Below are 202,686 nucleotides of genomic sequence, written 5' to 3' on the forward strand. Positions count from 1 at the left end.
AGAGACGTCCCCGTATTTCACAGGGCGCGGGATTTTTGTGATCTGACAAAAAGGTTGCGGGCTGATGCGCCGAGCCCTGTATGGCGCATGATATCTGCATAAACTGTGCGGTGCTGTACAATGTGTGTGTGTCTGTCAGTAAATGTTAGCGAGGGGCGCTCCAGTTCTCCTACCGCATCCCAGGAAACGACTCTGACTGCTAATCAGTCGCCTTCTGGGATTAATCACGCAATCCGACGGCGTGGTTTTGGAAATAAATGAGCAAATTATTTTGATGAAACGTTTTTGAGCTTTCTGTAATAATTGCAGTCAAACAAAAGAGACAGGAATTCCATGTAAAAGGCTGTATCATTAATGCACTCACACGAAAATCCCATTTCGTTTCATCAGTAAAGACATGATAGAAAAATGTTGCATGCATGTCCAACTGAAGTGTGGCTCCAATAAGCTCCAACAATCAGACGGTTGGGACTTTTTACCTGTCAGGCGAAACCCAGGGCCAGGAATGACTCCACGCTTCTTAAAGACCTTACTATTGTGAACGTAAGGTAATAATGTAACCGCATATATTAACCACATATTATCCTGGTGCGCCTGGTTTGTGTCCACGCACTCACCCTCACATGCGTGACTGATGTTACTGACTGTTCACATCTCATGGATTTGTTGTGTACATAGCTTTATTTAATAATTTCTCATTTTTGACCTTCAGCCTTTTGTACGCACTTTGAGCCAGTTTATGACAAATATAATAATCCCTTTTGAAAATCACTATTGCAAATATATATATATATATTTTTTTCACTCTTGAGTTAATTTATTGTACATACTTTCGTTCATACAATGCAGAAGAATAAATACGCTCCCCCCCTTAAAAGGTGCATCAGCCACGGTTTACTCTCTCTTCTCCAACAATCTGCAGCAATTACCGTCTCAGCAAACCAGTCGTGCACTCCAGCTAAAGTGAACCATCTCTAACCGACAGCAGTACCTCGGCGTTTAACCCTTGGATTCGTGGAGCTTTGCGAGAGCGCAGCACAGAGAGTGAACACATACAGGGATTTGTAAGACCTGCTGGCAACATGCCACTGATAATGTAAAAGCCAGTAAAATGGACTGGTAGAACTCCAGGACGCTTTCCTCAATACTGGATGCATGAAACTGTTAGTATGCCACATTGTACCAAGCATGGCTGCCCACGTCGACGCTCTACTTGAGTGTTGCAGTTTTGAGATAACATCAGTCGCTCTTTCTGAAGTCGAATTGAAATGTGAAACTCTAAACTTAAATGATCCTGAAGCGACTGCATCCAATTCCACTTTCAAAAGAGAACGAAGCCCCCACTTTTTCACATTGGCGTCAAAGCCACGAGCCTCTGGGTGGGTGTCTCCCACGGTATCGGTCGACTGACAGCGGAGTCTGCGCCAATTCGTGGTGCAGTTGTGACCGGAGGATGTTGAACCTGCGAACATTGATGCAAAGTCCGCAGAGCACCAGTGACCCAACCCATGACCGGCCAAAGACTTTCCAAGGTGTGTTTGCGGTTACCTTTAACTGACGGTTACTGTAGGTCCAATTGCAGTGGGAGTTATCAAACGGAAGTCCTGTTGCTATGGTTACTTCCAGTTTAATATACCTTGTGCATTGACTTAAAGCGGTGGTCAAACTGTGCCCCAGGGGCTTTGTTTAATGCGTGCCCTCACGCAATCTTAACGAACACCTGCCAGCCAATCAGAAAAATGAGTTCCTTTCATGGTCATGGCATGAAAGGTCATAGGAGGACGGGGATAATTGTCTCAGCCCATAAAGTGGCACGCAAAGATACATTTATTTTTCACAGTGACAATATTCTTTCTGCACTTTGGTAATAAGTTACTTTCAAATATTAGCCTGTGTGGAGCAATGCAGTACTGATTGCACCACTTGTGCTGCTTTCACCAAAAGTAAAATGGAAGAGGGTAATGTTGTTTCATCGCGAGTAATCTACAACGGCCCAAAACATTTCCATTAAGACAAACGATGCAAATTCAAACAACAAAATACAGCAATGGAAACGTGCTGCAAATGAACAAAAAAAAAAAAAAAAAAACATGCTGCACAAAATCCAAAACAAACACTTTGACAGCAAACGCACCGCAAATACAGAAACGGCTTCACATGCAGGAAAATTGTCATTTTCATGAATCAATGTTGTAGCTGGGACATGGTCAAACTAGCCTGCATTTCCTGGCCATGGTGTAATTTGAGTAGCTCTGATATTCCGCTCAAACAGCGATTGTCCTGACAATGAGTAGAATAATTGCCGTAGACGTTGGAGTTTAACCACTGGCAACGTGTTACTTGACACGGTGAAATTCATAATATTACAGAATATCCCGTTAGGAACACTGGGTGCGGGGATCCAGTCTCAGCGGCCTCCTGACCCCGTGCAGTTCCCAGGGAGTCACTGGCACCGGCTAATGGCACTTCCTGCTGGCGAGTGCGTTGCCGTGCCGTGGTTTATTGCAGCAGAGCCTCCCCAGGGATTCAGCTGATGGCGAACATCAAAGCCGCGCCCGCTACATCAGAGCAGCAAGAATGTGGGTGGAGGTCATCTCCGATGAATTCTGCCTCATATGTGGGACAAACGCCTTCAGCGCGTTGCATGAATGCTCATTATCAATTCATGCCAGCCACTGAACACTCCCCGTTTCTCTTCAAATTCTCCCTTTTTTTTTTTTTTTTCCCTCCTCTCGTCTTTAAAAAGGGAGCCGAGCTTTTTTTTTTTTCTTCTTCTTCTTTTTCTTGAGCTTGAATTTCGACAATTCAAACTTCCGCTCAATGACAAGCCACGAGTCCCACGCTGGAAAAAGGTCCCATGTGTTTGAAGCATCTAGGCCGCTCCATCTTTTTGATCAGCGGCTCGGCTGTGAGTTCTGCAGATCAGAAAGTGGATCAGAGGCTCCCCGGGGACCGCCATTTACGCCTGCCACCAGCAGAGGATAGAGAACGTAATTAAGAGTTTGTTAAGATGCCCAAATTCCTTCTCATTTCCACCCGCCTCCCTCCATCCGCGTCCCACCCCTCCTCCCCCTCCCTCCCTCCTCCTCCCGCTCCCAGTAGCTCTGATCTCGCCACAGATTAAACCTCTCATATCCCAGGAAGACAGAGCCGTGGAGGGGGAGCCGCATCTCCAGCCACACAGGCTGATTATCTTAAAGAGTAATTAGCGAGTGTGACAATCTTTGAGACAGAGCGCTGTGTCGACATGCTGGAGATGGATTATTCTGACTGGGGTGTACGCAGGCCCCTCTGAAAGGCACAAGAAAGAGGAGTGCATGTGCTGCACGTGCGTTAATTATCAGTGTCACTCACTCTTTATGTGTCTTTATGTGCCTGTTAGTAATTACTGCTCATGTATGTGTACGTATCAGTGTCAGTCAGTCAGTCAGCGAGCGACTTCAAACCACCGCGAGGCAACAATTATCCCCTCAATAATACGCCGCTCGGGCTCAGTACACACTGTGCGAGATTTGATACTGAATGCTAATTGATCTGGAAGTTGATTGTTACTTTTGTGGGGGAGGGGGAGAGAAAAAAAAAAACAGATGCGTCTTGCACATAAATGTGTCTGGGTCAGTCAGTGTGAGAATATACTTCATATTTTATTAACTTCGTTGGTCTTATCCGAGGGGAAAAAGCAAGACGAAGGGAATTAGCATAACATACATGTTGTTTTTTTTTGTTGTTTTTTTATCAGCGTAGGAATATCAGTTTTTTTTTTTTATCACCCTCATAATCATTCCTTCCTACACTCAACCTGCTCTCAATATTAAAAATAATACTGTTAAATGAAGTAATTTAAACCAGTGGAGACTAATTGAACGAAGGGCTTACAGGGCTATTAAAAATGAATTAGATTTAATGTGCACACGAGGACAAGTTGAAGAGATACGTGAGGAGTCTTTGGCAATTCAACCTCCATCGTGACATCATTCTTTTTTTTTCTTTTTCCGAGGTGTAGTCACGCCTCCATTCGCGCAGGCATGTCCACGAACGGCGCCCCTTTCAGTCCGGAGTAAGTTGCTAACCGGGCGCACACACACACACACACACACACACTGATGGAGCCTCCAGGGGGGGCTTCTTCAAGGTTTAGCGTTAGCCCTTTCTCCAGCCGGTCGCGTGAGCACGCGCAATCCGAGGCTACCCGCTGGCTCCCACATGCGCACACATGAAATCATTTCATCGCATGGCTCTTCGAGACCTTCCGTTGAACCAAATCCTTTTGGCCAGCGAGGGTACTGAAAACCAGCCCGAGGCCACCGGGTTAGTCAGTCCCCGGGTTAGTGACCCTCGTCTTGCAGGTCGAACGCGGTCCGTCGAGAGCCTCTGTCAGACCGAAGACTCAATGAGGTGATGGGAATGCGGTGGCCATATCTGACCTGACACTTGACGGCATCTCTGTTGAATAATGATGTAAAGATGATGGGAAGACTTTAAATGACATTTCACAAAAAATAACACAATATACCTCGAACCACGAAACGTTATGCCAGTAGTGTCGGACTAAACGGTCTAACAACAGCTTGGTTAGCATGTTTGGATATTTGCCACTCATTTTAAATTGCATGAACGCTACAAAATCTAAAGCACACAGTGGGTCTCATGCAGGAAGCGGGCGTACAAAGAAATCGCCTCTTATTTTTGTTCGTATCCGCGTTTTCTTTCCTCCATTTTAAGTTCAACAGAACCTCGACTTCACTCCTGCTGAAATTCTTCTTCTTCTTCTTCCAGCCCTTTTTTCGGTGGCATCTCTCCAATTCCTGGGCATGCGCCTGAGGTTTTGCACACGGCACCACACCTGCCCTTATATGGCGTTTAGGGGGCGTTAACTATGCTAATAACAAACAGGTGGGATTTGGTGCGTCTGGAGTTGAATTCTCTCAGAACATTAAGATACATTTGAGAGAGAATGTTGCTAGGTGAGGCCCCGCGTATCATAAAAGTCACACCTACATTTACAAAAGGTGATGCCCGCTAAAAATTTGCAGACCTTTGTGTAAGTTGAGCTGCACCTGGTGATGTTACCGTGGCTTCCTGGTTTAGTAGTGGCTGAGAAGTGAGGGAGGACTTGACTCAAAAACCTGGCAGGGGATTTTGCGAATAGCTGATTCCATCTCGGAGCGTAATTCGGAAGGACCCCTTGGACAGCTGGTTCTGATGGAGGTGAGGAGTTTTCATTAACTCACTTCATCAATTCAGTGGAGAAACAAAGCCACGGGCGTGCCAATCAACTGATGTCCCAGTTTTTGTCGAATGAAATTTATTTTCTTTATTTAAATACTATTGACAGTAGTTTGATGGGGGGAAAAAGAAAAAAATCCATTCGTCCAGTTATTACCTTCTGGCCTGCCTGCTGTCTGCAGCTGCTCATTGGTATGCAGTCTTTGTCTTTGTCTTTGCCTTACATGTGATAATAGCCAAAATCCTACCGCAGCGCCCTTACTTTGCTATAGAGATCATCTGGGTATGTAAAAGTAAAGTAGTGGGATTTTGATGCGTGGAGGGGGGGGGGGGGGTCTGGGCAGGCCGGAGAAATTTAGAATATTAGCATTCATGCAGACCAGGCTACATGAGCAGACATATTGGAAAAAAAAAATGTTTTGGTGATTCTGTGCACATGATTAGTAGAACATGAAAGGAAACAGAGATGGGCATAGAAATAATCACGGTCAATCAATTTCACATCCCCCCCCCCCCGAGGACATTTCTCCAAGTCAGTGTCGGTAAAGTACATGTCCTCAAATACTGTCATGAAGTACTTGTACCCCGTGACATTCCATATATCATGTCTTGGTGTGCAACGTACACTGAACTCGGCGATCCCACCGCGAGCCGCTCTCCGGCGCCCCTGGGACTGCTTCTTGTTGACTCTCATGTTGAGATGCCGAAACAAGCGGAGAGAGAAAAAAACAGATCAATGAAACACCATATCAGATGATGGAAAAGCTGCGAGAGAGGAGTGTTAGCGGAGAGGTAGAGAAGATCAAACCGGGCAAACAAGAGTGACATCACCACCTCTCGCAGCACAGATGGTGATTGGTGGTTCGCTCATGACCCAACTTTAGGGTGACTATAAACCTCAGATCTTTGAGGTTGATGGATATATGCCGAATATGTACGAGTGTAAATCCATTTTACAGGCTACATAGAATGCATGCAGAGACGCATGAGGAAAATAATAACAAGAGTGTGTGTGTGTGTGTGTGTGGGGGGGGGGGGGGTTCTGCAGAGATGCTCTGTTGAACACAAATACACAGTCTGTGCTTTTGTTGCTAGCTGGCTAAAGCCTGTGTTCAGTGGTCAAATTTTAGCGAATAATGTTGGGGCCGAAAATGTGCTTAGAATTCTCTCTGAACACACGTCAACACAGAACTTGTGACTGAATGTGGTCTTTTGCATAATATACACATGCACTTGCTTCATCTCATGCACTATGCATGTTCCCTATGGGTCCCCTGTGTGTGGCTACACATTTTTAATCATACGCCGGGTTGGGGTTCAGTGTGTTGCCCACACGCAGGGTTTTAGCATTTAGCACCTTGCCCTGTAGCTCAAATTGTGAAGCGTTTTGGATAAAAGCACATTACAAATGCAGCCATTTGTATTTATGTTAAGTCTAATATTTACTACTCCTTTTAGCTCTTTGGTCTCCGCCGAATCCCGAGAAAAACATCTACAAAGTTCACCAGCAAGTCTGCAGCTGGGTCTGTCTGCGGACTGCTGCTGACCAGCTCGTGTACTGCGGGTTTATCAGAGCTTTTTGCCCCCCCCCCAAAAAAACCCCCACCTGCCTGCTGATGCTGGAAACTAGGTTGATGAGCGCAGTGTACCTTACCATACCATATAAAAGATGCTGAAAACCCTCTTCAGAGTTGAGGGGAACCGCAGGTCTCTGTGGCCCCCTTTAACTATTGATTACAGCAGCTTATGGTACCTTTTCTATTTGACCGTTTTTTAATAATAATAATATAAGTTAGTAGCATGAGCAGCACAAAGAGCAGCACTTCAACAGTAGGGCTCATACTGTTTAATTGATCTCTACAGCTCAACGAGCACCAAAGATGAAGACAAACTAAAAAGAATCACAGTGGGTGTTTTTTTGTTTTTTTCAGGTCATAATTCACAGTGTGTGTGTGTGTGTGTGTGTGTGTGTGTGTGTGTGACACAGTGTGTGTGTTAAGCAAACTGACATAAGTTGCACATGCCACAAAATGCTGTAAGGGACGTTGTCTCCATCCTACCATGATTAAAACTGGATGTGTGAGGAAACCTGAAGTACCAGGCTGAGCCTGAGAGGCAGGAGAGGAGTGTTAGATTGGTTGGCAGGTAGATTGCATCTATCAGAAGAATCATCTCCCTCAAAACACTGTCCGCCTCCAGACTCCGTTCTCTCTCTTTTTTTTTTTGTAAGGGGGGCAATTCTCTGCAATTTCCAAGGTGTCAGCCGGCACTATCATATCATAGTCTTGCCATCCAGCTCTGGCTAGCTTGAAACAGAGGGGTGGCGTTGAGTCAGGCGATAGACATCTCATTACGCTTTCATATGCTGCTAACCGCCGCGGGATGGCCGGCTGGTCAAAGAGAGCCGAGCACAGCTTCATTGATTCAGACGGCCGCTCTGCCCCGCGCGCCCAGAGGCAGGTGCTTCACTCCTTTCCCCCACGTTAATTAATTTCCTGACGCGTCACTCCTTGTCATTCCCCGCAGTCACGCCTCGTGCTCTGTGTCCCGTGGCTCTGCTTTCATCAAACGGCGAGATGTTTGACATCAAAACGGCCCTGGCGGTGCTGAAGGGGGGGCGAGTCTGAACCCCTCGTCCTCCGTGGCTGGGGTTTGACCTGGCCTGGCGTCAGCTGAGCTGTCAGCTGCAGCCCGTCATGACAGTGTCTCTCTGTCTCAACTCCCAACACTGGAGTCATTCTTTCCCTGCCGCGCTGGTCCCTGCAGCGGGCCGGGCATATGGCTGACATACACCGCCCGGGGTTATGCCTGGGGGCTGGCGTCCCTTCTCTGTAGGCTTCAGATCCCTGGAGGAGCAGGTGGTGCCAGATAACAGCTGCTGGATGCAGCAGGAATGGTCTTTCGTCATATGCACCCTTAATGCACCCCTTCTCCCCAGTCCAAGCAGTACGCTGAGTACTCCAGCGGTTTCCAACAGTGTGCCAAAGAGGCCCAGGAGTACTCAGAGGACTTTCTCAATATGCAGTCTTGTTCAGTCACATGTTTGACGTCTGAACTGGTGCCATCAGAGGAGGTCATGGTCACCGTTTCATACCAATGTCCCGCTGTTGCAGCATTCATGACTTGCTCGGTGGAAATGTTCTGATGGTTCTTGAGTTGGTCGCTTGGTCCACCTCTTTGGTCCGGACGGAAACATCTCCACGACTTGTGGATGGATTGCCGTGAAATTTTGTCCACAGATGATGTGTCCAACTGACTTTGGGGACCCCCTGACCTTTCCTCTATTGACGCTTTTGTTTTTTAGTGAGAGGTCTTGACAACTGACATGTACAGATATTCATGGTACCCAGAGGATGAGTCCCAATTTGTCCCGACTTTGATGATGCCCTGACTTTTAAGCTAGCGCCACCAGCAGGTTGACGCTTGCGGTTCAGAGAGAAACGTCTCTATCACTGTCGCTCCCTTGACCTTTCATCTAGCTCCATCATCCGGTGAAAGTCTCAATTCGCCCAGTACTTTTCTTTACAATGAACATCACAGCTGCTGGCATGGCTGAAGAATCTGGTTGGGAAAAAAAAATGAGAAGGGGTAATATGACATATACTTTTGCTCTCAGCCATCTGGCAGCACTGGTGTCATCGGTGTAATTACTTGTATACCAGACATAAAGTATGCTTCACCTGAGGGACAAAACCTGGATGTGGTGACAATTATTAGAGCCCCAAAGTAGGTAAGTAAGTGAGAGACAATGGGTGAATTCAAAAATGTTTGCGCTGCAAATTTGCTTTTTGTATCATAGTTTTTTTTTGTTTTATCAGATTTTGACCCGTTTTATGGTAGGCCCTAATAAAAACAGAGAAATTTGCATATTTCATTTTGAAAAGTAAAAATTGAAATGAGCTCTAAATATAACTCAAAGGCAAAAGACGGCGGAGGATGAAGGTTGGATGAAAAACGTTACTTGCTGGAGATGAACTGAAGACGCTCGGTCTACAAACACAAATTGACTGGGCTAAGGGTCACCGTACAACTGAAGCCCTGCATCCAACCAGCTCAGAAAATGGTGTCATAATTAATTGCACAACATGCAGCATGCGGTCCGTCGCAAACTTTAAAGATGTTCTCTGGCCCTGGGTTGTTAACAAGTTTTCTTTTCTCTCCAAGGGAACCATCTCCACAGGAGTAAATGTTTCAACTTGAGGTTCTTAGCTTTGAGGTCACCTCAGCGTCGTATTCCAACAAAAACAACAGCAGTTTGTCTCAGTGATGACTTTTTCCTCTGTGGCACTGCAGTGGATTCTGTCACTGTAGCGAGTGGTTACAGTGAAACCCTGCTGACGCTTGGATCTTAGTGGTACCCAGCTGAGGACCCAGTAGCTGCAGCCTCAGACAGGTCAGAGGAGGTAGCATCAGTACTGCCTCACTACCTCTGATCTACTCTGACAACAAGCCTGTCATTTGGCTGGCAGGCTCCTCTGTATTTAGTCGGTTGAGACCAGTTTTTTTTTCTGACTCTAGAGGGGTTCGACTGGCCATAAACACACAGTAATCACACAAATTGGACACAGGCCTTGGTGAGATGGAGGGTCTGGCGGGATTGGTGTGACTGATCTGACCGACCACAGGGAGCACCGTATAATATCTCAGCCCTCAATTTTTGATATCGACTGTATACTTGTTTTTAAAGCTGCTGTTTTCATCATCAAATGACTATGAGCAATGAGTCAGCTCGCTGCTGGATCCTGTCAGCTCTGCAGAACTCTTTCGGCTCATTGTTTTGGTCTTTTCCAGCAGTTTTACCAAAAAGAGCTCTGATAAACCCTCTGTACACTACTTGCTCAGCAGCGTACCCTGTGTTCTGTTGGAGCATTGATTGTGCTCGCGCCACTGAAGTAAGGTCGGCGGCAAACTGAACAGACAGCAATGTTGGAAAATGTTAGAGGAGAAACCAATGGAGCTGACTGCTGCTCAACTTTAACATCACTGAAACCTACTCTAAGCTGTTTAGTTGTCCAAAATCTGAGGTTCTCAAAGAAGATACTCTGGCGTCAGACAGGGACGATTCGGCCCTAATCTGCAAGTGGCTATACTTTTCAATCCTTCAAACCAACATTCAAAGTATGCAAGCGGTTACGTGAGCAACAGTGGGACATTTCAGGGAAATACGCTCGTTCGCTTTCTTGACGAGAATTGAAATGACCAGATTTATACCTCTAGCACGCCTGTGATGGAATAAAGCTGGAGCCGGGAGGCGATTAGCTTAGCCTAAAGATTCAAAGCAAGGAAACAGCTAGACTGGCTCCTTTCAAAGCTCCAAAAAAAAAAGTTTGCCTACTAACTAACTGCCTCTCCACCTCTATCTCTTTTGTTTGATGCGTACATGGGGCGTTACGTGCTATATCAGAATCAGAATCAGAAATACTTTATTGATCCCCGGGGGGAAATTGTACAGTACCGGTGCTCCCATTCCAGAGTAGAAAAATAGCATAATTTAGAACTAAAGGTATATATACTAGGCTATGTCTGGCTGCTGGTTACCAAGACATAGTTACAGCACGTCACTCCCAGTAAAACCACAAGTGGTCGTTTTTACATTATTGTATGTGGACCTAAATAAACTATTTAGCTTTTATGGTGTATTTTTGAACTTTGGAGAGAGTTAAGTTAGCTCTTTCCCCCCCTGCTGCCAGCTTTCATGCTAAGCTAGGCTCCGCTAATCTCCTCCTGGCTCGAGCTCCGAGGTTAACGCACAGGCCCGACGGTTATCAGTCTTCTCTGCAGGGAAGCGTCTCCTCAGATTGTATTACTAGGTGTGCATTTCCGACTCGGCACTGGAATGAATGTCAACAATGTGCGCAGCTTTAAAGAACTTGAGAAACCAAAGTTGACGTCCACGTTTGTCCAGAACTTCCACCTTCAGGTGAACTCATCTATCAGCTCCAAACAGTTTCCAAAGTTATTTAAAATGGATTTCTACCATGTCTCAATATCATATTCAGAAAAGTGTGTTTGTTTGTACTTTGAACTCGATGTCCTCTTGCACCGGGTTGGGTGAAAAAGTTGTAAATTGAGCCCCCCCCCCCCCTCCTCCCCAATTTTTCCAACCAATGAACAACAAAAAAGAAAGACTTCTTCCATGTGGCTTCTCTTGATAAATTACAGCGTGCTTGAAGTTCTGCCACATTACAAATAACCTGGGAAATATGTAGATGTAACAAACCAAGAGCTCATGCCCTGCTTCAGGCCAAAGCAAACAGACTTTATGTTTGCAAACACCTTTAAAGAGAGAGAGAGAGAGAGAGAGAGAGAGGCAGGCCATTACCAGGCCACAGTGACCTGGAGCAAACCTCTCTCTCTCCATCTTACCCTTTATCTCTCTCGGCCCGCTCTGCAGCCACAGTGGTACTAATTGAAAGTGCTGTGAAATATAGATGAACACAGGAAGCGAGCAGGCTGTTCCTTCCTTTTCCTGTCTTGCATCCTCCATCTCGACTCTCATCCCTCTTCATCCTTTTATCTCTTTATCTGCCTCTCCCCTTGAGTTCAGACTGGCCTCTCTCTCTCTCTCTCTCTCTCTCTCTCTCGACCCTGAGTCTCGGCAGGTTAGGTATCAAAAGTTTGTTCAAACAAACAAAATAATGGTAAACTATGGGAGTACTACACTATATGGCCAAAACTCTGTGGACTATTAGAAGACCTCAACTTTACACCTTTTGCCATTTGTAACGTCTCGTCCTCTTCGTTAGTCTTGTCTTGCCTTATTGTCATGATGCACATTTCCTGTTTTATTTTGTCCTCTTGTTCCAGACACTTCACTTCCTGCCCTCATGTGTTTCCCACCAGCCTGATTACCTGCCCCGACCTGATTAGTGTCACCTGCCCCTCATTAGTCACTCACCTGGGTGTATTTAGTCCATGCGCACCCCTCTTCCTTCCTTGGCCAGTTTGTCTTTGTCCTCCGTGTCAAACGTTCCAGCGTCCTTCCTTGTGTCCTGTGTTTGTGGGGTTGTTTTTGGGCTTTTTCACTTCACCTTTTCCTGACCGTGCCTCAGCCTGGTTTGACTGCTATCCCGTGCGCCGAACTTTGCCTCCTTCAAGTGAAGGCAGTGCTTTTGTTTACAACCCTGCCTGTGTCTGAGTCGTACCTTGAGTGCTCTTCCTTGTGCACCCGGCCGTTACACCGCTGTTGAATATATAATTCCAAAACCACAGCCGTTAATATGCAGCTATAACAGCCTCCACTCTTCTGGTTTCAGGCTTTCCAGCACATGTTGGAATCTGCCTGCAGGAATTAGCTCCCATTCAGCCACAAGAGCATTAGTGAGAGCCAGCCATAAACAAGTGGACGTAGCCACCCTGACATCACCCGCTGATTTGTGGACTCCCGTTTTGAAGCCTCGAGTTTGGCATTTTGTCTGTCGCCAACCTGGCTCCTGGGTACACCGTGCAAAGTTAGCTTGTAGATGCACTTACCAGGAAAAAACGAGCAGCCGACACTTTAGACTGTCTTTTAGTACAACCGAACGCCGCTATCCTGATTTACAAGTCGTCGTGGTAACGACGTGTCAATCACAAGGTAGCTACGCCCTAAAGCATACCCTGCTTTGTCTATTTTACTCTAAATTTATTAAATGAACCTCATGCTGTGTTGAAGATTTGAAACTAACGATTGAGACCATAAACTCGTGAGGAAAATGTTCACTGAGCTAATAAATCAAGTGAGAAGTAGGGTCATTTTCTCATAGACTTCTACACAATCGCACTTATTTTTGCAACCAATCGAGTCGCAGGTTTAAAGAATGCAGGTTTAAGGCACTTCGGCGTCGGAGGTTGTCACCGATTTGATGGGTGATAAGGTCTGGTCTACGTTCCGGTTCATCCCAAAAGGTGTTGGGTGGGGTTGAGCTCAGGGCCCTGTGTGGGCCAGTCAAGTTCGTCCACGGCAAACAGGGAAAACCATTTGCCCACGGGGGGTGGTTGTCATGTTAAAACACGAAAAGGGACAAAGCGCAAACAGTTGAAACTAAGCTGGAAGCCCACCCTTATCAGAAATATCACTGTATGATGCAGCATGGAGGTTTCCCTCAGTCAGAACTAAGGGGCCTATGAGGAGCGTGGAGAAATTTGATTCACACGAGGATCGTGATTCTTTTCTCGGACTATTGTGAATCGATTCAACAGATTCCAGAAATCGATTTTTGTACTTTTTTTTATTTTATAATGTTATGGTTTCAGATAAGGCGCAGCACCCGCAGGCACACACTGGAGTTATCCAGAGTTCATCTTTAATAAAGGCAAGCATTTGGGAGCATTTTAGATTTAATGACTTAATAAACATTGCAAGGCGAAGGTTAAGTATTTTGTACAGCGTCGCCCAGAGACGTTGGCAAAGGCACACACTGCACCATTTTACAAAAACTTCCAGCAAACTCCTGATCAAGTGAAGAAACTCTAGCCGGTTTCAAAAGACCTGCATTGTGGATAACGATGGGCTTCCGTGCAACTGGTGCCGCAGCGGAGAGGAAGTTGCTCCCACACGCGTCGCTCTACTTCATTAGTTTGGTCAGACGGTGACCTTTTGTTCGCCAGTTAGGTTTCACATAACACAGTAAGAGCCTGAAAGAGCCTTGAAGCTATTTTGAATTGAGAATTGAATTCCCACCTGGAGGGCCGAGCCCAAACCATAAAAAACAGCCCCGCACTTAAGTCTTAAGTCTGGGGGCATGGGTGTATTTCTTATTCTTACTTCTATTTATGTATATGAAACTAGCAATAACATATTATAATGAAATTGGATATTATCTTTTCCAATAATAATGGGAATCAAATCAAATCTAATTTGATTGAGGCCTGATTTTAAATGATTGATAACAGCACCTCCCTTTACTACTACTACAGTACTTTATCTGACATTCCAGTCTGCTGTCTTTTAGGACAGTGTTCGTCAACCTTTTTACTTTTCTGTGACCCCCCCGTCACATGTTGCATGTCCATAAGTTACGAGCGGTTCGATCGTAGAGTGACTGGGCGCGTGACCGGTTTCACTTCCCTTGCATGTTGACTGACAGACGCTGGTTCACGCACAGCATGGAACTCAAGGTTACCAGGCCTGCAGGGGCTCACTCAGCTCCAAGAAAATGTCTCCGAGTGTCAGCACTTTCACTTTATGACTCTCTCACACACACACACACCCACAGAGCCTGCTAGTTGCTGCTGCATGATCATTTGATATGGTTATCTGTATAAGCTAATGTTCTGAGTCTGCGACTGTGCTGGCCGATAGAGAGAGAGAGAGCGGAGGGGGGAAAAAAAACAGAAAAAAGGGGCTTGTTTGTGTGTTTGTGCGCGAGTGTTTTGAGTTGATCCCACTGAAAGTCACCTCTGATAGCCATTATACACCCACGCGCTGAAATATCCCTCAATTTCCCTTACCCCCTACCAGCTCACTCCCCCACAACGCACACTAAACAGACATGGTTTGTTGCTATGTTTCTCTGATTTGCCGGGGATTTACAGCAGTGCCACGGCCATATTAACAGGGCGGTGTACACTTCAAGGACTGGCTGGCGAATCTTAGGCGCAGCAGTGGGTCTGTGACGCGCCACCAGGAGTGAGTTTAGATTCTGAGGTTTTGGGGAATCAAAAAAAGGGATTCCGACCATCACTCAGCCCCCCCCAACATATATTCTGATATCTCCCAGGATTGAAGTCAAGGTGTGGCTCTTTGTGTGTGAGGGAATTTATGTAGCGTACAGCCACACAATTACGCAGGTCGTCCGCGTCCGCCTTTATTTGTATGTGCGCGAGTTGCATGGGGGGGGGGGGTGCTGTACATCACCTCTGCGCCTTTGTTGTGCTGCCTGCCTGCCTCTCAGTCTGTGTTCTGTGATAGATCCTGACAAGCTGCTGTCTGAATTATTGATTGTCTGATCTGAAAGTTTGATGTTTTAGCCCGAGGGCTGGATTAACCTGCCGACAGCACCGCCGCCTCCCCCCTCTCAGAGGTAACCGCGGCGCAGGCACACAAACACGCATATGCATATTCATGCACACGTATGTGCATGTACACACACCAGACCCTCCTCTCGGCTAGTTAGACGTAAGCAGGCTGATTTTCACTCTGCTGTTCTCTCTCTCTCTCACTCTTCAGTTGCCCTCATGAACCCCCCCCCCCATCCCCGTGATCTGGATGGAGGTGTGTTCAGCGCATCATGGGAGACAAAAACTCTCCATATGAATAAAGCTCTTCTTTCAGAGGTTGCCACCCCCTGAGGCAGTGTGATCCAGCTCACCTTTTCAAATGCAGAATTTATGTCAAATAAAACATTATGGGAGGATAGTAAAATAAGATAGTCAGCCAATAACATTTTGTTGCAGGTTTACAGACTTTTTAAAAACATTTTTTATGAAGCTGCGTGGTCAGCCAGGAACCTCCCCCAACCCTGGATGTAGATAAACACAGTGGTGCACAAGACTCATTCCCATTCTAACTAATTCACATTTTCCCATAAACAATATCTCAACACGACTGTGTGCAACGTGAGAGGTGTCGCTCACCGTGAAAACCCCACAGAGGCTCACTGTTTTGTATTTCAGGCCCGCGGCTTTGGTGTTCTCAGATTCTCCGGGCACTCGTCAAGCTCGCCCCCCCAGTAAATTCCCAGTGATCGGCTGTTTTCAGACAAAATCTCAGACAAACCCGCCTGTACTCTACCTGCTCAGGACCAAACCGGCACACAGACACAGTTCCGAAACGAAGCTGGCGAAACATACTGGAGCGTTTACCCCCCTCCCCCCCGCTACTCCGGGAGTTGGCGGAGACCCAGACAGAGCCAAAAGGGGAGTCATCAGTTGGACAGAAACACGACTTCAAATGAATGCTAATGCTGCTCCATGTGTGCTGGATGTGTGAATAGGGAACTGTTTGCTAATACGTCTGCCACAGTAACTAATGTCAGGCTTTACGGCTTAATTTCACTGCCCCGAAGTGGCCAAAATGTGTTTTTTTTTTACTTCTTTAAAGAAAAAACTATGAAAAATAGGGCAAAATCATATGGACAGAGGTGTTCACTTCCTTCTGACCATACAGTGCGTTTCCTGCTGAAAAGAAAATCAAGTGTTACTGCTGTGGGAAATAATAAAGCTTTCCTTCAGAAGCTCCTGAGGAAAATCTCCAGTCTGCATGCAAGGCACGAAACTGGAGTCGGGACGTGTTCAGCCTAGCTTAGCATTAAGAGCGGCTCCGAATTTGGACAAAGCTAGCTCGCTCTTTCCCCCTGCATTCGGCTCTTAATCGCCTCCCGAGATACAAACATGAGTGTGGCGTCGATCTTCTCATCAAATGACACAAATACAGATTTTATAACTTTTTACTCACTCGCTCACGTTGACCCCTCCTAGCCTGTTTGTGACTGGGTGCATCGAATACTATGCGTTGACATAGGCCAAAGGTTGCTTAAAAGGCCATTATACAGTAAAAAAAACAACAAACATGACAAAATACGATATATTTTCTGCACCTCCAATGTTGCGCCTACGCCTTGAACTTTTTTCCACCTTGTTTGGATGTAAAAGTGACCTGCACTTGCTCTGGTGACGTCCTCTAACAGCACCAGAGCAGCCTTTGTGTTGTTAGGTACAGTATGTGTATTACATACTGAATACTGAGTATACATACAGGATGATACAGGATATTGTAATTGTATTGTATTGTTTGTGATTCAGTGTGTGTCATTCCGACATTACTGTACAATGTGGGAGACTACGTGTAAACATAGTTGCTTGCATAAAACCATAGAAGGATGTTAAAATGTTATCGTCACTTCCTCTTCGATGTCTTTTTGTTGCATTCGGCATGTCCTTGAGCGCCTGTGTCTTGGTATAATCGTTTTTCACAGTATTTTTTTCATGAATAGCAGTGTCACACTATGCCCTCCCGCGCAGGAACAGCCTTACTTTCCCCCTCGCTACATCCTGCATTGGCATCGAATGTTGGCATTGAACGTAAATTGTCCAAAAGGGATGTCATTCCTGTGAAACGCTGGGCTGCGTCAGGCACCGTGGCAAAGCAGTTTAGAGGTCGCACAATTGCATGTAAAGTCACTGCAAAGACACAAGTTGGCAGGAATTAAGGCGGGATGCGACTGCACATGTTGAAAATGTTTGAGCTCGAGCCAAGAATTGCCACTGTATGACTCCAGCGCATGAATGTATGGATGAGAAGAGACGGCTCGGGGTCTTAAGGAAAATAACAGAAACTAGAGAAGGCAATTTCTGAAGAAATTGCCGTGTGAATGCTGGCTGTTGAATGGCTCACGCTGAACTGGATTGCTGGCTAATAAGAGTTGAATAGTACCAATAATGTATGAAAGACGTGGAACACTTCCAGAAATGTTGAAAAGCCGACGCTAAAACTGGATTGCTGGCTTCATGAAGAAGCAGCCGAACGAGTCTGGAGAGTTTGGGGGAAAGTGGAAAATGGTCTAAACACAATGAATAGGATTGAAAAGTTGAATAAAGCTCATATTATATTTTAAAATGTGGAACATTTTAAGGTTTGAATGGATGTTTCTTGCTCAAAGTATGAATAAAGAGTTGAGGCTTGATAGAATGCCTGACATGGTGGTGAGTATGTCTTAGTACCTGCGTGTGTGTGTGTGTGTGTGTGTGTCAAACACTAATCAGCTGGTCTCAATCAGCTGTGTGTCCCCCCCAAGCGCAGTCAAAGGTTGTCATGGTGAACCGCTTTGAGACTCTCCGCCGCTCACGGAGTTACTTTCATAGTGATTAAAGCTGAGGGGCACCTCTCAAGCTCCTGCTTTTTACCAAAAGGCCGTGACTCTTATCGTCGAAATGAATATGCCGTTAGAGAGAAGACATCCTGCTGAAGGCGCGGTGTGAGTTTGGTGCGTTTAGTGTCACAAATGTGGGCACAGGGGCAGTTTACAAAAGCCCCCTTTTTTTTCTGCCTCCCTCCCGAAATTTGTGCTCTCAGTTAACATGGGAGTCTACGGGGCAGTTGGTCCGCCTTCCCGTCGCTCGGAGGCCGACAGTGGCAGCTGGGTGCGTCCGTTTGATTCCGTAGTGGCGTCGTATGAAAGAGCACGGCTTTTCCTACAAGTGGATGTATAAGTCATGGATGTCGAGTGAAAATTGTTGGCGTGAGAGCAAGTTTATGGGGATTCTTTCAGACGATTTTACTTTCCCTCTGGCCCTCGGGTGATGACATCGCCCACTCTGGCCCTGAACATCCTGCGCAATACACACTAATGCAAAACTCTCAGAAGGGCTGAAAAAGTTTGCTTCGAACAAAGTTGAATATTTTGAAAATGTTTTAATCGGACTTTGAAAGCTGAATAGTGCCAATAATGCATGAAAGATGTGGAACATTTTGATGTTCGAATGACGTTTCTACGTTGGAAAAATGTGGAAGGAGAAGCATGTCAAATAACGCATTACTTTACATTAATAATACAATTTTTTTCTTTTTTCGTCGAAGAACATGTGGCAAAGAATAATGGATTCTGTGGTCAGTTTTGAGCCCGGAACCCATCAGGAACTCACCAGACACACAAACAGTTGGTGCGTGCATTGCGACTAAACACAGCCTTGCAGCGCTCCAGTGGTCCAATGCTTGCTGAACAATGCCAGGCCATCGTATCGTCGCAGCTAGCCCAGCATTTGTCAAGCACTGCTGTAGCATACGAGGACGCGAATAGCATCCGCCAACCTCTGCGTCGTTGCATTCCTTGACGGCACAAAATATTGCTTTATGGCACAAAAAAAACTTTGCCGCAAACGCAGCTGCAAGCATTAGTCACATAGAAAATATATCCACTGCTTTTATCTGTCATCTCGCAAAAGCTCATGAGTGCCTGAGAGCGGGGGCAAGGTCGAGAAGCAATACAGCCACTAACAACTGCTGGAGTGAGCTAGGTAGAGACCTCCAAGGTCTCACGTGTTGACAGCATCCAAACCGACACGTCGCTCCATCCATCTGCGTCCCCTCTTTGATTTGAATTGTCGATTCAGGTTTGAATGGATCCCTGCCCCCCCCCCCCCCCCCACCCCCCCACCCCATGCTGTGGCATCCCGTCTAGTTCAGAAACTCCATGACAAATTGACAAATTGTCAATTTCTATTGATGCTACGGCTGAGTAATTTGTTACAAATGAAGGGCTTCATTATGAACATGTCTCCTGTTTGGAAAACAGTCATGAAAAAAAGCATCCTTGAGTGATGAGATGACAGATGAAGGTTTGCTGTGGATTTGGCAGTAAAGTAATTACGGCCTTTGTCAGGAAATGCCATAAACTAATGGCCTACGTCAAAAACAGTGCTGCTGTCTGTATTGTTAAAATGCAAGTGGCTTTATTTATCGGTCTTTCCTCCGTTAAGTCCTGAACCTTTTCCTCCCCCCCCCCCCCCCACCGCCCCCTCCCCATCCTCTCTGTCTCCTCCTGTGTGCTGTTTCTCTTTGCTTATCTGTCACATCGCTGAGGTGAGTCCTCTGTCTCCTGATTTATTCATGATACGACTTTTAATATCATTCACTATGACACTGGAGTCTGCATCTCAAATTAAAATCCTTCAGGCAAAGTGTGTGGCTCGCATTGTGCACAGTGTGTGTGTGTGTGTGTGTGTGTGTGTGTGTGTTTGTTGGAGAGGGTTGGGGGGGAAAGCATGTATTGTATCTCCATCGGTTTATACGGCATGGTGAAAGCAGATGCTTAAATAATCCATTATCTGATTACATGAGGGCGTTGCATGCTTATGCAAAACCGCAATTCTATGTTTTCACAAAAAATATCACAGGACTGTGTTTTATATATATATATATATATATATATATATATATATATATATAAAGTGTGGGACTTGTCTTTATGAGTCTCTCCATGGTAATGTGGCATCTCAACAATTAGCCAGGTGTAATTGAGTGGGGTACATGATTGTCACTGTCACTGGCAATTGCAGTGATGGAAAGGCACGCCATTCAAGAGTGTGTGGGTGTTAACTACGAGCGTGGCTCCATGTTTGTCTCCATGTTTTAATGGGCGCTATAAGCTTTGATGGAACATTACCAGTTTGTTCGTGTGCGTATGTCAACATATGTGGGTGGAAAGGTGCGCTTCTGAAGAGCTTTTTCTGTTTAAACGCGTGGGCGGGAATTTGTATGTGTTTATCGGTATATTGGAGAATTTGTCAGGAGCATTTGAAAGTGACAAAGAAGGGGAAAAGCCAAGTGAAGCCTTGAAGACACCAGTGTGTTTTTACACCTGGCTTGTGTTTTCGAAACATGTTGCCTCCTATGCATTTGTCTTTTCTCAATCTAATCTGCTTGTAGCCACTTCACACCTGATTCTATATGTTCCCAATGCTGTGAACTGCAGCTTTGTTTGAGTTGCGCAAAGAAACTTTACTTAATTTACTCAGAAATGCAATTTGAATCTGTCCCGATCTGTTATAAAATGACACGCTTCCATGATATGGTGGTTGGACCCCGTGTTTCACATGGGGTACTGCTGCAGTCGCCATTGGGTAGTTGGAAAGATTGTAGAGAAGTAATTAAAAAAGATGTATAAATTACAATTTGAAAAAAAAGAATACAAATCCACCTTGAGGCAGCTGCCACAACACCTGAACACTACGTGTGTCAATTGATGAAGTGCATGAAAACAAGTCAGCAAGAGGAGTCTGAAATGTTAGCTAAAGCTAATGGATAAATGGTTGGCATAGATAGGTCAACGTAATGAGTTAACATTACAAATCACAGGTAAATGTAATTGAAAAATAGCCAAAAAGAGTTTGCAAAGTTTTGTGCAGGAATGCGCACAGTCAAAGCGCAAAGGTTCACAGTATGAAGTATAAAGAATATGTGTGATGTGCAAGATAATAATCCAAAAGGTGTGCTTTAATGCAACGCATTGAGTCAGGTGTGGATACTTTACATTAAGATAATGTGTAGTGTCTATGGGGCTGGGGGTTAAGAGTCAGTGTCAGTGGGGGTCCTGGGCCTTGTTGATGAGGTCAGCTGCAGTTGGGAAGAAACTGTTCTTGTGGCCGGAGGTTTTGGTCCCAGATGGTGATGGAGGGGGTGAGGATGGACTCCGTAATGGGGGTGCAGAAGTGAACCATCATTGTCTTTGGCAGCTGGAACTTCTTTAGCTGCCGCAGAAAGTGCATCTTCTGTTGTGCCTTGTTGAGATAGCTAGGTTCACGTAATGGATAAATGGTTGAGATGGTTTGCTAACATAAAAGTAAAGGATAAAAGAGTTAGCTTAAAGTAATCAAATCAAACGTATTTATTTTATATAAATAAGTTTTATTTATACAGCACCTTTCGTGCAACATTGCAATACAAGGTGCTTAACAACACAATAAAAATAAATGGTGATAGGACCATAGACGCTAAAAGCCGCTTCCCCGTAGTCCTCGCCCAGTGAACAACGAAAAGGCCGGTGCCAGGGGACCTGAGGGATCTCGCAGCAGCATACACTGAAAGCATATCTGACAAATATTCAGGCGCTAGTCCATTGAGAGATTTGAACGCCGATAAAAGGATCTTAAAATCAATTCTAAAAATCTGACAGGCAACCACTGCAGGGGCTTTAGGACAGGCGAGGTGGGTGCTCTCCTCCTGGTCTTGGTCAGTACTCGGTACTGCTGCATTCTGAATGATCTGTCGCTTGTTTATACATTTCTTCAGGACAGCGTTGCAGTAATCGAGCCTGCTAGCGAAAGCATGCTCCAATAATTAAGGTCTTATCTTTGTTCAATTACAAGAAATGATGTGGCATCCACAAGGGACGGATGCCTGAGATAGTTAGGTTCACGTAATGGAGAAATGGTTGAAATGTCCAGCGTCTGCCAAACCAACGTAAACATTCACCAGCCAAAGTAAAGCACGAGACCCCCCTTCTGTGTAATAACATTCTGTTAGAAATCAGTTCAAATGAACCCATGAAGGGGTCATGTCTATGGAGGGGTACCTGAGGTCATCCAACAGGGCTGTGGAGGTACGTCAGACAAAAAAGGTTGGGAACCACTGCCCACCCCCCCCCCCCTACCCCCCTCAGTCTTGGTCATTACAGACTTTCACACACAAACAGAAAAATATATGCATGTGATCTGAAAGGATTTCTGTGTTTGGTCTGCTCGCTCTTGGGGCGGGAAGTCATTATGTGTGGCACCACCTGGCCCTCCTCTTACCCATAATGCCGCATTGCTCTGTGGTAACAAATACCCCAAGGACAATAGCAAGGGACGACAAAGGATGAAGATGAAGAGGAGGGTGGGTGCATGTTGTTGCTCAGAGTGAGGGCATGGCTCAGCAGGCTCGGCAGTGTCCCCTCGATGCTGGCTGGGTTTTTTTTTTTGATGTTGAGAACTCGGAGTGGGCTTGGTTTTTAATGTTATGCAACTTTGAAGATGGAGTGTTTGAAGTTATGCATGAGTTGGACTCATTTCCAGCTTCTTCCTGATTTGTTTTTGTTTTTTCACCCTCTCTTTCTTCTCTTAGAGCTTTTTTTTTCTTCTTCTTCTTCTATGAGAGGCACAAGTTATGTGTTTGAAGTGAAGGAATGTTTCAAGGGTATCTGCCGAGGCGCCCATTGTGGTAGTGGTCTTTGCTGCGCTGATGCCTTAATTGTGTCTCTTAAGTAATTGTTGCTGCTATGTTTCCTCATTCCCTCTCTCCTACAGAATCTATACTTTCTCTCCAAATTGTCGTGTCTCTCTTTGGACTTTGGATTTCTTTCAGGAGAACACGTGAAATCACTTTTCAAAGAGGAAATAACACATTGTTCAGAAGGTGAATTGAAAAGCAATAAAACAAACCCTTGCTCAATTCAATACGCTCAGGAGTTACACTGTTAGCGGAACCGGTTCCAACTAAGCAATTTTAGTAAATATCACAATCAAATTGAGTTTGATTGCACTAATTAATGCGACATGTAGGAGCTTTAGTATAAAACATTCAAAAATCCACTGGGAGGCTGCTGAGCCCAGTTCTGTCCAGCTCCAGTTGTGGTGCCCATTCTGGCACCTCTCCCCGCCAGTTATCCCCGCTGGGTCCCCCCTTGCCCGGGCCTGTAAACCTCCTCCTCCTAACCCCTAACCCTAACCCAGCGGTCCAAAGCTCCTGTGCTGTGTAAACGCCAACGCTCCCCCGGTGCTCCGAGCTGCCAGTCTGGGCAGAATCAGCTAGCAATAGGACCGCTAGCTGCACGGCTAACCGGTCTCACAGAGGCCTCCAGCCATTTCTGCGGGAAGACGCTCAGTGATTCCGGTCAGTTCGTGCAAACATGTCCGGGTTCACCAGTAAAATGGGGGGATTACTGCGACGCATGTTGACTGGCACTGGTGGCATTTTAACTTTATTTAACAGGTGATGCTGAACTTGGGTAGCGGTGAGCTGACATCCTTCCAAAATTCAAAATCAAGAAAATCTGCTGCCAAGTGTGTACAGGGCTAGCCTGCCCAGATAAAATGTATACAGCAGTTTGTTTTTTTAAGGATGGAAACGGTACATAACATGTTTTGTATGTACATATCAACAACAATGTGTCATCTATCCTTTAAATAAAGGTTTATTGAATGTAATGCACTGTGTGCTTTCGTAGTGAGTGAGACACATTTTGAGTTTTCTCAACTGAACATTTGACTCAAATGAATGGTGCAGTTGGATAGTTGGGCAAAACGTCGATTAAGGACAAACAATTTGGCTTTTATTGCGTTGAACTTAAATTGTTACTTCCAGTCTATTAGCATTCACATCGATTTGACTCAAACTCTTTGAGACAATCACTTCTTCCTCAATGTTTCAAACAAGGTTGACAAAAGCAGTGAGACTGAACCACAACAGGAAAGTTGCGCCCTGTAAAACCAAAACAATGAGGTGAAAGACACTAAAACTACCTGTAGATCCGAGGGGAACTGCAGAGTTGGGGATAATTCTCTGCGGGTTCATCGCTACAGTGCAGCGCCCATTGATCCATTGTTAATATGAAAATATTGATTATGGCAGCGTTAAAGTCATGTCAGAGTTTGGCTTTAGTTTAGCTGCAGGCTGCATTTGATAAATACCAAGAGATGGCAGGAGATAGCAGAACCATACAAGGAGCACAGGATAAAAACTTGGAAGTGTTGTATTTGTATCTATTTTCAATGCCCTCAAACGTTCTGCTCCTTTTAGAAATGCTAAAGAGTGTAAGTGTACAGTGTGAAGTGCAGGAGTTATAAAATGGACTGATGTGCATCCGCTGATAGATGTGAGGGTTGACTGTGTGACACTTAATCAGATATCAACCATGGCAGTCTCCTCATAAACAATGCCAACATGTATTTGATCTCGCCCCGTCGGAGGAGGAGGCTCGTTTGAACGTTTCTGTTTTTTTTTTTTTTTTGAAGGGGCGCATTGAAAACAATATTTCAGCTTGATACGGGACCTATTTTCATTCAGCTCCGGATTCCTCCATTTACCGCTCCCAATAAACAACGGCGAGCTGCTCTGACGGCGCCGTCTCTTCCTTCACCCGCTCCTCTCTGCCCCTTGTCAAAAAAAGACAAATGATGTGACTCCTTCCTTTTTTAAAGAACGCCGCGGCCCATTTTGGATCGTTCTGCGGGAGCAATAGCGCTGTTCAATATTTAGGATTAGGCTTTGACAGCATGGAGGAGGAACCATTATCCCATTGTCGTGTGAAGCTGGGGAGAGCGGTTTGGATCTCTGTGATGTGCACTTTTAATGAGGCCCATTAAATCAAGTGGCAGTTCCTCACTAGGAAAAGTTGCTTGGTGTTTAATAGTTTCACCGCAAGCTTACATAAGCCCCTTTAATTCAGCGCTCGGGCGCTCTTTTCCGGGCAGCGCCGGGAGAAGGCTCCCTCACTCCGCCGAGAGGCACGCAACAGCAATTAGCCGTCCTCTGGAGTCTTAATTAGGGAGCCACGTCGACCTGAAGACGAGCGCGCGAGAGGACCACACGTCGGTCAACAGCCAAACAAAAATAGAAAAATGGAGGCTCCAATTAATTACAGACTCCAAATGAGCATCCAAGTAGTAGCAGGCCTTGAGAGGAGAGAGGGGGGTAAAGTCAGGCAGGGCTGGTTCAGCTCCACTGGAGTGATGGAGGGCTGCCACCAGTTTATACCCTCTCTTTCACATCAGTCCCTACATGCAGAGCTCGCTTTGGAGACGTGGAGGAGCGCTTATCAAGCAGCTTGCAGCGCCCGAGGGCGAACCGATCTGAGTGATCTTAGATTGTATGCTATATGTTCTTTAATTAGCTCCTAACTGACTTTGAGGGGCTATTGTCTCCGCTAGCTTATTCTTCATTTGGTTAATTGGCATTCAGCGCATGCACTCCTTTCTGTGGTGTGTTTGTGTGTGCGTGTGTGTGTGTGTGTGTGTGTGTGTACTAGGTTTTGCCTGCTTTTGTTCCACCTCTTTCCCTCAGTGTGAAGCAGGTACACTGCTGCCGTGGCCATGGTGATGGGGAAGCATCATCGGAGAGGATGACAAAAGGCGATTGCCATGGTGACGGCGTACAATGTTTTTTTTTTTTTTTTTTCGGCATTCATGTGTCGACGGTATACGGTGGAGATTGCTATAACGGCGGTGAGCGCCAAGGGGCCGGTAGCTGCAATTTGATGACGAGCGTTGTGACAGCGACGGGCATCACGGGGTGCCGGCCGTGGCGGGGGTGCTGAGGCTGCTGATGCCCACAGAGTGAGGGCTTCTGGATCAGATTACGGCCAGTCTGCAGGCAGAAGACAAGCAGCCCCTCGTTAACTTTAATGAGATAAAGACATGCCCTGCTCTCTGTCTGGGGAGTTCTCTTTTTATATTCATATAAGTGTGTGGAAATGTGTGTGTGTGTGTGTGTGTGTGTGTGTGTCTCTTGGAGGCATGCTGCTCTGCCGCGACCACAGTAACCTCACAAACACAACACACACCAGAATAATGTCATGTTTAAGAGGAGAATGTCAAATCTGATCAGCAGCCGTTTGTATTCCCTTTGATTTTTCGGCGTGTAGAGTTCTGCATTAACCATGTTTGCGCTGTGCGCCGTTGATGTTTGGCTTATTTGTAAATGAGCAATGCTCTTGCTTCAACAGACCTTGACAGCTGACATTATACCGATGCAGCTCTGCATCTGTGTGAAAAACTAAATGTGTGTGTGTGTGTGTGTGTGTGTGTGTGCGCGCCTGCAAAAGCGAGTATATCTTTTGCATGTATCTATTTTGTGTGGTGGTGAGAGTGTGTGGCTGGGCGCCATGCCAGCCTCTAAGTGACAGCACCCCCTCTCGTTGGCGCATCTTTGTCTCAGAGACTAATGGCACAGAGAGAATCAATTACCGCCATAACGCTGGTGATATGCCAGAGCTGCCGGGGCGGTGGAGAGAATAAGCCATTCCCATGCACCCTCCGTTTTCACCCTCCTCCTCCCTCCTCCCATGTCAGCCAATGGCCGGTTGGGAGACGGTGACATGTCCCTTCTCTTCCCGTCATCAGGCCTCTGTGGAGCACCACAGGGAGATGGCACCCATTCCAGACACTCCCCAGAAGCCGCAGTCGCAACCCCGTCATCAGAGAAGCCCAGGATCCCACTGGCGAGGCGGGGAAGGACACCCTGCGGCTTGGAGACAAGCCTCCACTCCACTTCCACGCTATTTGCAATTCAGCCTTTAAGCATCGCAGCTCATGCTCTTATCTTCAGAGTGAGGGGGGGAGGTCAGCATCGCACCTGCTGTACCCTGCTGCTAATCCGCTCAGTCTGTGTGTGTGTGTGTGTGTGTGTGTGTGTGTGTGTAAAAGACACTTGGGCAGGACACATGGTTGTTCAAGGGCCACTCCATAATGTCTTCTGGGCTCTGGAGGTGATCACTAAAGTCTGTGAAAATAACCCTGACGATCAAACGAGAGGCAACGTCTGCAAGTCCCGTCCAAGATTAGTTTCAGGATTCAGTGGAAGGAAAGAAAGTGCAGCGCCTGTCACGTGATCAGGGCAATCTTAGCTTAGCATTGGAAGCTAAATATCTCTAACAGAAAGTCGGCATTACAAACTGGTGTTGATGGCCGTTACCACAAGGGTCTGACGCAAAGACGCTATCAAGTTGCATTATGGGAAGTGTAGGCTCCAGAGTTTCTCTGCTGCACAGATTATTAACAGCGATGGACTTTAAACCTGAGCTAGACTTTGTTGGTTCCCGAGGCTCGAATCTGAAAAACCCGAGGCCACCATGTCTTTGCTGAAAGGGCATCGAAACTCGGTGGGGTTAGTTTCTCTCATTTCTAATTTGGATTTAGCTATTTTGAATATTTGTTTTTCAACTTCTTACGTTATTGGTTTTTGAAAATATTCTCTTTTTCACTCCAGATGAAGTCCTAAAACTCTAGCCTTGTAAACAGCATGGGGCACTGCATACCCTCTGCTGTGAATTAAAGCATTCAAATTGAACTGAAGCATGAACACAATGAAACTTCTTGATGCATGTTGTCGAATGTGATCAATGGCCCCAGTCATTCCCCCCTGCCCTCCTTGCCCACATTTCCTGTCTCTCTCTACTATCAAATTAAGGCAAAACGTGCCCCCCCCCCCAAAAAAAAAATTTCTTTCTGATGTTAATTATCTAAGATTTATTTTTGTTGAAATTGTATTTGAATTGCAGTGATCAAGCAGGAAAACAGAGGGAGGCTGGGATTGTCTCCGGGTCCGTTTTAGATACACCTGCTGTAAAAACCGCAAATATTTGAAGTCTTTTCTGCACTCTGCGTCTTTTTTAACACGGGGTTTCACAACAGCAAAAACAGCATGACGAGCCACATGAAAAGCTTGTGGCGGTAGTTAGAGTACATAAGCGGTCTCAACGCGCTGACTGTCGCATTTAAAGGGCCGCGGAGAGAGAACAAGTCCCTTTGTGCGACCCCCGCCGTCTGAAGCCCAGCCACCAGAAAACGAACGTCGCCTCAGCCCTGATCGCGCACGCTGCGTCTTTCAAATTATCCTTCAAACGGGATCAGATTGTCTCACTTCTTTCTCGCGGCTTCAAACGGACTGCCAGAAGAGAGAGGAGGAGGAGGAGGAGGAGGAGGGTTAGGCTGAGAGAGGGAGAGAGAGAGAGAGGTGGACGCAGGCATCTGACAAACTCATCTGCAATGTAGAGGAGAAGTGGAGTGTCTGTGGTAGGAAAACTAAAAGAGATGTCTGTCTTCTGCTGTTACAGTAAATAGCTTTTATATACTTGGGTTAAAAAAACAACAAAAAAAAACCCCAGCAGTACCCTACCCGGGCTGTGAAAGCTGTCTCGTCTAGACGTGGTAAACGGGCTACATTTGAAGTGTTGCCAAATAAAAGATGAGCTGTTACTCAAAAGGCCCCCTCTCGCTCTTTATCTCGCCTCGGTGTCTCTTCCCTCTGAAGTTTCTACCATTTCGTTGCTGATGGCACCTGTTTTCGGGAGGACGAGCGAAAAAGTTGGCATCACACAGGGAGAGGAATACAAGCATTCACCCTTAAACTTTGGCTAAATCATTAATACGCCCGAGCTGGACGGGGGGGGGGCTCTGCTGTCAAAAGAAAAGCCACCGGGAAAATCAGAATCTCTTTCCTCCTTTAGTTTTTTAATTTCTACAGCAGTTTCTCATGAAGGTGCAATTGAATTGTAATAAAACTTGCATTTCGCATCTTTCCTGGGCTTCTGTGAGCAGGAAAACAGTATTTCACAGTATTTGCCAAGCGTCTCAGAGTAGGAAATCACTCCCGACTGGCCATAAGAATCCTCTGAGTGGCGCAGATGGGGTCTCACATTTAGGATTATAAAATCACCCCCGTCAGTGCGGACATTTAGCGTAGCTCCAGAGGAGTCCCGGCCTGTGCGGAGGCTCCGTGAGACGGCGTTCAGGCAGAGATATTCAGCGAGAGGAGACACGTTTTGGGAATACAACTTAGTTGCTGGGTGAAGCTTGATGAAACGTTGTCTTGACAAAAAACAAACAAACTGACCATGTGCCAGCACACGCTGTCCCCTGCAGAAACCAATGTCGCTGGTGCAGCAGTGGTGATTCCGTCAGAGCCAGCAGACCCGAGTCGCGTGCGTAATGGAGGATGCCTCGGCTTAGTTACAGCAGGTGCAATTTAATATAGGGTCTTGTTTCTAACTAATTCCTGTTGTTTTTGTCTATCTCAACCTACAGCCAGGATACAGTATGGGTGACAGGACGTACATGAGCCCCACGCCCCCACCGAAGAGCCGACAATAGATCAAATGAATGAAAAATTTTAAATACTTCCTGGTCAAACCACCTAGCCGACAGGAAGCTTAAAATGAAACATTAGCGTTTCCATTTGGGCTTTAAAATGTACAGTAACTCTACAACATGATATGTCAGTCGGGCCCCGACAAGCAGTTCTCGCTCCAGGCCATGCTGCTGATTTGATACACTTTAAAGTTTTATGACTTTCAATTCCATGAAACGGCAGCGTTATGATATTTCTCAGGTCTAACAACCTGATTTCCTGCTCTGTGTCAGTGCAGCTGTATGTTATCATGTGATGAACAAATGTTGCACTTTTATTGTCTGAGCACGTGCACAGTCACAGTTACCAGAACTGCGGAGGAAGAGCCCAGGAATGGGCTTTCAGGCCTTCAGCCCACAGGGTGGAGAGCCTAGTGGCCGGGTAGGAATGTGTTTGGCCAGACTGGAGACTCATCGCCCAGCTTCGCAGGTCAGCCTGCTGGTGGCCGCGTGGAAAGGAGGCCGCATTATCAAGAGCCCTGGTATGGGCTGGGGTTTGATGAGGTGGGTGACCGGCGGCTGAATCACGCAAGATCGCAGGTTTCTGTGGGCCACAACTTCCTCCACCCCCACCGCCCCCCCCTCAGCGGTGACTGTGAGGACAGTATTTTAAGGCTGCGGTTAAAGATTCCGGTTGTGTGAGATGTGTGTGTGTTCATCGCTCGTTAGGAAGCTTCATCTCCACACACACACACACACACACACACACACTAAACACAGCGTACCAGCATTCCTGCCCACATGCGTGTTTTTCATGCCGCGCGCTCACATGCAACACACACCATTCCAGCTGTAACGTTGGAGAGTTCCCGCCCTCAGCGGAACAGACTTTGAGGGTTCAGCCCTGCGGAGAGGTATCCCGTCCTCTGGAGGAGTATCACACGGCTGCAGTGACAGTGTGAATCTCCAGACAACATATGGGGGGGAAGATAACGTGATGAATGAAACGGCGAGAGTGAGAAAGTAGAGTTGTAACAGAGCAACTCAACCTATCAAGATTGACATGCGTGAAGAGCAACGATCGTATTTGGCGGGAGAGAGAGGCTCTGCTTTTGAAGACCTTCCCCAGGTATAATAAGAGGGCATGCTCTGAGGTGTGATCCAGTTAAAATGATGCAAGCCAGCTAACTCGACCTTTTAAATTCTTATTCTGCTTTACTTGATTCTTTGAACACGTTAACCTTGAAACAAATGACCCCAGTGTACTCTTACTTTGAAATAAAGGCAACGTGAGTGGAAAGAAACTGGAATCTCACTCGCGGTTGGTTGGTTTGGAGCTCATATCGAGATGCCTCTCATTAAACATACTGTCACTATGAAATGAAGACCAGCCAAAGACAAAGAACACTAAACAATGGACTATGGTCAATCCAATCTCACACGATTTAGCCTCGAGGGTCAAACGGCCAATGTTTCGGGGCTTCCGGTGTGGCCAGCGGATATCCGGACGGTGGATAGCGGAAATCCGGAACAAGACTTCCTCTTCCGTGCGTCGGTCATCGTTTACGATCCCATGAGCAATCTCGGAACCCGTCAGCTACCGTCTGACGGCAATTTGAATGCAGGTAAATTGGCTCACAAAAAGGCTCATCTCTAGGGTGCCGAGATCAACAAAAATGCTAAATCGTGGTTAGGCCTTATTTACCAATCATTGACAAAATGAGCTCAGCTTTAATAAGGTGCACAAATATTCTATTTACAATTGCACAATGCGAAATCTGGCTTATCTTTGTTATCTTGTAGTAGTCCAGGTTTATTTAAGAGTGTGACTTTTGTTCTACATAACTGTATGTAACAAAAGCTAAACACCAACAGATCTCGGTGATTTCTCACATCTCTCTTTTTTTTTTGGTCGGTTTTGGTTTCAGGACTTGTCGCTCGGACAATAGCTCCGGGTAAATGTCAAGACAGCCTCGAAGAACAGCAAAGCTCAGACTTCCAATGAGCAATGAGTCGTGCAAACTTTGTTTCCCTTGCACAAAGAACAGTCCCCAGCAAACAAACGGCCCTGAGCAACACCGTAACGCGCAAGGCAAGATCCCACTGTGAGCACGACTAATAACAAACCCGGAATAACGGCAGACGGGAGGAAAACCATCATAACCACTAAAAGCAGCGTGTACGTACTGTAGCAGGTGGGGGGGGGGGGGGCAGCATGAGCGGCAGTATTAATGATAAGAGGGAGTGTGATATTGTTATTGTGATTATTCATTTATATATGTATATAATATTTACTTTGAAGATCATCAATTTGAATCCCCCTCTTTCTAAACCAATATTGTACACAAAAAAATACAATCAAATTGCTGCAATTCATTTGTACATTTTTGGATCTGAAATTTCAGTCAGAAAAAGTGATTTGAGAATTTCACATACCAAAAAAAAAAATCAACATGGAATATTCAAACTTGAACATCCGGGCCGGCGAGAATGATGAAGCTTGAGTGAAATCGACAAGGCCTCTGTCCCTTTTAGGTTACATCCTGTAATAAAATATAAATTCAACACCAAATGCATCTTACAATATTGTACTCCGTAGCTAATAAAAAAAAAAAAAATCCAATCATTTTGGCCTTTTTTTGCTTCCATATACAATGTGATCTTTTAGAGCAGTAATTGACCGTTCATCACGGTTACTTCCACACTTGATATCACAGATATTTGAGAAAAATGTTGATTTCTGACAGCCACCTCGTCATGTGGCGCGAGACGTGGCCTCGTGATCAATTGGTTTTGGCCGACAATAGCCTGTAAAGCGACACCGACTCGGGCTTTTAGCTTGGTTTACAGTGTGCGAGTCTGTCTGTACGTTGTGCCCTCATTAACATTCATGAGCAGAGTGGAGGGAAGTTTGAGATATTGTGCCGCATGTGTACACAGAGTTTTCTCCCCCACAACTTTGTGCGTGCGTTGTGTGTGTGTGTGTGTGTGCCTTGTTACCCGAGGGACATCACAGCAGCATCTCATTTCACATGAAAAAAGGCCCGGGCTCGCGGGAAAGGGTTTGTGCAGGAGAGCACTGCCTGCGCCTTGCATCTGCCAGCCCCCCCCCCCCCCCCCCCAAAAAAAAAAATAAAGAAGAATTTTTGATTACAGTAACAAGCCCATAAATTATGCAGGAAGAGTTGAGGATGATGAGCTGATGAAAGACAGCCCCTTTTAACCTTTTTCCCGGCAGAGGATGAGTGCCCCCCCCCCCCCCGCCTTTCTTTGGCCACATGCAGCGAGGGAGAGTTGGAGACGGGGGTCTAGACGATAGGGTGATTGGTCAGGGGGGGGTGGGGGGGTCTATATTTTCCGTCTGCGGGTGGGAACACATACTGAGACATGATGGCCTCGCGCTGCCTCTGCTGCAGTAACTTCTGCTCGGCTCTGTTTCCCCGGTGTCACCGGAGAAGGAGGATTCCAATTGATTCTACTGCTGTCGCCATTTTTTTGTCATGAAAAATGTTTTGTTGTTGTTGTTGTTGTTGGGGGGTGTGTGTGTGTGTGTGTGTGTAGGATCAGGGAAGCTGGGGGAGAGCTGTTGATGTCGGCTTCGATCAGTGTGGCTGCAGGGAGCATCCTAGTAGGAAGCGTGTGCGCCACTTTCAGAGTGGCTGGCTGCTAATGTTTTCCTGTGTAACACAATACACGATACCCCCCCCCCCCACACACACACACACCCTCGCTATCATCACTACTGCAGCAACACGCATTGACTCAAACCTACCTGCCACATTACACGTGCAATCACACCAGGGTTGCAGACACAGGCAGCGCTAACGATTTTGCAAACACAAAAGCTCAACACTCAACCGTAAGCGGTTGGACGTCTGGTGGTATTCTTTATTTTCTTGTTGTCACCAAATCCCATGAAAAGATCCCAACAACAATTATGTGTGTGTGTGTGTGTGTGTGTGTGTGTGTGTCCAAAGCCTGATACATATCTCCTCCCTTGGCGCCGTAGAGGTCTGTTGTTGTCCAAAAGCTGTTAAAAACCCATCAATGAGCCGCACTGTTGCACCGAGTGACATGTTCCCCCATCACCATGAACACACACGCTGTGGTTTATTTTGACTCAGTCCCACAACTACCCTATCCTGCTGCCCCAAATACTAGCACCAAACGTGGATTCATCCGCAGCTAAAAGTAGTCCCCAACAAATAGTTGGCGCGATTTACTCCTGTTTGAGTACTGCTTGCAAAAAAAAAACGGCACGCACATGCACAGCAGCTTTTTCAGAATTTAAACTAAACGACTGTTTCGCTGGCTTCTTTGCTTGCGAGGTGTTAATGAATTATGACTTATGGAACGCTAGATCAGCGGCCATTGGCTCTGCCTCTGGGAGTACTATTCCAGCAAGGTGGGGGAACGCAGAGTGAGCGATTATCATTTTTTTTTATCAGTGTCGTGGACTTACTGTGCTAAGAATATGGAGCCGAGTTGTTTACAACGTTCAGTTTTTATAGCCATAATATTAAATTAACACAACAGCCATTTCTTGCTCCATGGAGCTGTGCTTTGCTTTAAGTGGAGTTAATCACAATCTTGTAATACCTCACGATTCGCGTGAAGCATTATCGAATGTATCCGTCGTATGTTTCAGTCTACACACGCACAAAAAATAAATAAATATATGCACACATGTGCATCTTACACATGCACCCGAGGACATCTGGCACCTTCCCAAATCCCATATCCCACACAAAGAGCCATTGTAGTTAGCTATGATAATGAGCTCAATATGCCCTCCTCAGGAATGTGTGAAAATGGGGCTGTTTCAGTGGAGAATTGCCCTCTTTCCCACAGTCTTAAAGAGCCAGTGGCCCCTCCGAAACATGACTGGCATACAAATGCCTTTGTGGACCAACGCTTGGCGGGTGGGCAGTCGGGTGGACGCGAGAGGGCACCCTGGCTGCTGCCCAAAATCCACAACGGCCATATGCAGGGGAGGCGGAGGAGCATCTCCCGAGTGCCTCGGGGTTAACTGTGGACCAGCGGGGCCGTGAGCTCTTATTAGTGATTAGTGAATGGAGGGAGCAGACGTCGGGCTCGGAGAAGCACTCAGAGATACGAGCCAAGATAGTTGCGGAGGCGATGGTGCCAAGATGGAGACGCCACAGGTGGGAGGGGGAGGAGGGAGCGCAGTCCGTAGGCAACTATCACATTTATGCAGTATATATATATATATATATATAAATATATATTTAAAGGTGTGAAACTCCTCAAAGCGCAGAGCCTGTTTGATCTTACATTTTTAATTATCAGAATGGAGAGCAGAGGTTGGTAGCGCTATTATAACAAAGAGAGCATTCTCACCTAATGTTGTGTCTAATGACATCAAACTTTATTTACATGCTGCTTACCTAAAAGCATTTAGAAGAACACATCTGAGACAAAATAAGGTCAAATAAAATGAATAGAAAACAGATATAAAACACTGATGGGGGGGGGTTTGGCAGCAAAGTCTAGTCCACAAACCCCAACAACACAGACGCTGTAACAAATGACCATTAGCATAATTATTTGGTTTGGTTAAAACAGCACTTGCAATGGACTATATGTATGAAATTCACTGAAATGTACGTCTTTAATCAGAGTATAATCTCGGAAAATCTCGTTTACACCCCCCCCCCCACACCTTTTTTTAAATTGTTTACCTCCAATGGTTCTAATACACCGCCGTACAAATGACTACGTATAACATGAAAGGTGTCACTTATACTTTTACTGAAACCAAAGTCTTTAATTCCCTTCAGCTCCATGGAGATTTTTAAGCCTCTTTTAGCTCATTGTTTTGGTCTGTAGGGCCCGCATCCAGCAGCAACGGCAGCACTATATGGATTAGTGCAGCTTTACGTTTAGGTGACTAAAACCACTGGTCAGGGAAAGATTGTGGTCAAAGTTCAAAGGAACCAAGATTGACTGTTGGTAGGAAATAGGAGCGAACAGCGTTCTCCACAGCGGCCCACCACTTTCACCTTTTTTGACAAAGAGTCACAATTCACACAGCGGCTAGGGGTCCTTGTCAGGCATTTGAACAAACAACAAACCCTGTTGTTTTCCTTGTGTGGACAGTCTCTAATAAACATTAACATGTTGATTACCAAAAGGCAACAAAAAAAAAAAAATGTACGTGCTTTGCAAGAAGATATCGAATTAGGAGACACAGTTCAGAGAAAATAGGTGAGACTGAATGATGATGAAAGCACGTTTTAGATGCAGGAGTTTGTCATAGCTTCGGGTCCCAGGTTCTCAGTCCGCAAAATAAAAGCCCTTAAGCTATTTTCAGTTTGTTTTTTTTAAATATTGAAATTTGTTTCAGTAATACACCAAACATTAAATATGCAATTAAAGCTTCCAGTGGTTCAGGGCAGTTATTATCTTCCTAGGCTTCTCCCGAAGACTGAATTGGAGTTGACGCTCAAGAGAGCAGTTCTCAGCTCAGTTCAGGGTCTGGTTTTGATTTCGTCCTCTGCCTCTCCAGGACCTCTGAGTTGTTAGCCCCAAATTGGTGGTTCTGACCCAGCGGGCCAAACCTTGGGAGGTCCTGACAGCTTGGGTCAGTGTTAACCTGGGTATCGGGACCCGTAACAGCTTCAGCTGGAGGGGAGGGAAAGAGAAAGGCGGAGGGAAGCACTTGCGATCGGAGTGGGACGGAAATACTTGCGGGCCTGGAATTAGCCCTTTGTGTGTTTCACCTTCGGTGTAGCCGTACCCCCCTGCTGACCACCTACTGGCCTGAGACCACCACATTTTGATTAAAATTAGGGGGGGGGGGCAGCATGACACAGACATGCAAATGCTCAAATTTCAGGATGCTGAGTATGTCCAAAATCACAAGTAAAAGTCTGGCATTCAAAATGTTACTTAAGTAAAAGTACATGGCATCAGATTCAAAATATACTTAAAGTACCAAAAATACTCATTATGCAGAATGGCCAATTTCAGAGTAATATATTATATTATATACTATATTTATGTAGATTTGACATTGTAATTATTGGTGCATTAATGTGTGAGCAGTACTTAAATGTTGCATCCGGTAAAGGTGGGGCTAGTTTGAACTACTTTACATACTTCCTGCATAGCTTAAGATATAATTATAATAATAATAACAAATAATACCTGTAAACTGGAATGACTCAAGTAAAGTGCAAGCACCTCAAAGTAAATGTACTTAGCTACTAGTTAACTACAATAAGTAACTCCCTACCGGCATGCACCCTCACAACAGTATCTTTAGATCATCTCGACAACGGAGGCTCATTCATTCATTACTCACTAGACACTCAGTAGTTTACTCTATTGTGAGCAGTCACTTGAGATTTCGGACACTCGCGAATCATCGTCATCTTATCACCGACAGGCGTAAAGTAGTGCACGTCTACATGCACGTTACTGTTTCTGTTACATTGTGTGAATTGTTGGGGGCACGATATGGGGCATGCATTACTCACTCAGGCACTGGGTTGTAAATAGGGATCAGTTGTCGACGCTGCCTTTGTGGTAGATAAGGAGCGACCTGGTGAACAACGGCGTTATTGGTTTCACAGTAATGAACAGCCAATACTGTATCAGTGAGCTGGTTCTGCACCTGAATCTGGAGGGAACGCTAAGCTGAGCTGAAGGTTAACTGAGACACTGTGCAAAAGATTCTCAAGGGGGGGGGGGGTTATCCAGGAATAGTTCCCCTCGCCAAACTGAAACACTTTTCCGGTGAGTAACAGTGCAAACCCCCCCCCCCCCCCCGGGCCTGAGCAAACCCTTCAAAAGTCATGCATTCAAAAACATTTCCATCGTGATTCTCACCACTGTTGCTGAAACCAAACATTGTTGTGGTTATTGCCAACGTATTCCAAGAAGGTCACAGCATGTAAGCTTTGCGTGGAAAACTCCCATCCGTGTGTTTTGACCATTTCAAACAAGGCGGCTACATGTCCTGAACCTCCGTCTGTAAGGAGGGGGAACGATGTGGTGCACACTCACTCAGACGTTATGTGGATTGGTGACAGATCATTTGCTCAGAACTTCATGCGGTAATATTATTTTCGTCACCCGGCGCAACTTGCCTCAAAAGTCATACCGCCACTTGTTTGAGTCATAACTCTCACACACACACACATGCTATCATCGGCATGCTAACATGCTCACACTGACAACGTGAACGCCATTAGCAGGTATAATGTTGGCCATGCTTAAGATAAAATAATCCTTTATTAATCCCTCAGCGGGGAAATTTGCAATGGTTTACCGTCTTAGTTCAGCGTGTTAGCATGCTAACATGCTCACACTGACAACGTGAACGCCATTAGCAGGTATAATGTTGACTGTTTACCATCGTCGTTCAGCGTGTTAGCATGCTAGCATGATCACACTGACAACGTTAACAGCATTAGCAGGTATAATGTTGACCATGTTTACCATCGTAGTTCAGCGTGTTAGCATGCTCACACTGACAATGTGATCGCCATTAGCAGGTATAATGTTGACCATGTTTACCATCGTAGTTCAGTGTGTTAGCATGCTAACACGCTCACACTGACAACGTGAACGCCATTAGCAGGTATAATGTTGACCATGTTTACCATCCTAGTTCAGCGTGTTGGCATGCTAACTTAGCACAAGGTACAGCCGAGGCCGATGGGAACGTCATAAGTTTTAGGTTTTGGAATTTTGACCCGATAATGGCACTAAAAGTTGAGGGATCACCAAAGGAGGAATTCAATTTCTGCACCAAATTCCTGGTTGTCAACCTCATGATAACGCAGGAGGAAAAGTCAAAGGTCAGCAGGACACATCATCTGGGGACCATGAACGTCTTTCATGCTAAATATGAAGAGCATAAATGGCAGTAGAGCACAAGACGGACACGAAATGAAGCAGTTCTGATGCAAATCTGAAAGCTGATATTTTTGCTAAACTCTTTCTATGTCTGCACCTGATGTCATTTTACGTTTCCCACATATCAGATGTTGTTCTTTTATTTCCACCAGTTAATCAAACCAGTGACACTGTCCGTAGCAACATCAGCAGCACTCGTTATATTTTCATTCCTACTTTTGTTTTGTTTTTTCAAAAAAAGACATTTCATATTACTTACATCAGTGCGGTACGGCCTAACATGTCGTACACTGAATTTACATCATTAACATTTACATCAGCCGGAAAATGTGGCTAAACTGAGATTAGGTGAGTTTACCCGCCGTTACATCACTGATGGCAAAATCCAAACTTCCTTTCGATGTTCCAATTCCAAAAAGAAAAAAAGAAGAAAGTGGTGAAAGTTGCTCTGCTTCAGTTTGTAGTTCCCTCCCACTCGTCTTTAGTTTTCCTCACACACACACACACACACGTACACACATTCGATATTCACACACCCACCACCTCTGACACACTCATCCGCGAACTTTTCATCCTCAGCGTGAACACATCCACACAGACAAAGACACACATCTGAATGCATTAATCCATGTCCCTCATTTGGATACTCATACATCAATGTGCTGGAAAGCACATGTGCGTGTGAGTGGCGGGGGGGGGGCGGTGTTTGAGACTTTACTCTGCGATGTCAGTGGGCCACTGTGCGGTCAGGGTGTTGCTGCAAAAAGTCCAATCAGCGCGGTGTGAAACAGCAGGGCTCACAGCAGTGCATCCATCTTCAAGGCCGGGCCGTAAGACGAATGCCGAATGATGAAAAAGCCAAAGTCTGAAAGAAATGCTCGCCCTAATGCGAGAATCCGGTCATTATCGCCTCACCCCCGTGTCACAAACTCATCTGAAGTTCACACAGCCACCGAGCCTTCAGCGACTTACCAACTGCACTTCCATTCCCCTCTCTGTTTGCCGGGGTTCTCGACTTGTTCAGGTAAATCTGTCTTTTTCTTGACAACCATGTTATATATTTAGCTATTATATGTGAGTGCAGGCGGTTCTCCAATCGGCTTCCACGATAGCACCAGCTGTGGTTGCTAGGAGGATTGTGAAGAAAAAAAAAAGCTGCCAAAGCCTTTTGTCGAAGTCATTCACGTTGCTGCCGCCGCTTCCTGTATGCTCACAGTGACGTTGGTTTACGCCTTTAAAACATCATGTATATCACATGTATCATGCAGAATTCCACCTACACTCGGTTTTACTTCTTTGCGGATCATTATTCTTGGCAAGCTTCCTTGTATTGTTTCAGTAGACATACTACTCGTGACAAAAAAAAGACCCCGTTGTTTAACCAGAACTCTAAAGGCAGCGGTATGCTCAAAACGAACTAGAGTGTCAGGATTTTTTTGAGACAGAACTGCTTCCTCCGGACGGCCACACTCGAAGGCGGGGTGTCGTGCGAACTGGGCGTGACCGTGCACTCAGTAAACCCGAGGGAGAGAGAGAGAGATCTGAATTCCACATGCAGCTGCCTCTCACTCCAGCACACCTGGCCAATCACTGATTGTCAGATTATCCGCTGTGGCATGTGTCTTAGCTTGATTAATCGGTTTAGCTCAGATTGCAGAGAATAGTTTTGCCACACTAAAAAAAACCAGTATGATATCTGAAGAGATGCTACGTGAGGCTTACTTTGACTTAGTGTTGGTAACAACATCCAACATACGGCTGTAAGTAAGCACAATGGCTATTAGCATTGTTATGATTCGATGTCACAGCCATCGCAGCACATTCAGCAAGATTAGACGACAATCAGCGTCCGACACCGGTGGATCTGGGAATCGACTGTGAGGCTTCCATCCGTCCATCTCCGTGTTTTCTGCCATCAGAGAGTTTGAATTGTACACGGCTATTTTTAAATCTCCTTGCACGTCGTCTGCCTGCACAAGCCCGTCTCGATTAGTCCCGACGGAGGCGATCGTAAATGAGTTGGGTGAAACTGATCTAATCTGTAGCATCAGGTCATGCTTAAAGACGGTTTTTTTTTTTTTTTCCTTCTTTGAGGATTACGACGCTAAGGTCTTGGGTGACCTTCCCGCTGCTCCACCCATCCCTCCCTCCATCCCTCCCTCCCTCCTCAGGCAGACAGCAGGGGCAGATGGGTGCCCACTCAGGCAGACCCCAGGGTGTGTGTGACACCCAGCTGGGAACTCGGGCCGGGCCCTCGGGGGGGCCTCGGCATCGTCAGGATTGAGGGAAAGTTTTGCCTAATCTTCTGTGTTTTTCTCCTTTCAGTAGACCATGTCATGGCTGCCGTGTGCTTTCACCCCCATGGCCACCAGTCTGACTGGAGGACGCTGCCGTTGGGGTCACGGAGGTCAATGCTGCCGATATCACTCAGAGACAAGGGTGTGATTCTTCATGTGGCGGGTATTTTCGCAGCATCTGTGAATTCTGTCCTTCAGTATTTACACATATATCTCCTCGATATGATACGAAGTCTAAGGTCGGACCTGGCCTCACTTGGAGAGCGCTGCATGAATGTGGTGCACATACCTGTCCGTCGCTTCCGATTTGTTCCGCTCTATTCTGTTTGACTGCCGCTCAGATTCAATAAAGAGTGTTTCCCTGACTGTAGATGGAGGGAGTGACGAGTTCTTAGAGAAGAGTGTTGAAGGAGCACTTCAAGTGTCTTGAAGATGAAGTGAAAATTCCAACAAAAACAGTACATTTGAGCGCTTTAAAAGGTATAAAAAGTGTAGTCTTCAAGGAATACTCATACCGGGGGCAGACTTGCATGATTAAATTATCTTTATTTTCCTCCAAAAAAAAAAACACTGGATCCTACATTTCCCATGATGCCAACCTCATTAACTTGAATGTTAGACTGCCTGTGAAGCGCCCACATCTTTTGAACTGATGACCCCAAACTGAGACCATCATCATCATCCGGGCTGTTTGTTCAGACGTCGCAAAACTGCCTCCAGCAGGGCCGCAGGCTCTGAGGTCATGTCGGGGTAACCTTTCAGGGAGCGCCATGAAGAGAAGTTAACGGTCTACGATTTCACACACACACACACACACACACACACACACACACACACACACACTCGTCGCGCAGGTTGGTTATTGGTTTAGACTAAATATCTTCAAATGTGGCTGTTTCAAGGCACAGAAAATGAATTGGAGGGGTTTAGTGTTACTGATCACCACCATGATTACATTCTTAGCGGTGTATAAAAGCCTTTGAAGCGGAGATGAAATGTACATAAGTGATACGAACAGTTACAGCGGCTGCAGAATTACAAAACCAGTCGTTTCAGTGAGTGCCCCGCCCGCAAACATGGCGCCGGCCTGAGCCAATGAAGTGGAACGAAATGCCGATTCAGTCCGATTATTGGCTGTGGGACAGAATTCTCAGAGACGGACATCTCCTGGACACCGGAGTTATCTGCGTGTCTCGACACCACCAGAGGTGAGCAGGAAAATGCTGTGTTTTTGTCATTTTTGGGTGGGGTGATCCTTTGAGGCGGCGCAGTGTCAAGCCTTCACAGGTATCAGATGGCTCAGTTATGATTTTCAAGGATTGCATTTTCCCACCTGGCATTTCCACTTAACGATTATTACAGTAAATGTTCAGCAATGATATCTGCTTGAGTTCTCAATTACATTTTGTGCCTTTCTACACATATTCCCCATGCCCCCCCCCCCCCCCCCCCCATTGTTGATTGCAGTTAAAAACAAAAAAAAACTTGTCTCGTTTTATTCCAGGTAGTATTTAATGTTTCTGTCTTTTTTTCTTACACTTTTAGTTTTTTTTTTTTAAGAAAGACTTTTGCAGCTCTGCTACTGGCCGCATAAAACTTTGATATTCTGCTTTCGGCCAGGGCTCATTCGAAAAAGTCATCAATATAACATAGAGCTCCTCTGCGGCCCTGTGCGGTAACAAAAAGTATTCTTTTCTGATACTAAATAGATTCCTTACACGAAGAGCGCAAGTTTGATTCTTGATCTGTTTTACTCGAATCTACTTTTCCATTCGCATCTTGAAGAATGTTCCATTCTCTTTTCTGTCATTTTTTTTTTTTTTTTTGCCCCATCCACCCTTTGTCTGGCAGAGCTTAATCCCCTTTATTACAGTCTCTTTTTTTTTCTCTCCAAAAAGCCTTCTCTTTTCTTTTTTCTTTTTCTCCTCCCAAGGTCTAGGACTGTGCCATTGTATGTGCATTAACGTCTCCTCCGACCATTCCCCCGAGCCACTCCAAAGAGCAGGGATTAATATCAATTATGGACGGGTGGGAAAGTTCCCCGCCATGTGCCAGATCCTTAATAGGGACATGTGTAAGTCATTACCTCAACACTTTGGGCTCCCAAAACAGTTTTAAGTGTGTGTGCATGTGTGTGTGTGTGTGTGTGTGTGTGTGTGTGTGTGTGAGTGAGAGAGAAAGAAAGATGATTGATGATAAAGAGGAACGGAGTAAAAGGGGGTAGTTTGGGGCTTTCTTTCTAGTTCGATAAAGCTCAGAAAATGCAGAGAAAGTGGGTTTATATTCTCTGAGAAGCGTCTGTTCACCTTTGAAAAGTGATGAGAGGCTCTACGGTGACAAACCTTCTGTCAAAACTTAAAAAAAAAAAAAACCTTTCTCGACTTCCATCGCTTTCTCGCACACACACACACACACACACACACACACACACACACACCTCCATCAGTCGGCCTGGTTCCATCAGAGCTCTGTGTTGTTCACAGTGGTGAAGGCCTCAGCGCAGACAGCTCTGACGCAGCTCCTCTCTTCTCTCCTCTCCCTTCCCATCCCTGAGCCTCGTGTTGTTGTTTTTTTTTTGGGGGGGGGGGGGGGGGGGGTTTGTGCATGGCAGATCACAGTCCTGCCGGCCTCTCTGGCTGCTTCACAGGCTCAGCTGGAGAAAACGCGGGCCGTCTGATGAATGGACGCTGTAACGGGGGTCAGAGAGATATATGGGTTGGCCAATACTGGCCCTGATCTCATTCAAATACGGAGGAACTGGCAGGCTGATATATCATCTTTCTTTTCTTTTTTTTTTTAACAGCTTTTACTTATGGTTACATTTTCACTCATGTCCTCCTTGATGTATTTTCAGCCCTGAAGCTAACACACCTGTAGGAATTTCCTTCCACCGCTGTGGTTTTTAGTGGAGGGTCCCACGGCGACTACATGCAGTGGTGGAATGTATGAAGTACTTTGTGCTTAATTTAGTGTTATTCTTTTCATGCCATGCCATCTCAGAGTGAAAAGTTGTGCTTTTTTTACTTCACCACAATTGTCTGCCCGCTTTAGTTCCTCGTCACTTTACAAATTGAGGTTTTTGCACACAAAACATACGGGGAGCTTATGAAATAACGATGTTTTGTTCCAAATTAAAACAGTTTGTACAGCCGAAACTGCCTCTCGCTGTCAGTCTGTGTGTGTGTGTGTGTGTGTGTGTGTGTCTGGTGGGCATGGCTTCCCCCCCCCCCAGCTCTCTCCTGATTGCTACATTCAGCTCACCTGTTCCCGTCTGCGCACCTGCCAGCCTTATCTACTCCGGTTTTCGAGCCACTCGTCGCCAGATCGCTGTTTCACCCACAGCGGTCGTGTTCGAAACCTCCAACTAGATCAGCGGTACGTACTGATTTGGCCAAAATGCAGTATGTCAAAGACACCCAACTGTTGTACTGATTCGGGGAAAAAAATCTCCAGAATACAGCAGACCGCTCTACCTCGCGTACTGTGTCCCACAATGCAAAGCGCTGGCGGTGGCTTGCCATTGACGTTACGTAAACTCTCACTTATTCCGCCTCAGCGGTCCGCCAAAATCTGTTTCTGTCTGCTACACCCTGGAGTGTTTCCACCAGCCGCGTCTACGCCAACTTTGCAATCAACCCTTTGTACTTAACTCCAACTTCTAAATGTATTAATTAATCACTAACTCCACTACTGACTAAATGCTGCTTCAAATGAAGAGTGTGGCGGTCGGGTTGGTAGATCCCGCCACAAGCCTACAATTAAAATACGCCTTCCTAGTTACCATAACCACGGTCTTGACCTGCTCTTCCAAGCTAAGTCAAAGTTGAACCAGGAAGTTGGTCTGTGTCGTAAGTACGGAGCTGGAGCCAGGAGCCTCGGTTAGCCTTACCGAGCATAAAGCCATGAAGCAGGGGGGAAATTAGCTAGCCTGGCTATGTCGCCCACCAGCACCTTTTTTTTTTGTACAAAATGTAGAAAACTACAATTTGTGGTTTTGGGGGTAGTAATGTGCCGCAAGGAGTTCTTGACAAAAGAAAGTTTCTCCATGCGACCGTGTTGTTCTCCAAGAAATGTTAGCGACGCATCACTTTGCGCACGGATTCAACAAATGAGAGTCGCTGCGTTAATTGGTGAGCGTATATATCTCTTTTTGAACTTTGGACACAGTCGGGCTAGCTGTTTCTCAATGCCTCCAGTCTTTACGCTAAGCTAAGCTAAGCTAAGCTAAACACTTCCTGGCTCCAGCTCCATACTAAACCCACAGACATGAGAGTCTTAACTACGTTTTCATTGAAATCTCGACAAGAAAGTGTGAATGTGAAGTGCTTTCCCCAAATTGTATAATGAATTCCTTTTCAAGTCCAAGACCACAGGTTCACTAAAGGCTAAATATTCTATGATGGTATCTAGAGACAACAACTTATGCGATCAGCAGTTGTGTGAGAAACTGATGTATCCTCTTGAAAGGTATGCAGGGCGCATAATCTTATAGTGGTCAAACAACATTATACTGAAAGGCTTTTCTAAGGTCACAACCAATGTAAGGACTTAGGAGAAAGTTAATTATGTTTTTACAGGAAAACCTTGCCAAGTGCAACTTTGAGACAGGGTGTTCCTTATCCTCCATTGCTCCGCAAATAGCCCCTTGCATCCCCCTCTCTCTCTCTCTCTCTCTCTCCCCCGGGGACTCGCACTGCTCTGGACAGATGACCTCGCTCGCAGCCAGCACTCTGGAGCGAGCCGAGCCAGCCAGCCAGGCTCCAAGTCGCTCCCAGTGCTCCCCGCAGATTATAGTGGGCGGATAGGGAAGAAGTGGAGGTGCTGAGGCTCCGACACGGAGAGCCAGAAGACTGGAGCTGTTGCTCTGAGGAGCCCAGACAATGCCTTTTTACAAGAGGGATGGATCTGCACGCCACATACAAGCCTATAAATCCACACCGCAGCGGAAGGCAAGACAACGCAGCGCCATTGTGTTGGTGTTGTTCTTTGTTTTATGTTTTCCGTGCATATCTGTGTGTCCGTGTGCACGTGTGTGCCTGCGTGCATACTCTTGTGTCTGCTCGCATGTGCATCTAAGTGTCTTCACCTCAAAGGAGTGGCCGTCATCACACAGCTACTATTGTTGCAAGCCTCTCCGCCTTCCCTCCGTCTGCCTCACAATGCCTTAGTGGCGCAGAAGAAGAAGAAGAGGTGGGAGGGAGTGCATTGTTGAGTTGGACCGGCAAGGGAGGGGAGGGGTGGGTGAGGAGGGGAGGAGGTGATGGGAGGCTGGGCAGACTCCTCGGAGCCGGACGTGGAGCTCCGATTATAGTGGCGGGGGACCGCAGCGAGACGTCGCCCAGCAACCCCAGCAGCTCTGCCCGTAAATCATGTCACCGGGGCTCCTCGGCGGCGCCCAGAGCCTCCCCATCCAGTCTGTCAGCATCCTGGCTGGGGGACTGAGACCAGGGGGCCAGCAGGACCAGAGCTGGGCACGAGGACATTTGAGTCAGAGTCTCCTAAAGATACACCTCACCTGATGTTTCCTATGAGTGGAAGCATTTCAACACTTGAAACAAAGCATCTTACAACTCATATCTACAGCAGCATGTTTCTGTTACTCCTGTAATGCGCACAATAGCAGGCCCACCACGAAAGTGTGTTCCTTGTCTCAGCATTGGGACAGATTGAGGTTAAACGAGGAGAAATCAGGAATGAAAACCCCCTGAGTCAAAAAAAAAACTAGATTTGCTCGAATTCAAACCCCCATTTCATCAAAAAGGAGTAAATGGCATCATAACCCGTAAATAAGAGTGAAAATGACAGATTACCGAGGCTGCTGAGGGTTCATTGAAAGGGACACAACTGTCGCAAAGGGTCATCAGCTTTTCCCTCGCTCTGATGAGAGCTTACTGGCCCAGACACGTTAGCGCTTTGTAACGGTTGCTTACCCTTCAATAATCCTACTCTCACAAAAAAAGGGTTTTTCCAAAAAATTGTTTAGGCTTGTACTGTTGCATAATCGTCTTTGTGAAGAAACAAGCGGTCTTAGAAGTTCTTCTCACTGGCTTTGACAGTATGAGTTTCATTTTTTTAACCTCTTTTAACATGCAAAGGTTTCCTCAGGTCACTGTGGTTAATGTTGAGCAACTACTCCGACCAAAATTCTGAACAATTTTGACAGCGGTTGTAAGGTGAAAGGTTTACGGTGCTGAAGCGCCAACACTGGCACCGTCAAAACTACATTTAAGAACTTTTTAAGTAATGAAGAAACCACAGCCCTGAAAGTCAGTTCAGTGATCTGTTGAAAGACAGAAATGTGACCTGTTTTCTGTTCCTATTCTCGTAGCAGGTGTTAGCTAAGAACCTTTTAACAACCACCGTGGCTTTGACCCTGATTTCTCACGAGTCATTACCCAGCAAGCATTTTGATGGATGTCAAATAGCGGGAGGTGGCAAAGTTCAACATTAACCTTTTTGAAAAAGCACAAAAATGTTCATGTTGTATGATATTACCGAATGGGGAGTACTGATGTTAAAAAAAAAAAGCTTTGGAAAGCTTTCTGGACTGACGATAGAAAGACGAGTGGCTGTCTTGATTTCTCAAACCAATATGAGGTATCGAGTGCTGGTGTCCTGGGTGTCTAATACGTCAACCAGAGTTTGAAAACCAGCCTTTTCTACATAGAGTCAAACGTAAAGGAAACAGTAAAGGTTTGTACATCTTGGGTCTTGTTTTTGCAGGTTTTGTGCCATCATTCCCATAAGTCATGACAAAGTAACCGCTGAGATTTGGAAACAAGTCAGACGGGACGAGAAACATGAGAGGCACATGGGCCTCAGTAACCGGGAGGAGTTGGGTTGGACGTTGCATTAGCTGCCCATGCTAGCTTGCTCACCTTGCATCGACTGCTCCTGCCAGTAGCCGGACGAGTATCACTTCGTCTTTATACCCCTATTTTTACAGGTAGAGATGCCCAAAACTATGAAAATAAGACCCAAGTTGTAAGAAACCGGACTTGTCCTTTTAATCTGTTTACTAATTTACTAATTTATACATAATATACATACTGTGGGTTTCCATAACTAGAGGATTATTTGAATCAGCCGAGCAAGTGCATTTGCTTTCTGTGCTCTTGGAACTTGTATTCAAGTCCAACAATAACGGACTTACAGCCCTCTTGTTGAAGTGCAGTCTCTCTCTCTCTCTCCCTAATATAATCTGATAGACCTCATTGGCCTGGATGAGTGGCACCCTGCCCATCTCCATCCAGGCCCCGGCCATGCTAACATGTCATTTGGACGCCCCTACTTGCCCTCTTGGCGCCCTGCAGCGTCTGGCAACCCTGCAAACCCAAAGCCAGCGTCTCGTTAGCATGCCGGTGGCCGCTCGATCTCGCGGTGGAGCAAGGTCACCGGAGACTGAAGGTGGTCGGTGTGCGCCGGAGTGAGTTCGCGCAGGGCGGGGTAGAGCGTGATGGTGGTGGAGGTGGTGGTGGTGGTGGGGGGGGGTTGGTAGTAGTCAGTCTGCGATATTAGCATTCACCGGCTCCCCGCGCAACGCTAAATTTTTCAGTAACCTCCAGCTGCTTGATGTTGGAGCAAATCACCAGAGAGGCTCACCGCGTGCCTATCCGCCTTACCGCCCCACTCTCCCCCCTCATCTACCCATCACACCCCCCCCCCCCCTCTCCCTCCCATCTTCTCCCCCTCCGGAGTGCCGTCTCATTCAGGCCTCTTCACTTATTCATGTGTTTATTTATTATTTCATCGGCTGTGTCTGAGCCGGAGAGAGGAGGCATCTAGTTGTGAGAACAGTCATTAATTCATTAAAGCCTCTCCCTCTCTCCTCTCCGATCCATCTCTATCTCCCCATCTCCACCGGGGAGGACCCTTTCCCTCCCACACAAAACACACTGTCCCACTGCCATTCCTCCTTTGCCCTCCTGTCTCTTTTACTGTGCCCCTTCACACTCTGCTTGCATTTGCCATCAGCCGATTCCTTACCTCGTTTTGATTCACCTTTTCTCCCCCCCCCCCCCCCCCCCCCGCCTACTGATAGGTTGAAGGACAGGCGCTCGGTTATGTTCAAAGGCAGAGAAGGGAAAAGAGGAGCTGCCCAGTGATTGAAGCTGATATCTGGAAAAACAAAAGCGTACCCGGGTAGATTCGCTGATCAATAAGAGCTGGTGGAACCATGAAGAGGTTCGACTTCTCCTCTCCCCTCTGGACGTCTTTACTCCCCCCCCCGTAGATAGGTTTTTATGACTCTAAAGGCTGGGTCATTCAAGTTCAGCAAGACCTGAATAGTGTTTGAGCGTTCCGGCGCTTAGAGCAGATGCGTGAAATAAGATTTAACTGTCAAGAGACCGAAGCGAGACAAATGCCAAATTGACGTAGGACGCCGTGTACGTAGTGCATCTTGATTTTAAAGAGTTACTCTCACCGTCGGTGCGCCAACAGTAAAGTGTGGCCTCGTGACGAAGACAGGAGCCGACACTTCTGCCTGGCCCCCTCTCATTTTTTATTCTTTTGTCTGTCTCGGGTGGATGGACCCGGTGATGGGAAGGAAAAATATGTAAGAACGTCACACATCCGAGACCATAACCTCTTGTATTTCTGCTGAGACATTTTCCCCCTCCAGGTGTAGCACTACTCTTCACACTACACATGGCTCCTCTCTATCATGTTAACATCAGTAGTCAGACTAGTTTGCCTCTGTGTGTGTGTGTGTGTGTGTGTGTGTGTGAGCGCCTCCTCGGGGGGCCAGTGTAGGGGCCCTGGCGGCTGCTCTGAGGGTTATGTATGGGAGCAGGGCTCCAAGGTGCCGGCAGGCCTGTCTGGGTTATTAATGACAGCGATAGACCGGACCTCACACACTCCATCACCTTGCGCCTTACACACCACCAGCTCATCTACCACGCTGACACCTGGCAGCCTCACCCCCGCCGCACCCTGGCTCACCTCGCCACCAACCCAGCAGGACAGGAGCGATGCTTTCTGGGGCCCCGGACAACATTTTGGCTTCGCTGTCAGCCACCTCTCAGCCTGAAGTTGCTCTAAGGGTGACAGCCAGTCTTTTTGGATTGAAACTGTCAACGTCTTAGACCATCACGAGACATTGAAGCTGCAACAATCAGTACTTTTCTAAAATCCAAAATGGATCAAATCACCAGGCGTAACCTGAACGGTGTTGAAAGTAGCGACAAGCCCGCAAAGAATTGTCACCAAACTCTGTAGTAAACGTTTTGGCCCCTTTGTTTTGGATTTCCAACCTGCAAACGTTGCTCTCGTTTACCTTGTTACCCCGGCAGCCGAAGTCTAGCTAGTGAGCTAGTGAACGTACTGTTTAGCCGGTTGGGGATTCGATTCCCGCCCCACCCCCGTCCACAAGTGAGCAAGACACTGACCCCCAACTTGCTCCCGATGGAGGCCGGCACCTTGCGAGGCAGCTCGGTCGCCGTCGTGCATGTGAATGGGTGTGAATGTGACCTGATCTGTAAAGCGCTTTGGGAACCGTTACGGTCGAGGGGCGCCGTATAAGTGAAGTCCATTTACCGTTTGCCATGATTCCACATTTATCAGCGTTTTGTCTTTGCAGCTTGTTGCACACGTTTTTTTTCCCTGTGACGCCTTGTTGTTAATCACCGCATCCTGTGTTCCTTTCAAAAAATGAGTCACGAGCCACTTGTCTCTCCTGTGGCTGATCGCTGTTCTCACCAATTCTTTGCTCAGTGAAATCAAAGTAGCAGAGTGACTTCCATCCGCGGGGAGTCACGTTCGCTGCCGCCCCGCATAGAATTCAGCTCCGCCGCGAAGAGGACAGCTGAACGAGCGGAGGACTTGGTTTGGGGATAATTCGGTTGATATTTAGACGGGATCAAAAATAAATTTGTTACACTACCTGCTGCTGAGAAAAGCAATAACATTACCATAGAGCATTACTGATTTTGTAGAGCATTATGGTGATCCTTGGGCTGTAATTATCAGCTGCAAGGTCACAGTGAACTGAAAGGCACAGCGTCTTATCAACAAGAATGAGCTTAATGGGGGCACTGGTGTTAGAGAAGTGCCTTTTTAAAACGCTCCTCTGACCACTCTGTAATAAAATGATGTATGCACAGAACAATGATTGGTAAGGCTTTAGATTATAGCCCGCAAATGATTGTTAATTAAATAAAATCTATATGGAAGTACAAAGCCAGAAGACAAAAGGCTTGGGAATAAAGGGGCCACAACTTTGTACCTATAGTACCTAGATAATAATTCTAGAGTATATATTATATAGTAGGAGTAGTATTATTACTGGCAAGGCAGGAACTATGAAGTAACAGTGTTGATATTAAAATTAAAATGACATATATCATCATTTACTTAAAAATCAAGACATACCAAAAAAAATTACTTTCCGAGGAAATTGCAATAAATAATTGTTGTTGTTGGGTTTTTTTTTACTATGGAGTACTTATTAATATAGTTTTATGTTTTTACACTGTTGTTGCTAAACGTGCTATAAAGCATTGTAGTTACAGAGTATGCAGGCTGTAAAATAAAGTGGTCCCTTGTTCGCCCCCCTTTAAACTGTAATTGTAGTGTAGTTATATGTAGGTATATTTAAGGTTTTTTTTGCCACGCATAGTTTGACTCCTTTTCATGACATAGATGTTGAGAAAGGACACACAGGCCAAGTCTGCTGGTATCCGGTTTGCACCTTGTGATTATTCAATATGTAATTTAAAAAGTACTTCGTGTAATTTAGTTGTAGCCCCCCCCCCCCCCCCCCCCACTAAATGCAAATGTGTTACCTCCTCTTCCCTGTACTTCGTCACATGTACTTACAGGTACCCAGTACGTATTTTCTTGGTACCCGGTATGTGGAAAATATTTCCTGTAACTAGCAGGCTGTACTCTAAAGCCTTACCCGGTGATTTCTGCCTGCTGCTCTCCCCCTGCCTCTCAGCTCCCCTCACATATTACCGTGTTAGTGCGGCTGCCAGTCAGCCCAGCAGAGGACAGAGGGCAGAAATGAACGGAAACCAGGGGAGGAATGGGGTGAGATTGGCAGGCGCGAGTAAGGCCACAAAAGGTGAAGAAACATGAGCGAAAGAGCCAACGGAGAGGTGTATTTGTATATGTGTGTGTGTGTGTGTGTGTGTGTGCATGCGTGAGGGGGAGGCGTGATAGAGAGTGTGAAAGAGAGGTGGGAAGAGAGAAAAAAGAAAAAAAAAAAAAAGGGGGGGGAAACCGAGCAGAGACGAATGAAAGAGAGAATGAAAACAGAATAAAAATAGAGGCTGAGAGGAATCCTCATTTTTCATTTCAGCCGGCGGACTCGATGCCTCGAGATCAGACAATCAGACCTGATGGCTTTGGGAGGCTCAGTCAGCTTAGGGCTCGGGAAAATGATGGCAGGATGATGAGGAGGGTTAGAGAATCTCAGCGAGGAATAGAAGGAGAAGGAGGAGGAGGAGGAGGAGGAGGAGGAGGAGGAAAGAGAAATGGTATTGGAGTAAATAACAGCAACACAAAAGGACAAAGGATTCAGAGATGGAGATTGCAGAAGAGCTGAACCGCTGGCAGAGGAAGTGGGGTGATTTTTATTTTTATTTTTATTTTTTTCTTCTGAGGGCGATGTGTGGGTTTGGAGTGGATCGGGTGTTGTTTAGTGTCACCAAACAGACCCCGAGCACCAACCCCCCTCCTCACTCCCCCCCCCCCGCCTCCCTGGGCATAAACAGCTGAGTCGAAGGTGAAGGGCAGCGGGGACGGATGGACAGATGGCCGGATGGAACGATGGAATTTCTTCTTTTAAGAAAGCCGTCAGCGCTGGGTTTGTGTGTCCTTCACCTCGATCCCGCAGGAATAGCATTAAAACACCAGCTCCCCTTCTCCCCTCCCTACCCGCCCCCCCGCCCCGTTTTCTCCCTCTCTGTCTCTCCTTCTCTCTCCACCCCCTCTCTCATTAAAACTGTGCGCCTCGGCTTCTAATTAAATCCCACTTGAAAGTCTTAAAAGTCAGACTCAGATTGATTCAATTTGCATTTCTGAACAGGGAACATTGCCTAAAAGGATTAATAAATTGGTTGAAAATGCCTCTTTCTGCAACGTGCTGTTGTTGCTTGTAAGACAACACCCATCCAATACCTCCTTTTCTCGCATTCTTTCACTCTTTTCAAGGCATTCACTCTCACTCGTGTGCACACACACACACACACACACACACACACACACACACACTCACACACACAAACGAGGCCCTAAAAGCAGTGAAGCTAGTCGCCCATTCATCCATTTGTCCTGAAACACACACACACACACACGTACATGCACGTACACACAAACACACACACACACACACACACACACACTCCTCTTTGCGATTCCTCCCTTCAGACGCCAATTGAATTCGCATGTTCGCAAAAAACACTGTGGCCAACATACACACCCACGTCTTGCATCTGCACGTACACACTTGCTCGTGCACGCTCATGCAGGCAGAGGCCTACACACACACACACACACACACAGACACACACTTGCCACATTCACACACAGCAGCAGTGTAACAATGTTGGCAGACCTCCAAATTTTTCAGCAGAATGTGATGGAAGCATACAGGGGAGGATGGTGTGCTGGAGGTGGTGGTGGTGGTGGTTCGGGCAGGGGGGGGTATAAAGCAAACGAGAGTGAGAGAGAAAGAAGAGGGGGAGGGAGGCAATTGCTCAAACGAGGCACGATGGGGGATTAAAAAAAAAAAAGCAGTAGGAAGATTGGCATGAAGAACCTCAGCGATGTTGACGTGCCGCTGATGACTCACTCGGGTGATAATATGCGAGGTGCTGTTGGAGGAAGGCTGGCCACGGGTCAATGGCTCTCCTCTCCGGGGCACGCCGGACCCGGCTAACTCGCCAACCCAGAGTCCCAAGACCTCACAGTCGTTCCCTGTGAAGTGGCTATTTACGTCTACGCGGCCGGCTTTCACCCGGCTTATGCTCCTGTCGTCGGGAGCAGATGCAGCGCCGATACGACTGATTGATTAGTCGATCGGCAGAATTGTTGACCTTGGGCCTCACGGACGCTGTGACGTTCGCCCTTTTCTGAGATTTTCGAGACTGAACGATTAATGGGCCGTTCCTGCAACCCCTCCCCTGAGCGGCGATTGTCAAATAAAATCTTACAGCAGCTGTAACTAGGCAGGTCTGTCAAGCTTTGGATTTCTCCACGTGTTGCAGCGTTGTGCGCAGGGGACGTAGTGAGACTCAACATTTAAAGGGGTTTGGAAGGTTGTGTCTTTTTCTTTTGTCTCCCCAAACCGAAAAATACAAGAGAAAATGTGGAAGGAATTGATTAAACAGCGCGTTTGTCTGCTCTAACGTAAGCGTGGCTGGCTGTCTAGTTTACAGGCGTTACTTCCGAGGCAAGGGCTCCATCGCTGGCTAACTACGTTAGCTCTGTCCCGCTCTTTGCAGGATTTGGGAAAGTTTACACTCCAGCAAACCCCAGCCAATGTCATACGATACATTTCCTAACACTTCGGGTTAGTCCTCACCTTTAAAAGCCTTTTCTCTCGTAATGTTTTAGGGAGAAAGTTACGAACAATGCGTTAAGCTAACGGTTATGTTTGACGAAATAACACAATTACAATCACATTTATCCCCAGAATTCAAGGACTTACCACACAGAGAGTTTTTTTTTTTTTTTTTTGGTTGGGTTAAATGCTATAAGCCAGTGACAGTCATCCTGCGGAGGTTCCAATATGAAATAGATCAACGTCCCTATGATGTCACTGGGAAATCATCCCAGTCAGAGAATAAATGATGGTGTAATCGGAGCTCTTGTCCTCACCATGGCCACATCCACTGCGGACAGTTCCACAAACAAAGCCAGTCCTCACATATGAAAGATTTGGCTTGAAATCCTATTTACAATCAAAACACTGACATGGAACTGTTTGGTGTAATCCACTTTTCCCTCCAGCAACTCTCTGCTACAGGGTCTCCTCTGAATTTTGTCCGTTTAAAAAAAAAAAAAAAAAAAATTCCAGTTTCATGTTCACCGCTGGTTTGGAAATGTGTGAGAAATGGTTCCCATTGTGTTTCAGGCGCACAGAGACTATTGCCTTGGCATTGCTCCATGCTTTCAGAGAGCCTTTGTTTCAGGCATCCTCAGATTGTCAGTGCTTACACTCCAGCGTCATGTTACCATCTCAGTCCTGGCTCCTCTGAGGCTGAGGAGGTCACTGGACCTCGGAGGTCACTGGATCGCATGTGCTGACCTCAGATTCAGGACGTCGACACAGCCACGGGGAAACGCGGCGCTCAACTTGGAACAACACTGACCTCAAGTGGTTGTTTAACGGCAACTCACTGAATAGACTGGAACTCTGCTTCAGACACTTCAAACATATTGTTTTCATGATAATATGCTCTGATTATAGCGATTACCGTGCACTTACAACGTGCTCGCGCTGCTTTTACGGTGCTTTACAGTGCCGAATGAGCACCACCGCCGGTGAAGTGTTGCAGCTGCAGAGCAAACTGTTTGTGCTCAGTGTTCTGCTTCACTGCCTCCGTCAGTGGAAATGTGCCTGTGTGCATTCCACTATTCCACTATATTAGTTAGTAAATGGCATGGAAAAAGAGGTGAAGTTTAATAAATGGGGCTAAACTCTATTTGTGTGCAAATAAGACTTACGGATTAACCTGCCTGGAGTCCCTGGCGCAAGAAAAAAAAAATGAGATGAGGGTCCCTATTGATCCCCTCTCTCCTTCAACTATGTGTGCATTATGTGCCTATCGTGTAGGCCTGCCCTGCACACAGTGGGACATGGCATGTTAATCATATTTTGCCTTGAACCCCAGAAACCGACCAGTGCTAACACAAATCGAGGGGATATGCAGCATTTAAACTCGATAGCAAAGTGAAATAATAAGATTTATGCACAGTATATTCTGTGTCCAACGAATTACATATATATACACTACTGCAATAATTCGCCCATCAATCACATTTTGAGGAGAATTTCTGCCTCGATAGGGTTCCCAGGCAAACTCATTTTATTCTATACCTAGGAGGCACTATTTTTTTGAACCACACTGTCGTCATAGAGAGGTGGTCAGGGCGTATGGTGTACATACAGGCAGTCCCATGTGTGGTTATAATTAGGCAGCAAAAGCACGTTGGGTAAGAATAAGCTATGATCATGGTTTTATATCAATGAAATAAAAACATAATAGGATATTGCAGTGACTGTCTGGGGCGCTGATCATGAACTGCAACTGTCCGAGTCCAGCCAGGGGCCGCCATCTCTCTCTCCCCTATGCTTCCCGTTGTCTCTCTAGTGGCGCTATCTAATAAAAGCATAAAATGCCCCAAGAAGAATGAAAAAGAAGAAGTATTACAATGGTAAACCTTCCATTTGGCACAAACTGGGCTTGAACATTTAATGAAAGAGATAAAATGTGAAAATGACCGTAACACAGTGTCATTACGCCAAAGAAGAAACTGAATCCAGTCAAGTCTTGCTTGATATTAAGTGGTGAAGACAACCATGGGAAAAAAAGGCCAAGGCACTCTGTCTCAGTCTTCAGGCGGAGTGATATCATCACACTTATTCTTCGAGCCATTGTAAAAGGAAATATTTCATGTTTTATTTGTTACATGGGCCATTTGCGGAGAAAGAAGTGCACATTATCCTACATGGTGACGTTACCTACATTTGGGGGTCAATTCGGGGGATATAAAACTACAATCACAGAAATAAGCACTTCTCATAAAATAAGGAAAGTTCCTTAAGTACCGAACTGATAAAACAAAGGGTTTTTAGCTTTTTCAGAGGGCCCAGGACCTCAAACAGAGCGTTGGGTCATTGTCATTTCAGTTGACCTTGTGTTTTAACAATGAATGTACCCACACAATCTGGTAATTATTCAAATGATCACGAACTGACTTTAAGTGAAGGGCTTCAGGGCATCACTGGGGGTCGGGGGGGCCCCTACGGTGCCCAGCCGGTTTGGCTCATTTGGAATGGCCTGTTGTAGCGTCAGTGTCACATGTCTGAACCAAGCTTGATTCATTACATCTCATGCGGTTTCTCTCCAAAAAACCTCGTAACTTGACTGGAGACGAACGAGAGGTACAGTTTGGCCTAACGTGAGGAGGATTCCATTCCGCAAGGCTGCATCATTTCGAATGACGCCGTAAGGAGGTTGTCAGTGTTGAAGTACGCTTGAGGTTCATCCACAGTTTGGACAGACACAAAGCCCCAACAGGTTGACTTTCACCAGCACAGCAGGAGAAGCTAAGACACTCGGTTCACTGCCATATATTTGCACACACCCCGTAAGCTTTGTCATCATCAGCGTGGTGGCAGCAGTGCTCCCTCGCCATGCCTCGTGGCTTTGATTGATCATTGTTTTGATCAGCCTTGACTTTATGATTTATCAAGCCTCCTCGTGTTCATTTATCTATTTAGCGCACCGACGCCCCCTTATTATCATCTCACACTGTGTATCTTATGCCGAATCACACACAATGAGCTTCCGGACAACTGACTGTAAGAGCTCCCATGTCGACCAGGAAAATCCATAGCCTTCCAAGTTTTTGTTTTGCTGCATTATCAAGCAGCGATCATAATCCACGATGCATCCACGATCGGCCCGGAATCTCAACGGCCAGGAAGCTCAACGGCCAGGAAGAAGAAAATGAGGGGGAGGAGGAAGATCCCAGGTACAAGGGGTGGCGAAGCGGCCGTCTTCCTCCCGGTCACGATCATACCGACCTAACGTCTCCCCTCGCGTTCGCTCACTAATCGCCCGACCAGCTAAGAAACATGTAGGGAACGGCTGCAACCGTTCCTGGAGAAGGAGTAAGAGAGAGAAAAGGAGATGCTCCAGGTATTCAACCCCAAGTCCTCCACCACAGACACCCAAAGTCCAAAACCAGACGGCTCGAAACCAGAGAACACCAGCAAAAGGTGAGATCAGGAGGTGATGATGGTGGCATTGTCTATTATTATGATAGCAATGACTGACTGATACATTGACAGGCCAGCATTATCACAGATATATCAATATCAGCATGTACGTTGGCTTATATGCAAAACCACTGTAAAGCAGTAAATGTTTTATTGGCGGCATCTTTAAGAATACGCGACCCTAGAATCTAATCCACTCCACTTGATTATGTTCACTACTCGTAAATCTTAAAGGATTATTTTGATTAAATTTAACTATCTCTTTTTTTTTTTTTGTAACGTGAACAACAATATGTAACTTCTCTGACCTAATTTCACTGGCCCATTGTGCTCTATTCCCTCTCCAGTGGATCAGAGGGCAGGACATCGCCAGCTGCCGGTGGCTCTACTATGGAGCTTACATTTGCAATGAGACACGCAACATCGAGTTCAAAAGAGGTGGAGGTCAGGCTACAACACAAGATATGAACCCCATTACCCATTATCCCTTATCCCTACCTTGGTTGGTAGGTAGGGATCATTCTTTTGATTCATTGTTTCATCTAATAGTTTCATTTTCTTTCAAATGACTAATGATTATTGATGAACTGACCACTTGTTTCAGTAGTAGCGTGGATCAGTAAAACTTTAAGGTAACATTTCATTCATTTTGGCCTTCCATTCCGCTCCCAACACTAATCTTTTCAAACAACACCATTCTCATGTTGCTGTGTGGATGGACAAAAGCCAACCAGACCCAGCAAGAGTCTGGCTTTAGCTTAAGTATGCTTGCTTCATGATCTCCCCCGACCAGAGTGCTTTTGTTGCCTAAACCTCACTCACAATACAAACAGAATACTTCTCTGGTGTCCTGTGCTTTGTGCCCCACCCATCCATTGCATCACATTTATTTAGCCGGCGCTTTTATCCAAAGCCACTTACAATAAGTGCATTCAACCATGTGGATACAATCCAAGAATCGTAAGAGTCATGCAAGTACATCAACTTCAAGTGCTAGATTTAGAAACAATAAGAGATGGGGAAAAGGGGCCAAGGTGGAGGATTTCTTTGCCTTCCTTCAGGATGATACATGCAGAGGACTTTCTGCGAACACGTTTCCATCTACGGCTGTGCCTTCCTGAACAGCGGGTGGAGGTAGCCTGCTGGTCGGGGTGCGTGACGATGGAGTGGATCGTGGTGTGCACCTAAGCCATGAAAAGGAGGATGAGGCCCGCCTGCAGGTGGACTTGATTGTGAAGCACTTCGATCCTCCTCTCCTTCCCCACAACTACTCCACTGCACTTCCTGCCTGTGGTGAAGCCCAGGGAGGAGGAACACCACCTCATGGTGCTGTGCCTCACTTTCAGAGTGCCCTCAGCCTTCACTGAGCCGACCCCCTTTGACCAGGGGAAGGTGTAGATAAGGCGGGATGGGAGTGTGCAGGGGCCCTTGAGTGCCTCTATCATCCTAGAGTGGTCCAGGCAGGTGAGCAATTCCATTATCCTTGTAATTCTTCTAATCAATGTTTAGATGTAAATATAATCCAAGTGCTGACATGCTGTATGTTTCCAGATGTGGACTGGTAAGGTGCAGCAGCTGGAGCAGTATCTGCACGAAGCGAGGTCTGAGAGGTGCTTCTTAGTCGGGCAGGTCCAGGGGCTATTCCAGTCCATCGATCGCATCATAGCATCACTGCAGCCAGAGAAGAGGGCCTGTCCATCCAGGGAGAAGGAGCGCAAGACGAAGAAGCAGAATTCTGAAGTCATCTTCAAGACAAAACCCCAGCGCTCCCCTGCCTCCTGCGGGAACTCCGGATGCCAGGCCCGCTCACAACAACCGGGGCCCCTCCAACTCCGGAACACAGCAAGATGTGAATTCGTCTGGCTGTGAGGTTTGCAGCAAAATAAACTCACAAACAAAAAGCACAGTCACTTTCTTAGAGTTGTTACTCTTCTTGGTTACACTTAAGTAACTCTGTTAATATCGTCTGGGTTTTCAGTGTCTACAAAGCTTCTCCTGGAGACAGTATAAAACCTTACTTGCCCTGTAACTAGTGAATTGACTTTGACATGTAAAATTGGTGGAGTGCCCCCTTTAAAGGGCACAGGAAGCTCATTAGAGCTACTTGGTTCCTGTGTAAAACCAGCAAAACCTCTTTCCGCCATGCGGGTGTCAAATGCAATGTATCCCAGCATCCAGCAGGGGGCAACAGAGTATCAGCGCAGTTTGTTTTTTTTACCTCGGCGCTCCTGCCTGGTGGAAGGGGAGGCAGTGCCCACTCATTGGTGATTAAGGATCTGGTGATGAGTCACAGAGTGGGGGTGGGAGGGGGATGGGACAGAGAGATAAAGAGAGAGAGAGAGACGGGGAGAGGAGTCGCGGGCCGGGGAGGGCTGCTTGCGTTACCTCCAGGTGTCCTCTCACGTTGCCAGGAGGCTGACAGATTTCTGCTGTCTGGCCATGAATCTGCCTGCCCTGTGTTCTCCTGCCAGGGCCCCCGCCTGTCCATTTATCTACAGCACACATCCATTCAGAACATGCGCGAGTACTCTCCATTCAGGAGCCAGGGTCACTCCAGCAAAGTCCCTGCATTAAATGGTGTTTGCCGACGATATCTTCCACATATGCGTGGCCCTGTTTTTATTTTATTTTTGATTATGTGACTTCCAATTAGATTTTTGATCCCTGTTTGATCTTTGGTCTCTGTTCAAAAGGTGAAAAAAAAAAAACCTCTAGATCAGATTAGTACGTGTCTTGTTTAGCAAACATCCTACATTCAAAACCCAACTTTGCAGGCCTGGTTTGACTTTTTCAATCTATCCAGCACAGTTCACAGCCTGCTTCCCCTTTCTTGATTTGAGTTTCATGTCACATATCCGGTCCTGTTCTTTCTCTCAGCCCTGCGACAAACATCTGTGGAGGGTTTTTTTTTTTTTTTTCGTCATCTTTTTTCTTCACTTCTTATCTTGCATGTTTTATTTGTGCGGCTGTCTTAGCTCAAGCAGAACTGCGCGAGCAGGAGCAGTAGCAGTAGCAGTAGTAGCGGCAGCAGCAGCAGCAGCAGCTGTGAGTTAGTCTCGATCAGCCAGCTAAGCTGCACGGGGGTGGCTGACTAAGTCTTCTTACCATGCAGAAACTTTGCTTTCCCTCCTCCCAGCCTGCCCACACACGAGGAGCGTCACGTTGTGTTTTGTTGTTCTTGTGTCCGAGTGTCGTCATGGAGGAGGAATCATAAATGCACTAACGCAATCTAGAGATACACAGGTACTATCTGAATGGAGCTTTTACATGGATAGAGAGGACACAAAGGGAGGCGACTGCCTCTTGCTGTGTCTCACAGTAGCTGGAGCAAATATAAAAGACTTTCCAGGACCAGGTCTTTCTCCCAGGATTATATAGGTGGGATCGCGCTCAAGAGTACTTAGATAAGATAGAGTAATAGATTAACCGAGCAATCTTTCTGACGAACCTCACGATCTCTCCACCTCCTAAACTACAAATGCAGGCTTTGTCAGTGTCTTGATGAAACAATCCATTTGTGACAGCAGTGACAGTCTGTGTGTGTGTGTGTGTGTGTGTGTGTGTGTGCATTTTTGTGTGTGTACACGAGTCTGAGTCACGCCACATGTGCATAAAACAGGGTAATATCCCAGCATATATATATAGTGTGTACACTCCATCTACATCTTATCCGGTTTTGTGCCTGTCACGCGTGAATAGACCTTACTTGTCTGTAAAAAAAAAAAAAAAAAGAAGAAGAAGAAAAAGGTATAAACGGCAGCTTTTTTTTTGCAGATTTCTCAGAACCTGCAGGGTTGTTCCCTCGAACCAGAGGCCTGACTGAATTTACACGCCTGAGTCAACATGTGTATCACGCCTCAGAGAAATATCTGAGAAATCCCCGTCTTCCATAAGCCAGCGAGTGTGACTCACTGCGCAGCACATGCTATCCGCCACCATCTCACCATCATATGGGTCCCGCAGATGGACGCCTAAAAAGTGCATTTCACTTTTGGGAAGCTTTACTTTTCTCCCGGTGTGTGCAGCCCCTTTCTCCACTAATGTTTGCACAGGAGTGTCATTGTTTTTTTTTTATTTTAAATGTTAGAGACATCTTCTTATGGCAACAGTGAGTCAGCCGAGCAAACCAGTCATATATTTACAAGGCGATGTGTTCAATAAAACTCCAGGTAGACTATGACCTCCAGCTGATGATCCTCAGAAGGCAAACAGACACCAGTGCAAACAAACATCAAGGATATCTACAGGGAAGCATTTGTTTGCTCCCTTAAAACTCCTGTCCTCTTGTGACGCTACTTCAAGAAAAACACGTGCATAAGGCTGAAAAGAGGATAAAGTCTGGAGGACTCAACAGATAATTCGCCGCATCAGTTGTCCTTGAGCAAGAACGCCGCTTGTCCCTAATTATACAAACAGATGTGGAGCATGTTAGATTGAAAAGGGGATAAAGACTGCGGCAGTCTGCAAATAATTCACTAAGTCGGTTGTCGTCCGGTTTACCTGGTCAACAAATGACGTGCATTATGGCTCAGGCAAGGAAGCCAAATGAATCTAAGAGGATAATAACTGCTTCAGATGTGGAAGACGTTTGAGCAGAATAATGCCATGCTTGTTAGTGAGGCTCAGGAGGAGGATGGCTGTGACTGCTGTGTTCCAATCAAATCAAAATGACAGAGTGACCTTGAAGAGGCACAGAGAGGATATATTTTTAGCCAGCCGTTCTCGCAGGGATGCTCTTTTTCCTGTCTTTTTTTGTGCTCAAACGCTGGCCGACTGGCTTCTACAGGGGACGTCCGTTTACAGAACAGAGCTCATGAGACAATCAGGCCTCTGAGCTGAGGGAGCAGAGAGGCTGGATCGACTGGTTCGCATCACTTGCTTTTTTGACAAGTCTTTTTTTCTGTGCTGTGTCAATAAAAGGCTGTTCTTTGCACACTGGGTGCGAGGAAGAGAGCTTGACTCAACTACTGAAATCAGGTCTCCAAGGTGTTTGGGGAGCTGTTGCTCACTGAGCTGTTGGATGAAACAACTTTCTTTTTTTTCTCCTTCTTTTATTATGATTGTTGCTCGATGCTTCGTGCTTATAAAAAGGCTGTCGGCTCTAGTCATGTAGGTTGCTGGAGAAAGAAAGCTGGTTTGCCTCAAGACAGTGGTGGGCGACGACTAGCGCTGCCAGCCCCCAGCCCGAACAGCGTTCCCGTTCATGTTTTGCTGTTGAAATCAGGTCAAAGAAAGACAACCTGAAACTGGGTTTACCATCCATCCATTGATCCATCCATTTTCCAGAGCCAGGTTCGGTGGCAAAAGGCCAAGCAAGGTAGTCACGTCCCGCTCCCCGGCTCCTCTTTGGAGAGCCAGATAAGATATATAATCTTCTCCAGCGTGTGCTTCCAGTTGGACGTGCCTGGAAAAACCTCCAAGGGGAGGCGCCCAGGAGGCGTCCTGATCAGATGCCCGAACCACCTCAACTGGGTCCTTTCGACGCGAAGGAGCAGGGTTTCTGCTCTTGCATCCGGGACCTCATTGTTTCCTCACCACAACTGTTGGTACAAATGTCCACATTGGTGCCGAAGCCGCGCTAAGCCTGTCAATCTCACGCTCTATTTTACCCTCACTCGTGAACAAATCGGTTGCCCAGTTCCCCACAAAGACCAGACAGAGAATCAGGACATTGATCCAAAGGTCGTGATCCAAAGGTCAGTCCAACACAGCGGTTGAAAATGCCTTAAATACTTTAACCGCATGTTTGCACGATTGCTGCCCCATGAATCCTGCATTCCATCAGAGCGGTAGCTGTTCGAGTCCGCACAAATTAACGCTACCTGTCCACAGCACACAATTAAGGACGCGGACAGCGGGTTGCGTCGTATAGTCACCAGCAGTCTGAGCAGACAACAACAACGGCGGAAAGTCCTGAAGCTGAAAAAAGTAGAGCCCGTCCGTAATTACCTGCATTTCTAGGGATGGTTCATTCAACCTACTCTGCTCCCTGGTTGATGTGCATTCTAATCCTGCAAGTGCTCACAAAGTACGAGAACAATGCCGTGAGCATCGCAGCTGTTTGTCTACACGTACGCGTTGTTAAAATCGATTATATTGTGTTCCTTAAATGCGTTTAACAATTAAACACACCTGTTCTCCCCCTGAGCCAACAGATAAACTTTGTCCACTGCTAGCAGTCAGCCAAAGAGAAGGAAGGAAATCAAGAGTGATTCGAGAGCATTATGTGCCTACCACTCGACCAGACATTAAACAGCGTCGGTGCTTCTGTTTCCGTTGCCACGTTCTGTACGCACTGTTTCAGCTGCTGCTCGACGCATTATGACCGGCGGCCGAAAGCCTGGGTGTTTTATGTCTGGTTAGAGCCGAGCGGTAGACAAACAGATTCACACTCAAGGTGCACACATGGTAGAAAGGCAAAAGATAAAACATCAAACCCCAAAACAGACACATGAGGCTCATTTGGTGAAATTCTGTCACGTGCACCTCTATCGACCTCATGTGTTTAGTCTTCTAACTTCCCTGTCTACACGAAAGACTTCATGAATGAAGTGGGGTGAGCTCAAAACGTGCGTTGATGCAGCCTTTCTTCAAAAGATTCAAAGTGGAGACTCAGTTTTAGTTGTACATTATTACATTATTGTGTACACATGACATCTTTGGGTAAAAAGGTTTATTTAATGTTGTTAAAATCAGAGTCAAGACCTTCCACAAAGAATAAAATCAGCTTGTTTACTGATTGTTGGGTAAGAATGCTAATAATGTTAATAACTTAATCTGCCTGCATCATTGTACTAATAAATTGGCATCAGACCTCTTGAAATGTTTCACCACTGGAGCATTAAGCTGCTGAAAGTTGAGCAATTTGTAATCCAGTAGTAAACTACATTGTACGTAACTTTGCGCCAAAGAGCGTTTTTTTTTCGGTCTGTCTGTGGATGTGGGGGGGCGTTTCTCTTCGGGACATTTGCGGCAGGCTGCGTGAACTGATAAGGAGTGTGACTTTTGACTTGTATTTACTAGAGCCAGCAATAGTAACTGGAAGTTAAAGAGACAAAACCAGAAATGAAACAAACAAACAAAAAAAATGGGCGGGTCGCATGATGTGAGTAATACGTTTTTTTGTTGTTGAGATAGTTAAGTTTCTAGCCTAGAGAAAAAAACTGTGATTATATGAGCCACCGTGGAGTCTCCAGCACTCCTGGTGCCAGTCCAGGTAGAGTCAGCTAAGCTAATAGGACAGCTAGCTGCACAGCTAACTAGCTAACGGCAGCTACAGTTAGCCGCAGTTAGCAGTTACTTTATAAAGCTTTCTGTCCATCAGGGCAACTCCGTAAATCCCTGAGAGCTGAGGCAGAGCAGCCGGAGGACGTCAGAGGGAAAACCAGAAAAAATATTTTCTGCCATAAAATACGATCCAGTTTCACCAAAACCCGTCAGCAGATATCATTTTTCAAACCTACTTCTTGTCTCATTTGTGGTCTGGTAAACGGTGAGTTCATTAAATTCAGTGCCGCATGTCGCTATTTTCCAAGCTAAGTTACTGTTGCTGTCATATGCTGGGGAAGTTGGCCGATCAGAAGAAGGGGAGGGAGGGGGGGCCTTAAAGAGACAGGAGCTAAAACGGCTTGTTTCAGACAGAGGCTGAACTGAGTGGCCGCATAAAGGGACAGTAGGAGACAAATAAGGACTTTATTGGACTGTGAATCATGCAACGCTGCTCTGGTGGACTCCCGGATTAAAAACATAGAGCTGAAATGAGCATTATATGGTACCTTTAACATTGTTTAAGTTTAAGCAAGAATACAAATCCTCTTACAAATGAAATGTTGAATTAATAGGCAATAAAACACACTCTTGATGACCACTAGATTATGGTAACTCTTCTGGACCTGTGCCACTGTTACTCAAAATGTACCAACATTACATAACTTGTGCCCACAGTGGATGCTGTATAGCAAAAAAAGCTACAAAGTCTTGCTTTAAATTTGCTTGTAGGCTTGCAACATTGGCTGGTCATACTTCATATTTAAACACAGTGACATTTCTAAAATGGTTCCTGAAAATGTTATGACGTTACCAGCGATAGTTGCCACATTTATGGAAATGCACACTCATTTCTTATTTATTTTACACGTATTTAATTGCTATGAATAACCAGGTTAGGTTAGGTTCGGGTCCATCAGTAGTTTGAAATATTCCTGAGATATTCAGGTTAATGAGTGTTTTCTCATATGATCCACTAAAAAAAACAAGACCAGAAATCTAAATCATTGTCTGCCACCGCTAACATTCTGATTGACAAGTAATCCTCATCTGTTAATCTCCCTTAAACTAAGTTCAGTCCTATTTCAGCAAAGATAACCTGCGGTTAAGGTGTTTAGTGGCGATAATCAGAGCATTGTATCAATGTGATTATAGCTGAATTGTTAGCACACATGCAAACACGTTGAATAAGAATGAAAGCGAGAGCATGGGTGGGGGGAGGGGAGCCTGTAGTTAGTGAGTCCTCAAGGACACAGTGTGCTGTGGGAGACTGGCTGAGGTGTTGCAGGGAGGCAGCGCGGATAAGAGGAGGGGGGGTGGGAGGAAGGACTGCTGACGCATGTAGGAGCTGGTGGAGGGGTGCGGGAGGGGGGTTGCTGACGTCTGGACAACCATGCAAATCTAGGAAACCAAGGAGATGGCCCTGGTCCAAACTCTGCCTGGCGAACCGTGGTGATTTCTGGCAAAAGATGAAATGGAGACACAGGGAGGCTCAGACAACAAGTTTGCATTTCTTTCTTTCGCTGTTTGGCAGCGCTCCTCGGTGCCTCGCAGAGAGCGGTCCACTTACGTGAAGAGCAGCATCTCGACAAGGGAGGTTTTTTTGGACGTAACAGCGCAACCATGCTCAGCTTTTCTTGCAGCACAAAAGTACAAAGTGGAGTGGGGAAAAAGTGGGCAGCACAATGTGCACTTTGTTTCCAAAACACTGTCGAACAAAAAAACGGGACAGGACAGACCCAGAAGTACCCGATCTGTTGGCGCCGCTTCACAGCCGCACATTTTGTCACATTTGATTATAGAAGACGGGGCGACTGAATAAAACAGTGTGAATGTTAAAGGGTAAAAAGCCACTCAGTGTGCATGTGAAGCCACTGTTCCAGCCGCATGTCCTGCATGACGCCATGTCTCACACTGACAAATCGAAATCAACCTGTTCTATTTTGATATCAGAATCAGAAATACTTTATTGATCTCCGGGGTGGGGTGGGGGGGTATTGTACAAGGGAGGTGGATATACTGCGGGTTTGCGCCGCTTGACACAACGTGGCGCTATCTTTGACAAATATTGTTGTATGTTGCAATTTCTCGTACGGCATTTAACTTTTAACAGCGCATTTACACATTTATTTATTTATTTATTTTATGATTAACACTTGAAATACATTTTAGTAACATAGGCCAGACTTCCACTGGCATCCGTAAGAGGAGTTATATCTGACTCGCACTTTCGGCTGTCCTGACCACATTACATGATCCAACATTCTATAGACACTTTCGGCTCGCAATTTAGTTGACAAGCTCTGCGTGAAAAGAAAATGACGTGCTCTTCCTCCGGTGTTGTGTTTTCTATGATATCCACACAGAAAGACAGAGAGGGTTGTGCAGAGCTGTTTGCTGGATCTGGTGCGTTCCGGACGGGAGGTGTGGTTCACCTGCTAAGTGTCACTGAAGCAGAAGCAAAGCGACCTCACTGCTCGCTGCCGTGCGATTAACTGAGGCCGACCACTGTTTTTATACATTTCGTGGCTCAGCGGGCTCACAGCGCTATGCAGCCGCTGTTTTAACGGAGCACAGCACAGTTTTTGACAGCTGCCACTCCACGAGGAGAAAAAAACCCCAACACATCTGGATTTACAGCCTTCAAAGATGAATCAAAGTGCCTGAATTGAATGGCCTTGAGCCGACCCACAGGATTTAGATCCTTACTTTCATTCCAGTTTCAGGATGTAACCATTTATACGCAGTCTTTGGTAAAAAAACAACTGACTCTGGAGTTTAGCTGTGGATCGTGTTCTGGTGTACATGCAGCGGTTATGCAACAGGCGCCTGGTCGCAGTCATCGGCTTCAGTCAGTGGTGTGACAGTGAGTGTCAGCCATCAGGTGTGTAGCGCAGTGTGAAGGCTGAGACTGACAGACCTGGTGCATGAGTGACAGACTTTTAAAAGTAGATCGCGCTGTGTGCCTTCCACCTCTTTGCCCCCCCCACCCCGGCACCTTTTGTCTGTGCATTGAAATCACAGGATATTGTCGGTTTAATGATGACTAAATTAAACCTTCATATTCGGATGTGCTTCACCAAAAAGAAATGTCAGTTTAATGTCGTGAAAAGATGATTCGATTGTCACAGTGAACTACAAGAACAACACATATCTTTATGTCTTTCCTTCTCCATTTTGGAAACTGGGTTCTCAAAATTGTCTTTTCCCCCCAAATAAATATATCAAAGTGGGACATACTGGGTGACGCTCCATTTCCTGTAGCAACACAGAGGTCAGAGCTGCTTGTTGATGATCCCGTCAAACTTACTTTATGGCCAGATTTTACACGTACATGTACGGGCTAATACAGAACAATGTTACACAAGCGGAGAACATCCTGGAAAGAGCCCTTTAACATTACTTTGACGGTCAAGTCACTGCCACGTGTGAACCCTTTCACCCGGATTCACACGCAGCAGGTTTGACAGTTGTCTTGAAGTTGTAACACTATGACAGAGAATGAGATGAAGAGAGTTTTATCAGACTGGATCTTGATAGAGGAATGGGTGCCGAGTTTCCACGGTGGCTTTTCAGACAGCTCAGACTTTAAAGCCCAGGCTGCAGAAGCCGCACCATGTCAAATATTGACTTGTTTAACTACGCGCGTGAAAACACTTTGATGGAGCAAACAGTGCGTCTTCATTGCCACCGACTGCAACTGTAGGAGAGGATGTAGGCTGTGAACGAGTCTAAAATATAAAACAAATGACCCCAGTTCACCTTCACTTGTTGAATTTACTGTTCCTCCACACACACTGGACTGTGTTTATGCCAGTGCCATACTGATACCATTTCACACGTGCAGTCGATCCCTGAAATGTTCGGGAACATTTCCTGCATGGGCTGGTGTGAACGGGAGCAGGGATCGAGATTCAGGGAAATCTGTACTGCCCATTTCCCACCTTAAGACCTACTGACATTTCAGGGAAAATGCCGGTACGGCTGCCTTGTGAATGAAAGCAGTAACAAGCGCGTAAAGGTTTCCGCGGGAACCTTTAATGCCCAGGCTTTCGTCACATGGAAGTGGGCCTGGTTTCATCCTGAGTCAGTTGGAAACGTGACAGATGCGTCCCTTGCCCCATCTTTTCCAACATTGCTAAAGCATGTAGAAAACCGTAAGTCATCCGTAATACATTTTGTGACATTTTAAATGAAATGTAGTTCACATTTGTCGCAAAGGTCACATGGACCCTTAGAAATGGCCGTATTCCTCAAATCTAGTGTGTCTGTAAAATGAAGCCACTGTGTATCCCAACTGCAGACAGCTTTGTCACATGTCCCTACATCATACAGGGCTGCACTGGTTCACCTCAATAGCTGAGAACGTCATGGATAATTCAAGCCTAAAATGTTTTATACATTTAGGTCACTTGTTGTGAAATCATGTTGTGAAAGCCCTGACGTGGTGGGTATGTGTGCGTATATAGTGAGGAATGCTGTAGATCTGACAAACCAACCCAGGTACCATGACTCTTTGTTTTCTCTTGGTTCCGCCGGCAGAAACTCAGGAAAACACTTCAGCGCTCGGGGGGCACTCCACCATTGTAACCACCATGATTAGTTTACTCATCATGAGGAGTGCGACGCAATCTGTTGTGTAATGCTTTCTGGGGCTATAGAGGAAGCATTCAAAAGTCCCTGATGATGCCATCGCGGTTATCTCAGCTTGGGCAAGTCGTTGGTGTTTACCAAGCAGCAGGGATCTAATGAAGAGAAACTATCAAGTAACATCCAGTATTTCTGGAGCTTATCGTATACTCATATAGGGACTAAAAGGATGTCTCTGCCTTTGCTGTTTCAGTTTTGACTGTTATGCCATGTTAATAGCCTGGTTCATCAGCCAGTAGTACACCAACTACTGGATGGATTTTTATCCACCTGGTACAGATTCATGGTCCCCAGGGGATGAACTGTAAAAACTGGTGACCCTGTAGCTTTTTCCTCCAGTCCCATGGTCAGGTTTGTCCACCACTTTGCCTGATGACCCAATACCTGCATTAATGACATTCCCATCAGCCTCGGTTGTATTTTGTGTTTAGCGATAATTAGCAAATGTTAGCATGCTGACACGCAAGACAGATTTTAGACTGCGTTTCAGACACTTCACCTCCTGCCCTCATGTGTTTCCCACCAGCCTGATTACCTGCCCCGACCTGATCAGTGTCACCTGGGTGTATTTAGTCTTCCTTTGCCAGTTTGTCTGTGTCCTCCGTGTCAAACACCATTTCACCATTCTTCCTTGTGTCCTGTGTTTATGGTTTTTGGGTTTTTTTTGACTTACCCTCTCCTGACCACGCCTCTGCCTGGTTTGACTGCTATCCTGCGTACCGAACTTTGCCTCCTTCAGGTAAAGACTGTTTTAGCTTACAAACCCGTTTGGCTAACAATATTATCATAACTATTCTCTATACTTATAAAATGTTGGTAACAACAAACAATCTGATCTCTCACAAGGCCCCAATTTACGGAAGTGCAACATGTACATGTGCAAGACACCGAACCCCAAATGGCTCCAGATGGTTGACCAGCACCCTGAGAGGTAGCGTGTGTGAGTGTGTGCATGAGTGTGTCAATGAGTGGCAAAAACCTTGTAAAGCGCAATATGAATGTCGCCATTTACCATTTACAGTGAGCTTCCCAGAGATCACATGTCAGTCAAACAATACTATGATGTTTTGATGTCTACTTTTCAACCATAGTGGCTTTCACTTCACATTCCAAGCAACGCATGAAAATATAGGACACAACATCTCCTACTGGGAGAACCTGCAGACAGCAGTGGCCACTTGCAAGTATCCATAGTTTTTTCACTTTAGGGTGCATTTTCTATACGTTTTTTTTTTAATTTAGAAACAAAATGGCAAAAGCCCATCATTTTTTCATTTGTGAAACTAAATGACAACTTATTTAAATTCACTGAATACAGTGGAGTCATAAGTGAACGTGACTGCAGGAAAAGGAAACACACTCTCAAAGTAAATGTGTTTCATCTAAGAAAGTAAGCAGCTACGAGTAAAACGTAAAAAGCTTCAATGAAGTTGTTATCAGTCGAGCCGCTGTATGCTAGATCAAATGACAGTACGGTTGGGGGCATTGTGTTTTCATAACACTGACATCACTTTTTTAATATTAAATCACTCCAAGCCTCCTACCATTATCTTGTTTGCGGCAGTGAATACTTTCTTCATGCTTTGGGGTGTCTCAAAGCACCCAGACCATTTCATCCAGATTAGCCCAGTCCGCGTTTGATGACCGGTTATTGAAGACAATTGCAGCTTGTTGCTGCCTGTCTAAATGACACCACTCTGCACGTTGATCACTTCGAGCTACTGAAGGACCAAAGAGACGTTGAGGGAGAGGAGAGGAGAACATTTTAACAACGTGATCAAAATACTGCTCTTGTCCCGGTGCTTATTTATAATGTTCAAGTTCAGTTTCACGTTTCAATCCACAATTGGATGTCAAAAAACCTCAGGATGACCACATACAGAGTAGGGTTACACATACAAGAAGTTGTATTGGGGTTTTTTTTTTTAATGGATTTGATACTTTCTCTTTTTCTTGGTAGGAACCGCTTATTATGTGACATATACTCTGCAAAAATACGCACTAATTGTCTCCTTACAATCTCCTGGAGGCGACGTTGTCACTGGGACCAGATAGAGGACTCGTTTGGGGTGAGCAAAACTGCGACCACCACAGCTGTGATAGGCTGAGGAACCCGTCAGTGAAGCATTTTTTCCCCAAAATACCCCCCTGATCAAAAAAAAAGTAGCTTCACAAATCACCTCTATGACACACCTTCGAGGAAGTGAAACTATTGTTTTGATATATAGGAACTTTTATTCTAACTTTGACTCTAAGAAATAAGGGGGTTTCCCATTCACTTCAATACAGCTGAGTTTTCTTGGGGCCTGTATCTAGTGGCCGTTAAAAGGGCAATTTTATATTTTTACAACGTGAATTATTTCTGTAATATTAGCCATCATTCCGATCTCTTACCCTAACATTGCACCGACCACGATAATTGCTGAGATCTGGAAATCACAGCTTACAGTCCAACTTCTTGGTTCAACTTTGACTTACGATTACCAACATTTTGCATGCACTTGTAAAATGTTGGCTTGTTTACAACCTTTCATGTTCGTGTTTCTTGCCACTTTAGACTTTGTTGCGGCGATTTTGCTATGATCCCAGATCTCAGAAAAAAAATAAGGCCCAAATAGCCTCAAGGACTTATCTCTGAGTTGTGTCTCTCTGTTGGACAAGATACATAAACTTGTCACTGGCCTTATTCCGTGATCTGCATGCTGTATTCTGAGAATCGGAGATTTCCCGCATGATGAATCACTCAGGATGGCAGGTCTTTGGAAATCACCTGGAAAGCCAATCCTCATGTGAGGCACAAAACAATTGAGGCAAGAAAACTTTGAGTACATTTTTGTCCTCGATAAAATAAAGCACTAATGAGGTGAGCCATTTCTGAATGGGTGAGATGCACAATGTAGGCACAATATATTAATGAGGAGTCATGTGCGTTCCCCAGTGGGAGACACTTATTAATGAGAGAACTGTGCTCATGCAAGTAACTCACTGTGGCATTAATGTGCTTTCGTCCTGATTTAACATTGACATACCCGTTAAGCCACATGCGGTGAAGTACTGAATCGAACAAGCAACGTGCCCGAAAATCTGGCTTTTCTCAAAATGGCAGAATACTAAAAACAAAATCCAAACCGGCGTGCTCACAAACACAGATAATATGTTGGGTTTGCGACCAAAAAGGAGTGCCACATGCAAACAGAGTGTTCTCCAACTCCCAGTGCATCGCCACCTACAACTGGTTTACGTGGCCTGGCCTCGGGGAGCATTTTCCCAGCTTACCTCCTTGTTTATTCACACCATCCTCACCTTATTTCCACATTGGGTAAACTGACTGATTGTGACACCAAGAGAAATCAACTTGTGGAGACTTGACAAATCCATGCCCCGCATTAAGTCCCCGAACGTAAAAGGATCTACTGTGTTTCCACAAGGCTTCAATTTTATTTACATCTAAAAAGCATTTTATAGTAGATTCATAGCAAGCAATGAAGTGGGTAGGTATTTGTCATGTTATCACTTCCCTTTGCATCCACTGAGTCATTAAAGCCCTCTTGCAAATTCCAGGCATCCTAGATGGGAAATACGGGCAGACAGGTTTAGCGTGTACAGAAACCTGCAATTATGTTTGTGTCTGAGTCATGGCTGCACCTGAACAGGCGCTGAGTTATCAACAAGTAATTGCAGTTCCATGTGAAGCAGGCAAAACACAAGCTTCCGTCATCTCTTCTACGGACTCGCACCACTCTGTGTAAAATCCTTTGAGAACATGCCTTATTCGATTTCATTAGGAGTACATTGCTTGTCACTATCAGTGCTAACTTTGTACCCGGGGGGGGGGGGCTAGAGAAAAGGGCTTGGATCCTTAAACTAAAAAGGTTTTTTACCCCTTGAGCTTCAATGTGCTCTAACCTTTAGTTATCTCGTGTACAAAGTTTACATTTTGACCTGGTCTTTTGGGTGTCGGGTTGGTCAGTCCGTCACTGGAATGTCTCAAAAAGCATTAATTGGATTGCCATGACATTTGGTACAGCTGTTCGTGGTCCCCAGAAGGATGAATCATAATGACTTTAGTCGTTCCCCTGACTTTTCATCCAGTGCAACCAGCACCAGTTTCCTCGTATCCTGTGAAATACAAACTTTGGTGCAGCCATTCGTGGCTCCCAGAGGATGAATCCTAATTACATGATCCTCCATAGTTCAGTGTGAAATTTCTCGACTATCAGATGTACTTCCATCCAAACCATTGCAATTGCATCAGCTTCGGCTGTACTTTGCGTTTAGCAAATGTTAGCATGGCAACACGGTAAACCAAGACATGACCATGGTAAACGTTTGTACATGATTCAGCATGTTAATAATGTCATTGTGAACATGTTAGCGGCCAGCTGGCAGAGCCACTAGCAAGGATTCTAGCCACATCAAAAATCTGGCCCGTAGTTGTTAAGATAACTTGGACCAAACACCATCACCAACACCATCAAGAATCATCCTCTGGGGACTATAACACTACATATTATGAGAATTTGGCCTGCGGTTGTTGACATAGTTTCCTTAGGACCAAAGTCCTGGATGAACCAATAGATCAGCTAACTGATCGACCGACTTTCCGATGGACCGCCATTAGTATTGGGGCACAAAATCCGTAAGTTATAGGTTTCAAGTCTCCACAGTGTAATAGAAAATCCAAGAAATCAGAACTGGCACACTTTCTCATGTGGTTTGACACTTTGCATTCAGTGACCTTGTTGTGCGTACCTTGGATACTTGTGCATCATCACTTTCCTTTTGTCTTCAACCCTGAAGCCCCCCCTTCACTGGAGTGTTGTGGTGAGTCACCTGGTGAGCAAGACAACGAGGTAGTGAAGATGACGCCAACTCCCTCAGACGGCGAGACCCGGCCGTAGGAATGGGGTGCAAAGACAGACGTGAGCGAACAGGAGGGAAGCGCTGAAGTGAATGCTTGTGTGCGTCACTGTTGCTCCGGGGCGAGCAGAGCGAATGACATCTACCTGACTGTCAAAACTGTTTACAGGGAAACACGCAGCCGATGACATCGGAGCTTGGGAAAGGGCGTGGTTCGTGCTCCGGCATTCTTGAATCACACGCTCCGTTTTGCGAAACACTGAAATCTTGCATTTCAGTTTTTAGCTTTTAGCAGCTAAGTATCACCGGGGAACAAAAAAAACGTTTAAAGAGGTTACACTGGACTATCATTAATCTACAGAGAGCTGTGTTTAAGAGCTTAAGTCCTCTGCTTAACCAGGTATTTAACTGGTGTTTATGAGAGGGGGCACTGGGCTGTGGCAAACAGTGTTATATGATTGGGATTAACATATCTGTCTGACCCTGTTCCATCAGCGGCTGCACATGAACGTCGCCTCTTGTAGCATCTTTAAAACCTCAGCACCGGCAGCCGGCCTGGCTCCCCCGGTAAAAATGTATAAGTATACCATATAATAAAGTGGCTATGAACAACAGTGTGTCAAATGAGAATGTGAAAACAATGTGACAGGGGTCGCTCGTAGTGAATTATTACGACTTTGCGGAGTTTCAGCTCATTGTTTAACTGTCCGGCCGCAACTTTACTCTTGTGGTTCACTCTCCTTGCGTTTTTCCTTTAATTTCAACAACATTTAAAGCACATTACAATTTTCGGTGCTAACTATAAATGCCAAAAACTAAATACATGAATTTCACTGTATTACTTGAAGGGCCACCATTCCTGCGGTACGACTTCAGTGTTATTAGAATAAGCTTATACTATTAAGCAATAATACTTAAAGTGCAATTAAAGTGGATTGTCATATACTTCTCGAACTGTGGTTCATAACAGCTTAGGACATTCACTTTTGTTGCACTTTTGAAAATATCTTTTCAAAACAATATTACCCTTGCATGGCAAACATGAATTACTCAAGGTCCACTTACTAACTTTTTTTCCCCCCAGAGCTTTTAACCACAAAGCCAGTAAGTTTTCTTTTTTGTCAAAACTTAACTACTACTGTTGCCAAGCTTCGGCAATATTACAGTAATAATAGTCAAGTGCACTTAGGATGGGTATACTGTACTATTAGTTAATACTACTTCAATTGTGTGTTGGTGTATTCTTGTTTGGTACACAAACAAACAAGACGAGGTAACTCTGGACACGCCTGGGCTTGTAACTGTGTGCTTGTTGTTGGTGAAAAGGCCAAACTGACTGTGTCACATTATCCTTTCATCAGTCTAGCTTCTACATGATTCACAAAACCTATTCTCACATTAAAAAAAACAACACAGCATTTATAAAACCAGACTCTGCTGTACCCGGCCATTACATCAGAAAGCCCTGCTGTCAGCAGTGCTTTAAAGTATTACCGTGTCGGAGCAGATGTGGCGCGCAGAGCCACCCTGCTGTCCCACCAGGTGGACTTGGCAGTGCCAGCCACGCTCTGCGTCCTGGATTAGACTTGGCCGGCAGACATAACAAAGAGATTGGGGCTAAGAGGCGGTTGCAAAGTGCAAAAGCAGTTGACACTGATGCCTCCCTGTTTGAAGTGAACCAGTTTGGGGACCGAATGATATTTGACAAAACACTGCCAGGGAACACGCGACACACTCATGTGTGTCTACTGTACACAGCGAGGTGTGACTCGCAGTCTGTTCTTATGATGCCGACGCCATCAGTGCCACAGAAAACTTGAAGATAACTCAGTTGATTTAGTATTTGCCATTAATGGGGGCTGCAGCAATAACTGCATGGTTGAGTGGTTGTGATCACATTTGCTTCCACGTTAACATTGCCGCTCTTTTGCATTCACCCCAAGTCAAAGTAAATGTGTTTGCCAGTGTAACGCCCCATCACCATCTACTCACATCGCTCCTTTCGCGACAAAGCGCAGAGTTCTTCCGCATATTGAAAACACACTTGCGGCTCATTTGTGATCAATCACTTTGCGGCTGTACTTTTTCGTGTTTGAATTGCTGCATTTCACCGGCTCGAAAAACACCCTTAATCGCTTTCTGGATGAAAGTTACATGAGAGGGTTGATACCAATCTCATGTCTGCATGGCAAATACGAAGGCAAGGAGTCCATAAGAGTGGATACAGAGGGAAGCAGCTAGTCTGACTCTGTCCAAACGTAAAAAAAACCCAACAAATCGGCCTCCCAGCACCTCTAAACCTCCCGAATTAGCATCAGAGGAGGCTGTTCCTCCGCTATCTTTGAGAGGCAAGATAGCAGAATAAAAAAATTAAAAAAAACATAAAAAAAAGAGTAATTGGTTGAAATAAACTGTTACCAAATCTCAGTATCATTTAAATACAGCGACACCTGCTGACAAGAGGAGATTGACAACCAGGATGCAATATTGACATTGCGTTGGTCCAATGATAATTTACAAATGTCACCATCAATTCTCAAAAGAATTCTCATAAACACTAAATCACTAAAAAAAAAGTACATTTCATTTAGGGCTTTTCAACAGAGCCCAAATGTCCCTTTTTTTCAGATTTATGTTTCCCCTTTTTCTCATAGAGCAGTTGTTAGCTAGCTACTGGCTTTGCAACAGTTAGGTTGTTGTAGCAGCCTGATCAAGCCCGGAGGCCCGTAAAGCCAACGGCAAGAAATGGATTTAAACTGGCGGGAGCAGCAGGACGTCACCCTCACCAGGACCAGATGGGTTCAGGTCCCCTGCCACAAGTTCCGTAATAAACACCCCACTAGTCTTGTAGATTTAATGAAGAGTAAAACAATAAATCAAGCTGGTCCCTGGAGCAACTGAACTGGCTCTGTGTGCCTTTTACTGTTCTTACAGAATATGCTCCACCTGTTGTGGGCCTTGTAGCATGCATCCACCTCCTGGTTGCATCTTCAGCTTTCTGATACCAATCTTTCCTCTCATGCCAGGTGTTTATTGCCCAATATGCCCTTTTCCCCAATACAACGGTATCTACATCGTGCTGCCCCTCCATGCAGGGTGCACACCCTTTCTGCCTCGGCGCTCACCGATACTCCCTTGATTTAGACACTATTATCATCCGCAACGCACTTGATGCGACAAAAACACTCGGCTTATTGGTGTCTTATCTTAACGTTCCTCGAGGCTTTTGCAGCGACAGCTTCTTGCTCAACATGCCCCTGAGTTTTCCCCTTAAACAAAGTTTTAATCACTGTTTACTGTCAAAGATCAGAATTACACATGATGACATATTGAATATCCCACACTATCTGTAGCTTTACCGCCAGTTCGTCACACTGGGTTGGTTGTCCTCCTGTCACCAGCCGCCACTGACCAACATGTCATATCTCGTTTGTTTGATTCAGGTGGGAGCCTCCCCCCCAATAGATAAAATATGGAAACATTTGTAATTCACCAGTCATCAAATCCCTCCAAATATGTATTCATCCCATATGCCCCTTGTAATATCCAGAGCTTTGGGGTCCCACAGTGTTGTTCTCTAACTAGAGAGGAGGGAACCATGTCTTACTATTGCCATTGCATTGTGTGTTGCCGGACGAATTTTAGTTGAACCAACGTTCAACTTTTTTTTTTCTGCTGGAGGGCCACAGATGGCCTGACCCAATGGTCTTATTTTATTTACACACCTAACAGAGAGAAGAACTTCGGCAGTCCTCGAATCAGCTTGACATATTACAGTAAATCTTAAGACGGCCCCTAATCCTCCAAACATTTAGGGTCACAGTTCGCTGCTCTGCTCACACAGACCACTTTCCTCCAGCCACGTTAAGGAGGAGGCGCAGAGAGGGGGGGGGGGGGCGGGGGGGGGGGCGGCAGGAAGATATCAAACGAGCTTTGGGGAGAAGGGTTAGATAGGATTAAGCGCCGTTCCGTCAGTGCTAGACGCTCCAAGGTTAAGCATTGCATGTGCTTTTCAAAAACCAAGCTGAATGGGATTTAGCATGCATCGCATCCACAGATAGCACATGTAAATTCAAGGGCCAGGCTTTGATTTTGGCTGTGCCCTGAATTAAAGGAGTTCTTGGAGGAAATATTCCAATTGCTTCCAGTCTAATAACTCGAAAAAGAAGTCACCCTTGACTGTGCTCTTGCTGTAATGGGTTGTTCTGAGTGGGCCTTTTGAGCTACCATATGAGACCCAGCAGGCTCTCGTGTTTGGTATGCTTACAGCCAGAAGGGCTATTCTGAGAGTGGCTATCAAACCCCCCCCCCCCCGCCTAGCTTTAGGAAGTGGCTCAATGATGCAGTTTCCTGTTTATATTTAGAGTTGAGATAAGCATCTCTTCAAACTTAGGTTTGTACAGATTTGTGGGCCACAGCAGGAACAAAGCCATCTGTGTGCGTTGTGTTTCCTTACACATATATTTAAAGACAGACTATGTCACTTCTTACAGGGGAAATAACTCATTTTGTACAAATGAAAAGCACCACTGCTCAATTTAAAACACCCGGAGGTTTTGCTGATGTCACCTGGTGGCTAATGCTAGATAATGTTAGCAAACTTAAGCTAGATATTGGTTGGTTGTGTCGGTGGTTGTGTGTTGTCTCTCTGTTCGGCTTGTCTTGAACACCCATATCTCCTGACACCCCATCATAGATTTTGCCTGTACATCTTGAGTGGTTCAAATCCATTTCTTTGCAGCAGACAAGACTGTGTCGTCGACCCAAAAGTGTTTTGTGGGGTCCTCTGTGCCAACTACTTTAATAGTGTACCCCGACCTCGACAATTTCATGTATGTATAAGTTAACACTGACTTTTCTACTCAACTGACGCTCTGTGGGTGCATTTTCAGGCATAGCAATTAGTGTATTTTATATTTCTGGATGCTTCCTAAGGGCGGGTTTCAAGTAAAGACGGAAACAATCCACTGTGCTGGAGTTTTTCTGTCTTCCTCTAGTGATCCAAATGTCGCTCTCTTTAACAGGAAACTGATGGGATGCAAGATAATAATGACCCCTGGCTCGCCGGATAGATGGGATCAACTATCCCAGACTTTCAGCAGGCCAAGTGAAATCCTGCCTCCTCTTTGACACTGCATTCGGCCATTCCCCACAGCAATAAAGGCTGACGACGAAGCATTTCTGTCCCTTAAACAAACAGGTTTGGAACTTAGCAGACTTGAGAACTCCCGGATCGAAGCATCGAGACGGCGGGCAGGTGCCTTGCGAGGACATCCCGTTGGCTGTCGAGCGCTCATGCTTGTTTGTAACATCCGCCACTATAGCGCTCCCTCTTCCTTCTCCTTGTCGATTGATGGAAGGCGCTGCAGTGCAGTCGATCCTAGCAGGTACTGCATGACTGCAAGGTGCACTGAACTTGCAAGTGCTGATGCAGTAAGTGGTGCACTTCACTCACAGCAGGAAACAGGTGTGAGAGGCCATAGTATCACTCAAGGTAAATACGACATACCATGAATAGTTTTTTCACCCTTTGTCATTGTTTGCCCGCTTTCTCCCTATCGCCTAAAACTGTAATTGTCCTTGTGTTAATGTTGGTATGCGCGCTGTGAGGGCGGTGCACATTCCTCTCGCTCATCTGATCACCATTTAGAAGAGCCGTGAACTTGTGATGCGACGTGAGGAATGCCTGTTCACTTGTTTAGTCTTTCTGCTTTGTTTTTTGTCGGTGGACTTTAACTCCCTGACCTGCCCGACCCTTTAAGAAGGAATACATTTCCCCTTTAAAATGTCTTTGTTTGAGGGGAGATTGATGTCACCTGGCACCAGTTCCAGAGACCCTCCCTGATTGGCCGCAGGCAGCAGGTGACCAGGGTATAAAAGGTTGTGGAAGACAGCAATCTGGTTGGGTCTGGTCTGGACACAATACTTATTATCAACAGTTTGCAACTGCTTTAGAGCGTTTCGCAGACCTGTACACCAACACTACTGTATGTGAAAGCAGCCACAGCAACTACACACAGGCGACAACTCTGAACTAATGCATGAGAACTGCGAGGGGAGGAAGAGGGGAGGAAGAGGGGAGTTGAGGCGGCGTGAGATGTGACCCGTGAACAATGGCCCGGGTTAACAGGTTATTCAATGACAGAAAAGCTGCGACCTGCATGACAAGGAATCTAATAATGGACTGATACACGTGATTATTGGAAAACATAAAACAACCTCTGCATTTTCCCCCCTTTTCTAATTATTTCTGCACTTTCTGACATAGTTTTTTCTTTCTTCATTTTATTTATTTTTCTCCACGGAGGCCATTTTTTTTACTTGCCATGCTCCATATGTTTGCATTAACTAATATGTTTGTCGGTGGTTCATTCAGGGAGTGGTTACAGATGTAATGAAGGAGCGCAAATTCTCGTGTGTGTGAGATCTAAGTCTTACTTTTATACTTTCAAAAAACACTGTGCCACTGTGTGTGTGTGTGTTTTGTTTTGTTTTCCAGTTATGTGCACTTCCTGTACACTCGCTCTTTTGGTCGTTTTAGTTGGGGTTACTTGGCCCTCTGAACGCCCCCCTGCACGCTGAGGCCGATCCCGTCATCATTTTCCACCTTTCAGCCGCTGCGGCGGTGTTCTGCCGCGAGTCGGCGGCTCCGATGGTCTTCAAAAATCCATTAAAAGCAGCTCAAGGACAAAACGCTGCTCTGACTAACGTCATGTGGAGCAGGTCTTCTCAATATGACTTTACCGCACAGCTAATTAGAATTTTAATGAGACTATTTTAATATCTATATATATATATATATATATATATTTCTTTCCCCCCATAAATCCCCACAGAAACATTCCTCTAATGGCAGCGAGACGGTGAAACAAAACTTGGCGCCCTTCATGTTCAGTCAAATGACGTGTCAGAAGAATAAAACAGCAGCAGCAGGTCAAATTAGAATACGGACACTGTTGTCCGTTACCACTGCGCAGTTTACACTTTGCAGGCTTTTAAAGTTCTGTAATTTCCACACAATTAATGCTGGTGGGTCCAGTTTTGTGTTGACAGTAGTGCTGACTCACTGCTGTTTAGGAATACGTAGTTTGTACTCGGCCGTTGTGTTTGCTCAGCACTTCTTGTGGGTGGAGAAGTGTCGAAAACCAAACACGAGAATGAAGCGCAGGCAAGTCAGGCGAAGCGTCTCAGAGCCTCTGCGGTTTCCACTGTTAGCACAGGCAGCCGCCCGGCGTGGACGAGAGGGAGTCACTGACACACGCAGGGAGCATTTCTTTAAATAAATATTTTATTTGAAAATAAATACATTTTCTTAAAATAGAATCAATAACATTACAAAAGCTTTGGGGAAGTGGGAGAGGAGTAGGAGGGAGGGAGGGAAGGAGGGGTGGAGGAGGAGGAGGAGGAGGGGGGTTTACCCAAATGAATGATGTGTAATTTTGGAACAAGGAGTACAATCTCACACGTTTATCTACCATCTTTAGACAAGCCCCCCCACCACCACCACCACCACCACCACCCCCCCATAATGTGTTGTACTGTACATTCTCGGCTGCTCTGTGGGGAAAGTGGTGGCATCCCTCGCGCTCGCTTTAACACGCAGTCCATTCGCTCTTAAAGCTTTGTGGGGGGGGGGGGGGGGGGGAGGACCCCCTGCACCCACAGCAAAAAAAAAAAGAAAAAACCCCACTGGTACACTCATTCTGTATCTACACACTCGTTTTGTAAAAAAAAAAAAAAAAAAAAAAAATAGCAGGATATAGTTTTCTCGTCAACACGTCAAAAATCAGCCACTGATTTACATTTACATCTGACAATGTTTTTGTTTACTTTTTTTTTTTTTTTTTTTTTTTTTTTAAAGTACCTTTAAATGTGTCTAGATCAACTTCACCTCTAGTCTACAGTACAAAGATACAATACACGAGAAGGCTGCGCTTATTGATATAGCAGGAATCAGAGGCCACTGTGTCGCTAAGGCCAGAGGTGTTTCCATTCCAGCTGCGGGGTTTTTGCGAGTTCGTCCGGCTATGCAGCGTGCCAGGCAGAGCGTGAACTCTTGCCTTTTTTTTTTTTTACGACAGCGTTTCAATGCCCACATGGTTTGACTCCAGAGCTCGGAGATGGCAGATCTCCAGCGAGACAGGGTGGGGGGGGGGGGGGTGGCAGTAGCGGCAGCAGCGCAGTCGCATTAGGAGCAGATTAACACAGCGCACCAGCACGGCCCCTGACCCCTGCGACGGCTCTCCACAAATAGCCTCACGAGCGCGGGCAAGTTCTCCCTCGACTCGAAACCGGCCTGCTAGTGGCAAAGCAGCCACCTTGGCAATGAAAAAAAAAAAACTAATTACCGACTGCGCGAAAAAAAGAAAAAAAAAGAAAGCGGCACAGAACGTGTCCGTTTTTAGAATTATTGAGTCATTGGAGAATGTGCGAGCCAACCTCAATTAAGACAAGTGTGTGAGAACATGTAATTTAAATCTAATCAGTAGCAAAGCAGCAGAGTAAGCTAATCTACGGCAGAACGGCAACTTTGCAAGCTTTGTGCTCCTCCCCCCCCCCCCCCCCCCCCCCCCCGGTTCCTGCCGTATGAAATCAATGCCACAGGTAGCTGCGGCTTTAAATAATGATTACACTGAGTGCTGCCGGGGAGTGCTGTGTCCACACGTTGTGTCCACGCATCAGGAACCCCCCCCCCCCCCCCACACACACACACACACACAGCCTCCAGTCACCTTCAGCACACAGGGCGACAGTTGAGGGTTCAGGGTTTTGCTTTTTTTGTTTTTTTAAATGCCTCACTGTACTGACCACACACACGGACGCACAACAAGCAACACACACACGGACGCAGATTCTACTGCAATCACGCACTTCTTTCTTTTTTTTCTTTTTTTCCCCCCCCTGTTTTTAGAAATCCCACCTCCAGATCTGTGACAAACACCTTCGCCCTCTGACGGCTGCCTCTTCTGGCAACGGGCCGCAGTTTACGGCGTCTCTCGTACACCGAATTCGACTAAGCGGTAGCCCAAGATTCGCCTAAATGTCTTGACTTCCGAGCCATTCTCCACGGACGAACGCTTTGTCTCAGCCAACGCCACTCCTCGCCAACGACTCAATCGCAGCTAATTAGCAGTGAACAGATGCGATACACTTAATGATTGCAGATTTTAATCAGGAGTCGGGTAAATGACACCGAAAAGCATCACTGCAGCGCGTTCCACCCGACCAATCCCAGATAAACCCCCCCCCCCGCCATGTCACCCAGGAATGCCGCGCAACCTCACCCTCCTGCTCTTCAAGGAAATGTGTAATCTCTTTTTTTTTTTCAATTTTTTTTTTTTTTTTTTAAAGGAACTCAGTTTTGAAGAGCCAGCCTTCAATATGCACACAAGTTGTCAGAAGAGAAAAAAAAAATCTGTTCTTAATCCCTTCATCCTTGTATAAACAAATTCAGAGGACCACCTTTTTTAGAAATTTGTAAAACGTCTGCTACTATTTGAAGGTGTCATCAGAGATAAAATACATTTTAGAGATGCCACAGTAGCAGACCCAGGTGGGTAGTCCTTCTTAGTAGTCTCCCCCGTTGTGTGTGTGTGTGTGTGTCTGTGTGTTAAGTTTACAATTGTCCCAAAGCCTTGGCACTGCAGGCACATGTGCTGAGGGCCAGATGGGTGCAGACGGAGCCCGCTGCATCAGGATGCCTCGATTCGGGCCAAAAGACGACAGATCTTACTGGCACCGGCTCAAAGAAGAGGAGCCCCGGTGCTGTTGCTGCCTTTTTTTTTCTTCTTTTTTTTTTGTCTCCCTCTCATTGCAGTTCTTCATCAACTCGCAGGCAGGTCAGTGTGAAGGCGTACTATCAAATACACAGACACAGAAACACCCAAAACAGAACAGAGAGATTGTCTCCTCTCGCTGTGCTACCGTGACCGCTCAGTCATTCTTTGGGGCGTCCAGTCCGGACCGAAACCGAACCGGCTTCCAGGCCGCCTCGCTCAACAGCTCACCGTGCTCGGCTGCTGTTTGCACACAAAGTCCGATATGAAGTCAAACTCGTTCTGTCCCAGGAAGAGCTCGGGCAGCTCCTGAACACGATCCAACCCAAACTCCAGCACCAGTGAGGTCAGAACCTCCTCGTCAATCAGATCCATGTCCATGCCGTTTAGCGCCAAGGGCCCGCCGATGTGCTGCATGCCCGAGAGCTGGGCCGGTCCCACCCGGTACTGAGCGCCGTTGGGCAGGTGGTGGCCGTTGGCTGAGGCCAGCGGGTGTCCGTGGTACTGAGTGTTGAGTTTCTGCAGGTGCATGCTGGCCATGAGCTGCTGAGAGGTGAGGTTACCCGGGTGGTACTGCTGCGGGTGTCCACCCTGTTGCTGCTGCTGCTGCTGCTGCTGCTGCTGCTGGGGGTGCATGTGGTGGTGCTGCTGCTGCTGCTGCTGCTGCTGCTGCTGCGGACCCTGGCCATTGTACATCATGTTCCCAGACATCATATGGTGGTGGTGGTTGGCCATGGGAGCGCCGCTCACGGGGCCGGCCATCCCTCCGGGTCCCACCATGCCGGGCCGCTGTCTCATGGCGGCCTCCATGCTGTTCTGAGGGTTCCTGCCGTAGTGCATCACCTGGCCGTTGGGCAGACTGCGCAGGCCGGGCTGGCCGTTGTGCTGCGGGGGTCCGTTCATGCCCATCCTGAAGCCGTGGGTCATGGGCATCATCATGTGTTCAGCCATGGCTGCTCTGTCACCCTGAAACACATCAAATTAGATTTATAATACGACCCATAGTCACTAAAACCTAAATAAGCTTGCAATACCCGCAATTTAAAGGGTCACCACCACTTTACACATGGAGCTCAGTTCACTCATCACGAGCAGCGCTACGCTGCCTGTAAAAACAGCGGTATGATGTCTCGTAGCCCTGGAGGGAGCTCTCTACAGAATAACCCTGAGGCAGCACCTGCAAGGCTGTCATGGTTATATTCAACACAAGGTGCTTCAACTAAGCAGAGAACGGACATTCACCTTCATAAAACTGATTCATCTGCCTCCCTGTTGTGTGTGTGTGTGTTTCTTGAGCATTAGCCTGATATTTAGGCTGCAGCCAGCCAGCTAGCTAGCTAGCGTTAGCTGCCTGGCAGGTAGAGACAGACCGAACAAAGTAGCAACACTGGTCAGTCGAGAGGGAAGACCACTGTGCGGAGACACTTTTCGGTCCGTCCCCTGTCCAGTGAAAGTCAATATGACACAGCCAGAGCAAGCTAGCCACCTGCAGGACTGCTGTCACTCAAGACAGCTAATTTAGCAAGCTATCATCTCTCAAATAGTCGCCTGTTTGTGCGTGTCGACTGTTTCAATTTTCACGATTTAGACATTTTAATCAATCCAATTGTTTCAATATATTGCCCTACCCTGATGATGTCATCCGGGTCGTCTTGGATTGGGTTTGAGACATTTTTTTTTGTGTGTGTGTGTGTGTGTGTGTGTGTATGTAAAACATTTTACACTACTACATTCAGTTGATTTAGTTCATTACAAACTGGCAGTTTGGGGGGATGAAAGATGTGAGCCTTTAGGAGGCTATCCAGTTGCATTGTGGGACATGTAGGAGCCAACATTTTTGGATTTTGACACCATATTAGAGACCGAAAGCCTCAAAGTCTCTGCTTCTTCGATTGAGACCATTCTTTCTCTAACGTGTCTCTTGTGAGTCCACCGGTTTTATAGAAGTGTAATAACACTACCACGACTACTCACTGGAGGACCCCTTTAAAACCAATAAAACAAAAAAAAACCCTCGCTCTCATGAGAACGAGCCCCGTCTCTCTGTTGAAACTACTCTCACAGTTTCTCTTCCTTCGCTTGAGCGCTTCCAGTCACACCGGAAGTGTCCCCGTTAAAAAAAAAAAAAAACAACCCAACAATCTCAAACCTCCAAAATGACACCATCAGTGAATTACCACTGGATATCACTCCGACGAGGGAGGGCAGCAATACCCTTGCAGTCAAAAGGACGCAGAGGAATGCTTCTCCAGACCACACACACACACACACACACCCCCACCTCCTGCTCAACACACAACACACAGCCTCTGCCTCCACACAGTCATTACAAAAGATCCCCAATTAAGATCACCGAGAAAAAAAAATGACAAAACAGATCCTGTTCGTGCTGATGCTGTCATCTGGTGTCACCGTGATTGGCGCGTTCAAAAATTGATGACATGGTTTTTGGAACGCTGCCTTCTTAATGGGATGATCATAAAAAAAAAATAATAATAATAATAAACACAGAGAGAAGAGCGGGCAATGTATGCTGAATGCTTGCTTCTGTCTGTGAAAAACAAAGACATTTCAGGCTTTTAACCCACCACCACCCCCCCCCCCCCTTCCCTACTCCAAATAAATGAACTCTGGTGGTGCCCCTGGCTGCTTGTAGCAATCCAACCCTTTTAGTGCTGATAAAACAAGACACTTTCCTCAATAGCCTAAATCCTCCTCAGCATATTCTCCCCTTGTGTTACCTAATTATCTGTGGAGCTGCTCTGCAGATCTGGATTATCAGTCAGCCAAATGCCACTTTGTAAACAGTCTGAGGGAGGATAATAATTGCTGGCATTATTACACAAGCATGAAACCTCTTTTCTTTTTCTTTTTTTTAATCTATCCTCGAGGACTGTGCATGCGGGGCTATTGGACATTACACCCGATGCCATTAAAGCCGCAACAAACACACGCTGCAAGTAAACAAAGAGACGAGGTGGACGAGGGGCTGGTTTCTGCAGCCCGCAGCCGGATTCGGATCTAATAATTTCTACCCTGTGCAGAAATGGTGAAACAGTCCGCGGCGCAGAGGAGTGGGAGTGGGAGGGGTGGGTGGTGGGGGGGGGGTGGAAGAGTGCTGCCTTCTCTACCTGTTCGGGGAGTAAATGAGGACGACACCTACCCCGATGTGGCTGATGTGGTATCCGTCACGGAGAAGTTGGATCGGGCGCCGGGGTTGTCTCTCCAGCTGATGCACCGGCTACATGCAGCCCTGCGGCGGATTCAAACTCTGCGGCGTCTCGGCAGTCAGAGGAGTTTGTTTTCTGGGTCAACTCAGGGATTATGTGCATCTATAAAGCACGGAGGGAGAGAGAGAGAGAGCGGGGGGGGAGAGAGAGAGAGAGATAGGGAGAGGAGGAGCTACCGTCCTCTCCGTCTCCTTTGTTGCCATTGGTCCCCCCCCCCAACACGCACACACACACAGCTCTCCTCCCTCTCTCCCTCCCTCCCCTTAATCACTGTGCAAAGAAACACTCTCCAACAACCTCCACTGATCCGCCGGAGCAGCAGAGCGCCGCACAGCCGCACCGCGCCGCACCGCACAGCCGCGCCGCGCCGCGCCGCGCGTCCTATCCTGGAAAGTTTTCACCGCCGCCCGCCTTCATCGCCCTGACACTGTAATCCGCAGTGATCCTCGCTCTCTTAACGGAAAGCTTTCTGCTTAAAGAGCGGCAGCAGCGCGCGGGGATGGGGGGGGGGGGGGGGGGTCTTCAGGTTGCAGGCACAGCAGAGACACATCCTTTGAACAAGGCTGGCTCCATGCAGAGCCCGGTGCTGCAGGGACCAGAGCAGTTACAAATGACCATTTTGTCACTTATTCTTTTTACTAATGTAATGATAATCACCTCGACTGTCGCAAGCCCACCTTGTCTCCAAAATATGACCCCCCCCCGCCCACCACCACCACCACTGAATAATGCTGCGACTGGAATGGAATCTGTGGGCGTAAAAACCAAAACAATGAACCGAAAGAGGCTAAAAGGCAGAGCAGAACTGCAGAGTTTGGTGATAGTTCCCTGTGAGTTTGTCACTACGAGCGACTCCTTTCACATAACGCGTCGTCACGCGACCCATTGTTGAAATGATATATGAATAAGCGCAGCTTTAAGCTAAGTGTTTTTGTTCCTGGAATTGTGGTTCTGTGAAGATACTTGTTCTGTCTGCAGGTCTGTGGACCGCAGGGACTCGCAGAGGAGTCAACACACACACACACACACACACACACACACACACACCTCCCTACACCTGATAGAGTGAGTAGTAATGTGACCTTTATGCCATACAGGCATAAAACAACCTCGTGGACTTGGAAATGAACAATTGCCAGAGACCATAATCCACGTAGCAATTACACTCCCTTCTCAATGCATTAGGCGAAACCACTACATGACTGTTATTTTTAGAAGACAGGATTGCACAAGCCCACTAGAGGCCAAAAACCCCAAAAATGTGATGACACATCAGTATTCCCGCCACATCAAACCCAACTTTCAAAGTGACACGACGGCAGCAACATGGGAGAAAATGTATGCATGTCCGCATCTGTTTACTACGTGCTATCAGCGGTTCACGTGCCAGTGGAACACGTTGAAATCCAGAGATCCAAAGGCGACATCGCGCACGCGCTGCTTGCGTAGCTGACATGGCTGATCCACCGTCGTTTGATTTGTGTCCCCCCCCCTCAGTTTTTTAATCAATTCCTATCGCTTGAAGTAATTCTTTGAGCCCGTTTGTGGCAAATGGGGGCTCGTCCGGCTGACCGAAATGTTACCAAGACGTCCGTGTTTTGCCAGTTCATTTTTGGGGGATGTAAAGCGAGACGGCGTCACGCTTGAAAGAGAAAATAACACAACCTTCCTCCGACAAATACAATTTGGAAGCAAATGGAAATGCCCCTCGGTCAAATCAATACAGGGGTTTTTGCTGCACCAGCCTGACGTGGTACTGAGATTGCCTTTCTGCTCTGTGGGGGAAGTTTTACACATATTAAAAATTCATAACACAAAGGGTGATAATTGATGATTGACCCTGTTTGCGGGCGAAGGTGCCCTGTCAACAGTTTTACAGGTGTCGGGGAGCACTACTGCTTTCTTGTGGCCCCAGAGGGAGCTGTGCGAAATCGGATAAATTGCCCCAAGTGATGTCACTTGAGTCAGCGTCGGGTTGGGGGAAAAAAAAAAAAGCGATCTGTGGTTGTGGAGTTAGAAAGAACTGAGCTCGCCAGACCTCTGTAGCTCCTCGTCTCAGCTTGAGGCTACATGAGCCGCTACTAGCATGACACACATCCGACGGAACTGTTGCATTGTGGGTAGCGCACAGGCACACACAGGGTTTGGACGAGGAAGGAAAGAAATCAAAAGGACAACATGTCTCGTTGTTGCAGCCTCAATTTTGATTCTTTAACTGTCCGTTGAGAGTCGGACGATGTCGTGGGGGTGCAATGCCAAATGCTAAATAGGCCAGTGTGCTTCCCCAGCCACTGAATCACTTCACGGACACAGTATGTTTGCGTATCGCATTAACAAAATCTACAATATTGCTGCGTTAAACATATTCTGCGACGCACGTAACCGACCGATTTATGTCAAACTGAAGTGAGCTAAAAGATGAAGCGTTTTTTTTTTTTTTGTGAGACCAAAATGGCGGATGCCTGCGATGCACTTTGATGTCTTCATCGTCTTTGACCTCACTCACGTTGCTCCTAACTACGAGGTGCAGTCGGGGCTGGTCGCTCGATGTAAAAGGCTGTAGCGTGCTCCGCCGGGGCATGTGTTGAAGGCATGACACCCCGTCCCCTGCAGCACGATGGAACTCCAACCGCCTCGGTGCAGCTCCGGAGCGAGCGAGCGCGCGCACCGGCCAGTCCTTTTGTTTTGGCCTCCCTCCCTGTGTGGAGAAAGTCAAGCCCCCTCAGCAGGGGCTTGGTATGTATTCCTGTTGACATACACACACACCCTCTGCTACAGAGGAATGTGTCCTATTTTTGGGCCCCTTAAGTCAGCCAGACTTTCAGCCCCTTTCTAATGCTCGATTCACTTGACCATTGTGTTTTGTTGTGTTTTTTTCTGTTTCTTTTCTCTCTTTTGGGAGTACGCTGTGTGTTTTGATCTGCAGCCACAGCCTCCCCCCTTTTTATTTACAAGGAGCAGTTGGTCGCAGCAGTGACGAGTACGGGCTTATGCTGTTTATTCTGCCAAATGCAGCTTGACTTTGAATCTATGATTTGACAAGGTGCAGATTTCCAGTGTGGGGGGGGGGTCATTAAGTAGTGCGCTTAAGTACAATTTTGAGGTACTTGTGCTTTACTTGAGTGTTTCATGTTCATGCTAATTTATACTTCAACTCCATTACATTTCATGGGGAATTATTGTCCTTTTGTATTCAACTACATTCGTATATAAGCCATAGTTAATACTTTAACTATATATATTGTTACAGATTAAACTACTAGATTAAAAACATGCTTATTGTTGCTTATTCGCCTGACATGTTACATGTGGAGATGGATCCCTCTCCCATGTCTGTACAGTAAATATGAAGCTATATCCAGCAGCTGGTTAGCTTAGCCTAGCCCCCGGAAACCACAAATTGTCCTTATCCATACCAGACGAGTTGGTAGGTGTCTTTGGAGCTTAAGTTTAGTTGAGGTGAAGGACTGAAAATAAAGGGAAGCCGCTAGTCATCCTATCAGCACCTCTAAAGCTCATTACTTACTGTTAGGTTTGCGCAGTCCACTCTTTAGTACTCATATTAGTAGTTCCTTCTTTCCGTTTGGCACGTTAGTGGGCGGGGCTTATCAATTTACCTGGTGGCCCAGGTGTGATTTAGGTCTCTGGGCTGCAGTATCCAGGAGTGAACCTACGTCCAGCTTTGTCTCGTTTTGGAACCAACCAAAGCCGCTGCCGGGCTCTTTATGTCAGGGTTAATACACTTGCCCTACGCCTCGCAAAAACACTTACAACTATTCCTGTGTCCGGTGACTTCCTGGAGACCGCGAGGTTGCCAAGCAACCAACACCCCCAACCCTTTGGTTTTTCGGACGGGCTAGCTTTTCCGCTTTCCATTTCCAGTCTTTATGCAAAGCTAAGCTAACTGGCTGCTGGCTGTTGCTTAATATTTAGCGTTTTTTTTGTTCTTTGTTGTCATTTTGCTTGATTTCAGGCGAAGGCTAGTGTAAAGGCAACGCGCGGTGACCCCGCTTTTGCATCACAGCATTTGTGAGAGTTTGATCCAGGGATCTTTTCCTCCGTGCCATAGGAGGGAAACACATCACTCATCTCCGCTCTGCTTTGTGGAACACTGTCAAGTGCTGTTAGACATGGCGGCATGTAATAATGCAACAACCCTTCCGACTACTCCGCTTATTTGACCTTATCTGCTTGTCTAAGAATTACTCGCCGGTCCGAGTAAGATGGAAAATGTGTCCTGACAGTTAACCAATGAGACAGTTACTCTCGGTTATTGATCGTTACTCACAGGCATGCGCTCCGTCTACATCATGACTCAGTGGGTTCAGCATACTAATCCTCGGCCTTGAGCCAATATTTTTGTGTCTTTGCACTGCGTGCCACATTATGTAATGGCTACAGCTTCTGTGCTAAGGTAGGAGGACGGACTGGATGTAATTTGTTTATGTGCAACCGCTAGAACAAAGACAACAACAGCACTGTTTGTCTCTCTCTCTTTCAACCCCCCCCCCCGCGCAGTGTACGTCCAGGTTTCATATTACTCACTGCTTCTTGTGTTCCCTCTTCTTTCTGGCCCCCACCCCCTGTCCATTCACGACAGACTGTCCCCTCCTTTGTATGCTTACTCCAATAAGGGCTTTCTGTATTGTCACAACATGATTAATGCAGTTTTTGCAAAAGGCAATTATTGCCAGCAGAAGGGCAGAGCCACACGCGAGGTAATCACAACAGACCACTGCTCGAGCTGCAGCTCCCGCTCCGCCACTAGCCCTCATCCAGGCAGAGAGCACCGCGAAATAGATTTGTAAAAAGGTCATCGGAATAAATTGCCTTTTAGGCGCGGTAAAATGTGTTTCTGTGTGTCCTCGGGCCACAAAAAAAAAAAACTGCCTCTCAAGTCATTGAGCCGCGCGAGCGTCATATTCATTAGACAGTCTGTTTGTGACATTTATGATAAATAAGGAGATTATGGGTGTTTTCGCATTCGTTCGAGTACATCCGTAAGGACATATTTGATTATTTTACTCTGTCGGCCACACAACAGTGGCAGCGAGGCGCTAACTAGCTTGGACTTGGATTCGGATACGATGTTCACATGAGATGTTTTCTGGGGGAACAGGTAGGAGGCTGGAATCCCACTGAGCTCAATGTTGTGAATGATAGGCTAGGGTGCTGTTTTGGAAAGGGGATCTCTTTTTAAACAACCACAAAATCGGACCCCTAATCCCCAAATCCTACCCCACGTTAACGTTGCGTGGCACTCATGAGCGCTCAGCGTCCTCAAACAGCCCGTGACCACAATGTTGCACGAGAATCACTAGAAAGTCATTATCAGCAATAGACAAAAATGACAATATGAGCCTCGTATATCTGTCTAACCACAGTGTTCACTTCCTTGTTGTGTGTCCTACAATAGAGCCCCCCCCCCCCCCCCCCCCATACAGCTCAGTAGGGAGGGGCGTCCCACCTGCTGCTCCAGGTAGTAGAAACAAGAGCATATGTTGTTTTATTAGTCTGTGTTTGTGTGTGTGTGCAGCCACGGCCGTTCATGCATGTGTGCTCGAGGTGCTGCTCCTCCATTAATGGCTGTGTTTGCTCGGGAGGGGGAGGGCCGGCTCTCAGATTCCTGGGTCTCTTGGTGTGAGCTGTGTTGTGCTCCAGCGGTTCCATTTGGCCAACCCCCCCCAACCACTCCAACCCCCGTTAGACAACCTTTACAAGTGCTGCCTGCCGAGATCAGGTCTGATCCAGTTAACTCTTCACTTATTATCCTCTCACACACACACACACACACACACACACACACATGCTGAGGCTGCAGATGAACACGAGGAGGTTGCAGCTGATATAAACGTGGCGGGCAGTAACGCAATGCAACTGAACACAAAGCTGCAACAGGAAAGTGGTGTAATCGTGGCCACTCTCTCAAATGACTTCCCTTTTCAGAGCAGGAGACATGCTGAGAATCCATTTAATCAGATATTGCGGATAAAATTGTCAGCTCATTCTTAAGAATATTCTCAACTTTGATTTTTCTTCTTCAACCTGAACTCTCTATCTCTCTCTATCTATTTCTGCCATGTTGTAAAGGGTCGGCTGACTCAAAGGTACACCTCTAAACCCTCGTTTTCATTTGCCTCCGTAGTGGCATCTAGCTACGCAGAGAGTTCTGCTTTCATTTGCCCTGGTTTTGAGATACCCATCTCAGAAATGTCTGCCTTCCTTCAATACAATGTTGGCAACTCTGGATAACGCACAGAACACGCTTGTCAGCAGCTTGAAGGAAAGTATTTGTTTGGTAGAGAGCAGCTCCCCTGTAAACTATCCACAGCAGGGTGGAATATCAGGAGAAACCGGGACGGTGTGTTTACATGCACTTTTAAGTATTCGGCTTACAGTTAGCTTTCTGCAGTAGCCCCGGGCCAGATTCCCAAAAGGATACATCCGACAGGGCCCTCACATGCTGACGCATGGCTCGCAGGTATGACGTTTGTTCTAATTAGTGAAGGCAATCGGAACAGGGGACCAGAGAAACACGAGTACGAGGCGGCCATGTTTGTGATTGGCTTTTTAAATGTGTATGAGAACGACTTCAGACGGGGGGAAAGTGTGGCTGCAGATTTATTTACACGTAGGCGTAGCTGTTCCAAACACTGGAAGGCACACAAAGTAGCACCTAAAAGTCTAAATAAGTGAGCTCCCACTACGGAACACCTGACTGTTTGTGACATTCAGACACATTTGCGCTGTAAGGAAAACGCCGCGTTGTCACTGAACCGGGTTTTTCGTGGAGTGGCGATGGGAAGTGACTCGGTTGAATTTTTCTAATGTCGGGGGAAGGACGTCGCAACATCCAGACAAATAGGACAAAAGCATGTCTGCACTAGGCAGATGCCACTTGAGCTGAGATGTAAAATGTGTTTCATGTCCTTTGGGTGGACCTTTAAGGTAGTGGGCCAGGAAAGGGATGAAACAAGTAAAATGACTATTATGAGCCTGTCCGGTCTCATGTTTGCACTAGACGGCGATTGGCGGTCGTTTGTCAAGAAACGGTTGGCCTAGGCTACGGCACGTAACTCCCCTCAGAAGCACAAATGGTCCTTTTCCACTTCCTTTTGGGTATGGACTCAACAAAGAAGGTACATGGTGTCCATTATTTAGCTTTCGAGGCGTTGGTAGGTGGCTTTTTTTAACTTTGGACAGAGCCAGCTGATAAACCCACTTCCTGTCTCCCGCCATTAGCAGGCATGAGAGTGGTATCTTCTCTCCGGAAGAAGGCGAACAGGGTAAGATTGAACCGTAACAGCAGGTATGGCGGATCAGGGTTGTGTCTGGAACGGTCATGTTGGGGAAATGATTTATTTTGCGGCTCTGGCAAGAGGACTTCTTGAGATCACATCCCTGCTGGCACTTGTGTTTTCACTTGTTTTTAGAAAAACACTGATAACTGCCTGTGGCCCTTTTTGCCAGCGCGGGCCTTCACTGCTTCTGTCTGATTCTTTTCGGATGACGATTCAGATCTATTCCGGGACACGACCCATATCTGATACCAATATGAGCTGACAGCAAGGTCGAACAGACCTTGCTGTCAGCGTCAGAGTAGAGATGTACATAAAGATGTCACATTTGTGTTTGTACCTACACTAAGCGTCTCCGGAAAAGTATTCGGTGGAAAGTAGCCACAAGTATTGACTGATTTAAAGCATTAGCCCACATACCAATCATATAACTGTTTGGCTTCCTCTCCGTCATTGGATTTGGTGCTCTTCCATGCTGATGCTGGCTCAGCCAAACCGCCAAAGTGTGAACTGAGTGATGATTTACTTATTGTCATGGCAATACTGACAAATTCCAAATGGAGCTTTCAAATACCAGTAGCATGCCTCTGGATCTCTCTGCACTCCAGGCAAATGGGACTGTGCGGCGTTTTTTCATCCCGGCCGGGCCAGCACGAGTCAGTCACCATAGCTCACAGAGATTCTCACCGTTTTCTCTCTGTTTACTCCCCACGAGTTGTAGCCAATAACCCACTTGGCGGAAATGAATCTTCCGAAGGCTTAGGCTACCACATCCTTCCTGAAAGGTGTTGGACTGAAGGTTAAAATGAGATTTATTTTATAATGCCTACATAGGAAAAGATAATGTGCTGTAAAATACGCTGACCAATTGGACATTGGTGGACATGAGTCTGCCAAAGGCTGGGCTAGCCCATACTTTATCAGAGGTTTTGGACCGAAGGTTAACATGAGATTTATTTCATAATGCCTACAAATACTCTTATTTGACTCTTGATGTCCTTTACATTCATGTTGAGATTTGCGAATTACCTTGAAGTTGATGCATAAAAAGCACAAACTGGTGCACAGAAATACACCAGAATGCAGGAAATAGTGTCTGGCAGTGTTACAATCTCATGAGGGAGGACCCCTAAACACCCCCCCCCCCCCCACACACACACACCCCCTGCTTGATTTGTGTGATTTTGCATGGGGCCGCTGGCAAGGTGTCCCTTATTTTTCCACATTGAAGGTGGCATCCCCATTCACACAGTTTATCCAGAAGACATATCTGTAGCATCGACACCTGTCTCAGAGCTGCCATTGCTCGTTTTGTGGAGCGAGTAAATGCGCCAACAAGGATGTCGGAGGAAAGTGCAACGGTGCAACACAGTAAGCTATGGTAGCTTCCTCCATTTTGAACTCTCCGTCCTCTTAAAGGTCAGCACTGTCACGATGGCTTGTGATTGGTCAAATTTTTCTTTTTTTTGCCCCCACAAGCGAATCCTGTAATCTCTCCATTGGAACGAACTGAATTTGCCACAAAATTTTGTCGGCCTAAATGCTGGTGTGATGGATTTTTGCAGTTTCAGTCTAAATACAGCCTGAGTGATGTGCTCAGATGGACTTTTTTTTTTTTTTTTTTTTTTTTTTACAGTGTAATGACTAATAGTGGCACTATGTGCCTGTTTGTACACAGCCATCAAGACTGTCTGTTCATACTGAGTTGTGTTAATGCCCTATGAGTCACTGTCGCATGGTCCCCTCTGTTGAAATACTTGTTTCCAACAGAGATGAGCACAAACTCACAGACAAGGGGATGACGTTGTTGTCATATAGGAGATGCACATAATGTATGACGCAGGTCTAATGAGCACCAGTTGAGCTTGTGTCTGACCCATTCATGTGACACAAACGTTGCACAGCTTTTTCCTCTGGCCGCCCACCTCTGCATGTTCCCTCCCTCTGTTTTTGTCTTGTTCTTTTTAAGATGCATCGGTTACTTGGTAACATGTTCAAATGTCAATAACGTTAGATTAAAATTCCCATCTAAATAAAAAACATTAACATAATCTGAAGATTGAGGTGTGTGTGTGTGGGGGGAGGGGGGGGGGGGGGTTGACAGAGACTGATTTAACCACTCTGCAGGACCCTTGTCCCTGTGTCGGTCTGAATGGGTTTCTCAGTATGTGAAAATGATGTTCCTTCGCCACGTATGAGACTAAACGATAATTGCGAGAAGAGGATCTTTCACCCGTTCCAATGAAAAGATCAGCAAATGGTTAAGGTGAGCTGATGAAAAATAACAAATCAAATGTGTTTACAATTAGTTTTATGTGCCGTAGAGCAGCACGAGATGCTAAATTTCGCTCCTGGGGATTCATATCTTGTTTTTAACAATATGTTGTTTTACTTTAAAGTGAGAAAAACCTGTGATCTCAAGATGATGAAAACCAAGATGGACAAAAATGACTCAGCTTTCCGTCAGAGACTTACAGTCAGCATGCAGGAGGAATCATCACTTATGATGACACCTGCTTCTTTTATTGGGTTTTTCCTTGTTTCCAGTGCAGCACATACACAACACAAACCCAGAATAATACATTACTTCTATTTTAGGACAGACTTGCCGATAGTAAAGAAATGAAAACCTAATAAAAAAAAAAAAAAAAAAAAAGGTTGATTGTTTCTTCACGGGCGTCGTCTGGCTTATAAAGCAGCTCGGCCCCCCTCAGGAATTTCCTTCATATTAGACGATTCTGCCGCACAGAATTTACGCCCAGCACCAACATTCAGTGACAATTCATTAAATATTGTGACATTCATGTAACATAATAAGGATGTGGAGGTCGCGGGGGGGGGGGGGGGGGTATGTTAACCATAACTAAATAGGCAAGACTACGAGGTCTATTCCGTACATCAGCTGCCACGGCAATTATAAAAAAAGCAGAACATCGGCTAACCGTAGCAGCGTACACGTAAGAGTCCAGACCTCGGAAATGTGGGCTTAAAATTGCTTCGATCATATGACACAGCGTGGTAAAGGACAATGACTAACCTTTAGTGCAACGCTTCTGAGTACTCGTGCGTCCGCATTGGCCAGTTTTTGATCAGAGCGCAGGGGATGCAGCTTTCCAGATAGCCAAGTCAATGAACTTCTGCAGCAGCTAAAGCCAGGAGCGCTCTTTGCAGGCTCTGCGCAGTCACGCTCTGTGACGAATGAAGATGAATCGGTGAAGGCAGTGTTCCGAAGATCCTCGCTGCTTTTATCTAGTTTATCTTTCACCTCTAGCAGCTGCCCAATTGTTCAAAATGGCAACCCAACTACTGCCAAAAGACTGCCTTTTTAAATGTGGATTACCATATGTTGGAAGCAATTGTAAGCAAGTCATTATTGAGCTGGGGAGTCGTGGCCTGCATTTTATCATTCAGACCTCCAGCTGTTATTTCTACCTTTTTTTTTTTTTTTTTTTTTTTTAAATGAACTTGGTCTGGATCTTCCGTTACAAGAGCTCAGCACACACACATCGACCTGGCGGAGTTTTGGCAACGTGCTCAGACTCACTCTGCTTGTTGCCCAAGACTAGTTGTGAACTTAGCGCCGGGAGCACAGGGTCCACTTTGCTATTCTTAGCACTCTCGGAATGCTGTTTCTCCGCCCTGTTATTTTGTTTGCTCTCTCTTCACTTTGGTCATGTTAGGAAACTTGTGTTTGGCCTGGCTGCTCTTAGCCAGGATAACAACCAGCCCCCGAGGCCTGTGACGTGCTGCTGAGCTGTTGTGGAGAAGAGGAGTCATGATAAGGTGAATAACAAGCTGCCTGGTGGTTAGTTATAGAGGAAGTCCCTGGATATTGTGGACACTACGTGTGATGCATTGTGTCCTCTTTAAACATGTGCAGTACTCACAAACAAGTCCTGCCTGTTTTTGAGGATTCAGTTAAATACTTTTTTTTTTTTTTTTTTTGATACAGTATGGCCAAAGAAAAAAAATGCTTGAACAACAAAACAACTTACACAACACTCGTGAGTTCTCGCACTCAAAACAAACAAAACTCAGGTCCTGGGATAGAGGAGGCCATTTCCTTTACATTTCCATAGTTTATTCAAAACAGCTGGCACTGGCACATTTACTTGTCGACATCAACAGGTCATCTTTTCCTGAGTGTCCTGAAGGTCTGTCTTCAGCCCACCCTCACAGATATAAATGGGGAGGGGGGCAAAACAATAGAAACACCTATTCAACCGCACCACAAACGGCGGGCCTTTAAAATGACAATACAGTTGAATCAACGCCTTTTTAAAACAATTTCAACACAAACCTGATATGATTATAACCCTCACGAAGGTGGGATTTGTTACAGGACTGTCGTACTAGCTTTAGCTAGGTGTACCTAATAAACTGGCATCTTTAGCTATACTGTTATCTTTAGCTCCTAGCACATATAGCAGAATTGCAGGCTCTGCGAGTGTATGCTTCTCAGCAAAATGCACCTCGAGAGTTGCAGTTAACTTTTCACCTCACGTCTTTACCTTCCATATTGTTCCATTATGCACTTGTTTTGTACGCCCGAAATAATAGCTTCTCATCTGGAAACCATGAATGTCTGTACAAAACGTTTTTGCCCACCTACTGAGTAGATATTGGGACATTTCACTGGATTAACGAAAACTCTGACGTGCTGGTGGCGCGGGGGGAAAAGTCAGGGGATCACCAAAGCCGTTGGGGTTCATCCTCTGAGGACCATGAATGTCTGTACAAAATGTCATGCCATTCAACAGTTGTTGACAGATTACAGGGGTGGACCAGCATTGCCAACCCTAGCGCACCGCCCCTAATGTGACTTAACAACGGAATCAGGGCCAAGCTATGCAGATGTGGCTCGGTGAAACCATTCTGGGTTTTAGCTCAACGGTGGCGACTTTCCAAGGCCGAGAGAAACGCATACTGCGGTTGAATATTTAATTTAGACTCATTCCTGTTAAGTGTAATCAGTGTCTCCTAGCAGAATCTACATGTTCTCGGGTCGTACAGAATGTCCTGATAGTCGGCCGGTTGTGTCAGATTGTTTTCCTTGTTCCTTCTCTTCCTCCTCCTCCAAAAACACTGGCTGCCTGGAGTTCTCGGTATCCAGCAGAGCGATCACATGTCTCCCAGGCTTGAGTAAATCACACAGCGCAGAGCAAGATGGGCTGGACAAAGGAAAATAGGCTGATAGCGAGAGAGGTGGTGGTGGTGGCTGTGGGAGAGGGAGGGGGCAGGGTGGCACAGAGCACGTGTTTGAAGTAGCCCTGCTCAGACCCATCCAGATGAGCGAGAGCACGTGGACGGGGGAGGAGGGAGCAGAGTGACGGCTGGAGGGAGGGGAGGGGAGGGGAGGGGGGGGCTGTCCAAGGGGAAAACAGGCACCTCTACAACAGGAGGCAACCACAGCACTAGACCCATGTGACAGCGCCATTGTTGTTTCAAATAACTTCGCTTTCACGGTGAGCGATAAGATATATCATGTGATAGAACAGCAGAGCCCCGTACATTTTATCAACGCCACAATAACTTCGTCTTTAAAGGACCATTCCGGTTCATCACAACTTGGGTATTGTTTACATAGCTTTGGCCATTGTTCCTATCATCTTGTTCCAACAACACTGCATTTAACAAGTGTATTGCTGAGATAAAACCAGGTTAGCCCGACTTATTCAGGAGTTGTACTGTAAAATGATTACCCAAACTGTCCATGGCAGACATCCGTCACAGCTTATGGACTTTCTTTCCTGGTTCAACTTTGACCTGCTGCAGGGCTGTAGGAGATACTGAGGTCATGAGTCCAATTCCCCCCAAAGCAAAAAGGAAGCCTCTACAAATGCTGTGCCAAAGCTGTTGGTTTAAAACTACTGCTAAAACGACGCATTTTTCAGAAACAATTCTGAGGACACTGACCTGACAGTTTACCGACATTTTGGTGGCGCTCACTTTCATTTTTACCTCCAAATAAAGTGATTTAAATCTGGCTAAAAATGGTTTACGTGTTTTGAAAAACCTAACCGTGTCGAAAGTGAAAGGTTTTACTTCAAGGCAAATGAATCAAAACCATGGGTGTTACCCGGGTTTGGTCACATTCCATAACTTAGTGAAGCAAAGATTTATCAGTATGCTAGGCCTCAATGCCTGATGACCTCAGTCTTTTCAACGTTGTCCTACTCTGTTGTATCAATTTGTACATTATACATAGAACAGGACTCAAACAAAAGACATTAGCATTTCACAAATGCTAATCTTCTGAAAAAACACGATTGGAAACAATGAATGACATGCAGGCCGATATATTTGTTATGGACCTTTCACACGGTGCTTAGCCCCAGGCCTGTACACTGGAATCACAATGTATTGGGCCAAATGTTTGTCACATTTTCCCATCATTAGCTTGTAGCTTTGTGGCTAGGTCAGCACCAGAGGCCAGACAGAACAACGACATGCAATAGTTAGCCAATGGGAGGGTTTATTTTAGTTTAGCCCCGGGGCTAACAGTCGTTTCACCCTTACAACTGGGAATGTGGGATACCCCACACTTTGCCTGGGGCGAAGTTAACCACACTCCAGCGCTGAATTACCCCTGACCTTTTAGGATATCCCAAAACACAGGGTCAAGATTAGCAGTGTCAATCTGGGTTTCAACATTAGCAATCTAAAAAAATGTTTTATCCCGCTATTATCAACAAGCTGCATCTTACAAGCGTCCTGAAAACCGAAATCCTTGTGCTGATTTACATGAGGCTAGCTGTTAGCCCAGGGTTAACAAGGGCTGGTGTGGTGAGGCCAAGCTCTGAGGCTGGGCTCTTTGTATCCCCAGCGTTCAGGGGGGGAAAAAAGCATTTAACTGAATTTCCTGCTAAACGCCAGCAGGGGTAGAATAGCTAGCTAATTCCACGACTGCTAGGTGAGCCTTAAGTCCTCAAACACTGTCAGTCCTCTGGGAGGAACTGATGTCCTGGCTGACTAATGTCATGGTGTCCACGTTGATAAGAGCAGCAGAGTACAAAGATAAAGTGAAACTTGAACTGAAAGCCATATTAGAGGAGCATTCTGGACCAATTTTCCCTCTAAGCTGATAGTCGTGTGACCTCTGCTTAATCATTCCTCACACTGACAAATTTAGATCATTTATCTGAGTGGGTGTAGAAGTTTTTGGAAGCAAACGATATTAGATGCAGGGGACTCTGCCAAAGCTTAGGGTTGAGCGAATTAACAGCCCCGCTCAGCAAGGTGAAAGATAAATCAACATCACTGTAACCTTGTTGAAAATTCACTGTATATTTCCACGCTGCAGAGGCTCCAGTGTGTTCGGCGCTGAGCCATGCTGACACACTACATGCTGCCGGAGCACACCTGCTGGGTTTTGGTCTCCTTCTCCCTTTCCTCCTCCTCCTCCTCCTCCTCCTCCTCCTCGGCTCCCCTCCCCCCTCTATCTAAACCTAACCCGGTTTCCTGGCAATGCGGTGAGAGAGCCGTTGGGCTGCGTCTTTGTTTGCGTTCCCCCGGCTTCCTCTTTTTACTGAGAGCCTCAGCAGAGCAGAGATAGTTGGAGCCGCGCTCCCCTACCCCCACCCCTACCCTCCACACCCCCCCCCCCCCCCCCCCCCCCCCCCCCGGTATCCACGCCTCAGCTACATGCCAAGCGACCTGAGACGCTCCCTGACTTGTAGTTCAATCCGCTGACTTTTATTGCCGTGACTGTTGATCACAAACACCGTGACCGAAGCACGTAGCCCGGCAGTTTATGCAAACAAGTCATGATGAGGTGGTGAGCTGTTTAGTTTGATAGACTAAATAGTTCATTATCCTCACACATTCCGAACAGACCATTTTAATGCTTGCTAACAATTATAGGTTTGAGAGCATGGATTATACAGCACTACACAATAATCAATATGTATATTAATGAGAAACAGCTCCAAGTTTGAGGTCACGTCGTGTTTGCGTCTGCATGTTGGCCAAAAGATTACAGCAGCAACTGCCAACACTGACATTTTCTAATTCCGTGTCTTTGGGTTTTCTAGGCTTTTTTTAAGTTCTTGTCGTCGGATCAGACGCTGCTGCGCTCGATTCTTTGTGATAGCTGGGAGTCATTTCTCCTGCCAAATGCTGCCGGGAATAAATCAACAAAAGCAAAACACACTTTTACTCGGTTTCACTTCTCACTTGTGAACGAATGGGGATTGTATTTCAAGGAGCCCGTCCCAGCATGCATCGGGTGACGAGGCAGGGAAATACCTCGTCTATTCACACCTGTGGGAAATGTACAGTCTCCACTTGACTTGAGCTGTGTGTGTGTGTGTGTGTGTGTGTGTGTGTGTTTGGATTGTGAGAGGAAATCGGAGCACCCAGAGGAGACCAAGACAAACACGGAGAGAGCATGCAAAACTACATCAGGCGGCCACCTGCACGGCCGATCCCCCGTCAGAACAACGGCATTAAAAATGTACAAGTGGACACATTATGTAACCTGCTTGACGAGGCTGTGGCTCAATTGTTAACTAGCATGAACCAAAGACTTATATCTCCTTATATCTTACGCTATGAGAATTGAACTCGCTGCATTCCTCTCTTCGTCTATGTACTGCTATAGGTATTACTGCCAAAACGCAGACTCATTGTACGCACAGCTGGAGATATGAGGGAACCCAGAGCCAGCGATCCATGCAGTCGTCTATCCTTAAAGGAATCCTTGAAATGACTGTTGCCATTATTGGCTCGTCTCGCCGTAGCTTAAATTAGAAGATCAAAATGAACACGCAGCCGTCAGCCAGTTAGCGTAGCTTCGCAGTCTTGTCGTCACCGTCTGGCCTGGGAAGTGGCTACGCCCTGCCAAGAAATAGTCCGGCACGTAATCCCGAGTAAAACTGCAACGTGTTGTGTTGTGCTTTTTCGTGTGGAATAAACAAACGTGGGGATGGACAAGTTAATTAGCGAGTTTTAGAGGGTTATTGGCTTATTTTTATTTGAAATATGTCAGGTTTGAAATTTGGATTGTAAAAATTCGCATAATAGCAAAAGTAGGAGTATAAGGTCCATGTTGAAGACACTGTAACTGTTGTCTTAGAATAAGTCAGATACTCAGAAATGTAACCAATTGGCCAGTTTTTGTGAATTTTGAATGAAAATTCTCCTCCCCTTCCGCCATCTCACAAGGGCACCGTCGCTGCCTCCTGTGATTGGTTTAAATAAATACAAAAAATCCCAGAATGACAATGGGTCGAGCCAGACCTTTCTCTGAAATGTGGAGACAGGACTAATGCCGGGTGGAAACAGGGCACACCACGCCTCCAACACCACACCGGTGCTGAGAAAACACCCCGTGCTCGCCTTGTTTTGCTGGCTCTGTTCCACAATTAGCGTGTGAATGAATCATCCTGAAGGGCTTATTTTCATGACGCTGTTGCTGCTCTTGTTTTCACCGCGGTGATAATGATGAGGAACAGGAGTTATTAATACACACATTTCCTTTAGGGGCTGCAGTCTCACAGTCAAAAACGGAAGATGACAGCGCTCTGGGAGGTTTTCACAAGCTTGGGTTGCTTTGTTTTGGTCAATTACAACTGAGTATAAATGACTGTAATGTCTAGCCGTGTTATTTAATAAAAAAAAACAAAAAAACTAGACACAATCCACGAATGTCAGCTGGGTATTGAATCCTGAAGCCCAAGCGAGTCCAAATAGAATCTCGTAGCTTTTATGACTATAAACAAGAGCCGAGATCAAGCAGAAAGTGCTGAAATCAAATTGGAAGTCACAGCCAACAACCACATCAGGGAGCATTCAGGACCACCGCTCCCTCTGAGCTGACTAACAGATGGGGCCTTCATATAATAATTGATCGTTTAATAGAGAGTAATATCTTGTCAGTCAACATCCACTGCTCCTCTCTAAGGATAAAGAGGATATTTGGGAAACGTGTCGGATTACAGAGGCTGAGTTTGACTGTTTGTTGAACAGAGGCCCCTGAAGAAAACTGTCTATTTTATTTTTTGATGTTGTTCTCATTACAGTGACTGATGAGGAAACATCCCAAAGTAAACACATGTCCATTTGGCTGAAGGATCCCTGCTGTTGTTCTTCTAAACAACACCAGCCCCCCCCCCCCTCCCCCCTCCCCCCTCCTGTCTCCCATTTCCCACTGCATTGTGGGATGACAAATAAACAAGTCCAGGCGGAGGAGGAGTCCAATGTTCAGCCTCCACACCGGGGATCTGTGGCAGAGTGTTTCGCAAAGCCAGCCGGAGCACCGGAGCTGAGTCACACGAGCCGTGAATCAGCCCGCGCACTCGGCTCGACTCGACGACGTGTCATTGCGAACACATCTGTGCGTCCACGCAACATGAAGTCCTAGTAAATGTATACACTTAACACTGATTGTCACCTTTGTTTGGCAGGGAGCTGGGACCAAGACACCCCAAGACATGAACTCACTTTGAATACAAATCGGCCGATTCTTGGCTTTATAGTGATATAATTACATATATATATATATATATATAATCACAATTTCATTTATTATTCGTTATGATCCAGGCTGGTGTAAATATCACAATTACATTTTCACAATGAGGAGTCGCCTGTACTTACACATGATCAAGCAAAATAAAATGGCAGTACCAAGTTTAGTTTGAGGAACTGTAAGAAAAATGTAATTTGATATTAAAAGTGAAAACGGGAATTTGTCTTTTTGACACATTGTGGAGGCAATTAAAGCTGCTTTTTTGAGAAATGTCAGTAAGGTTTCACTTTTACAGCAGGCTTAGGATTGGCACTTGAAAGTCTCGCGCATGCCCCCAACATCACGCGCAGTCTGGCCACATTCACTGGTCTAATGTTTGACAGTGATTTAAAGTGTGGAAACATTGTGGAGCACAATGTGGAACAAAACTACAACGCAGGAACACACACACACAAAATTAGACTGATGTCCATGAATCTGTTCCCTCGGTGCATGCTGCATGCATGCATGAATATCTGTACAAAGTTCATGACAATCCATCCAGTAGTTATATTTGGATATTTTAGTTTGGACTTAAGTGGTTGGCTGACTCACAGACATTGTCATCACTTGAGCCACGGCATTAACATGCTTATCAAAACAGACAATGTGAAAATATTCAAAGGTTTGGCATACAAAAAAGTAGAATGTTCACAGGGAAATGGAAAATGTGCCAAAAAAGGCACTAACCCTATGCAAAAAAAAAAGAGGAAACATTACAAAAATACAACTGTATGCAGGCCAAACAGTGAGAAGAAGACTGAACTATAAAGCCAGAAGTCAAACTGCAGCCAATAGTGGAGCTTTTATGTCGATAGTAACACAAACTTTAAATTCCCAGTGCAGTGGGAGTCTGCCCTGCTGCTTCAGCACACTGTCACCATGGCGATCCCTGGGGAAAGGTCATGAGCCGCCCGGCTGGGATGTTTGAAGGTCTGCAGATTGGCTATTGATGCTGATGACACGAGACTCGCCGGCACACACCGGTCATCCTTCAGCTGGCTCATTTTCAAACTTTTGCTCGTTTGTTCGCGGCTCCTCGGCTCTCTGCAGCTTCCACCGGAGGCCGACGGCGGCTGTTTTTCGGAGTCAAGCGGCTCATAGCTGACGTTCCGTATCTCTAAACCGACATTTTTATGTCAAAAAAACAGGAATACTGAAACTCTCCACTCGTAAAATTCTATTAGGCGAGTTATCAACTCCTCGTGCTCCTCGTGTGCAATTTCAGTTTGGCAATCCAGCCAGTGAAGAGCACTCCGAGTCCATTTAAAAGCATTAAAAAACATTATCCACATTTTACAAGTGTTTAGTTAACAAGACACATCTGCCCACTTAGCACTTGTTCATTTAATTCTGTACTGAGTCAGTGTTGCCAGATTGGTTTGATGTTTTCCAGCCAAATAATTGCACAAAATCTGCCCAAATTGATTTAAAAAAAAAAAAATGAAACAAATATTATCCATATTCACAAACAATAGCAGCAGTATTGTGGTTCATCACAATTTTCCAATGTCACGTCATAATAAAACAACAATTCAAGTGCGCTAGAACACAGGCAGGAGGCTACGTCGTAGAGCGCAGCCATAAAACTCTCCTCCCTTTCTGCCGCCTGCCTTTTAAAAATAAAGGGACGGCTCATGTAACAGAAATGATAGGTTTTATCTGACTTGGCAAACTGCAACAAGCCTTGACAGTATGCCAACTTAAAGTGCACCACCCCCTTCAGGCTTCAAAAGCGACGGTTGCTTTCCATGTGAATGCTGGGCAGAACTGACTAATCGAGGTTGAGAATGGGCGGGGCTACTTGTGCAGGTAAAAAGCCCATAGGGAGACTGAAAGAGGAACAAATTAAGTGGGGGGGGGTTTTTTAGACCTAAAGGGCCCTCAGAAGGTATATATTGTGTGAAGAAACACTGTAATCAAAATTCAAATGAAAACACAAGGCAATTTAGCAGCAGATCAACCACAGAAAAAGTAATAATAATAGATAAATATATAATTGGCCAAGTAATTGCAAAGCATTAAGGAGTGGTCGAACATTTTTCACTAATTAATATGCAAAAGTATGATGTAAGTGCTGTCCATGTGCACACGCTTCTATTGTTCACAAGATTGTGACCAAGGGCATTAGTTAAAAGGGATTGGCTGGCAGAGGCTCATCCACACTGCATTATGTATCATTCCACATCGTTTCTATTTTGACAAGCAAACTTGACCAACAGCGAACCGTCTTGGAAGTGCTGACCTTTTGTGGGACCATCCTACTTTTTTTATAAGCCCTCAGAGCATAGCTGAGCTCCCAGGAACAGCCCTGGGCAGGTTGGCAATTTTAGCGTAGTGGCGGCAGTCGGAATTGCAGGTCACGTGACGCCTGACTTCTTCCCGTACGTAACGATCACAGAAGAAACAGCTGTAAGAAGTTAAATTAGTCTTGAAGAGGTATGAGTCAATTATTTTCACGCTGTTCATGTGCGCAGGGAGCCAACAGGAAGTCGTCCGGCTCGACGGCCAGCGAAGGACTTTAAAGAGGAACTGGACGCCCCCAGAAAATCTCGTCTTTACTGACCTCTATTGGTTTAACTTGTCACCTGGCTGCAGTGACGTACAGGTGTACTCCAGAACCCCCCGACATCAACCACAACCAGGTGAAGCAGGTAGCAAAATGGTGTTAAGCTACTCTTTAAAGGAGCATGCTCACAAAAGAGGCCTGGTCTGCAGTCTACCATGGATACATTTTTTGTATTTTTGCAGCTGAGGTCCCTGGCTGGCTAACGCTAGCATGTTCCCGGCTATCTAGCATGTTAGTGGTTAGCATGCCAGCTACTGTTGTTTGCCAACTGGAGTCACAAGTAGTCACTGTGTCACCACGCTTCCAGCACCACCTGTTGTGCTTTATTTATCATCATTTTGAGGGGGGGGTTTGCCTTTATAAGTCAACAGTAGAGAAATGACAGGAAATGAGGGGAAAAGACACGCAACAAAGGCCTCGGCTCGACGGGAACCCTCGTCCGAAACCCCCTAGGCCACTGAACCACTTTCTGGTGTGACAGGGAGAAGTTTATTTAGCGCCACCCATTCCACAAATATTGAAAAGATTCCCCATACAGGAGAACGTAAAAATGTCAGTGACAGTAATGAAGCAAAGGTCTGGCTGCACATAATCAAGGGCGGGAAAATCAACTTGACTTCTAAATACACTCTGCTCACTCTTGTCATCCGACAGAGGCAGACGAGTCGCCTCTCGTTAGACATGCAGGTATCACACGCAAACCAAAATACATGCATCACAGCAGGGAGTTCAACGCTCGGGGTTTTATATTGATTGCGGTGCGGTGGATTAGTTTGAATGTTTGCATTTCTGAGCCCCGCATTGCGAGCTGAAGCTACTTTGACTTGGTTGTTTTTGCGAGCTGAAAGCTGCACGAAGGTGGCGCAAATTTGCTGCTCGGTGAAATTTCACAGCAAACACGAAAATGAAATCGCAATGATTTGACATGAAATGACATAAACCAAGACTTTTTGCTATACAGGAGGTATACAGTCAAGACTAGACTTGTGATTTCTGTTTATTATCGCAAACAGAATCACATTTAGCAGCCATCATGCTGACGGTTAAGCTAAGTGCAGCCAAAGGTCGTGGCCAAGTTAGCAGGAAGTATTCAAACTACCTGAAATACTATTTTGTCCCCTTTTGTTTTTGAGTATGACAGTTAATTCTTGACCTTGAAAACAGAAGGTGACAAAACCTTCTAATCTCTACTCAATCTCCACTCAAGATCCTCTTACTTACTTTTTTACTGTGTCTTCGTCAACGGATTGAGTTTGCTCTTTAAAAAAAAAAAAGAAAAAAAAAAGTTTTTATGTGAATATAGTCCAAAAAAAAAACAACTGGAACCGTGGTCAGGTGTTTATCTTGAGTTCCATGTCACAAGCTGTTCGTCATGCTTTGTTGTTGCTTATGCCACCACTTGACGTTACTGCAGTCGAGTATCAGCCGGTTGTACCCAATGTGACGGTCATGTGACATGATATAATCAGTTGATTGGCTGTTGCACAACCTAGTTGGACAGCATTTTAGTGGTTTCGTCGTACAGCAAGTCACCCACAACTTTTCAGTCACTGTCATTTGATCGTCATGTTTTACTGTATTTAGCCAGGCTAGCGGCGTGTGCCGGTTAGTCAGTCCACTGCTTTTGTCCAGACTGAAATATCTTCACACGTACGTTCGACATTCATGTGGTATCTAGAAACAAGTTTTTATTTTTGGGACGCTGGATGGAAGTTTTGTTTTGTGAAATATCGGATCATTTTACTTCTTGCCAAAAAGGTTGGAAAGCACTGGTTTAATCTTTGTATTAATAAGTGTTGTATTTTATAGATTTGCCGTATGTTTTTTAAAACCTTAACCTGAAAAGAAGCTAGTTGCTGTCAAATAAATGTAGCGGAGTACAACCTTTTCCCCTCTGAATTGTAGTGAAGTATGAAATAGCATTAATGTTTGGAAATATTCAAGTAAGTACCTCAAAAGTGTAGTTGGGTACAGAGCTCGAGTAAACGTTAGCTACTTTGCAACGCAGTCAGCCTCAACTGCACTGTGTGCTTTGTGCTAATCAGCTAACAGGTTAAACTAGGATGGTGAACATGATAAACATTGTCCAACAGCATCTGAAAACCCCCCTCCCCACACACCTTTCTGACGTCAGAATGAGCGGGGGGGGGGGGGGGGGGGGTGGCGTTGCATTCGTTGGTAACTAGATATTCAGAAACACACACACACACACACTATGAGGTAATATTTCCCAGCTTCACTGGCACACACATAATGGGATTTGTTTTCCCATATTCCTGTAGTTTTATGATTCTTGTATCGGTTTTTGTCTCGAGTCCAATCTATGCATGAGGCTGCAGGGCAGAGTGAATATATACGGCGGCGCCCACATTCATACATCAGATTGGTTTTTATACATTCCAGGCTTTGCACTGAGTGATATATGTGCCTGTGCTTTGCAGCCATGGTTATTCCCAGTGTTCATTCACATTTAGCTAGTAGGTTTTCAAGACGCACATACTGAAGATGCCCTTGCTAGTGTAGCCAGCACTGGGTGGAACATAAACACAAAGAGCAAATCACTACGAAGGAGATGCACACTGTTTGATTAATTGCTTTCCACTGCAATGAACTGTCTTGATTATCCACAGGCAACGTCCCTGCTAGCTGTTTGTGTTATGACCCACTTCTACCTCCAATTTCAAAACACTTAGGCAATGTAGGGCAGCAGTTATGCAGCTCCAAACCACTCAGCCAGCCAAACAATGACACACAGTAACACACACTGTAGCCGGGCAGTATTTTATCTAAGCAGAATGATTCGTTCCAGCAGGTACTGAGCCGACGGGGACTAAAACAGATGGGAGATTCAGAGAGGCGGCGGTTGCTGTGGAGTTATCAGAGCGACGTTTGGCAGAGTGAAGGTGATGATCGGGGAGTCAGAATGAAAAACTAAGACAAAACCCCCCCCCCCCCCCAAATTTTAGTTGTATAAACTGGCTAAGGTGTGCACTGAAATATGGTGGCGGGTTGTTGACATGGCTGCTGCAAGCCCTGCTCAATATTATGTGTGAAACTAATGTTTAATCCGCCTGAAATTTAAATGCACCATTTTTCTCTGCTACGGCATATAGATCTGCTATGTAAAAATCAGTAAGAAAGCAAAATGAATGTTTTATATCTTTTAGTATATCATAACAGCGCCCCCCCCCCCCCCCCCCCCCCGGTCTGAGAATTCACGTAGACATTTATATAGCCAGTCAAATCGTTTCATTTTATGACTGAACGTGCATGAAGCAGTGCACAGTGCTGTCATTAGCTTACGGTAATGCTAACCGCCGTACAGCAGCCTGACACGCAAACAGAAAGAGCCTCCGACTTTGAACAGCGGCCGACGTTAGCTCTCTGGCTAACAAGCTACAAAGCGAATGGGAAAACTGCACCGCTAACATCAATTTGCAGGCTGGTTAAGCTAAGCTAATTAGCTGGCACACTGAACAGCCTAAAAATGTCCGCGCAAAGTTGAACGTCAGTCATTTTAGATGCTAAATGATGGCACTTACTCTCACGTGACTACTCCGACCAGCGACGTTGCTCTCGCGGCTCTCATCAGCGCCACTCCCAGCAGCAGCAGCAGCAGACCAAAATGGCCGACGGGCAAATTCAGCGACCGGCTGGTGAACACAGTGGAGCCTTTAGCAGCTAAAGAGCCACATATCGTCTGCCGGATGTGTAAACAGGCAACTGTTTGCTAACGCGCTCCGTCATATCAATTCAACACTTATGGTTATAGCTACAGTCCTTGGCTTGTGAGCTACAGCTAGCAGAGGGGCAACGTTTTTTACATTATCCCTTCATGCCCTTGCCGACACTGGCCCACCTACCTCGAGGCTTTAAGAGTATTTCCCAAATATCCCAAAGACCCTTTTTTCCCCGTCATTTAAAAATATTAGCAAACAACTTAAAAATCCCTTCAGACCAGGGATGCCTAAATGCGATTCCAACGACAGCTGTAGAGATATGTTGCTCTCCGCTAATGATGCGGGCACCATCGGTCCAGCCATTGAACAAGGTGCAAAATGTCTTGTCAAAATTGCACTTACAATTGGACCTTGAAGTCTCATCACTCAGCACAGGTGTGTTTATCTCTTTACAGTAAGATGAGGGGGAACTTAAGTGGGAAATAAGGGTTCAAGCGGTTATTTTGAAATATTTTGGTCAATTACTGATATACAACATACAGTATTACAGTCTATGTATAGGATATTTCTGTTTTTTGTGACGTTATAGCCTGCCAGGAACTGTGAAAAGTCATCAGTCATTAGCTCGTGCATCTGGTCCGACACTGATGTGTTATGAATCTCAGCGGCCAGGTTAATAGATTAGAACTAATTCAGTGAGTCAGACAGACGGAAGCAATATGCTGCTGCAATGACAAACACTTAATGTGCCACTGAGGGCAACATGAGCACTTAAGTCATCAGACACACACACACACACACACATGCTAACATGTAGTTTTCCTGTTTGGATAACACATGTGATTCGTTTACACATGGATAGACTGTGGCTGTGTGAGGCAGGCATGACCTGCTATGCTACTCTGGTATGTGTAGCTGTTAGCGGTAAAAACAAATAATACAGTCCACATTTCCATGAAGTTTTCTCTCTTAGTTTGGCGGCTATTTCCTGACGCCCTATAATGCGTGCGCAAACCATTTTACATTGCTTTTATTGAGCTTTTTACCCAAAGCAGCTCGCAATAAAGGCATCCAACTATGTGGATTCTGCCCACAAATTGCAAGAATCGTGCATTTTAACACTTTAAATGAACTGTCAGCACTATTATATTTAAGTGGCATCCACTGCTGTTTGTAATAACACATTTGTCATCATTTGTAGTATGTGAGAATCAGCTTTTTTCACTGGTAGCGGAGGAAGCTGCGAACACAACGCTGACATGTTATCATCACTTATACATGTTGTTATGGCAAGCGTATTAGCAAAGGCACAGCAATTATTTACGCATTAGAGTGACATTAGTATTCATTTTAGCTGTATTTGTCTCCACCATTGCTTATTATGTAACGTGAAACATCAACACGCAACAGCTATTGTGCGTTAGCTTTTTAGGGGAAACTAAAGGCGTCGACGTTTTTTGATAGCTTATATCTTTTCGATGTTTAGTCCAACAAGATTCATCCTTTGCAAGTGACGTATGGTTAGGTTCAGGGAACGGTCCTGTTCATAATGGAGTAGAACTTTAAACGCTGACGTCTAACATGACTTCTTGTCTCTGCACTACATGAACATGACACTCACTTCCTGTACTGAATGTTCCAGCCAGCTTTGTGTTTTGCACAAAATAGATAAACAACAAAATATCCGCTCATGAACCCAATTCGAAGGAGACAAGGTTGGATCTCTATGCGCTCAACAGATTTGTGTGAAGTAACAGGCAGTCTTCGGCTGCACTGAATGCTGGGCCGTGTCTGCTTTGTTCAGTCCTTCGCGGCGTACTGGAGGACGGGGGGGGGGGGGGGGACAGTGCAGCATACACACACTTTGCATGGAAAATGTAACTTAGACAAACAGGAAATCTGGGTATTGTGGAGAGTGCACAAACGGGTCCCATCCATTGGGTCACTTTTCATTTTCGTTATGAGTTACAGCTGGCACACAGCTGTGGTAGAGCCCTGATTGTTACGTGGGATTATTAACAGGGATTATTTCTCGTGCAAAGTAGCTCCAATGAAAACAGTTGTCAGAGAGGACTGTGGGCTAACGGGGCCATTGTTTCTGGAAAGACATCCCATACTATCGGGACAAAGGTACAGATCTCAAGGTCTCAGCATGTCTCAAACGAACCAGTCAGTGCGAAGTGTTATCTGAACACATGTAAGTATTTGTACCAGTTCTGCTCGGCCTGCCGTCACAGAGGAGGATTTAAATTGTACAAATGGGGATAACGGCACACGCAGTCGCTCCTCGAAAGCGCTCGCAGTGTTGCACTCGATCGCGCACACGAAAAGTGACAGAAGTAGTTGTGTGAGGGACTGAAAAACTGAGCATGAGAGACAGGTTCAGATCCTGCATACTTTCACACTTGGGCGCACCTTGCTAATTGCTGCATGAAGTGGGAGTGAGACCGGGCCAGCTCCCGCCGTCAGATGGATGTGGGGGTGAGGGGTTTCGGATGCTGTTGGGCGACAGGGCGAGCGCTTTGTTGGAAACATACCGTCTGCCTGGACCAGACACCAACGGTGGAACGTAACTATGTCGCTGTACTTAAGCACAACTGTGAGGTACTTCGAGGTACTCGTCGGGTGTAAGTGTGGTGGACGTCACCAAACGCTATTTACTCATAATGATGACGGTAAATTGTCCCGCCAACAGAGGGGTGAGGGACTAGTCAATCAAGCGCAGTGTGTACACACCCACACAGCCCTGAGGAGAGGCCTGATTAGGCAACATAAGTTTACATACAAACTGTACAATCACTGAGAATTTGCCCTACATAACCCAGCTACAACATCAACATGCCACTTAAAGTGTAATGCATTAGTAGTGTCCCCCTCTGCTGTCTCTTGCCCTGCCCAGGCGTTGTACATTATAATTGCCCAATGAGGCGCACCTGGCCTGGACCTGGAGGAAGGACTCAAAGATCCCAAACCAGCATCAGAAATGGAGCGGCTTCTGGCGTGGGGACAGCTGGGCTGGGATTTCTGCGTTCCTCTTGGTCGTTTGCATGTCTTTATGTAATAAATCCCGTGGCTTTGGGACGGGACCTAACAGTAGTTACAAATCAATGGCATAACACTGGCGGGGTCCACTCTGCCTGAAGGTGTGCTCAGACACTAAGTAAAGCGAATTTGACATGTTGTTTGACCGCTGGACCACTTGTGTTTATTTTGCACAGAAACAGCCAGCGTACCAATGCATGACGTTAGCTTTAAGCTAGCCAGCGAGGGACACACCGACTGTGTGTGTGTGTGTGTGTGTGTGTGTGTGTGTGTGTGTGTTTTCAGCTCAGCCTCAGAACTCACCGGAAACTCCACTTCTTTTCCCTGCAGCCTCTCTCCTTTTTCCTCTCTATGTCTATGCACATCTGTGAAGTGGAATATTGTTTTTTGTTACAATTACTTACTTTTCACTTATGTAAAGCATCTGAGTATTTCTACCACCGCTGACCAAAACTACCTGTGTGGATTTTTACCACAAGGGCAAGCTAGAAAAGTATGTTGCAACTCATTAAGTTTGGCCTCATTAGGATTTTTCCTGAGGAGTTGACGCTGCCAAATTGCCTACAGGTGTTCTGCTCAAACACCCACCCCCCCCCCCCGGCAAAATTGGACTTTAAAATGGCACGGATTATTACTTAATCATCAAGACAAGGAAGAAATCAATATTCATTAACGTCCTTACACCACTCTGCAAAAGAGCGTGGTGAGTAGATTTGTCAGAGTATACACTAAAGTGTGTGAGTGTGTGTGTGTGAGAGGGAGAGAGAGAGTGTGTGTGTGTGTGTGTGTGTGTGTGTTAAGTGGAGGAGGGGTCAGACTTTTGTGTTTCAAATTGGGCCTGGCTGAGGAATGTGGGCTGTGAAGGGCAGGAGAACAAAACAAAACAAAAAAAAAGTTGGATTCACAGGGATTACAGCCAACACTGAATGACAGCTCTTTCACTCATTCATTCTCTGTAAGTCATGTTTTATTCATCCTCTCTTTAATCAGGTAGTTTAACTGAAATCAAGATGTCTTTTTAAAGGAGGACCCTGACAACAACAAAAAAACAACACATTCATAGAACTGATTTGAATGTGGTTTGGCAACAGACTTTAAATGTGTGTGTGTGTGTGTGCGTGTGTGTGTGTGGGGAGGGGAAAGGTAACGCCGTATCAATCCTGCCCCCCCCCCTCTCTCTCTGAAAGACCCAGCAGACGCAGAGCGTTTAGAAAAGCACATTTTAAAAGCTTCCATGAGCTGGCGAGAGGCTGAATCATTACTGTGTTCTATCAATCAGCCCTCGAATGCAGCAAAAGAGCCATTTATTCATCTGACAGTGTCTCTGTCTATTTAAAAAACAAGCTTTGATTTTGGACTGTTCCCTTCATGTCTGCTACATAATTACTGAAGCCTCTATATTGAGCACTGACAACAACACACACACACACACACACAAAAAAAACAAAAAACACAGTCTCATGCATAGTCACACAAGGACTGACATATGCCAGCCGGAGCGAGTGAAGCAGCTTGGCTGGGCTTGTTCACGGCCTTAATCAATGGGAGGCTTAGCTGGTGACACAAACGATCATGGCAGCAGCAGAAGCTGCAGACTGTAGCAAATCCCAGCTCATCTCATTACCACAGATGCATGAGAGGAGCCATATTACCATTTCTGCCAGATCTGTCACTGTGAACATTCAGGGGGTGGACGGAAATAAGAAACGGCGAGCTATATGTGTAAACATCTGGCACTTTGTGAATATCCAGGAGCTAATCAACTGTGGTGATAAGTGTGTGTGTGTGTGTGTGTGTGTGTGTGTGTGTGCCGATTGTGTTTGGCATACGTCGTCATTCGTCCACTGAAATATCATTAACCATGTCAATTTTGAGGTTTAAAGAAGCGAGGTCGACGGGCATTTGTACAGTGTGCACGTTGGATTTGAAATGCGCTGTGTGTCTGAAAACAGGAGTTGCATTTACTGTGAAAGTAATTCACGTCCCTGCACAAGTGTCACTATTGTAAAGTGTAGTTTCGACGTGTTGACGCACAAGCACAGAAGGCTGATTCCATGTTTTCAAAGGTGACGTTCAAATTTTCTTCCACTTGTTGCTCCGTGACACCGTAGAGGGGGGGAACAGTTACCACCAACGTCAGCTGCGTTTGAATTTTCAATACATTGTACACACGTGTATGAATATTGTGTAACATTATTTATTTCTCAAAAACACACGACCAACTCTGCAGTTGGTACTAACTGTTGCTCAACGTTAGATTAGTCACAATACCTAAATTAGCGTTGTGGTTTCATATAATTTGTTGGCTTGGTAATTCGAATGAATTCATGGACTTTGCGTAATGTGGAAGGTGTCACTTGTCGTGGTGAACCCCCTGAAAATTATCACCCAACTCGGCAGCTCCCTTCAACTTAACGGAGCCTTTTAGCCGGTTTTAGCTTTAACGTTGTGGTCAGTTTACAACGAGAAAAAAAACCCCCAAAACATCCACCAAACAGCTCACAGACCAAGTTAGCGCCTTGCTGGTGAACATAGTGGAACATTTAGCTGCTAAAGAGCTAAAGAGATATTTCTCTCAGGACTTGGGGGAGACCAAAACAGAGCTAAAAGGAGAGTGAATATTTTTTTATAATATAAAAAAAAAACAAAAAAGCCAAGTTGTTTGTTGTTTGGTGATATGAGGTGGGAAATGTGTTTTCAGCTTGGTCTGCTGCCCCTAAGTGGCCAGAAGAGATATACAGCTTTAACACTGAAAGTAGGACGTTAGACTGGAACCTAACATCTTGTGTTGTCTTGAGTTGCAATGACGTGGAATCATTTTCCCCTCCGACACAATGTGGCGTTATCATGAATTCATTTAAGATATCCCTCTGATCGGTTTTTGCTCACGTGGGCTGCTGCCGTTTCAGCTGTAATGTCCGTGGCATTGTTGCCGTGGAGACCACATGGCCCAAAGAAGTATGGGACAGCTTAGATTGTTTTAAGGGGCCATCTGCTCCACCCTCGCAATTTTCAATCCGTATACATACTTATACCCTTCACATACAAAATGTGCACACTGACACTGCACATTACTCTGAAAACACATAAAAGCAATTACCGACAGATCCCTTGAAGCTGACAAATACTGTTAATCATCTTCGTGTGACTGGCCTGCGCAGCTGTGCCTTTGTGGTTGTAATTTATTTACGCACTTCAAAGTTCAAGCCCTTTTTAATGTGGTCCTTCTATTGTTTTTCTTTTTTCCTGCCACTGTATATGCAGGAGAATACATTCAGTGGTCAGTCGTGATAAAGACAGAAGGCCCATCGCACTCGAGCCACAGCTTGATAGGAGGAAGCACAAGTCCTTCTCCTCTGTAGCCCCGAATCAAACAGATATATTTAGACCCGCTGCTCTGCGCTGGACTAACCGAGCGGTATTCCCCTCTCAATCTGTACAGCTGTGTTCCGCCGCCGCAACACAGCCAGGGGTCTTCCACACTGTCAAAGGCTTTGTTGAAAGAATACCCACGCTGAATCAATCCCTTATGTAGTGGACACAGGAGCCGATTCACAGCGATAGGTTCCTCGTAGCTGATCCATGTTTTTTTTTTTGTACAAAGCCCGCCGTTGTGTAGACAGGAGCCAAGCTGTCTTCCCATGACCGGCCGGAGCGGCCATGTCTAAAGCGGCGTCGGGGCGCTTGTGATGGGCCTGTGTCACGGATAACAGGACATGACTGGCCACTGGCTCCCACTCTGCCGTGGAAAATAACGAGCAGCTTGTGTCTGAAGTGACCCAGAATACTTGATCACAGGAACGGAGAGCGGGACAGGCGAGAGCACGGTGGATGTGGACGTCTTTTTAAAAATTTGTGGATTCATGTGGAAGCATCAAAAGTGGTAGTCACAAGGATCTCCACTCAGATACAAAAACCCCAGGTACCTGAGCCCACTGGACAATCCTGACACAGCTAGTGCGAGCAGGCAAAGAGAGTATCGCTAAGTCCCTTTTTGGACATCCTGTACAGTACTTCTGTGTTTATCCGCCTGCTGTCTTGTAAGCCCCAGGCACTGTCAGCTTCAGTGTCCTCATTTGGAGCTTTGGGTAACAATATGCAGCTATGTTTTTCACCGCAGTACAGTAGACAGCATGCTTGTTGATTAAAATGAAAGAGCAAGGCTAATTCACTGACAAAATCTTGACCTTAGCTGGGTATACAAGCAATGCATACGCTGGATGTCATCTAATTCAATGCTGCCTGTATAATCCTGAAAGAACATTATGAAAAGTCCGACCTAGGTTTGCATCAATCTTACGACACTTCCCATATGTTTGTGTTATGGATCCCAACTTTTTAGAGGTAAATGCAGGAACTCGTGGTTTTGTAATGGAAATTGGAAGGACGGCAATATCCGTCAGTCCACATTGAAATATCTCAGTAAAAGGTCTCACGATTGGATGGATTTCCATGAAATTTTGTGATGACGTTCGAGGGTGAATTAAGATGAAGCCTAACAACTTTGGTGATCCCGTGACCTTTCGCCTGCACTCTGTGGCTAGTGCCAATAAGCAAATGTTAGCACGCTGACACGCTAAACTAAGATGGTGAACATGGCCAGCGCGACCTGCTAACATAAGCATTTAGCTCTCAGAGTCGCTAGCGTGGCCGTAGACGCTCTTAGTTGGTTGAGCCCCACCAGCCGTATCTCCTAAAAATGAAACCATATTAGCTAATTAGCATTAGCAAATGTGGTCCTCTTCTTTATCGACATAACTGGGAAGCAGTGACAGTGGAGAGACACTATTTATTTACGCATTTCACTGTTTAGTTTTTTTAATCCTAAACCTAACAACACATGGGAGGCACATCAGATGGTGTCAGAATCCCGTGGTTTGTACACCCACCATCCACCCCCACCTCTTCCACTGACTTCTGTACAGTGTAAAGTATAAAGAGCCACACTGCAGCCACTGTAATCCAGGCGGCAATTAAGTTTCCACTAAAAAGCATTTGGCAAATCAAATCGGTGGTATATATTTCAGGAGACACACTTCATGGTCAGAAGTTACCAAAGTTGACAAAAACATTTTAATTTTTATATCAGCTGCCGATGCTTCCAGACACACGGCCATGTTCATATGGCAATCACATATTTGCATCACCTGGACATGGCTGAAAGACAGTGCAGTGCGGTTTTGGTCTCTGCATTTCCTTGCAATTCGTCACACTGTATTGATGTGCCTCTGTTTGCCCCCCCCCCCCCCTCCCTCCTTTTATCAAACAGACAGAAGGTCTCTTCAACACACACAGCACAAAGTGCGAGTGGTTAAGGAACACAAAGAGGGATTGAGATGATGGGTGGGGCTGGGTGGAGGAGGACAGAGGGAGAAGTGTCAGAGAGGGGACAAAGACAACACCATCTGACTGCAGATGATTGTTTCAGTCATTAGCATGGGTTTGGGCCTCCACAGAAATCTCAGCAGGGCTTTTCTCTGGTGACACAGGCAAATCCTTTATTGAGCAAATTATGATGTTGAAGTGGAGCTAATATGACTACTTCCACTCATCCTTGTCCCTGTGATGACCTTATGTTTCGAAAGCTTATATAAGGGTAGAAGGGTTTTCACAGAATAAATCACGGCGCTAAAAGATCATTTAGACCTAAACTGGCGCAACTGGCAAATGACACCCTCACAAGAGAAAAAAGAATTCACATCAGACGAAAAGGGAAACGTCTCACAGCTGACAAGCAGTCTGACTTTATCTAGCATCACCCATCACATGACACCTAAAATCCCTGCTGGGATCAGTGCGCGGGCACAGGAACTTCCACTGCCTTCATGAGCTGCTTCTACTCTTTTTATTTCTTGCTGCCTTTCTGCATTTAAATGCATGTATCATGGAGGTTTCTTTACAGTTTTTGGGGGGTTAAAAAAAGTTCAATAAAATAGGATAAAGTTACATTTAAGAGACAAGATAAGACGAGATGAAATGATAAGTAAAAACACAGAATGCTAACATACTCATTTGATAATGGTAGCACGTTGATGCTATGCAGGTATAATGTTTAGCCTGTTAACCGTTTTAGCGTAGTGTGTTAGCAATTGTTGCTAATTAGCACTAGACACAAAGTACAGCTAAGGCTGATTGAGAATGTCAACAGCTTTGCAGGTATTTGGTCATAAACCAAAGTATTGGACAAAATAACATTTTGGCCTGATGAATTTATCCTCAATGGGCCTTGAATATCTGTAGCAAACGGCAGTCCATCCAAGGTTTCACTCAGGGGATCATCAAAGTCAACAGGGTTCATCTTCCAGGGAGATATTTCAGTCCGGACCAAATATCTCCAACCGACCAACCAACCAGTGTTGGCCTTCCCTAGCACCATTCCGCTAAAACTAAGACTCCCGTTTTACACATATTCGAGAACCCTCCTCCTGGTGGTCCACTGGTCGGAACCTCTCTATCCTAGCTCGCTAACGGCCTAACTAACCTGACGCCGACCCAGTCATTAAACAGTTTAGACCAGTGAGCAAGCTGGAGGTGAGTTCGCCACGCTTCTTGAACTGATGGCGGCGCTACAAGGAAGGTCAGGGAGCCACTGCGGCTACAATCCTCCGGGGACTGTGAGCATTGAAGTTCATGGTAAGCTGGACAGTAGCCGTCCACCAAAGCGGTGGACGCACGGACGGACGGACGCTGAGATTCTAAAAGCCTTCTCACACCTGCCGCAAATACCTAGGTAGAATATTCCAACATGTCTTCCAGCGAGAGGTTGCACACTACTGCGGGACATACTGCCAAAAATCAAGTCAAGCCCCCCCCCCCTTTAGCGCGGATTTCTATAAGCAGAAAGGAGGATTCAACCAGCACAAATAAAGCCCTTCAGATGCATGTCATGTTCACAAACAAGACACGCAAACAATGTGTCTGTGATTATTGAATGTTGCTGTCAGCTCCAGTTTCAGAAGCTGGGGGAGATCTCTGTAGGCTTGCTGACACAAACATTTAACAAAACTTGAGGATCTATTGTTAGTCTGTCATCCTTTACCACACTGCCGTACACCGCTGTCAGTCTGACAGCACCGTGTTTCATTACATAACGCTTTATTTTCATATGAATCCCCCGTCTGGGATTCTTTCACCCTTTACCCCCCAAAATCTCGTAGCTCGCCTTTATCGCGCGGTGCCATTACCTCTTGGCCGTCCGCCGTGTTTGCCCTCGCGTAATCACGTTCAAACAACACGGGGCTGCTGCAGAGCCTCCTGTCCAACTTAAAAAAACCCAAATGTTTTATTGTTTTATTCTTAAATTGCAGAGCAACAGCTGCTGCGTCACATTTTAAGACATAATGGGAGCATTTGCAACTTGAGACGGAGCGTCAGAGCGATGCAGTCACATTTGCAAAGTAGTTTGGCTTCACCAAACAAATTTTTTCTGTGGTGCCTCGTGTTCAGGGTTTGTGTTCACCCTTTATTCATGTATGCAAGTGTGAAGGGAGGGATGTGCAGGTGTGTGTGAGGAGGAGGAGAAAAACAAAGTTAGAATGATGATAAATCAATTAAATGAATACAGAAATCAAAAACAAACAAAAGAGGAAAAAGAAAATACATGTGCATGTGCACGTGCAACACATTTGATAGTTTTTTTGGGGGGGCTGTTTGGGCTTTCATTTGTCATACGGAGATTCTTTCTGTATGTTTTGGTTTGAGGTCGCGGCAAAAGCGGCTCTGGAAATCACCCCCAGAGCAAAAGATTTAGTTACGATTTCAAAACGAGCGATTGCACAACGCTCAGCTTTCATGTTTGACAGTGTATTTACCCTGGTTGCCAACACTAGCGCGAGCTGCCATATCAGCATCTGATCAGCATGTTTGTTGGGTAGTGTCTCCGATAAGATGGATCATTGTGAATCCCTGACAATGGGCTGAATGCGGGCCCTTTGAGAGACAATGGCCTGCGACAACAGCGCGTGGTACACAAGATGTAACATGAGCCCGTCACCCTGCCAGGAGCCGGGGAGCCTGCTGAATCTTCCTGAAATACTAGTTCCCCAACCGGCTCATTGGGATGACACAGGCTGCGTTTGCCTTATGCCCTCTGCTGTGCTCTTCCCAGGCAGCCTGATTATGTAAGCTGTTATCCAATCGAAGCCTGTCTGGATCGCGCAGTCCTCCGTGTGCCTTGTTTGTTTGCATAGTATATAGCTGAGAGCAGTACAAAGGAACCTGGGTATTTGAAAGAGCTTTATGTAACCGAAAGCCACACAGTGTGCCATCACAATACCTGCATGCGCTGACTGCAAATACACTTGGCACTGATGCAAGGCGAGAGTATAATCACTGATGTGACAGTTTGGGTATACAAATGATCCATGTGGGCGTTATTGACCGAGCTTTATTCAGAAAAAAACCTCCTGACGCTCTGTCCTGTACCTGCAGAGCTGATCGAACTGGGAACGAACGGCGGTCAGCGGGCAGGGGGTGAATGGCCCGCTGCCACTCAAGAGAGCAGAGAGGGAGTGCTCTGTCACGCTTGAAATGCTGAATGCCTTCTCATAAGTAGGCGTGACCCCTGATTATTGTCAACCTCGCAAAAGGGCACAAGGAGAGAGCCGCACTGTGCACATGTGACCCAAAGAGTCCCAGGAAATAGGGACTGACCTCAGTAAGTCTGCGTAAAAACAGCAAAGAGTACAACACTAGTGGGAAGGGACAGCTTTTTTCACGTGGTGAGACAACAGCACAGAGCCATTTCAACGTATTCCCCTTTTCGACAGCGGTCACAAAGATCAGTTCAGAGTCTGCAAGCTTACTGAATCCTTTTTTATGTGGTGTTACTTCAAGTGGAGTCTGGGTTTCGGGTTTTACAGAATGAACTGAACTGCTGAAAGGAGTCAATTTTGCATCATCTTTCTTAATGGGCTTCGCCCCGGCCGTGCACTGCACGCTAATTCAACACTAGTTTCTCTTGACCCCGCCTCCGCCTAATACAAGTCAATGGATGCAAAAAGGGCGCAGAAGGCCGCTCCCTAAAACCTTTGCAAAAAAGCCTTTGCCAGACGTTCTAACATGTTTCAGCTGAACCGTTCCGCAATGAACTTGCCTTTGTCCTGGTCTTCATCTGCGGCCAATACCGGCTGACACGCAAGAACAATTAAAACTTTTCCGCTAGAGAACAAATTCCTGAAGACCTCTGTCCAGTTTTCCTCCCGTAGGTGGGTTCGATGGTCAAGGTGACTGGTTTTGTTCCCGGTTTGCAACCTCTGCCACTTCTACTGTTTACTGTCGGATTACAGCCGTGCGTAAAAGCCTGAAAGCGAGCCTGTTTTTTTTCCTGCTGCAAACCAGTTGATGGGAACGCGCCTGATTCGCATTCCTTTTTTTGCGACAATTCAAAAGTTGACTTAAAATTCGCTTGACAATTGAATGGAAGAAATAAAGTGTTAAATTAGGTCGAACACTTGTGTCGTCAATACGAGGGGGACGCATTGTGGCACTTACAACTCACCTACATGTATCCATTGCCACAGTATTAGCCACTTTTAGCTTTAGCGGTCCAGTCCAACAGATGGCGACAACGAAACAAAAAGGGGGCGATCGACAACAACACAGCGCCGTTACATTTGCATTATCTATTACATGCTATTTTTGCATATGTGCATTATCGAAAACTAACACTGAAGCAGTGGGTCTTTAAACATCAAGCAGAAAAATATGACAACAGGAACAAAAGTCTTAGTGAAAAGACTAAAGTTCGGTTAATTAAGTCGCCGAGCTTTTTCCACCAAATAGCCTCAGGTGCTGAGAAACTCAGGGACTATTTTCTTGTGTGCATCCCAGTTTCCGTTTGCATTGCATCTAAAATTAAAAAAAAAAAAAAAAACTGTGACAATTATGGAAATCAGTTCAGCGGTGTACGAGAATTAGTTTTCCCACCCGAGGAAACAACATCACAGAGGCCTGCGCTGCTTTGGTGTCTTTACTGTTGCACAACGCACGTTGTAATTAATAGATATAAAGGAAACATGCAGAGGTGATTGAAGGTTATTAATTGCTGCTGTAGAAACAATCAGCGTCAGTGTTTGCTCGCTGTGTGAATAAAGCTGTACAGCCAGAAGGCTTGTGTTTGACCAATCAATGATGCTCAGCACTGCAGTTTCTGCTCCGTGGGAAACTACCACGTCCACCAACGGGGACATTTTTTTTGGGGGGGTGGCCCAGGAACTTCTCCCATGACCGCTCATGACAAGCGCAACACTGTGGACACGTTTGAAGGAAGATTGTCCGAAGATGTGCACCGTTATCTCCCTTTGAACACTCACCACGTCCCTCCCTTCTCTCCGACCCCAGATGTACACACTAAATGTATCTTCTCGCCGACTGTAAATGAGACAAGAAGCAGCAACAAACTGCAAAAGCGTGCAGGCCAGCATTCTGACATTTGTAAGCTAATGTAACATGATGGAGTGCTGTAAAGTGAGCTTTGATGTCGGTCGGAATCGTCCTCTAGATGTTCCCTGAAGAAATATCAACGTTATCCAGCATGTTGGCTTCGCTTCTCAAGCTAGCTGGACGCATCACTGTCAGTCTGCTGTGTTCCCGTGGAGACGAGTGACGGGGACACTATGTGCGTGACCAAGCTAGCTGCGCCTTTTTCACCAGCCTCGCAGTAGATGAAGAACAACACGTGTAACCATGGTAACTTCCTTAAACTTTTAAGATTTCAAAAACGTCCAAATGTCCTAGTTTTTGTTTTGACAAATTTGACTAAAGACTGAAACTAAATCAAACTCAGGTGCCAAGATTAACGCTGGGTCAGATGACACTTCGACGAACTACTTCCTTGCGAGCAGACACCGGCCTTTAATTGGTTCCTGCGGTCAAAATGAAGGCAATGTTCCGGAGTTCTTAAAAAGGTTCCCGGGTTCTTGGAAAAGTTCCTGTTGTGAGAAAGGGACCACAGTAGCGGATGTGTTACGGAGGGGTGGCAGGAAGTGAGTTTGTTTCTTTTTAACCCGCCCTCACAAAAAGGGATCACTCCGCAGACAGGAATGAGAACACATTCCTGCCCCTCTGGTTGCTATTGGCGATGTAAAACAGGCTGATCCTACACATTGCAGTATTGATTCCGCGGGCGCATCTCTGAGAGAACGCGCTCCGGCCGTGCGATGATTGCAGCGCTGTCTTGTATTCATTTAGTCACGAGGTGTGAAAAGGAAGAGCTGATTCTGCAATCAGAGGCGCACAGTGACGGATCAATACGATTCGAAAACACGTGTTGCCGCAGCCATGTGGGCCACTCGCCAGAGCCCTGCTTCATGATCGAGTGCTCAAATCACAGGCGATGTTTCTATTCTTCTGTGAAAAGGGACTCAATGCCCGGCAATCATTTCTAGCGTTCACCATATCCTGTGTGAAATGGACATAAAGTAAGGATGAGGCAGCTGCTGGCATCAAAAGGCATCAGTCAAATGGAGCAGAGGGGCTAAAAGAAAAGGACAGCAGAATGAGGACGGTGGATCTTTGCTGCCTTTCTCTCTGCTCTCTGTCAGTTCAGTCAGCTGTGATTTCCATATCAATATTTGAGTGACACTGAATAATTTACAGGCATGCAGTGACACAACGGGATGCAAGGCTGAGTGGCGCCCTGCCACCGCTCTTATTGTTTGTGTGTGTGTGTGTGCGCGCGTGTGTGTGTGTGTGTGTGCGTCTCGCCGCTCGCATTCAGAATATATATTTGTACATCAACTGACAGAAATTGAAAAAGCAATCATGTATGTGGAAGTTGGCATTGGTAGAATAGGCTCTCAAACGGCCTGCCAAAGGGCCATTTGCTTCCACGGGAGCCGTTCTGACTAACTCGAGTTCAGCTCGAGGAACGTTCGGAGGTAATATTTAAACCAAACATTCGCAGTACGACTGATGACATCCGAGCACAGCGCATTCGTCTCGGTATAGTATGTTATATTCATGGGGTCGAGGCACGGAAACATACCAGAGAAGTGGCATCCGTTCTCTTCGAGTACGTGGAAGATACAGTATAGTATAGCACCAAGTGTATCATTCCTATATAGTATATATACATACATAGTATACCATAGTATACCATAGCATTGTACACCATAATATATAGTAGCGTGTCACACTGTAGTATGTCTTAATATACCTTATTGTACACCATAGTGTAGAATACTGTAGTACACCACAGTGTAGCATACAGTAATATACTCTCATATACCATAATGTAGCATACCATAGTACACCACAGTGAATATACCATAGAGTAGCCTACTGAATATTACCATTATGTAGCATACTGTAGTATACTATACCGTATACATAATGTAGCATGATTGTAGTATACCAGAATATACCATAATGCAGCATACCGCAGTATACCATATGTATACGTTACATAAAATTGCGTAGTGTATAGTAACATAGCATAATATACGATATTAAAAAATGATGGAGTATAGTTCATCCTAGTTTACAGATATTAATACATTTTGTAGTATAGTACAATTACTGCATAGTATAGTAGCACGTCTAGAGAATAGTTTAGCATGGTATACACATTATGCACAGTATAGTACAGTAAAGCTTGAAGTGTAGTGCAGTGCCAGTGTGTCTGCAGAATAGACTGGTACTGTGGTCAGGATGTGGTTTAAAGAGAGTGAGTGGCTGCTCTTTGCATTCCACTCAGCCACTGTTGACCCACAGACTTTAACCCCCCCCCGTCTCTGTGACTGATCAGCCATTTATCAGCTCTGTATCTTGTGACTGGAGGCTGCTGTCACTGCCTTCCTCCCTCTGAGTTGCCTGGAGACTGTTGCTCCCTCTATCCACTTCAAGGTACAAGGACAAAGGGGATGATGCGCCAATCCGCCCCGGAATATTGTGGCACAGTACGAAAGGCCTGGTTATTGCCCGACATGAAAGGGGGACATTTTGGAGTTTTTCAATCCAATTGCCCCAGTGCCGCTGCACGCAGGCGATGACTGCTCGCACCCCCGTGCAGCAGGCCGTTAGCATTAATTTATCTCCTCGTGTTGTATATCAGGCGGCATAAGTGCGTCAGAGTTCATTAAACAACCTTTTGTGAGGTCTGAGCAGCAGATCTGCGTCAACAACCAAACTTCCAATCAACACTCCGCATAATTTCCACTGGGACTGCATCTGCCTCGCTGGCTGCTGGCTCTTACTTACTTACCACTGCCACACCGCTGTGCATACACTCACCTGTACCACATATGCTTTCATATACCCATATATATTGATACCACTGTCCATACTGCGTACATCTGACCTGTAGTGGATATATTCATATCATACCCCCAGCTGTTTATTCTGTATATAATGTCTCACTATTGCCATTACTTGTACTTATACCTGCACTGTATATCTTTTTGTTCACACTGTATTCATTTCACACCGTTCATGCTGTATATATCTTAACGTGCTCATATCCACCCTTTACTGTTTATTCAATATACACGAGCACATTACTCTGCACTTTACCGCTTTTTGCGCTTCGGGTCGGATGCTAAACTGCATGTCATTGTCTCGGTACCTATGACAACAACGTTGAATCCAGTCTTATCTGATAATAGTCACTGGAAAATCAACACTTGAGTGTTTGGTGCGCAGACAATCAATCAGTCTGGGAGCCGTCAGTGTGGCTGCCTTTTTTCCCCCCCCGATGCTAACAGAGAGCAGTGACTGCTCACTAACAGATACGGGGCTGTCAAGGAGCACAATGATAACATGAGAGTTTTGGGGGGGGGGGTTTTGTGGATTCTGTGGCATTACATGGTGTCAGTCAACCACAGTGACAACGGCATATTCTTATTTTGATAAACAAGGGGGATACAATATAGACGCTTATCGATGAATGGCCCTGCGTGCTTACTCGCTTTCAATATCCGATTTCCTCCACCCTTCTCTGTTTATTTGTAAGTATGCAGAGCGTAAGCAGGGAAGTGGGAGAGCCGAGCAAAATCTACATTCATTCCACTACATCTACCGCCGTCTGCAACATTGCAAACAAGCACAACTTTTGTATTAGCTGAGACTAAGCGTGGCCTCGAGGGAATACAATTTGGCAAGTTGCAGCTACCACGCGGAGAGGCAGAAACCGGAGGTTGCAGCCATCTATCGCCTTTTCGCTGACCTTGGCTGTTTTCACTTCTCCGCTCACTGGCGCTCCCTGGCACAGCATGCAGTGTTAAGGCGTCGCGACTGTCCTGTGCAGTTATTGTGAAACAAACACAAATTCTACCAATTTGCAATCCTACTTGTGTCTCCCTGCGTATATTTTCCTCGTAGACTATGACTATGTGGATGTTTTTGTTTGCTTTTGACCACACCATAATGTCTGTTTTTTCTTTTAGAGATACTCCACAGTCTTTCCATGCACCTCCCGGGAAGGGAGGTACTTTCCTGGTTTGTCACACACACACCAAAAAAAAAAAAAAGCTTCTGAAACCAAACACTGAGCTGAAGTATAAAACACATAATGACAGTATGAAAAAGAGAGGATGCAATGAAGGCTTACAGAATCTTTTTGGCTTGACAATAAATCCAAACTCAAGGTCCGCTTGCCAGATGTTTTGGAGCTTTCAACAGCGGCCTTCCTCTGCTAAGGTCAAGACGAAATTTCACACTTTTGTTGCGGCGGCACCTGCCTCCGCTTCTTCTATTCTCATAAGGCGCATTCACATCATGGCAGAAAAACAGCTTTTGCACGCGCTTCCTCCGTTGCCGTGCCGGTGATGTGCTGTGACGGCTCTGCGTGGCTGTCCACAGAGCGCTGAGCGGAGCGGACAGTTCTGAGCGAGAGTTCGAATTTGTTTCAACTTCGACCCGAGCCGAGCTGACCTTTTGTGGGCGCAGCCATCCCCCCGCTGCTGACCACTGCTTGAGCTGAAAAAAACGGCGTGTCTGAATTTCTAGAGCTGCACAATAACAAATTGGCCTCGTATTGACAAGACACTCGCTTGGCAAAACATCTGCACGCAGGTGCAGCCGCCAGGTCTCTCACAAAAACACCGTTTGAGTCTGAGAAATGTAGAAATCTAGTGCTACAACGTTAGCATAGTAGCTAAGGGGGTGCCTTTTAGTACAGGGGAGTTAAATAGTGGTAAATACAGCACCAACCTTTGTTTTGCTGCCGCAATATCGAAAAAAAGAGTAAAAAGAGTGGGGGTGCACTTGACCACAATGTCCCCCGTTAAGAGTCCAACTGGGGCCCTTGTGTATGAGAGGAACTTGTGCCATGAGTTATGTAATCTTGTCACGTCTCATAGAGGCTGAGTTGACGAAAACACACCGATTCACATTTTGTTTTTGTTGAGAGTTTCGGAAATGAGCTTTAAACGTGAGCTCTGATTTGACAGTGTAGGGGGATGGCGCACGTTTTTTTGTCGCCGAGTTGCTTGTGTAGGCACGACTTCATGCCAGCATTAGTGGATTTTCCCATCATTCCCCCGTGGAATACAATAAACCATGTCCAGCCAATCCATATCCCGCTAAACATCAGCCACTGTCTCTGGGCACCCGCCACCAAACAGCCTTTGGGGACTTGAGTCTGGCTCCACAAACACGATGGGGACAGATATGACTGCTCCTATCTCCCTTTTGATTCCTCTCTTCATTTCTCTCTCTTCGTTTGTCTGCTTTGTCAATTTCAGGCCTCCCCAGGCAGCCGTACAGAAGCATGTAGCCAGGCTCATTGTTTAGCTGCACCAACTATTTCCTTCTTCTTTATGGCCTCTGGATACATGGAGCAGGCTCCATTTGGCACACACACACACACACACACACACACACACACACACACACACACATTCACGGAAAAGAAAAACCGACAGGAAATCAAGAGAAAGAGAAAACGTGTGGGGATGGGAGGGGGGAGAGGTAAGACAGACAAATGACTTGCGGCCATGTTTCCAATCTAATCCTCTGTTTGTCTTCCAGGATCTCTACTCTTAAAGGGCTTGACATCAAATTCAATAAGAAGATCTCAGGCTGGCATACCACGGAGCTCATTGGCTTTCCGTCCCTTGCTCCCTTTCCCCTCTCTATCTCCACTTCATCCTATCTCTCTCTCTGCGCGCGCTCCTATCGCTCAATACTGTGGGGGGTTTTTGGAGGTCGCGGTGACGAAGGCCCCGGCTCTGATCCGATTTAAAGAGAAGCCGTGATCTGAGTCCGCCGTGCCGAAAAAGTTGACCGTAAAATACATTCTCCCCGCTCGTAAAAAGCCTGCACCGAGCCTCTGCCGCTTTTGTAGTCTGATCTCCAAATAAACGTGACACTCTCGTCTTTTTTATTTCACGAGGGCTCGCCGCGTCCACCACGTGTGGTCTTCACTGTGTGTAAATTTATGCAGAAACTTCTGTTTTTCCACATTTACTGACGTGAACAACCCTCAACCACGCACAGTCCTTGAGTGTGGTCACCTTCCCCATGGTCATACGTCAAAATATAGCCCGGAATGGAAGAAGGGGGGGGGTAAGCGGGGGGGGGGGTTGGAGGGGTAGAGGACAAAAGGAGACACTGAGGGATGGAGGTGAGAATAGCAATGGTGGAGGCTGTTGTGCTACTCATTATGGAAGAACCAAGGTAGATATCCCTGTGTGGCTAAACACAGGGCTCTTGGGAAAAGTAATACACCTTGCTGGATGCTGGATGTCCTGAACTGAGCAGGTTACATTTATATATGTATTATATGCCAGATCTCCAGCGGATCAACGACAAAACTTTGGCTGTCACAATAATTGACAATGACTTTGCTAATGAAGAAAATATACATTTCTCTAGCATTACGGGAGGGAGGCTTTTTGTTTTTGGCTTCCTCCTGGGCCTGGAGACTGACAGAGCCTGCAGCCTCGCGAGTGAATCTGTGAGGCTGCATAGGCACAATGGCGCTTTGAGCGAAATGCTAACACGAGCATGCTAATGTGCTCACGACGTTAACGCGACGCGCTCAGCAGGCGCCGCTTACCGCGTTCACGATCTCAGTTTGGCGTGTTAGCACGCTAACGCTCGCTAATTAGCCATTAGCAGTGTACGAGGCCGATGGGAAGTATCGAACACATTATGACACAATGGGATCACCAAAGTCATCAGCCCACCATTCATTTTGTGGAGAATATGAATGTCTAAAAATACAAAACTGAGCATCTCCTTGTAGCCTGTGCAACACGCTAACGTGAAAGCCTAAATCCTGGTTAATACACTATTTTGTTGCAAAAAAACCCAAAAAGAATTAGCAACGAGGCTGATGGTCAGAAATGCTACCTGCTGTTTGCATGTTTAATTGAGACCCCCGTTAAAGCATCACTTTGTTTTTGCGCAGTTGTCCTTCAACAGAAATGACAACACTATCGATGCCAGTACCATTGTGTGATTGGTTACTGATATAAAATAACTGATCACAAATGAAGGCGAATGGTTTCTTGCTCAGGAAAATTGACTTTTGACTGTTTGCGACTGTACTCTAACATTAAAATCTACCACTGACATGGGCTTAGACTAGCATGTGGCATCTCCCAGGTGGGGAGTGGGGTGGTGAACAGGAAGTAGAAGGGGTGGGGTGGGGAGGCTCGCGCTCATTGATTTCAAGGGACTGTGGCCAAGCAGAAGGTCTGTGCTGGAAAACAATCAATGCGCGGGGATTCTGGCCTACTTGTTAGTACACTCTTTTTCCTGCTCAAGGCTCGTGGCAGCCATTGCCCCAAACAGCGTACAATGGATTATTACAGCTTCAGCAATAATATAACTCTTGAAAAGAGAAATGTTGTTGGGTAAGCAGACTTTACTGCCGGCACAGCAGCCGCTGTACGTACGCAGGGATAAAATATATCAGCAGAAGAGCTCAGAGATTCTGAATGGTTTATGAGTTTCGTGAGTATGACACAATATGCTGGGGCTTTAGGGGGATTCCTGTTTTTCTGGACTTTTTGGAGCTCAAAATGAGTAAGTTAACATTTTGGGAATCACTTTTATTTGCTCTATCTCGATCAGATGAGAAGATTGATCCCACTCTCGTGTGCGTGCGTCACGTGTAGAGCTTGAGCCAGGAGGCGCTTAACCTAGCTTAGCTTAAACTCCAGAAGCAGGGGGAAATAGCTCTCGTGCATAACTGAATAGTTGTTTTTGTTAATATGAGGCGTCAGTAGTCTGAGTCAAGTTGGTATCTCCAGAAGTTAGTCTTTTCAGTATGGAATTCCCCCTTTGTGTTTCCTCAATGCTGACTGTGGCAAGAACTTAGTTTGAAGCATACTGAGACCTTTACTGTATGCTTTTGGGGACTGAGGTGCCTTGCTCATAGGCCGTTGTATGGACCCCCCCCCAATTTATTCACTCCATTCAGGGATTCCAACTGATGACTTTTTGGTCACAAGCCTGCTTTTTAACACCCTCTAGGCTCTCCAAGTGTCATGACGCGCCATTTGCTCCGGAATCTTGTAATCATGTCAGACTCTATAAAGTGGATGTACTCACATAGAGTTGTTGCTGTTTGAACAAGTTAATTGACTGAACCATAAAGAAAAGGCTTGTTTTCCCGTGAGTGTCTCTTGAATCCGTCAGCCTATTGAGCCTGGCTCGACGCAGACAGCAGCGAACGGGAGCAGATGCTGCTGAATGGAAGCCCTGTCAAGACCAGCGGTCTCAGACAGTCCCTCCTTTCTTCTTCTGGAGTCCTTTCTGTGCTTTCTGAGAGCCCTCCAGCCACGCTGCCTCTTCCACGTCATCTGTCGGTGGCAGACGTCGGGTCAGCTCAAAGCGGCAGCAGGTGGTCTGCGGCGACAGTCGAGCCCTCCATATCTGACGGGCTGAGCTGCGGATCCGCTCCACTCGCAAGGAGTGTCGACTCATCTCTGCTGCATGAAGTGAATCTGCAAGTCAACAGCTGTTGATCTAATTTGACAGTAAAAAAAAAAAAAAAAAACCCAACAGACATGGTTCAAAGTCACAGTTGATAAGTTTGCCGTTGTGTTTCAGTACTCACAAGCTGCGCTTCTTTTATAGTTCCCACAATTTAATCAAGCATGAAACCCATCCGGTCAAACTCAAGATAGATTTCCCTTTGAGTCACCAAAGCAGCTCTAGCTGGTGCACAGAGGTTCACGCAGAATATGTTATACAAGGTAGACGCTTAGCAAGCATGACTTTATAGGTATTACCTGGCAGTCCCATCGCAGACTATGTAAGATTAGCTGAAGAGGCAGAGCTTTAGCCTCTAACTACTCACTGACTGTTGATGTACACACACCGGGCTGCGAGGGAGGTTGATTTTCCTTCTTTTTTTTTTGTACGAGCTCACCCTGGCTGCTATGCCCGAAGTACGTCTCTCAAGGGCAACCAAATATAATAATAGTTGCTACACAGTTGAAGCTCAGGCCCAGATCAGTGCTGCTTTGTTCCCAGAGTGAGTGCGTCACAGCACAGTATCGGCACTCCTTGTGTGAGTCTTTCTAACATTGTCATATTTTATATCATTTATAATTCTTTATTTTAAAATAAATTGTCAACGTGTACTTCTGTTGGCAGGCTCGCCTTGCCTTGAATTGCCCCTTGAGGGACGGCGAAGTGAGTCAACGTGGTAGATATGTGTGGAAGTAAACAAACAACAACAACAACAACAAGCTAACAAATGAAAACCACCACGTTTTGCATATTGTTCTTCGTTAATTTGACTCATCTTGCGCCCTCTTCTTCTGCAATGCTTTTAATGGCACCCGACTGCAGAATGAGACTGTAGATCTTGATGCAACCAGCTCCTAATATTCACATAATGGTGGGAGAAGAAAACGCGCATTCATTTTTCTGGAAATTTGGTCAAAACTTGTGCTACGTCTGGGTGGAGACCTGACTGTTGACTTGCATTGTAACCACTGTGAGTTCACATGACTGGTGGCAGGACCAGAGAAAAGGAACACGTGAGCTCCGCCAGCACTGGTTGAGCACAGCACAGCGCAGGCTGCGGGTGCAAGGTTTGGTAGGATATAATAAGTAAACACACAGTGTGTCGGACGGCTGCTGGACTATGGTCGCTGACGCGGACTGCCTTATGCTGAGCATGCGTTACACACTGCGTCTCCTAATTGTTGGCACACCGTAGACGGGCTCAGTGGATCATCTGTAACTAAAAAGCAGGAACTGGCATGTGAATGTGTGCTGCGGTGAGTCAGGCTGCCGCGGTGACGCAAGCTATGAGGCAAACCTCCACCGAAACATGATGATCAAAACTTCTGAACTTCTGTTCAGGTCAGACATAGAGGCAGGCAGACTCGAGTCAGCCTCGCCTGACAGAGCCAAGGCCAGCCTGCGGCTCTGGCTGTTTGTGACCGAGCAACAGGAGTAATTCCTGTGCCATGACACGTTCGCTCTGAACGTTCCAAATCATGCCAGACGTTTTATGAGACGAAGACGTGTAGCGTAAGCAGGGAGCAGCTCTTGGGGACGGGCTCAAATTACAATGAGAAAACATCTGTGGTTTACGGCAGTCTGGGATGGTGCGGTACTCGCCACACCCTTAACACATCGTTAAGTGGTTCCAAAATCTGTTTAGTGTAGATTTTTATAAAGTAGAGCAAACATCAAGTCAAGTTCCCCCAGAATTCTTCTTTTGTGTGTGTGTGTGTGTGTGTGTATATTTCCTGAAGTTTGCCTCCTCTTTTTGATTTTGATGCATTTTCACTTTAACCGCCATCGCGCCAGGTCGAAAAGTTAAAGGGCGTCCAAGTCGTTCCAGTCCCTGTCCATTCATCCAAGTGTGACATAGCTGGTATTGCACCTTTTTAATTGAAGCGCTCTGGTGTTCACATCACTTAGGAACACATAAAGCCCATAAAATACAGAAGGCATACCTTAATATTAAGTGACGTGTGGATGAGTTCAGCTTGTTAGCATTCAAAAAGTGAATCTCAAGACTGTGATATCGTTGAAAATAAAGAAAATGGTTGTTTTGTCTTGATTAAAATGTGTTGAAATGTTACTGTCCAGTGCAGGAGCATGACCATTCAGCTTCGGGGCAGAAAAGCCCAGTATCATGCCTCAGAGTTTCAGGAAGACTGCTTAAATAGACTAGAACTAAACAGAAGGTGACACTGAAGCGGACCAGCTCTTTATGGGACTGCGCAGTTGATGAAATGACAAATAAGATTTTGGTTCCCACAGTTTACTTCCACTCTTGACTGATGATGCCTTGTTTTTAAAGTGCTTCAAAACAAATGCTCCCGGCTCCATATGTTGTTTACCAAAACTGTAGGAATAACTGGGGATAAATGTGATCTCAGTATTGAGCAGTGTAATCCTGATGATCATTCACGCCACATTCACGGAGCCTGGCTTCAGAGTATTTACTTTTCCAAGAACATAATTGTACCATGCTACAAACAATTTTACTTCAAGGAAATGTCTTGTCAAGAGTTAGATGAGAAGGTCGATGTCCGTGCGTTAAGTATGTAGCTAGGGCCGGGGGGGCAACTAGATTAGCTTAGCATAAAGACAGCTGGCCTGGCTCTCTCTAAAGTTCAAAAATGTGTCTACCAACACCTCTAAAGCTTACAAGTTAGCGTGTTTGTACCTTTTTTTGTTGAATCCATACACACATGTAAAAAAAAAAAAAAACATTTAAATTGACAAGCTGTAGTTTTACAGTGCTGGAACTATTTCTTGGCAAACAACAGCCCGGCGCAGTAACTTCTCGTAATCTTGTCGTCTCAGTGACTTGCCAGGAAACCAGGCGGATGGATGAACTGTTGACATATTTGTTTTGCCATGTTTCTTTGCAGAGAGCCAGGCGACCCGTTACCCCCTGCTTCCAGTACCTATGCTAAGCTAGGCTAATCGCCTCTCAGTTCTAGCCCTCCCATGTGAGTGGTATCGATCTTCCCATCTAACTCTGGAAAAGAAAAGCGTACAATCGTATTTACCTTTGAACTTTGAACTATCTCTTTTAAGCCTTGCTCTTTTCAGCCTCATAAACATGTCAGAAACACACATACGGAAAGCAACTTTCACCAGTTTTCACCGCAAACGTTTCATTTTTCTACAGCGAGAAGGCTGCAGCACACCAAAACAAACAGGCGCACTACTACTACTACTACTAAATGGGACAAAGAGCGAGTTCTGGATGGGCTGACAGGAGCCGGTCAGCCGGTTGAACCACAAGCCTTCCTCCTCTGGTATCCTCTGAATACTATTTCTGACGCTGAAACGGTGCCACGCTCAAGTTGAGAGCAAATTCTTGAAATTTCCTTCCAGTTGAGTGTACTTCTCACAAATGCATGGAATGAGAGTAATGTCAGCTGCCTGTGGACATGGAGTTGCTGTGCACGGTGGAAGGTAGCACACTCCCTGCGAGGAGAGAGAGAGTGAACTGCTGGATGTGACCTCCTTTTTCACGGCTTTACTGTTGTTTCTTAATGCACAAGAGAGAGAGAGAGAGAGAGAGAGAGAGAGAGCCCGGAAAGACTTGGCTTTACATTACACAGTTTTTAGACCAAGTCGGCGGTGAAGTGTGTGTGTGTGTGTGTGTGTGTGTGTGTGTCTCCTCTCGCCAGAATCCATCATACTGTTGTAAGGTGGCTATGAAGCTTGCCACTGCAATGGACCCCAGTTTAATCACCACCTCCCCTCATTGTCTGTCCCCGGCTCCAGGAAGGAGTGGATGGAGAAAGATTGCATTTCCTTTCAACAAACTGTCACCTTGTGGGTTTCTCTCGAGCAGAAGTGCTTTCGGGAGGCTTAATAGGCTGCTGCTGGTGTCGTGTTTTTTTTTTCTTCTTTTTTTTCTTTGTTGTTTGACTGGCTGGAGTTGTGGTGGTACTGGTAAGATGGAGGGATGGCAGGAGGGAGATTTGTAACCCGAGGAGAGGTGCGTCCCTGGGGTGTTAAGTTTAGAAGGAGGACAAGAGGCTGCGAGAGGCGGAGTGTGAAAAGGAGGGGGGGGAGGGGGGGGGGGTGGCACAACTGAGGAAGAGCGAGGAGAAATTATCTGATCAAGAAGTGAGGGGAAAGAAAGGAAAGAGCCGCTCAGCGAAACTCTCACTGAAGGTTGGGCCGAAGTCAATGATTGCTTTGACTTTGGTTAACGCAACTCTCTGACCCTGTCACACACACATTTATACATATAAACACATGCACGGACACACTCAGGTCATGCTCGCTCATGCGCATCTCGCACACGACAACCGATGTATTACACCGATATGGACCAGAATCTGTCCAAAAGCGAATCCCAGTCACTGTATTGCGGTCCTGATTCTAAGGCATCCGTTGTCGTCAGGTCCCGCGTGGCTCTAACAATTTGATTGACTGAAAATGTAAACACATTAAACACAGCGTGTCAACACGAAATTAGCTGCTACTGTCAACTCCAAAACGGAAGCGGCGTCGGCCTTCGACAGGCCCGTATCGGTCGGGCCCTGAGCAACACACGGTGTGTCACCCTGCTCTCTGCACATCCATAGAGTAATGCTACACTCACAATAACACGTGTGCGCCCAGTCCATGAATCATTAACCATCTGCTGGTTGGGTGGATCGAAGGAGGGAGGGGTGAGGAGGATGACACTGAGAGAGAGAGAGAGAGAGAGCATAGAACAAAGTCTGCTCTTTTTTTTTTATGGCTTCTCTAAGACCCAAAACAAAGGATCTGTTTAGTTGCCTGCAGCATGATGGGAAGATTGGGATGAGAAGGGGGGTGGCGCTTAAAGCAGGCAGGAACAGAGGAGCCCAGTAATCACTTATGGCGGATAGGAGAGTCTGTTCATGACATTGATACTTGCAGTTTATTGTCTGTCGCTGTTTTATTTTTTTTTTGTCGACTGGCAATAATGACACACAACTGGTGGTTTAAACGGAGGAGTTAGTAGAGCAGTATTAGCTTATTGTAGATGTATCTTATTGGCATATGTCTGCTGGTAGGTAGCAAGAAATTGCTGGTGGGAAATGCCAAAGATGTGTTTTAAGTAAATTAGAATCAGCGTCTTTGTCGCATCTTTCGTCCACCAGAGAGCGCTAACGGGTTTATTTATGTAGCCGCAGGGATGGCAACGTCGGCCTTTCGGGGGCCACCACTTTGGTCCAGACTAAAATATCTTGGCTACTAAATTGACTGCCATGAGGTTTTGTGCAGCCGTTTGTGGTCCCCAGAGGATGAATCCTAATGACTGCCGATAAACTCTGACTTTTCGTTCTAGCTGAGCCATCTGGTTAAAATGAAATATTGTCCCATACTGGGGTTTATGGCCAACTAGCTGTTGAACGAATGACATTCCCATTCCATGCTAACACTCTAAAACATTATACCTTGCTTGTACCTACCTGTAACTTGTCTAAAATACAGTATCAGTCAAGTTATACACGCTCACTGTGAGCTGAACCGTTTCAGTTTATCGACATCAGTTCATTGGCTGCCATATTTACACGTGTACCCGTCGCTGTGAACAATATTGGGATTAAATGAAGGTAGTCTGGGTGTTGGTGCGTCTAGCCGTGCAGACAATGGAGCAATCTTACAGCTAGCACACACAAATGTCGTCACGCTGTCCTATTTTCCAGCATCAGCGTGTGTCAACGCTCCAGAAATGCAGCTCTTTCATCACATTGACTGCCGTGCCCTGACTATTTGTTTTTGTCTGTTCGGCACATCTGGGCTGTGCAGGCATCAAATGGCTACGCAACATGGCCGGTTTTTGTTGCGCTTAAGCCCCGGCACTTACAGCATGTCGAGAACATGGCCAGTTTAGCCATTTCATTCGACCTCCTATAAAATATATGGGGTTTTTATTTGGAAGTCATGCAGGAGCTGACAGCGAGCGCTTCAGTACACTACCGAAAAGATTCTGCTGTCAACATTGAAAGGGGAAGCCCCGGCGTGTCTCAATGCACGTTGTTCCTGAAATTCTGGGTACATTTTGTGCTACCGCTCACGTCGTATGAGCAGGTTTTTGACTAACACGGCTGAGATTTGTCGCTCGGCAGCAGACAGGTAAGACGAAGCAGGCGGCGTCAGTATGCCGTGAGTGATAGTCGACGTACCCAGCTCTTGATTAACAGTTGTTCTAACCGTCAAGCTCTGCTGAGGTTTCTTACATTCGTGTTGGAGGCGGGGTGACTTTGCTTTTGTTTTGCAGTCGCGTTGGATTCTTGCATCTTGATATTATCAGGGTTATCTTTTTCAATCTTCCTCCAGAGCCACAGAAGACATTATACAGCTGTTTTCTACAAGGCTGAGTGGTACTCCTCATCTTGAGTGTACTGATCTTCATGTATCACATTGATGGAGTCTCCCTTTAGGCATGACAGTTCATTCTTGGCTTTGAAAATGGTACAAAGAAAAAAGAAAAGAAAAAAAACCCAACTCCATTTACTAGCCTTTTCATTTCCCGGGCGAAGAATAAACTTTTGTGCATGATCCTGATTTAACTTCCCCACTCGAAATGTAACAAAATGATATCTGAGCTGCTCGCAGAGGAACACCCGTTTCCCAAAATGTTTTCTTTCAAGATAACACGCTGATGAATGTGAAAAGAACAGCTGGAGGAAAATGGAACTATGCTGATTCCAATCATTTTGTTCAGTTTCAGTTGAAGATTCATCGTCACTTCATGGTCGCCCCACCACCACTGAAATATCTCAACAACTATTGGCACAGACATGATTTGGTGGTCCCCTGGCTTTTTATGGAGCGCCAGCATAAAAGGTCCGAATTCTTGGAAAGGGATCGAGGAGGGGGGGGCAGTCTGATGCAGCCAGGTGGAGGCTGCCTTTGAGTGTGGCTGTTCAGTTCAGGTTACAGTAATGTGTACTTAGCCACGGTAATGTGATTACTCTTTTCAGTTTCGAGTAGAGTAGGAGAATAAGTAATTACATTACAGCTACTAATCACAGTGATGCTCCATTACTTCAACAATTTGGGCGTCTGCTTGTTTAGTAGCCTGACCATAAGTGTGGTGGAGGGTTTGTAGCTTTTGCTGTTGTCAATCCTCCGTTAGCCTCTGCGGCTGCACGCAGCACAACAGAACCAGCTGATTCCCGAATGCAGTCAGCAAGCCAGCTACTCCTCTGCACCAAGCTAACACGTACCGGTAAATAATCTCTTTAGCTGTTGAGTGACTGACTACAATTTTCAAGGGACTTGCCCTTTGTTTCAAGCATACTGAGCCCTTCAATAAGTTCAGCCATCTGCTGGTTAAAGAAGACCAGTTTTGCTCAGTTCAGTACCAAACCTGGTCTATATGCTCTCTCCGGAAGGTTCACAACTTCGCAACCAGAGCTATTGGATCATCAGTGTGTTTCTGTACCTCTCACAACCTTCTCTTTTAAGCTTTTAACCAGGAGGTAGCATGCTGCAAAAACAGTACATCATGGCTCAGCTGGCAATGGCGCTTTTAGTTGCAAGTGAGGGCAGCTTCAAAGCAAAAAGCTACCTATTCAGTTGGAGACAGTGATGGTTCGGTACAATCGGGGTTAAGGATTCATTCACCTGTAATCACACCTGTAATTGCAGCTTGCTGGATTGGTTGAATGTGCGTGATTGTGAGGCCGGAACACCTCAGGGCTCTCACAATGGCGAAAGCGCTGCAACCTAAATTGGCAGGTACAAATGTGTAATGTCAGCGAGCGTTGACTCAGCCGGGGTGAGAGACAGAGGGAGACGAATGACAGCCACAGCAAAAATCCTGTCATTCGCAGGCGCTATATTACTCTTTATTGTGACATTTTCTTAAAGCAAAAGAGCCAGTGGAAAACGCCATTCAGTCCTGCCAAACAGTACTGACATGTTCGCTGCGAAATGAACACACGGCAGTAAAAATATGCTATTGATTGCTTAATGGGTCCTCATGACTCAGTCACACCACATACTGTAAATCAGTAATGTGTGGTTAGTGTTTGCACACCTCTCTGACAGACAAAAACAAAAACTGCAAGCATTTATAAGCAAGGAGCGGATTCTTGCCGGGCCGTTTTATTGGATGGCAGTAGCCTTGCAGTCTCATGGAGAGTCCAGAGAGTGGGCATTGGGGATTGAGCTCCAGAGGAGGGGGTAAAAAGTTGCAGGACAGGGTCTGGTGACCACTTCCCTGTCTAAGGGCCTGGCCACACCAGCCTTTCAGTCTGCAGAACTTTTGCCGAAAGTTAAACCTTGATATGCAACCAATTGCGAACCTCAAGAAAAAAGAGATAGTCCAAAATGAAAGACATTAGCTGTGTTGCACTATCCAGTTTTTCGGTTCGGTGCGGCTGCACCAATGTGCTAACGTAATGCTAACGCGCTCATAATGACAGCGCTAGCATGCCAAGCAGGAGTAATGTTTACCCATGCTCACCATCTTAGTTTCTCTCCTCCATGAGCACTAAACACAAAGAAAAGCTGAGGCCGATGGCAATTTTGCACGTTTAGTCGCAAACGTAAAATACAGTATTGGGGCAAAGTACAATTTAGACCTGATGGTGGCACTAGATCACCAATTCATTACAATTTGTCCTGAGGTGGAGATGAATATGTGAACCAAAGCAGCCGACCGACTAACGGAACAAAACAACTGACTGTTCGGACTGCATCTGTAGCCTTGGTATGGTTGAAAGCTACGGAAAAAAAAGCAAGCGAGTGGACCTTGAGTTGGGAAGTTTGTTTTATTTACCCCTCGCCGCATTATTTACAGCTATCTTAAGAACACCAGCTCCGCCAAAAAACGTTAATGAAATGTATCATTTGAAATGTAATATTTATATAACTTTACATATGACGGTTATCTGCAGTATCTTTACAACAATCGCCATTTTCCCTTGCCATTACCACCGCACATCACCAATTCATTTTCCTGGCGATCGCAAGATTAAAAAACACACCCTTTGTGGGCCCGCGCTGTGTGCTACAATGTGTCATTGTGCATAAGACAATGCCCTCGAAGTGCATGTGTGTGGCAGCAAACAGCAGTGCGTTGCAGTAATGGCAGGGGGGCAAGGATCGAGCATAGCTGCAAGCTGTCACAGTCCTGACTTAAAGAGGCAGTGCGCTAACTGTGCACACACACACACACACACACACACACACACACACCAGCTATTATACCCAAGCAGCCAGTCTGGAGGAAATGAAGCATCATTGTCATACGCAAGCACACACACACACACACACACACACAAAAACACACATCACAGCCTCAAGTGTTCTCTTTTGTTGAGGAGGGCAACAAAAGACAGTGGGACAATGAGAGGAGGAGATGGCTGCCTCTGAGGGAGGCCATGAATAAAAGAAGGAGAGATGGAGGAAGGAGAAAGAGAACAGAGGTGGTGCTGTTGTGATGGACAGGTGAAGGCAGGCAGGGAAATGGGGGGACCGGATGAGCAAATGTCGATTTGTATGGGATTTAACCACTGGCCCCGTGTCAGTGTTATTGTGTGGGTTGTGGTGTGGGGAATATTAGTGTTCAGCACAAGAGGAGGATATGCATTAGGTCACTTTCATGCAAGCGGCAGACGGCTCCTCTATAACCTTGTCTTTTTTTTATCAAGGAATGGGGTCTTTTGCATAAACAGCATTTGTAAAAAAAAAATAAATAAAAAAAAAAGCCAGGGATGCGGTCGGCGCCAGGATCGCCTCATTTCTTGGATTTATCGCAGCCCAAGGTCATTAGCGCGTCCTTGTTCGGACCAAACCCTGTGATTTGTCCTTCACGTTCTAAATCCCGGGCCTCGCCGCTCAGCTCGCCTCAACATTCACATCACACCTCCACCTTCCCCCCGTTGTGCTCTCACACACACACACACACACACACACACACACACACACAGCTGTGCGCGTCCGTGGACAGACTTGCATCCAGATACGGCTCCCCACCCACGCACCCTCCAGCAGAGCCGAGCAGGGGGGAGAAGGGCTGTGCGGACGCCTGATACCTTCGCCGTGCTCTGTCAGAGACCCAGTGGCAGGAAAGTGGCCGAAAGCATGTGCAAGGACGGGGGTGGGATTAGAGCTATTTAAAGCTGTACGCGTCTGTCTCTCCGGGCTCAAGCACCAGATACATTCCCACCCCCCCACCCCCCTCCTTCCCGCTCTTTTTCCACAGAAAGCATCCCATGCGCCGCTGTGGCTCGGCAAAGCAGGCGTGCAGGCCTCTGCTCCTGGGCTCTAGCCACTTATGTAACATTGTCATTGGTGGAGATGGAGCACCATCTGGGCCTGGGGCTACTGTACTCACTGTCCTCAGAGTGTACGCGCCTGTGTGTGTGTGTGTGTGTATGTGTTTGTGTGTGTGCTGTTTGGGGGTTTGTGTAACGGAGAGGGAAAGGGTATTTCTGCTCGTCATCTGTTTTCTCAGTCAATAAAGGTGTTACAAGTCTCATTTTTAAGACTTTTTTTTTGGTTGCAGTTTTGAGTTGCTGTGGTGGTGGAGTTTGAGTTCACGAACGGCTCATGGCATTTGAAAGATGTGGTCGCTGGGCTTTGCTTTTTGTGCGAAAGCAATGTAAAGGTTTGGTCCACATTGAGCGCTGCTGCTGTGCCGACTGTTACGGTCCACTCACCTTCTCAGCACTGGTCCTCACAATCAATCGTACATTGAGGACGATTGATTGACACACACATGGCGCTCTTTTGGGACAGATTCCCTTTGAGATACACAGTAAAAGCCTGTTTTGCCACAGAGATGGAGCGACATTAGAATCAAAAAGCTGTCTGGCAAGGCTGATGCGTCGCACTGCACTGGCGTTTAACACGGCAGAGGCATGGCAGACGTGCATCGAGTGAACTGAGGTCTCAGTCAAACCACAAACCGAGCTTGAATGGTCGCCATTGATCTGGTACAGAAACTATTTCCACATCCTTCAACACTGCTGAACTCGAGTTGATGTGGCTCGGTTTCTTCACGTTCGGAGCCTCTCGCTGCGTAATTTTTGGACGTTGGGAAGGTTTATGGGCCGTGGACGACGTCCTGCTGGGTTGCCACTGAGTCTCAGCAACAATAGAAGAATATGTCGTCAAAGCCGTTTAAAAATTTTTTTTTTTAAATATATTATCGCTTAAGACCTCATATTTCGGTTGTTTTTGCTGCCCTTGCAGAGCAGATTTCCTCTGCTAGCTTAGTCACAGCTTGTATTAATGTTGAAGGCACAAAGGCTCCAATACCTCTAAGGCTCTATGTGTCACTAGGCGCTTTTATTATATAATTGAAATACTCCGATGCGTGGTACACATTGCTTAAAAAACCCATTGCTTCATGCGAGAGGCACTTTACTTAAGTGTTACTCCCCCGGTATTAAAAGCCCCCAGAATGTCGCAGTCCCATTCAGAACAGTGGCAGATTGTGGTTCAGCCTGCTCGGATGCTGAGACCAGTCTGTGAACGGACGATAGCGTTAAAAGAAAATTGAAAAAGGCGGCCCGAAAGTGTCACTCTTCGACACAACGTGGGTTTTCCGCGCTAATTTGACCGCAGGCCTGTTTGTGCCTGCTGCATTTCTGTTTTCACCCAGGCCCTCCAGTGCCATTTCTCCTTTAGCCCACCAGATGCCCTCGGACTTTCCCCTCCATTCCCCGTCACCTGACTGCCCCACCCTACTATGCACCTGTTCCCACTTGTCATCATCGGCCCTGTGGTCACCTGAGCTTCCCCCTCCATCTCCCCACCTGCGCCTCATTCCCAGCCTTTGCCAGTTCACTTCCTTAGTCCCCTGTCAGGTTGTTAGGTCAGGTTGCCGCGTGCTTCGTGTCTTGCTCTTTTTCTGCTGTTCCTGAGACCCGTTGCCTGCCCGTTTACTGGACTTACTGGACTAGATTTTTGCCTAATGCTCCTTGTCGGATCCGTTTGCCTGTTTGGACCTGCCTTCTCCGGTTTCGACCCTCGCCTGCCTGCCCCCCATCCCGTAAGCCTTTGTGTCTCATTGTGTTATCTCATTGTCACTGCTCTGCCTCAGGCACCTGCATTTGGGTCCTGTGTTCCTGTGACTCTGCGAGAACCAGCTGAGACAGAATGATAATGAGATATACCTATATATATGTATAAATATATATACACACATATATATATATAAGTGTGTGTGTATATATATTTTTTTGTTTCTTAATGTTAAATTAAAGGAACAAATAGTTACTACTACATGACATACTTAGTTGAATGACGTTTTGTGAACGTTGGCATCATCTCGCCCACTTGCAACACCTTCTACAAGATCAGTTAGTCAGCGCTTTTTGGACTACAGGTTGCACTGTCAAAGCACACATGACTGGCCTTACCAATATGGTACTGGCAATATGGATGACACAAATCCTATTAGGTAATTTTAAGGACAATATAGAATGGCAATAATAAGGAGGGGCGCTCCGGTCATGTAGCCTGCCTCTCAAAGGCATGATTGGTCAATGCCGTGAATGACAGGCCTGGCCGTAGCCTTCCACAGAAGCATCAACCGTGTCCAAGTTCTGGGCTCAGGAAACTTTTCCGCGAAGTATCAATTTGGAGTTTCTGCCCTGACGTAAATAAGGCGAATGAAAAAAGGCTAATGCATTGTGATAAAGTTAGCTTTGAATAAACGATTAGCCTACCTTGCAGCAGTCACGCCTGTCTGTCATCGCCTAGCCCTAAAGTGGCCTTTTGCTAGCCCTCGCGCGGGGGTTCGTGGTGGTGAGGGATCGCGTCGGGGCATGCAGCCAAGCCAAGTCCAATGAGGAAATGAAATGAGCCGCAGCTAGATATATATACATACATTTGGTCTGAATGAGTGGAAATGTACTGTAGCTTCATGTATGAATTTTATTTATTTTTTTTTTTTAAGGCATGCAGGTGCTCCGTTCAGGCACTCATCCTCCTCGCTTTCCTCTGCTGTGTCCCTCCATTTGATTCGCCTTTGCACTGTGTTTATTCCCTCCCTCGTCCCACCAGCCGTCACTTGAGTTTGCCGCCTCAGTTCCACCTGATTGAGTCATCTGTCCGCCCCGCAGCCATCTATAAAGGGCAATTATTAGTCATTGTCCGCCAGATTGTCTTTTTTATTTTGTTGCCTTTCATTCTCCTCTGCCTCCACGTGCGCTAGAGACCATCTCCCTGCCTTTTCGCCAGCTTGCTTTAGCCCTCTGGATTCGCGTTCCTGGTCTGACTCCCCCCTTTTTGTCGGCTGTTGCTGCCTTTTGACCTAGTTTCACACTGTTTGTAACCACAGCTGTTCTGCCTCCTGAGTCTGCTTTGTGGTTACACCTGCAGCTGTCAACACAAGTGTCATTATTCTTATTCCCATATACAAATCCGTTTAGATGGCCTCAAACAGCAGGAGACCTTACTCGTGACTTCATCTATTAAGGTAAACCTCATCACTGTATAATTGGAGTCATTTTATGTATGAATGTGTTGTTTGACGTTGTGTGGCATGTATTGTTCTTGTAGCTGCGGTATTCTGGCGTGTGATTGGCTATAGATCACAGAGAAGCAAAATGGGAGGAGCTAATTGGGGAAGTGAATCTATAAGACCGCCCTATAGGTTATTGACAGTTGGAGCATTTCCCAGGCTTGGAATGATCTGCGATGGATTAATGGATGTGAAACTGTCCCGCTTGAATCATCGGCACAAAAGGTGAGCGTGAAGGTTCACACTTGACCTTGGGAATGGTGCAAAAAATGAAACTAAGGGTCGACAGCCATGCAAGCCAATAGTTGTTGGGATATTTTACTTAAAGGCAAAAATGTCAGCCTCTTTGTGGCAGAAGAGGGAAAAGTAAAAGGATCATCCAAGTCAGTAGGATTCATCACCTGGGGACCATGAAGCTCTGTACAAAGTTCCATGGCCATCCATCCAATAGTTGTTGAGATGGGTCAGTGGACTCTGGATTAACCGGCTACGTGGCCCTGGCCGAGGGTGAGCTGTGGGCTCCTGTTGGCCCCTCCGAAGGAGACAGTGAAAGTGGGCAGCTGGCTGGTTTTTGGTAGCCGTGCTTGCTATTAGTGCTTTAGCAGAATGTACGCGGTAAAGAACCGGATAAGACGACTTTCCCTTGGGGAAAAGTAGTCAAACTCTACAGCGACAGGACAGTGAGTCACACAATGCAAACATTTAAAAAATGTAAAAAGGATGATTAATGAGAGAAACAAGCCAAAGACTTGAAGCCATCTTTGCACCAAAATATGACATTACGCTACATAAGATACTACAGCTGTGTTATCACATCATTTTCCTCTTTAATGTGTGGTAGTCAGTGCGGCCTGTTGGATTACATTTGTGATAGATAGCTCGCACAGCCAATAGCTGTCAGCAGTAAAAACGCGCTAACCGATTAGCTCGCCAGCTGGTCGTGTGAACCTCACATTTGCAGGTAGTTGCACTGGTGGCCATAACATGAACCAGAATATAGTATCGTGAAACTATCCAGGAGACTGTCTGCCCCCCCCGAGTTCTCCGTCCATGTTATTTCATGCCTCAGCAACTAAATGGCACACAGTTGATCTGCTGCAAGTTACGAGAGAGAAAAAATCTCGGCAAGTGGTTTCAGTTCGAATGTGACCTGCTGCATTTCAGCAGATGAAAAAGGCCAGCAGTGGAGAGCGTGTGTGAGTTGCAGCCTCTTCACTCCCTGCTCCATGCCCCCCCCCCCCAATGCAGGAGGGCCAGCAGTAATGACCTCCCTCCGCTCTGCAGAGCACCTTTCAGCCTGGCCGTGGGCTGAGGCAATCTGTCGCTTGTTTGTGCCGGTGACATCTGCTCCCACGGGGACCCGGGATTATTTCTCCTCTCTCTCTCTTTTTTTTTTTTTCTTTCTCCAAGCTCCTTCAATGGGAGCCTGCGTGTTTGTGGATTTTATTGAATGCGGGGGTGTGATGAGCGAGAGAGAGAGGAGCGCTTGCACAGGCACATGTTGTTGTCAAGTGACAATTACTGTTTGACTTGGGGTTCATGAAGGCAGATACTGATCATTTTACGCTCATTTGAAGGGTGATTATATGAGCAGCATGAAGAGATAAACTAACAAAAAAAAAAAAAAACTGCATTCAATTGCTCGCTCGCACTGTGGGCAGCGTGATTTGTGGCAGCACTTTTGATGATTGCGAGGATCTCCGATGACGGCGTGAAGCACGGAAGCTAGTTTAGGCAGACAACTCGAGCGTGCCGACTGACTTGCTGCAGGGCCTCAGCATGCTGCAAACTGCAAACGCCAGCCGAAACCTCCTCCTGGCACACCTTTTCCAACGTTTCAATTAAGAAAACGTGAACATTTTATAGAAATCAGGCTCGCATAATGTTACATTCTTGTGACGGTGGCCAGCTTGAAGTAAACTTTATTTTCTGCGTCTCATCTCTCTCCAAGTTGCATCGGTAGCAGGCTAAGCAAAGTAGCCCAGATAACCTTCTCCACAGCTACAGGCAAACTGATGGAAAAACATCGTGTGAATAAGTAGGAAACCCCATTCAGTGGGTCTCCAGCATTGGCCACCGGTCCGGCTTGCAGTGCAGCTATCCCTCGACTTCCACAGCTCCACTCAGCTGCTGCTAAAATTGGGAAACCTGTGGGCTAATTCAACTTAAACACAAGGACTCTGGATGAAATCAGAAGTCGCGTGGAGCTAAAGTCCACTCAGCCATTCTTAAACTCGGGTGTAAATTTGCTCTGTGAGGCCGTACTGACAGTCGGCACGCTCACGTCGACAATGGGTTATGTTCAAGCTCTTAGCTTAGCATGTTAACCTGACTAACGTTTGCTAATTGGCACGAAACTCAAAGTGCAGCTGAGGATGATGGGAATATCACCATGTGAATTTCTGACAATTCATCCTGTCAGGACCATGAGTGTGGTGATGACACTAGAGGAACAATCGGTAGCACCAAAGTCGGTAGGAGTCGTCCTCTGGGAACCATGAATGTCTGTCCAAAAGTTCATGGGTATCCATCCAATAGTTTTTTGTTTTTAATTATTTTAGTCTGGACCAAAGTGGCCAAGTGACCACCAGCCATAAGCCACGAGCATCGCTAATAGGTTTGGTCAAGCACAATGCCTTACGACGTGTTCTTATGAGCCCCACAGCAGTCATAGGCAGAGACACTAGGTCCTCCCGGATTCATGCCATGACCTCACCAAATCCTAATCCAACAGGAGGCATCTCAGCCATTTTCTTCCCTTCGGGGGGGGGGGGGGGGGGGGGGGCGTCCATTGGCCCATGTGACTTCTGTTAGTAATATCAGTAAACCAAAGAGATAATGGGTGTTGTTGTGTTAGCTTGCTAGCTTAATGTTATATTCACACAGTAATGAGAAGAGGTCCTATAACATTATTATTTGTTTGTCATTATTTGTCCCTGTCTTTGATCATGGCAAGAATATTAGGCTCAATTGTCCTTGAGCTAATGTTTTGTTATATTTGTAAAGTTTTCAGTCTTCCTTACTGCTGGCTCCCGCTCGTATTCGTCTGTGAACTGACATTAGCGCAACGTCAACTGCGCAGTAGAATGGCTGGACGTGAACGAGAGTAGCGTAGCGTAGCAGCCAATACTCCTCCCCACTTTAAAAAAAAACAAAACGTTTGTATGGCAATTCCTCAAAAGGTTAACACAAGCAAGCACACGCGTCTTAATGTTTCCCCACACCAGCGTTGACTGATGTTTTATGACCACAACAAACGCCTCCTGAGCCAGGTTATAACCACAAACACCACACACGGAAGGAAAGCCAGCGAAGAGGAGGAACAAACGGTGAGTTCCAGTGACCCTGGGCTGTGAAACGCAATTTGTTGAGTGGTGGGAAGATACTGTATATAGTAGAACAGTGTGTGTTTGGGGGCTGTGTGTGTTATGTATTCATTGCACGACTTACACAGCAGTGCTCTGGACCTAATCGCAATTTACTCTCTGTCAGCACTCCAACAGTCTGACCGCTCCCTGCACAGCAGAATCGAGCCATCGACTCGCCGTGGATCAAAACCAATTATGTCTGATCACCAACACAAATGGACACAGAAGGGAGAGAGAGAGGAAAGAGGGGGGGGTGCAGAGGTGGGGGGGGGGGAGAAAGGAGCGTGTTAAGGTTTCATTTTAGATTATGGCGCTAAGCAGTGACGTAGTATCAAATCAATGGGGGTATCTATCAAAAGCTACCACCAAAATAAAAGCCAATCCAATCAATTAGAGTTTAAGCAGCAGCAGCAGCAATCGGATGCTCTTTGCTGTAACGTACAAGATGAATTATCGGCAGAAAGGTTTGCGTCGGCTCAGAAGGTGGATAGATTATGTGAAGAAGTTGGGTAAACCAACTGAGGGTTTGATCACCGCGGCATCCTTGACATTCATTTATTAGGATGTTTTAAAGCCTTTCGGAACTGCTCAGCAACCTGTTTTGGCTTGAACACTTAAGCCCCCACACTACTTCTACTACTACCACTACAGTACTGCTACTACTCAGTGGTGGAAGAAGTATTCAGATCCTTGGGCATTGCCCAAATCGGATTAAACCTTACGCAAGAGCATTTTCATATTCTTGTTCTAAACCTGTCTTGCTTTTATTCTCTCATTCTTTTCTAGACATAGAGCGTGAGATGATATTATAGCCTGCAGCAGGTGACGTTACACTGTTGGTGCAACAGAGGATGATGGTGGACATGGGGGGGGGGGGGGGGGCTGTTGCATTGAACTCTATAAAAAGTGAAGTTACTCACTCAAAAAATTGGATTTAAGTCGTTTTGTCAAGGCAGAAGTGCAGCTACAGACAAAACTTTCAACAACAAAAAAACCTAAAGAAAATGAACAAACGTGAAATTCCCACGACACATGTACGCAGATTTTTTACATAACAAAGATTTTAAAGCCTGCTGGTGGTGGGCATCTGATGTATGCTCAGTGTTGTAGCCATATCATCTCATGACCAGGCCTGCAGCACTTCATCACGCAGCGTTTACAGACTGCGATACTGTCGGACTCTAATACCTCCGCAATCATCATCATCATCATCACAGCGGAGTCGGACGGGAGGGCGTTGCTTTGTCTCTCCTTTTCTTTTCTTTTTTTTGAAATTTGAAGGAGCATCCAATAAAAATATTAATAACATGGTGGGGGGGTAGCTGAATATCAGGTCAGTTAGTCAGCTGTGAGGGTCCTCATTCCCCCGTTTCCCCTGAACTCTTACTGCAATCCCACTTAGGAGAAGTGGGATGACGACATTTCCAATGCAGTTCCGCGGCCGTTAAACAGTGTGGTTGCTGCACTTACAGTGTCGGGGCTGCGGTTCTCCCGTCATTACCCCCTCGTTGGATGTTACGCTAAAAATAAACAGAGTTAGAGGGTCAGTCCACCAAATTACAAAACCCCACTTACTTCTCGTGGTATCTAAGTAGATAGCGTTGGTAATATTTGTATTTTGACCCTGGAAGTCATGCTCCTGTCTTCAGCAAGCAGTTGTCTGGGCGCACGTTCCCTGTCATTCCCTGCTCTGAATCCCACACTTATTTTTCCAGTTTATGTTTCTATTTTTAGCTGTTGGTTGAATTACAGAAATATGCCGGGGACCAAGCCAAACTCAACCTACCTTTTTAGCATATTTTAAGTCGGCACAAATTCATTCATGCGATGTTTATCCAAGTACAAAAAGATATATAAAACATCTTTAAAGGTGAATGACTTTAATGCAGTATGGGAATTGTATCTTAGCTGTTTACAAATTCAGATTTCATCTCAAAATTTGTTCTCGTAGCAAACGGTGCTGCACCGTTTCCGGGCAAATACCGATTACCACCGTCGTTTTGTTTTTTTTACAGAAATGAAACCCATTTAGTTCATTTCCACATTTCAATTTGTAAAATACTAAACGTGTTATCAATACTTAGTTGGACAACAGACACTACAATTATAAACTGAGAGTATCTGCTCCATGCAGCAGAGTCGACAAGACAATGGCGGAGGATTTGGTGTTAAAGCGAAGAGCGAAAGCACCTAATAGGCAATATTTGGGATTCAAACCCAATGCTAATAAGGAAGATTAATCATAACATTAAAGTCATCAATGAATATCTCTTCTTGTAAAATGTCCGGTGTAATTGGTAACACCACTCACGAGTTTATTAAAGGGGACCTATTATCCTAATTTCCAGCTCTATATTTTCATTTTGTGATTCCGCTAGAGTAGCTTAGCACCATTCACTGTTCAAAAAAGTCCTGATTTATCTTCTACTGGCCCTTCATGCAGCCCCTCAGTTCATCCTCTGTCTGAAACAAGCCGTTTAAGCGCCCCCCCCCCCCCCAAAAGCCCACTTTCTTCTGATTGGCCCGGCCAAGTTCCAAAGGCAAACTGTAAACCTAACGTTACCAAGCCACGTTGACATAAACATAAACATCTGGCCTGTGCCTGGAGCACAGATACCATATAAGGACATCCGTGCCACTCTGACATCAGATAGACCCAGCGGTTGAAAAAACTGAAACGGAGCGTTCAGAGAGTTTGGCTCACAGGGATTACTTTTACATACGTTTACCTCATTATTTGGCAACGTTTAGCATGAATATCCAAAACTGTTATACATATATATATATGAAAAGCATAATAGGTCCTCTTTAACCAGTGGCAAAATGTCCTCAAACATCAGTTAATACGGCTTTAACACTAAACACAACAAGCATGAATTTAGAACAGGTTTTACAGGAAGGCACGAAAAGAATACATTGTTTTGAGACAGAAACAAAACAACAATAAAATATTCATATTTTTTTTTTAAGCATCATAAAAATCTAAGTCTACAAGATGACCTGAGGCAGGACCGCGTGAGTGTGTTTCTGCTCTGCTGAGTTCCTGCTGTGGACTCGTTTTCCATTTAACTGTTCTGATGACACAAGATTTACAGGAATGTGTTTTGGAGCCGGAGGAGTAATAGAGCGGAGTAATGAGTGTTTTTACACCCAGACCCAAAGCCTTATCAGCCAGCCGAGCGTGTTCCTTGTTAGTGTGAGACATTTTGTTCTCCAGGGTCAAGCTGGGAGAAACAACTTGTCTCCGTCTTCACACACAAACAAGGTGAACCGAGAGGGGTTCGACTGAAACAGCAGATTAAGATATATATATATATATATATATATATATATATATATATATATATATATATATATATATATATATATATAAAATCAGTTGTACCATCACATATGATATTGATATTCCATCAATGATTTTCATGCTACTGCTGAGCTGGTTACTGAGTCTTTGGGTGTCTCACAATCGTGCGCAGGCCTTCCTTCCATCAGTACCCCATCCAGCAGCTCACCACACTAGGCATCTGTGCTAGCAAGCTCAGTGACTCAGATAGTCGTAAGTATCCAGTTCCAGGGAGCAATAAGGAACCTTCATTTCCCCTGTCAGGCCTCACATTTATCACCAGTGGCTAGGCTTTTCAAGCAGCCCAGTATTCCTAGGAATTGCGTTCGCATTGGATGATTCGGCAGCCATCACGTCCAATGCCAACATTCAGGAACAAGATGGAAAGGAGGGAGTTTGCGTCCAATCACTGGTTGCTTTTATGAGACTTCAACATGATCTTTCCCTAACTCTTAAGCATCATAGTTGCCATGCATAGATATAGGAATCGTTAAAAAACTCTAACAACTGTTGTTGACGGGTTTTGCAGAATCGTCCAATATATGCTCTCTGCCTGTCGATAGGGTCCGTTCCCTCATTGGACGTTGTTTCACGCTTATCATGCGCTATGTGATAGGATATGTGTATGTGCTGTATACTCAGCAAGTATACTCAGCTGATGCTCCATAGCGCTACCCCTGGCACCACTGATTAACAGGTGGCAGTAATGCCTCAAAAAAATGCAGCAATACACCAGTGAAGAAGAAGACAGCTAGCAAGGAACGATGCAGGTCACAAACTTTTCCACAAAAACAAAAACAAGTAGAGCTTTGCACCTCATGAGGAAGGAAATGCAAAGGCCTCAAGGATCCACACAGTGGGTTTTGGTAACACATAATATAAAACTCCCCAGGGGACCATTAAGACCATATAAACATTGAATATATATATATATTTTTGTCCATGTTTTCAAACCGGCATTGTTTACCTTGTCTTGCATTTTTCTTCTTCTCATTTACGGGCTTATGTCGCTATTCTTTCCAGCGCATAACCGCCACCAAACTGGAGCGGTGCGAGAGATGTCATGCAGCGATCCCTGCCCCATCATCAGTCTTTGAGGTAAACAATATTCTTATTCATTTACCACGCAATCGGGGCCATTTGTTGAGCGGGCATACCTCCAGGGTTTTTTTTGGCAAAAAAAAAAAAGAATAAATAATGCTGAAAGTGATCAATCAGTGGAAGAAGGACTCTGGAGTATCTCAAAATTAAAAAAAAACCAACCTGAGAGTGTTCAGGCGCGTCTCAGCGCTGTGTTCACTTGACTACATTTGAAAACAGAAATGCATTGGGATGTCTCTCTTGCTTCAGAGCTCCGTGTGCAGCGTGCTCATTTCACATCTCTATGCATGCAACATTTATGGAACTAAAACGCTGTGGCCTGTCCGCCTGCTATACAACATGACACAACTACGGTTTCCATTTCCTCTGGAAGCCTCATGGAAACAGAAACGGCACGAGGGCACGACACACAGTGACTGTTTTCCTGCCTGTCAACTGAGTCTGACTTTTTGAAAGACAGCAAGGCCTCTTGAGGCTGGTTGGGATTTTCCTCGCTTCTCCCTGTGCTAGCAAACGCACGGGGCTTCTTTTATTTTATTTTATTTTATTTTGTAATATGTGAATGTCTAAGTAACTTGATAACATTTTCCAAAGGCTCCGCTTGTTTCTGTTCCCGCACGGATACGATCATTACTGCTTGACTCAAAGGGGACCTGAATAAAGGCTGGATGATTTAAACAATATTAATGTTCAATTAGTGTCCAAATTAGTCCAATTGGAGGATACCAATCAGTGTCTGTCTACTGAATGCTGGGTTACGCGTTCATTTTAATAAAACCACTGCAATGAGTGAATTTGCTGTTTGCTCGCTGTGAATTTTGCGTTTAAACGTCCACAAAGCCTTTTCCCCATAGGCCATCATTGTGAAAGAGCGTCCATAAAACTGTTGACAGGACACCCGGAACGGCAAACAAGGCCAGAAGCTGAAAAACCCTTTTGGCTCGCGCGTTGGCGAGCAATTTTTCAATCAAGTGACTGGGCGCCATCTTTGAGTCCCGTATCCAGTCTCTATAAGGCATCCATGGGAACCCATCGTAGCTTGTCAGCTGTGCTGTCCCATCGACTTTCATTAAACCCTCCGCTGCCGTTGAGAAAGCACAAAAGTGGTACGGTTAGTTGGTTAGTAAGACAGGAGTCAATGGCACAAACACCTCCCACCTGCCAAGCAGTTTAATGGTTCGCTCAACAAGTTATAGTGGCTTGCCAACCAGCCACACAAGTAGTCACTAAGCACCGCAATGCCACTCTCTGCTGTGAACGGGGGTTTGACTTCCTTTTTTAAAGGGCTCATATATAATGGATGTGAATGGGATTTTGTTTGTAATGCTCAAAGGACATTAAAAATTGAATGGCAACATGTCTTTACAGACACACTCTCCGTGTTACTCTGGATAACCCACAGAACTCGCAGCGACGAACCGCTTTCTACTGATGAAAAAAGGTTCCAAGAAAAAGTCTTGACAGCAAGGTCTTTGGATCATCCCTAAACTTCCACCAATTGGGTATTATATCCTGCCCACTGTTTTATATTACCAGTAGTAGTAGTAGTCGTCGTCGTCACTGGGGCATCTTTATGCAACGCCAGGGACCTTTGCGGTTCATGGTTGGTGTCTTAACCCCTGAACCACAACCATGGCGACTGGTGAAATCTGTAAAAGGCAGACTCTGACAGATTTCAGGAAATGGAGTTTTGAGTTTAATATTTCAATCGTATTGCATTGTATATGTATATGCAAAAAGTTGATTCCTGAATTCAAGTTTTAGTCTAAATGTTTGTCAATATAATATTGCTGGTCCTGGACGTCCGTACACAAAAGACTACTAAAAACTAGCACAAATTATATCAGCAGCTTAACTCAAAGACGGGCTGAATCAATGTGCGCTTCCGTGTCACTTAACAGCCCGACCCCGCCTCTTCCCCGGGCAGCTGTTTGTCTCCAGCGCCGCTGTGGAAATGAAACATTCTCCACATTCCTGACTCGCAGCCGCCGCCTCCATTGAGGTCACTGCCTGGGCCCCTGGGCTCATTCGCAACAACTCTCTGCAACAGCATCATCATCGTCACTATTTCCCCAACCCCAACAGATGAGTCAACAGCGCACGCGTACAGTGCATCTGGCGATGTATACCTGAGCTGTAAACACGTCGACGCGGGATTTCACTGTGCTGTGAGGTGTTTTTTGGAGCAATCAACAGATTTCAGTAGGCTGAAACAATTGCTTTATTCATTAGGCTGTCTCTCTCTACTGAGTCGAGTTGTATGACAAAAAAAACCAAAAAAAAAAACCCATGCTCGGTCCTGATTAGACCATGGAGAGCACTTACTGATTTTCCCCTATGGCCTTGCAATCAGTGTAGGATCAGGATGAAACAGCCCAAGTCTCCCCTGACAACTCCCACATCAGTAAATTGCGACTAAAATCCTCACATCACTCTTTGACTCCTGACATTATGCTATATTTATGTGCCGTGCGACTCATTTATTTATTTATTTTTTTACCAAAAAACAGAACAATCCAATGTGAGGCGCTCCTCAGTGGGATGCAGCAATAATCCTCGACATTTTCATAGAAATAAACATTTGTTTTTTTGCTCCTCTCATCACAGTATCCCGCTGTGTCTGGTGTTTCATGCACAGTATTCTTCTTACCAGGGTCTGAAATCGGCACCCGCCATCCACTCTGGTGGACGGGGAAAAGGCACCCCGGGGAACTGGGTTGGGCGACGTAAAAAGACAATTCTTGTTAACTTTCCAAAAGTGACAATCCAACGAGCACGTGTATGCGATCATGCAGTGATTGGCCAGGCGTGCGAAGGTGTAAATGTAGACAGTGTTTTTTTTTTTTTTTTTGGGGGGGGGTTCATTCTTCACACGTCTACCTCCGTCACTTTTCGTGTGAGCAAGCGGGCGTAACACTGTGAATGCCTTCAAAAATAGACTGTACCTAAAGTGTGCGCGATTGTCCCGTTTCGTATGATTAATCTTGTCGCAGCCCCTCCCTGTGACGTCAGGCTTTTTGTTTGCCTTCCGAGCGTAGTCATTGCTTGCATGACACTTTGTAAGAAACGTTATGTTGACATCTCCCTTTTTTCTTTTTCTTTTTTAAATTGCAAAACAGAAACAGGTCTTGCTAAAATATACTTTTAAAACAGCAAGCATTATAAACAAAGGCTCATTAATGTAATTCCAATTCTTTATTTACCTCTGCCACAGAGAGGCCTGTATTTGAACATTTCCAATACATAAATATCTTTTCTGCGATCACTAATTAATACCTTCCATAAACACAATTCAGTGCTCTGTATACAATGTATATGTACACATGATTTGACATCTCACATTACATCTAAATATTAAATATCAAAAGGTTCTTTTTCAAACAAGTAAAAAGCAGCAGTGAGAGGAGATGCTGTGTACATTTTTCCACCCCAAATGGTGTCCTCCTGCTGTGTTGCCATAGAAGCCTGATTCAATGTGTAATTGCTGGTGGGCTCATTAGTGAGGGGGAGAGATGTGAGAGGGGAAAGGGAAATGTCCAATGTTGTGATGCAGCTTCTTTCCATGTTAACCGCGCTGTATCGGCGTAGCTGGATGCTCTTTAAGGTGTCTTGTGCATATCAGTGTAGTCCTTGGTCCACTCAGAGAGAAATGGTATTTCGGCTGGCATGTGCGTAGCAAAAGGTGAGGTGGTCCTTAATGTCTACCAGTTCCTGTGACTTTTCAAATTCAAAATGAACGCAGAAAAACCCAGAGGGCACCGGTCCTTTTTTTCTAAATCTTGGAAATGTGGCAGTTGTATTTCGGGGGTTTGTTCTCATCAGTGCCGTGACAAAAACGGCAGCGGCAGTCTCCAGCCTCAGCATCGCTCGTTCCCTCCTCACCCGAGGAAAAAAACCACACATTTCCGAGCACCTGAGTGCTCAAGGAGAAAACAAAGGACACTGTGTGAAGTGCTGTGGATAAACGTGTGGACCTTCGCAATACCAGGCCACTACTGGGAATAAGAGCCCATTTTGTTTGAGTAATCTCAACTTGTTTCAAAATTAAAAACGGACTGACTTTAGTCGTGTTGGTATTTGGTCCAAGCAGTTTTACAGCAGGGCATTTCATTTCCTTTTCGTGGTCAACATTAGCTGTTAGATAGCCGAAGATGCAGAAAACATAATGGGGTTCGAGTGCGCACAGTTGGCAGCCATGATTGAGAGGGGTCAGTGGTTAATGTCTTGCCATTCTAGATAGCAAGAAGAAAGGGAGCGTCGATTAAACTACATAGCAGATGGACAGGACCAGAAGAAAACATTCATTTAAAGGTTAGCTACCCAGGTCTTTGATTCTCCGCCTTCGTCACGTTTCTAACTGGTTTGATTTCGGCACTCTTCAACCGGAGTTAGCCCTTTTTTTTTTTGCAGAAGGTGAACTGTTCCCAGAACTTTCTCAAGAACTCAAGTACTTTATCCCCTTCTCCTCGAGAGGAACCAATTTCCAGTGTTTCCTTGGCCATAGCTGTGATACCCACTTTGACCAAGCTCTTTTCATTTAGCTTTTTTTGCTACTTGGGGGGGGGGGGGGGGTGATTTGGGGCCATTTTTGACATTTGGAGTTTTGTTTCTGGCCACCTCATGCTCGACTTTTAGCTCTGTTTTGGTCTCCACCGACTCCTGAGGGAAATGTTTGGCTCTTTGAACAAGTAAACATTGTAAAATTGCAGGCTGTAACCAAAACAATGAGCTGAAAGACGCTAAATTTCTCAGCAGTGCTGAGGGGAACTGCTTTCGCAACACAAATAGTTAATTTCATCTTTGGTTCATATAAAATTATCAATTGGTGCAGCTTTAATTATAAGCCTTTCACCATCACAAAACATGTAGACTGCAACAATAGAACATTGTGTACTTTACTGAACATCTTTGGAAAGGATCTGATCCAGTCAAAATACAATGATGATGAATTAAAACTAATGCATGACATTTTGCCTACTATTGCATCCCTTTTTTGTAGCTAGTGTAAATATTACAGTACTCATGCTGATACAGAAATATATTTACCTCTAGCTATGATTCACTAGACGTTGTCAAAATAGTTACAGTAGTTTTTACACAAAACCAGACAACAAATGATGTTACTCATGTGTTCGACAGTATTTCAGAGCCGCCTGTCAGTCCTGGGTACTGCTTGGGTTTCCTGTGGTGCAAGTCCGTGCAGGTGCTTTTTAATGCTAAATGCGAAACAGGTGACGAATGCAATCTGCCCACTGATTGCATTCGTCACCTGTTTAGTGCCCACACACACTCTGCACACTGAATAAATCAAAGGCACAGAGTTAGTTGTTCAAAAGTTGTGAGCGCTACATTAACCTCAGTGGCAAGCAAGCACCTCTGGGTCTGAAAAGTGAAGCTAATGTGGAGGTGCCTTAAACCTGCATTCTTTCTAATGGCCAGCAGGGGGGCGGCTCCACTGGTTGCAAAAAAAAAATGCAAAGATGAGGAACTGACCCTACTTCTCACTTGATTTATTACCTCAGAAAACATTTTTCCTCATGAGTTCATGGTCTAAATCGCTAGTTTCAAGTCTGCTTCAATGCAGCATGATGAGTCAAATAGTGCTTTGGGCGTGGCTCCCTTGTGATTGAAAGACGTTCTAGGAGTCGGCAGTTAAGTCCCAAGCTAACTGTGTTAGCAGCTACTTTGCACGGCGGAGCCAGGAGCCAGGTGCAGTCAGGTTGCCGGTACAGGTGGGCGTGCATAGTCTGGTCCCCAGATCCACCCGCTTGTCCAAATATGGTCACTTCTGGCTCCAAAAAACCAAGATGGCGACGACCAAAATGCCAAACTCGAGTCCACAGTTGTCCCCTTCTTTTACAAAATCTATGGTGAGAAGGCGTGGCTGATGCATACATTAAATGCCTTATCACAATTCACAGATGATACATTTGCAGATAATTCAATTTTGTTTTAATTAAAAGAGTAAAGTAGAACCATATAATTCCAATCTTACAAATGGAAATTATTTCTATTAACTCTATTATGACTTGGCTTTGAAGTGAAAGTTTAAAATGTAATGAAAATGAGATGAAGTGTTTCTTTAAAGCGGTAGTTCAACCGATCGCTCAGCTGGTCCTCAGTGCAGAGGAGGATCCACAGGGACGTCCCGCCTCGGCTCTTAGACTTGCTGGCAAGAACGCATAAAGAGCACAAGGCGCTTTTTGCCTCGTCTCACTGTAACCCCAGAAGAAGAGATTCTCATGAAGCAGTCCTGTCCTGGGTTAATTAGCTAAAATGTAACATCAAAAGACAAATTCAATTGATCCTTAAACTGCTGTGTTGGGACAGAGGCGGCCAATAAGCCCGTCTCCAGTGGTCTCAGGAAAGGGACAGAGCCTCTTCATGTTTGTCAAATAAAAAATGCGCATTAACAAGAAAAAACAGTGGAAACACAGACTTGGAGAACAAATCATGATGTGCATGAAGCGTGTGATTTTAAAACATCACCCAGGCTTGCGCTCCACTGAAGAGAGTAAAAATAGTGGCAAAACATCACTTCTGTGTGGAGACACGAGGAGACTGTAACCTTCCTCAAATTGATACGTGGAACAAAAACCGTATTTCCGCATGGTTTGCCACAGTTTTGAGGTTCGACTGCCGCTCTTTTAATTGCGTCATCTCGGTGTGCCCTCTTCTTCAGACGTAGCGCCGCCAGCTGTTTATTTCAGTGAACCGACTCCTAATATTCTCATCACCGCGTTCTCTTTTGCTGGTTTTCTGAAAATTGGGTGAAAATGTGTGCGGAATTTGGCTGGAAACCTGGCAAGGTTTGCCAAAATAAAAGCCATACGAATACCAACGCCATATAAGAATATTCCATTGTTTAAATACTTACTTAAATGTTGTCTGATCAAAGGGTGACCACGCGTTTCTGGTGATCCCTGTGCACACATTCGACAATCTGTAACTTAAATGCCACAAATGTAAAATGTTAAAGATGCATGAGCTTGATGTTGGAAATGTATATGTAGAATACTGGCATTTAATCAAGTTAGGATGTATTTATTTTGTAAAGTACATTTGTTCAAATTGGTTGGTTTGTGGACAGGAAAATGCATTCGTGAACAAAAAAAAAAACGGGAGGAAATAGCAAACCTGGCATCAGCCCCCCCCTTAAAACCCCAACTTGCCATTTTTGTTTTTGTACGAATTTAAAAAACAAGATCTAAAATGTGAATCAGTTTTAGAGGTGTTCTTGTAGGGCTATTTTGTCACCACCAGGCAGAACAAGGTTGGCTGTTTCGCCCCGTTTCCAGTCTTTGCGCTAAGCTAAGCTAAGCTAAGCTAAGCTAACAGGCTCCCGGCGGTAGCTTTATATTTACCGTACAGACATGAGCGGTATCTCATGTACCTGTGTCAGCAAGAAAGCGAATCAGCGGACTTCCCGGTTGTTTTAAGATTCATTTCACTTTTGCTTTATTTAAATACATAGTTGGTCTTTTTCCCTCCGGCACACAGGAAAGTGTGAATTTTTACATCTCCAGTTTGTTTGGAATAGATAGTTAATAACCAGCGTGGCTGACAGACGCAGATAAAAGCAGTAATTATAGAAAGTCAAACTTCAGTCACAAAATAATTCACAGTGCTGCCCACACGTTGATTGACAGGTGATCTCTGGGTAGTGCGGTGCAAAAAACACAACGAAGCGATGAGCCTTAGCACCGAAGATGGAAGCTAAATAAAAACAGTTCTTTGGGATTACTACTTTAAATGGTTTAACAGGGGAAAAAAAGTGTTGAGATATATAGTAGGTTTCCAGGAGCGGGGGGCGGAGAGAGGGGGGGGGGGGGCTCTTTGGATTCAGGCCACACGTCCATCAGCTAAGTTGTGATGACTCATGCTGTTACACCATGCCTACGCATCTATCCCTCTGCTGCACACCAGCTTTATCTGTTTCTGTCTTTCCCTTTCCATCCCTCAGTGCTGTTGTCACACACACACACGCACACACATACACACACACACACACACACAGACACGTTTATGGACAAACTCTCCTCCCCCCCTTTTTATTCTGCGAGGCAAAAAAAAGCTAGAACACAGCATTCTTCACCGCCACCAATCCGTGCCCTCATTTTAAACATATCTCCTGCCTAATTCGCTCAGTTACGTAACAGACAATTATACAACCAATTCAGCGCGCTCCTCAAAGACTAGCCTCGCAAGGGCACTCCAAGCGCAGCAGTAAGCAGGGCACTGGTTATGGGAGGGGGGGGGGTGGGAGGTAGGAAATGTGTAAGTAATTTTAATAAAGAGATGGAATACAGTTAAGACCCATCATGGACTAATGATAGGAAATGAATAACGGGGGAGGGAGGGAGCCGGTGTGAAATTGTCAATTAGGATTTTCTTCCTGTGGTGACTAGAGGGAATTCAATAAGCCAGAGGCAATAGCAGACCGCTTCTATATGGAGATCACAGAGGCCTGCCTCTCCCTCTCTGTGTGAGCCCAAGCTCTACAAGCTGAAGGCACACTGCAGATTATAAGATCGGCTTTAATAAAGGCGGTGAAGTGGTCATGGAGGAGTTTTTGTTAATAATTATTATTATTATTATTATTATTATTACACAATTAATTTCGTCCATCTCTGCAGTTCGACTGGTGCCGTAGTTGTTATGATTTTTCTTTTTGTGCACGTTTGCAGATCACATCCGAACTGACTCTTAACGGCACTTTTTGATCACCTTTCACAATATCTAGTCGAAGGGTTACGCAGCATTTTCCGACTTGTCGCATCTCGGTTTTCAAGGTGATTCAGCTGGAATTTATACAAATAATTTCATTTTTTTAATCTTTCTTTCTGCAGCGGTACTCTTATTCTAATCATGCAAGTCCGTGTGGGGTCCTGGGGTCCTAATGACGATGCATCCGATGACAACGTGAACACAACGTGAAAGGGGTCGCTCGTAGTGATGAACCTACAGAGAATTATGACCCAAATCTGCAGCTCCCCTCAGCTCTAAGGAGCTTTGTAGTGACTTGCTGCTCACAACGTTGCTGTTCTGGTTCAGTCTCGCTGCTTTCAAGGTGTCGTTTTTGTTTGGCCGCATCAGGCAGGCTTTTGTTTTTTTGACAGTGTTCAGTGGGTTCTCAAGCTTTTCCCACTACCTGCGCAGCACCAAACAGATGATGATGATGACGATGATGTGGTCAAAAACATCTGTTGACCGTTAGCGAGATCGTTAGCTTCGAAATGGAGAGAAGCTCCAGGAGGTATTGCGTGTCCGACTAGCACTAGCCGGGATGGGCCGGCTACAGCAGTTCGCTAACTAGCCCTGTGAGTGGCCCCCGATTTCACATGGACGGGCGAAGGTCACTTGTTGTAGAACGTGGTACAGAAAACGCTCGCGTAAATTGTTATTCTAACGCTCATAGTGGTTACGTTGACCTGTCGATAGGGGCGCCAGACATTTATGTCATGCAATGTGATCATGATCTAAGATATAACTCAAATCATTGGCAGTCCAAAATATTGCTGTATGCTTTGACCTTCAGAAATTCAGATCAAATGAATAAACAGCCATTATCCCATATTATTCGTTGCTGCTTGTGAGCAACATAACCAGTCCTGGAACATGGTCTGTTCCCCTCCGTCCTGAAATAAACTGAGCTCCTCCACTGTTTTCATGCTGATGGCCATGAGCTTCCCACTGCTCACCCACAACAGAGCCCAACATTCCCGGGAACATGTGATTTTCCCCCCTGCTTCCCTTCCGTGCCCCCCCCCCCCACCTCCCGACCTCCCTGACCACCCAGACCCGTGACCGCAGAGCTGCTACTCCCTGGAGAACAGCCCGAGCAGGCAGCTAGGAGGCCTGCAACTGCAGGGAGAGCAACTTAGGATGTGCTCAGTGGTTTCTGACAGATGAACTGCTGCTAATGCTGCTAATGCTGCTGCGACGAGCTACAACCGCTGCTACTACTGTACTGCTGCTCCTCCTACTTTTGCTAGTACTACCACCACTGCAGCTGCTGCGACTACGCCAACTAATACTAACCTACCACCCACTACTACAATACCTGCTGCTGCCAACTAATACTAACCCTTCTACTACTACTACTGCAATTACTACTGCCTGTCCCCAACTACTTATACAACTGTAGCTACTGCGACTACTACAATAATAATAATAATAATACTAATACTGCTGCCGCTACTACTGTTATTACCCCTGCTACTATTGTTGCTGCTAATTCTGCAGCTACTACAACTACTACTAATGCTAATACTAATGCTGCCACTACTACCATTGCTGATACTTTACTGCTGCTGCGTTTACTGCTACTACAGCTAACTACTACTGCTATAACTATTTATGCTATAGTGTTATTGCTGCTGGTGCTACTATACTGCTACTAATACTATCACTGCTGCTGCTAATACTACAGCTAGTACTGCTATAACTATTGATGCTAACACTATTATTGCTGCCGCTACCATGCTACTTCTAAAACCACTGTAAGACTACTACTACTACTACTACTACGACTAACTAACTGCAGCAGTGGTAGTAGTTGTCATGGTAGTTACATGGTAGTTACTACTACCATGACGACTACTACCACTGCTGCTAATACTGCTACTGCCACTATAGCTTCCGCTACTGCTATGCTATCGATGCTACTGTGCTTCTATTATTGCTGCTGTTACCATGCCACTTCCTCTAAAAAAAAAAAAAAATAGAAATAAAACACAATAACAACGGGAGGCCATTTGTCCAGATGGATGTAAGAATTGCTGGACGGGATGGGTTAGTCTGCATCACTCCCAGCCAAGATGAAACAGCTGTGGTGCACCACACTCCATTCATACCACTGGTCACCACATCCAAGAAGGTTAGCGGGCCAGCTGTTAAAACGTAGCCACACACGTGCTTCTTTGAGGAAAAAATGTTACCGAATTAGGAGTGGGAAATGGCTGCTCGGTGAAAGGGTTTAATGAACGATTCATCAGTAAGGGTGGGACACTCGTCTCTGTATCCGTTGTTTGTGCATTGAAGTCCTGATAACTGCATCGTTTTAAAAAAAAAAAAAAATGTTCATACAGCCAGCGTGGGTCACCTTCAGTTTAGTCAAGTGCGTCAAACACGATGCGATGAAAGCCTCTACTTACCTTGAGCGGCTGTCAGCCCGCCCCTTAAAGAATCTCATCAGTCTGACTTTCAGCAGGTATAGACAAACTATCCCACACCGACACACAGGGGGGTAAACACTCGATCCCTGTAAAATGTTGGCAACACTTCAGCTCAAACGTTGAAACGTATTGCTGAAAAGTAATGTCTCATCCGTGGCTGTGGTTTGGATGACTGGTTTTTCTGGTTTCACTGATATTTTTTGCAGCCTCCCCCCTTCCCTCACCAGCTGCACAACGGGGGAACGACCAGCTCTGAATGTGCAAGATGGTCATGGTCAGGACAGTCCAAATGGGGGGTAAAAAAAGAACATGTGTCACCAAGGACACCAACGTAGCCCTCGAGGCGGAGTTTACGTAGGAATAACCCCACGGAGGACAGTGTGTGGAACATTCAAACTCCCCTCCCCATTCAGTCGGTAATTAATATATGAATGAGATCCTAAAACCTGAAGAGGAGGAACGAGAGGAGGGTTTGCCCTTCCCTTCCCTCTGTCTCGATCGATGGCACCAGGAGGAGGTTTTGATTTATGTTTCCCAGGACCTGTGCTTCAGGAACAACCCCAGCTGTTCCATTGTCACCGCTGAGGCCTGGGGGAGCGATGAGTAATGCAATTAACCAATGAACGAAAGGAGGAAGATGGAGAGATCGGTCCGCGTGAGCTAGGGGTGGCGAGGGGTGGGGGTGGGAGGGTACAGTACAGTTGCCCGCTGATGTTCCCACACGACGGAGCCATATCTCAGCGTGTACAAAAGCCCTGCTCCGATGTCATCCTCTCAGCATAATTAAATGAGATAAAAGTCGGCGTGGAGGAGTGAGCCTTAAAGCCTGACGACTGCGTCAGCGCGGCGCTGTGCTCCGCAGCGTCGGTTCATGTTTCTGTGACATAAACATGCTCAGTTACATCTCTGCAGGGGCAAATCAACAGCTCATGCACATGCTGGAGCATTAACAGATGGGGAGTGAGTGCGGAGCGGAGGAGGCCGATGCAGGCCGGTACCAATACTATTAGGTTTGCAAGCCAAAACCTGATTTCGTGCTAATATTAGAAATGAAAGGACCACTCCATCGAAAATCCATCTTTTAAGTAGGGTCGCGTTCGATTGCATTTTATTGATCCAAATCGTAGAATAGTGTGTAAAGATGGCCGTCATGCGCTGGTGACGTCATTTGGAGCCAGAGTCCGCGCAGTGGTGATCGGGGGCGGTGGGGGTGGAGCCGCGGCGGTACCGACCCAATCGCGAGCACCCCAGTCAATCTCCCCCCGTTTACATAGCATCAAATAACTAATTCAAACTAAAACATCTCGAACAAACATTGGCATGACGGAGAGCGCAGATGAGGAGGGCCAGGCAGCCGCCGACAGCGGAGGTGACGAGGGACAGGACTCATGTCCCGGTGTCTGTCCACTCTTTCAGGTAGCAAGCTTGTGCTGCAGCGCTCTGACACATGTGGAGGACTTGATCTCCAATATTGACGATAGCCTCGTGGAGTCTGGACACAGCCAGCCGCTGAGACAGCCAGAAAAAAGGGTCTGAGGGTCTCAAAAGTTTTGTTGAGCAAGACATCACAGGGTGGGACACTCGTCTCTGTTGACGTTGTTTTTTTGCATTAAAGTCCCGACAACTGCATCTTTTTTTTTTTTTTTTTTTTTTTAAATGTGATTTTCATACAGCCAGCGTGGGTCACCTTCAGTTTAGTCGAGTGCGTCAAACACGATGCGATGAAAGCCTCTACTTACCTTGAGCGGCTGCCAGCCCGCCCCTTAAAGAATCTCATCAGTCTGACTTTCAGCAGGTATAGACAAACTATCCCACACCGACACACAGAGGGGTAAACACTCGGTCCCTGTAAAATGTTGGCAACACTTCACCTCAAACGTAGTCCTGGGAAACACCTGGGATCACTGTTGCGAAGAGTATCCCTCACTCCCACGTGGGCTCTTTGCACATCAGTCATTTCAAATCAATCTGAATCCTGTTTTATAATTCTATTGCTATATTCCACGACGTTCTAATGATTCTAATCATTAATGTAATGAATGGGTTATTTCTGTGAACTAATACGATATTGAGAAGATATTTTCTATATTATCACATTGGACCCTGTAGCCTATTTTCAATCGGTTATTTGGCCAAATGGTTATTATACATTTTGTAAACAAAATGAATTACGTTCAATGAGCTAATATGATATAAGGGTATTTGTTTGCTGTTACTTTTTAACCCATAGGTGTCAAGCTTTTTTCAGATTTCCATCAGACGCGCCCTTTTTTCATTGTATCTGAGATAAAATATTGTTCATTTATTACATTGTGATCCATGTGTTTATGAAGTTTAAATAGTGAAGATTGAATTTAATGAACAAAGCATGGTCCAAGGTGACTTCTGGTTCTCACCCCTCGATATCTTCTTATCGGTGTACAGAAGCCTGAGAGAAAGCAGCTGTTAGGCCGCCACGAGACAAAAAACATTTGGCAGCAAACATCAGAGAGATTGAGCGAACCGGATTCTGCTTATTGTAGCTCTGATGTCTGCAGCACGCGGCAGAAGCTTGACACTCCCCCACCACCACCACCACCACCACCACCACTCCTCAGCACACTGGTGCCCACTAAGCGGTCAATGATGTCATGTAGCGAATGTTCCCTGGCGGAGTAGATGTCATCAGACGAGATCAGTGCGTGTCCTGGTGTTTGTGCTCTCGACAGCAACTCGGCAGACTTGTGTACATACCGACGTTGATTGCACTCCTTCTGAAACCCAGGAAAAGGAAATTCCTGCAGGTGGGATGAGCAGCTCGGTGACACGCTGCATCTATGAAGGCACTGTGAACCGAAATACCTTTTTTAATATTTCGTACCCTCAAATGCCATTCACGTACCAACTGATGATGACGCTATGATGGGTGAAATAGTGGATGTGACATGTCGGGATTATCTGCACGGTTTAGGGGTAAAACCCACTTCGAATTGACAAATGATTCTTACCATGTTGGATCAGTCTGTGATGCTGTTTTACCTCTTCAAACTCCTGAAAACAGAATGATCCATCCATTTATCCATCAGTGGATTAACCCCTGACGTTACACCTCAATGGACAACCTTTTATGGTGCAAATTAAGGGTAACGCATTATGCTACTCTTACACTTTTAGGGGAGTGTACCCCTTCATATATTATAATCCACTCATTTGCCCATTAATTCAACCCACATTTTGGTTGTAGGTCACCTTAATACCTGAACCCCGTTGGGGAAATGAATCCCCTTCAAATAAAAACCATTTTCACCTGAAATGGCCAAAAATTCATCGCGATAAAATCTTTCATTTTGGTCGATATCTGTAATCATTGATCAAGACCGAGAGACAGAAGGTCGCACCTTACTTTCTCACTCCACACTGTTTCTGTTGTGTCACACGAACAAGCCGCCCGTCAAATGATTGACTGTTTGCTCCGTTATCAAGGGATACGATGGGCTGTTTACAAGCCAGGGCGTGTTCGCTATGTGCTTTCGTGGCGGTTTGCCCTTAATGCAGTTGAGGGAAACTATCGAACATTATATTGATGAAGTGCCTCTCGCCCCTACCTGAAAACATGTGAACCTTAGATTGTAATTCACTTGTCAATTAAGGGCTTTTCAAATGAAAATGTTTTTTAAAGGGGGTTTAGTTTCACCTTTTGCAAATTAGGAGATCTCTAACAACCACACACAGCCAAATGTTTTCAAGTGTAAATGAAGGATTAATTCACGGCGTTGTTTCATTGTGGGGAGAGGCTTTTTCGGTATACCAGGCCTTTCAGTAAACTGTGTGTAGAAAAGCATTTCGAACCACTAAAATAATTCTAAAATGCAAAAAAAAAAAAATATGTGTAATATGTGTATGCAGCTGTGAAAACCCTCTTATAACAGAGGCGGATGATATAACTCAATGATGGTATCTGATTTCAGCCCATTACATTAACAAACCTGCTGCATATATTGGTCTAAGTGGAGCGAGGTTGAGAGCGGGAAAAGAGACAGCGAGAGAGAGAGAGAGAGAGAGACTTCATCACCATGGTGTAAGACAAAGTAATCTGCACATCCCCCCCCCCCCCCCCCCCTTCACAGCTCCACTCCACTCTGCTGTGGGCTCACACACTCACATGTAAAGGCAGTCGTCAGCATAGTGTTTAACCCCCACATTATTACTGGAGCTTAAGTAAAACACATTTTTTTTCTCCCCACAGTGGATGAGTGGAAATAGGGCTCGTACCACGCATGCCGGATTAGACACAGATCTATGATACTGGTCTCTTTTCACGTTTTCAGATTATCTTCTTTTAAGTTGACGTCAGCCGAGGATGTCATCAATGAAATCTGTCTCGCCTTTCCTTAAAGAAATAATTCAACGTTTTTTGGGAAATACTACGCTTACTTGCTTTATTTTCTTGATAAAAGTGTAAGGTCTTGTGTGTGCATTAATTCCAGTATTGTTAAACCTGGCCCTATTTTTCCATATTTTTGGGGTCTAAATGACTAATGGGTACAAAAAGTTTTGGAATTGGTCCGGTGGATCGCCTCGGCCGCAACGGCTGCAGCGCAAATCCTTGCGGGCAACTGCGCTCGTCGTCAGGTTCAGATTGTTCGAGCCTGACTGTTGGTAGAAAGCAGGAAGCAAACAGAAGTCTCCCGTTGCAAAGTCTGACATTTTACTGGCCCATCCAACCACCCCGACCCCGTCCCTGTACGTGGACTTTGTGGCTCTATAACGACATCTTGTTCGTCCACTTCCACGCCTTTGCTCCCGATGAATGAGAGGCATACTTCCTATGGCCGCTAGAGGACTTTGCCACTTTTTGGGCATTTGCTGAAGTGCTGTGGTTTTTCTTGGGAGGACAGTCTTTGGTATCAGCAGCATCAGTGTGCAAGCCTTCAATAACTGTGTATGTTTCCATTCTTCCTCCCATCTATCTTCTGCTCTCTCTTATTGAGAGACATCAAGATATCAGCCGACTACTCTTCAGGGACGTGACAATACAATCGGTCTTGTTCCCATATTTGCTGCCGTGGTGCTTGTGTACTGCTCCTTCAACAGATAGTGATTGGGGAAAATGTGAGTTGAGAAAAACGGCTCATCAGCCCACGTAGCAATGGTTGGGCTAACTAGTAGCCGCAGATAGACAACAGCAAAACGGCCGCCATCATAGCAGTGTAAATGTGACGACATGTATATCACATGCATGTCACTAAAGCCGTCGAGGGGCGTTTGAAAGCCCCAGGGGATTGTTCAGCTCTTTTGGATTGACTGGATTGGATGACGTCTTGGAGGGACAGCATGTTTAGACACAATCCCTCTGGCACACCGTTTAAGGTGCACTACTGTTTTTAAAGCAGCTGCGATCGCTGTTTTTATACGAGTGTGTCCAACGACAATGTGGAAACAATGCGAGAGCTTTCAGCTTATTGTTTTGTTTGGTTCACTCTCATAGCAGCTAGCGTACCAGCATTTAGCGGCTAAAGAGCCGGGCATTTATCTCAGGAGCTTGGAAGAGACGAGACAACCGAGCTAAAAGAGAGTGAATGTTGGACTCCCATTCTCCAGGTGGCCAGAAACACGACGAGAAATGGACGCCAATTTTGCTCCATAACTGCTGGACGGGTAAATAAACAAAGAAATTCGCCGTATGAACTCAAGAAGTGATATCCATGTTGTGTTCAACAACGTGTTTCTGCTGCCCGAGAGGCCATAAAAATCAGTTATTGTAGGTTTAGATATTCTAAAATAAACGAATAAGTCAATAGTTGTTTTTATCACTCCGGACAGAGCAGGCTAGCTGTACCCGTGTCCAGTCTTTATGCTAAGCTAGGCTAATCATATGACTCAGCTACATACTACAGGTACAAAATGTAGATAAGACAGTAGGTAGTACAATAAAATAAGTAAACAAAACAATAGCCATATCTTTTTCATTTTGGACAGAGTCGGACTGCCCCCCCCCCTCGCACATGTGACACCACCAGCAGACACACACAGTCTGTAAGAGTATATGTTTCCATAAGATGAAGAACAGGCAGTGGCCTCCCTGCCTGCTGCCTCTGTTACATCTCTAATAGGAGGAAATGGCTTGTGGTGAGGAGAGGATCCAGCCCTTCTGTGGGAGTTTAATTCAATCACAGCGCCGGTCAAAAATGAATTAAAACTCTCATTAAGCCCCCCTCCTGTGTTCCAGAGACTAAGCTGGCTGCTAAGGCTCACAACAAGTCGAGATTTGGGTGTTGCAGAGAGGCATCAGTCAGCTCTGCAGTTATCTGTGAGTCAGCCATCAGTCACTAACTCCATCATTTTGTTATTTTAATTTGCCGTGCTTGCGCTCACCCACACAGCGAGCCCAGTGAACCCATTTGCAGATGATCCAAACAACAGTGGGCTGTGTGGACGTCTTGTTGCTTAATCTGAACGAGTCACAGTTTGACAAAATTGAGACCGCAGTGCTCCCCGCCTGGACTTCATATCTCACTGAGCACAATGAGGATAATACAGTGCGATCCACATCACAGGACCATTGACCTTTCCACAGTACACTGTAACTAACCACTTTGGACTGTGGCCATTTATTATATGGAGCAGAGCGGCAGAAAGTGTTGTTTTGTGTCAGGGAGAGAAAGAGGAACCTGTGTGTTACCCCACAGGAAAACATCTCTGTGCCTCCGACCAGTAAAGTGTTTCTGCTGCGGGATCAATTCAGCCTCGCTTTGTCGCCTCTGAGCAGCAGCTTACATTATCACTGGAGTCAAACTGATCCATTGTTACATCTATTGTCAGGGCAAAATGGCTCTGACAGCAGTATTTAATCTTATTCTATTCCGGGACTAATACTGTATGTATTCTAGTTATTCTTTATGGATTTAAGGAACATAAAATATGGGAACAAATGGATTTTCACTCGGATGAAACGTGCAAGACTCGTGGCATTTTGATTCTCTGCCACTTGGAAATAAGATATGAGCAACGCAAGGAGCCCAAAGCTAAATAATCCAGTGCTGATAAATACCTAGTACAATCTGTAAAGATAAACCAAACATGTAGTCGTCTTTATCCGCTAAGGGAAAGGCCTTTATACACGAGGAAAATACTACCTACTTTTTTTTTTTTTTTCCCTCGCTTGTCCAACATGAGCTTTCAATTGTGAAACATGAGCTCCCCCTGCTGTTTTCAAAGTAGTTTCTGTGCTGCTTTCAGGTGCTCATGAATACACAACTGCCAGGAAAAGTCATAGACCATGTGAGGGATTTGTCATGATAGCAATGATACATGTAGACAGTGGTGGAAAGTAACAAATACCAGTGTAGTTTACTAGTATATCCATTTCATGTTACTTTATACCGCTTTCCCACTTCAGTTCACCAGCAAATACTGTACTTTTACTTCACTCCACATTTTGTTTTTACTACAGTAGTTACGGGTTACTTTGCAGATGGAGATATTACCATGCAAAACACATGATTAGTTTATAAAACATGATGCATTGTTGCACTATTGCATAGAAGAAACTGCTCAATAGCGTATAAAGCAGGTAAAATGATCTTCACCTCAACCAGCTACAACACTGTATTGCTTGCGTGTTAATGATAATCCAGTAATATTACAAATGTAATGATGTAACTCTCTGAATGGGATGCGTTTTGAGTACATTTTAGTTTTTGATACTTAAAGTACATTTTGCTGCTGATAATTCTGCACTTTCACTTGAGTACAGTTTTGAATCCGTGACTTTTACTTGTAATTCATTGTTTTTCCATTGTAGTATTGCTACTGTAACTAAAAGATTATCTGAATGCTTCATCCACCACTGCATGGAGGTGGTTCGAGCAGTGAATATGTATTAACAATTGATGGTACAGGTGATTTTTTTTTTTTTAAATATTACCTTTCACATGCTGTGCACATTGTAGTATGCAAACGGTTGTGTTTTATTTAAAACACCACATTTGCTATAGGATTATTACTGCTATAGGCCTACATTCTTGTGCTATTTTTTGCTGAAACTCAGTCAATAGCATTATTAGGTTAGTGAATGATATGAATTAGCATTTTCTTATTTTTAAACATTGTTTACAACAAGTTTTAGTTTTCATGCATTTAATATTTGGTGGTGTCAAAGGAACACAGCTGCAAGTATTCAGCCACAAGTTTGTTGACATAGTCACAAAGACACGTTTCATATAAATACAGCAAAAAATCTTTTCACAGTGGGGTTTGGTGAGGGCACCCAAAAGTTTAAAATACAAAAACTAATAATAAAGGTCATTTTATCATCATTGAATGCTGTGGTGTATCATTGTGGTTATTATCGAGAGCGAGAGGAACCAAAAGGGACAAAATAATTCAATAAATTTCTGAAAACTTGATGTGTGTCTTGGCAACTTATGGTTGAAGTGACATAAACACGTGAATGCAACATTCCCACGCGGGCAACAGCTGTTTCCGAGGCGTACCTGAAGGGAGCACAATGTTGGAAGTGTGAATTGTGAATGATGCACTGCAGCCCTGAATCGTGGTCCATGCACGTGTAGAGTCAACCGGAGGATAGATGGGTCTGTAGGGAAGCACAGCAGCAAAAGCGTTGTTCTTTGGACCGAAATTCGAAATTGAAAGTCTCTGGCAAAAGGCCTTGTGAACTGTTTTCGTCGTCGACGATTTGTTTTGAAGGGCAGCTCTGGCCGAAGAATATTTTGGTGAGTTGAAATGTGATGCTGTTAACAGAGGGATTTTTGGCTAGCTAGCGAACACTTAAGTTACAAGCTAGACGCAATAAGTAAGTATAACTTCCGGTCGAACGGAATCAAAATAAATTTGTGTTGGAAATACGATGCGCTGGAATATAGCAGTGCTCTGTAATGAGTTATTATAGCAGTAGTCTCGTTACCCACGATAGAGTATATAATACTGCAATAATTGGTTAATTAGATATATTTCGCTGTTACCATGCTATTCAAATATAGATAGCTGTTTTCGCTTTTATTTTGAACGCAATGTCCGGTATTGTGGTCACATGTGAGTTGACTAGCTTGTTGCGGCTGCTGTACATGGCGAGCATGTTAGCTGCCCTTTGTATTTAAAGACAGAAACTGAACTCAGTGGTGGTGCTTTGTTCAGCAAACGTTACATTTGTCTGTTTTACACTGCAGACACTAACAGAGGCCTTGGTTTTGTGTGTCCGATAGTAATTCTCGTACACAAATATTACCCTTCGCGGCCAAAAGCTAACTGCGCTGGCGGTATTACGTTGGTTCCGTTGACTTTGAGGACTACCGTAACTTGGGCGGGCGGTCCGCTCTCTTGTAGCCGTGTAGCAAAATTTCCCACCCGCTCGGCCCATGCCGTGTGCATAACCGAGCGCTTCAAGTGTGCCATGCTGTATGTGGTGAAACTGTGGTATTATGGGAAGGATGAAAAACTTTTCGGTTTCAGCTTTACATATTCTTGTTAATTTTACAATTTAACGGCAATTAACCAGTGGTTTTAGGCGATAAACGTTAATTTCTTACATATTTGGCTGCTATTAGTTACCCTGGCAACAGCTCCTGGGGGTCCACATTGTAGAAGGAGGAGGATGGAGGATTAGCCATTGTTTTGGTTAATTCATAAACATAAATTCAGTGTACAGTAAAATATAATAGTAGTAGTAGTACAATAACCCTAATAAAGATTATGTACTTAACTCTAATAAAATGTTCTTAACTCAAGGTCCACTTACTAGATTACTTTTGGAGCTTTCAGCTATACCTTGTGGCCTTCATTAGCAGTTACAATCTACCTCCTTACATGACCACCTGTGTCTTTTTTCATCAAATCTACTATTTCCAAGCTTATTTAAGTATTCTTGTCTGTTGAGGCTCTTTCTCCATGACATATATGTTTTTAGCTCATTTATAGTTGAGATTGTTTTGTTTTTTTTAATCTCAAAAACAGTGGAGCCAAAGCACAATACAATGTTGATGGTGGCTTTTATCCTCTAAATGAATAGTTTTAGTGTGGGCTACTGTTTGATTTGAGTCAATCATCTGTCTCCAGATACCAGAGCACAATGATGAAGTACATCCTGGTAACCGGAGGAGTCATCTCGGGCATCGGCAAAGGCATCATCGCAAGCAGCGTGGGCACAATCCTGAAGTCATGCGGCCTGCGCGTGACTGCCATCAAGATCGACCCTTACATTAACATCGACGCAGGCACATTTTCACCCTATGAGCACGGTATGTCAGAGGACGGGACCATTCCCATGTAACGCATTCATAACCAAATGGCCACATATTGCGCGTGTGTTACGACTGTGTCGTGCCCACTCTTTCCAGGGGAAGTGTTCGTGCTGGACGACGGGGGCGAGGTGGACCTGGATCTGGGGAACTATGAGCGCTTCCTCGACATCCGGCTGACCAGAGACAACAACCTGACCACCGGCAAGATCTATCAGTCGGTCATCAACAAAGAGAGGAGGGGAGACTACCTGGGCAAGACGGTGCAGGGTAAACAACCGCTGTTTTTGAGTTTGGAAGAAGGGCAGTGCGCTGAAGAGAAGTGGTGAGCCAAGAGTGATTTTGCGTTGATATTCTCTTTTTTTTTTTTTTTTTTTCCCAGTGGTGCCACACATCACAGATGCCATCCAGGAATGGGTCATGAAACAGGCCACAGTACCAGTTGATGACGATGATGTAGAACCTCAAGTTTGCGTAATAGAGGTAAGCTGCGCTGGTGATTTCGTTATATCATTCGCACCTTAAAATGGCTTGTATTGCGTTACCTGCTGAGGCAAAGGCTGCCACAGTTGTCCCTGTTAATATGTTTGGCTGTCTGCGTCTTTGCAGTTGGGAGGCACTGTCGGAGACATAGAGAGCATGCCTTTCATCGAGGCCTTCAGGCAGTTCCAGTTTAAAGTGAAGAGAGAAAACTTCTGCAACATCCACGTCAGTCTGATACCCCAGGTAAGAGAGCTACTGCTCCATTCTGTCCCGTCTCTTCGTTACCCCTCTGTTTAGGTACCCAGCGCTCTGACCCGGGACTTAAAGGTGGAGCTTGAAACACTGCAGTCCGTTGATTGGTCAACAGAATCGCCACTTCTTGCGTGACAAAGGACTCGATGCACAAACCTGCCATTTTTAAATATCCCATCGGTTGCGACAAAGACGCAAATTCTTTTTTAAATTTGATTCTGAAAATGTCGGTGCGCAAGAACACAAAGCGTTTGACGTTCTCCATTGTGTTATTGTGATCATTTGTTTACTGTGTCACGTTTAGATATGATGTCACGCTCAGTGATATGAAACGCACAGCTGTCCTGGGCTGGTTAACTCACTACAGACCAGGAATTGTGATAGACTTATTAAGGTTAGCAATGTACAAATAAAAATAGTTAGGCATATTAGCATTATACTAGTAGCTAGCATACTTGGCTAACATTAACAGGTAACGTATACGTAACATTTGCCAGTAAGCACATGCAAACGTACACCCTGTACTGAAAGTGTTGGGTGGAAAGGCGGCTAAATTCAGCTTCTTCAGGGGAACAGGACTCGCTTGTGTCACGTGAGATGTTGCAGGTGCACAGACAGGAGATCAGCCTCGCATAGGTTCCACACAAGTCCGTTTTAACGTATGTCATATCTCCATTGTTCCGTCCAGCCCAGCGCAACAGGAGAGCAAAAGACCAAACCAACACAGAACAGCGTCAGAGAGCTGAGAGGACTGGGCTTGTCCCCCGATCTGGTGAGTCATCCGCTGTACACGCTCATCCTTCTATAAATGCTTCATTTTACTGTGTGTGTGTATTTCCTGTTGACTGTGACTACACACATCAGTATATCTGCAGCATCATGGAAGTTACAGTTGTATATTCCAGATGTGGAAGGTCAGGGAATTGGATCCACGTTGCGTGGTAGGCCTGATTTTTAACCCCAGAACAACGACCCGAAACCTTATTTAAAGCATGACTTCAACAAGAAGTTCGAAATGCTCTTCGGGGATTTAGGTACATGGTGTAATATTGCCATGCAAAATATTTTTCCGCCCGCCCCTAGTATACAGTGGCAGTCAAATGGTGCTCGGTTGGAATTAAGGGGACTAATGTGAGCCAAAAAACATTCCTGTGTCACAACACCTCCACCAGCCTCTGACTTTGAGAGGGCCGTTTGCCAAGAATGTTATTAGTTATTATAACATGTTTCTGTACTTGATAGCGGCCTGTCAACATCACAGTATCACATTAGCTTACTGTACTGTCTCCATGAATAAACTTACAAGAGAATGGAATATCTAATGTTTGGTGTCTTCAGTAAAAACACACATCTGATGCAGTTAAATACAGTAAGATTTAGTGTAGCTTCAAGTCTCTGGGCTAAATCAATATTTACAGTAAAATTCAGTAAATCCTTTTCTGTTGGTGTAATGTTTAAGGAAGTGAGCATTGAATACTACTGAGAATTATTGTTATTGCATGTTTTCATCCGTTTTCCACTCGTTAACATTTCCATCTTCATCTTGGCCGACAGATCATGTGTCGCTGTTCCACCGCTCTGGAGAACCCAGTGAAAGAAAAGATCTCAATGTTCTGCCACGTAGAACCCGAGCAGGTACATCACTGACACTGAAGCGCTTTTTTGGGGGGGGGGTTTGTCTAGAGCCCCGGCTCTCTCAGCTACTCTAAACCCGGTCTCGCTGTCTCGCCCCAGGTCATCTGTGTGCACGACGTGTCGTCCATCTACAGAGTACCGCTGCTGCTGGAGAATCAGGGCGTGGTGGGCTACCTGAGCAGGAGACTGAACATGCCCATAGAGACCCGGCCCAGGAAGATGCTGACTAAATGGAAGGAGATGTCTGACAGGTGAGTCCTCAGTAGAGGTTGTGCTTTAGTGAATCATCCATTGAAAAGAGAGGGTGTACTAACACACATGCTGTCTTCTCAGGTCAGACAGACTCCTAGAGCACTGCTCTATAGCACTGGTTGGGAAGTACACCAAGTTTTCCGACTCCTATGCCTCCGTTATCAAGGCACTGGAGCACTCGGCGCTGGCCATTAGCCATAAATTGGAGGTTAAGGTATGTATTGTAAGGCATTATCACATTTTACTAATGGCTTAGATGTGTTCCATTAAAACAATATGAGCTACACTTGAGCATTAAATACATTCTTTGCGAAGGATTCAAGTTAAACTGTTAAGCTGTTATGAGTAACAACACCAAGACTGAAAATCCTGCTTGTGCTGCCATCTAATGGTTGCTCCATGCTCTGTCCTCACACTGTGCAGTTTAGCGCGTTAAAGTAATTCAGTACAATACTTGGGTAACTTGTCCTGCAACAAAACTAACAGAGAGATGCTGACTTGAAAGTAGATCTTTATCCCTCTATATTTCATAAACCTTATGTGGCAGGTCTAAAGAGTCACATGTCTCTTCCCCTCAGTATATAGACTCGGCGGATTTGGAGCCGAGCACTCTGCAGGAGGAGCCGGTGAAATACCACGAGGCATGGCAGAAGCTCTGCAGTGCTGAGTGAGTGCTGAGGCACCTTATTGGAAAAGAAAATATTATTTTATTTATTTTTTTGTAAGTAAGACAACCTGGACATTAAATTTGTCTTTTTCACCCCCTCTGTCCTCAGTGGCATCCTGGTTCCGGGAGGTTTTGGTGTCAGAGGAACTGAAGGAAAGATTCACGCCATCAACTGGGCCAGGAAACAGAAGAAGCCTTTTCTAGGTACAGGAATAACCATGATCACCCTCTGTTTAACAATAACTTACTTACATACTTAATGCTGGGATAGGGTTTTTTTTCTTTTCTTTTCAGATGTGTCATATTGAAATCAATAACTGTAAACACACTTTTTTTTACTTGACTTGACTGATGTTTCTGCAGGTGTGTGTCTTGGAATGCAGTTGGCTGTATGTGAATTTGCCAGGAACATGCTCGGCTGGAAAGGTAATATTAATCCCCCAGTTACACCCATATTGGTGTGTGTGTGTGTGTGTGTGTGTGTGTACACAGGACTGGTAGCAGTGGCTAGTGATTACATACTTAACATAAATGTCTTTGCCTGTTTTGCACTTAGATGCCAATTCAACTGAATTTGACCCAGAGTCAAAGCATCCTGTGGTATGTTTTTTTTTTGGGGGGTTTTGTTTGTTTAACTCAGAAATTGTCTGGTTGTAATTTGGTTCGAAAAAATGTTTTAAATTGAGATTCTCACGTTTTTCTTTTTCTTAAACCTTTTGCAGGTGATCGACATGCCCGAACACAACCCCGGACAGATGGGCGGTACTATGAGACTAGGGAAGAGACGGACCATCTTCAAGACGAGCAACAGCGTGCTGCGTAAGAGAAACGCTTCAGTTCCCCCTCAGCCCAGTGTTGATGCGTTGTTGCGTCTGCCCCGTGCTCACAGCTGTTCTGTATTCCAGGCAGGCTTTACGGAGATGCCGAGTACGTGGATGAGAGGCACCGGCATCGCTTTGAGGCACGTTGACCCCTCAGTCCATCAGCAGCATAAAAACCACCGTGTTGACAGGTTGTTTGTTTGTTTTTTTTTAACTTTGAATGTGGTCCTTGTGCAGGTCAATCCTGAGCTCAAGAGTCACTTTGAAGAGAAGGGCTTCCGCTTCGTGGGTCAAGACGTCGAAGGGGAGAGGATGGAGGTCATAGAGCTGGATGGTATGGAGACACTGAACTGCTTTTTGTCTTGTGTATAATGGTTTACTCCCAGGGTCCACTACAACCTTCTGCGTACTTCTCTGTTCTCAGATCATCCCTATTTCGTCGGAGTGCAGTACCACCCTGAGTTTACCTCGCGCCCCATTAAGCCGTCGCCCCCCTATCTTGGGTTGCTGCTGGCCGCTGCTGGGAAGCTGCCGAGCTACTTGCAGAAGGGCTGCCGCCTGTCTCCACGGTAACCACGCAGCAGCGTCAGAATACACAAGTGTACAGACTCAGTTTTATCAGACCAGGGCCCCGTTCTAGATTCATCTGGAACTGTTGTCAGAGCAACAAGTCCTTAAGCATTTCAGAGCACAATGTAAAACAAGACACCAATAACAAGCAATAAAATGACTTTTGTCCATGAATCTATTACCCCAGTGCATGCTGGGAGGGTTCCCAACACACCTACCTCCATGTAGCTGCACTCAGCCAATCACAGCCAACTCTATTCATGTTGCCTTTATTTCAAAATAAGAGCATAGTGTTTGTTTTTTCCAGGATTAACAAGTCAGTCCGCCAGACTTTTTTCAAAGAACCAAATTAGCTGGACGATCATAAACCTTTACAAGAGAACAGGGTCCAGATTACTGACATTTTAATTCTTTGACACAGGGATACATACAGCGATCGGAGCGGCAGCAGCACCCCAGACTCTGAAATAGAGTTGAAGTTGTCTTCCATCTCAAATGAATGACTTGGAGGTAAACTATACTTTAGTACACTTCAATAGCCAACTGAGTTATTGCCAAATACAAGTATAATTTCACCCCCCTCCCTCCTCTAGTGTTGCAGATAGTTCTGGACTTGTTGCAAAGTGGACTATGGATTCCCTATATCACTGACAAAAGGCTGCTTTGAAGTGTGGGAGTTCCGTCCTGGAATTATGTCTACATTGAGGCAGACCGACTGACCACATCTACACTATTATGGCCTTATTGTAAATACATACTCCTTCAGCCACTTAGAGCTTATTCTATACATGTCTTTAAATTTGCTATATGGGTGTGAATTAAGAACACAATAAAGGGACTTCAAAGACAGCATTTGTTTTCTGTGTTTTATTATACTGAATGACAGTGAACAGTTTTCCATTGAGGTGGTTTTGAAAACAGTACACCTCCCTTTTAATAAAAAAAAAAAAAAAAAACTGCAGTTACTCCTAAATCAGAACATGTTGATATTGCAGTTCAGTCAGTCCGAATGACCAATTGCAATAGGGACGGCCTGCAGCGGTGATCCCAGACAGACTGCTCCAACATGTTGCCGGACCTGAAATTAAGAACAAAAAGCCAAGTCAGGAAAAAGCTAGTGAAGTGCACTGGGGAGATTAATGGGCAGGGCTGATCTCAGTCCCATATCCGCAAGCTTCATCCAACAGTCCTAATTGTATTATGTGGTCATCATGGATCAGAAAAACAAAACTTCTTAATGCATGTATACAGATGTGTTCACATACCTTCACAAAACCAGGAAGGATTGAACCCATGCAGCCCAGGATACCAGACTGAGCAAGAGCTGATTGACGCCTACAGTAGGAGAGAGACGTTAGAGTCAAGAACACATCTGTGGTATGTTAAATCACTTCAGGCTGCTGTGCCATCAAACTGCATCTCTGTAGGACAGTTGAGTGGCTGCTGATGGCAAAAAGGGGGCCACAACAGTCAAAGACCACCCTATTCTCTTGCACGCACTTGGAGAACCAAGAGCTACAAGCTAGCCCAGGTCCTTAGGATTGCATGCTGTAATGTGGACTTAGGCTATCACAGAATTTCAAGTTACCTTGACATGTGATGTCTTCATCCAGTGACTTTAGGTTCAGCCATGGGGGTCATCTTAAAAAAAAAAAAAGGAAGCAATTTAGGCAGGGTTTATTTCACATCACTACTTTCGTAAAAACGTCACTTTAGCAAACGTGGCTCAGGAAAATAATGTCTCAACAGGATTATCAGTGAGGGCAAGTTTGTCATCACAGCCAGAAGGTGTTCATATCAAGGATGTGGCTAAAAAAGGAAGTTACCTGCATGTGATGGGGTCATTCTCATGGTTCGCCCCTCCATCATTGTCACCCAACCCCTGCAGAAAGGTGGAACAAAGTGTTGAGCAGAGGAGACATTTATAGAGTCCCTTAAAATTTAATCAGTCTGGTGTCCTTCCCCTTAATGTTGCTGTAGCAGTTATTTTTTTTCAAACTGAACAGCGACCGTCGGTGAAAGTCTTCTTATTGGCTTCCTGTTGACCGTTCACTGCTACAGGAGAGCATGAACGGCTTCGATAGGAGCCGGTTATAGAGGAAGAGGGGGGGGGAAAGTATATAAAACCTGACCTGCATTCTGTACAGACGTCCATGGTTTGAGAGGCGAGGCAGAGGTCCTACTACGGGTTGACCCTGTGGAGAGAACAGGTAAGAGTCAGTGGTGTCGGCCCACATGAAGCCAGCTACAACGCCACAGGAACTATGTTTTTACACACACAGATTTTCGAAGTTATAGACTCGACGTGTACGAGGGGCACTAAAAAAAAAAAATGGCACCATCCGGTTTAAATTTTCGGGGAGATATGTTAACGCTAAAACAAGTCAAACCAAGCGCGCTGCAAAACAGCAAAGAAACGAACAGCCGTCGTCTTTCATCTACATTATGGAAATAGTTGAGAAGGGTTTAAGGGGGATGTAGCCACGTGGTTGACACGCACTAAGTTAGCATCAAGCTCCGATATAATTTTAAGCCTTGACTGTACATTATAACTAACCCTAATGTTTAGCGCCGTACAAGCCGGCGCGATGTGGGTTACTGTAAATGTACGCTGCGATGTAATCATGAAGCATTACTTGATCCCGTATGACTACTGTGGCTATAAGCTAACGTTAGCTAGTTTACCCGCTAGCGCGTTTTACGTAGTTCATGCTAGCCAATGAGTTACATAGATTCCACTATTCAGTTAGTCATAAACGCGTAAGATAGTAGTAATGTAGTCCATATACACATAACTAATGTGACTAAAACTAGACTAGCTGAGGCCTTACCGATATTCTGAGTTCGCTCCGCTGTCTTCATGTAGAAGACTTGAAGAGAGAGAGAGAGAGAGGGAAATGGGAGCGTCTCGTGGTCTTATACGCGCTAGCGCCGAGCAGGAGCTCGCTGATTGGCCCGCGTAGCTCACGTGAACCCATTGCATGACGGGATATGTGTTTTTTTTTTAACAAGCATTTTAGGAACGCTTTTTTTTTTTTTAGTGTCGCTTAGACACATTAACACCAACACAAACAGATATTTGGACAGTGCACGAAAGACAGAAACTAAAACAACTCGTGTATAAAGAGGAAAAACACAAACATACTAAGTAGCCTGAAGACTGACCTCAGCCGGAACCGAAGCCCCTTTAACCTAATTCAGAACCACGGACAGCAGCCTGCCTCCAACCGCCGGCCTGACTCTTGTGGTTCTGAGGTAACAACAGCGCGGTGTCGCACTCCAACCCAAAATAAACAGTTGCGAAAATGTTGCCCCTGCGCCGCCATGACACGGTGTCTCAAGTGCGCTTGAAGAATCTGCCAGAACTTCACACACTGTAGACAAAAAGCCCCTACGTGTGCGCGGGCCTGTTTGACACTACCACCGGTCAGCTAGCGTCGAAATTCCTGCTGCACAAAATGAGCAGTGTGTCGTAACACGCAATTGCCCCAATTGGCGGCCGCGGCGGGTTTACAGCTGCCACATCCCGCGTAGCAGAGCATAGGTGAGTCTATCACATGATTGCTGCGGCCGCTCTCTCTGTGCTCCGCGTCTCTCCCTGAGCAGAAGGCAAGGCAAGGCAAGCAGCAGCGGGGGCCGGGGGCTGCATGTAAACACGCCGCGCACAGGGCTTTGTTTCACACACACACACACACACACACGCTCGCACACGCTGCGCTGGTAAGGCTTCTCCCTCCCCACTTCTAGTCATGCCATGGATATTTTGTGGCAATACCAGTTCAGAATCATCTTACTCGGGGATTCGACCGTGGGGAAGTCGTCGCTGCTGAAGCGCTTCACGGACGGAATCTACAGCGATGTGGCGGATCCGACGGTCGGGGTGGATTTCTACGCCCGCTCGCTTGACGTCGAGCCCGGGGTGAAGATAAAGCTCCAGCTCTGGGACACGGCCGGCCAGGAGCGATTCAGGTACGAAACAAAAGAAGAAGGGGAAAAAAAACAAAAAACAAATGTAGCCGTAAATGAAAAGAATGTGCCTGAATTAAATGCCACGGTCGTTCTTCACCGAGTAGATTTGACGTTAAATAACGGAGGGGCCTTGGTCCGCTGTTCGTGTTTGGCTGCTATTATAAAACATCTGAAGGCCATTTCCTCCCTCATTGTGATGTAAGTGAGTAAAGACAGTGGAAGGAAAGGGTCAGGAGATTATGCAGGCCTCGATCTTCTGATGCCCTGGCCTATATAGAAGCAGTGAAAATCGAGTTGCATCATTGCACTCATTCACGGATGATGGGCAGCCTCCTCATATTTAGGCCCCAGTGAGATTCCCCGAGATACTGACTCCACAGTCTCCAGGGCAACACAGGGATGACAGCTGCATACTTACACCGAATCTAGTTCTTTGCGTTCATCTGCCCTGTTGCTTGCTCTGTTTCATGTGTCCCTGCTGTCATGGAGAATTTCCTTTTTTTTTTTTTTTTTTTTTTTTAAAAAAAGCACCTTCTCTGTCTGGAGAAGCAGCTCCGCTCTTAGATCTGCTCTCCCGTTTGAAGCCCCAAGCTTCAGAGGGTGTTTTCCTGTCAGGCTTCACCACACTTTCAGTCTTTCACTTCTGCTTTTGAAGCGGCTACGAGAAAGCGTTTGTGGAATCAATCAGCGATTTTTTAAGACCTGTGTATGCAAGTGTAGACACGGATCTTTTGCGAGGCTGGGCCAAGAGGGGCCAAGGGCTCCAGGCTCCCAGACCTTCAGGGGCCCGGGCGGATCCCATGTTTGCCGTCTGGTTTGTGGTCATTTGATTCATTTCGCTTCAATTCAGTTTAACTGGAACTTCTTTTCAATGTTGACATTCAAACATGAACAAAAATTGAAAAGCGGTGGAAAATCAAATTATCCTTGCAGTGCGTGTGATTTTTGAGTCAGTTCTGGTTGCTGTCAGTAGGGTGAAGGAGAATATGGATCTTATCAGAGCTGTAGACTTGAGTCACAGAGAATGAGGACATGAGACTTGGCTTCGACACGAGTGCTGTAAGACCTTGCTTGAGACATGGCTCCCTAAAGACTTCAAGATTTCAACTCTAAAGACATTCAAGCCTCACGTTTTGTAGAATTCCACAGCGATAAAAACAAACATGCACTGAGGAGACTTAGTTAAACACTCATAGCTTTGAAAGGAAGAGACCTGAAAGACTTCTCTTCTCTGAAAGGCTTCACTTGCTGGTTGCTCGTTGAGACTTGACTTGTACTTGTCTTGACTCAGTTGAAATTCGACTCGGACTTGTTTTGACCAGGCTTGAGGCCTGACTTGAGACTCAAATTGGACTTTCTTTTACAAGGCTTGAGGCTTGGTTTGATCTCCCTTTGACAAAACTTGAGGCCTGGCTTGGACTTGCTTTGACAAGACTTGAGGATTGACTTGGTGTTCATCAGAGCTGTCCAAAATGTTCAGAAGTGCTGATTTCAAGGTTCATTTTGCCTCGCGTTACTAACATGTCAACCTACCACATGTGTTCCCTCTAGGTCCATCACAACATCATACTACCGTAACTCTGTGGGCGGGCTACTAGTCTTTGATCTCACCAATCGCAAGACCTTTGACCATGTGAGGGAGTGGCACAAAGAGGTGAGTGAGCACATCCTGCCTCACCACATGGTCTACATCCTCATCGGCCACAAGAGCGACCTCAACAAGGACCGCAAGGTGAGCCGGGACGAGGCGGAGCAGCTGGCGGCTGAGCTGGGCATCCGCTACGTGGAGACGTCGGCCAAATGCAACAGCAACGTGGACCGGGCCTTCGAGCTGCTGACCAGAGACATCTACGAGCTGATGAAGATGGGGGAGATTGTTACCCGCGATGGCTGGGACGGGGTGAAGAGCGGCCTCACCGCCAAGGTCCTCTACCCGACCGAGGATGAAGAGGAACTAGCTACGGCGACCGCTGAGAAGGGCTGCCACTGCTGACTGAGAACTCTCTGTCCAAACACTGTCCCGTCGCACCAAGAGCTCACCTCGTCCGTCACACAGCTGTCCATTGAAACCAAGTCACTCAGGCTCAAGCACCCTGTGATATCACCATCCATCACTTCCTCACCTTGTGCTTCGTGCCCTCTCTGTGTGCGGGTTCTTCTGACAACCGGGATTCTTTTCTAACAGGGGGCCATTGTACATCCCAATGTGTATCTTACAGACAAGTTGTATCTCTAAATTCATGTGGTGTAGCACGAGCCAGCCGGGTTCTGGGCCTTGTTAGGTTCGGAAAACACAGAAAGGAGGTGATCAGGTCTAGATTGTAGCCAATACTCCTTTTCACAGCCCTGGAGTTCATGGACTACCGAGTATTCTGAGGGTACAGATAAATCCATGGACTATGACTTACCGTCGTCTGGCATCTATTGTGGGTTCCTACCTGTCAAAGTTTGTGTGATGCTTTGCCTGCAATCTTTTGTGACTGTAATATTGTAAATAATAGTGAAATCTATAGAGATGAAAGCTTAAAGGTCTCTGAGAGCTATTTAACTGATAGTGTTAACAGACACGGCGCACTCTTCAATAAGTGTCACCATATTAAATCAATGTGCTCCCCCTGCTACTGTAAGCTGTGTGTGCACTTACGCCAAACTGACTTAAACCTTTGATCATTCTGTAACTAGATGAGTAATGTTTTTGTAAAAAAAAAAAAAAAAAATAGATTGTTTCTAGTGTAGGTGTATACATAAAGATAGGCCATTGTAATTAGGGTAGGTGGTTTGTATCATAGCGTCAAGAGGAGCAAGACATTAAGTGTGTCGCTTGTCAGTCATCAGACCTTTTAATGCAGTAGTAGTGAAGACGTGTTTGCTTAAGAACAAAAGGGAATTACACCTGCGGCGGGTAACAGGTCAGGCAAACAGCTGCCGGAGCTGATGATGATGGATGCCAACTTATGAAACCCAGTGGATAAATGTGCTGCTTTTGGTCCAGAGTCGTCAGTAGGAAATAGAAGGTTTAAGTCGGGCTCCCAAGTGAAAAACCTGGGCAAGATTGTCAACCCCGAGGATGCCGCAGTAAGGTGGCAGCATACATCCGCCGCAAAAGCTAATTAGCACTTCTTTTAACATGGCCTTGGCAGTCCGTCAAACCCACTCCGGTTCAGTTTGTCTGGGAGATCAGGAGTCCAGGGAACGTGCCATGAAACCACGGCACCCTGGATTGGGTTTTGGCAAGGGACCTTTGCCACGTGTCATTGCTTCTGTCGCTCATATTTCCTGCCTGTTTGCAAGGCCTTAAAAGAAAAGTTCAACACTTTGGGGCGAAAAATCAGCGTTTCTGCTGTCTTTCCAAGAGCGAGATAAGAAAAGTGCTATCTGTCTCATTTCTGTGTAGTAAGTACAGAGCTGGACCCAGATGCGGTTAGCCTCGCTTAGCATTAAAACTGAAGTCATTTGAACTAGCTCGGCTCCCTCCACAGTTAAACTGATATGCCTACCTAGGCAGCCGCTGTGAAGCTCAAGAATTAGCGTATTATATGTTGCGTGTTTGATCCATACACAAACAGAAATCTGGGCCGCTAAGCTAAAACCTGTGCTCGCCGACGTCTACTAGCCGGAGACGCTTGGCAGACGTGACAAAACTGTTGGTCATTTTTTTTACATTTCTGTCCGAGTACAAATTAAACAAATGGGATACAGCGTGTTCCTTAGGGAGCTTTAGATGCGTTTGTAGGTGTTTGTTTTCTGTTTGTACTGAGCCAGGCTAGCTGCCCCCCCCCCCCCCCCCCCCCCGCTTCCAGTCTTCATGCTAAGCTAGGCTAGTCGCCTTCCGTACAAATGCGATAAAAAAAGTTATAAAAAGAAAAAAGCCTGTTCTGACAGCAGTGATCGCCTAAACCTGTTGACTTTCAAGGCCGGGCCTTTCATTAACCCTAATATAAATCTCAAGTTTTAAAGCTGTACTTAAAGTTGTTGAAATTCTTTGTCAACTAAGTAATCTTGGCATACCATTCGCATATCCTAAGCAAGATAATGACTTAAGCTTTGACGTTGCTAAGGGTATTTGGGATTCACTGACTCGTGACACTCGTGATGATGCCAGCTGTGATGGAGCCGGTGACGGTCAGCTGGCTCCTCTGAGCTGCGAGCTGCGTTTCTGGCGACTGCATGTCTGCGCGCGCGACTTTCAACCTTTGGCACCGAGGCATCACGCATGCTTTCCAGTCTCCAGAGGCTGTTAGCTGCAGACGCTATTAACCTGTTGTTTACAGGCCCGGAGCGTACAATAGACTACACCTCCCCTCCCTCCGCTCATTCACCTTTCACCAGCATCTCACCATAAAAAAAAAAACCTGTTCACACACACACACACACACACACACACACACTGTAAACAGCAAGAGATTATGCATTCTGCTTTAGCGCCATGTGACCAAACTGACTTTTTTTCCCCCTTTGAATTGATGAAGGCTGTATGGGTGATCCAGTAGACATGGTTGGTTGCAGCTTAGTATTTGGTAAGGAATGTATTCTAGTACATTTGCACCATCCCTTTATTTTTACATTTCTGTACAGATTCAAACTGTAAGCTTCCCGGTGAACCACCACCACCTGTTCTAGCCAGGTTTAGATACGGTATACTACTGTATAGACACAATGTGTTCTTTCGTTTGTTTGACAATCAGATGTTAGCATGTTGTGTTCTTGGCAGATGGGGACTTCGCCACAGGGGTGCCATGCCTTGAAATCGAGCTAAATGTCCTCGCGACATCCAAAATCACCATTTTGACCACCAGTCTGACCGTGTTTAATGCCACCACTACCTTCCCCACTTGCGTCTCTCGTCTGTACAGGGTTCAATTGTATGATATTGTTTTGAACTTGTATGTTAACACTGTGCTGTTAGGAAACTGCTCTCCAGTAAGCATGATTCCCATTCCCGAGCACTGCACATCAGGAGGGTGAAGGTGGCAGCCTCAGACATGGCAACACTGGAAAGACGCCCGAGAAGAGGTGGCTTTTTGAAGGACTGACTTTATGGAGAAAAAATACGTTTGTTTCTCTTTAGCCAACCGCCATTAATGTGTAGAATAAACAATTGACAGATGTAGTACATTTCTATGAAATTATGATCATATAATCGAGCATATTTAAACCTGCAACAAGCTGAAAAGACAAAAATCTTAAACATTCAGGCTTAACATGTAGGGCTGACTGCCTTTGTGGTGTTTTAGTCAACATGTTATTTATGATGCGTCATGTTTCAGATACTGTAGTGACGCCTGTCAGTACTTTCTCTGCGCAGACAGTTTGTTTTAATCCCCTCACCTCCACGTGTCGATAGTTGCTGCTCTGTGGACACTGAAATTCTGTTTCAACAAAAGAAGAGAGAGAAGAAAAAAAACAGCCCCAGGCCGCTTAAAAAAACAGCAGTGTCCATTCTGAATAAATGCGCCTGTGGATGTACAGATAACTTGCAGCCTCACGCTTTTCAGTACATCCTATTTCAGTTGGTTTTGGACTATTTAAAGTGAAGAAATATTGCTATTTTCTGTGCAGTCACGTCGGGAAAACATCAGGAAGACGTTAAATCCCTCAGATTCACCCTACTTTTCATACTTGAACTACAACAGAATAATGAGGCCGCGAGCACTCAAACGGAAACTGCTGACATTATTTTTTATCATAGAGTATTTAAAAAAAGGTCAAATCAATCAACACCTCTAAAGCTCACTGGTTGACACATGTCTCCTTTGTTTAAACAGGAAGGTAAAAATGAGGTTGCAGTGGGGGGTGACATGGTGGAACTATTTCTTGTTGTTCATCAAGAAATAGTTCCAGCATGGCCCAGCAAACTCCCTGTACAACCACAAATGAAGCCAACAACAGTGCAGTGAGTAATTGGTGAGCTTTGGAGGTGTTGGTGGGCATACTTTTGAACTTTGGACTGAGTAAAACGGCTGCCTGAGATTAATATCAATCTTCTCATCTAACTCTCAGTAAGGAAATAGCGTGGTTTTTTTTTTGTTTTTTTTGTTTTATGTTGTCCACAGGAATGATCAAACCAACCCACTGATAGTGCTTCTGTACCAGAAAACATCAGCAGCCTCGAGGCCTGCACAGCGGTACATAGCACAAAACTGTCCGGCCCCTCACATTTCACAGCTTTATTGAATAAATGTTATTTATTTTATATATTATGTATAATTGCCTTTTATTTTATGTGATTTTATGGATTGGTTAAAAAAAAAAAGAAAAGAAGAATAATAAATGTCCAATGAATAAAAGTTTGGACTTGTTTGTTTTTGAACAAGGTTTTGGCGCCCTCCTCTGACAGACTGAGGGACAATCATCATGACCTAGATTGGTTATTCTGATATGATGGCGATGGAGGACACTGGACATGGCCATGTTATTTCAGGGACCACGCCAAGTCTACCATGCCACCGTTTATCCAAAACAAGAGTTACACCAGCCCGGATTAGATATAGGAGCTGATAGTGAGATAAATATAAAAAAAAAAAGAAACAAACAAAAAAAAAATGTCATGTCCTCAGTGTCGTCTCTGGGAAATTTTGTGTGGGAAAACACGAAAAGGAGCTTATATTTACAACTACACACAAACTGTGGATGCTAATTCTGATATGTATCTAAAGATCTTTAGATTTGATGACAAATGTAAAACGTAATCCCCAATATTACATTAGTAATTTGGTACTTTCCCCACATAATTACACCCTGGCAGTGTGGCTTTAAAACAGCATTTAGGGAGATACAGTTTATAGGAAATATAATCAAACTGTGTGTTAATATAAAAGAACATCAGGGAGTGTATGGATTGATTGACAGAGAGGAAAAACTTCTGTCATGATGGCTTCGTTTTCATTTTGAGCCAAATCCCTATCAACCCACCGTGACAAGACGCGTCTGTCAAAGTGATCGGAGAACTTCCCCACATTGCTGAACGCAGCAGTCGCTGATGTGCGCACAGCAACCAATGAAAGCCAACAACATAATACTGCCCCGCCCCTTTTTACCCATCATGCCCGCTCTAGTGTCAAACAGGCACATCCAAATATGCCCAAATGTCGATGATAATCGACTAATGACAACATATCGCATACAATGTTCGTTTTTGCACATGGGCGTTATGAGTCACACCGCAGGACACTCAAACACACAGGCGAGGTTCCAGTTTCCGAACCTCTGAGTGAGGAACGTGTTGCCACTGACCAGGAAGTGGGACGTTCAAGAACATTGTTAAAAAGGGCTTCTGCCATGTTTGGCACAGGAGGGGCGGGGAAATCCTCTCCTCCTGCGGAATCGCCATCAAGAGATTTCGGAAGCACAATTTTTAAACCAGGGGCTGCTAGTGATCACTCGTCCTGGCGCCCCGTCCTGACATGTAAAGAAAAAAACATCCTCAACAGACCGTGTTCTCCAGAGACCTGACCTGTGGGCTCATGGCTCACTCGTCAATGTGGAAAAAGAGCACGTCTTCACCAACTGTCCGTGACGAGCACAGTGACAGACGCGTACGATACGAGCAGTTTGCTTAAAATGTAATTCACACATTTAAACACAAGTAACCTAAATGGTTAGACCTTTTCTTATGGTTAGCATTGAGACTCCCCACGCTTAGCTCCCATTTGAAGCTATAACCACACCGCTCTGTGCTTCAACTATTCAAAATGGCACGCAATTTATTCTACAGTACACTGCCATTATTTCACCATTGATAACACGCGTGTCATCAAACATGGCATACATCTTGACTCATTTACGTATAATGTAAAAAAATATGAGCTGCAGTTTGAAGTTTGTCAGGGTGTACAAGAGCGTGATAACAAGGCGAGCGCCGTGCAGCAGGAAGTCAAGCTATGCCCGCGTAGTGCGCATGCGCCGCGGCTCTCCACAATCTAGGGCTGCGTTTCTCTTCATAAAACGGTAAGGACAAGCTATTTTTTTTACTATGTGATTTTAAATATACTCGGCTGAAAAATATCAACCGCTCCTACGACACCAACGGCAGTTTCAGCCGGGGGTTTCGGGTGTATTGCGGAGGGGGTTCAGCCAGCCTGGCTCGTACAGAATGGAGGGGCAACGCCGTCGCCGTGCCGTTGTTTGCTGTACGTGCCGCCGCACAGGGAGACGTCATTTTGAGGGGGAGCGGAGAGTTAAAATGCAGAGTTACGAAGGGACGTACGGTTCAGAGACAAGCGGCACGTAACCGTCACACTGTAAATGCAAAGCTTTACCCGTCTCGGACAGTATAGTTCCAAATATTGTCCAGTTTCCCACACATCAAGTTACGCCCTTGCGTTAGCCATAATGGCTACCACCGAGCCTAGTCTGAGGAGCTGTGTGGATCTCAACAGAGAAAAAGCAGTCATCTGCCCACTGCGGTCGTGATAACCCACCTCAATGTGGGAAACAGGAGTCTTTTATCTGGAACCAAACGGATGGATTTTGCTTTAGTGTAACTGAATGGTCTACTAACCCCCGTCAGTTAGCACCCCACCCCCCCCACCCCCTCCAAATCACGCAAAACCGCGGTTTCTATTCCACAATACGCGGGGAAAAACACCAGCTGACGTTACATTTTGCTCAAACATTGAACAGTTTTACGGCAAGTTGCAGAACATGACAATTTACCATTCGCTATGGCTTTATGATAAATGTAGTCCCTGTGTGCACACCACGAAACAGTTAATTAAAAAAACCGACTTTTTATTAACCTAGTTAATTGCTCGCGTCAATTAGTTAGTCGTTAAATCGCAGACATGAATACATTTCTGAAATACGACATGTTATTGTGAATATGTAGCCCTGTGTTTTAAGTTAAATCATTATCCAATTAGTGGATAACGTTGCGTTAGATTTCTCAGCTGACAAAGAGAACGTTGACCTAAAAATGACTCGTTTCTTAATGAAGTTTGGTTTATGGTCGTCTTCATGTTTGGGAGAGTGAAACATATTTAGCTAACTCCACACAGCAGATGCTATCACGTTCACCAGGTCACCTAAAGTTAGCTAGCTGAGGTTAACTTGCTAAAGTTAACCAGCTATCCCAATGCTAGGCTGTCAAAAGTAGACTTGGGAAAGGATGGAAAGAGTACTACGATATTTTACCCAAGTGAGATTAAAAAGTAGGTCAGTTGAAATGTACTGCATTACATTTATCATTTTAAAAGGTGTTGGGGTTAAGACACAATTATATATGATTATATGATAGACCAATTAGATTTAAAAAAAAAAAACCACACACACACATTTAGGCCCCAAAATAAATTGCATTGCAAAATGTTAGCTGTGTCTAGTGGAACAACATCAGGCCACCAAGCCCTTGTGTCCAAACCAACAAAAAGAAATTGCTTTTCTATTGACACTTTGCAGCCTGTGTAGACAACTGATTATCAATCAGAAATACAGGACTCCCGCCTCAGTAAAGCTTAACCAGGAAAGAAGACAAAAACTTAGATAACCAAACAAAAATGGCAGACTGAAGACAGCGCGGAGATGTACGGATGATACAAACTGCGTAACGGCTGCAGCCCACAAACGCGCACATTAAAGCAAGGAGAGGCCTCCACAGTTTTTACACACACCGCATAGCGTGCACACACACACACACACACACACACAACGTTGCTAGGCAACACAGTTGTTGATGATGTTCTCTGGAGAGCCATGTCCATCACTCAGTTTGCTGTTGTACTCATCTAAATCTGCGTTCTGAGCCTTGTGCACCGCAAAAGTCCTCCAACGACTGTATTACAGTAACAAGAGTAAAAGTAATTCATTATTATTATTAGCTCTTTAACTTGATATCACCAACATTATATGAGAACCTGAAAAATATGCTGGCGTCATATCATCTGTCATGGTATGTTTTGATGTGTTCATCCTTTTTTCAGATGAACAAACTGGACAGCTGTTATATGAAAGCGGCCCCCCTCTGTAGTCTACTCTGAGTGTGATGGCGACCACCGAGGAGGTCACGGTGTCCATGGGGGAGGTTGTGATGGTGAAGGCCGAGGGCGAAGGAGACCCCGATGACCCTAACAAGACTCAGGTCATCCTCCAGCTCCAGCCAATCACCACTGGGTATGTACTGAACCCGACAGAGACTAGGCTAGGCTGGGATGGGGACTTCACAGCAATTTAACACAGCAAACACAGCTACTTTGATGTCACATGATCAGCCGCCTTTAGGTTTCAATTATGGTGGGCCACAAAGTACTTACTCCATATTTAGATACAAGATGGATAGACCGTATCCTCAATACTACCAACTGTTTTCTTTTCAGAGACGAATCTGCTGAAACAGATGCCGCCGTCATGGCTGTCGAAACACATCCAGGTAAGAGACTGTCAGACTGACGTTTGGCCAACTTGAATGATTTGGTCGATGCATGCATTTTGCACATTACCTTTCCAAAAGCGCACGTTCTCCTCTGGTCTCCCCACCTTTAAATGTCCGCGTGTGTCTTCCCGCTCTTTTAGAGCAAACGGAGGGCGAGGACGTCGAAATTGGCTGCCCCATAACGTGCGGCGACAGCAAAGCCGTGCTGCTGGTGAAGAAATTTGTGTGCCCAGGAATCAATGTGAAATGTGTGAAGGTTGGTATGCCACGTCGAAGCAAAAATGGCGACTGCGGCGGGGTTTCAGTATTGGCCTTCGAGAAGCTCATCCATATGCAGTCATATTTTGAGTGACAATTAGTCAAAATCTCACATATTTTAAACATGAACAGATGGGGGAAGAAAACTGTTCGGTATGGTTGTTGCCAAATATTACTGTACATAGCTAAATGGCAACTAGGTCACTCAATAGTCAGTCACTCGGCAGGAAATAAACATGCACTGCTTCTAGTGTCCCGGAATAACTGCACCTATTTATTTCCTGTCGCGTTAAACTTGTAAGTTTCAAATAGCTTCATGCTGATTACAACTATAAGTGGGCATGTGCTGACAGTGGCTGCACGGATTTTCTTGCTGATGGTTGTTTTGTTGTAACACAAGTGTTTATGAGTGAGCCGAATTAAACAGGGGCTCACCATCATCAGCCGTAGGGCTAGGCTCGACAAATGTTTCGGGAAGCAAATGAAACATTGAGCGCCAAGGCTCACATAGGAAACAGTGGTGAGGAATAACAAAGGACCTGGTCCCGCTCCCAGTCCCCGCTCGCTAGCAGCCACAGTAAACAGCAAGCTGTGTCACGCACATGCAGTAGTGTTCTAACTAAGAGTACGGAGGACATTCACACTGGTAAAATGACAAATGTCAGTGTATTTGTAATGAAAGTATAGACGCTGAAATCATCATTTGACGGTGACAGTATAGATGCATAGAGGAAGTGCAGGGAGAGGGAGGGGTATGACACAACAAAGGGTCCCGGATGTGGTTATGTAGTGTGTGTCTTAACCACTCGGCTGTTGGACTGGTTATGTAGTGTGCGTCTTAACCACTCCGCTGTTGGGCTGGTTATGTAGTGTGCGTCTTAACCACTCGGCTGTTGGACTTGTTCGCCGAAATCGCAAAAAAAAAAAATATCGTTTTTTAACCATTTAAAAATGGTTTTTAATTTGACGCGTGTCATGTAGTATTTCTTGTTGAAGCAAAATAGTGAAGAGCATTATTCCCATTCTCCCAACTGTCAACACATTACACAGAACAGACTGCGTTCTATAGCCGTAGTGTGTGGTATCCATTTCAGACACCGTGACAGATTCACTTTGTCATCAGTCAATAGGCACTACTACACAACGCTTGGCTGACCACCCACACAACATCCCTCAGCACGGTAGATGTAGTTTGACAGTTTCGCTACGCTGATCACTGCACGGACACGATGGTACGAAATTATATTGTATATTAAAGGCCAATATCAGGAAAACCAATATCAGACATATGAAGCTGTGGTGTTTTATCATCTCTGCTGTGGCATCGACGGCGCACTCCATTAACTGACGCTCTCTCCACCAGTACGAGGACCAGCTGATCAGCCCCAAGCAGTTTGTGCACATTTCTGGGAAAGCCACTCTGAAGGACTGGAAGAGAGCCATCCGGATGGGCGGAGTCATGTTAAGGTGAGGGGGGGGGGGGCAACATTATAGTTAGTCATCATCACCACTCTTACATACTGCATGTATTGCCGCTGACGCAACGAGCAGAGATGTGACACATGATGAAAAATGAGATGGCGAGAATGACTCTGGGCTTTTCATTAAACCTCGTCTCCTCAACTGATGGAAAAGTTGTCTAATACATGCAGAAAACCAAAAACGACCAGCTGAAAAGCTCTGATAGAGCCACTGTGCATTACCTGCCCAGCACCGCATGCAGCTAGCTGGTGAGCATAGTGGAGCATTTAGCAGCTAAAGAGCCGGATATTTTACACAGGGGTTGGTGGAGACCAAAACGGAGCGTGGATGTGTAAATAGGCAACTATTTGCTACTGTAGCGTTAACCATTTATCCCTCTGTAAACAGGATGCTGATGTACACTGAAATGCACCAGCTGAGCCAAAACCTTCCCTGACGTCAAGTCACCTGGCTGAGCTGCATACAGGAGCAAATGTGTTGTTGTTTTATGGTTAGGAATGCAGTTCAGAAAACACTTGCTATCTTCCCCTTGAGTTGTGACTCATTCGCCTGATACCAGATCCCACTATCAAATACATGGGCCCAGAAATCTCCCACTCAGCGAGTGCGGCTGAGACTCCTTTCTCCATTGCTGCACGTCGTTTCGGCTCGTGGGTCTTTTCACAGAAATATGCTATCCATGCAGCTTTACAGTTTTTAAATTTAGAAATGCATGTATATCCCTACTAATCAGGCTGTTTGTGCGGCCGAGTCCTGCACACGAATCAGTTGTCGCAATTTCTGCAGTTGCCCTTACAGTCCTAACCTCCAAACAAGTAGAATAAGTGTACTGAGTTGGAAAGACACTACTACTACTCAGTTCAAGTCAACCTTATTTATAAAGCGCCAAATCACAACAGCAGTCATCTCATGACACTTTAAAGACATGTGACAATACTGCTATGATAACAGGCAGCTCATACAGTAACATATCAAAAATGGAATGTCTGTTTATAAAGGATTGCAAATATGTTTGATCAGTGGCGGCCATTTCTTCCCTTCCATTTACTAACTGTAACTGATCCCCTTCCCAATTTCTGCTCTCCAGAAAAATGATGGATTCAGGTCAGCTGGACTTCTACCAGCACAGCACGCTGTGCACCAACACGTGTCGCAGCACCAAGTTCGACCTTTTAATCAACAACACGCGGTTTCCTCCTGATGGCACTGGCCTTACCACGCCCACATCCTCGTCCTCTCAAGGTGAGCGCACGCCGGGGTCACAGGCTCGCCAAATGCCAGTTTATTAAAAATCTGACAGGGTTTTTTTTTTTTTTTTTTAATTACATTTGAATCACAGTGATGAGGTATTGTCAAAACAGAGTTGTACTATTTTTTAAAAGACTGTTGTTGTTGTTTTTTTGATTAGATTTCACTTTATTGTCATTGAACACAGTGCCAAAACCAGGAAAGCAGTATAGCATCTAACCAGGAAGTACAAACTGTAACATATACATATATATATATGTACAGAATATATAACAGACCAATGGGGTGTGTCAATCATTTGTGGATCTTCGCTGGTTCCCTTCTTAAAGTAGACAAGCTAGCAAGGCTACGACAAAAACTAGCCTGCTGACCTCTCCTCTGACACCATCTTCGTCTGTCACGTGATCTTCGCAAGTCGTAGTGGTCCCTCGGGAGTCTCCCATATACGCGCATCCATAACCAGCGGCGTAGACAGAGGCGCAGTAGGTACAGGCAAGCCATCGTTTTCCACTCGTTTTTTCTACGGAATGAAAATCACCGTCCAAAGACTTGAGACCTGTTTGAAATCGGCTTTGTCAAAGATGCCTTTATTTCTGTGAGGTGCAGTGGTTGCCAGCGGGGACTGTTTCCTGGTCTCCTGGTTGGCGCATTACAAAGACACTCCAACATTCAAGACTTGAGACTTTTTAACTCTAAAACTACTAAATTCACTTTGTCGCTTGACTTTTCACTGCTTTTGAGGGTCCCTTCTTGGTCTGTCCGTGGTACAAGCTTAATGTGTGTTTCTTGTGTGTACATTGCAGCTCAGGTGGTCCTGGGCAATGGCGGGACAGTGGGTGAGGACAGAGCAGAGGTTCTGAGCGGGAAGGCGGACTGGAGCTCGTGCTCGCTGGAGCTTGCGGACAAGAAGGAGTCCAACGAGATCTCAGGTCACAGAGAGCACACATCCCAGCATCATCTGCCAACTCCCGTTGGAGATCACACACACACACACACATAGACACAGCCAGTGACTCTGTGTTTGTCTGTTGCGTCCACAGAGGACACGCTGAACTTCTGGAAGGGGATCGCCGACGTGGGCCTGCTGGGCGAAGTGGTGACCAACATCAGCACCGAGCTGCTGGAGCTGCTGAACGGCGTGCAGCAGCGCAGGGAGTCAGCGGCCCTCCAGGACACAGGTACGGAACAATGCTGTAGTGTGTGCAGGCTGCTGGGAACCGCATCACCAAAACAGACCCGCGTGCAGGAGTTAGGGGCTCGCTTGAAGGTGCATGAACGAGGGGGGGGGGGGGAATGGAAAGAAAGAACAAATTCAGCTGCTGTTGGAAGCTGACGGATGAAAAAGCAACACCAGGGAGCTTTTAGAACGGCTACTGTTGGTTCCTGTGACGATAGTGACCGAGTACTTTGTGATTGATTGTTTACAACGGCTGAATTTGTTCCTCCTTTCTGACTGACCAAGTGACCCTTTGATTGATTGCCGCACTGATCCCAGATTCCTGTCTGGTAGAGGTGGCGGTGCTCAGTAACCTTGCCCAGGTGTTCGGCCTGCTGGACTCGGTCAAGAGGATCCTGGAGAGGAGGAAGCAGCAGACGGACCCCAGCCAGGAGCAAGTCCTCAGCACACTCACCAGTGAGTACAGAGCAAAGACGAGGTTCCACTGATTCTCTGAATGCGTCTCATCGTACTGTCCTGTAGTCAGCTGTCCAGTGTTTGGCTGATGATGTGTGTATATTTATATCTCAGCCACATCTTCCTTGGCACATTTTTATTTTCGTCCAACTAATATTTCCAAGGTCAAGAATGAGCTTTTATGCTCGCGTCAGAGGTGTCCCACAGCCACGAGCCACCCAACAACCACATCTAAAAATAATGCAGAGCAGCCTCACCAAGCTCCACCGAACAAGACACCAAATGGAAAGTTTATGTTGCATTTTTAGATGCCTGAAATAAGGTCTGTGGTTAACACAACGTTTTGTTCTACGACATGAAATACGTCAGTAGATACCCCCCCCCCACTTGTGGATTTTGAAGCTTTTACGTGTCTTACAAAAGGCGGTTGCTAACAAGCGGCTAAATGAGACTACAGAGGTTGTCGCGGACATTAAACGTCTTCATGCCCAAACACGGAAAGTCATCTACTCACCAGTCCGCCTTCACAGCCTCGCTGTGTTTATACTCTATATCTATCTGTCTATATATCTATATCTATCGATAGTCTCTTAAAAGTTCAGCTTAGTGGTGGTGACGTTGAAGTCAACTTGATTCCATTTAAGCTTCTAAAATCATAAAAGTGGTGTTCAAGATTATCATCAACAGTATCATAAACGTTTGTTTGCCACAGAGTTTATTTTCTGCAATAATCCATTGGCTTTTAGTCAAGGGAACCAGGGCGGTGATAACGTCCGGGTTGGCCTACATACGTCATCCCAGCAGCACTCTACTGGAGTCGAATTTAAGTGCAAATAGAGTCGGGGAAGTGGGAGGAGCTATTTTCAGGCGCTGCTTGCTCAGGAAGTAAACAATCCCATTCGCTGCCTCGGATTGGCATGAAACTCTTCCAGTGGAATCACCAGCGCGAAAGATTAAAGGGTTAGCGCCGAAGGCGCACGCCCGTGTACGCAAATAAGTCAACTACGACTCCCAAGGTGCATTTCAGCAAGAACCGTCCAAGTTTAAAATGAAGCGTCGTGCACCAGTAACAGCAGGAAGAAGCTGAAGAGCACAGTGTTGAGAAAGCTGGCCGTCCAACCTGCAGCTAAGGTATGGTGTATTGGCTGGAATTCGCCATAGCTCTGATTCGCACATCTGACTGGCTTCTTCGACTGCCGATGCTCTTGGGTATTGTAGTGTTTGCAGTATTGTATTATTTAGAGGCATCTGTCGTAACCAAGCTGAAGGGACAAATCTGTGATTTCTGTGTTAAAGGAACAGTGAGGCCCAAACCAGTAGCTGTGTGTGCAGCTACTGTGCAGTCAGGTGTGTGTGTGTGTGAGTTTATGTTTGAAAACTAAATGTGAAAAGGGATGGAGGACATTTGTTGGTGATTTACTCGGCCCTCATTTTCAGTGCTGTGTTGTGTGTTCTATGTAGATCTGGAGGTGCAGTTGGAGGAGCAGAGGAAGCAGCAGCAGGTGCGAGCTCTCCTGTCCTGCCCGCAGCCTGCCAAAAACAAAACGCCCACCAAGCGCCAGACCAAGCGGCCTCGTCTCCAGAGGCCCGCCTCCACCACCACCCTCCTGACCTCCCCCGTCAACCAGCAGGCAGCTCTGCAGCCCCAGCAGTTCACCGTTCTGTCCCCCATCTCGCTGTCCTCCATGGGCCAGCCGTTCACCGTGGCGGGCCTGCCCATCGCCACCCTGGCCCAGTCCTCCAACACGGTCACCCTGCTCCCTGCCGGCTCGCAGCTCTTCACCCGCTACATGGTGACTGGAGACGGAAAGGCGGACACCATCACCTTGCACCCGTCCTCGGGCCTCACGCTGTTGGGCACCACCGCCATGCAGGACTCCAGCCAGCTGGGCACGATGGTGAGCCCCTTAGAGCTGGTGCACCTGAGCCAGCAGGCCGGCGGGGCAGAGGTGGTGCCCATAGAAGGCCAGGTGGTGGACGGCACCATGCTGGTGCAGCAGGAGGTAATGCAGGGCGAGGTGGAGGCCGGCCAGGAGCACACGGTCATCGAAATCAACCCGGCTCCGATGGAGCAGGCGGTGGGCGTGATGGAGCTGCAGCTGACCGGGGAGTCGGGCAGAGGCGGGGCCATGATGGTGCAGAGCGGGATGGAGGTGACGATGGCTGCGGAGGGGGAGGAGGCGCAGTGCCAAATGCAGGAGGCGCAGACTGAAGGGGTTCAGGGGCTGCAGCTGGATGCCAGCGGACAGTTGTCAGGTGTACAGATAGTGGTGATAGAAGAAAATACTCAGGAAGAAAACAAGGTCAAATGAGACACGCCTCCTGTTTTGTCCAGCAGCAGGAACGGACTCGTGGTTCCACAGACTTGTGAAACTGTAAATACACAGAATTTCCAAATCCACAAATTGCCTTGGCCTAAGACCAAGCACTAGGGTAGCCATTTTTCCATTTTTGGTGTGTGTGTGTGTGTGTGTGTGTGTGTGTGTGTGTGTGTGTGTGTGTGTGTGTGTGTGTGTGTGTGTGTGTGTGTGTACATGCTCCTCTCAACTTTTTGTTGATTTTGTTTTTTATTGAAACACAGTGGCATCACAACAAAGAATATACTGTATGCTTGTGTTTGTTTTGTATTTAAAGGACGATTCCGCTCAATTCCAACAGATACTTGTAGTTTTGGCTGTCATTTCTAGCTCTACCAATAACAACACTGCACTCACCAAGAGAGTTACTGAGATGCGAGAACGCGCCGGTGCTTCTGAAAAGAAAGAGAAGAGACGGGGCGGGAAACGCAAGTTAGAAACAAATCTCCACGTTAGCCGAGCTCACTTGGAAGGAAAACGTTCTGTTGAATCCATCACAGTTTGACCCGCTGGACTTGCCACAGTTTTCCTGTACAACGTTGGATTATTACCAACATTTTTGGAATGCGCTCACGTTCGGTTTTACCTCCCAAATAAAAAGGGGTCGATCAGAGTTTCCCAAAAACCTGGGC

General features: G+C 45.7%; 4 protein-coding genes, 1 long non-coding RNA gene and 4 other non-coding genes across 12 annotated transcripts; 4 read left to right on the forward strand and 5 right to left on the reverse strand.

Annotated features, from left to right (window-relative positions):
- Positions 1 to 83,085: 83,085 nt before the first annotated feature.
- cited4a (Cbp/p300-interacting transactivator, with Glu/Asp-rich carboxy-terminal domain, 4a) lies at positions 83,086 to 97,794 on the reverse strand. 2 transcript variants are annotated; one of them, XM_070921935.1, is made up of 2 exons: positions 97,721 to 97,794; positions 83,086 to 85,121 (listed from the first exon to the last, which is right to left on the reverse strand). In XM_070921935.1, exon 2 carries the CDS (start codon positions 85,104 to 85,106, stop codon positions 84,375 to 84,377), a length of 732 nt encoding a protein of 243 aa, XP_070778036.1. In that variant the 5' UTR covers positions 85,107 to 85,121; positions 97,721 to 97,794; the 3' UTR covers positions 83,086 to 84,374. The 2 variants fall into 2 exon arrangements, with proteins under 2 accessions (XP_070778036.1, XP_070778035.1); XM_070921934.1 differs by lacking the exon at positions 97,721 to 97,794 and adding an exon at positions 87,319 to 87,449.
- An 11,696-nt stretch (positions 97,795 to 109,490) lies between these two features.
- On the forward strand, positions 109,491 to 181,580 carry ctps1a (CTP synthase 1a). Of its 3 annotated transcripts, XM_070921318.1 has the most exons (21): positions 109,491 to 109,520; positions 110,575 to 110,665; positions 154,572 to 154,646; positions 175,880 to 176,061; positions 176,161 to 176,331; positions 176,444 to 176,544; positions 176,671 to 176,787; positions 177,485 to 177,568; positions 178,351 to 178,431; positions 178,531 to 178,682; positions 178,765 to 178,897; positions 179,262 to 179,350; positions 179,460 to 179,554; positions 179,714 to 179,776; positions 179,907 to 179,950; positions 180,073 to 180,169; positions 180,256 to 180,311; positions 180,409 to 180,505; positions 180,596 to 180,740; positions 181,163 to 181,251; positions 181,335 to 181,580. In XM_070921318.1, exons 3-20 carry the CDS (start codon positions 154,612 to 154,614, stop codon positions 181,242 to 181,244), a joined length of 1,824 nt encoding a protein of 607 aa, XP_070777419.1. In that variant the 5' UTR covers positions 109,491 to 109,520; positions 110,575 to 110,665; positions 154,572 to 154,611; the 3' UTR covers positions 181,245 to 181,251; positions 181,335 to 181,580. The 3 variants fall into 3 exon arrangements, with proteins under 3 accessions (XP_070777419.1, XP_070777418.1, XP_070777420.1); XM_070921317.1 differs by lacking the exons at positions 109,491 to 109,520; positions 110,575 to 110,665 and adding an exon at positions 150,077 to 150,166; XM_070921319.1 differs by lacking the exons at positions 109,491 to 109,520; positions 110,575 to 110,665; positions 154,572 to 154,646 and adding an exon at positions 174,385 to 174,540.
- A 19-nt stretch (positions 181,581 to 181,599) lies between these two features.
- LOC139298632 (uncharacterized) lies at positions 181,600 to 183,633 on the reverse strand. The gene is made up of 6 exons (XR_011598754.1): positions 183,573 to 183,633; positions 182,874 to 182,936; positions 182,568 to 182,623; positions 182,330 to 182,382; positions 182,007 to 182,076; positions 181,600 to 181,819 (listed from the first exon to the last, which is right to left on the reverse strand). It is a non-coding gene; the product is annotated as an uncharacterized lncRNA (long non-coding RNA).
- Positions 181,889 to 181,962, reverse strand: LOC139299499 (small nucleolar RNA SNORD99). The gene has a single exon (XR_011598787.1). It is a non-coding gene; the product is annotated as a small nucleolar RNA SNORD99 (small nucleolar RNA).
- On the reverse strand, positions 182,161 to 182,292 carry LOC139299549 (small nucleolar RNA SNORA44). Its single transcript, XR_011598833.1, has one exon. It is a non-coding gene; the product is annotated as a small nucleolar RNA SNORA44 (small nucleolar RNA).
- Positions 182,693 to 182,833, reverse strand: LOC139299536 (small nucleolar RNA SNORA16B/SNORA16A family). The gene has a single exon (XR_011598821.1). It is a non-coding gene; the product is annotated as a small nucleolar RNA SNORA16B/SNORA16A family (small nucleolar RNA).
- Positions 183,634 to 184,495: 862 nt separating the features above from the next.
- On the forward strand, positions 184,496 to 186,703 carry rab42a (RAB42, member RAS oncogene family a). The gene is made up of 2 exons (XM_070921831.1): positions 184,496 to 184,710; positions 186,262 to 186,703. Exons 1-2 carry the CDS (start codon positions 184,496 to 184,498, stop codon positions 186,701 to 186,703), a joined length of 657 nt encoding a protein of 218 aa, XP_070777932.1.
- A 5,269-nt stretch (positions 186,704 to 191,972) lies between these two features.
- LOC139299496 (U11 spliceosomal RNA) lies at positions 191,973 to 192,106 on the forward strand. The gene has a single exon (XR_011598784.1). It is a non-coding gene; the product is annotated as a U11 spliceosomal RNA (small nuclear RNA).
- A 536-nt stretch (positions 192,107 to 192,642) lies between these two features.
- On the forward strand, positions 192,643 to 202,336 carry gmeb1 (glucocorticoid modulatory element binding protein 1). Its single transcript, XM_070922083.1, has 10 exons — positions 192,643 to 192,657; positions 194,628 to 194,817; positions 195,021 to 195,073; positions 195,217 to 195,332; positions 196,698 to 196,801; positions 197,904 to 198,058; positions 198,868 to 198,993; positions 199,105 to 199,242; positions 199,575 to 199,697; positions 201,159 to 202,336. Exons 2-10 carry the CDS (start codon positions 194,690 to 194,692, stop codon positions 202,007 to 202,009), a joined length of 1,794 nt encoding a protein of 597 aa, XP_070778184.1. The 5' UTR covers positions 192,643 to 192,657; positions 194,628 to 194,689; the 3' UTR covers positions 202,010 to 202,336.
- Positions 202,337 to 202,686: the final 350 nt, after the last annotated feature.

Source organism: Enoplosus armatus, chromosome 16, assembly GCF_043641665.1.
Source record: "Enoplosus armatus isolate fEnoArm2 chromosome 16, fEnoArm2.hap1, whole genome shotgun sequence".
NCBI classification, from domain to species: Eukaryota; Metazoa; Chordata; class Actinopteri; order Centrarchiformes; family Enoplosidae; genus Enoplosus; species Enoplosus armatus.

What these genes read in the sequence shown, in the direction of transcription:
- rab42a (XM_070921831.1), top strand. Translation starts at nt 184,496, where the DNA reads ATGGATATTTTGTGGCAATACCAGTTCAGAATCATCTTACTCGGGGAT. An exon ending in GCCGGCCAGGAGCGATTCAG is followed by an intron (nt 184,711 to 186,261) that starts GTACGAAACAAA and finishes TGTTCCCTCTAG; the next exon opens with GTCCATCACAACATCATACT.
- gmeb1 (XM_070922083.1), top strand. Translation starts at nt 194,690, where the DNA reads ATGGCGACCACCGAGGAGGTCACGGTGTCCATGGGGGAGGTTGTGATG. An exon ending in ATGGGCGGAGTCATGTTAAG is followed by an intron (nt 196,802 to 197,903) that starts GTGAGGGGGGGG and finishes TCTGCTCTCCAG; the next exon opens with AAAAATGATGGATTCAGGTC. An exon ending in CACATCCTCGTCCTCTCAAG is followed by an intron (nt 198,059 to 198,867) that starts GTGAGCGCACGC and finishes TGTACATTGCAG; the next exon opens with CTCAGGTGGTCCTGGGCAAT.
- cited4a (XM_070921935.1), bottom strand. Translation starts at nt 85,106, where the DNA reads ATGGCTGAACACATGATGATGCCCATGACCCACGGCTTCAGGATGGGC.
- ctps1a (XM_070921318.1), top strand. Translation starts at nt 154,612, where the DNA reads ATGCAGCGATCCCTGCCCCATCATCAGTCTTTGAG. An exon ending in CCTGGGCAAGACGGTGCAGG is followed by an intron (nt 176,332 to 176,443) that starts GTAAACAACCGC and finishes TTTTTTTCCCAG; the next exon opens with TGGTGCCACACATCACAGAT. An exon ending in GCCACGTAGAACCCGAGCAG is followed by an intron (nt 178,432 to 178,530) that starts GTACATCACTGA and finishes GTCTCGCCCCAG; the next exon opens with GTCATCTGTGTGCACGACGT.